Here is a 243,793-nt window from a genome sequence, read left to right as displayed (position 1 = left end):
GGTCTATAAATAAAAGTGAGCAGGGCACTTCCTGCCAGAGTGTATAAGAGGGATGCATAATCCTCCAGTTCTGTCCCTTCCACAGCCACAGTGAACCAATGACGAAGGAGCCCACAGGGACCAGACGGAGAACTACAAGGCAGTGACGCTCCGTTAATCTGGTCGCTGAGTGACTGTGGGGAGCAGGTTCCCCACCAATTTGCAGCAAGTATTGATATAAACAAGGAATCAACTTCTGCTGTTGAATTAAGCCAATGAGATGGTGGAGTTAATTTGTTACTTCAGCATAACCTAACCTATCCTAGCTATTGAAAGCCTTCTACCGGTTGTATTTCCAATGACTCAAGGATTGTCTGCATCAATGCCCCTAGTAATCCAACCTCTTTCTTCCAAGGGCTTGCTTGCTTGCTTCCAGGTGGGCCAGAGTATCATAGACATGCCGGGCTTCCTGGTACCTGGTCCTCCGGTGAGGCTATGCGTGGGTCTTACGTGTGTCCTGTCCCTTTGGAACACAGGTGGGTCCACTCGGAGTTCAAGAAGTGTCTGTTGTATATGCAGAGTTTGGGTTTTCATTGGGCTTCAGAGAATGGCAGCAGCCAGTGTCTCAGGGACCACGAAGGAGCCCACAGGGACCAGACGGAGAACTACAAGGCAGTGACGCTCCGTTAATCTGGTCGCTGAGTGACTGTGGGGAGCAGGTTCCCCACCAATTTGCAGCAAGTATTGATATAAACAAGGAATCAACTTCTGCTGTTGAATTAAGCCAATGAGTTTGATCAAATGAGTTTGATCAAATGGCAATACGAATTCCCCATTTCTGGTTTTGTCCTCTGACTTTTTGAACTGAGTCCCATTTCTGCAACAGAATTATCTTCACCTCCACTGTTACAACTCTTGCTCAAATCTCTATCTTCTCTTTTCTGGACCACTAAGAGAGCTTTCTAAATCAGCCCCTGTGTCTCCTCTTCCCTCTCCATGGTCTATTGTCCCCTCACCAGCCTGGGTGATCTTTTCATACATCTCAGTAGGTAACCTCCCAGGCTTCTCTCTCATTCCACCCACCCCAAATTATGCAGTGACTTCCTACTTCTCTTTGGATGGCATCCCAAGTCATTCACATGCTGTACATGACCCTGCCCGCCTCGCCATCACCAGTTCCTACAATACCCTGTCTCCTCCATTCTTTGTGCTCTATGACTGTTGGCCTTTGCTCACAGTAGTAACTGTGCCCACCTGAGTCCCTGGGCGCACACTGTCATCCACACTCTGAATACCCCCAGCCAGTTATATCCTACTCAGGTGTTATTCGTTCTCCAGATCTCGACAGCACATCACCCCCCAGGGAAACCTTTCAGACCACTGAAATGAGTCAGGCCCCCTGTTACACACCTTCCAAGTGCCCTTTAAAATATTCAACATATTTTGTAATAATATTCTTGGGTCTTCTTTTCTTCCACATCTGCCTTCCTGACTAGACTTACGCGTAAGGATGGGATCTGTACCCGCTTGCCCAACATGGTATCCCCAGCACCTAACACGCACGATGCTTATTAAACTCCAGCTGCCGAACAACACTGTCACTCATTAGTGTTGTTATCGTTGATCAATAAATATTCGATGACTGAATTGAATGAACAAACTACATGTGGGATTTTAAACAAGACACGTCACTGTTTCAGATCATAACTTTCTCATCATTAAAATGAGTATTTTGAATTAAATACCTTCTGCTGTCAAATCTGGGTTATAATTCTCTGATGAACGCTTTCTTATTTCAGTGTCTGCTGTTAAAGGAGAAGCCAAGAAGGAAAAGGTCATGACCTTCCTTCCTACCACAGGTAAAGGTGCAGGTGCTCCTGCCCAGCTCATTCTGTCTTGGACAAACTCTTTGGCTGCTCCCAGTCTCACTTTTTCTATCTGTAAGCAGGAGATTGCATGCTCAAGCTCTGTCATAGGAATAGTTCCTGGGAGTTGCTCTTGCACTTTTTTTTTTTTTTATGATGTTAGTCACCATACAGTACTTCATTAGTTTTTGATGTAGTGCTCCATGGTTCGCTGTTCGCTTTACGGTTCATGACACACCTGGATTCTCATGATCTTATTAAATCCGCAAAGATCATGACATTCTATGAGCCATGGAAGATTTCATAATGGGAGGCATTGTCATGTGCCGTCATCACCTTTGCAATAATTTCGTCTTTCTTTGTCTTTTCTTTTTTCTTTTTGATGGTATGAAATTGGCTATACAGCAAGACTGAATGCATTGCACCAAAAGGAACACATCCAGGGGTCTAATTGCTTTTCCTAACTTGTTAGTAAACAAGCAGGATAATGAGGGGTGGGGTTGGGGGGATTACTCTTCAGTTTTAAATATTTTTTTTTAATAGAGAGAGCACTTGAGAGAGAGCATGAGTGGTGGGGAGAGGCAAAGAGAGAGAGAGAGAGAGTCTTTAACAGGCTCCATGACCAGGGCAGAGCCCAACTTGGGGCCCAACAGGGGGCTCAATCTCATGACCCCAAGATCATAACCTGAGCTGAAATCAAGAGCCAGATGCTCAATCGCCTGAGCCATCCAGGCACCCCTCATTTTTATTTATTTTTAACTAGTATATTCATGTAGTTCAAAATGCAAAAGGTATGCCAGTGTATAAAGTTAAAATAGTCCCCAGCCAACCACTTCCCTTCCCCAGCAGACACCAGTTGTACCAATTTCTTATGTATGAGCAGCTTAATTTTAAATAAATATTTCCCCTATTTGAGTCTTCAACTTCCTCCTCTTTAAATGGGAACAATTTCCGCTCCACAGGTAATCATAAAGGATGAAAGGTAATTAAAATAGGAAGTACAAAAAAGTATGAAAAGTGGCAACACCTTCTATCTTTAAGATGCTACTACGGTGGTCTTTTCATCCAAAAAGAGAACAATAGTTTTATATTATCCGTCTGGTAATTTATTTGAAAACTGCTTCTGTGTGGCATCCCGTTCTGAAATTTTTGCTTCAGGGCTGTTCAGTTCACACTTTAAATATCATTAGCAAAACCCACCCACAGGTTTGCAATTATAAAAAGGCCTGGTGGAAATATGTTTCCCTGGTGGAGGGAGCCATGCTCAAGAACAGTTCTTGGTTAGTAAGATTGCACAGGGCCCATCAACCTGGCTTTGCAGGTGCAGGAGTCCTGCAGATCTCATAGCCTAGGACACCCCTGTAGCCTGGAGCTCCTGAGGCCCCATGACCCCGATTCCCGATCACGTGACCGCTCAGGTGGAGGGCCACTCAGAGCACCAGACGGCTGGGTGCCGCCTTTGCACCTGTTTGATCACAAACACCTGTCTCAGAGTTCCTGCTGCTGTCACGTAACCCACTCCTCCAGCAACCATGTGTCGGGAAGCAGAACCACAGACCCCACCTACCTCTGACCCCAAAGCTTCAGCGTTTAACCAGGAAGCTTGATATCCGCTGAAAGGGTAAACTGGCTTAAGCAGGCAGAGGTTAGCTGGATGGAAGTTCCCACAAGCTGCTGGAAAAGCCGGGAACACCCTAAACCTCCGTCCCCAGATGAATGGATAAAGAAAACGTGGTATGTACAGACAGTGAGATAACATTCGGCCTTAAAAAGGAAGACAATCGGGACACCTGGGTGGCTCAGGTTATGATTCCAGGGCCCTGGGATCGAGTCCCGCATCAGGCTCCTTGCTCAGCGGGGAGCCTGCTTCTCCCTCTGCCTGCTGCTCCCCCTGCCCGTTCTCTCTCTCTGACAAATAAATAAGTAAAATCTTTAAAAAGGAAAGAAAAGGAAAAGAAAGGAAGAAAGAAAGAAAGGAAGGAAGGAAGGAAGGAAGGAAGGAAGAAAGAAAGAGAAAGAAAGAAAGAAAGAAAGAAAGAAAGAAAGAAAGAAAGAAAGAAAGAAAGAAAGAAAGAAAATCTTGCCATACAGAACAGATGGATGGAGCTGGAGGACATTAAGCAAAGTGCAACAAGCCAGTCACAGAAGAATGAATAGGATACGACACCACTTCTAGGAAGTATCCAAAATGATCAAACTCTTAGAAGCAGAAAGTAGAAAGGTGATTACCAGGGACTCCAGGGAGGGAAACAGGGCCACCACCTGGATACGGGACGTATGTACATCACTTCGCTTTCTTGGGCCTCAATGTCCTCATCCTTCAAAGGGAATGCTGGACAAGGTGACTCGTAAGGATGTTATAAATTGTGCGAGGCCGTGCTTGCACGATACTATTTCATTCATGAGAACTTTTATTTCAGTGTCTGGAAACAGAGACGTTAAAAAGGAAAAAGAGGCTGCTGTCTTCGGTGTGACAGGTAACTAGGCCAGCCTTGACTCCCGACTTGCCTCTGGAACACATTTTTCAGCCTGTCTCTGCCTTGGTTTTTCCATCTGTAGAATGGGCATAGAGCACCTGCTCCCCTGGAATGGAACAGGGAACAGAATCTTGGCAACAAGAATAGCAACAAAGGCCGAATGCTCATAATGGCCCCTAGTCCAAAACAGCTGAGTTTTCAGGTCACAACTTTCCATCACCTCCGCAGGGAGGCCCTCCCCTTCCCCCAGACCAGGCCGGGCACCCTAATAGAGGAGCTCACGGCCTCCCGCCGTGCCCTGTCTGCCACTCCTCACGTGCAATTACACGTGCGTGTTTGTCCTCCCGCCCGAGGCACAGACCGTAAGCCCCACAGGGGTGGAGACGTGCCCCTTTCCCTCGACCTCTTTAGACCCAACACTCAGCATGATTGCTTGGCCTTCAGTGAGTCTTTGTTGAAGGAATAAAGAGTGAATTATGCTTTAGGCATTTCAAGATTTCCTATGATGTTTTCTTTGATAGCATGAACCCCACTGAGTGGGCAGGTGGCCCGATGTTCAGGAAAGGCCGCTGCTCTGCAGCTCTTAGGAAGAGGGTTCTGGGCTCTCTTGTTTCGGCAACTTTCTTGTCCACTCTGAGTCTTGGTTTCCTGATCCGGGAGAGGTGGGGTAGATTAGACCCCCTGCCTGGGGATCTGAACTTGCCTGTTTATTAAAATGTGGATTTTGAGGCCAAGGTCAGCCCAAGGAGACTTGAGTGTCAGGAGAGGAGCCTGCCTTTTCATAGGGCCATTGATTCTGACCTTCCCCGAGCCCAAGGCCGCTGCGTAGAGACCCCCAAGGCTTCTCCAATGACTTCAGGCTGGGGTTGCAGGCTCCCCTGTCTCCCATAAAGCCTTTTCTCTCCCCAGTGTCTGGCCTTGGAGACGAGAGGAAGGAAAAAGGGGTGGCTTTTCTCGACACCACAGGTGAGTCCCCTCCTCCCCCAGGGCTCTGCGGGTGGCCCCAGCTGCCAAGGGAGCTCCCCCACTTCCCCGGACCCCCACTCGCAGTCCCCACAGCCTGGGGCAGCACTTCCCCAGTCTTCAGATCCTATGAGCCACTCAAGTCTCTGAGCACTAAGTAAGCATTGCAAAAGACCGCTTTAGTAAAAACACGAAGAGGAGTATTTACCACTACTTCTACCTTGCCAGCTGCTGTTCCAGATGTTCAGGGAATAGCCAGGAGATGGGCAGATTTTAACCTAGCACTGTCTCTCCGCTTGACTGCCCGATATCAATGTCTGGGGGAGTGACCGATTGGTGGAACGATTTTGGTGGGGATTTCTGGGCCACATCCCAGTCCTGTTCAACCTGAATCTCTGAGGATAGAGCCCAACCATCAGAATTGCAGATTTAAAAAAAAAAAAAACCTTTCTCCCAGGGATGCCAGCACCCAGTCAGGGCATTTTCTGTTAGATATGTAGTCCTTTCCAAACGCTGAGCCGTTGAGAACTCAGGCGATTTCCTTGGGCTTCCCATTGTACCCGAGCATTTCCCACCCATCCTTACTGCCTCCAAATGCAGAGATAAATTACTCACAAAGTGTTCCTGTCCTTCCCGTGGACTTCTCTTATCTAACTTGTCATGACGTATGCCACCGGCTGTCACCTGCTGAGCGCGGACACTGCCTTTTATCTGTGAACTCCTTGTGCCCAGCTGCGCGTATGAGTTCGGTAAATGTCCAAAGAGGAGGCACGTCTGCCTGAATGTCAGAAATGGGGAACTTCCATTGCGAGAAAAGCCTGCCAGTGACATGATCTGCGAATCTATTCCAGAGCTGCCTGCAAGGTCGGTCGATCTGTCCGCCCTGAACCTGACAGAGCTGGTGAACGGAATGCTGAATAGAGCTTTAAGAGGTACCTTTTTTTTATATATATATAATTTAAATACAATGAGCCAACTTGCAGTACATCATTAATTTCAGGTGTAGTGTTCAAGAAGTTAGCAGGTGCGTATAACACCCAGTGCTCATCACATCACGTGCCCTCCTTCAGGCCCATCCCCTAGTCACCCCATCCCCCACCCCTCTCCCCTCCAGCAGCCCTCAGTTTGTAAAAGCACAATCCAGGCCCCCTCCTGCCTTGTACCCGCTTTACTTCTGCAACATGGGCAAGACAGGTCCCGTCTCTGCGCCCCAGCTTCTCCGTGTTCAGACGGAGAACGCAGTGTCCTACCTGACCCCTGATGAGGTCGAAAACATCCACGTGACGTTGGAGTCTCACCAGCATCTGAGAGCAAACTGCATTCCAGACGTGGCCTATGTGCAGGCGTTTCTGGTCACAAGTACACTGTGAGAGAATTGCCAGGGCTTAGGGACAGATCAGGAAGTAGAGTCAAGTGACACATACTTTTGCCATTTTTGGTTTGCTTTTATGTGATTTTGTGCATTATTTTCCATGTTTGGTATTTTATTGTTTATTTTTGTTTTTTTTTACTTTTATTATTTGTTCATTGTATTTTTAATTTCTAGTATCTGTTCACTAATCGATAGTATTATGATTGTCAGGAGGCATTTGTCTGACGGCTTCTTTTACCTCTGTCTCCCTGGCAGATACCAAGAAGTTCTTCTCCTTGCTAAGCATCACTTCCTACAGCTCCTTTGCCTTCCACAAGTTTTCTGTGGCCATTTACAACAGTAAGTGTGGCTGGGCTCTTCTTGGGGGCGATGATGGTGAGCGATGAGCCCACAGGGCCAGGCTCCGTATCAGGACCACCCTGTGGATCTCATCTCTTCACAGTTTCCAACCTGAAGACTGTGGACCCCGACAAGTTCCCCACCCGGTACTGCTACTGTCTGAACAACCAGACCAATGACTTATCAGGTGGGTGGAGCTACCCGCCAGGCTCGTGGCTTTCCTGATTTTGCTTGTCCCCTTCGGATATGTTTGATTCGATTTTTTCCTCCTTAGCGTGAAATAGAAAAGACGGTGGGATCTAATATGCTCAGCTATGTGCACATCCACTCTCACAGCAAGTTCTTCTCTTGGTTTTTATCCTAGAGGAATAGTTATGTCCGAACAAAGGGGCAAGAACAAAATGTTTGTGCAGCATTGTTTTTTTTTTTTAAAGATTTTATTTATTTATTTGACAGAGATAGAGACAGCCAGCGAGAGAGGGAACACAAGCAGGGGGAGTGGGAGAGGAAGAAGCAGGCTCATAGCGGAGGAGCCCAATGTGGGACTCGATCCCAGAACACTGGGATCACGCCCTGAGCCGAAGGCAGATGCTTAACCGCTGTGCCACCCAGGCGCCCCCGTGCAGCATTGTTTTAACAGAAAACTCTGAAAACAACACAAATAGGCATCATTAGGAAAATGGCTAAATAGTCTATACTTCGGTAAACAGCCGTAGGCCATGCATAAATGAATGGGTGTGGCCAGATTTGGCCCACGTCTGGAAACCTTTCCATGCCATTTTTAATTAGAAAAACAGAGTTACAAAATAAGGTGTAGACGGCACTGTCACGGGTGAAGAGATACCTATCTGGACCACGGATAGGTGTTTATCTCTGAAAGAAGATAAGGTAGCATGTTTTGCAGTGGACGAGAGTATCCCTGGATCTTTCTTTCAATGCTAGGATATTCCTGTATTACTTTTATAGTTGAAAATTAAAATTCTTTGATGTTCCTTCTATTTAGAGAATCCTGGAAAGTAAAGGTGAAAATTACTCTCTCACCACTAATCCACACATTCGGTGGTTCTTTACTGAGCACGTTCTATGAGCCAGACTCTCTTCCAGGTGTGGGGGTACCACAGTGGGCAACGTGGACATACTCACCCTGCTCTCATGGACTAGATTCTATAGGAAGGGACAGAGAGTCGAAAATACATGGTATGTTGGCTACTAACATGACCATGAGCACAGTAAAGCAGGGGAAAGGGGGAGGAGGGAGGTGGTGGGCATGACTGCTGTGTATACGGTGGTCAGGGAAGTCTTCGCTAATGAGGCAGGAAGTGGAGAGACAGCCCTGTGGTACCTGGGGACAGAGTGTTCCGGGCAAAAGCCCAGGCAGCAGGGTAAGGATGAGAGAGGCCAGCATGGCTAGAGCAGGTGAGCCAGGGCAGACGGTCATGGGAAATGAGCTCAGAGTTGTGGGGGCAAAGTAGGGAGGGTGTTGAGGATCAAGTAGAAGTTTGTAGTCCACTGCAAGGATTTTGATTTTCACTCTGAATAAGAAGGAAGCCAAGGTGATTGTCCACACAGAGGAGTGATATGATTTAACTTATATTTTAAAAGGCTCTCTTTGGCTTTTCCTTAAAAAAAAATAGATAGTAAGAGAAGTGAAGAGTGAAGATGGAAGGTCTAACCCTTGACCCAACCTTAAAAATATTTTCCAGGATATTACAAAGTCTGCAAACATTTGTAATGATGACATAACCTGTAAACATCAGCATTTTCTTAGCCATATGCTGTTGACTTTTGGATGGATTCTAGGTTTTTCTTAACATAAAAAATCCTGTATTGGACATCTTGGTGCATAAAATGTTTCCCTTTTTTAGATTACTTTCAAAGGACAGATTATTCCTTGAAGTGAAATTTCTGGAACAAATATTGTGAATATTTTAAAGAGAGTAATTAGTAATGTTTAATGAGTACTGTTTGCCAGACCCAGCAGCAAGTACCTCACAGCCATTATCTTGTTTAACTGGCCCTTCAAGTCTTATCAACCAATTATATGTGGGCGGATACATGTTGTCCATACCCACAGCTTCCTCAGCCTCTCATCAGCCCCTGCTGGGGGCCAGTTTAATGCGGGCACTGAGCCCCTGCCCTGACTCTATAAGAGATAAAAATAAAATGTAAAAAATGAAGTCACATCTGCAGGAAAAGAGTTCCTAATTTCACTCGGTGAGCCCAAGCATATTTCTGCACCTTTGAAACGATTATTTGAAAAGAATTGATCCATGGATCGTTACCGCCAATAAAATAGTGTGCTGCTCCCCAGTTAAGCCACAACAATTTTTTAATGAGGTTGACAATGGACACGTCACAAAGTGCTGGTGTCCATTCCCCTCAGATCACTGCCAAGAAAGGCAGTACGCAGGCGAACACCTTGCCATTGCGCAGGTCGTGGGGGAAGATGTGGATACTCTTCTGACCTGGATCATTTTCACTTGAATATTCTCAACTCTGACTTAAAACCCCCCCTGTGGGGTGTCTTTGCATCTTTTTAATTTTTCTAGATGAAAGTAGCTTAAATTTTCTTGATTTTAAAAAATAATGTACTATGATGTCAACACGTCATATGACGGGGACAGTGTAATCAAAAAAAAATCAGAAATACCTGAAATCCCAACATCCATAGGTCATCACATCACCCAAGGCGGTCTAAGCCACCTCTCTAATCTACCTACCTAAGCCATCTGTCAACTAGTTTTCTAACCTACCTATCTACCTTCCCACCTACCCCTTCCATCTGCCCATCTATCTACCCATCCCACTCTGTATTCTCTATATTTTTTAGAATACAAACCAGGTTAATATGACAAAAGACCCCAAAATAAGGCACCTGGCAGAGGGTAGAAGGTAAGAGCTTTCATGCGTGACCATCTGGGTAAACATAGCAGGGCTGCTCTGTGTGATGGTTTAGGGGGCCCAGGATCCTTCTAGCTTGTTGCTCTGCCTCCCATGATGCATTGCCCTTGTTCCTATAGTCCAGGATGATTTCCCACCACATCCACGTTCCAGCCACATGGAAGAGGAGAAAGGAGCTGAGGACATTCCCATTCACTATATAAACACAGTCTGGAAACCTTCCACAGGGCTTCTTCTCACACTCTATCACCCAGAATTTAGTCCTAGGGCCGCACCCACCTGCAAACAGGCTCAAAAATGTAGTTTTATGTTCAATCACCATATGCCCAACTGAAATTTCATGTTCTCTTATTAAAGGAAGGTGGGAGAATGGAGAGTGAGAGACAACCATCCTTATCTACCAAGTTGTCCATGCAGCTTTGTAATCCACCTTTAAACTAATCAGTACATCTTAAAACCATTCTAGTCCAATGAATATAAATATGTCTCATCCTTCATATGAATTCATAGTATTCGTGGAAAGAATGTACCATAATGTATTTAATTTGTCTCTTCTTGATGGAAACTTCGTTTATCCCCAGTGTTGTTATAATTATGAACAATGCTATGATGAATACCTGTATACTTGGAGTACTTGGAGTACTGGCCTATTTATGCTGTAGGATACAGTCCTTGAAATGGAATTGCTGTCTGACAGGGAAACAATTCTGTGGTGATTCAAATTGCTAAAATTTCCTCTAAGACATCTTGCATAAGTTTACACTTCTACCAATAATGTTGGAGAGCACATGTTTTTCCACAGCCTTGTCAACACAAAGTACTAAGACACATTCGTAAACCATTACCAACTGGATAGGCAAAAGGCTTTTTCCCCCTATTTTCTATGTATATATAAAGTAGTCAGAAATCACTCATCTATAGGTATTGCTAGTAAATTAGATTCAAATTTTCATCAAAACAAAGAATGTCTCTGACATAATGATAATTGGTTTTCTTCCAAGCCTCATAGAGAGATTGTAAAAGTCATTCTGAAGGGAGAGTTCACACAGTGTGTTGAGTAAAACGTTGCTTGAGTAGTAGTGGGAATATTGGGAAGAGTGGGAGATTTGGTCCAACATAGACAGTTCAAATTCAAGCTCCACCACAATCTCTGGGACCTTGGGAAATGTCCATCATCTCTCTGCAACTGGGACACAACCTGGACTCCATCTTGGTGTCCTGCCTCCAGAGCCACAGTCTTGGCTTCTGTGCAGTGTTAATAGAAGATTACAGTGTCCTGGTCTGCTCGTGAGTCTCCCTCTCTCCCACTAATCTCAGCTTCTGGTGGGCAGAGATGGTGTCTCACACAATCCTCCAATACCAGGCAGGTGTCTGGTGCCCTGTAAACACTCCATGAATGTTTACTAGAAAAATGGATTAATGAACAAAAAAAATTGAGAAGTGGGAAGAAAATAAATGGAAGAAATAATTATATACTACCCTTCCTCAGTTTCCACAATGTGACCAAGGACAGACTGGTCTAAAGAGACATAGAAAGGAGGCACCCAAGCTGGCGTCCCTTCTGCATGGCTAGGTGTCCACATCTGCATGGCTGTTCTACCACGCCTCCTCTCCTGGAGATCAACAGTGTGTCCATGCAGGTGTGATAAGATGGCACCATGGCTCTAGTTCATGTAAAGAAGTGTCCCCTTCCTGTTGGCCTCACGTGCTGCACATTCCATTGGTTATCATATGACATTTCCCTGCATTTCTGGACTCTGCATTTTCAATCCTCTGTGTTCTGTATTTTCGAGTCAGCTTGCCCCCTACCCAAGTTTATAATCCCATTGAGTAAAGAAGTGATTTTATAAAGCATGAAAGGAAATTATCTGGATGACACCAGAAGCTTCTTCCTTAATTTTTGGGGCTCCTAGAATTCATATCCCTTGTTCTGGAAGCCAAAAACTTGTTGGATCCTGGAAAACCATAAAGGAACAGAGGCAAAGGTAGCAGCTTTTTGCCTGGAAGTATGTTGGGAGCTTTCATTAGTCAATAGCACCCACCATGTCAAGCAATGGCCCTTATTCAAACCCTGCTCAGAGAGAAAGTTCGCAAAGATTTGATAGCCTGAAATAGGAAATTCTCCCAATCACCACCCATCAGCCTTCTTAACAAGGCGGACAGGAGCGGGGGTTCCTGGTTCTGTTTTGTGTAGGGTTCTAGTCTCTTTATAACTCACCACTAACGTTGACGTCACATCTTGAAAATCCAAAACTCTGTAAATTCATGTTGCCTAACTGTGAGGCTGCTTCCTGTGAGATGGACTTGGTATTCCAAAGCAATTAGAGGCGATAACAGGGGACAATAAATGAGAAAAACCATTAATCAATAATGTGGCTTTTCACAGCCATTTGCTGTTGGCACAGAGGGATTTGGAGGGAGAGGGCAATGGGAAGAGGAAGGGGATTATGATGGTGGATCCAGAAGTTTTCTCCCTGCCTGGAAATAAGACATCTTTATAACTACATATATATATATATATATATATATATATATATATATATATATATATATATATATATATATAACTATATAACTATAACTTTCCACCTCTATATGATCCTTAACATTCCTCAACACACTGAATGAAATCAAACGTGTAAAATCTACTCTGAAAAGTCCAAATACATGATACTTTTCCCCTCAAGTCTCTGGATCCGAAATTTAAACCTTCTCAATCCTTCTTGCAGATTTCACGGCCCTGCTGGTGGACATCATTGGAAATTCTACCAGCTACCTCACAGAGATTTTTAAGTCAACGTCCATCCTCTCAGGTGTGTTCATCTTGAAAATGCGGGGGAAATTGGAGATTTGGCAGATTTGCAAAATTTAATCAAAATATAATCAAAACTAGAATTTGCATCCACCATGGGTATGTAATCAAAGCTAGTGGATGCCCCCCACCCCAAGCCCTGCCCCAGGTGGGCTGCCAGGAACCTCTGTGTAAGTTTTATTTAGACAATCAGTGTGGTCCAATTTCAACCACTAGTATTTGAAGGCTCCATCCTCCAATCAGCTATTCCTGGTTAGGAGGAAGAATCCAAGGCTCAGAGTTAGGGGAATCTGGGCCGACTCAGGAAAACAGATTCTACTAGACAGCTATACTCCCATTTTAAAGAAGAGAAACTGAGATTTGTAGAGGTTGCCTATTTTGCTCAAGGTCAGCTCAGAATTTAGTATTAGGTCGATATGCAGCCCAAGCCCATGTCTGCCCTACTGTTGAGAAAGAACTGCCTCGTTTACAAGGTGGCTTCATATAACCCCCAAGCAGGTCGTGTTCCCCCAGGGACCCACTTTGCAAAGCACAGATCTAGTCAATCGCCCACACATGGCCTCATCAGAAAGGCCAGGGTGTTGCACCATGGAGCAACTACTGTGTTAGAAACAGGGAAGGGAGAAAGAGAAATAGTAGTAGGTATCACCAGGGGCTGTCCATGTATTCCCTCATTGGATCCTCACTATAACCTTTGGAGTAATTACGTATTTATCCCTATGTTACAGGTAAGGAAACCATGGCCCAGAGAGGTCAAGTAACTTGCCCAAGTTACTTGCAGAAATGGCATTCTAACCCAGGTGATCTGGCTCTGAAGTCCATGATCTTGCTCACTATGCTAATATATATATGATAACAGGACCACATTCACAGTGAGAATTATTGTTATTATGACTATTTACTGAGCTCTTCTATCTGCCAGTCACCGTGCACATTATCTCATTGGATCATCATAGCCACCCTTTGAAGGACGTGCAAGCAAATGTCCACATTGCTTTGGGCAGCATCTTTTTAAAGAAAAATTTTTTTTGAGAGAGAGAGAGCATGGTGCAAGCAGAGGGGGAGAGACTGAAGGACAGGGAGAGAGAGAATCTTAAGCAGGCTCCATGCTCAGCGCAGTGCCAGATATGGAGCTCGATCTCATGACCCTGAGATCATGATCTGAGCCAAAACCAAGAGTTGGATGCTTAACCCTGCTTTGGGCAGGGCACCCCGCTTTGGGCAGGGCACCCCGCTTTGGGCAGCGTCGTAAGGGACGAGTACATTTAGGAATTCACTCATTTTCAGACTTTTGCAGGTCTAACACGGCATCTATACCATACATGATAAAACACTTCCAGCAGCCTCCGGGGCAGCACGCCCTGATCATACGCGCTCTCATTCATTTAGCAACCCGGCCCTTTATGCTACACAAAACAGATAAAGGCTGTAATTAGCTTCCTATCTGTCAAGTCAGGTTTGCCACCAAATAAGTTTTGGTGCCAAACTCACACAAACCCTCCCATCTTTCAGTGATTTCGGGATTTGGAAATCTCTAATGAGGCACTGTGGAATTTGAATGTTCACCACTTTAAAGATGGGTAAAGTGAGTCCTAGAGATGTCAAGCAGTTCATTCATGGCCACATGGCTAGTAAACGGCAGAGCGGATGTTGTAATGCTGGCCGCTGACCCCAGGGGCTGTGCCTTCACCGTTACATTATTCAGTACCCCCCCCCAAAAAAAACCCAGAAAATCAGGGCTGCCTTAAAAGGAAGGTGTTAGCCTTATTTTCCTACAATATCTTGAGCTAGGGATTTCCGGCTTAATTTTCATTTCAGCCAAAGACCCACAGCTTCCGATCCATCGCTAAGTCTTATGTGCTGGTTTGTCTTCCAGTGAGTCAAACGAACGAATCCGACTGCACCTTCATCTGCGCGATGACAGGAAAGTCAGGTGAGCCACCAGCCATTCTCTGACAAGCTCTCTGAGCTGAGAATCAAACAGAACCCACCAGCAGCTGAGCCCAAGATTCGATCCTGTTGGTGTCGTCTTTGTAGGAAGGAATCTTTCTGACTTCTGGGACATGGCAGAGAAATCCCCTGTGATCAACTACACATTCACCAGCAGCACATCTGGTGTTCCGGGTGAGTGTAGATGCCCCCCCCCCCCCAGTCCTACTGTCGTCTCCAGACCCGGGTCCCAGCTAGCAGACTGAAGACCGAAGCTGCCCTCACGTGTTTTGTTTAGCTACACGGGGCTAAAATCAAAGGATTTCACCATTAAAGAAAATTAACCTTGGATTCTCTTACAAGAGAAGATCTGGTAACTCAACTGGAGTTGAGTGGCCCTGTCCCCATCCCTCTCATTAGGAGGGACACCTTCCTCCTCTTTTTCATAGCCCTTTCTGCTCCCTAATGCCTGGCACTTTTTTCTCATTTTAGCCACTTGGCTTTTGGAAGTAACTGAATGGTGACCCTGTTGTAGACATTGCCACCCTCTAATACCCAGCCCCTATCCCACCATCCTCTACCCCTCCGCACACACTCCTACCTATCTCCTACCTATCTTTCCCCTGGCACGAGTGGCATTTTTGGAACCACCTTTTAGCCTGCTTTCACCCCTACGCTTAACTGTCACTTTAAGCTGAGTAAAGTTTCTGGAATCTGGCTGGTCCTCCAAGATTACCTGCTGCTGCCGTGATTACCTTAGTTCCAGTCCTTGTCGTCTGCCTTTGACCTGAGATAGCCTCTGAGCTAGTCTGCCTTGACCCAGTTTCGTATTTCTTAAAAATATCCATCCATTGCCGCAAGAACCATAGTCTTAAAATACAACTGGGTTTTGTCTCCTCGCTGCAGGAGCAGAGGGTCCAAAGCCCTTAGCCTGGAGTATACATTGCCTGTCAGCATGCCCAGCCCCGTCTGCTCTCTTTTTCCTTGAATTTCCTGCTAAAATAACATTGAAACTCCTGCCTCTTCTTGCAGATGGCACTTCTCTGCACGCCCGTGCCGTTTTGCTCGGCCTGGAACGCCTTCCCTACTTTTCCATATTTCAGAGCCCCAGTTTGTCTGTCAATCACCAGCTCAGCTGCTGCCTCCTCTTTCCTAAAAATCCCCTAATCAAAATTTGTCTTCTGTTGTCTACGACTCTATAATACGACACTCGTTCATCATTTGGAGTCGGTGTTACTCCAGGTTGGAACACAGGTGACTTTCCATGCGTGTCTTCTCAATGAATGGTCCTTGAAGGCAGACACCGAAATGCCTTCAGCCCCACGATCTGCTTCCCCCTGGTGTTTGCAGGGTACCACGTCGATACGATAGTTTCTTCATCAGCGTTTCATGGGGAGAAATGAAATTTACAATAAATCTCCAATTCTGCTGCCCTGATTCGCATTTATTGAAGTTATGTGAATTTATCTTAGTTACTCTGAGGAAGGAACCTCAACTTCCATGCAACGAGGCTGCTTGATAAGGAGATGAAATGGGCATTTGGTGGGTTCCCTTCACCTACTTGATTCTGAGGACAGATCCAAAGATTGAGTCAATTTCACTTCTTTAGAGAGTCCTCCCATGACCCTCCCAGGCCAGTCTCAAGCGTCGATCCCCTTGGTGCTCCTTTATGAAGCACAGATGCTTGGGAAGAGAGACCATGTTCACAAGTGGACATATATTCACAAGGCTGATGTCCTTGGTAGCCAGTCACCTGGCTGAGTGACGGTTTAATTGGGAGACATTTAGCCCTGTGTCCAATTGACCTGGAAACAAGCACCAGGCCTCTGGTGTGTGTGGGTATTACTGATCCCAGAAGTGAAGCAGGAGAGAAGAGGTGAGGCTGCAGGACGATGACTGGTACAGGCTGTGCCGTGCACAGTGACCTGCCGAAGGGGCAAGTGGGGGCTGAAATCCACCGGTCTGCAAGCCGGCCTTAGTCAACCCAGAAGAAGGGGCCTGTGGGCTCATGGGAGCCTGTCATCTTAACATGAAGCCCCCACCACCAAAGGCTGCCCAAAGGGAGCTAGAAGCTCGAATGAACACTTGAGCCCCTTCCTCCCTATTTTCCAAGGAGCATCCAAGGAAACCGGCCAGATCTCCCTCCGAATTGAGCCTTCCTGCTACCTCATTGGGGACCTGTCTTTGAAGCAGCTTCTGTCTGGCAGCTTCTGATGTCCCCAAATTCTGCCTCTGCTCTCTGGCTGCACGCACGGGACACAGGAGCAAGCCTGTCCCCCTTCTAGGAAAAAGTGCCAGAGCCATCGAGGGGCTGAGGGCTGTGAGGTGGGCGAAGGGCTCTGACGGAATCGGGTTCTGTCAGGAAACATGTCGAATGTCTGATACTTTGCGGTCTGACAGCTTTGCATTCTGTTCACAGAGCTTCGCTGCATAGTGTTTTTGGAAATTGATATTTTCGCTTCCTTTGCCATTCCAAAAGAAACACTCCTCTTTGGTGACATATGGTATTGTTCCAAGGAAGGTTTGCATCTCTGCGTTCAGAACGTTTGCTGTCCAACAATCTTTCAGTGGCTTGACGATTTTGTGCTCAAAGTGTCAAGCATATAAAAGCTGCCATTGACCGTCTCCCCGAATGTACAGCTCCCGGGGGCACGGCCGTGACTTCAAAGCTCACACCCACGGGCCAGCAGACACAACGGAGGACAAGCCGCCTGCACGGAACCCAGAGCACCAGGGCACCTGCTCCGAGAACCTCTCCCTGGACAGAGACAACTCCTGCAGAGGGCGAGCAGGCTGTGAGCACAGACAGGCTTCCCGAGCTCCACGCCAGGGCCACGGCCACGGCCACAGCCACGCAGGGCAGCTCCTCCCCCACCCTCCCAGCCTTGGGTAAGAAGCTTTCTCGCCCTTTCCCTCCTGTCCTGTTCCTCCCTCCTGTTCCCCCTGGGCTCACATAAATAAGTAAAATCCTTCCTTTATCCCCTGTCTATCGATCGCTTGCTTCTTCAGCATCCCTGAAATAAGAGATCAACATGAGCTGGTGTGAGTTTGATACAGACAAGCAAAGGCAGCGAGCATCACTGGCATAAGGTCCTGCCAACGTTTATTTGTATGACTTTTTTATTTTGAAATAATTTAAGACTCACAAGACATGGCAAAAATAGTACAGAGAGTTCCCTGATCCCCTTCACCCAGCATCCCCCAATAAGAATGTCTTACATAAGTGAAGTGTATTGTACCATGATGTGTTTCTATTTCAGCAAAGCATTTAGCAAAGTATCTCCTGAAATGAACACTATGTGGCAGAATGAGGTCAACATCTTATGGCAGGGTTAGGCTCATTTGTAGCTGGCTGGATAATGATGCCAAGACCGTGTTAATGACTTGAAGCCAGCACGGAAAGCTGCCACACGTGGTGGGCCAGCCAGAGAGTTCCTCCTTCCCCACCATCTTCGTGGACGCCATCAGTGGTGTTATTACAGAAGATGAAAAGACATCCTCATGCTATATGGAAATAAGATACAACGGAGATAACACTCTCATTAAAAGCCAGTCCTGTCTCAATGAGTTCCGACAAGGGACCAGAGCCATAGAATTCATTCATTCATTCTCTCATCAAAACATGTATTTAATACCAGACCCCAGGCTAGCTGCTAAAAGCACAGCTCTCTCAACGTTCCCTTTCATTCCTGAGCGTGCAGACCAGGGAGGGAGACACGGACAAATGAACTGTTATGGTCTAGCCTACAAAGAGCTATTGTCCTGGAGAGCCCAGCGAGGAGGCTTCCTGGAGGAGGTGAGAACTGATGGGAGTCAGACAAACAAGAAAACAAGAATGAGGAAAAGCAATCAAGTTCACTAACCAGAAAGTCCTTAGTATGCTAGCCATTATCATGACAATTCCACATAATTAGAAAATTTCCTAGACTAATATGAAAAAAAAAAAGATGTGATTGCTAGTGGCAAGAAAAATCATAAAATACTTAGCTATAAGCCTAGCAGGGAAAGTGCTGGGTTTCATAATAGAAAAACTATAAAACCTTAGTGAGAGTAATAAAGGCATATTTAAATTATTAAAGTGATATACCACGTTTTGGATGAGAAATGTGAATATTTTAAAGATGGCAGTCATTCCCAACTTAACTTATAGATTTAAAATTTTCCAAGGAGTTAGTTTTAAAAATTTGAAAAAAAAATTATTGTCATGTCTACCATGGAAATGAACGAGAGAATCTATAGAATTGTTTAAAAGCCTAGCGTGGGAAGCTAGGTCTTTGTCACAATCCTGTGATATTGTATTATCATTATTAGTATTATGATCATCCCCATTTTAATGATAAAGCTAAAAAGAATGAAATCACTTGTCCTTAATGTTACAACATGGGGGGGGTCGCAGGAATGGTTTCCCCTCCGGTATCCTCACCTCAAACCCCATAACCTTTTCACTGGGTCGTGCAATGAGAAATGTGCTCTGAACTTTGAGAGAGCCTGCTGTTTGGATGTCCAAGGAATTTAGATTTCTTTCTTAAAATTAGTAGTTAGGAAAATAAAGTTTACTTTGGTCCATTTATTCCAGTTCAAGGTAGAGCTTAAGTCCCTGACTTCCTGTTTTATGCATGCACATAGCGTTTGCCCTTTGATAACATTTCAAAGTTTTGGTAATTTTATATCTGAATCAAAACAGTCAAGAATGTAAGTGGCCTGTTACTGTCCCATGTGCAGCTACCAGGAGGGTGGCCAAGACCCCACGGGTGACGACCAGCACTCAGGCATGGACTCCCACACTATCTATGCCCTGGGCACCTGCAGGGCCTCCCTGGGAAACACTGACCTCCACGCCGACAACTCCTACGGAGGCCGAGGCCACGAGGAGCCTGTCCGGGCCTCCTGCTAAGACAGCGGCCACACATGGCAACTCCTCCCGTGTTCGTCCAACCTCAGGTAAGAGAGGATGCTCACTCCCACCTCCCCCATTTTTAAACTAAATTTAGCACTGCCTGTCTTTAAAACATTTTCTAAATTTTTGAAATATAATGCATAAGAAAGTAATAAAACCTAAGTTAACGCCATAATTAATAATCATAAAGTGAACTCTCTCTCCCTTTTCTTTACTCCAACCCTTTGCTTCCCACCTTGAATGAATGAATGAATGAATGAAAACTCCCTCTTTGCAGGAATCTCCCACACCCTCTCTCTTTTATGTGCCCAATTTAGAAATTTCCAATTTCTTCTTTTCCCTTTCTCACTGTCCATGAAACAAGTGACCACTAGGAGCCAATACTGTTCCCTCCAGACTACCTTTTTGGCGTAGTGTTAATATGCATTAATGTTATTGCATTAATTACATATACACGATGTATATGCAATGTAATGTAGCATACTTGTTAATTACATACACAAATATAATGATACGTACATTAATGTGTAATCATGTACTATCAGGAAAGCCTGAGTTATAAAAAGCAAGAAAAAATTGTCAAATGTGATCCCAGTTCTACGTATCTATGTGTATTTACATGTGTGTAATAAACATACACAGAAAATAGAAAGTAAAACAAAGTAAGACTAAAAAGAAGTTCACAACATATTAGCTTTGACCACATCTGGGAAGTAGATATGATTTATATTTTTCTTCACCCCGCTGTCACGAATTTTCCATATTTTCTACTCATATAATCAAACAAAAAAGTTTTTTGCATTTGTTTTTAAAATCACTTCCTCTGGTACCTGCAGCCCGAGGCCCTTCTTCCAAGCTCACCACGGTGGGTAGATCATAAGACTCTTTATTACTGTGCTTAGTGTCCATTAACTTGAACTTCCTCGCTCTGGGCCATGCTCTCCTCAAGGGACTGAGTCTTTAATCTCCTCTGCCATGAAACATAGCAGGCATTCAGGAAAACGTTTGCTGAGCCACCTAAATTTCTTAAGAAATAGAGGGTATAAATGCAAAGTCTTGATTTTAGGCTCAAAATCAATTGCATCAACAGATCTGGGAATGCAATTTTGACAGCTGTGATCGGGGAAATACCTCACGTGATTGCATAGGAAAAATAAAAGCTCAACATTGGGGTTTGGCTAATAGGACCTCAGCCGCCAGCACAGCCCTGAGGCTACGCGCTCTGGTCTTTATTCCAGACATGGCAGGGTTGCAATCCTGACTCACCGATGCTGTCTGTCCTTAGGCAGTTCTCTTGACCTCTCTGAGTCCTGGTTTTTTCATCTTCAAAAATGGAGGAGGTGATACCTACTTTCAGAGTGGCTGTGAGGATTGAATCAGGTGCCTTCAGGAAGGTGTTCGGTTCAGTCCATGGCAACGCCGACTAACCCGTCCCACTGCACCCACAGCGCAGGACGGTGGCCAGCTCCCAGAGACACACTTCGCAGGGGCAGTGGCAAACAGGACACCGCCAGAGGAGAGCATGTGTGTGCTTTTGCCCTAGGTCCCTTTCCATTCTAATCATCTGTCATTCTACAGTCCTTTAGTTCAACTGTAAAAACGAACCACAGACAAATAAACTCTGCGTTTGGGTTGTGGTTAAAGCTGGTCAGTTTCTAGAACGACATAGAAACACACCCAGGTAGCAAGCAAGCATCCACTGACACCTTCTGTGTTCAGGGGGCTTAAGTCCTGTGCCCTAAGACGACTCCAAATGATCGCCCCTCTCCCCTCTAAGGAAATGGCAAGATTGCCCCACAGACGGATCCCGACCACAGTCGTCTGTACGTGTGTGATGCTGTCCAGCTCCGTTGGAACGCAGTGGTCCCCTTGGAGCAAAAGCGGGGTCTAATGTGACCCTGCCACACCCACAGCCCTAGCAGGGGAGCATAAGTAAGGAGCAGCTGCTTCCCCCTCCACCTCACCCCTCCACGTCATCCCTGATGTAGTTTTGGAATATCGGTGAGGTTCCGTGGGGTGCAGTCCGGAGCCAACGACCAAGAAGGAATTCTTGAGACGTCTTTGGTGCAAAAGGTGGTTTATGAAAGCACAGGTTCAGGACCCGTGGGCAGAAAGAGCTGCTGCACCCAGGTTATGAGGGGTGGCTGATTATATACTATGGGGTTGAGGGAAGGTAAGGGAAAAGGGAGGTTGAGAAGACTCACAGGATACCAGAGGCCTTGCCATTGTCAAGTTAAGTTTTTCCCTCTAGCAAAGCATTAACATGAAGATGGCTGGGAACTTCCTGGAGGCTGCAGATTATAAGGACATTTAATCATATCTACATTCCCTTCCGGAAGCTAGGTTATTGGTAGAAATGCTTCGTTCTTGTAAACTGCTAAGACATTTGTAAACTGAGGGAGACTCAAGTCTTGCAGGATTGTGGTCTCTATAGGTTAACTGTTTCTTTGTCCTTTAGGGCAGCTAGGAGTGCCTGAGGAATGTCACATACATCCCATGGTGGGGGGATGGGGGTCAGTTTCTGCTTTGTGTTCAGCTTGCCTTCTGTTCCCTCCTCAATCCCCGGGGGTCCAACCATCCAGCCACAGCAAACAAGCTACCGCTCACTTGTCTGGGGCTTTCTTTATGCTCTTTGCTCTGCCTGGGAGGCCCGTTCTCCTCGCTCTCCACTGTGTTTCTTGTGTCTCAGAGAAGATGTCATCTGCCCCCAGCCTCTATCTTCTGCCCACGTGCAGGCCAGCCTCACCCCTTTTCTCCCACTTCACCACACGAGTGAAAAGACCTGTCATGTCTCCCTCTCCCTCACCCCCTGTAAGGAGACTGCTGTGCACGGTTTTGCCAGGGACCAGGATCTTGACAGCAAGGATCGTGTCCTCAAGTGGTCCTTAAACCAGGACTTTAGGAACGTGATCAAAAGAATAGCCGAGACGAGCCCATGCTCTATCCTGAAGATGACAGTTTATAAGGGCGGGGATGGCATGCGTGTGTGCACGGACTCAGAGGAGGGAAAAGCAGCATTCTCTTCACCAGGGAGCAGCCATGCTCGCACCCTGCCTGCATCACGTCACGACTCGCCCCTGCACCGCATCATTTCATACCAGTATTAGCTGGTTTCCAGTAGCATCCGACTCGAGGTATCACAGCTATAGTTGGTACTTGCCCGTTTCCTCCTCCACCCTGGGCAAACCTCCACTGCGAGTTTTAACTCTTACTCAGTTCGGCATCCTCACTGCCCTGCGGGGTACCTGGCTCAATAACCATCCTTGGTTGACTAGGGCAGGACTAGTGGCATGGGGCTTCTTCTCCCCATCGGGCACCCCGAGAAAACACCCGGGCTCACCCCTCTCTCATTTCAACCCAGGAACCTCCACCCCTGGCACAAGGACCCCGAGTCCAACCAAGGCACCAGCCCCGAAATATCCACAGACAGGTAAGAAGGTTCAGCTGGGAAGAGAAACCCGATACCACAAGGCTTTGGGGTAGGGGATCCGGGTCGGGGGGGGGGGGGACAGGGGTGCCAGTAGGCTGACGAGGCTGGACATGGTACTTCATTGGTTCTAGCAGGAAAAGAGGCAGGAGAGCTGGTTTACAAGCCTGGCTACATTGTTAAGTTGCCCTGCGATTTGCATTCAGCTCTCCCTTTTTCTTGGCTACAATTCCCTGTAGATTCCAGAAATCTTTCCCCTTAAGGTGCTCTTATTCCTTAGTCCTGTGTATCACCCCAGGCCAGGTCATGCTGACTTTCCTGCCCCTTGCAGGTGACCTCCCTGCAGCAGGGCCATTTACCCTTGGAGAAGAGCCAGCCCCAGTCCTGGGACCCCGCCAAGTGTCCAGTACGTACCGGCAGCTGCCACTCTGTTGCTCTTGTTCGTTTGGAATGAGGCTGTGTTGTGCAATAAAAAGGGGTTTGTTTGATAAATTTAGATTCAAGACTGCTGGGATTAAACCCTAGCTCTACCATTTACCGGGGAGGGGGTCTCTGGCACTCGGCTTCGGGAATTCAGCTTCCTCGATTGGGAAGCGAGAATAATAACAATTATTGTGGGCACTAAAACGGTCTTTCTTCCCCCACGGCTTTGTATTGAGTAAGATAATGTGCGTGGAAGTGATTTGGAACTAAGGAGCTCCGCATAACTTAATCCAATCAACTTTTATCGAGTGGACGCCTATTGAGCGAGGCGCTGTGTGCTTTGCAGACAGAGGCTGTTCTTTTCCTGAGCCTCCTGTCAACAGAGGCAGTGGCAGGAGGAATGGAGGACTCCAAAATTCAAGCCCCATTCACTGGGCGCAGTCTACTTTTGTTGCATTTTCTTTTTTTTTTTTTAATTTGAATTTCATTTTTTTATAATAATTTTTTATTATGTTACGTTAGTCACCATACAGTATATCCTTAGTTTCTGATGTAGTGTTCCATGATTCATTATCCAGCAGGGGTAGCGGGAGAGGAAGAAGCAGGCTCCCAGAGGAGGAGCCCAATGCGGGACTCGATCCCAGAACTCTGGGATCATGCCCTGGGCCGAAGGCAGACGCTTAACAACTGAACCACCCAGGCGCCCCTGATTTTTCTACTGCATTGTATTTCTTATTTTTAAAGATTGTATTTATTTATTTGCCAGAGAAAGAGAGCATGCACGCACAGGAGCTGGGGGGGAGGGGGGAGGGGTGGAGAGTAGAGGGAGAGGGGTGGAGGAGTGGAGGAAGAAGGGCAGAGGGAGAGGGAGAAGCATGCTCCCTGGAAGCAGGGAGGCCATCTCAGGGCTGGATCCCAGGACGCAGGATCATGACCTGAGCCAAAGGCAGGCACTTAACCAACTCAGCCACCCAGGCGCCCCTACTTTTGTTGCATTTTAAAAGACACCCTGTCTTCCCCATCCCTGACACTTAATTTCTATGGAATTGTATAGGGAACCGTGTCCTGGGTTTATGGCTGGGGTTTCGAGACTCTTCGCAGAGGCTCAGTGCTTCAGTTTCTGGGGTTTGTGCTGCATTTTTTCCATTTTGGATGCCTCGCTCTTTTCCTTCCTGTTCCAGAAGACAGAAATTGATAAAAAATTGAGTCCTTCAAAGCTGGTTGGATCCTCAGACCCCTCCCACTTCTGGATGCCTTTCTATGCTCCTTTCCTGAATGTTCCTAGACTATCCAGGCATATGTCAACAGGGCATTATTAAATTCCTGGAGACTACACAGTTTCTTTTTTCATACACCGAACGTCTGCCTCAGCGCCACTCCCGACCTGCAGTGAATGGGCCTTTCAGACACAAAGCCATGATTAGACTGCCGAAAGAAATTACAGCCATTTTCTCCACCAGAGGTTCTAAAAAAACACATTGTTGGTGCAGATGGGGACAGTTGTCAAACGGAGTTTTAGAAAACACGTTGACTATATAACTATCTGTATCGATATCTACTTATATAGCTCTATCTGTCTGTCTATTATCTATCCATCTCTGTCTTCCTTTTGGTCTATCCATCCATCCATCCATCCATCCATCCATCCATCCAATAAGAAATACATAAGTGTAAAATAAAGGGGTTTTGATGACTTCCAGCAAATGATTCTTCCCATTCACAAAAAAATCATGCCACAAAGTCCTTTAAGACTGACTCATTCATCCACTCAGCAAATATTTATTGAGCTCCTCCTGTTTCCCAGGCACTGTGCTAAGCCTATTTTTACTCTTTCTTTGCAGTAATTCTGCAAGGTAGGTAATGTTATCTTCATTAAGCCATTTCACCGAGCACTACAGTTAAAAAAGTTACTGAATTTTGAGGCTACATTTGTCTAATTCCAAAGCCTGTGCTCATTCCACCTTTCCATGTTATCTCTCCCAAGATTCTCCATTTGTACAAAATAATTGCGATTTGAGGCAGAAATTTCTTAAGAGAAAAATGTGCAGTCAGAGAGGAAGAGATTAGCTCCATCTGGAGGGATCTGGAGGGATTGTTCAAGAGGTTTTCATTGATTAAGAAAGTGGCATCTGAACAGGGTTGCCTCTAAATATACATTTCAAGCAGAGGCACAGCTTATGCAAAGGCACTGAGGCAGGAAAGGATGGATGTTTCCCAGGAGCTGAGAAACTCCTTGTGGCTGGAATTCTGGAACTACAGGAAAGAGTGATGAGGAGCAAGGGAGCCTAGGCTGGCAAGGTGGGGGGAGGGGATCCCCAGGGCCATGGAAGGAGTGTGGACCTCTTCCGAGACAAGTGGGAGTGACATGGCCGTATTTGTGGTGCAGTAAACTTTCTCTGGCTGCAGAGTGGAGACCAAGGAGGGGAGGATAGGAGCAGGGATATTGGCAAGGAGACTGTTGTACTAACCACAGCCAGAGATGATGGGGGCTGGAACTAGGAGTTAGCTGTGTGAGACTTGACCCAATAGGGAGACTTGAGCGGTGTTCGGGAATCAAGAAAGGTGATGGTGGTGGAATGATCACCAGGAAGTAACCAAACATCATGCCCAAGTTGGAACAACTGAGCAACAAAGTGCCATTTCCTGAGATGGTGAAGCATGGGAGAGGCTGGGAAGGAGAGGGGTCATGGAAATCAAGCCTCAGGAATGTTAAGGAGGTTTGAGTAGTAAAGTGTGCTAGTATGAGCTCCAGACTCAGGTCTTGCCAGAGTCACTACCTGCTGTATAACTGATCAAACCACAGAATCACTCAGACCCTCAGTGTCCTCTTCTATAAAATAGATATCTACATTACATGATTTTATGAGAATTAAATGAAATCATGTATGTAAAGAACTTAGAAAAGTACCTGGTAAGTAGCAGGTGTGTAATAAATGCTAAAGTAAAAAGTCTAGCATATTTACAAAAATTAATAAATGTTCTGAAGGGTTTACTATTCTAATTGACTCAGACTAAAATTCAAAATACATTTCCTTCCTACATTTTTTTAATGAAATCTTTCTTTAACATTATGAGCTCTCTCTCCACTGTAATAAATATATAACTGATAGATGAATGGATAAAGAAGATGTTATATATGTATGTGTATATATATGTATATATATACATATATATACACACATATATATCTTCAATGAAATATTACTCAGTCATCGAAAAAAATGAAATCTTGCCATTTGCAACGACATGGATGGAGCTACAGTGTATTACGCTAAGCGAAATAAGTCAGTCCTAGAAAGGCAAATACCATATGATTTCCCTCATATGTGGAATTTAAGAAACAAAACAAACAAACAAAGGGGAAAAAAAGAGACAAAGCAAAAAGCATACTCTTAACTATAGAGAATAAGCTGCTGGTTGCCAAAGGGGAGGTGGGTAGGGGCATGGATGAAACAGGTGTTAGGGTTGAAGAGGGCACTTGTGTTGATGAGACTGTGTGATGTATGGAAATGTTGAATCACTACATCGTACACCTGAAACTAATATCACACTGTATGTTAGCTACACTGGAATTAAAATTTTAAAAAATAATATAAAATATAAAAATAAGTAAATCTAAAACTGCTAAATTATAATTTTCAAAAAGGCAAGAACATGACTCATAAAAATCTGAAATGAACACATGTCAGAGATACTATTCAACCGTTAATTAATGAATTAATTAAGATGGGCTCAATGGAGAGTTTGAGGAACAGGGATTTTCATAGTCAGTCCTAGGAATTTGGAAATGAATTTACTAACTGATATCCTCTAGCAAAAAATTCTTTTTTTTTCACTAGACAAAAACCAATTGCACCTTTATCAGACAAAATTCATTTATATATATATATATATATATATATATATATATATATATATATATCTATCTATGTATATTGCTTACAGAGTGGAATTATTTGCGTTGCTCTCAGACAAGAGTCATTTACGCTGCTATCAGTTAACCTGCTCAGGGTTGCAAACCTGCTCAGTCAATCGAAGACACACACCTGTATATAACCAGAAAATCCCCACAGTGTCTGCTAGACAATACCCAGAACTTATCTGCAGGTTTTAGATCATTTTTCTTGACAGTAACTAGTGATCCTCTGTTGGAAGATCATTGTCAACATCCTAATGGAATCTTCAAATCACTAGAAGTTGCCTTCTCTAAAAAGAAGCCTCTTTTCCTTTTTTTAAAGATGTATTCATTTATTTGAGAGAGACAGAAGGCAGGGGGAGGGGCAGAGGGAGAGACCCCAAGCAGACTCCCCACCGAGCAGGAAGAGGGGGGGCTCAATCTCAGGACCCCGCGATCATGACCTAAGATGAAATCAAGAGTCCGCCTCTTAACTGACTGAGCCACGCAGGCCCTCTGCCTCTTTTCCTTGTGTCTAGGAGTTGTTCTATCTCTTGTGTCTGTGAGCGCCCAGCATGTAGTGAACGCTCAATACATTTTGTTGAGGCGGGGAAGGGAGGGGCAAAGGGAGAGGGAGAGAGAGAAACCCAAGCGGGGTCCACACTGAGCTGAGCGGGGCTCGGTCCCAGACCCTGAGGTCATGACCCAAGTGGAAATCAAGAGTTAGACATTCAACCAATGGAGCCACCCAGGTGTCCTGTTCAATACATTGTTAATAAATCAGTAAAAATAGCTGTTACTTATTGTTTATCCCATAGCAGGAACTTTGCAGTGTGCTTTCTATACATCGTCTCCTTTAATCCTCCCAGGGATCGTGGGGCAGCACACACCCATACACTCGCACACAGTTGCACCCATGTACATAGATATGCACGCATACCCATGCAAAACGCATACATCCATGTTTATTGCTTTAGATCCTTTTTAAATATTTGCTCTCAGTGAAACCATGTCTGCTTTCCTCCGGGAACTGGACCCCACCTTTCTCCACCTGTCTCTTGGACTCTCACGGGAGCTTTCCCGGGCACCGACAAAGCCATGCTGTCTGCCTCTCAGTCTTAGAGCCGCCTGAGATCGGGGGCGAGACTCTATTCACCAAACACAGCACCCACAGAGGGAAGGTGCTTGCTGAATCCTTGCTGATATCAATGGTCTGGGACTGCATCTTCCAGGGTGTCCTCAGTGGCTCCTCGAAGAGGGGGCCATCACCGCCGCTCCCCTCACCCTGGCCATCCAGAAGCTCAACCCTTGCTTGATGGAGCTGTGCCGCTTTTTCCAGCAATGTCTCTGCATGAGCCGGAAGCGAGAGGACAGGACGGAGGCCATGAGGTAACCTGAACCAGTCGTCCCTCCCCATGGTCCATATTTTGGGGCTGCCTATGTTGTGTGGCTGCTCTGCAGGCCACAGGTGGCCGGGCACAGACAGGTGACAGGGCACAGACAGGTGACAGGGGTACCTCAAGGAATAGACTCTCCGGCGGGTCTTCTACTAGACCATCCCCTCCTTGAGAACCAGGATGGAACCTCATTCATTTCTGGGTCCCTGGAACCCAGGGCAGGGCTGAACACAGCACGTGTGGCTGAGTCAAGTGGAGGTGAGCTGAGCTGGAGTGAACTGAGCGGAGCTGAGTGCCACCTGGTGGAGTGATCACACAGGACTTCCCGTGGCCCTGGAGCCCTCTCGGCTTCCGCCTGGTGAGACTGCGAGAAGTGAATAATCAGAAGACTTGTCCTTTTAAATCCCAGCTCTTTCTAAACCCCTAGCAGTCATTTGCTGGCCAAATGAGAAGATTGTAAAATGAAATTTAGAAGGCAGACCCCACTTCATATTAGAAGTTTTAGGTGTCGATATTTTCTTGTTCTCGAGCGCAGACATCCTCCCCTTCCTTCTGGGGTTTAGTCTTGGCTGTAAACCCAGAACCAAACAAACATGGATGACCACTTCTGCTCCAGTGGTCTGGGGCCAATCTCCCAGATCTTTAATGTTCCTTTCCAAGTCTGCTCATGACCTTTCAGCTTTTCAAACCTCCATCATCCACTGGCTCTGAATCCCCAGTCCAGGTCTGAAGCCTCTCGATCCATTACATCCTGGTCTTGGATCCCTCAATCAGTGTGACTATTTCCTCCCTCCAGAGGGGGAAAGGAGCCAGGTCCGTAGACCCGAGGTGTGAGCAAGCAACGTGGAGGCATCTTCCCACCACGCAGGCTCACCCTAAAGAGGAGATAGTGGGGATCAGCCCACTATCTGACCTCCCAGCAGTTCTTCAAATCAACAACACGAGTTGAGTCCCTCCTAGTCACCTGTTATGCACTGTGCTGAGCCACAGCAACTGAGAGGTGAATCAGACAAACTCCCAGAAACGGAGGATTTCATAGTTGGGAAGAAGAAATGGTCATAAGCCCAAATTAAAATATGACATAGTAAGGGACAGAACCAAGTCATACCCAGAGGCAGGACCTATTCCTAGCAACCCCTTGAAGAAAAATCACATTTAAAAATCTGTGTTGCAAATACCGTGTGGAGGATACAATGGGGAAGGTAGAAGTTTCCAGAGAGGAGTTTTAAGTTAAAATTTAGAGAAACGAAGCATCTAGGAACCTGAGCTTATCCCTTCTTTTTCCCCTGTATTTTTCCTTAATGGTGAACTGTTCTATAATCTCATACTAACCATTGAGTACAGGCTGAGAATAACAGAGTGGGAGGCCGGCTTTACTCGGTGTGGATGTTGACTAGCACAGCCCCTGTGATAAAAAATCATGCCTGAGTGGGGAAGCTGGCCACGTAAAGAGAAATCACAAAACAGTATGACAAGCGCTGTAGCAGATCCCACCATGCACCGTGGGGCCCCAGGGCAACTGATAGGGCTTGATGGAGGAATAGAAGCATCCTGGGCAGGAAATGGGAGAGGCCACTGCAGGCAAAAGGAAGAGCAAGTGCAAACAGGAACAGCGAGAGGCAGCCTGGAATGTCCTAGGTCCACCGAGATAAGCAGTGTGGCTGCAGCAAAGGCGATCGGCCGCTGTCCCTGGCCTAGGTCCCTTGCCAGGAAAGACTTGCTCCTTCAGGCACCTGGCGAGCTCTTGCAAACAAGTTTGGACTTTTCCCCTAGAGCTCCAGCTGCTCCCAGCTGTGCATTTCCTCCTTCATTCAGAACAGATAGAACCCATTCCCCAGGGGCCTTTGATATCCTTCGGAAGTTTTCTAGGCAATGGGTTTGTGGTTGTTGGAAGGACATCTTGTCAAGCTTGCACACTTAAGGCTAATTGGGGGGGAGGAGGGGTTGGGTCACAGAACTGGGCTCTCAAAGCTCGTAGGTAGTTTAGTGTACTGTATGGGGATAGGGTGAAACCAAGCCGACCTGGGTTTAACTTTAGGCTCTGGACTTGCAAGCTCTGTATGCTAGTCACGTAACGTCTCTGAGCCTCGGTTTGTTCTTCTGCAAAATGGGTGTAGCCCTATTAGAATGGCAGTGCATTCTGGCCTGAAGCGGATTACCTGGGAAAAAAATCCAGCACTCTCTCCTGAGAGCAGTGAGTCCTCAGGCAAATCAGTTCATCTGTGTGCCCTAGTTTCCTTAACGTCCCAGTGTCTGGGAAATGGAGGGTGTTGGAGCCTGGGGACACTTTACAGCCAGCTTTACTCGAGCATGCAGTTGCTCTCCAGGGAATGCTGGAATCACAGAGTGGTGGAGATGGGAGAGAAATGGGAAGATGTTTAGCCCAACGTCCTCCTGTATCCGGCGAGGGACGGACAGGGCGTTGAATTCCCGGAGTCCCCCAGGGAGCAAGCTCTTCTTCCTAAGAAGGTGCTCTTTCACCGAAGCCCGTCGAAGCCATCCCTGCAGCCCCAGCCAAAAGCAGCATGTTATTTTGCAAGTATCTGCTGCCTCGTTAACTGTTCTTACCCCACCTCACATGAAAAACAGATCAACGCACATCATCCTTTGTGGAACACCTGTTACGAGCCTGGTCCTGTTCGGGAACTTGGCGCAGGTTAGCTCTCAACATGACATCTTCATGATAACCTGTGAGGGGAGGTTCTAGCATTGCCCTTCTGTGTGTATATGAAAAATCTAAGGCCCAGACAAGTGCGTGCTCAGGCTGAAGTCTCACATCCTAGTAAGAAGGATGCCAGGACTAAAAATACATCGTTCTCACTCAAAGTCTGTGCCTCTCCCTGCTCAGCCTCTTCCTCTGCCTCTTCTCCCACACCCTGTGAAGATGGAGAGGGGGTCCTTGCTGTGAGTAGTTGGCCGCGATGACTTTTTCAATGGCGGTTGTCTTCTGTTAGCCACAAGGGCTGATGATTGCTTTCACTCTGATTTTAATCTCCAGGTACTGTCTTGAATACTATGCCTGGTTTCTGAAGAACGCAACACACATCTGTCAGAGGGTGGAAAGGGTGCCCCACTCCCGCAGTAAGTGTACACTTGCCGTGTTGTAACTTGACAATAAGTGCCTTCTGTGAAAGGGTTCTAGAACTCCCTGATTGTCCTGCCTGCGTTGGGGGCCAGGAAGAGGAGGGGCAGCTCGTGGAGTCCTCATTAATTCTAGATAAAAAGAATGGAGGGTATTTCTGATTACGCTTCACCTAACAGTTTGATGTTTGCAATTAGGTATAGAAAAAATATAAAAATAGGGGCGCCTGGGTGGCACAGCGGTTAAGCGTCTGCCTTCGGCTCAGGGCGTGATCCCAGCATTCTGGGATCAAGCCCCACATCAGGCTCTTCCACTATGAGCCTGCTTCTTCCTCTCCCACTCCCTCTGCTTGTGTTCCCTCTCTCGCTGGCTGTCTCTATCTCTGTCGAATAAATAAATAAAATCTTTAAAAAATAAATAAATAAAAAACAAAAATAAAAATAAAAAAATACAAATAAAAAACAGCTCGAGTCGCCCGACCGAGCCCTTTTACTTTTTATATGATCTTGGGCAACTTTCTTATCCTCCCCGACTCCCATAGAAACTAAAAATACAAATGAACAAAGAAAAATCAAACAAATAGAAACACTCAAATTCCTGACCAAAATAAAATGAGTAGAAATAATCCCACAAAAAGCTTGTTCTTGTTTTGCTCTGTTTTAAGATTTTATTTTTAAGTCAGCTTTATACCCAACGTGGGGCTCAAACTCACAACCCCAAGTCACATGCTCTACTGACTGAGCCAGCCAGTCTCCCCCAAATAATCCAAGATAAAGAAGGCAGCATGAGGTGCTAGAAGTAGGGTATATGGGATCCACTTCTGGTCCTGAGGGCACCAAAGCCCCATTTACTCCAGAAAGGCCAGACGTGAACTTTGTTTTTTCTCCCACTCCTGCAGACAGAAGTGGCTGATCTGGTCTAGCTGGTCCCCGAGCGAATGGTCTGGCCATCTACCTGGACTGTCCAGTCAAAGGACTCAGACCTCCTAAAAATCATGGAGCTATATGGAACTTATATTACCTTCATTCTGCAGCACCAGACCAAGCATTTGGGGTGGAGGTGTGGGGGGCTTAGTCGTCAAAGACAGATATCCTTTTGCCTGGTATGGGCAGAGGGAGCAGGAAATCTTGCAGGCGGCTTATATTTAAATAGCTCTTCTTTTGTCCTTGGTACATTAAAATCTCCATGCAAACAACATAGGACATCGACCGAACAACATATTAATGAGGTTAGATTAGCTTTCTGCAAACTGGGGAGATCAGGTAGATGAAACTGGGTATCGGGAAACCATCCCTGGGCAATGAGTGCAGAGCTGAATGCTGTTCTGCTAACTGGGGGGGTCTTGCCCACGTCCTTCCCCCTCTCTGACATGGACTGCTGTGTCCCTGTCACTGCTCTGCCACACCCTTGCCCTCCAGAAGAGCCTGCCCCATCCCTAATGCCGCCCGATTTATGTCCCTGTAGCATTTCCTTCTTTCTCACTACCTTAAATTCCCTCTTCTTTTTTCCTTCCAGCCTTAAAACAAAAATGTCTCCAGAATATCTGCCAGTCGGTGTGAGGCCTTGAAAGAGCGATGGGACCTAACGATACATCGGACGACATCTCTTCCCCCCTGGCCCCTGGCCTAAGTGCGCTGTCTTTGCAGATTTCACCAGGCTCCGGCCGATCACCAGTTAACTGGAGGAGGTTCTTTTTGGCAGTCGCATTTCTTTCACTCCTGTGAATCTGGGAAGGTGGGCGACCAAGTGTCAGAGGCCACACAGAACTTACTCCGTGCTCAAGGAACCCCCGTGATGCTTGCAGCAAACCTGAGACTGGAGAGATGGGGTGAGGGGTGTCGCACTGGCAGGAACAAACTAAGTCCAGGCTCTGAGACTCTGTCACGATACCCAAAGTGACTTAGACTTGGGATTTTAGGAAGACAATAAAATAAATAAAGAAAAGTGAACCCATACTGTGAGAGATTCACATACGATTTCTCTGTACCATAAACTCCCACTCAGTTATGTACAACTAGTCAAACTTGATGATTATAAGATCCAGGGGTGATGAGAACCTTCCCTCGGAAGAAGCATAGAGAGTTCGTGGTTTTTTGTTGTTGATGTCTCGCCGTGATTCCTCGTCTGCGGGTCCCACTGTACTTGGGGGTCTCCAAGAGCATTCTCAGGTTCAGTGACTCGCTAAAAGGACTCATGAAACTCCAAACAGCTGTTATACTCACATTTCCTGCTTATTACAACAAAAGCCCGAAGGTTAAAGTCAGCAAGTGTAAAAGGGCCAGAGGGCAGGGCACCAGCTTCCGGCTGTCTTCTCCAGGGAAGCTGCAGGGACAGCACTGAATTCTTCCAGCAATGGCACGTGACAACACATATGGGGTATTGTCAACCAGAAAGGCTCATCCGAGCCATGGAGTCCAGAGTTTTAACTGCGGATCGGCCTGTAGGCATGAAGTGCCCGCCTAGCTGACCTCAGTTCTCAGTCTCCAGGCTCTCCAGAAGTCAAGGCAACATGGTGTGACCCAAGGCCCCCACGACAAGTCACACTGTTAGCTTTTGGCATAGCCCGAAGCCCCAGATGGACAGACACTCATGTCAGGCAGGAGATTCCAGGGGTTCAGAGGTCAGCCCCCAGGAGCTGTTCAAGGGCTAGAATTTTCTTTGGCAGATTCAGGGTTCAAACGCCCCAACCCTGCTGAGTCAACCCTTTCCTGCACACTCACAGGGGAAGGTGTCCCCTTTATCAATTCAGCTCCCTTTAAAATTTTCCAAGTCCGCAGCTGCTCCAACAGCCCTGTGAATGCCAAGTCTCCCTGCAGAGCATTCCTGAGCCGGCCTGCTCTTCCAGTGGCCCTCTGTGGACCCCCTCGCTCCTCACTGCCGTGCCTGGAGCTCCCGGTCCGCTTTCTCGCATTAGTAGGCTGCCTGGCCGTCCGTTCCCCACCTTTGTGATCTATGCCTCTCCCAAAGCGAGAACACTTGCTTTCCATTTACAGTCCAAGTCGAACCGATTTCCCCTCATTGGAAGACACTTGAGTGCCCTTGCTCTGACTCCCTGTGAAAAACGACGCTCTTGGAAAGGTAGACCTTGAACTTTGGAGAGAGAAGCAACAGGACACTTCCCTCTCTGATCGCACACGGATTAATTTTTAATCTCCAGAACACTTGAGAGACCCTCAAAATTATGCAAATGTCAAGCTCATGAATACGGGTCGTCGTGACTCTTGGAACCCGCAGAGGGCCCTCTAGTTTGCCAAGCTGAGGAGGACACAGGAAATCGGCTAGGACAAAGGGACCCATATCTGGCTAGGAATCAAGAAAACAGCACCATTCATCAGGTGTGGGTTAATCTAACTAGACCTTCTCTAATGGATAACGTTGATATTAATGAAGGATCTTTGGTAGAAAAGAATCCCAGAGATTCCCCAAACAGTAATTTATCATCAGGGAAGGTGGGACAAATGACTCGGTCCCAACACCCTGGCTATTCCCTTGTGGGGAAAGCCTTGGGGATAACGGCTGAACGTGGCTAATTTTTAAAAGGCCTTGTGTGGAGGACCTCGGAGGCCCATGCAGCGATCTGCCCTTGTAGCAAAGACAAAGGCTCAGAGGAATACACAGGACCAATTTTCTAGGGTCACACCATCTGTCACAATAGCAGCAGTGGCAGGAGGAAAACGGGACCCAAGAGCAAACTGGCCAGAGCCTGGAGTTCACGGTCTGCTGGAGGTCAAGGGGAGGTTTGACCCCTCGTAAGCTGAATAAATTGCAATTTGGGGGGTGCTTAGGGCAATGAGCACACCTCAGGGGGTGCTGCCGCACTAGAGTCCTTGGTGATGTGTGGCCATCGTAGGGTGGTTCACTGATGTGAAAAAAGATGGGACAGTTACTGCCTGCCAGCTGATGGCAGAGACTGTGCCTTTACACGTGTCATGTCACCAAACAGGATTCTCCCCAGACGCAAAGGCACAGGTGCATTTCTGTTTCACGGATGCCCAAAATACAAGCTAAACTTGCAGGAGCGAGAGAAGCGGGGAGGGGGTGGGGGCAGGGGAAAGCAGGAATTCTGGCACGGAGCCATACAGTCTGACGACCTAAGCGTTTGGAGGTGAGGGGTCTTCTGTGCCGGTGGGTGAGGACTGGGGCAGCGTAGCTCCGATCCGTGCTCACGAGACACTGAACAATAATAACTAATGATCTATGAACAAAAGCTTCAACGCACAAGGGCAACGAATTATTTGCAGAAGCCTGCTGGTGCATTCTGTAAAGGCTCGGCTCCCCCAGATTAATCGTCGATGAGCCCGTGTGCTCCCGCAGGTGGGTGGTGGGTGAAGCACGCGGAGCACTCACAGCTGGGCGAACCTGTCAGCTGGGAACGATCCCGCCACCGCGGGGACCGACGCCCACACCTCGGCACCGGCTGTCCTGACTGTCGCAAGTGTCGGATAGGCAGAGCAGCTGTGGTGGTGCAGCTGCGGGGACGAGAGGGACACAATCCCGTAAAAACACGCGTGGCACCTCATAGCGCTCAGCAGATGTTCGCTCTCCTTAAGATCTGGAAAGGAGGCCTGAAATTCTGGAGGCTCTGGGATCGCGAGCCCCACCACGCACCACACCCGCTCGCCGTGTTTGCACAGTCCCAGTGGGGTCATCCCACGAAATGCACGCGGGAGCCAAGCCTCAGCGGCGACAGGCCAGCGTCCCACTGCTAGTAAGCGGCCAGGGCTGGCACCTGATCCTCACATGCCTGACAATAAAGCCCCACCTCACCCCATCCCACAGCTGGGACAGGAAACCCCTAAAGGAAAGAGGCGTCGAATTCCCAGGCCCGAGGCCAGGAACATATAGGAGAACACCGCAGAGATCTTCTTGCTGGAGAATGAACTAGACCAGACAAAGCCAGCCCTTCTCCTTGTGGGAGAGCCCGTGTGATTTTCATCGGTCTTTCATCCCGCAAAGTTCCCCTGATGACCCTGAGACACAATCCCTGGGCCTCCAGGCCTTTGAGGTGAGGTGGGGGGCGGGAAACAGGGGAGCCATTGTTCTCTGATTAGAGCCTGGGTCTCCTCTGAGGCGCAAGATGGGCCTCTTAATATGGAGCCCCACCTGCTCCAAGTCACGGCGTTATGATGTCCTCCTCCCCTCAGAGGCCTCCCACCTGCCAACCTGCACAAAAGGCCATCCTCTCCATGCAAGGAGGGAGAGGGGATCACGTGGCTAAGGGTCGTCCCTTGGGGTATAAAGGGCTCAGCCACTATCTTGTTCAAAGCCGAGCATCGTTCATCTACCTGCTTCCAGGTGGGACCTTCACGGTAGGCACCCCCTTTCTTCTGACGGGTAGGGAGCCAAAGAGGGCAGGAGGGAGGGAAGGAGGGAGGGAGAGAGACAGGGAGGGAAGGATGGAGGGATGGAGGAAGGAAACTACGAATGGCAGAAGTGAGGGAGGGAGGGGGTGCTCTCAGGGGGTGCCTGAGAGCTGGATGTTAGCTAGTCCAGGATGGAACGAGACACCAAAGGCACTCTGCCCTTACACATATGAGGAGATGCGATGCCAGAGAGACAGCACCGGCTCATGTGCCGGGGAAAAACCCACCACATCACATCAGTGGTCCTGCAGACCTGCGTGAGCCGATGTCTCTCCCCAGGGCACCTAGTGTGAAAATACAGTAATCATCAGTTATGGGCCGGCCTTCCTGAGCGCTTAGTACACACCGGGCTCGGTGCCCCCTTTAATCCTCATGACACCGTGATGAAGAGCCACCGTCCGGGCATTTACTGCCCAGGAAAATGCGTTCCAGGCAGCTTTGGTACCTGGCTCAGGGCACTCAGTACATAAAAGGCCGAGCCCTCACCCCAGACCGGTCCGCTAGAAAGCCCTTGCTCTTAGACGCTTCCCACATTGCCTCGGACTCGCTCATCAGGAGACAGCTTGATCAGCCAGGACCCCAAATAGTGCCTGCAGACCGAGGCAAGGTGTGGGGAGTCCTCGTTTCCTCAAGGACAATCAGGTGTCACTGTCAGCCCTGGAGGCCTCCTTGGGTAAATTAGGAAGAGATGGTCCTTCCTTCAGGTGGACACAGCCCCACACCCAAGGGCATCTGGCTTGGCCAACAGACGGCTGCTGGATTTCAGCAGTGGCCCGGGGCCCTCCCAGCTGGAGACTGTAGTGTGGGTGCTCCGATTCGGGTCTCCCTTGCGGGTGCGCGGGACTGAGCCAGTGCTGCCACTTCTGGCTGGCACCTGGATCACCCTCTCTTGGCTCTCAGCTGGGGACCATCAACTGCGGCGTCATACCACATCCTGGCCCGTGGCTGGCCACTCTGAGGGGCCTCCCAAGCAAACGTTCCCGAAAATCATGAGAGCTATGCAGTGACTCATTGCTAGGCTGCTTGGTGGGGGGGTCAATGATCAGCGTGGCGGTTTCCGGTGGGTACCATATGTGGCCCAAAGACTTACATCGGTCCGGCCTGCACTGTGTCCAGGGCTGCCGTGGCCTTACTGGACCTCTCTGAGCCTCAGTTCCCCATGCGGAAGGTGAGACGTGTGCCAGCAAGGGTCCTGACGAGCCCATCTAAGGCCCATGCTTAGTGGTGCACCTAGCATAAAGAATGACGCCATAAATTCAAGGCAGTGTTTAAAGGAGTAAGGTCCTGGAGTGTGTGACTTACCTGGCTTTTAAGGTGGTAAAAATACACACTATAAAATGTACCATTTGAACTATTTTTAAGTGTGCAGTTCCGAGCGTTAAGTATATGCAAACCACCACCATCCATCTCCAGAACCTTCTCATCTTCCCACTGAAGCTCTGTCCCCATTCAACAATGACCCCCATCCTCCCCCCACTCTTGTAACCGACTTTAAAAAAAATACATCAGAGCTGAGTCACAAGTTTGTCTGTCACTTTGGCGCATTTGCCTTCTAATAAATACATGCTTGAAAATCCAAGCAACATCTTTGCCATTCCGACAAGCGTCACCCTCAGCCTGTCTTCTTGGTGCGTCAGGACAACTGGGGGACTGTCTCCCTGGTATGATTGTCGCAGGAGCAAGAGAACAGCATCTGCTGCACGAAACTGACCACCCCGTTCATTTCACCAGACACGGGCTTCCTCTCAAACGGGGAATGGGGGCCTTTATTGTAACGGCTCCCCTCTTCCCTTTGCCCATGCACCACTGTCCCGTGTTTTCTGGAGCCTTCACTGCGTGCCAGATGCAGTGGCTGTAATTACGACTATTTCTGAGCCACTTCTCTCCGTCAGGCACTGTGGTCAGTGCCCTGGGGGGAGGAGCTCATTCAGTCCTTACAACGGCCTCGGAAGCAGTGCTGTTATCATGAGCTCTGGACATTTGGGAAGTGGGACATTTGCACGGTTAATCGCCAGTCTCTAAGGCTCCATGAACTCATCTGTAAGATGAGTTTGAACAAGAAGTTTCCAGGGCCTTCTTGGAGCCCCGGTATTCTAGCATTCTCTCACGGCGTGCTGGCGACAATAGCAAACCGGACTTAGTGAGTGCCAGGAGGTGACATGGGTGCGACCCGCTGGAATGCCTTCAGCCGCTCGCCCATGGGGTTTCCAGGGCAGCCGCTCTCCATCTGGAGACGTCCCACAGCTCACCCTACATTTTCAGTCTGGTTTTGTGGCCTTGAGCAAGAGTCATTCGGATCCAAACCTCTGCAGAGCAGAGAGCCTGTCTAACCTTTAACGTTAGCCTGCTCTAGGAATTTATGTGGCTACCAGAGGGTAAAGCAGAGGATCCTGCCCATCAGATAATAGCCAGAGTACGAGAAGATGATTGAGCCGAGAGAGAATCTCCGAGAACTCATGTTCTGCTCTCTGCACTCATTCAACGAACGTTTATTTTACAGCCTCCAGAGGTCGTGCTAGGCCCTGAGGAAGGTTCACAGAGTAGTGATCCTACAACCTACAAATGTCTTCTCCTTGGGTCACCTTCCCCAATATCAATCCCTGCTCAAAAGTTAGAGCGGCCCCCCTGATGCTGGGGACAATGGCAGGGCCACCAGAACATGGGGCAGCCTTTGCCTCTGGGAGAACAAACAGCAGAAAGTGCTCCTCCCTCCAGGTTGAAGCAGCCCTGCAGAGGGCAAGCTTGGGAGTTGAGCACTCGTTGCATTTCAGCCCGTATGGGCCCCTCGGTGCACAGCTTTGCACAGTGCACAACATGTACAACCCTATGCAGCCGTGTGAGTCAACTGGGGTAGCATGACCACACTGTATTATCATTCACACTTGGTTCCAAAAACCTGCTTTACAGCAGAATACGCGCAAGTCAACCATCCATCGGACATTCTTTATGGAGTTATATTCCCAGGGAGCTCAAATTATTCTAAAATCCCTCTGGTCTTGAATGTTTTTCCTTCCCTATTAAATACATGGTTGACCTGCTTGAGTGCATTAAGTGCCTACTGAAGTTAAGTATTTGCTGAGCTGTTCAGATCGCAGGGCAGGGAGCGCTGAAAGGTGGTAGGTGCTTGGACCCTGCTCGCTTGCCCCGCCCCCCAGTCCCGGAAGCATTCTCTCTGAACGCTGGGACTGCAACCAAGTATTCAGACTGCTCTGAAGCCACAGGAACGGAAGGAAGGTGGCGCCCCTGCAGGAAAGCGTGGTTTGCTAGCAGGCAGCGCCACCGTGTGGTCGCCAAATTTATTCCTAGGTCAAGTGATGGTAGGATGGTTCCAAGTCAGACTGCTAAAGGTGTATTCGGAAGGTGGCTATAGCCCAAAGCATGGGTTTTTTTTTTTACAGTTCAATCTACAAAAGTCAGACTACAGCACTCGTTCAACTGCCTCCCTTCCCCATTAGTCTGTGAACAACTCACAGATAAGGAGTGTTTTTCCCTCACTTTGCACTCCCGGATCCTTGCAATGTGCCTGACACACAATAAAGGACCGAGGGAAAATGAATAACAAAGTGAGACCAGATCTGTGTCCTCAAGGGGCCCCTGGTTAAGTTTCCCTTTTCCAGATGGGTGGACTGAATCTCGGAGAGAGAACACGATCTCCTGACAGTCATTAGTTAGTGCTGGTGAGAGGCAAAGCTGGGACAGAAAGCCTTTCAGCCCTTCTTGTTCCCGCACTGCCCCGTGGGACACAGAGCTCCTGGTGGTTCTCATTCCCCAGATCTCTGAAAGGATCCTCATCGTATTCCGCCGACTCCTCTCCCAGAACGCTGTTCCAGCTGATGCCTCAGCCCCCATCCTCTGCCTTCCCGCTATGATCGTGCTTCTCCTTTTGAGTGTGCTGACGGCCCCGCATGGCGGTGAGTAATGGTATTTAACACCGAATTTCTGGCTTGGTCTATAATGAACATGAACACTGGGGAGGTTTGTCAAGTGTCAGCTGATTTGCTTATCACTACTTTTATCCCGTTGCCTACTGGTAATGATAAGCTACAGGTTTAGTTCAGCTGATATTTTGAGCACACTATCCAGGGCGTGAGGTGTAGGATGGGCGACAAGGTGGAGAGCCGGGGAGAGCTACAGGCAGTAAAGGCACCCCTGGGAGGCCAGTTGGCAGCCATCCCTCCCCTCTTCCCTTTGCCCATAGACTACTGCCCTGTGTTTCGCTGGTTTCCTCGGAGTGAGCGTGTCAGCCTTCTTGACATGCAGCGGCTCCCTTTCCCCTGTGTCGGTGTGTCTGGCGGAGAGGCAAACACCTGCACCCCACATTGTAGGGTCCCTGCCCAACAAAGCCTGAAGGCACCCCGAGAAAGCTCTTGGCAGCCAGGGTAGTCGTTTTGAGTGTGCATGGAGTCGTGGCTCCGAATCTGAGACTTCAGTCTCCTTCCTCTTTTCTTTCTTGTTTGCACATTGGTGCAACTCTCAAACACCCCAACTCACTTCTTTCCTTCCTCCAGCTGATATCACTCATTTATCCAAACATTTTCTCCTTCTCTGCTCCTGTTTGGGTCAACTCAGGATCAACACGCTGAGCCTCCCTCTCTACGGTTCCCTTCTAAGTACAATAGTGAGCGTGAGTCCTAGTGAATCCAATATCGTTGACAATTCATCATGACCATGAGCCGAGTTAGTGCATCTGCGAGGTTTACCTGTTCCCCAGAAGCTCGTGAGCAGAAATGACAGCACTTCACAGAAGACGCCAAGTCCTTCTTTCAGGTCCTGGTGCTCCCAAACACCATCCCAGATCTTCCCTGCAGGACAGGGGGACACCCACTTCCAGAAAGTGCTTGCTTTCTGTGGATTATCGAGGTCCTTCATGGATGATGTTTTTCATTATCAAAACCATTTTGTCATAATGTGGATTCCCAGGGAGAACGCCAATGGCGCTGGTGAGCGGTCGTTCCACCTTTATCAAGACCTCGACTGTCTCGATCAGATTCCAACTGTGGTCTTGACTTGCCTCGTTTTTGATGATAAGACTGTGAAATAGTCTACAGCTTTTCAATTTCTTTCCTATTCTTAAATGAGATCTCGGGTGCCTGCGTGACTTAGTTGGTAAAGCGTCTGCCTTCGTCTCAGGTCATGATCCTGGGGTCCGGGGATCGAGCCCTGCGTCCATCGCCCTGGTCTCAGGGAGCCTGTTTCTCCCTCTCCTCCCCACTCGTGCCCTTGCTTTCTCTCTAATAAACAAACAAACAAATAAATAAAATCTTTTTTAAAAAAGTGAGATCTCACCCACCAAAGCCCATTCTTCTAATTTTTCGAACCTACTCTCTTCTCTAACTGACCCTTTCCTTTTCCAACACAATAAATTTCCCTCTGATCAAAATTACCCCTTCAACACGCCCCAGACACCATTTACACATCTCTTTAAATGTTTTATTTCTCTATAAATTTGAGACAATGGTCTCCTGTTACTATAAACTGTCACAAGCATTTGTGTGTCTGTCCTAGGAGGTTTTACTCTTAGACACCAACAGTGAGAGTCCAAAAATTACAGCCGTGGAAAGTTTAGGTGCAAACATACGCGTGTCTATGAGGATTTAATTGTACCCTACCTGCAGCCCCAACTTTGCAGGGCTGAGTGTGTGATCCCTACAGAGATAACACTGCCCACCCAACAAATGTACCACATCTTGGTCCAGGCACTCCGGGGGGCAAGGGCTGTTTCTGAGGCCACGAGATAGCAACCAGGAAGGGGGAGAGATCAGAAGCCATGCCAGCGACGGCGGGGCATCCTTGATCACTGTTGGGTCTGAGGCACACAGGGCAAGGCCACCAGGGAGCAGTTCATCAGAAGAGTCCCTTGTACCCCAGGAAGTGGTCCACTGCGGATTACCCGCTGAGTCACTGGCTGGGAGCCAATGCAAACCCTGCCTGGGGCTTCAGAGCACCCCACTTGCAGAGCTGGAGTTCTGCCAGACACCTCGCAGCTGTGCCCCCCAGGGCTATCTGACTCAGACTTCAAGGCAAGTTTTTGGGCATGTTGACAAAGTAGGGGGTCTCTGTGCTCTACCAGGCCTCTCTCAGGGGGGAGGGGGGTTTCTTTGTCTCTGTGGCAGGAGTGGGAGCGGCCTCTCTGTTTGCTTCCTCAGCACACACCCAGGGTAGGGGCTGCCCTCCCTCCTCTCTTCACTGAGAGCTGGCTCATGGCTTCAAAGGGCAGGTGTTGGCCAGTGGGATGTTGGTCAGGTCTGTGCTGGAGAGGGAGATCCCCTCTGACCTTCCACTTACACCGCATGCTCCCTTCTGCGGAAAGGAGAGCTCTGCACGGGCCCACATCACACAGCGAAACTGGTTCTCACTCCCCATTGTTCTCTCATGTCCGTCTCCCAGAACCTCTGGGAACAGGGCCTGGCAAAGGTGGGTTTTGCGCACCCCTGCTTGAGCTTCTGGGTAGAACACTTCATACTATGAAATACCACTCATAACCACCAACAGACCTCATCTTCCCACTCTCTCGAGATGACATCTCCTAATTCCGCTTAAATGTTACAAGGCTGGGACTCTATGATTCTTGCGAGCCATCACTTGTTGGCTGATTGGCCATTTGATGGTGTAGCTCGACCCCCAGGTGCTCGTTCGGTCGTTGAGGAGCTATCTACTGAAGGTGTGCGTTAATGTGTCCGGGTGCTGACCTTCAATACATTCCTCATTTAGTGGGGGAAACGGTCACACCAACCGATCATTGCAACATGGGGTCATAAGTGCGGTGAGAGAAGGATGTCCCCGCATTACGGGAGCCAGGGAAGGTGTCCCTACCCCAGCCCACATTGGGGTTCCGGTAGGGCTTCTCGAACTTTGCATGGAATCCAAAAACATCAGTCAGTAATGCGAAAGGGAGCAGGTCCCCCAGGCTCAGGGCACAGCACAAGCCAAGCCAGGATGGCAAGAAGTAGTTTGGTGTCTGGAAAATGATAAGCATGAGGTTCAAAGAGGGAGATGGTTTGGCAGAGCTAGGCTGGGGCAGGTGGAGGGAAGCCTCAGGGGCCGGGGCAGAAGAAGATAGAGCTTCCTCCATCGGTCTCGGCTTCACTCTCGATAAAATGGCAACAGCAGAATGTGCCCCACAGTACCGGGCACAGCACTGGGTTTGAGGGGATGCCTGCAGAACCGAGCCTGGTACAGGACGAATGCTAGCTCCCTTCCCCTAGAGCAGCACTCTGGCGGAGCCAGAACTCTCCCATCCCCGCAGACCACCCCCGCAAATGCCACCCTCTGGATTTTGTGAGCCGCCAACTCAGTCCTCTGGGATCAGCAATTTCCAATCCAGGGAGCTTCTTTAGTTGCTAATGAAATGTGTGGGTGTCGACACCCTGAGAGTATGCAGTGGTGGGGGCAGGGGGCACGCATCCTTGTTAACTGAGTCCCAGTGAGCAGACCACCTCCACCTGCCAGGACGCCCAGGAGATACCAGGGAAGTAATTATCGAGGACCAGGCGGTATTTCAAGGTTGCTGCCTAAGGGGGCAGCGGATGTTCTTAGCTGTTGGCTGGTATGCTAATTAAATCGTTTCCCAGAGGCAATTACTCCAAATACGGAATGTGCTAGAGCAATTATGCGGGCTCTGTGATAGGGCTCACCTGGAGCTGAAGGCTGTCCTGGGTCTCCCCACCTTCTGAACACCTGCAGGGCACTTCCCCGCGCAGCCCATGGCTCTCGGGCTGGGAGGGAATGCGCCTCAGTGGGAACATCCCTCCGTGTTTACTAGTGAGAAATCCGGAGGACCAGAGAGGCCGCTCCTGCCCACAGGCACACAGCACATCCGGCTGGGAGGGAGGCCGGCGCTGGACCCGCCTCTTCATGTCGAAGGGCTGGGGTACGGTGCACAGGAGGGCGGCTGCCTCCCCCTCCAACCCTTCCCTGGAGGGCCGACAGCAGAGGGCCTGGGGGCTGCCCGGACCCAGGGAGAGCCCACAGTGTGTGTAGATTGGGAGGCTGCTCTCCCGCAGAGGAACACCTGCTAAAGACGTCTGTGTCCCCGAGATAAGTCCGTGGTGATGAGGAGGAAGAAGAGGAGGTGAGGTCCAGGGACTGCAAACCACTTGTCCGTGTGGAGGGGAAAGGGGGCCGTGAGGGAAGAAGTTGGTAATAATAGTCATAATAATGATGAATGGCTGGGGTAACATTGGAATGTCCGCGACACACCTGTCAGCGCTACTTAATCCACTCTTGACCTGCTTCTTTGATCCATGATGTCAGATCTTTTTTTTTTTCCATAAGATTTTATTTATTTGAGAGAGTGCATGAGAGAGAGAGAGAGAGAGAGTGCATGATGAGCAGGGGGAGGGGCGGAGGGAGAGGGAGAAGCAGACTCCCCCGGAAAGGACCTCTACAAGGGGCTTGATCCCAGGACCCCGGGATTATGACCTGAGCAGAAGGCAGATGCTTAACCCACTGAGCCACCCAGGCGCCCCCCATGATGTCAGATCTTGCAGGCTCAAGTTCATCTAATATCACACCATCGCTCCAGCCCCTCCCGATTCCCTGCAGACCCCCTGCTTCATAAGGAGCATTGGAGGCCCCTGGAGACACAGCCCCGCCTAGTGACCAAGCATGGGAAAAGGCCAAGTCGCACTGGCTCCCCCACCCCCCCACCCCCCCACCCCCCCGCCGAATATCTCAGGCAATTCAAAACTTGCATCCTCTCACCACATCTCCATCATGGATAAATGCAGGGTAGGGGGCTGCGTCTCAGCGTATGTGGACCCCTAACAGCCGTTGATCATCTTGCATGCCCATAGTGTGGGAAAGACCCGTCCCTGATGACAAGCTCCCTGGGGGCTGGGGGCCTTACCTTATTTCCACCAATCTTTCATCTCAAGGCACTCCCAACAAACATGCAATCTAAATCAGAATGGTATGTTTCGTAAGCAACAACAGCTTCAAGATGAGTCCCCAAACCTCCCTATCCTCCACCAGAAGGCTACTCTTAAGGCCAACCCATTTGAAACACTGGGGTCACCTTATTTTCATCAGAGACCCAGCACCCAGCAGGTCCTAGAAAAATATACATAGAATTGAATTTACCTGCATCGCCTGGCCTCCTGGCTGCCCCTCCTAGCAAGTGTCAGTGCTCCTGCTAACCCTTCTCTCCTCCTCGATTATAGGGGGCCACCCTCTGGACACCCCACACCTTCCGCAGGAGCTGCCTCCAGGACTCTCAAAAAATATCAGTAAGGATTCTTTGAACTCTTCTTAGGTGACTTCGGTAGAAAGTTATCTAGGATATTGGCAGGGAGAATGACCCCTTCTAAATATACCACTCACTGCTGGGGTTCTGGTAGGCAAAGTGAGTCAGATAAGGTGCAAAAGCCTCCCACCGTCTCCCCTGTGTCTGACCCATCACTGCTCTCTCCTCGGAGACGAAGTATTACAGCTTCCGTCAAAGCACGAAGGTCAGCTGAAAGGAGAACAGAGGACAGAAGTGAATGGGCTCATCGTGAAGGTTTTAGGGTCACTATTTTAGCTTCAGATTGAGCTCCGAACCTCCTAGAAGGCCAAAGAGAGAAAGACAATGTACTCCAGCGCTCTGCTTAGAAAAGAGGACCCACAATTGTTCCTTTGGCAAGGGGAAGTTTTCCTGCTGATAGATTGTCAAGATTTCTCAGCTGGGTTCCTAGCTGGGTACTGCTCAAGACCGCGATGCGTAGTGAACCAGCTGGTAACATTAGCCCCAGCTAATTGAGGCTACAAATTTCGGGTTCATTTCCCACTTCGCAGAGAGGCAAGCTGAGTCAACCAAGTTCTTTGCCCATGCGCCCATGCAAGCAAAGTGATCAGTTCCACCCAGACCCAAATGACCATCCGACCTCTCTCAAAATGCCTTAACCCCCATGGGAAGTGCAACTCCCAGGCCAAAGAGAACTTCTAATAGACGTTAGGACTCATGGGCCACACTTGGCATTTGGAAGGATCGAGGCCAGGAAGCCCTGTGTGCCATCAGGCCACGCCAGTCATTCCTTTTCAACGAGAGTAGGCCTGGGGGTGATCCACACATCTCCCTGGAGCCCCCAGTAGCAGCTCAGGTACAAGGGAATGGGGCTCACAGGACCTGCCCTGGCCTAGAAGCTTCTGTCTCTATTAGAACTAGTATCTCCAGTAACAGTTTCAGAGGTATAATTTCTGGGATGCCCAGAGAAGATATGCTTCAGTCGCAAGCGTTATCACACTGAGGGAGCCCCAGACAATGACTTCCCACCAGGCGTTTATAGTTCACCCATGGTCCCTGCCAAGTCCAGATACACCTTATCATCCGGGGTCTTTTGTACCACCGAGCAATGTTGCCTGGTAACACAGTTCCCATCTCATCTTCTCAGGTCTCCATGGTAACCCTTGTTACTAGAAAGTGAGTCCAAGGTCAAATCTATCCTAGAGAAAGAGAAAGGGTTTTGCTTACCCTTCACAGGGGTGGGGCAGGGCGAAGAGGCAGGGCAGGGGAAGGGGAGAACCCACAGCTCTCTGATTTGTTTTCTCTACCTCCCACTTAGATATCACTTCCTTCCCTGGGGTGTTTAAAAATGTGGAAAGTGTGGCCGACATTTTTGGTAAGTTAAATACCAAAGTGCTTTTATCCACCAGGTGTCAGAGCATGGGGTGAGTGTGGGAAATCTAAGCAAATTACCAGGGCCTCCGGCTCCCCTGCTCCCGCCGCCCCAGCCCGCTCTGAGCGGTGTGATCCGGGTCTGAGGAGAGTAGCGGTGTCTTTTACTGCAGGGTGAGTCACCGAGCTGCCGGGCGCCTTCACAGTCCTTATTTCTTTAGTCCTAACCACAACCTGGCGGGAAGAGAAAGGTACCCCTGTTGCACAGGGGAGGGACTGTGTGTGATGTGCCCAGGTCACAAAGGGGCAGCTCCCCTCTGCGTCCAGAGCTTAGTTCCCTCCACCAAAGTTGTTGGATTTTCTTTCCGGAACTACTAACTATACATGATAAAATATACATACATAAAGCCTAAGAATTCCAGTGAGTGTCAAGGATTCCATTTCTCAATTACGTATCTATCATGTGACCAGCGATTGCCAGGCACCAGGATGGTTCCCATCATTGCTTTCTAAAACCCAAAATAAGGCTATCACAGGATGGACATGAGCAAGGAGCGCCGAACTGCTATTGGGTGAGACCATGCTGGCCAGAGAGCGACACTGAAAATACGTAGGTGACTAAGTGTGGGTGCCCTGTAAGCTTTTGAGTGAAAATGCATATCTATATAACACACACACACACACACACACACACACACACACACACACCCCTTACAGTGGCTTTTTCCTTCAGTACAGAATTATTTCTTCATTTTTTTGATTAGGCTATGTGGAAACAAAACACAGGAAAGGAAGTTTGAATGGGGTAGGAAAAACTAGAACAGTCTGTGTGAAACTGGTCCTCGCAGATCACTCTGGACCTCCCCCAAGTTCCCCTACGTGTGACCCCGTGCGTTAGAATCCGGCCCCGTTAGTGGTTGTCTTCCGGTCAGAAAGTCCGAGAAGTGGGAGGGTGAGCATGCAGCTTAAAGTAAAACAACAACAGCAACAACAAACTGGAAATCGTTCTCTTGCCAATGGTGTTTGCAAGAGCATTCTTGTTTAGGGCGAATCCTAAATCCCCTCCCCTGAGCCCCTTTCAGCTTTGTTGCTAAGGGAGGAGGATTACATGACTGTTTGCTAGGGGGACAACCAACAGGGACCCTGGCTTCTAAACCCACCTCCCTTCAATTGTCCAGAACAGTCGTGAGTACACAGTAGGGTCTTACTAGGTTGCTGAGGTGTGGGAAGTCCGGAGGAAGTCCTTCCTCCACCCTGGTCTCCGGTCCCCACACTGCTGTGCCCTCCCCACTGCTCTCTCCCCGCAGACTGTCTGGGCTCCCGCTTCACCTGGCTGCAGGCTGTCTTCACCAACTTCCCGGCGCTGCTCCAGTTCGCAAGTGGTATGAAGTGTGTGGCAGGCCTCTGCCCCCGGGACTTCGAGGACTATGGCTGTGCCTGCAGGTTTGAGATGGAGGGGCCACCCCTGGACGAGTCTGACAGGTGAGCCCCACACGCAGGTAAGCGTCGGAGGCCAGGCTGGTACCTGGCCTTTCGGTATGTGTCTTGGTTCTCCTCATCTGCGGGGTGACGGGTTGCCTCAGCTTGAAATTGCAATGTGTTCTGTGACCTTCTCGCATCCTCGGGAGTTGTCAAGATCCTGGGTGTGTCTGATATGCAAAATTTCTGTGCAGTGTTTCTCCAAGTTTGGTCCAGCAGTATCTGAACCACCTGGATGCTTGCTAAAATGCAGATTCCAGGGACCCATCCCAGACGTACGTACTCAAACTACCTTTAGCTAGACGCTGGAAGTCTAGCCCCCCCGTGACTCTCACACATAAGAGAATTATTCTTTATTCAGACAGTCCGGGCCACCAGGGGTAAAGCAACTACGAAGGTTTCTGTTTAATTTCCCACAAACATGCTTAAATAACATTTGAACACTGTGCTTAATATAAGCAGAATACTTCGAAGAGGCAAACAGCTAGCGGGGAATACAGAGAAGGTGTGAGGTTTCCAGAAGGATGGGTGCCCTCCCTGAACACAGGGAGGGGAAATGAACACAAAATACCCACTTTTACCTGTCGTATTGGCAATAAAACTTAAAATCCGAGAAGCATCGCATGTTAGCAAGGATCTGGCAAAGAGACACTGGCAGTGGGAGGGTCAGTTTGGAAAACTGGGTAGAATCTGTGTGTTACGGCGTGTTACCTATGACCCTGTAATTCCAGCTCTCTGCTCCTTGAAGAAGGGATGGCCCCTGGGCGAGTTATGTCCTTTCTTTGTGTTCTAGTTTCTTCCTCTGTAAAACGGAGGAAGTAATAATACCTTCTTCAAAGAATTATTATTTAGGGTGAAATAACCAAGCACACAGTACTGTGACTGGGACTCTGCCTGGCTTATTGAGTTTACTTACTGGGAGTATTAGTGATTGGTAGCAATGGTAACAAGAATAGCAGGGCTACATAGTACGTAGTGGTGACAGCGGTAGTAACAGTCATAGCAGTCACAGTAGGGCTGTAGCAGTAGTAGTAGTAACAATACCAGCAGTAGCAGTTGTCATAGTAGGTATAGTAGTATTAATACCAACAGTAGTGGTAATGGTAGTAATAGCAACACCAGCAGCAGTATTAGCAACAATGGTAGCAAGATTAGTAATGACGTGGAAGTAACAGTAGCAATAGCAGCAGTAACAGCTGTCATAGTAGCTGTAGCAGTATTAATACTAATGGTAGTGGTAATGGTAGCAACAGCAGCAGCAGGGCTGGTAGCAGCAGCAGCAGTACCAGAGCTATGATAGCGATAGGAGTGGCAGTCGTAACGGTAATTGCAGCCATAGTGACAGCAGCAGCAGCCGTAGTAGGAAAGCAGGAAGTTGAGCCCGCATGTTGCTGTACTCCAGGATCCATGGCCCTACCTCGCTGGCACGATACCTGTGCCCTAGGCAGCGTCATGGAGCGCATGCTCTCATAGAGCTGGGAAGGACAGCCCATTGTCCTTTGCAATAGATAGGACAGCCCATTGTCTGCTCTGGCATTTCTCCATTAGGACCCCCTCTTTGAACGCTTTGCCCCCAAAGCACCAGGGCAACCTCCATGCTCCCCCACACCTGTGCTTCTCTGTCCTGCACCTGCCACATGAGACAGTGCCTGCACAGAGTCTGTCTCTCACTCACCCTAAAGGGCGTCTGCGCCATGTTATGTCTTTGCACCCCCAGCATGGACCACAGCATGGGGCACATAGTAGGAGCTCAGCAAATTAACTCATTGACTAGGCAGTCAACCTCCAATTGCTTTTCAAGTTAATTAGTTAATTAATTAAACAAAAAATGATATATCCCTGATCGATCAGGAATAATGGCTTTGGAATCAAGCAATGGGTCTCTCCCATTTCCACATCTCCAAGAGAGGGTGTAAGTTGCCTCTGGATCAAAAGGGCGATTTTCCATCTTTGGGACCATGAGCAAACTGCCTCCCAGAGCCAGCCCACTGACATTCAGAGAGAGAGAATGTGATCCTGAGTGCGCAGAGTGCCAGGACGGTTTCCGGGAATTTGTTTCCTTCCAGGGTCTCCTTTACCACTTCCTCTAATTATTAGAATCCTTGTCAACCTGGCAGTCAAAGAAATGAAGCAGTAATTCACACTGTCTGAGTGATGAAAGCACGGATGGCCCCAAACTGGCAGCGCGATGAGCCACACCCAAGTTTGATGATTGTGCACAGTCCAGCTGATGGGGTTGCCAATTTCCAAACACCTGGAGGACTGGCCATTTCCACCTTGAACCTGATTCAAAGAATAATTGCTATCATTTATTGAGTGCCTACCTCAGGGCAGGATCTATATAGATGTTTTCTTGAATCCCCCAAAATTCTTGGTTAGGTAGTTTGAGAAATTTAGTAACTTGCCCAACAAGGCCATCATCTGCCTGTATAATTTTTCTTCTTTACACTGGTCTCCACTGACCTCCTGTGTGCACTGCAAGAGCCCTCTGACTCCCATTTTAGTGTCAGCCTGGCTCTGTGATCGACTTTGACCTTGGCAAGTTACGGAGCCCTATGCATCTCAGTCCCCGTGGGTGGAAATGCTCATAATGATAATAGCACTGTCTGTGTAGGTAAAGTAACTCCAATAGTGTGTGTGCACCTGGGCGTGCATGTGTGTGTGCGTGAGAGCACTGTTTGAAACAGGTCCATTCAGACACAGAACAATCGTCGACTCCCCTCTCTTAACCCTCCCCCATGCTCTCACCTTGACCTCCCCTACCTGCCCCAGCTGCTGCTTCCAGCACCGCAGGTGCTACGAGGAGGCCTCTGAGATGGACTGTCTCCAAGACCCTGCCAAGCTCAGCACGGATGTCAACTGTGTCAGCAAGAGGATCACGTGTGGTGAGCATCTCCGGGTGTCCCTGGGGCTGGGCTGAGAAATGACAGCTTGGGAATCCCAGGCCTCCCAGGGCCTCCCCCATCATCACCGCGACTGAGGACATCATCACCCATACTCCGAGCCCCACGAGGGCTCGATCTGTGGCATCTGTCCTTGCAGGGAGCAGATGCACAATAAATGCTTTTTGAAATGAAAGAATAGTTGACGGGCAGGTTATTTGATTTACAGTTTTATACTGTAGCGATCCTGGGAGCTTGGGGAGACAGCCGGTTTTCTACCGATACATTGTGTGATAGATATGGGGTATATGGGAGCAGTTACTAAACAAGTGGGAACCTCTGCATGGGGAGGAGAAAATCTGCTTCAGAGATTGGTCATAAAAATTACATTAAACAATGCTTCCTGTAAAACAGTGTTACGCTTGTTAAATGAAAACAATGCTGAATATAAAACAGGTAACACAGGGACCGGCCTGTGTGAAGGAGACAGTGTTGGAAGAGAGCCAGGGACGGATGAGTTAGGTTCGCGGATGCTGCTGTTTGCAAGAATCCGACATGCGTCGATGCAAATCTCAGCTCTCCGCCTTACCCACCCTGTGATTCCAGGGATTTTATTTCGTGTCTCTGGGCAATCCTGGCGGAAGAATTAGAATAGGCAAAGGCACGGAGGGAATAGGTGCATGGCACCTTGGGGGTGCGCTTTTAGAGCTGTCCTTATGAGCACCTCTTATGGGCCATAGGCTTTATACCCAGCAGATGCGATCAACCCAACCATCTTATGAGATGGGGTCATTATTCCCAGTTTTCAGATAAGGACAGGAAAGCTCAGAGAAATTAAATAACTTGCCCAAAGTCACATAAGCTGCTAAGTGGTAGAGTCAGGATTTGAGCCCAGGTTCAACTGACCCCAAAGTCCAGGTAGCGAGGACTGACTGCAGGATGGCACATCGGGAACGAGGTGAGGAGAAGCATGGGCACGAATCACTATGCGATGAACAGGGAAAACACCATTCATTCATTCATTCATTCATTCATTCATTCAGCAGGTGCACACTGAGCACCTGCACCAAGTGCAAGACAATCGTCTAGCGATTGGGGCGATACTGACCTTCTGTAATCCCCTCCTGGTGGCCAGACACTGAAAATACCGAAGGGCTAGAGTCCGTTAGACAGTGACAAGAGCTGTGGAGGGAAACAAAGCCGGGGGAAAGGCATAAGGAGGGCTGGGCAGGGAAGCCTCCCTGAGCAGATGCCCGCGGAGCAGAGATGAGGCGTGAGGGGGAAGCAAGCCTGTGGCTGTCCGCGAGGTGGCTGCACCCCCAGGCTCAAGGTGCCCGGCATGCTTGGGACACAAGCCAGTCAGTCAGAAAGGGGGTGATGAGGGAGGAAAGAGACAAGCTCAGAGAAGAAACAGGAGCCGCAGCTTTTCTGTTGATTGGGAAGTCGTTGGAAGGTTTTGATCCCCCCCCCCCAAAGGACATGGTTTGCCCTGAGTTTTTTTTTTTTTTAAAGATTTTATTTATTTTATTTGACAGAGATAGAGACAGCCAGCAAGAGAGGGAACACAAGCAGGGGGAGTGGGAGAGGAAGAAGCAGGCTCATAGTGGAGGAGCCTGATGTGAGGTTCGATCCCGTAACGCCGGGATCACGCCCTGAGCCAAAGGCAGACGCTTAACCGCTGTGCCACCCAGGCGCCCCCTGCCCTGAGTTTTGAATGCCTTGTTCTGGCTCCTTGATGAGAGTGGACAGGGCGGCAGTGGGGGAGGCCACAGACCTAACCCAGGCAGGAGCTGATGGGGGCTCAGCCCAGGGTAGTGGCGTGGAGGTGGGGATATGTGGTCACACTCTAAATAGGTCGAAAGAAAGTAGAGCCAATAGGATGGCCTGATGGGCCGGTTGTGAGTGTGAGAAAGGGAGTGGCCACCACTCCCAGGGTGGGCCTATGCAGCTGAAGCTCACGGAGCCAAGGTGGGTAAGAGGAGGACGCCTGCAGGAGGACTGGGGCCTTGGCGGGCAGATCGAGGTTGGTCTGGGAGCCTGCATTACCTCTCGGGATTCCAAAGGAGATTTTCCTATCTGCTCTGCCCTTGCCCTGTGCAGAGTCCAGGGACGCTTGTGAGCACCTGCTGTGTACCTGCAACAAGGCTGCCATTGAATGCTTGGCTCAGTCCAGGATCAACTCTTCCCTGAACCATCTGGACGTTTCCTTCTGTCTGACTCAGCCTGCAGGTGGGAAGAACCGGGCGCCGCATCAGCGGTGGGGCTGACGATCTGGGGCAGGAGGGGCTATGGGAGCAGCTGTTGTGTATCTTCAGATGCCAGACCGGCCCCTGCGGACGCTCCCCGGAGCCGCTGCTCTAAACAGGCTTCCCAATGTTTTTCTTTGCAGAGACAACCAGCACGGAAGAGCTGACGACGCTTCTGCCCAGAGGTTAGGCCTCCTAGGGAAGCTGCTTTTACTTGGACCACGGGGGCCAGAGTGCAGAGGGAGCCAAGGCATACCACCCCTCCACAGGGCCGCTGGAGTGACCCACGGCACTAGAGCTGTCTCCGCCTTTCCCTGGCCAGGGGTCACATGTCCCCTTTCGAGACAGGGTGGGCTCATAGTATCTGTCTACTGAGATAAGCAGGTGATCATTCCTACTTAAGACATGCATCTTATGGAAAATGCGAAAGTTAAGCTTCTACCTGTCATTCCTTGTTCACCAAAGTTTGCGTGATCTCTCCGTCCCAAAGGAAAGTTCCAGGTACATGCTGGCAGAGCACCCCTCCTTCCTTCCCTGGGCTGGGGTCTCCTTCCCAGCGCTGCAGCATGTGTTAAAGGAGCTGATACCAGTGTGTCCCCGTGTGCACGTGTGCAAGGGTGTGCTGGGGCAGATATGTGCACATGTGTGAGTAGGAGTGAGTGTGCGAGTCCTACCTCTACTATCTTCGGAGTCTGGCGCTCTATTTTCTGTGCCATCTGCCTCCCTTTGGAACAGAAGTCTTCCCAAGTAGGGACGACCTATCCCACAGCCACAAACGCTCGGGGTCTGCAGGCCTTTCGTCACCACAGCCTGGGTCTGCTAGTGTCACCTCTCCGGCCAGAACCCAGCACTGTCTGGAGTCGCTCCTGAGCTGGGGCCCTGCTGGGCACCCCACGCCCCAGGAGATGTGCAGAGGCAGCGGAAGCCTAGGACAGAACCAACAGCCCTTGTCTGGCAACACCTCTCAGGGCCCCCTTCCTCCCTTGGTCCAGCAGTCCCAACCTGTCCTCTAAGACTCGTGGCACTTGGTTTAGACACTAAGTTCCACCAGTCACTGATGTGGAAGCTTTCTTTTTCAGTGGTTCCTGTGGAGCCCACAGACGCCAACGCGATGGCCCTTTCAGGAGAAGGTGAGCACGAGGGGGCTGCTGTGTAACCCAAATACTCACGTTTGGATCATACCCCCTGCCTACTGACTGGAATTAGCTCCCTTAAGATGCCCCCTGCTTGGGTTTGCATTGAAACTGCCCCCAGATCATTCCAGAGCCACTCCCAGTTCTCCTGCCCCCCAAATCTCTGCTCTCTATGCTCTGCTTTTTCCCACACCCCTATTCCCACCTCAGTAGAATTATAAGATGCAGGACAGCCACCCTCAACCATCTGAAGTTGAATTTCAGATGAACAACAAATAATTTTTTTAGTATAAGTATATCCCAGAATTCGCATGGGATATACTTATACTAAAAATTGATGGGTTGTTCATGTGAAATCTAAAATTTCACTGGGCATTCTGTATTTTTATTTGCCAAGCTTGGCAACCCTATGCCTCGGGGGGCTCGCTCCACACGACCACCTCCCCAGAAGTGTGTGTATTTCCCTCCTCTGCTGCTGCTATGAGAACAGAAGCAGAGGCTCATGGTGCAGCTCCTCCCTGGCTGTCCTCCATGTCCAAGGGCATCGCATCCCCGACAGCTCCCGGATTGGACTCCAGGTCTAGAAAAAAGAAGACATGGCACTTACTCTAGGCCAAAACTTCACCATGCGCCCTGCCCGCACAGCAACCACTCCCAGTAGGGATTGATGGCGGCTAGTGGCCATTTCCATCCTAAACTGAGGACAGATTTGTCCCCCAACACACACGCACTCACATGCATGACCTAGCAGTGCCCACAAATGTGCTCCAGAAAAGGAGGCAGTCTGAGTGCAGGCACAGACATCCGTTACGGAGGGAAAAGGTATAGGGCTCACGATTGTTCTCACCGCTGTGGAAGGAAACACTTACGTTTGGGACTCAGGCAGCTTTGGGATGGAATCCTGGCTCTCCCGTTTTTCAGCTGTAGAACTCTGGAAGCATGGTTCGACCTCTCGAAGCTTCAATTTCTTCCTTTCGGATAGCAGGGATTGGCTTTTTTTTTTTTTTTTTTTTTTCCGTAATGGGCCAGACGGTAAATATTTTGGACTTTGTGGGCCATACAGTCTCGGTCACAATGACCCAAGTCTGCCATCGTAGCGGGACAACAGCCACAGACAATCCGAAACTGGGTGGGTGCGCCTGTATTCATCTGAAGCTTCATTTACAAAAACAGCCCGAGGGCTGGGCCGTGGTTACCAAGCCCTGGGAAGGGACGCTTACCCCTGTGCCTTAGGGCAGGGCAGCAGGGGATTAAACACAACAGAGCAGAGCGTGGGAAGACTTTGTGCACCAGCATCTTCTTCAGAAGTTCTGGCGTGGCAGTAAAACACAGCAATGCACTCTCAAGTCACATGCAGGACACTGGACAACTTGCTTAAAATATGCGATCTCATTTCTTGCTCACACAACCCTGTGAAATCGTTGCCATAACCTCCACGCTGACATGGTAAATGGAGTTAGAGAACGAGATTGTCCAAGACGGGGAGCTGGGTGGCAGGGCTGGGGTTCGAGGCGCGTCTGTCTTTACTGCTAGACTGAACTGTCTCTTAAGCCGTGCTCCCTGGTGGACCAGCTCCAGCAAGAGGGGGGACCTTTCTCCCGGAGAGAGGTCTCTTCACCCAAACACGGGCCTGATGCTAAATTGACCCCTTGTCCACTGAATCGAGACCAGTGTGTCAATGTTTCTGATCAGACTGCCAGGATCCAAAGCTGTCTTATTTGCAAGGGACCCCTGCCTGGCTCACATGCTGGTCTGGGCGGACAACTGAAGTGGACTGGTCTCTTTCCACAGTGGCTACTGGGACCAACACTGGCCCCCTGACCAGTCCCTCCAAGACAAGTAAGCAGGGCGGACTCCACAAGAGCACAACACGGAATCCAGTGTAGACATGCCTTCTCAATGCACCAGTTCAGTTCTGATGACCACTCTTCGATGGGGCTCAGAAGAGATACCAGTAGACCCATTTTTTTAGATGATGGAGGACACTGAGGCTCTGGGAGGTTAAAAGTTACAGGTGGCCCAGCATGAGACCTGCTGGACGGGTCTCGAACCCGACCTTGGGCTGCAAGACTGGTTTTGTCTCTGTGATACGGTAATGACTCACGGGGAACAGCCTCGCACCTGAAAACACCTAGGCCAGAATGTCATCAAAAGAAGTGATCTAACCGTTTACTTTGCTTGGTGATAAATAACCATGGGTTCTTTACTGATAAGCATAAATCACTCATAATAACCATTTACCAATTGCTAAGAATGAAGAGATAAACAAATGGATTCTTTGGTTAACAGGCAGGGACACCAGGGAGGACCTCGGTGGGCTGGCATATTCCTAAGCCCTTCCATACATCCTCTGAGCCTTCCCCCCTGGTCCTAGGGGGCCCATGTGATGATAGAGGAGGCCCTCCAAGAGGCAGTCATTTGCCTGGGGTCGTAGGACATACGATTCCGTTAGTTCTGAACCTGTGCATTTTCCTTTGAAGAGAACCATCTGCCCGACTTAGCACCTCTGAGGTCCTGTCTCTTCGCTGGAGCACTTCTGTGTGTCCACATCTTAAGCCAACTTGTAAGCCCAGTCTCCGCATAGCCCCATTATAACCTTCATCTTTGACACGTTGAATTTAAGGCAGCTCCTTCCTTCCTCAAGCGTGTTGGAATTACCATCGGTAGCTCTCTGTGGTACAGTCAGAAGAGAAACAGCAGCCCAGCTCAGTGATTAGGACGGTCAACTTTGTTTTTTTTTTAATAATAATTTTTTTATTATGTTATGTTGGCCACCATACAGTACATCCTTAGTTTTTGATGTAATGTTCCATGATTGTTTGCCTATAACACCCAGTGCACCATGCAATACATGCCCTCCTTACTACCCATCACCAGCCTATCCCATTCCCCCACCCCCCTCCCCTCTGAAACCCTCAGTGTGTTTCCCAGAGTTCATAGTCTCTCGTGGTTCATTTCCCCTTCTGTTTACCCCCCTTCATTCTTCCCTTCCTTCTCCTACCGATCTCCCTGCTATTCTTTATGTTCCGTAAATGAGTGAAACCACATGATAATTGTCTTTCTCTGCTTTTCACTTAGCATAATCTCCTCCAGTCCCGTCCATGTTGCTGCAAATGTTGGGTGATCGTTCTGATGGCTGAGTCATATTCCATTGTATATATGGACCACATCTTCTTTATCCAGTCGCCTGTTGAAGGGCATCTCGGCTCTTTGGCCCTGGGTTTGCATTCTGCCACTTCCTAGCTCCATGACCTAGCCCAAGTGACCTGTGTTTTCCGTGTATCTTCTTCCTCATCTCTGAATGAGGGGAGCCTGGTGCTCCCTCGTGGGGTTGTTGTTAAGTTGGTACAAGCCGAACACTCAATGCCGTATCTGGCACATAGTATGTCTTCGTCCATTCCAGCTGCTACAACAAAATAGCCTGTGAACAACAAAATTTATCTCTTGTGGTTTCTAGAGGCTGGAAGTCCAAGCCCAAGACACCAGCATGGTCCCATGGGGTGAGGCTCACTTCCTGGTTCATAGACAGCCACCTTCTTGCCATGTCCCCACATGGTGGGAGGATCCAGGGAGCTCTGTGGGGGCTCTTTCATAAGGGCACGAATCCCATTCATGAAGTCTCCACCCTCATGACCCAATCAGCCCCCAAAAGCCCCAAGACTATCCCACTGGGGATTAGGTTTCAACACATGAATTTTGGGGAAACACAGACATTCAGTCTACAGCATAGGAGGAGCCTAATAATGGTTAAACAACAACGGACTCATTTTACCGAGAACCGGGCTCAGTGGTCTTTTGGGAGCCACAGAGCAAGGAACTAGAATCCACAATCCTGCTGCCTTGTTTCTCTTTGTTCAAAAATATGTGATTTAAAAAAATTTTTTTTTGGTTGGAACTCCAGAGAAGTCTGCTTTCCTAAAGTATTTCAAACATGCACCTGCTTCTAGCCGGGCAGGCTGCAGCCACCTTGGTCAGCACGTCCGTGTCTGGGGAAGGGCGGTCCTCTTGGCTTAGCAGTGGCCCTGCCTTTACCAGCTCCCCTGGGAGGTAACGAGGGACAGACCAATGTTGCCCCCTGTACCCATGGGATGTGAACCTCTCCAGGATACCAAGGTGGGACAGGCTGGGGTCAACACTCACCCTGTCTCTCTTCTTTTGTGGGCAGAAGTGGGCCAAGACCAGAAAGGCACGGAAGCTGCTAGGACCTCATCGCCCCCAGGTAAGCACACTCGCTTCTCCCGCCCGTGGTTGTCCCTATACATTTATGGGCTCAAGTGTGTTCTAAACCATGGACGACTCATTGAGACCAATTTACTTACATATCACCCCCACCCCCAACGTAGACAACTGAAGTTAAAAGGTAGATCCATTAGTAGGAAGAAATGGAAGCCTACCTGATGAAGAGACACATTTAGAAAAATACAGAAAACTGTTCTGTTTTCTATTCAAATCACCTGTACTTCCTTCTATGTTAGAAAGATAGCCACTTTTACTCTCTGAAGGTACTCCCTTCTCATGTCTCCCACCGGCCCGAGCATATCCATGAATGTAACTAAAATGACTTGGTACCACGGCTCTGCAATCTGAGCCGTATGACTTTTAATTTTTTTATAATTATATTTTTTTATTATATTATGTTAGTCACCATACAGTACATCCCCGGTTTTCGATGTAAGGCTCGATGATTCATTACTTGCGTATAACACCCAGTGCACCATGCAATACGTGCCCTCCTTACTACCCATCACCGGCCTATCCCATTCCCCCACCCCCCTCCCATGTGAAGCCCTCTTGTTTCCCAGAGTCCACAGTCTCTCATGTAATCAGAAGGGGGAATGAAGCATGTATGACTTTTAAAAATGAGATGATATGCCCCTGACATTAAATATCTTTCTATAGCATGATTTGTAGTGGCCGCTGTACCATAGTTTCTGGTGGGGAATACCGTAATGCATTTAGCCAATTATTTCTAACACTTGTTCTTATAAATAATATACACTTTATACCCATCCACTTCTGATTAATTTGTCACAGTAAATGCTAGAAGCTGACTTACTGCACAGGAGGTGTGATCACTGTACATACCCACACAATATGTGTGTAACCATATGTTGTCAAATTGCCCCAGAGAAAAATCGACAACTTACTCTCATACCCGTATCCCATGGCCGATACTGGGTACTATTATTTAAAAGCAAGCAAACAAAAACCTGTACCATTTTAATAGAAAAAAAAAAAAAAAAACCACAGTAGCTCATTTCTCTCCCTTCTCCTCTCTGACGAAAATTGGAAGGGGTGCTTTCTGTACCTGAGCCAGGCTGGCCTCTCATTCTAGGAGCTTTGGACCAGGCCTGGACAGAATTCCCATATTTTAATCAAATTTATGGTGTCAGAGCTAAGGGCATTGAGACTTGAGCCAACGGTGGCCTCAGGTGCATGGTGACCTTCTCAGCCTGGGGGTAGAAAAGCCACAGGAATTTGTTCCCCAAATGGGGTGACCATTTTGGCAGAATGATGAATGCCACACGCCCTCATCTAAGGGGATGAGGTAGGGGTCTCATGTTTGATTAGTACCAAGAACCCAGAGAGCTCTTCCTCAGAGGGTGAGGGCTTCTAGAAGGACACTCAGACTCCGCAGGGAGCATACACGGGCATCTGGGGGGCTCTCTTCGCTTGTCGAGTTTTCCGCCAGGAGAGTCTTCAGCCCCAGATCAGATGTGTCTTCACGCTCACCGAGCGATTCTAATGGCTGCTCTTGACTCTTTCCTCCTTGCTAGGCATTTAGCTAGAAGGATTTATTCAAACACCAAAACAGGTATTATTAATATAGTTTTACAAATGGGGAAATTAAGATTGAGAGAGGCTAGTGATTTGCCCGAGGTCACAAAGCTAGTGTGTGGCTGGGCTAATATGCGAACTCAGATTTCCTTGCCTCTAAAACTGGGTTCTTACCGCTCCGCTCCACTGACTGGGTGAGTTTTCTCAAAAAGAAACAGGGCTGGACATTTGTTAAAGGTGGAAAGACAGATTTCACTCAGGCTTCCGTAGCGGGGAGGAGAAGACTGCAAGGTAACTATGCTCAACTCTGGTCTGTGGGGAGGTGACTGGGCCTTTTAGAGGGAGACTAGGAAGGTGGAGTCAGGGAAGGGGGAAATTCCCAAAAGGGGGTAAGGGGCTGTTTTCTGAAAACTGAGGCAAGGCAGGTGTTGGGTCAGTGTGGGTCTCAAGCTGTAAGTTCTTTGGGCTGTCTGGAGCTTTCTTGGGCAGGAAGTCAAGCGGAAGCAGGAACCTGGGTCATCCTGGGGAAACCAGGCTGGGGTTGGTCTAAATTTCCCAGTGTGGGGGCAGGGCATTGATGAAATAGTTTGTGCCGTGAGTTTGCAGTTCTCATAGGCCAGGTTTGAGGCCTGCTTGAGAGGAGGGCCCAGAGGAGCCCGGCTAAAGCCTGGTCAAGGAAAGAGGCTGTCAGCTGCCAGCAGTCTGGAGCATGGTGGAAAGAAACCAGTTCATGGGTTTCTGTTGGTGGGATTGGAGAGGGGGTGGGCATGTTAGACTCAGAGGACTGAGGGTACAACAGGGTCATTAAAGCCCTGCTCCCACCCCCCAGGGAACGGAGCATTGAGCAAGGACACAAAAGCCCAGAAGTATGAAGCAAACCAAAATGGCAGGTTTGGAGAGAGACTGCCAGTCAGGGCATCCCCGAGATGCCCAGGCCTCACCCAGAGCTCTGGGTCTGTAGATGGTGGAGCAGAGAATACAAAGCTCCCTTTGGCTGGACCAGACTGGGGTAGAGGTGTTGCTGCCTCTGGCCAAGAGAACAGATGGGGCTGACGCAGAGCAAAGGGGGACCTGGATGGCGCCAGGGAGCCTGTGTGCGGGAGGCAGAGCCGGATCACCAGCAGCCTTACTGGCTTCAGCAAGGACCTGGCACTTAATTCAGACTATGGTGAGAAGGTCTTCCAGGGTTCTGAGGAGTTTGAGGCGGGTTGTGCTTGCCTACATTACTGAGCACTGGGAGTTGGCTTCATTTCTCCATCGTTCTTGTCTCTTCACTGTCAACACCGTGCTTGGCCTCCGCCTGGCAGGTGCCTGATAGTAAACATGACATAGGCTGGGACACTTCTGGTCGAGAGATGTCATGCAGCTGGTCTAGCACGGGCTCCTGTCTGATGTAAGGTTATCACAGAGTATTTGTTTCGGTTTGTTGTTTTTTTGTTGTTGTTGTTATATTTATGTTCCATTTATTTACTTAATATAAATGTTTTATTTACTTTTGTTTCAAATTTTTATTTAAAGTCTAGTCAGTTAGCACATATTGTAATATTGGTTTCAGGAGTAGAATTCAGTGACTTGTCACATATAACACCTAGTGCTCATCACAAGTGCCCATCCCCCATCTAGCCCATCCCCCTCCCTCCATCAACCCTCAGTTTGTTCTCTACAGTTATGAGTCTCCTATGGTTTGCTTCCCTCTCTTTTCTTTTTCTTTCTTTTCCATTCTCTTATGTTCATCTGTCTTGTTTCTTAAATTCCACATATGAGTGAAATCATATGGTATTTGTCCTTTCCGGACTGACTTATTTCGCTTAGCATAATACCCTCTAGTTCCATCTGTGTCATTGCAGATGGCAAGATTTCATTCTTTTTCATGGCTGAGTAATATTCCATTGTGTATATGCACCACATCTTCTTTATCCAGTCATCAGTCGATGGACATTTGGGCTCTTTCCATAATATTTCTATTGTTGATCATGCTTCTGTGAACATCGGGGTGCATGTGTCCCTTTGAATCTGTATTTTTGTATTTTTTGGGTAAATACCTAGTAGAGCAATTGCTGGGTCATGGGTTAGTTCAATTTTTAACGTCTTGAGGAACCTCCATGCTGTTTTCCAGAGTGGCTGTACCAGCTTGCATTCCCACAAACAGCATAAGAAGTTCCCCTTTCTCCACATCCTCTCCAACATCTGTTGTTTCCTGTGTTGTTGATCGTAGCCATTCTGACAGGTGTGCGGTGGTATCTCATTGTGGTTTTGATTTGTATTTCCATGAGTGATGTTGAGCATCTTCTCATGTGTCTGTTGGCCATCTGGACATCTTCCTTGGGAAAATGCCTATTCATGTCTTCTGCCCATTTCTCAACTGGATGATTTATTTTTTGGTTGTCGAGTTTGGTAAGTTCTTCATAGATTTTGGATACCAACCCTTTATCTGATATGTCTTTTGAGGATGCTCTCCTAATACCTTGTTCTGAAAGATCTGCATTTGGGCTTGATCGTGTGTCCATGTGCAAATCTCTCCCTGAACTCCTTGTTGAATATGAGCCATAATGTGCGTTTCCAGGATCTGCAGAGATTGTAGTCTCGACAAAAGGAGTAACCATGGTCCCCGCCGGCTTGAAGTCTTTGGGCTTAGCTGTGTCATCCATCAAAGGTGGCCTAGAGGAGACAACTGGGACAGGTGAGTGGGAGCAGGTAGAGACGTGTCTGTCCTGTCTTGGCCTTGAGATCCTCTGGATGGGTCGGTAACAAAGGCCTTCAGGCCATGGTGTCACACTGTGACCTCTTCGTGTCAGTGTGACTAGAAGGCACCACCCCTTGCCAGGTGAGCTCATGGGACACAGAGGGGACCCGACTTGCCTGTGGCTACTTGGCTGCAGAGCCAGGGAAAGGGGCCCGCTGGCCTAGGGATCCCACCCTCTTATTGCCCCCCAAGGGAAGAGCTTGGCACCTTCCACACCAGGTTGTTGGAAAGAAGGAAACACCTGGGCTCTCACTGCCTCCCCCTTCTCTCTCCTCCTCCCAGGGGCCCCACCAGAGGCCCTGCACCTGCAAGGAGCTACAGCTTTGTAGCAATGCCACCTTCCAAGGAGGAAGGCTTTGTCAGTACCAGGCCAGCCCTCCACAGCATGCACTGCAGAGCGATGGAGAAAGCTGCATTTGAGAGGGAGGCTGGGTCCCTCTCCCAGTAAGCCTGGGATCGGGGGGTCTGCACAGGGGACCGTAGCCTAGCTCAGCCAAAGCTGCAGGCAGAGGAGGAGGGGATGAGGGGGGAGAGGAGGGTGCAGGAGGGCAGAGGCAGAGACAGAAAATCAAGGGCTCTGAAGGAGCCCCGGCAGAGTGTGTTAACCTCATGGAGTCAGGATGCCAAGGAGGACAGCCAGGATGTCCCCAGGTCACTGGGTGCTGCCGGGGCCTCAGTGGGACAGGGTCACTCTACTCAGCAATGACACGTGGCCGAAGAGCACCCCCAGTCCTGACCAGCCCCCCCACCCCTCGGGGGGGTTTAAGCAGGAGTCTGGGCAGAGCCACAGAAGCCTGACGATGAAGACTTGCTCTCTGAAAGCCAACTCATGCCAGACAGGAGGCCAGACAGGGGGACTAGCCCATAGCAGTTTTCCCAGAAGAATGGCGATGCGAGGCGAGGACACAGCGTTTCCTCGGATGATCGGTATCCATCCGGATCATTGCCTCCTCGTGTGAACTCTGTCCCGACGTCCCCTGCTTTCCTGACAGCCCTGTTTCTCATCAGCCTGTGACAGGTTCACCTTCCTGCACCTGGGAAGCAGGGACGACACACAGGTGATGCCTCAGCTCGGAGAGATGCTCTTTTGTCTGACATCCCGATGCCCGGAAGAATTTGAGTCTTACGGCTGTTACTGTGGGCAAGAAGGACGAGGCGATCCGAGGGATGCCCTGGACAGGTAGGGATGGGTGAGGGTGGCAGACCACTGTGCTGACGCTGCCCCCCGCCCCCCGTTAGAGGCGATAACCCCGCTCTCCGCTGGGCACAGCTTCAGGCTTCACAGAGGGCACGGCCTCGCTCGGGGCGGCTGCTCACTGGCACGGGCAGCCGAGGCTCAGGCTTGTCCGCGGTCACTCAGTGGCAGAGGGGCAGAGCCAGACAGATTCTGACCTGTCCATATGGGGGTCCAGAGCTCCTTTAGCTCTAACTGCAAAGACCACCCAGCGGCCCACCCAGCGGCCCCAAGACAGTCCACCTGCAAAGACCCTTCAGAAGACCCCAAATCTGCCTGTTTTGCAACAATCAACATGACAACTTGCCCTGCAGCTGGCCGCATGCAATTTAGCTTCTCAATAACTTTGTTTTAGAGATTTATTCATTTATTTGAGAGAGAGGTGGGGGGCAGCGCACTGGTGGAGGGCCAGAGGGAGAAGGAGAGAGAGTCCTAAGGTGACTCCGTGCTCAGCGTGGAGCCCGACGTAGGGCTCGATCCCACAACCCTGAGGTCATGACCTGAGCCCAAACCAAGAGTCGGATGCTTAACTGACTGAGCCACCCAGGTGCCCCATCTTCTCAATAACTTTTAAGTATAACTGCTCAATTTTATAACTGCCGCTCTTAGAAAAATTTTCAGTGACCTCGTGCATTGGTGAATCCATTCCTTTATTATGTACACATTCAGCCCACCTGTCTTGAGCTTTTGCTCTGTGCCAGGCGCTGTGGTAGGCGGTGGGGACACACAAATGGTTAAACCTGAATGACGCAGACGGAGACAAACAACGGGCGCCCCAGAGGAGCCGCCTGGTACGGGAGATGGGCAATTCAACGAAAAGACCACCAACACCATAAATGTGGTCGTCAAAACAGAGGGAACAGTGGAGGAGCCAACCTAGACATGAGCTGCAGGAATATTCCAAGGGTAGAGTTGACAAGGCGTAAAGCCTGACCGCATATGGGGACTGTCACGGCCTCTGGCCAGCGGGCTCTGTGCTCAAAAGGCATAGGACCCTTGGGCTGGTGGGGTTGCTGAAGGAAAATGAACAGCTCAAGTAGATACTGGAGACAGGGAAAAGTCAAGGCCCAGGGTTATTAATACACAGGCTGCTTTGACGGCAGGCACATGGGGCATGTCACCTGCAGGTCAGATGCTGTCTGGCCGGCTGTGTCACTCCCCAGGCCACCTGCCTCCTTGGCCTTTCTCCCCTTGCCGCTCACGGCCATCCGGAACATACCATCCAAGCTCCGCAGGGCATCCAGTGGGGAGGGAGCTAGGGGCTCTGCTACACAGCCCATCTTCAAAACTTACCTCCCACGGGGTGACACTGAAGACGTGTCTGTTCTTGCAGAGTGTACACCACACTGCGGAATCATAAGCGTGTCTACATTAGGAAATTCGACAGCGTGGGCTCCACTCTCTGAGACAGAGAACCGTGTAGATATTGCTCCTGAGGCCACAGCACTCAGTGCGACAAAGCAAGGGGTAAAAGTCTAGGCAGACGTCACCGTGTCCTGTTCAACCCCATGGAAAGGCAGGGCGGTTGCTCCTGACCGCTGGCCATATTTCACAAAAACGTGAGATTTGACCAGCAGGCAATTAAGTTACCATATGGCTTCCCTGACTTCCACGGGGAAGAAATTAAAACAAAGCCATCGCCTTGACCAAGGAAGAGTTACTCAAATGGATCTCCTTTCCTGCAAGGGTGTCTTTTCAAAACCATGTATACTTTACATTCGGGGCGATCCGCGTGACTTCTAAGGGTATTTTGATCTCGGGTGATTTCTGATTCACTCGCTGACTTTAGATTTGAACTATGATCTTAGCTACCCACCACCACCCGCCCCAGGCAGGTGCACGCACCAGTGTGGCTCCACTGAGCGGGGCTGCCATTCGTAACCGACATGGACCTCCAGCCGCCGGCCGCTGTGGCGGGCACGGTGGGGGTGCTCCCCCGACTGCTGGCCACGGGGGAAGGGATACTTGGCTGAGCACAAGCTCTACTCAAAGGCAGCCGTGCTGGAGCCCTGCTGTGGCTGCGGCCTCTGACGCCACGTGAGAGCTCTTTGAGGATGGGGCGAGTGGCAGCTTCTCTGGGCTGGAGCCGTCACAAGATTCCTCTGGATGTCCATGTGGCTGGGGGACACTGGAGACCATGAGGCTTTATCAGGCCCAATTAGGGGGCGGGGGTGTCTAGACACCGATTCATTCCCATATGGTTACTGAGGCTTTGCTCCATGCAGGACGCTTTTCTTGATGCTGTTCTTTATTTATGCTCAAGATCATTGCTCTCTTTCAAGGCTGGGGTCCAAAGGGGTGCCCTATGGATGTGGGATTAACTGTTCTATTAGGTAAAAGGTTGGAGGAAGCGGGGTCACTGCTAGTCCCTATGGCATCTTTGTGTAAACTAAAAACGGCACCCCTTCCTCAAGACTATTTCCATCTGTTGGCAAATTGCTGTCATAAATATGCAAATCATTCATCTTTGCAGTCAACAAAGTGCTAATAAGAATACAAAAAAAGTTTTTTTTTTTTGTATTCTTACAGTGTGACTGACACGGTTTTAGATGTGGCATCCTTGTGCAGTGCACAACCTAAACAACCATACATGGAGACCCTATGTGTGTTCGAAAGGAGGCCTTGGCTTCTCTCACTGCTACAGGGATTATGGGAGAAGCCAGCCTTGAAGGAGTTCCTGGCACAGCTGGGTTTTCCTTGGTCTTAGGTGCTGTTTATCCCACCACTGCTGCCTGGAGCACGTGAGGCGGCTGGGCTGCCTGCTCGAGAGGCTTCCTCGCTCACCAGTGGAGTGCGTGGATGGTACGGCCAAGTGTAAGTGCTGTGGGCTATTCAGGGAGCTATGCCTTCACTCAGGTCAGCATCACGTACGGCTCAGGCCTCCTGATGCTTTCCCAAACACGTTTTCGTCTATAATGTGATTTCATACTCTTCTTAACCGTGAGGCACACTTACTACCCGATCCTGCTGAGGGCACAGAAGTTCAAGAGGCTAAGTCAGCTGCCAAAAGTCAGAGCTGGGTAGGAGTAGACCTGGAACAACAGAAACCACGCTTACGGGGTGCCTGCCATGTGCCGGCCGAAGCTCTCTAGACGGATTAACAGCGTTAACCCCCAACAATCCTGTGCGAAGCACCAGGTTCTCCCTTTACGGAGGAGGTGGCCGAGGCCAAGGTCACACCGTAGAAAGAAGCTGGTGGTGGGAGTGGGAGTGGAGCCTGGAAAACCACGTTGCCTCAGACCCAGAACCCAGTCCTCGAGCTGGGGGCTCTCGTGGCATTTTGTTCTCCTCCTGAGAAGCAGAAGCCTTTCCCGAGTGAGACCTCCCAAGGAGCCCCACGGAACGGGAGCGCTCTGGCTGAAGGCAGTGGACTTGCAGCCCCCGTCCTCCCTCTCCTGGAGCCTCTGGGGCCTGCTTTCCGCGTCCACCTTTGCAGTTTAAAGGCCCTGCTCCCTGGAGCATGTCATGAGAGCCCCATGAGGGCTTGTTCCCATCCTTGTGTTTCCTCCAGGGAGGCCCCTGTCCTTCCTCTGCCCTCCGTCAGCAGTGGCAGGGACCTCCCTGCCTCCTTGCGTGTAGGACCACGCGCACCTGTCGCGTCCCGGGAACCCCATGCTCACGTGCCACTCGCAGCTCCTGCACTCACTCACTCAGTTATCTATCCCACACACCTTTCCTGGGGACGAGGAAGGCACTGGACAGGCACGATCCCTGCCTCAAGTCCCCCGGAAGGTGCTCCCTGGAGTGCAGGGGCTCCGGGAGCCGCGGAGGGGGTCTGAGCCCACAGAGCAGGGCCCAGGGGCGGGAGAACTGAGCAGAGTCAGAAGAGAGGGTGTGGAGAGATCTTGTAAGAGGTTGTCAGGCTCCCAGTCAGCCACACTGGGTATGGATGTTCCAGGAGAAGGGGAAAGAGCAAAGTCGTGGCACTTGGGCAATTCCTGGCAGTGCAGGAACAGAAAGTGGGGGTGGGAACGGCTGCGGTGCCAGGGAAGGTGGGGAGCTAGACAGTTTGTCCCGTCGGGGCACAAGGAGCTGGGGTGGGTTTAGAACCATGAGTGACAGGGTAGGTTATTGTCATCGTTCGATGTCATTGTGCCGCGGGGTCCCACCTGCTCAGCTGAAGAAGGCTCCTTCCCTATCCCTGCAGCCTCACGGAAGCCAGGAGCACGGCACTGGGGGTCTGAACGCCTGTGGGGCTCCAGGGACCCAGGTCAGCCCTCTGTGAGCTCGGAGCAGTGTCCTGCACCAGACGCAGGGCTGGGTCATGAGAATTGAGGGCAGAGCCTGCTCCGCGCCGTCCAGACACGAGGCCCAGAATCGCTCGGGGGAGCAGGTCCCTGTGTGCGTCCACTCTGGCCCCTCCTCCTTCTGCTTCCTCGTGTTGGGGCTGGTGTGGAGGCCAGTCTAGGAAATTTAGAGGGTCTGCATGTGGAGAAAAAGTCTGGCTGATGAACACTTCATGGTAGGTTCAGATGGAAAAAAGTGAGAACAAATACATCTTTAGCTCCACTGAAAACTACAGGTGAGAATAATACTTGCAGGAGGCATATCTAAGTACCTTCAAACACATGACTTCATCTGAGTCTGATGATATCCATCCCCACCCCCACTGCATGCAACTCAAACATTCAAGAAATCGGGCAGGGTTGCCAGATCTAGCAAATAAAAATGCATTAACTTGAATTTCAGATAAACAACAAGTAACTGTGTAGTCTAAGTATGTCCCAAATGGACATCCTTATATGAACATATTTATCTGAAATTCACATTTAACCAGGCATCCTATAATTTACCCGGCAAGGTTAAAATAGACTGGATGAGAACCACTTCCATCTGACAAACGGGGAAGGTCTGGCCCAGAGAAGTAAGCTGTTTAACAGCTCTGCCCAACAAATATTTTCCAAGTGCCAACTCAGGAAATAGGGGTCAAGGATTAACACGTGGGCTCTGCCGGCAAGGTTCTCCGTCCAGCAAGAGGGAAAGGTAGACAGACACAGATTCATGCACAATGTCATTAACACGCCACCTGCTGGGATAGGAGCCATGGGTGGGATCTGATGGGAGCCCACGGGGAGAGGTTCCCTTTACCCTGGGGGCTCAGAGAAGCTTTTCTGGAGGAGGGGGCATGCCAAGGGCAGTCTGGACGAACAGGTATGAGCTCACCAGGAGGAGAAGGGAGAATATTCCCAGCAGGGAGATCACGGATGCTGGACGTCACAAGGTTATAGGATGGTGGGTGGGGGGACAGGGCTGAAGGGGCAGCCAGGCTGGTCACGTGCCATCCTACGTCACATGTCCGCTACTCTGTTCTTGCCCTCTAAGGTGTGGGGCAGAGCCTGTGTGCGAAGCTGCTTTGCGCCTGTGACCAGACGGCGGCTGAGTGCATGGCCTCTGCCTTCTTTAACCAAAGCCTCAAGTCATCGGGCACACAAGAGTGCCAGGGCCACCAGCTGTCCTGCGAGGACAGCATGCCTGGGGGGCCTGCGGCTTCCTCCCTTAGCTCCAGCTCTGAGGAGAACAGCGAGGAGGCCATGCCCCGCACAGAGGGCCCGAGGAGAACCAGAAGATTTCTGGGGAAGTCACTTGGTCCTGTGGGGACCAGGCGACAACATGGCCCCAGAGAGACCCCTGGAGAAAGCAACAAGCATCCCCCGCACTAGGTTCTTCCCATTGCTGTCCTCTCTGCGCCTCCGTCTCTGTCCTCCCCTGTGCTCAGCAGGGGCTCAAAGGCACAAGAGTGGGCGAGCCCCGTGCATTGGGATGCATGTCAGCTCGCGTGGGAATGTCTCTGTACTTCTTCAGTGCGCCCTGGGAGCGCAATAAATACTCCAGCCGGTGTTCGTTTTGGTTCTGTTTTGAAGAAATGCTGTAGATACAAGTGCGAGGGGATGTCAGACATAAGGTGACAGAGCCAGGGAGCCAAAACTTCTCTCCACTCCCTCATCACTGAAAGCTATTTTTCTTCTATTAGAATAATAAAAAAGAAGAGTATATTTAATCAATCTTATGAGCTCACCTGTGGGACACCAGTAACCCGAGGATATGTGCCAAGGACTGAAACGACAGCTCTTCTGCCCCTCAAAACACCCCAGCCATTCGAGTTATTCTGAATGGCCACGTGCCACGGCTGCCACCACCACGAAGAATTTCGGCTCACTCTTACCTTAGGTCCTCATCTTTTTTTTTTTTTTTTTTTTTTTTTTAATATGGTTTATTCCAGTGGCTAGAAGTTTTGGGGTGTAAATGCCCGTGCTGACAGAGGCAGGTTCATATCATGGTAATTGTAAAAACCTGAAATTATATCCATCCTTCCATCCAGCCACTCACTGACCCATTAGAGATGCCCCTGGGTACCAGGCAGAAGGTAGTGTGTTACCAGAATCCTCCTCCATATTCGATGGGAACACAAACTCCTTGGTTCACATCACATCCCTGGTTCTCCATCCCCGTAAGTCACGTGTCTGGTAGTAAGAAGGTGAGCGTCCCTGCCTGCTCCTCAGACACACGGGAAAACAGAGCTGCTAGGGTTCAGCGTCCCTGACCTTCTCATGGCAGGGAAATAATCCCAAGTTGGCAACAAGGTTAAGAAATTAAAGGTCACGGTGCCAAGCCCATAGCAGACATCCTTCCCCGCCCTCCAAGGGATTCGTGTGATGAGCACTCTTTTTTTTTTTTTTTAAGATTTCTCATTTATTTATTTGAGAAAGAGAGAGAGTGAGACCGAGCAGGGGGAGGGAGTGGGAGAAGCAGGCTCCCTGCGGAGCAGGGAACCCGACACGGGGCTCGATCCCAGGACCCCAGGAACATGACCTGAGCCGAAGGCAGACGCTTCCCTGGCTGAGCCACCCAGGCGCCCCGTGATGAGCACCTTTTGATGAGTCCAGCACATGGGTACCTTCGTTACCAGGTGACCTTAACTAACCGCCGAAGTTGGGGTTCGCCCAGAGGTCTCGCTGGCACGCGAGGGAAAGCGTGCGTGGAGACTGAAGAACTAGGACAGGAGAGGTAGCCAGTGACGGGGGCCTTACCAAGCCGGTCACAACGAGAACCCACTACACACCGAGAGGAGAGCGCGCGGGGGACATCAGCTTCCGTCACATCAGCCTCTACGCCCGGGGAGGGGACATGGCCTTCTGGCCTGCGGCACGCGGGAGCCAAGCCCGCTCCCTGGCGGAGGAAGCCTTCAGGCAACGAAACGCAGGTGCTGGCGGCCCAGTCAGCCAGCGGGCATCGGGTGGCAGAGGGGCACTGGCTGCGACGGAGGCATGGCTGGCCGGCTCCTTCCTTCAGCCCCAAGCTGGGTCCCAATGGTCCACTCCCACGGGCGGTCCCAGTGCCAGGCTGGCCACCTGCGTGGTGACCGGGCCTTCTCCACACCATCACCTGGGGCAGCTGACCCACTTCGCTCTGGTTCCCACCCAGAAAACCCCTTCTTAAAGTGGATTTTTCTGCTCTCTGGTGCTTTATCTCCCCTCGTCAGACCGCCCACACCCCCTTGCACTCAGCCCGCAACTCTGTAGGACTGTGAAGGGTCTGAGATCTCACCTTTCTCTCAACTTGTAAATTCGTCTGCACTTACGGATGTTGGCAGAGCACACGAGACACCCCGGGTCAGAGACCAAGGGCTTTATTGTCTACGGCAATGGCAGTAGCCAGAGTATCAGCATTTGTGCTGGTCCCTCAAGCCCCGAGGCACGGCAGAGGCTGAGGGACACCTCCACAGAAGGCGGCCTTCCCTACACAGGAGAACCGTGTTCAGGGACCCGAAATTACACACTGACTGTTAGCCCAGAACACATTTTTTTTTTCAAAGCAGGCTCCACACTGGGTGTGGAGCCCAACGCAGGGCTTGCACTCATGACCCTGAGATCAAGAGTTGGAAGGTTACCGACTGAGCCACCCAGGCCCCCGGCCGGAAACACATCATCTTTATACAGGATGATAAAGACCTTATCTTTATATAAGGTCTGCCCTTGGCTCCAAGCAGAGTCTGCTGGCCAGAAGACAGTGAGGAGATAGCCCAGAATGAAGGCTGTGGGCGCCTGCATGCTCACATGGCATGCACAGACACGGGGAGAACTGTCGGGCAACAATGGTCTCAGCTGATATTCCACTGAGAAAATGGAAGGTTTCCAATGGCAATGCCCTCCTCTTCCTGCTGCCAAAGCTACAAAGTGACCTGCAGTCTCTCTATTCCCTCTTGTTACAATGAACTAAGTGTTCCTTGTTCAGATCCAAGGTCAATCCCTCCACCCAGGCTCTGTGTATAATGCGCTACTGCCTTCTCAGTGCTTGACTCCTGTCAATATTTCCTTTTCTTTTTGAGAGAGAGAGAGAGAGTGTGCACTTGTGTCGCGGGGGTGGGGGGGTGCAGAGGGAGAGAGAGAATCTTAAGCAGGCTCCACGCCCAGTGCAGAGCCTAATGTGGGGCTTGATCTCATGACCCTGAGTCATGACCTGAGCTGCAATCAAGAGTCAGACGCTTAACTAATGGAGCCACCCAGGTGCCCCAATATTTCCTTTTTTAACCAATTTATTCCTCTTCTGCATCAATCTAACCAGCATGCAAACATGCCCTAAAATCCCCATCTTTAAAAACCCCTCGACTCATGAAGCAGCATGGGGGAAGCGTGAAATTGTCCACCTGATGCCGCCAGCTTTAGTCGGGTGCTTAAACGCCAAACTAGACGGTGCTCTGCTGGGCACTGTTTACCTGACTCGACATCATCCAACGCCTGCCTCTTACTCCACACGCTGCTGTGCCAACCAGCTGCACACGGGCTTCGACCTGCCTCATTCAGAGGTGGGATCTGACAATGTCTGCCTTCCGAACTTCTCACAGGACTTCCCTGAGAAGAAAGCATGGGGCACCCTGGGAAACCACTCAGCGCTCAAGCACACACAATCCAGAAATGGCGGCGGGGGGGGGGGGGGGTTTGCTGCCAACAGGCCACGAACCTCCTTGTGAGAACATCCAGCAGTCACCTACAGTGATGGACAATTCCTCCATAAATCCTCTTAATGAGCCTTTTCTCCTTGCATTCCACAGTTCCAGGCCCCGGCCAGGTTTGCAGGGATCGCAGCCCAGAACAATCCCCGTGTGTAAGCCTTTGCCTTAGCCCAAGTTCTCCTAAAGCAGAGCCTGCGGCTCACAGCGCAAGGAAAAGGCAAAGTTTATCGCAGGAGGAGGAGGGGGCGCTGGATGCTCTATCTGGGCTCTGCTTTTTCATTCACATGAACTTGGTGCTTGAAATCAGTACTTACCAGAACAGCTGGCAGGATCCGACCAGTTAGGGCTGGAAAGCGACGCAGCACGTGATACAGACCGTTCCCTCTACACCGCAGCTCCCCGGAGATGGATTAGCAAACCAGGGTGGCCGAGGGAACTAGAGCCGCTATTTATTTTTTCTTAGAGGCTTTGTATAAGTTACAGAACAAGGAGAGCGCGCTGAGATGCAAACATAAACACTGACGCAGAGCCGGCAACTGCGCCTCGCCAGCGCCCAGGAGGAGCTCCGCCTTCGCTGCCCCTCGTCATGACCGGCGGCTGCGGTTCTGACTCGGCCACGGCGGTGAGGGTGCATCCGCCTGGCAACCTGGTTTTTACTAAAGCTCTTCATTTTTAACTAAAGCAAAATATTAAACAAACTTAATTTAGTAAATGTAGTAGCTATTATCAATACCTACGTATCCAGAAGTAATTCGATTCGGTTTTATTGCTTACATATGAGTTGTAAAGTGAATTTTTACATTTCAAAAAAACTCAGTTACATTTATTACATATATTGGCATGACTAAGACAAACGGGTTCCCTTTTCAGATGGGAGGAAGAGACATGTTAATTGCTGGTACAGGGTGGTATTATTCTGAAAGAGAACATGTTCAGGAGCTGAATTAAGCGGTGTTTGTGTTGTGTGCGCGTCTGTATATTCAGGTAAACGCCAATGGCAAACTCCACAGAAGCAGAGTCAACACAAATATAAGAAATGTTTACGTGCTCAATATTCGGTGTCAAGGAAAAAAACGAAGCAGGTGCATACGGCAAAAAGAGAATGATTAACAGTTTATTAAGAGTTTTAAATATCTACAAAAATATAGCCATACGGGGAACTTCAATAAATCCTAAACTTTCAGTCTCCAAACTGGCTATAATACAGGACACACACCCATTACCCGGCAGGGTGTCTTGAGATCTCTTGGAAAGGGACAAACCAAAGAAAAGACCCACTTCTTCGGAATCACTATTAACAAGACCAGTTCAGTCATCTAGGATATATATAAGTCTACTGTGATTTAAAAACAACAAGAAAAAAACCCCCACAAACCCCACAGCAACAGTTTACAAACAGACTGAGAAAGGTGTGATAAACATTAATTCAAATGGTTTTCCTTTACGTGCAACACATGCATTTTTTTAAACCACAGAGACACATGAAATTTTGTAAAGTCTGTTTTCCATGAGTGCAAACGAATATAGATCTCCTTTACTTATACTATTAAATTATATATATTTTTCATACAAAAGCACACAGTGTTAATCTGTAAAATGACATCCAAGTGGATGATGATTGTTTTTGCATGTCCCCCTGCTTAGATTTTTTTAAATGCACAAAAATACACTTCTTAAAAAATACAGAAGAAAAAAAGGGAAATAAAAAACAGAAAACCTGGCCTGTTATGTGACGACACATTTTACCCAATCAAGAGGCAAAGCTACAGTGACAGCTGCAAGGCCATTCAACGCCTGCACTATTATTCTGAAAACAGTGTCCTGTTTACCTACATTTAACACACCGCCCAGGAGGGCTGGGTATCATTTTATGGGTTTAAATGACTAGGATCTTTTCAAAGATGTTTCAAGACGCTGTGCTTCAGTTTATTAAAACAATCTGGGGTCTGTTTATACTTTTGTCACTTCCTGACTTTTTTCTGTTTCTTGCCCAGGTGCCCAATAATCATAAACACAAACTTACAACCTGCCATTGTCACTGTAAGTTTTCAAACAAAAACAAAAGATAAAAACTGAATTAGTTTTTGAGCTACAATTTCTGATATGTATATTGTTCTTTGTGAAAAGAAACAATCTGAAAAGGCAATACAATTATAAAGAGGTTATTCTATCAAAATGTCCTACGAGAATTTCATAAGACTTGCAAAGAAAGTCCTTCATTTTTGCTGTGTGATGGAATTCACTAAAAAGCACACAATTTTAAGAAAACACTACAGGCCTGTGAGCACATGTGCAGAGCACACATGTAACCGTGGGAGCTTAAATCAACAGCAGCTCACACTGACGATCCTTGGCACGCGTGACTGCTAAAGCCACACGCACTCTTCAGATGTGATACAAATCGTAAACAGATGCGCACAACTTAACGGTTCAAATCTTACAAATGAAAAGTCCCTTTGGAGAATTTTCTGACCACGATGATTTTAAACAATGCACAATATAAAAATGTAAATAATGTGCTTTTGATAGAACTCAAAATGTACACACTCTTCACAGGTGAACTAGTAGCTGTTTCAAAGGTCTTTTTTTCCTACACTAAATATAGATCTGATTTAATTAATGGAGCCACAGCAAAATACTACTATAATTTCAAAGTATAGTCTGTAAACTAATACATCTTATGATGTAAAAAAATATTGCACAGTTTGGTACGCCAAGAGTAAGCTCTAAGCTTCTCTCAAGTAGAATGGTCAAACTCTCGGCAGGAAACACAGTATTACAAGAACTAGACACTTTTAAGTATGGCGATTTTAGGGTTGGTCATATTCTAGGAATATTACTCAACGGATGTCTTATTACCATAAACAAGTTGAAGAATGCCTATCACATGTTATTATAGATCACAACATCTAAAACATGGGGACAAGCCACAGAACAGTTTTGCAGCCCCAAGATTAGCAATATATTTGTATGTATTTGCTTTTGCAGATAACCAAACACAAAAGCAATTCTACTTCTAAGCAGTTGTGTAGATGTGTAAGAATACAGTAGACACTTCGTACATCTTCAACCCTCTGAGGCATATTTTTTAAAATTACACGTTTGTGAAAAGTTTAAAATACACTGTTTAACTATGGAATAATGGGAGATCAACACAGGCCCAACTTCGAAAGCCAACAGGAATTGCAAAAGAAATGATCACGGCAGAAATCCATCTTTAAAGTACTCTACATCACGGCCGGCTCCACCATTTCCAATGTGGTGTGTGCCAAGCATTTGGTTGAAGAGAAGTCTCACTGTTATTCTCAAGAATGATGTTAATACGCATTAAGCAAACCCTGAAAACTCAGTGTGGCCTTAATTTTTCGGCTTTAGGTCTTATGGTCTTCATATTTTTCGGCTTTAGGTCCATTTAGGTCTTCATGAGCCACTCAGTACACACACAGATCTGGAAACTTCATCTCATAGACTGGGACAGACTGGTACTGGGCATGCCCAGAAGTAATGGTCAGTGTTCCTGATGGACTGGGAGGAGGGCTGGAAGAGAAGAACAAGCCACGGTCAACACTGGAAGGCTGTTCCTTTCACAGAGCACTCTCCTAACTCCCTGCGAACAGCAGAGTGCTGGCTAGCTACGAGGCTATGTGGGGGGAAAGATGACCATGCTATCAAGCTGATCCTAAGTCTGAACTTAAGAACACGTGTGTGTGATTTTTCAGAACAGGATTACACTCTACCCATTCTTGCTCTGCTCCACTAGCAGAAAAGTCTTTCGTACGTTCACATACTTGTCCTTTTTGCTGACAGCAGGGCAGTCCATCACGTGGACACACTGGGACTGATCTAATCCAGTGGATAAATGCAGGTTCATTTCCATTTTCCAGTATTATAAATAATGTTCAGAGCTCTACTCTTATACACACATCATTTTATCCTGATTGTCTCTAGGTTTACAGTCGTACAAACAATTTCCTAATCAAAGCACACTCACAATTTTGACTCTGATACACACTGCCAGAATACCAGCAATTTATACTTTTAACATTGGACTATACTTGTGCTCTTGTTCTTTTTTTTTTTTAATCTTTGCCAATCTGGTAAGCAAAAGGGGATTCATTCCTATTTTTATTTTTAGTTTTTGGGTCACTACTAGTGCTACATATCACAAAGAGATCTACAAAAGATGTAGTACCCCTTGCCTATATTTGTACTCAGATGTTTTTCTCTTATCAATATGGGAAACTAATTTTTTTTTTGTATGATACTAATGCTTTTCCACAATTGTACTATTTGAGTCTCAATCCTGTCTTTTGGGTTTTGTTTTGCCAAATGTTTAAAAATCTTACCAAAAAAATCACTTATGATTTCTTGTGACTAAAACTACAGATTCATCTGCAGAGAACTGGTGTCTTTAAGATACTAACTTTCTTTTCAAAGCATGGTATGAGTTTTCATTTATGAAGTATTCCTATGCATATTTCAGAGATTTACAGTTATATAAGTCTACATAGTTCTTGGAGTTTGTTAGTGTTTTATAGTTATGAATATATGGGAATACATTTTTATTACCATTCATATAGTGATGAATTTAATTAATGTAGCACAAATATTAACTTCATATAACTATCTAACTGTAAGCTGTTCTTAAGCTATTCAGTTGTTTCTATTTTCCTGATATATTATTCTATTTCTGGCAACTAATAATTATTTTGCAATCACCATTCCTGTATTTGTAATATCCCCCCCTTTTTAACTGAGGGATAATTTTCAGAGTGAAATGCACAGATTTTAAGTATACTGTTTGACAAGAATCGATAAACATATACACCTGTGTGATCACACCCCAATAAAAATAATGTTCATCATTCAAAAAAAGTTCCTTTATGTCCCTAGTCAATTTCTCCCTATTCCCAGATCCCCACATCCGACTATGTTCTGATCTCTATTGCTGACGATTAGTGTTGCTTGTTCCTAAATCTCATACAAACGGTCTATATATACAGCCTGTAAGAGTGGTCCATACCAGCTACACTCTTTTATGTCTGGCTTCTTTTGCTCAAGATGTTTTATTTTAGCCAAAAAAGATGTATTCCTTTTTACTGAACAGTATCTCACTACAGTAAGAATATCACTATTTGTCTATAGTCTATCCACTCTCCTGTTGACGGACATTTGGTAAGCATAAAAAAGCTGCTACGACATTCATGTGCGCATCTTTCTGTGAATATAAGTTTTCATTTCCCTGGGTAAATAAATACTGAGAAATGGCATTACAGGATCAAGAGCATAGTTAAACTTTGTAAGAAACTGCTACAGTTTTACAAAGTGTACATTTTATATTCTCGTGAGCACTGTAGAGCATTCTTCTAGAACGTCCTATATACGGTTAGGCTCACCCTATGAAATTCTTTCACACATTTTGTCACTCTGTTTTTCCTTTATGAGCTGGTTCTTTTGTAGTTTCCTCTTTTCTCCTAAAACACGTGTATATTTCCCTTTAAATTCTTTAATGTACGTGTGTGTGTATTTTTAGGTCCTTGTCTACTAATTCCAATAACTGGATCATCTGTGGGGCTGCTTATTCTTATTGCATTTTCCTGCTTCTTTGCATTTATCATTTTCTTTATTGCACTAAGGTCAAAGGGAATGAAAGCACAATGGAGACTGAAGTGTAAGACTGTTCTGTTTCTGTTCTTGAGAAAACAAACCCTTTCCTCTGTCTGGTGGTTAGAGCGTAGGCAAATGAGCAAGAGGAAATACATCAAACAAGAACAAAAACCTCTGTATCATATAAGCTATTCAGAACTACTGCTTTGTAACTAGGTGACCTTGGATAAGTTACCTAACCTCTAAGTGCCTGTTTCTATACCTGCCAAGTAAAATTAATCATTATCCTTTGTAAAGGTCTGTTAAAAATATTAAATGAAATAATGTACTTAGTATAGTGCCTAGAAAAGCATCAGTGTTCAATAAATAATAACTATTAGTAGTAAGTGCTCAATAAATGTTATTCGAAGGATTTACAGTACCAATAAAAGAAAATTAGTCATAATCCTTATTCTAAATATTCAATCCACATAGCTGTGACAGTCTGATTAAGTGTAACATGGTGGGTCCTAGCAACATTCCTTTTAAGAACGGAGTTATGGATTTGAATTGTGATTTTTCCACTCAGTAGCCAGATGACCTTCAATAAGTTATTTCTCTAAAGCCTCAAGTCTTTTTACCTAGAAAGCACACACACACACACACACACAAATAGCACCTACCTACCTTTTTAGGGCTGCGGTGAGAATTAGCAAAAACAACAGAAAACATGTAGCATAAGACCCATTACAAAACAGGCCATTACTACTATAATTAACAGGCGCCAAATAAGTAAATAAATGCCCACAGTCATCAATTTTCTCTGAATCGAAGGTACATCACGTATTGCATATTATAGTCTGATTCTCTTCTGAAATTTTTTAAATGAGTAATTCTTAGCTAACTGGGGATGGCAGGCATGGTGGGGAAATGCCTAGAATAAGAGGTGTACTGATGGAAACATGCCTTGCATAGGACGGCCGAAAAAAGGCTGAACTAAGAAAGCAAGCGGACGACAGCATGTACCTGTCTCTCCTATTTATAGAATCCTATGCTTGAAGCAAAACAGACTTAGCTAGCTCACCAAGTTGAAAATACAAGAGATACCACTGATGTATAAAAAACTCCAAAAGCACAGCTTCGAACTATGGCTCCTCCACTGTGCCCCTCAGACAAAGGCCAGTGTCCACACTGAGGTCAGCAGAAGGACATGCGTAAGCGCTTTCCCCAGAGGGAACCTGCCGTTGTCGCTCCCTCTGTCTGTGGTTCCCTACTTCGGCACCAACAGACACAAGTATGTAACCACAAGACCAATTACGTTAGATGCCGTATGTTTGGGACATAAAGTTACAACAGGACTGAAATGGATATGACTGAGGAAAAGTTTAATGACTGAAGTGAGCCATCTGCTTAGGGAGAATTGGGCTTGCCCTGGAAAAAAACTGAGGTTGAACCATATGAAACAGCAGTGTTTTGCAGGTCAAAATGGTTAAATATGAGAAATTACCTGGTTAAATGTCTCATTAGAATGTGAGTCTTCCAAATTACCCAGATTTCCTTATGGGACTACATGGAAGGAAGGAACAATCTAAAAAGGAAAGCTAGGACAACTGGAAGACACGAGAAGCAATGCTATGAAGGCCTGTCCAAACAGAACGACCACCAAGACAGAGGCACCCCTGTGATCTTGTGTTTGCCCTAACTGAAAAGCACTATTATTACTTAAACACATTCCGCCAGAAATCTATATAGGGGTTTAACAATTTCTCTTTTGTTATTTTATCGCTGTTGGAGTAATAAAATCCTTACCGTATGGTGAGTTCCAATATTTGAGCAAGTCTATCATGAAGCAAATTTGCCTACAAGGAATTAAAAAATTGTTTAAGAATGGATTTTTTTTTTTTACTTCCCAAATACTTACCTATACTAATGCAAATGAAATTTAAAGGACAAAGCGTAAGGGCAACCATGAAGCTGATGGTACGGAGCGCTTTCATGTTTTGGCTCCCCCTGTCCCATCCACTGGAATTTAATGTAAAGTTTCTCTTTCATTCACTTCCTAGTCTCACTGGGAGAAACCACGAGACACATAAAACAAAATACCCACAGCGAAGTCCCTGAAGACCACTGCACAAAAGTACCACAGCAGCAACAATCCTCAACATTCAGTCTGGGAGCTGCCGTCCCCTGTGGCCTGTATTACACACACAGATCACCGAGGCCGCCCAGCCAGGCCGCCAAGGGTTTTCAGTCCCCACCTGATACATTACCTTGTGTTCTGTGGATCTGCATAAAGTGTGGAACCTACCGACTAATGACCAAAAAAATGTCCACAAAATCAAACTCTTCCCACATCCCCTTTACCAACCGTTCACTTACTTTGGATTCACATTGTGCTGCTATTTCTTCAAAAGGTGCTTTCTGGAATTTCTCTATCACAAGACGCCTCTTTTCCTTTTCCTGTTCTTCCATTCCACTGGTATCTATATAAATGTTTAGAAAGACCCATTAGAGGGATTACAGATCTTCACAGAACCTTCCCAATGACCATAAAAGCAAACAGTCTGTAAGTCAAAAATAAAGGTAATTTATAGAACTAGTTTTAAAAGGAAAAAAGCAAAAGACTGAACATCCTTGAAATGTCTATAAGACTAGACAGTAGATATGCAAAACAGTTTTTTAATCTAAGGGTTAAAGCTATCTAGTACAAGATCCTTTCTCAAAGACTACCTTTGACTCTCTTCCCAAAAAAGTAGCATGACAACTATCCTGCAAGCCAAACAACTTCAAGGCCCCACCTGAAAGATGATTCTTTTATGAACATTCATGCCCTGGTACATGAGATACTAAATTAAAAGGCTGCTGAACTTGATACTGAATGGCACAGCGGAAATACAGAGCCATTTAGAACCTACTGTTTTAGCCTTTTGCATTTATTTCCAGTTTGAAAAGACATCTTTTATCTTAAAATGATGTGTGGCCTGACCAAAGTCTGTGAGATAGTAAAATAAATAAATGCCTGTCTTGATACTACGGATATAAGTGAGTACATCTGCTTAAGAATATGGAAATAGGCCTAATTTATGGCTTATTTGTTAATGGTCTACTGCAACCCCCCAGCGATTCTTCAGGTTGTTTTGTTTGTTTGTTTGTTTGTTTTTTCCTGGTTGAGAATTTCATAGGATGAAATGCACGATGTTCAATGTTCTTTAACCCAGACTGCTTTTCAGGTAGACAAACTGTAGGTTATAATTAGCTAGTTTTAAAAAGTGGAAACAGAAATAGCAGGTAGAAAGGAAACTGGCTATTATTAAGGATTTTTTCCTTTGAAACTGTGGCACGTTAACAAAATTGAAGAATTTATACACTTCTGAATGACTAAGAGAGAATTATGATCACCTCTCTGTTGTTCACTAGACCAGGGTAAGCAGCTCAAAAGGCCAGAGGCCAGGCAGGACACATACATGTTTACATGGATCAGGTAAAAGCAGTGGGAAGTAAGGGGACGTGGGCAAGATAAGGCAGATATACCCTGATCTTATCTAAATTTCTGAAGATACTTCCAACTAAAATTTGGCCTTCAGGCAGCAAGTCTGTTTGCCATGCTTTTTGGTATCAAGAGTCCTTTACATCCTTGAAAGTTATGAGAAAACCAAATTGTTATATCCATTGATATTTTCCATATTACAATAAAAACTGAGAAACTTTAAAAACGTTGAACTCCTTTAAAAATAATTCATTTTAAAATTATGAAGCCATTATATGTTAACATAAATAACATTTGTTTAATGAAAAAATGACCATACTTTCCGAAGTGAAAAAACTCAGTGAGGAGAACAGCACTGTTTTATGTTTCTACAAATCTCTTCCATGTCTTGGCTTAAGAGAAGGCAGCTGGATTCCATCGGCAAGTGCATCCAACCCACTGCAGTACGTTATTCTGGTTGAAGTCTATAAAGAGAATCTAGCTTCCGAGAGATATGCACTGGGGGAAAGAGTATTTTAATAGCCTTTCCCAGAACCGTGGGTATTTTTTCTTGGACATTACAACACAGTCTGAAAAGTAGTAGTGTTCTTGATAGCTAGATGCAATACAAAATTTGAAATCTCACTACCTTTTTGTAACTGGTTATGGTAAAATCTATTGGTCTATTTAACACTTTGAATAATCCTTATCTACGCATGTTTGTGTAACATCATGCAATGGTCATGGGGAATACTGATCCAGTGATTTATGCAGGGCCTCTACATGTAGACACGTGTCATGACACACAATTTTTTAAATCCTATTTGGTAGTTACTACCACTGATCTCATTAGAAGCATCTAAATATTTGCGTGCTGTCAAACTCACAGTGGCAGACAAAAGTCAAAATTTTAATTTTGTTCAAAGTGCAAATTTTATCATCAGAAGCAAATACAGAAAGGATGGTTTTGTTTTTTCTCTTGAAGTCACAGCTTCATTTCATTTATTTTCCAGAAAATGCCTACCAAATACCATTTTCTGTCAGTCTTTTTTTTTCTTTCTTTTTGAAGTAAAAGTGATGGTCCTTATAAAAATCAACTAGCTCAGGGGCGCCTGGGTGGCTCAGTTAGTTAAGCGTCTGACTCTTGATTTTGGCTCAGGTCATGATCTCAGGGTCCTGGGACTGAGCCCCGTGTTGGGCTCTGTCCTCAGTGGGGAGTCTGTTTGAGATTCTGCCTCTCTCTCCCTCCCTCTGCTCCACCTCCTGACTTGTGCACACTCTCTTTCTAAAATAAATAAATCTTAAAAAAAAAAATTGACTAGTTCAGCTTGCAAATCAAGGCAATCAAAGAAGTGCTTTACGTGTACTTCCCAAAGACATGTACCCTGGGTTGAGATTTAATAAAATAATTTATATTAAGAGCATTCCTAAATAAAATCTCATTTTAAAATAACTGTGTGTGTGTGGTGCTGAGGAACTGATCGCTGCTAGACTAGCGTGATGCTGCTGCCTCCTTCATTCATGTTGACCGAGGCAGTATAAAGGCTAACAGTGTCTTTACACTCTCATGCAATGCTATGATGAAAGTACTTTTTGCTTGAAGGATCCCTTGCAAGAACCACCACAGGCTATCGAGCGGCCCACGGACACACTGAGAACCCCTGCCCTAGACCGTAAATTTGTCAACATGTCCTATCTTGTTGTTATTGTTATTTTGAAGTAGGTTCCATGCCCAACATGGGGCTGGAATTCACAACCTGAGCCTGAGTCACATGCTCTACCGACTGAGCCAGCCACATACCCCATGACATGTCCTATTAATCTTTAAATGTCTCAAAATATCTTGCATATAATGGATATTCAGAATTGCTTACTGAATTCAATTAATTTTATTTTGGTAAATTTGACATTGAGCACATAATTAAAAAATCCTCTAATGGAGTAAGCCGAAAAAGGTCAGATTTTATTTTATGCATGATGGGTGCTAGAGCATTCCACTTTCCTTGATACTAATTTTCTTATTCTAACAGCTCTGAAAAAATGAGAGCCAATTTCCACCCTTTATTGCTTTACGAGTTAGAAATGAATTGAGAACAAGGTATCATTAGCCTAGCAGTAATTTATATCAATACTTAATTGAAAGAACCATTTTAAAATTTTAAAAAAGAGGCAAATCATAAAATTTATTTCTGTAAGGGCCAAAGGAGAAAAAAGTCAGAGTACTACTTCATGCAATGTGAAAAGATTACAGTCAGTCAAATGTGGGTATGAAATCTGGCACCGCCATCTACTAGCTATGTGATCTCAGAAGAGTTTGTTAATTTCTCTGCCCCGATGTTCTAACCGATAAAACAGCAAGAGTTAACATGGTCCTCTATCATGCCTACTTGCTAACAACCTCAGCCAGCTCCTTTCTCCTAGCCCATTAGAAACACGCTTATTACAGTACTCTGTGCCTGTTAAAAGTTGCTCTATTTAATTCACTCAGAATTATTCAGAATTTTCATCCCCCCATCTCCTACAAAAGGAAATATGCTATTTCTCCTAAATTCGAGCAGCCTGCATGTTGGCCACCAAAGAAGCGTGGCATTAAAATACACTGACGTGCTTTCATAATTCTAGGAAAGTCACCAGACAGAGAAGAATTACCTATAGTAAGACAGGACAAGTATAAAAGTCTAAAAACCACAGCTGAATAAATCAATTACAGATCTACGCAGCAACGTCAAGCCGCTTCTGCTTATGCCGGCACCTCATCAAGTCCTAAGATACAGATAAGCTAGCAAATCATGAGGAGAGTTGACAAAAATCTCACCAATTGCTTTCTTCAATGCTTCAAAGGTGATTTCTTCAGTGTTACTAACCTAGAGAAAAGGGATTTGAAGTAAAATAGAGTTAAGAAAGGTCAATATAAATAACACCTTCACCTCGTTACAATCATCTAAGAACTTTCACAATTGTTTTTCTTCTTTGTGCTGGCTGGGCTTGTGACTATCCTCTGCAGCATCAAGTACTCTCCGCTTCCTCCTGGGTTGGGCCCGGGGCCTACGCAGGGGTTCCCGCCGGCTGGCAGAACCGGCAGCCTGTGCGCAGCCCAACCACCACTGAACTACAGAACTGGATGTCCAGTCGTGGGCTGGGCAGCCAGGGCCCGCTGACTGAACTAGGCTTCCCTAAGTGAACAGCGCACTGAGATAGTCAAGGCAGAGAAAATACGTAAACCCAGTTCAGCTATGTAATACATGACAACTAAGTCTTCTACACCCTCTATAATTCTGGTGCCACATACAGTTTACAAATCAAAAATAAACTGAAAACTTCCAATGGTTTAAAGGCAAGAATCAGCACTTCTTTGGGAAGTGTTCAATGAGTACAGCTAATCAACATCTTAAAATAATCATATTCTGGGTCTTCTAAGGTCAACCACCTGGACTTATTTTCCAGAAATACCCTTTAATAAGAAGCTTCCCCCCTTTCTTGCTTTGAAATATATGAAAAGCATGAAATCAATTGCTTCATGACAAAATATCAGAAATACATTTTATGGCACCAGCACATTTTCAGGGGGAATAACATACCCAGTTACTATAGTATCTCTGAATAGAAGGTAAGAAATGATACCTGAGTACTTGCCTGGGCCTCTGGTCATCCCTAATTTTAGCTCATGAGCTTCTTTTGCTAAGTCTAAGGCGGCAAGACTAACGAAAGCAAGACTTCATGCTCTGCACCTTAGCTTCTCTGTAATACAAAGGCTTTAGCTGGAAATCAAGCAGCAAGAGTTCCACTAGCTCGGTTTTTCTACTGAGGGTTCATTTTTCTAGTTGAAGTCAGATTAAACTTGGGAATCTTCAGTTGCTTTGCTCTAGATATTTGGAGCAGATATACAGGATTAGGCTGGCTCATTAGTTATTTGTACCTACCAGCAGTCTAGTACCTCAATGAAAAAAACCCACGGTCGTTTTTACAACTGGTTAGGAGTTTTAGACTTTTGAGAAACTACTACAATACAGGGAAAAGAACACAGAACTATGAGGCCAGCCTTCTCGTTACACATAACTGTTAATTATTACCTGTAGGATCCCAGGTAAGTGAAAAGTTAAAGTACTTTATTCTAAGAACTCTTCTTTTCTATCGGTTCTTGTTTTCCCTAATTCGTATGATCACGATGCAGTCACTCTGTCCCTCTCCCTTCTAGTTTTTAACCTCCTTTCTCGGACTCCCTTTCAGTCATTTCTTGGCCCTGCCCATCCTGCTCTGGAACAGATTACTGCTCTCCCACCCCCTTCCTCACCTCCTGCCTGGCTACTGGGGGTCCTCCTTACCCAAACTGTAGCCTATTAAAAGGATCTAGTCGCTGGCCTCTCTCCCGCCAGTCTCTTCTTTCCAGTTTAGCCTAGCCACGCTTCTGAGATTTCTTTCACAAAAGCATAGCCCCGATAATGACACTGCCCGAATGTGAGTGTTTCCCTACTTCATACCAAATTATGCACAAAGCCCTCAGGCAGGTGACAAAACCTTCTATAATTTGGCTTCAATCTTGTTTCCCACTTTTTCCTTTTGTGAATCCTATTTAAAAAGGAAAAAAGACCAACTGCTTTATATTAGTGTTCGATGATTCATATTTTTCATACAGTGTAGACACTGCTAAATACAAGTCACCTACTTCATTCGGTGCCCAACCAAACTACAGTCTGTTTGCTTCTCCAGAACACCAGTTGTGTGTTCTGGAGAAATGGTGCAAAGGCACCGGCCTCGAGGAGTTTCAACACTCCTACTCTTGATAACTTTGTCTTATTCATGCTCTACAGCTCTAATCTAGACTGTACAACACCCCTGAGCCCACGTAAAATCTGTTTGTCTTTTTCCAATCAGACTAGTTGTTATGTTACTTCCACTGATATCTTACTAATTTAATAACACCTAGAAGGGCAGCTCCTGACTAATATTACACTAGACTTGTTTTGTTAGCACACATGCAAGTTTCTTTACTCATATTTGGGAAAAGGCAGGAGTGTGTAAAACAACGATCTCTTATTTGTCCTGGAATAAATAACAATTATTTTTAGCCAACCAGTGACTTAATTTTGTACAAGGAAAAATTCAATATGCACTCAAAATGTAATAGGTACAGCCTCCAATCCAGTCCCCCAAATAATTGAGCATTGACTATTACCTTTTAGAAAGAAGAACTGAGTGGTGATTTCAATAGACTACAGTAACAATTTGAGTCATATGTAGGGAGAACAGAAATTTGATATGATCTCATCTAAACATTCTGACTTTAAAAAAAAATGATAAACTCTACAAGCAGATACTGGATAGATCTGAGGACTAACTGGGATTATGTATATAAAATTTCAAATAATTTTGATCGAATACAAGAGTACTGTTTTTTTAAATGGGCAATTCTCTTATTTGATTCATTGTTAGCAAATATACTTATTCATAGCTTGATATTTTGTTACACCATTAACTGATGAACACTTAACTGATGTGTATTTCTCCTCTCCATGCTATGAAATTAATTAGTTCTAGTCTAGAAGGTAATGTTATTTTGTCTTCTGGTTTTTGAACAGTCATTCCTAATATACAAAATCAGATTCCATAATGGTAAATGAGTCTGAAACGCCAATGTGCTCAAGTAACCCTTATAATAAGCTGTACTTAACTTTTCAAATGCTCGATGTGCAGCATATCTGACTGAGGACTTACAGCAAAGAGAAAACAGGGTCTCGAGCAAGTTAACAAATGTATTAATGGACTTTTAATTGCAAAATGTATGTTTAAGAATTTTCTTCCTATAGTAAGTCTTTATGTAATACAAATGTTTTCTTCAGTTCATTTTTATCAAAATAGACTGATTTCTTTGCAACAGCTGGAAGTGCACTATATATATATATTTTAAATAAAAATGGTTAACAAAAGGAGAATGGAAAACCACTCAATAAAACTTATTGCACTCTTGATAAAGTGTATAAACCAAGGCTTTAGATTAATTTTCCCCCCAAAGGTAACAGCAGCAAATTCATCATCATTAAAATACAGAGCCAGCACAATACCCTCCTGACTAGTAAAAATTTAGTATATAAATTAAAATGGCTTTCAAGAGGTGAATTTAGGGAAGATGATTTTTCTTGAGCTTTAAAGTGGCAAGAAACTACACCCACCGTTATTTCAAAATGAACACTAACTGCCTCCTAACTGCTCTTGACACTCTGCTGATAATTTCATAATGAAACTGACTGGTTCTCGTTACTGGGGAGTGGAACAGCATTAAAGATGTAAGCTAGTTGGCTGGAACTTGGCCACCACAAAGTTGTAATTCCTGCAGACTGACAGGGATTGGGGAGGCAGGGGGCTGTGACAGCATGAATTCAGACAAATTCCTTCCCCTTTTCTTAGATGGATAATCTCTTAATTATTTATACTGGGCCATGAGAAATAAGGAAAAACCTAGGAAGGCAAAAAACAGACAAACTCCAAGGAGGAGGCTCACTCAACGTCCTGGTTATTTCAGCATTTTTACTTGACTATCAAAAAATTCTCTGGTGATTTGTGCAGAGTTAAGTCCTAGACAATACTGGCTGTTTTCTTCTTCCTAAAACTCAGGATACACTTTTGTGCTCTACTGAAACAGGAGGAGTCACAGTCCTTAAAGAGGACGCAGGGCACTGATGCAGGGTAGCCTACATTAAATCTATTATAGTCACTATCAAACGATAAACAATGTTCCCTCTGGGCGAGGCTTTGAGACCTTCCACGTAGTATTTGCCTTCACATGAGACTGTACAGTTCCCTTTATTCTCATTTGTTTCATAAATCTTTAAAAATAAAACAGGATTTGGAGAGCCTCCCAATTTAATAACGGGCCTTATATAACATTTCTTACGGATAAAAAAAACTTAGTTCCGTTTCACAGTTCCTTTTATTACGCTAAATCACAATGTAAAACCTAATGACCTCATAATACATATTGTTAAAATTGTTTATCTTTACTGAGAGCTGACACGAGTTTAGTAAAATAAATAAAAAATCAGTTCAAGGCTAAATCAGATTAAAAGCATTAATAGTCTATTAATAGCATTGTTGATTGATTTGGGGGATAATTTAGAGTTGTATTTGCTCCTGTTTGAAAGTATGGAGGGGCAAAAAGCTCTTTTAAATTGATGTCTAGCTCAAGAAAGTACTCTGCCATACACTTTCAGCAACTTACCACATCATCAGAAGGAATGCTGTTGGGTAAAATATCCACCTGAATGGATACGGTGTCCACAATACTCTTTCTTCTCGAAAGTCGATCTTCATCTAAAATCAAAATGGTTTTTCCCCATTACTTGCCAGTTAGAAATGGTATGTCATTTAAAAATTTTACCTATTTCAGGGGGCGCCTGGGTGGCACAGCGGTTAAGCGTCTGCCTTCGGCTCAGGGCGTGATCCCGGCGTTATGGGATCGAGCCCCACATCAGGCTCCTCTGCTATGAGCCTCCTTCTTCCTCTCCCACTCCCCCTGCTTGTGTTCCCTCTCTCACTGGCTGTCTCTATCTCTGTCAAATAAATAAATAAAATCTTTAAAAAAAATTTTTTTTACCTATTTCAGATTTCAAAAAATCTTAGAAAATAAAGTTTGTCTTTTTTGCTCTTTCTTAATATAAAAAGCACTGTGTTCTCAGACTTTTAAATTCCATTAAGCAGATTAAAAAAATAAAACTGATGGGGGTGAACTAAGGGTAATTGTTTTATTTTCCAAAAAGGGGCATTCAGAGCAGCAATGTTACCATTACCCTAATAGCTTAACAAAAAATAAAACAAAAGTCAACACTAAAAGGAGGAATTACATAATCTAAACTGAATATATCCATTTTTCCTGGACACTCACAATATTGCCCTTACATCTCTCATCTCCCCCCGAACAGTGAAAGCTGTGCCCCCATGTCTGCAAGTGTTCACCAGGCACCACATTTGTGGACTGAAAGGATCCGCTGATTCAGTCAATAGCTCCTTCTCCACCCTTTCCAGCCATTCAACTCCACTGGCTCCTCACCTTTGGCTTAAGTCAACCACCTGTCTGGAAAAACTTGCTCTTCACTTCAATGCTCCAGCTAATCTACTTTGTCCCCACTTTGCGAACATGCCTGGGCTGAACCGACTGCTCTAATCTGTCACCACCTATTCTTCTTAACTCCTGCAGTTTTATAATTCTGCCCTCAACCGCTCTTCTCAAAAGAGCGTGTGTCTTTCCACCAAGTTCAACAGCTATTCTTAGGCCCATTTTATGCTTAACCATTTCGTGGAAATTTGAATTTTTTAATTATGATCTCTTCCCACACATTTTTTTCTACTTCGATTTTCTCCTTCAGCATTCAACAAATCTATGAAGGGATCAGACACCATGTTAGGTGTTAGGGAGAGACTGCTTGAATATAGTCCATACCAGCTTAGAGTCTAACAGATAAGACCTAAAATAAGCAGTTACACAAATACTGAAGCACAACGGAGAAGCACAGGGTGCTAGGAGAAGAACACCTAATAGTTACGGTTTGATCCAAACAAAGGTAGGCACTTTATGTATTCCGATACACAGAATTAGAGGTTTATTCAACCACAGTTGAACTGGACAAGTACATTTTCTCTTTTGAGCTGCAGTTCAATATTTCCAATCTCCTATTAGTCAATTCTATTTGACATGTTCTAAACCCAATTTTAACATCTCTAATAAACCATCTTTGTGTCACAGTGCCCTATTTATTTTCAAGAGGGCCTTCATTAAAATACTGCATCTTTTTTGCCTGAATTCTTAAGAGAGCTTCCTACCTGATCTAATTGCTCTCTCCCTTTTATATTGCTAATAGTGTTATTTCGAAAGTAACTCATTTTTAGTCTTAATTATAATTTTAAAACAAATACAGCCCACACACTGATGCAGAGCTTCCCAAGCTTTTACAGTTGGGTTTAGAACATGTCAGAGAAAAATGGAAGAGGCTGCTCACACTGTAGGTTCTGACAGCTCCAGCCCCTATGCAGCTACTAGAACGGCTAAGGAGATCAATATCCAGACACACCTGGAATGTTCCCAACAGCAGCTGGGAAGCTCGGGTCTAGAATCTATGTCTGAGAGCACAGTCACTTCATAATCTGGCAACACGTCATCTTTCTAATCCTATTTTATATATACTGAGATTTTCTTCTACGGAAAGAGTCAAGAATGAAGAACTATAAGAAGGCCAGCACAGATGAAGAAACTGGTTTTTTCTTTCTTTTTTTTTTTTTTAAAGATTTTATTTATTGGACAGAGAGAGACACACAGCGAGAGAAGCAACACAAGCAGGGGGAGTGGGAGAGGAAGAAGCAGGCTTCCCGCTGTGCAGGGAGCCCGATGCAGGGCTCGATCCCAGGACCCTGGGATCATGACCTGAGCCGAAGGCAGACGCTTAACGACTGAGCCATCCAGGCGCCCCAAGAAACTAGTTTGTTACTGACCACTCTTCTACTCCATGGTGGTAATTAATGCTGGTGATCAAATATGGTCGTTCACCCTCTTTCTAGGCAGAGAGTAGGACTGCAATTCTAGCTTCTTTGTGGTTTAGAGGGACTATGTAACTAGTTCTGGCCAATAAAGTACAAATGGTATTCCAGAGAGCAGCCGCTCCATCAGCCTGGATTCCAGGTATGGATGCTATGAAGTTATGCAAAGTTAATTAGAGCAACAAATCTTTACTGCTTTAAACCACTAAGAACCTATGATTGTTTGTTATCACAACTTAACTTAGCCAGGGTTAAAGCTTGGCACTACTAATATTTGGGACCAGATAATTCTTGTGGTGGGGGGGGGCGGTTTCTGTGTATTACAGAATGTTTAGCTTCTACCCACTAGAAGCCAGTAGGGCTATCCCACCTTCCCTTGCCCCACAGTGGCGATAACTAAAAATGTCTCCAGGATTGACAAATGTTTCCTGGCAAGGGCAAAATCACCCTCAGATGAGAATCACTGACCCAGTCCACCCTGACCAATAACAGCCCTTTCTACAATATTCCCTATATGCCACCATCATAAGTTTCTTAAAACACTAACCATATCACTCTACCAAGCCACCTACTTCTTGATGAATTAAACAGCCATTCTGGGGTTTCTGTTCAGATCTTACCAAGAGTAACTTCAACTGCTTCCTAACCTAATGTATCTAATGTTCAAGTATAGTGTGCTATTCTCCCATCTCTGAGCATGCTTTGGCCTCCTGCCTTCCATGCTTTTCTAGAAACAGAAACCCCTCTGGAAACACTTTATTACTTGCCCTCTTTTATATCCTCCCACTATATAAATTCTCATATCTTTTAAAGCCTAAATGAATATATCACTTTCTTAAAATTTTAAATATTACTCCAATTATTTCTACTTACCCCTCTTTCTTCCAGATACAAAAGCTTACTATCACTTATGACTGATCTTCCCCTATCACCCTTCCATCAATATCACCCTTCAAACATTTCCTGGGCCTTGTACTAAGACATGTAAATTAATGCCTTATCTTGGCAATCACAGCAGGAGTTCAGGGACAGACTCTCTGCTTCGCAGGGACCCTGCAGGATTCACTGAGGTTCTGCTGTCAGAAGGCTGGAGGTACGGATGCGCACATACTCAACTGTGACACATCAACACAGACTGCTCTGCTACGGTTTTCAGACGGAAAATACTTCACCTCCTGCTTGTGGCTGTGACCTAGACCTGTACTCTTTGTTTTTCCTTCATGAGCATATGTTCTGATATAAATTACCAAACAGAATGACATCAGTGGAACCGCTACAAAGTAGTACGTGGTCATCACTGCTGACTTGCTTTTACCGTCTAAGTTGGTCAACTGTCAAGGCCTCATCAGAACTCAGGAATAACAGCCTGCTTCTCACAAAAAAATCCTATAAAAGAACTTCTAGGCTAACATACAAAGGCTGATGGGTAGCATAGAAGAGTCAGCTTTAGGTTGAAGATAAAAATAAAAGGGGACGAGAGGCATGAGGGCAGGGAAGGAATCACTGGGTGGCAAAAATCAGTAAGAACATAGTCCAGAGGGAATAGGTTTAAGAAGATTAAAAATTTTTAAAGGGAAGAAAATAAAATGTAATGGGAAACTCTAATATTCTCAGAATTTCATTCTTTTGACCTATACAATCACCTGCTTACAGGTGACTGCAGAACAGCCCAGGTACAACTGTAATCAGATATCATGGACATCTACACGAAAGTAAGGTTTCTAAAACAGCTTATGAAGATAATGCCCCTCGTCCCCGTGGGCCATCTGTGTCTATTCCTGACCTGCTTTTCCAAGCCTATTGAAATGCGGCCTCACTGCAGCCTCCATGGACTGCACCGCTCTGCTGTCTAGAGAACTGCCCTGTCACCATCTCAGTGTCTGATACACACACACTCGGGGGAGACCGCTGCTTCCCGTCCTCGACATGGGCTGGGGTAACCCAGACACTGCTTGCTGTGCCCTCGCCACCTTCCTGTCCCTCCTCCTGCTCCGCTTTCTGTATCTGCTATTCACAACGGTGACCATCGTCTCTTCTTCTTGTTTCTAAGTAGAACTTGGAGTTTAGAAGCAATTCTTAGAACTATGCTCATTACAACCTCTGGACTCCCACACAAACCCATCCCTGACTCTTAGCCGCCTACAGCGCATCCTACTTGGCTGCTCACTGTCAAAGATACTCAGCAAGAGGCTGATCCCCTCAACTACACACTTTTTCCTGTTCATTTCTGTGAATAAAAACTCCATCCTTCTATCATCCAAGATTCAAAACAACGTATAGACAGTTACATCTGAAATGCGTTATCTTTTCCTTTCCTCACTTAAACCCAGTTATATCACCCAGCTCCCCCCCGCCCGCAAGGAAAAGGAATTGAAGCAGCAAATACACTCTGCTCTTACCCTCAGCAGTTAGCCATCCACCCAAGCGTCCAAGGCAGAAACCAAGACAAATCTTTGGCTTTCTCCTTGTCCCCTCATACCAACCAACTGCTTTCAATTCTTTCTTGTAGGTGTTTCTGGAATACTTCTCTGTATTCTCACGTAGTGCAGGCCATGGTCATCACTCCTAATCACTGAAGAGCATTCTAAATGGGTGCTCCATCCCCACTCTGCTGGACAACCATCAGAGTAATACTTGTACAATGTCTACCCTGTTTAAAATCACTCCTTAATTCCCCACTGCTTACAGAACAGTGCAAACTATTCAACCTGCTTTTATAATAACCTACTCCTCGGATTCAGTGTAAATACACAAACTTCATACTAATTCCTTGAAGAATGATGTTCTTGCCTACATCATTCTGTCACACACGCCGTCACGCTTCTGAAGGAAACACTTGCCTAACATCTGCTTCAGGCTCAGCCTAGGAGTTGTTCCCTTTGGAAGACACCCCTGGCCCACCAAATCTAGACCAAATCCTCTCCTAGCTGCTGCCTGAGACACCCAAACTTCTCTAGAGGATCACAGCCCTGAAGGTCTGCTGTAACTGTCCAGTTATTTGTCCTGTTCGAGACAAATTGTATAATGAATTATCCTCTTTCTTATGCATCTCGAATAAAACTGGTAAAACGCCATCAGGGGGGAACTGAGAAAACAGTCACTAAAATAATCTGTGCTTCGTGGTCCAGATGAGGAACCCAGTTGATGAAACTGTCAGTTCTGTGAAAGTAGGGACTCTGACCTGTTTTGTTCATTCTTACTTCTCTTTGCATTGAAGCTGGAACTGTAAATACTCATAAACACCTAATTATACAAGTTTACTACAGCCACTGACACCTCTGATTGATCTAGCTGAGGGGTATTACTGTACCCCCTCACGGAGGAGTATTAAGCACATGCCTAGACTTACACTATTCACTCAAGTTCTAGGTTGATTTGGGATAAAAGAAAAATGCTATAACCACCTTACACATAGGGACCACTTACTATATGTCAGTCACCAACAGTTTTTGAACTGTTGGTGGAACTTTAGGCAGACCATTCTTCTTTCTTTAGAATCAATTACCATTATATTTCAATCATGTGCCTGCCTTCTCCACCAAATTTTAATCCCTAACATCTTTCTACCTTCAGAAACCACAACAATGTTCAATACAGAGTAGGCACTCAGTCATGGTTTATGGAACACATGAAAAAAACCAATCTGGATCAGTAGGGATGACTGAACAATCTTTATGTATATGGAAAACAGTAGTGCTACCTAATCAAATCATTTAGTTTCTACCTCATTATTCTCCTTTGTAAACAAGACAATGCTACCTACTTCACCAAACCTTTAAGGATTAAATGAGAAAATGAACACAAGTGCGTCTCTCAGTGACTGGCACCGAGTTAATGCATACTAAATGACTGCTAATATTTTCAGGATGAAGGTATAGGCATGATACACAGCAAACTAAGTATGTTTTGCTTTTTCTCTTGATATATTCTTCTTAAATCCCTTATTTTTAAAAATGAGTGTCTGATGGTTACCCAGCAAAAATATTTTAATAAGCAATTGATTATACCATAAAGTTATCACTGCATCTTCAGACTCTTTCTGTATGAAGACAGGACGTACGTGCCACAGAGTGGTTCTAAACTATCAAAGTTTTTATAAATCAGAAAAACCTTATTCACACTGAGGGATTTCTATGCAGTTACATAATTAAATATATAACGAAATATTCAGAATTCTCTCAGTCAATGATAGAGAGGCAATAAGAATGAGAATATATCTATTGCGGGAGAAGAGCCAAACCACCTGTTAAAACAACGGAAAGTACCATAATTTTCATTAAAGATTGTTACTTGTTAAGAGTCCCATCTGTTAAAGGAACAGGGTAAAAGGAAACAGCAAGGGTGAAAATATACTACGGCTACTGGGAAGGTAAAGGGAAATAACCACGGAACTTATAACTACATAAAATTCACAGGCCACTGGCTCCATTTCTAAAAGGCAAATTTTATTAAGCTATTTTCCTAGAGGACAGGTGAGGGAAGGGCAGGCCAAACGGACACGTGGATTTACCTTTGTGCTTGTGCCTGGGTTTATGAGGTTTTTTGCCTGAAGGAAAGAGAGCTAAATCCAAATTATAAGAATGAAATATTTTTAAGGTCTTTTAAAAAAATTTTTTTAAATTACAAAACTGTACTACTGTTATATCCCCAAGGAATTCATGAGGTATAGAACTTTTCATAGTATAGAATGTAAAAGAAAATGCAAAAGCATTCATTGACGACTCAGAGGGTTGTGAACTAACATTAGAATAAATGTGCGTGTTTGGGATCCACATTATAAAAAAGACAGTTATTTATAAAGATTATGCTATTTGTAGTGATTAACCCAGAAAACCACCTAATTCAAACCGTTCTCATATAGAACAGAGGTGTCCCCAAAGCAAGAAGTAGTTCTTTTACCAAATTTAATACTTATACGACCATCAAATGACAATGAAGGCATAGGACAGAGAGACTCTGACATCAGCTGTTAAACACTGAATGCAAGACACTATGTAGTTCTGCCTTAAAAACAACAGAATTATTTGAGGCAATGAAAAGAATGGAAGGAAATACATGGTGCACAGAGGAAAACACATTCTTAACTTAAAGGGTCTGCAGGCCTTTTACAGAGCAGATAGCACTCTTTCCAATGAAAGCAGTTACCTGATTCATTCAGCTCAACAGTCACGAATCACTCATTAAACAATTTACATATATTTCCGTAAGTCAAAGACAAAATGGGTTAATGAGAGAAGATTTCCATGGGCTTCTCTGTTTAAAGTACTATAATATGTTAAGTATAATACTAACAATCACTTAAGGACTCCATTTGTTCATGATAAAATCATTACTAAAGGTTTTCAAAAGGAAACTTTTAAAGTGGAAGTAAAACCTTCTAAGCATTTGAAAAACTGTGATAAAATATGTATACAAACTCATTGCTAATTGGGTTAATGGAAAAATTACGGAAACGTAATCACCAGGGTTAGAGTCCAACTACCCTCCTCTTACCTGTTACTTGTGGTACATACGGTACTGACAACCTCTCAACACTGTAGCCACTTCCACCTAGTGACTCTGCAATCTTGTTCGTCAAAAAGTATAAATTTTTGTCATGCTTCTCTAAAGATTTTGGAAGCCTGTCGGGTTGATCAAAACAAAAGTCATTCAGCATTATTTAAATTACTAAGCAAAAATAAGTTAATATGCAAGCATGCTAGATCAAAGCCTAAATATAAATATAAACACAACTTAAACTGTAATTAGTGATAAAAAATCAGTGTATTTTTGGTGACCAATCTGACTATAAAAACACATGGTATGTAGTCCCATATGTTAAGCATTCTGCTGTGATTCCTTCTCCAATAACGTTCCAATGGGGAAGTCAGCCTTTAATTATTCTGTGGGTATTCACGCATTAAATGATGAAGGACTAAAGATGGACTGAATTCAGCTTTAACCTGCATGCTAATTAAAACTGAGAGAAGAAAATCAAACTGCAGCTCAGTGATTGCTAATGAAACACTTACCAGCCCATGAAGTGATAAGAAACACCTGACCAATCACATAAAGGTCCACTTTCTTCTCCAACTGTCTGATATCTTATGGTGATGCTTTCAATATCACACTGCTTTTACAGCCCCAAAGTCTGAATAAAGTATAGTTCACATATATGTTGTTTCAAGAGCAAGGGACAGTGTAGGGTGTAACACCGATTTTCCTTAATAGTCTCTGTCCCATCGTTTTGTGAATGCTGTTATATATTACTGAAATTCTTGACCAGAATACTGTATTCTCTTAAAGAAATGCTTATTTATATTTGAGAACATGCTATATTTAAGAGATATATCTCTATATTAAAAAGAGGTAAGGTAATTTTTTTTCATCAAAGGTCGACTCTGTGCATGAGTCTACACTTATAATGTACAAGAACTTTTATAGTAAGGAAGTCAGATGTATTAAATGACAGAAATACAAAATATACGAAAATATTCTAACAACACTTTACTCCTTTATAATCATCACTGACTGGTTTCTCAAGCCAGTGCCTCTTCCTTAAAATGTAAAGAATTAACATACATGCACTTATCTCTGAAAATATGCTCTGGTAGAAAATACGGGGCTTCCATAGTTCGAATTTCAATAACCTGAAAAATACCCAAAAACAAAACAAAAAAATCAAAAACCTCACTCCTCAGGACCTGGCTCTGAAAATCTGGAAAACTAAAAACACAGAAATTAAACATTTATAAAAATACCAGCACTTTATTTTGGACTTTAAGCTATGTTTAGAGCCCACATGCAGAGATCATTTTATTTTCACATTTATTATTTTAAAAATTCAGAAGGTAACAAAACCATGACAATAAAATAATGCATGCAGTACCAAAAACAATGATGTATTATATTTGATTGAACCTACTATAAAAGGATAAGAACATGTATTTTCTCGAGTGCCACTGCGTTGGAAACCCCCTGACAAAGCCCAAGGCTGTGAGCACCCTCACTCTCCCGAGCCTCCTTCTGTAGCGTGTGTGTGAGGTCTCAATGCACTTCTGAGGCCGGGCTCCTCTGTGCCACTGTGAGCAACTCCGAGGGGAACCTCTGCTTTTGAAGTATTTTATCTCTAAGGGCAGGCATCAGATAGTCAACCATTTGTCTAATGAATGAATGAGTTTTATTTCTTAGAATGCACTAAAAGCCTGCATTTTAGCATGGACTGAGAGATGCACTTCCAATATCAGAAAAATGAGGCTCTCCTTGACCAGTATCTTTAAAGAATAAAAATTACAGTGGACTTTCTCTGCCAGGTAAGTTAGAGGCTCTGAAATGCATATTAAATTATGCAAGTAGCTATTTAATGAGTTATTGCTGACAAAAGCTGAATATAATTGAATAACACAAGACAAATCTCTAACGAATGTTTTCCTCAATAATTCAACCTTGGAGACATGGCTCAAATAGACTGGTTCAAAACAATAACTAAAATAGGGGCGCCTGAGTGACTTAGTTGTTAAGAGTCTGCCTTCGGCTCAGGGCCTGATCCCAGGGTCCTGGGATCGAGCCCCACATCAGGCTCCCTGCTCTGCTGGGAACCTGCTTCTTCCTCTCCCACTCCCCCTGCTTTGTGTTCCCGCTCTCGCTGGCTATCTCTCTCTGTCAAATAAATAAATAAATAAAATCTTAAAAAAAAACCCAATAACTAAAATAGTATAAAACAGTATAACTAAAAATAATTTAGATACTGAGATTCATAATGGCTTAAAAAGAAAACAATTATGTAAGAATTCACATGACATTCTAGAAGAAAACCATGCATTCTACTTGACCACTATACAAAAAAATTCTAATAAAGCAACAGGCATCAAAGAAAATATGAACACTAGTTGTAGTTTTACTTTAGTTTCAATTAAGTCACTACTGAAAAAGTGATGCATACTTTTACAGCATAATCTTTAGAATTTGATACACAATCATCAAAATTAAAAATAATCAGAACTGGGGGAAAATCAGCCATTTTTATACAAAAATTAAGTTGAAGGACTTTTCCAAACATCTTACCTTGCTAACATGTTGACAAAATGCAGGGACAGCTATCATCTGACTTACAAAGTTGAGGTATGCCGCCACCAGTGCCATGATCCCACAGCGATGGAACATGGGCAAATTATCCTCATTGATAATTGCACTGTCCTTTAATAAAAAAACAAACATGGCTGACAGATCAACGTCTTATGCTCCATTAGTGCTTTCTCTATGATTACACAGAAAAACTGCAGGTCGTTTGTGGACTGCTGATAAAAATGTTACCTTCTAAGAAGTTGTTTTTTTAAAGAATTCTGAAAGGAGAATAAATGTCCATTTACAGGAGAGTTCAATCTCTCAAATAGCTCTTTCTTAGGAAAGTCTTTCAGGGGGCGGGGGGATAGACAAATACACACACACGTGTGTGTGTGTATACATGCACATGTACACATTTATGTCTTGCACTAAAATACCTATCTGATACATATTCCCATCACACACTGTCCTTTGCACACTCCAATGAGACAGCTACATATGTAATGACTATGCAACAACCCTTTTCCCCACTAGACAGAGTATGGGTGGAAGGGCCACACTGCCCCCTCTTCACAGTACTCCCAAGGCTCTGAGCAAATCTGGCACACAGCTAATGCTCACTCAATATTTGTTAAAAGAATGAATATGATCATAACCTGGAGTACCTTCTGTTTAAAACTAGACACCTCCCTTTTAAAATTCATGTTCTTGGATACTTGGATAAAGGCAAAACCACTTTAAAGATGGTGCCTAGTTCATAAAAAACAATGTTTTCTTCACTGAAAGATTATGAAAGCATACCTGTAAAGCAATGGCTAAACGAATGAGATCAATAACCACTTCTTCATTGGCCAATTCAATAGTTATAAGAGCAAGAGAAGTATAAAGTAGCTCATAGTTCTTCTGAACATTGTCTTCCTCTTTACAGCCCAAATATATGTGCCGATACAGTTGTTGCCCATTCTGAAAAGGGAAGTGACAGAGGAAAAAGATGATTTTGCTTAAGAGTAGTAGAGGCAGATTTCATATACATATGCATATAACCTCCTACAAAGTAGCTTTTATTACATAACATGGAAGAGAAACTTAAGCTAATAATCAGATGGTCAAATTGTATTACAACTATCAACATCAACAGATATGCTAATATACAACTACCAGCTAAGACAGAGTTGAAGCAGTAACCAGAAATAAAAATAGCAGCTAAGAAAGAGTTCCAGTGTAAACAATGAAATGCTTTTAGTGATAATTTGAAAAGACAAAAGCAAATCATAGACTGGGGAAAAGGCTGAAACAGCTGGCAGAGTTATGGGAGATGCTTCTGCAATACAGCCTTGGCAAGGATAAAAAAACAGACATCTGGCTAAGGGGAAGAGGACTCAGGCTTTCTTGCCTTTGGAGGCGATCTCCTGTGAGGTGGGTTGGGAGCTGTCCGAGGAAGAGCATCTGCAGGTTCCACTATGACACTCTGACATGGAATGAGCAAAGGCAAGCCTAAAGCCTTATACAAGGGAGAGGTTACAGAAACACTCCAGGGACTGCAAAAGGTTTTCCCCTAAACCAAACTAATCTAAATATATTAATACAGAATGGAAAAGCCTCTCCTATCTAAAGCATTCCTGGGTACAGGCCCAACTTTGCTAAGTGAGAGCTAACAGAAATAAGAGCGTGTTCCCCATTGAAAGTCTAAGTGACTTTACAAGGTAAATTATGTGGTTAATTACTATGTGGTACTTTATGTGGTTAATTACTAGCAGTAATTAACTCAAGCTGTTGCACTGGTTCTCAACACTAATTGTAAGCTACGATCATTGAGAAACTGGAATGACCACCATGCTTCTACCCTCTCCACTGCCCACCCCCAATATGATTTAGCTGGTTAGTGGTGAAACCCAAGTATTTTTGTAGCATGAAGCCCCAGGTGATTCTAATAGTAGCCGGGTTAAGACTAGGGGCCTATTCACTCATACGTGGAGGGACTTTAGCTTAACACTCTGGGCCTGTTTCTCAGCAGGTTAACCTGACTGTTCACTTTAGGGGAAAGGACTGAACAAGATGAACACAGTCTTCTGAATCCAGAGTTTGCTTCTCTCAAATTGTTCCATACCTGGGTGTGGAACAACGGTCTATGTACTGGGCCCTCTCCAACCCCTTTCTTGAATCCTATGGTTCCTAAACATCATTAACATTAAAGCTTGTACACACGGGAGTTTAGACATCAGGTTCCTTAAGTAATTCAAGTTGATTTTGTACCTACTACATACATACCCATCAGATTAGATAACATTAAAATCTAACATTATGCGCTATAATAATATGGTGTAAGTTGGTGTGATGATTTCACAAAGTGGTTTGGAATTGTCTAATAAATCTGAAGAACCCATTACTTGGCAATGTCTCTCCTACAGTCCTTAAAGAAATGGGAGTTACATGCAGTACACCACATGTACAAGAACGTTCACAGCAACCCTGTCTGCAACAACCCCAAACCAGAAACAATTCAAATGTCCCCAGCAGGAGAACAGATAGCTTGTGGTATATTCCTGTTACACAATACTACGCAGCTACACATACGAATGAATTCTACCAAAATAGAGCTAAATGAAAGAAAACATAAAGGAACATGTAACATAGGGTTCCGTTCACACAAATATAAAAACTGACAAAACTACACTGTATTGTTCAAGAATCGAAAGATGTACATTTAGGTGGCAAACTGTAAAGAAAATGAAGGAGCCCGTTTTCATAAAAGCACAGGGATTGCTATCTGCTGTGGACGACATGGAGCCATGGACAGGCCGGGCATGTGGGGGGCCTACATTGTTGCTCACTTCAGAGTAATAATGCCCATGCATTTTGTATTTCGTAATAATTGGTACTTTTTTTGCTAAGTGATACCCTGAATTGCTGAAGCCATTAACAAGAGCTCTTTCATCTGGTGATATTTTGTCAGGATTCTAGCTTTAGGAGAGGAGCCCTGCCAGGTGAGCCACGAGATACTGAGTGGCGGTGGCTTTTCCTTGTACCTGCAAGGACAGCTTCATTAGGAAGGAGGAGGTGAAGCAGCACCTCCCAGGGTAACCTGTGCGGGCTTCCTGCCCCAGGACAGGTTTTCAAACACAGACCTGATGTTTAAGACATCCCTAAAACATTCGGATGGAGCAGTTTTGGGATGGGTAGTAATATCCAAAGGGCAGGCCATCATCCCCTGGCTACAGAACCTCAACTTTTTTTCCTTTAGGTCTTTGTCGAAATTTCCACAAGGTGCCAGTTAAAGTTGCCAAAGGAAACCAAACAGCGTTTTGACTGAGAGGATAAATTGGAAGGTAAATGAAAAAAGGGTGTCCAGTTGTAAAAATAAAATTTGATTTAAAAAAAAAAAGTGAACAGATTGCACCAAAAGAAAAATACACTAAAAAGAAGTTTATACTAACGGTAACAAATGCTTAGCCAGTTATTTTAAATTATAAAATCGAAGGATAAGCAATTCAGAGAACAACTTTAAAAAATTCAAAATTGGACATGGAATAATAGTCCAATCTTTTGGTTCAACTGGACCCTTTGAAAATTAGTTGGCTAGCAAAATTAATGGGAAAAAGGATTATTTCTACCACTGTCATACCAGATAAAATAAAATGAATCCAGTCCCCAAATTCAGGATTGCTTAATGTCATTATATAAAGTCAAAGCTTAAAAGCTAGTTATCAGTGAGTTTTCAAAATTCATTCTATTAATCATGATTAAAAGTTCTTCAGTTATGAGAAACAACTTCTTTCATTAACTGGATAATATAAGGAAATACTGAAAAAAGTAAAAGTTGAAAAGAGCTAATGCCTTTGTCCTATTAACCACTTTTTTTCATACACAACAGAGCCAAACTTAAAGAATTATTTTATTCACGTTAATTTAGTAACTGTTATTTTATAAATCATTTTTCAAATGAAGATTTTAAACTGTGGGGACATTAACTTGAAACACAGCAATCAAAAGTAACAGAGACAGCAAAATAAAAGATGGTGACAGGGACAAAGCATGGATGGTCTAGTGATGAGCCACAGAAGAACACGGATTATAGATATCTGCAACTGTCTTCCTATGGGGCTCTCTGTCTGTTGTTCCCTGCACCTCTAAAGACCAAGGCTCACTTATCCAGCAAGACTGAGATTATCTTGAGGCCACTTGGTATGTGTGTCGTGGATACTGCTGTATCTCTCAATGTTGAGCTCAGAATCTGACAAATACTAAGTGCTCAAGCTTTGGATGAAGAATACACAGAAAGATTATTCAATATGCTAAATAACTTTAGGAGTCACAATTTTCTAAATTCAGCCATTTGCCAACAGACATACAAAATTCAACCAATCATAATGAACATCTGGTTACATATTACATTTAAGGGCAGAGATCCTGCCTACCTCATCTTTATATCCCAAATAATGCACAGAACAATGAATACCAAATACACAGCAAAAACATAAAACACTCATTATATTTATTTATTCAATAGTGATAAGTATTTTCAAAAACTTGAAGCCACTAAAAGTGGAATTAGTGTGTGTGCCTGGGGTGGAGAGGAGTGCAGGACAGAAATTACAGGGAGACGTTTTACTCAAAGGAGAATTTAGAACTACTGCAGCATCCACCAAAGCTTAAACACAGGCTGGAAGAGACACCATCAAGAATGTTGCGGTAATGTGGGAAGGCTAAAGATGGCTGTTTGAGATTTCCAACTCTACAGAATTCAATGGCTTCCTTTTAAAGTCATAGATCAATATAAAACTACCTAACAATTCAAACAGCTATAACTTACATCATGCATTATTTTTAAGAAAATAATCTTACCTTTTTCATGAAACTTGTATCTTGTCTACAAATTTTTTCTCTTTTTATCTTTAGGTCAGCTACATCTGGTATTATTCTAGAGACAACATGTAATTTTTAATGAATAGCACATTGAGTTATAATATCATGTCTTCTAAGGCAAATCACAGTTAGGAGTTTGAACTATTTAACACATTTCAATGAGCATTTGAAATAAGCCTATATGTAATGATACTACTGAATTACCAAGCTCAATTAAGGGGAACTCTTACATTCATCTTGACTCCTTTCATTCCTAAGTTTAAAGCAAAACCAAAATAAAATTCATGTAACTAGTAAATACTAGTAGATGAGATCTCTGAAAGTACATTAAATGACCTTCGAACACTTGCTATCTTAAAATATAGTAAATTGTCTAGTACCAATTAAATAAAACTTTGAATTAAAACTTAAAAATCTTAGATTAAAAAAATCACAATACTTGAATACATTAATGTGAGAATTTAAAAACATTATCACTAAGCCTATTTCAAAATGGCTCATACCTGATCCCTCGGAGTTTTGCCCTATTGTCATGGCGATCCATGAGATTATGCATTACTTCCAAGACTAACTGTCTCAGTTCATAGTCTTCCATGAGGGATGGTGATAACAAAGGATCCAGAAAAGATCCAGGCAATGCAGTAACAATTGTCTTTGCTTTGTATCCAGAGGTTACCTGGTTATAGGGAGGAAAAACAAAGAAACAAAAAACCTTTGTCATGAGTCCTTCTTTGGTAAAATTCTCAAACTGTTTTATAAAAACCATAAATTTAGGGAAACAGCAAGTATGAAGGTAAGCCTGAATGAAAAACAAAAAGGAAATTTATAAGCTAATGAGGATTTTGGGGCACCTGGGTGACGCAGTCAGTTAAGTGTCCGACTCTTGGTTTCCGCTCAGGGTGTGATCTCAGGGTCATGAGATCGAGCCCCACGTCAAGCTTGTGTTCACTGTGTAATCTGCTTAAAATTCTCCCTCCCTGTCCTTTTCCTTCTGCCCCTCCCCACCATGCTCTCCCTCTAAAATAAATAAATAAATAAATCCTAAAAAAAAAAAAAGTAATCAGGATTTTAATGAATTTGCAAAAACATCATAATAAAGAGAGTAAAATTAATAAAAGCACATATTTACTATGTGCCAGGCACAAGTCTCAGTACTGTATGAATATTAACTTCCTCTTCACCACATCCCTATGAGGCAGTCATCAGTGTATATCCCCATTTTGTAACAGAAAAGAGGCTCAGAGAGGTCAAGAATCTGTGGAATAGGTAGTAAGTACAAGGTTATTAGGTAGCAAATAGTACAGTACAGGTAAGACCTGAAAAATTTAAATTTAAATTGTCAAATTATTCTTTTGAAGTAAGCAGTTTAGGGTAACAGGAATATATTTTTATTTTGTAAAGCTGTACTTTATTCATTACTTGATTTGACATTTCTGAATGTATCTCTGTCTTCTAAATTTAAAGCTTTTCAAGAGCATATGCTTAAATGCTACTAAGCATTTTAACCATCCCACATAGACATTCATTCAGGTGACTCTGGTACAATTAGGATTAGAGACAAGATGATTTACTCGGGGTATTTGTTTCATTAAAAGGCTTAGAAACAGAAGAAGTTTCAGGTGGGGAGTCTCTGTAGTCAGGATTACAAGCGAATATGGGTATTTATATTTGGGCACTTATTATAGGAAGGCGGTGATTTTATAAGCAAGAAAGGAAACTGGTTAGGACAATTGCTACCCGCCTAGAAGAGTTAAAAATATATCCAAGTTTCACACCACATACAAAAATAAACTTCAAATATCTAGCTATGGAAAGCCGAATTTTAAAAATTTCTGTAAAAAAATTTAGATAAAATGTGCTTATAAGAGTAGGCAAAAGTTCTTAAACAAGATACAAATAAAAAATCATAAAATACATATGAAAGGTTTGATAAATCTGGCCATATTAGATTTAAAACTTCTGTATAGCAAATACCATAACCAGAATTAAAAATGAAACACAAAAGATATTTCTGTACTAAACCCTAGGTATGAAATATTTATTTAAAAAAGAAAAAAACGGGGCACCTAAGTGGCTCAGTTGGCTAAGCATCTGCCTTTAGCTCAGGTCTCAGGATCCTGGGATTGGGCCCCGCATTGGGCTCCCACTCAGCAGGGAGCCTGCTTCTCCCTCTGCCCTCCATCCACCCCCTACCCGTACTCTGCTCGCTCTCTCTCATGCTCTCTCCCTCTCTCAAATAAATAGAATTTTTTTTTTCCAATGGATCATGTACAATAAAGATTTCCTAAAACAAATTTTAAAGATCTTTAAAGGCTGTGGAAGGACACACATTCCAAATAATCAGCTCCTACTTTGTTCCTGGCGTTATACTAGATATAGTTAAATCAAAGATGAAAATAATTACTATAAAATAACCAGAGGACTTCACATTTTAGGTATGCTTTTCCTTTTTATCTATTTATAGCTGAATTATTTTTCCAAACGAGAAGTCCTTATTTGGTCAGTGTATGAAGGAAACAGCATGATTTGTACAAAGAACATGGTTTCACATCCAACTTCTAGTCTTCAGCTTATTGACCTTGGTGAACCTCTTCCACTCCTCCCACTCCAAGTCTCCTGAGCCCGGGCATCTTCGTGTAGAAAACACAATACTTTCTATCCTCTGTATATTTCATCATTATGAAGATCAAATAAGATGACGGAAGTGAGGAATAAACAGTAAAAGAATAAAATAAAATATTTAAGTACATAAACCATAAAAAAACCTAATCATAAATAGTATCTTACAATATAAGAAAAAATGGATAACATGAAGCTATTCTTTCAACCTCTTCAGTAATGTAAGTGCATTCTTCACTTATCTTAAATGCCTTACCATAAGTAAAGATCTCAGCAACATTATCTGAATCCGCCTGGTTCCCAAATCCCTAAGACATACAAAATACTGGTATTATCTTATTAATAGTAATTGACATTGACATTATTTCATTTGCTTATATTATTACTTGATTTTAAAACTCTATTCATTTTGATTTAAATAGACTATTTATTAGCTAAAGTTATGACTCACTTTATACTTGTCAGTTTCATATGAATTAAAGAGTTATATGTAAGAAACAAACAAAAATTTAAAAAATTAAAAAGCTATTGGCTCTCAATGAAAACAGACCTACAAATGTAATGATGTGAGAATTCAATAATTCAATCATATGAACACACAGTGAAAAACAACCCCAATTTAAAGACACTGTAAGAATATATTTACCATAAATAAAATTGACAAATACAGTTACCTATTTAACATTTATCAATAAGCAGATACGAACGGACAATTAAAAGAAAAGCTAACAAATGGAAAATGGTTATTTAATTGGTGGTCAAAGAAATATAAATCAAATAAGACTATCATTTCTTTATGAAATTAAAAACACAAAAAAAATTTCCTAACTAAAGCTTTATTTAGCATGTTGTAAAATCAAATCAAACTATAAAATGAGGGAGCCAAAACATATGATCTTTAAAATCACTTTCAGTTCTAGAATTCTAGGAATAAGTCAACATTCTGGCAAAGCTTTACCCTACATTATGTATGTATATAGACAATGTCCAGGCCAAATAAACCTTCAACCTAGTCAATGTAAGACATAGAAAATTTGAGAATTTACAATATACTGAAAACTGATCCTAAAATCAGGCAATGTTGATAAAATTGCTTAGCAATGTAGTGCCAGAAAAACAATGATTTCCACAGGATTTTTATTACTAATGATTAAAAAAAAACATATTATGGGGCGCCTGGGTGGCACAGTGGTTAAAGCGTCTGCCTTCGGCTCAGGGCGTGATCCCAGCGTTATGGGATCGAGCCCCACATCAGGCTCCTCCGCTATGAGCCTGCTTCTTCCTCTCCCACTCCCCCTGCTTGTGTTCCCTCTCTCGCTGACTGTCTCTATCTCTGCTGAATAAATAAATAAAATCTTTAAAAAAAAAATAAAAATAAAAAAAAATAAAAATAAAAAAAACATATTATAACATTAAATTAAATTTAACCCAAGATTAATTTAAAATTTATACTTTGAGAACACAGGAAAACTACAGATGCATACCCTAGTTGACTGATATCCAAAGTATGGGTGGATGTTCCAAAAACGGGTACTTTCCCCATAATGAACATCATGATTTCTGACCTCTGATAATCTGGTAGGTTACTTCCAAAAAATCCTATGAAAATATTAAGATAAAGTTAAGATAAATTTTACAAATGGAAAGTTATTTTTCCATAATACTCAATCATAATATATTTTTAACCAAAGCTTTCAATATGTGGTAAAATGATGTCTTTAAATTATATATGTAACTCTGAAGTCCTCTTCTATCCTCCCTTCTTGCCGCTTACTGTGCTGGCCGCCCTCCCCTGTGCCCCTCGGAGCCATGCCTCACGGAATTGAAGAAATCAAGGACTTCCTGCTCACAGCCAGGCAAAAGGATGCCATACCCAGCAAGATCAAAAAAAGGAAGGATAACGTGTAGTTTCAAGTTCAATGTAGCGGATACCTTTATACCTCAGTCATCACAGACAAAGAGAAACTAAAGCAGTCCCTGCCCCCAGGTTTGGCAGTGAAGGAGCTGAAATGAACCTGGCACACTGATTTGAATTGTATTAAAATTTTAAAAGTTCAAAAAACAAAACTCTAAAGATATTCTAATTTCTTCTGTTCGAAATCCTTTACTCATGTAAAAGATGTACATAACAGACTAATCCTTAGATAAAATAATAAATGTCTAAAAATCTTTTGCATATGGTTTATAATGGCAAACCATCATCAATTTGAGCTGGACTTTTAGAAAAAGGGAAAAAAAAACCCCTCTGGCTGTATTTCTGATGAAACTCTTATTCACATATTGTGAGCCTAAATTCTTGTTCTGGTAAGGAAGTCAGTAATTAGGTCACATTTTGGTGAAGAGAGAGGTCAATAATCAGGTCACTACTTTGGCTTCAATTGCTGAAATACTATAGAATGTCATTATAATGAACCAGGTTTACAGTCTAACTCAGTGGGTTAACTGAATATATATTATTCAACTAATGCAAAAAACCCCACAAAACCTTATTTACTTGTCATTTTTCTCATGTACTCTTACATCTCATGGATATTTTAAATTTATCTGCTGTAGCCTTTGATGGGTTTACTTCCTAGTCTAGAAGACTTAAAACATTTAATTATCACTTACTCAAACTTAAAACTTTGTTGTTTCTTTGAAAGATCAGAACAGGTATTGAATCATGCTGGTTTTGTTCATTTCTCAAAATGCAGTATAATCATTACAAAAACCTTCTCATTTTTAATATTTAAGAATAAATTAGTTTTTCAATTTAACTCTTAAACTTCTATGATTGGAATTAATCTATGCAAACTCAAATTGTTCTATTTATCATCTGATTGGATCTGGGGATAAAAGTCATTTCCCATTATCACACACTTCAGCAATCAAACAAAAATCTCATGAGGTTAACATTACACAATCCAAGTAAAGTATACTATTCTAACTAACACTTCAGAAGCACTATCTACGGGGTTAAGAAACTATTTTGTATTCGGATCCTCAAAATAACCATGAGTCTCGGTACCATTTCTTATTAACGTCAGCTGCCTCTTGCGGAAATGTGGATTAGAGAGGTTAATAGCGCAAACCAAAAAACTACACAGCTAACAGGTCTGAGGTGAGGGCCATTCATTGCCAAAGCTTATGTTATTATTACCCTCTCCTCCCTCCTTGTAAGGTACTTTCAACTTTGCAAGAACCCAATTAGACATGTTGCTAATCACCATGCAAAACTAGACACTGATTTTCTGTTCCAAGCAAGCCAGTCATTACCATGAGGGCATAAGTTTCTAACATAATCAACTGGGAGGAGAGTCCTGAAAGGAATTAATTTTCTATACCCACTGTTTGTACTTGAACTGCTGAGCGGAAGTACTGAGGAGCCCCCCTCATGCTTGACTGGAAAGAACGAAAGAACACTTCAGGGAGCTAGATTCTGGACTACCGTAAAAAACGAATTTGGCCAACAACCTTGTATTGTCAAGTGCCAAAGGCACAGCAGCCCTGCTTCCTAGTCCAATAGTAATATCCACATGACCTAGTAACTACCAGAGTACTGAGAATTTCTAAAAGAAAATACTGAGGGAATCAGAAGTGTAATTAAATAAAAATCTTACTCACTGCGCCACACTGCATTTCTTTTCTCTCATGTTTTAATTTTCACATGTTATTTTGAATGTGTATGTCAGAGAAATATTGCTTGAGTCTATTATATCTATATTTTATAATAAAATACTGGAAAAAATAAATATTCTGGAAAGAGTAACACTGAATTAATTAGAAGTCACAAAAGCAATCCAAATTAATTCTGTGAAAGCAAGAATAGCTGATATCTTACCTTAAAATATCACAGAAAATCCATAAATAATCCAAGTAAATTTAAGAGTCCTCATAAAAGTTGGGTTTACCATACACGGATCTAATTGTTTTAAGGAATATCTATCTAAAATGTCTCTGCTATAGAGGTTCCATGGTAATATTGGACTTCATTTTGTTGTGTCTTTTCACTCACTCCAAAAACTTAAGCACCTACTATGTGTTACTGTACTAAATAAGACGCACCTGGGGCTTTGCCCTCAGGAGGATTATTTCTGTGCGTGTAAGACTGTAGCGAGCTGAAACAGCGGTATGGCACCAAGGAGACCAACCGTACGTGTCCACAAGGGGAGAGCCATACGCATCACAAAATCCTAGTATGGGGCCTGCTGAGTATACACATTCAATATGTTAAGTGTGGAATGCTGATGCATCATGCACAGATGTACACCCATAAAACTTCAGAAAGAAGATACAAAAGAGAAACTTTGTATGACATATTCCAAAGGACTAACTATTATAAATAAGTAGCCTACACATAGGAAAATTACCCAGATAAAAGACATAAACTGGGTTCCAAAAAAAATTTATGTATGACTCTATTTTTAGCAGAAACTATTAGCAACCACTAGAAATTAGGTACTAAGACCCAGGGATACAACTCAATTTTGAAATTACTGTAGCAATCATGCAGTTACATTAAAACATGATCTGGATATTCTAAAGATATCAGGAGGGGAAGGTTAAAGTAGAATAGGAGTTTGTTTAATTTGTATTTAATTTGTATCTTACTTTATTTAATACAGTCAGATCACTTTATTTCCCCCCAAAAATTCTCATGGCTTTTTTTTTTTTAAAGGAAGTTATCATTTTATTGAACTTTTACCATGTTTTTAAGGAAAAAAACATGAAATTAAAGCCCAAGGTAGTGGCCCCCACAACTTGGTTTCTAATACCATTCCCCAGTAAAAGAAACCACAGCACTTTGAGAAATGACGGATTCCATGGCTGGGACAGGAAATATAAAATGAGCCTGAAAAGGCTTAAACCAGTAAGGCTGTGATCAAAAGAAATGGGGGGATGTTACAAAGACATGGAAGATGGGAGTTCCCACTGGCCAAATCTGGGATGATTTCAGCACCAAAATGTAATAATAAATACAGAATGAATTATGAAACATGAAAATATAAATCCAAAAGCTCATACCAATAATAAAGATATAAATACCTGCATTCCTACATACATACATAGGGAAGAAAAAGGGACTCCTGCTCACCGCAGAACACAGAGTGCCACCTGACAGCTGTGGAGGGAGTGCCGAGTTCGAAAACCATCCATTTGCAACATTATGGTAAAGACAGGTTCAGGTGAGAATTATGAATGGTTACTAAATTCAGGGGGAGATTTGGGTGAAGAGCAGAATATCCACATGGTCTAAAAGCATATCCTCAGAGACTGCTTACTGTTTGCAAGGATAAAAACTGAAACCGTACAACAGAGAAACAGAACACTTTGAGTGATCAAAACTCACATCACCAATGAGAAGCAAAAGTACACTGCATCCCTCTCTGTAGGCAATACTCCGAGCGGAACCTTATCACTTACGTAGTATCCAGCCAGGAATGAGCAACCAGACAAACCCAAATGAGAACATTTCTTTTTTTAAAAGGGGGTGGTATGCTCTTAAAAACTCCCATATCAAAACTGAAATGTTCCAGACTAAAGGAACGAAAGAAATATTACAACTAAATGCAATTTATGATCCTAGACTGAATCCTGGATGTAAGGAAAAACATGGTCTAAAGGACATTAGGTCAAATGACAAAACTGAAACGTGGAAGTCTGTTTAACGTATATGCCACTGTTAAATTCACTGATGTTGACAACTGCATTCTGGTTATGTAAGAATCTTATTCTTTGGAAATATTCTCTGTGGTAAAAGAGCATGATGCATATGCACTTAATCTCTAGTGGTTTGGGAAAAAATGAGGATATATGTACGTACCTACCTCTCTCTACACGTATATATTTATATATGCACATATATGTACACATACACATACATATATGCACACATGGAGAAATGGAGAGGAGGAGGGAGAGGAAGAGACAACATAAATGATAAAATAAATGGCATAAAATATTAATAGATGAATGTGGGTGAAGGGTATAGTGTTCTTTGCCCTATTCTTATGTTTGCTTCAGAATATCAAGTTTTTTAAAAGACTAAGCAATCATTCGCCTTTGACTAATGTAAGAGACAAATAACTTTCAGCAAGAGCTTTTTTAATCACTGTTTTACGTAATAGTTTGGAAAAGGGAACTATACTCACCTATTGTTTGGATGATAGCATTCTGCACAATCTTCTCATCATTGTCTTTGGAACTTGAGTTTAAGTTAGCACTGCCTACAGATCCCCCCTGTAAATCATTTGCTTCAAATTCAACACTGAGACGCAGATGCTTCAGGAGGGTGTTAAAGACTTCCAGCACTGTGGGTCCTGTAAACAAACACTAATGGGAGCTTTTCCAGTATTATATACTCAAAACCAATTCTCACATTTCTCAGAGATTTTTGGATATTTCCAAAATAATAAAAAAGTAAATGAGAAATACCTAAATAAAAAGTCTCCTAGTTGTTCCAGCATTTACTGGGCATCTCTGAGCAACTGACCATTTGAACCTCTGTACAAACCACACAAAATGCGTATATGCATATAAAAAAATCACGAAAACTTTCCATCTATATAATCTTGTCTACTCAAAATAATGTGTATTAGGACAATATTTAACTTGATTGTTGGGTCAGAACCCACAGAATTAGGATACCATAGCTCACTGTAGTGTTGGAAATTTATTTTGCATCTTATGAAGATGAAGAAGGGATAATGTGCCTCCGTTATAAGAAAGAAACTAGCCGATTTATCAGATTCGGGTAAATGAGATTTGCTCTCTGCTTTTAGTTCTAGAAATACTCTGCACATGTTTGTCACTGAATCTATCTATCTATCTATCTATCTATTTATCTATCTATCTATCTATCTATCTATCACACTATAGTTTAATCAGTGTTTTTTATTTCTGCCTCCAACTCTTAACTGCAATCTTCAGCGACAGGCAGCCATGATCAAAAACTTCTTCAAATGTATGGAGCTTAGTACATAGTATCTCATACATAACAGACATTAGTGTGACAATTCAATGTAGTGTCTGTTCTGTTCAATATTTCAAATTAAGTAACTTTTTAGTTAAACAACTGCTTCCATTTCTTTGAGATAAATTACAAGTAATAAAAAGTCCATATCCAAAATGCCCACTCCTATTTGACACTCAATGAGCACTAGCGTATTTCAGTAGCTAATGTATTTCCACTTTGATTTTGAAGAAACCATAACCAGATACTTCTCCTAAATTTAGTAATTCTATCATGGCCTCTTCCATTCTTCTAATGACATGCAGGTGAAAAATTGACCTCTGATCTGTCCCTTCTCTTTGTTAGCCCTACAGTCAGTTATCCAACCCTGTTTACATTCCCACTCCTGTGCTGCCATTCAAGGTCAAGTGCTTTCCCTTGTGCCTACATGGCAACCACCTGTTATTTCTAAAGTATCTTACATTTTGCAGCCACATGAATTACTTATCCTACAGCACATCTTTGACAAAGAGTACATTAAATCTCTAAAGAGTATCAATCAACTGTAGAATTACATCCATGATTTGGCTGCAACTTGAAAGCAATTTCTCTGACTTCTACTTAATATTTTGCTCTTACCAAACCATTTTCCATCCCTAGTTTTATAAGAAATGTGAGCAAACCTGCCCTGAATTACAGCATTAGATAAAGTCGTCTCACTTCAAGTAAACCATAAGTTTCTTTTATCTATATTCTCCCAAATGTCTAGCACATAATTGGTATTCAAAAATCTTTTTCATATATTTTTAAAATTTAAATTCAATTAATTAACATATAACGTATTATTAGTTTCAGAGGTAGAGTTCAGTGATTCATCAGTTGTATATAACACCCACTGTTCATTACATCACGTGCCCTCCTTCATGCCCATCACTCAGTGACCCCATTCCCCCCACTCCCTGCCCCTCCAGCAACCTTCGGTTTATTTCTTATGATTGAGAGTCTCTTATGGTTTGCTTCCCTCTCAGATTTCAAAGTCTTGTTTTATTTTTCCCTCCCTTCCCCTATGCTCCTGTTTTGTTTCTTAAATTCCACAAGCGAAATCATATAATAGTCTTTTTCTGATTGAGAAATACTCTCTAGTTCATTCACGTCCTTACAAATGGCAAGATTTCATTTTCTGATGGCTGAGTAATATTCCATTGTATATATACATACCACCTCTTCTATATCCATTCATCTGTCGATGGACATCTGGGCTCTTTCCATAGTTTGGCTATTGTGGACACTGTGCTATAAACATTGGGGAGCAGGTGCCCCTTCAGATCACTACATTTGAGTCTTTGGGGTATATACCTAGTAGTACAATTATTGGGTCATAGGGTAGTTATATTTTTAACTTTTTGAGGAACCTCCATACTGTTTTCCAGAATGGCTGTACCAGCTTGCATTCCCACCAGCAGTGTAAGAGGATTCCCCTTTCTCTACATCCTTGCCAACATTCTCGTTGTTTCCTGAGTTGTTAATTTTAGCCATTCTGACTGGCTAGAGGTGGTATCTCATTGTGGTTTTAATCTGAATTTCCCTGATTCCAAGTGATATTGAGCATTATTTCATGTGTCTGTTGGCCATTTGTATGTATGTCTTCTTTGGAGAAATGGCTGTTCATGTCTTCTGCCCATTTCTTGACTAGATCTTTTGTTCCTTGGGTGCTGAGTTTGGTTAAGTTCTTTATAGATTCTGGATAATAGGCCTTGATCTGGTAAGACTTTTGCTAATATCTTCTACCATTCTGAGGTTTTCTTTAGGGTTGTTGACCATTTCCTTTGCTGTGCAAAAGCTTTTTATCTTGATGGAGTCCCCACGGTTCATTTTTGCCTTTGTTTCCCTTGCCTTTGGAGATGTATCTAGCAAGAAGTTGCTGCAGCTGAGGTCCGAGAGGTTGCTGCCTGTGGTTCTCCTCTAGGATTTTGATGGATTCCTGTCTCACATTTAGGTCTTTCTCCATTTTGAGTCTATTTTTGTGTATGGTCCAGTTTCATTCTTCTACATGTGGCGTCCAATTCTCCCAACACCATTTGTTAAAGAGACCATCTTTTTTCCACTGGATATTTTTTCCTGCTTTATCGAAGATTAGCTGACCACAAAGGTGAGGGTCCATTTCTGAGTTCTCTATTTGGTTCCATTGATCTATGTGTCTGTTTCCATGACAGTACCATACTGTCTTGATGATTACAGCTTTGTCACGGAGCTTGAAGTCTGGCATTGTGATGCTACCAGCTCTGGTTTTCTTTTTCAACATTCCTCTGGCTATTTGGAGTCTTTCCTGGTTCCATAAAAATTTTAGGATTACTTGTTCCACCTATGTGAAAAAAGTCAATGATATTTTGATAGGGATTGCACTGAATGTATAGATTCCTCTAGGAAGCATAGACATTTTAACAATATTTGTTCTTCCAATCCATGAGCATGGAACGTTTTTCCATTTGTGTCTTCCTCAATTTCTTTCATGAGTGTTCTATAGTTTTCTGAGTATAGATCCTTTGCCTGTTTGCTTACGTTTAATCCTAGGTTATCTTATGGTTTTTGGTGCAATTATAAATGGGATTGATTCCTTAATTTCTCTTTCTTCTGTCTCATTGTTAGTGTATAGAAATGCAACAGATTTCTGTGCATTGATGTTATATCCTGTCACTTCGCTACATTCCTGTACGAGTTCTAGCAATTTTCAGGTGGAGTCTTTTCGGTTTTCTGAGTCTCGTGTCATCTGCGAAGAATGAGTTTGACTTCTTTGCTGACTTAAATACCTTTTCTTTTTGTTGTCTGATTGCTGAAGCTAGGACTTCTAGTACTATGCTGAACAACAGCGGTGAGAGTGGACATCCCTGTCATGTTCCTGATCATGGGGGAAAAGCTCCCAGTTTTTCCCTGTTGAGAATGTTATTTGCATGGGCTTTTCATGTACAGTTTTTATGATATTGAGATATGTCCTACCATCCCTCTGTGGAGAGTTTTAATCAGGAAATGATGCTGTACTTTGTCAAATGCTTTTTCTATATCTACTGAGAGTATCATATGGTTCTGGTCCTTCCCTTTATTAATGTGATGTATCACATTGATTGATTTGTGGATGCTGAACCACCCTTGCAGCCCAGGAATAAATCCCACTTGGTCATGGTGAATAATCCTTTTTGTGTACTGCTGGATCCTATCGGCTAGTATCTTGCTGAGAATTTTGGCATCCATGTTCATCAGGCATATTGGTTTGTAATTCTTTTTGGTGGGGTCTTTGTCTGGTTTTGGGATCAAGGTAATGCTAGCCTCATAGAAAGAATTTGGAAGTTTCCCTTCCATTTCTATTTTTTGAAACAGCTTCAGAATATAGTTATTAATTCTTCTTTGAATGTTTGGTAGAATTCCCTGGGAAGCCATCCGGCCCTAGACTCTTGTTGGGAGAATTTTGATTACTGCTTCTATCCTTGTCAGTTATGGGTCTGTTTAAATCTTCTATTTCTTCCTGTTTCAGTTTTGGTAGTTTATACATTTCTAGGAAAGCACCCATTTCTTCCAGATTGCCTAATTTGTTGGCATATAGGTGGCTCATAATACGTTCTTATAATTGTTTGTATTTCTTCGGTGTTGGTTGTGATCTCTACTTTTTCATTCATAATTTTATTTATTTGGGGCCTTTCTAAACTTTTCTTTTTGATAAGTCTGGCTAGGGGTTTATTGATCTTATTAAGTCTTTCAAAGAACCAGCTCCTAGTTTCATTGATCTGTTCTACTGTTCTTTTGGTTTCTATTTCTTTGATTTCTGCTCTAATCTTTATTATTTCTCTTCTCCTGTTGGGTTTAAGCTTTATTTGCTGTTCTTTCTCCAGCTCCTTTAGGTTTAAGGTTAGGTTGTGTATTTGAGACCTTTCTTGTTTCTTGAGAAAGGCTTGTATTGCTATACACTTCCCTCTTATGACTGCCTTTGCTGCATCCCAAAGGTTTTGAACAGTTGTGCTTTCATTTACATTTAAAATCCTTAATTTTTAAAATTCTTCTTTAATTTCCTGGTTGACCCATTCACTCCTTAGTAGGATGCTTTTTAACCTTCAAGCATTTGAGTTCCTTCCAAATTTCCTCTTGTGATTGGGTTCAAGCTTCAAAGCACTATGGTCCGAAAATATACAGGGAATGACCCCAATGTTTTGGTACTGTTTGAGACCTGATTTGTGACTCAGCATGTGATCTCGTTGGAGAATGTTCTATGTGCACTGGAGAAGAATGTATATTCTGTTGTTTTAGGATGGAATGCTCTGAATGTATCTGTGAAGTCCATCTGGTCCAGTGTGTCATTCAAAGCCCTTGTTTCCTTGTTGATCTTGTGCTTAATGACTGTCCACTGAAGTAAGTGGGGTGTTAAAGTCCCCTACTATTACTGTATTATTATTGATGTGTTTCTTTAATTTTGTAATTAATTGGTTTATATAATTGGCTGCTCCCATGTTAGGGGCATAAATACTTACAACTGTTAGATCTTCTTGCTGGATAGGCCCTTTAATTATGATATAGTATGCTTCCTCATCTCTTATTAGTCTTTGGTTTAAAATCTAATTTGTCTGGGGGCGCCTGGGTAGCACAGTCGTTAAAGCGTCTGCCTTCGGCTCAGGGCGTGATCCCGGTATTCCGGGATCGAGTCCCACATCGGGCTCCTCCGCTGGGAGCCTGCTTCTTCCTCTCTCACTCGCCTGCTGTGTTCCCTCTCTCGCTGGCTGTCTGTCACATAAATAAATAAAATCTTTAAAAAAAAAAATCTAATTTGTCTGATATAAGGATTGCTATCCCAGCTTTCTTTTGACGTCCATTAGCATGATAAGTGGTTTTCCACCCCTTCACTTTCAGTCTGGAGGTGTCTTTGGGTCTAAAATGAGTCTCTTGTAGACAGCATATGGATGGGTCTTCTTTCTTTATCCAATCTGATACCCTGTGTCTTTTGATTGGGGCATTTAGCCCATTTATATTCAGAGTAACTACGGAAAGCTATGAATTTAGTGCCATTGTATTACCTGTAAAATCACTATTTCTGTATATTGTCTCTGTTCCTTTCTGGTCTATGTTACATTTGGGCTCTCTCTTCACTTAAAGGATCCCTTTAGTATTTCTTGCAGGTCTGGTTTAGTGATCACAAAAATTATTTGTTTCTGTTTGTTCTGGAACCTCCTTATCTCCCCTTCTACTCTGAATGACAACCTTGTGGGATAGAGTATTCTTGGCTGAGTATTTTTCTCATTTAACACCCTGAATGTATCTTGCCAGACCTTTCTGGCCTGTCAGGTCTCTATGGATAGGTTTGCTGCCAGCCTTATGTTTCCACCCTTGTAGGTTGAGGACCTCTTGTCCTGAACTGCTTTCAGGATTTTCTCTTTGTCTCTGAAATTTGCAAGCTTCACTATTATATGTCCAGGTGTTGACCTATTTTTGATTTTGAGGGGGGTGCTCTGTGACTCCTGGACTTGAATGCCTGTTTCCTTCCCCAGATTAGGGAATTTCTCAGCTATAACTTGCTCTAATATATCTCCTTCCCCCCTTTTCTCTCTTTCCCCTTCTTCTGGGTTCCCAATTATTCTAACACTGTTTCATTTTATGGTACCACTTATCTCTCAAATTCTCCCCTAGTGATCCAGTAGTTGTTTATCTCTTTTTCTCAGCTTCTTTATTCTCCATCATTTTGTCTTCTATATCACTAATTCTCCATTCTGCCTTATTTATCCTCTAGCAGTTAGAGTGTCCATTTTTTATTGCATCTCATTAATAGCCTTTTGATTTCAGCTTGTTTAGATTTTAGTTCATTTCTCCAGGAAAGGATTCTCCTATGTCTTCTATACTTTTTCCAAGCCCAGACAGTATCTTTACAATCGTTATTCTTAACTCTAGTTCCAATATCTTACTTATATCCATAATGTTTAGGTCCCTGGCAGTCAGTACTGCTTCTTGTTCTCTTTTTTGCGGTGAGTTCTTCTGTCCTGTCATTCTTGCAAAAAGTAGTCACTTTTCTATTTGTAGAGTTGCAGCAATTCTTTTTTTTTTTTTTTTAAAGATTTATTTATTTCTTTATTTGACAGAGAGAGAGACAGCCAGTGAGAGAGGGAACACAAGCAGGGGGAGTAGGAGAAGAAGAAGCAGGCTCCTAGTGGAGGAGCCTGATGTGGGGCTCGATCCCGAAACTCCAGGATCATGCCCTGAGCTGAAGGCAGACGCTTAACAACTGCGCTACCCAGGCGCCCCAGCAATTCTTTTTCTTAGATCTCTGGTTGAGTTTGCAGGTGTTCAGAATGATTTGATAGCTATCTAGCTGAATTCCAGGGATCAGACGAAACTAGGGTCCCCTACTCCTCTGCCATCTTCCTCCTCCATCCAAAAATCTTCATTAGAAAAAAGGAGGAAGGGGAATTCTGATATAGTGGAAAATGCTTAAGTGTATACTAATGAAGCCTGAGAAATTCCAAGAGAAACTGTAGCACATTTAAAAACATTAAAGTATTTTTAAAGAATTTTCCATACACTGCTGTATCTACTGAGAAAAATTCTAGAACAGATTAATGCATTAATTTTTTTGAGTTTTGTTTTGTTTTTTGCTTACACTCACCTATGGAACCTTTAGCAGCAATGGCAACAGCCTCCAACAGAACCTGGATGATACCTGCTCGAACCCGTGGAGAATCTTTTTTACGAGCATCAAGGTGTCCAAGGATTTCCTGAATTACATGGTGAGAATACTGAGCCTAAAAGAAGCAAAACAGTACACAAAGATGTACGAACAGTTGTATGCATATGGGCTGGATTCTTAAGAATGGAAAACCATGTGTCACTTAAACATCCAACTATAGGAGACTGATACTCCTGTTACAGAACAATATGTAGCCCTTAAAAACCATGCTTTTAAAGACTAAATAGGGATACTTGAAAATATTTATAATATCCTGGGATGAAAAAAGCAAGTTGCAAAAACTATGATTAATAAAATTTAATCTGTTTTTTAAAACAATATATAGGACTAGAATTATATACACCTAAATATTGACAGTGGCCAGGATTCATGAGAAGTTTTTATTCCCTTCACACTTCTCTATAATTTCAAAGAACATTTATATATTCTTATAATTTGATAACAGGACAAATGTTCAAAAATAAACAGATTATGATATTTACAGCACTCATGGATGAAAAGTGCACAGAGTGATAGGAACAAAACTGCAATGATGTTAATTATACTTTATACAGAGTTTCTGACACAGGTACGCTAAGCTATCACGTACCTATGGTAAAACTCACCCTCACACTGAATTTTAAAGCAATAGTAATGGATGTGTAGCTTTAAGAAGCAACATAATAGAGTGGTTAAATACATCTGTAAGCCCTGGAGTCAGATTTGCCCAAATTCAAATTCGGGCTCCATCATTTAATAGCTTAACAGTGCACAGCTTAAGAGAGGACTACTTAACCTTTCTGTACCTCAGTTTTCCTCATCTACAATATTTAGAAAATATAAACAGTTATTTTGTAGGATTGTTATGGCACTTGAATGAGTTCGTCTGTGTGAAGAACCTAAACTTGTGTCTAGCACAGGAAATGTGCTCAATCTAGCCATTATTACTCACTCTTTAATTGGTGACTCCTGGGATAATATATTACTACAGAATTGAACATAACAAAAATGACAACAAAAAACATTTGATTCGGAAGCAGATGCCAGGCACTGTTCTACGCTCTGTATATGTATTATCACATTTTATCCACACCAACAGTTCCAGGAAGTAGCCTAACTCAATCACACTGTGAGCTTCGCAGTGCAAATGAGGCAGGTTTTTAAAGAACTTGCCCAAAGTCACGCACAGACTCTAAGGGAGGACCTAGCTGTGAATCCTAGCCCAACCTCAGAGCACAGCTCTTAAATACAACACCTTATTACACTCAACAAATCATTTTAGCGCAAAAGATAAGCTTTAAATATTTTCTCTTTACCACAAATGCCCTTATTATATTTGAAACTATCTGAAACTATGTCTATGTAATCCCTTAGTGATATAAATACTGGTCAGGCTAGCTAATGTTTTGCGGAGAGAGGAAAATATGTTACTTTGGAATAAGTCCCATAAACAATTTTATGGTAAACAGCAATTAAAACAAATTTATCAGAAGTTTTACTTGTATCAGGATAGTCTTATTAAACAGAAATTCCCATTCTACTGGGTACTACCATTTAACTTCTGATCAATGGACTTCATAAAACATATGAAATGCTGTGGACCAGCAGATTCTTCATATTTAATCAAGTATTTATTGATTCCTTAAGTTTCTTTGACTTTATTTACTTTATTAACTTACTTTGTGCAAAAAACAATTTCATTTAGTACCAAAATCTGAATGAGGAAGGCAAATGAAGAAATACAAGGCTACAAAAGACCAGAACAGCCTTAATTATGCCCACAGACTGCCAGATCAACTTCTTACCTACTTAATTAAAATTAAATGAAAAGATCTTAAAAGTTCTCCTAAGAAGGAAAAAAAAAACCTGTAACTATGTGAGGCGATGGATCTTGAGTAAAGTACTACAGAAATCATTTTACAATATATCCAATCGTTACATCGTACACCTTAAACCTACATAGTGTCATATGTCAATTACAACTCAATAAAAGTAGAAAAATAATTTTTTTATATAATCCTACCACATCCAAACCGGCTTTATAATTACTACTACTTACTGAAAACCCACATTATGGTACGCTAACTTTAACTTACTGGTTTATTTCCCCCAAAACTTGTGGAACAGAATGGACAGAATTTGAATCCTGACTTCACTTTCTACCTTTTTGCCCTTCAGTGAGGTACCTGACCCCCCCGAAAGATCAGTTTTCTGATCTGCAAAAGAAGAATAACAATATCTACTCTATAAAATGAGGAGAATTAAAAGCAAGCAAGCAAATAGATTATGTGCACAGTACATAGTACGGCTGGCACTTGAAAAGCTGGTAGTCCTATTTTAAAATATAAATGAACCATTCAATGCACGCATTAAAGTTTTGTTTTCAGAAATGAGAAAACCAGAACTCAGAGGGACTGAATAATTTTTCCAAGTTCACACAACCAGTAAACAGCACATCTAGGATGTGAATCTAGTATGACCTATGTAAAAGCCATGTTGCTTTCTTACTCTACCTTATCTCCTTTGAATTAACGATGACTTTTTGGGGAATAAAAGAATGTAGACTGTGTAAAAAAAAAAAAAAAAAAAAAGACAGACTTAAAAATCCCACTTGAATTAAGAGCTACCTGGGTCTGTTCAGGTTCCGAGGAGAACCAAGGTGCAGGAGATAAGACTGTCTCATCACAAGGTTTTATGATAGGCTAGGGGAGTCAATGCATGTATGATTACATAATAAAAACTCAGTAAATGCTAGTTATTATCAGCTATATTCTGATTTCAATTCCAATACCAGTTCATCAGTGAAATTTAAATACACAATAAAAATATTCAAATAAATGAACAATAAGCAGCAGCATCATGAAATCTTTTACTTCTTTTTATTAACTATCTTTTCATCTTGGCAAATAAGAAAATAAGTGGTAAATAAAAATGAGACAAAAAACAAAATTAAGAACATGTTGTGTATCTTCAGTGCTCTATATCTCTGATGACATGTTTATCAATACAGAACCAAAATTACTTATATAAATAGGATAAATACTTAACCAATCCTTACCTGAATGGAATACATTATAATTTTAAAGCAGTGAACTGCAAATTCATTGGGATCCCATAGTTTGTGATGGTCTAAATGCCTGTAATTAACAAAAAAATTACTTTAAGAATTCCTTTTTTTATTCCACTTTCTTCCTTTAGAACCCTTAACAATATGTAAAATTGTATCCTAGAATGTAGCACAGAGAAACAAAGGAATGAACAATGTGTAGACAGCTTAAGAGCCACGAAGTAAAAAGGGAGAAGACCTAAAACACCTTTAGCCAGGATTTCAGAAGAACAAAGATCGAATGTGACTGACTGGAGGAGCCAATGACTGAAGATTTTTCTAGTTCAAAACAACCAACCCAAGACCAAAACCCTAATCCTCAGGTTTAGGAATCCCATCAAGATAAAGAGAAGGTTAACAGGAGTCCGAGAGGAACAAGAGCTCACCTCTAAAGGAAACAGAACTAGATTCACAGGTAAGTCACCAAGAGCAACACCAGAAGACAGAAAAGAACAGAGTTAACACCCTCAGAGTACTGATCTATTAATTCAGTTTAGTATTATGTACCAAGCAAAACTTTCAACGTGGATAAAATAAAGACATGCGATAAAGCAATTTCTGGAGCACTTCAGAAAGAAGGGGAAAAAAAATGATTCCAGAATAAAGAACAGAAAGGCAAAAAGGAAAGCTGAGTAACAGAATTGAATAATGTAAGAGTTAAAATACATACAAACACTGACTGAATAACATAATAATACCTAATTTGTGAAACTGAAAAACATACTAGCTGAAAGTAGACATTAAGACAAAAGAATTTAACCTTGTATTCCTAAAGAAGAAAAAGAAAATATTAAACTTTACACCAAAAAAATGTTAAACTTTAAATTTTACATAAAAATGAATGTTACATTTCCTGAGAACCACTCAAAGCAGAAAAATTATGCAAAAAAAAGCTTGTGATTTTAAAAACTGACAGCAAACCAGAAAAGAGAATTTTCTTAAATCAAGTTTTCTATTTAAAAAATAAACCTCATGGGGCGCCTGGGTGGCACAGCGGTTAAGCGTCTGCCTTCGGCTCAGGGCGTGATCCCGGCATTATGGGATCGAGCCCCACATCAGGCTCCTCTGCTATGAGCCTGCTTCTTCCTCTCCCACTCCCCCTGCTTGTGTTCCCTCTCTCGCTGGCTGTCTCTATCTCTGTCGAATAAATAAAATCTTAAAAAAAAAAAAAATAAATAAATAAAATAAACCTCAGCAAACATCATGCTCAGTGGTAAAATGGTATGGGAATCTTGAAAATTGGGGTCAAACCCCTGCACTTGAATGCCACTTAGTAACTGTCACTTCGGACAAATGATTTCACCTCCTGAATTTCAGTGTTCCTATCTATAAACTGGGGATAATGACACATTCCTTACAGGGCTACTGGAATGATTAAACAAGAACTCATGTGAAAACACCTAGCACAGTATATGGCACAGAACAGGTAATGAATGTCAGTATTTGTGGCCCTTTTCTAGATAATACGAATCATTTAAAATTATCATTTAAAACCAATGACTTAGCTCTGACAGAATTAATTTAAATTGTTTTGGTATAATAATTTCATCTTCTCACATTTATTCTGTCCTTATTTTAGTTTAGCTTTCAGGAAAGAATTGGTAAATTTGGTTGAAAAATTCTTTTGGTTATAGCCTTTCAAGCCAGTCTACATCCTGCCAGGTGTTTATATGTATTTAAATTTGTAACCAAATGCACAGTGTTGCTTTAGGCTGTCTAGGACAAGAAGTAACACATCACTGCTGCCACTGGGGGGGAGAAAGCAAAGCAATGTTATAGGTCCAGTGTACTGTTACCTTTGTAAGAAGAGCTCCAACCCAGTAGCATGAGTAGCAGTCAGACTGCAATGGAACCAGGCAACAGCTAGATATTATTTTTTCTAGATTTAGTAGTAAGGGGAAAGGGAGAGGAAAAGAATTTCCAAATATAGGACCACTGATTCTCAAATCATGTCTCTCAGACGACATGCATCAAAATCACCTTGGGATTTGGTTAAAAACAACAACAAGCAGATTTCAGGGCTCTCTACTGTGCCCCAGTTCAAGAACCATGGGGCCAAAGATCTTACACATCCCGAGATTTGTAAGTACCATTAACTTCTGAAAACCACTACCCTGGACTTATATATACAATTCGCTACTCCTACTATCTTTGCAAAACAGGTGGGGAGTTTCACTTTGAGAGGTCACTGATGCACAACAAGGAAGAAAAAGCAGAGCTACAAACTCAACTGGGTGAGATCTCTGAAAGTAGAAAAAAAATTAATCACTTCTAAAACAAGAACTGGCACAACACACATTCAGTTCGAACAAAAATTATTCTAATTCTATGGTATGGATGCTAGTGGGAGAACTATAAGCACAGTCAGACTAACGGGTCCGATGAAGTATAAAATCTTCACCCCTTAAGCATCCGCCTTCAGTTCAGGTCATGATCCCAGGGTCCTGGGATCAAGTCCCACATTGGGCTCCTTGCTCAGCAGAAAGCCTGCTTCTCCCTCTGCCTGCCACTCCCCCTGCTTATGCTCTCTCTCTCTCTCTGACAAATAAATAAAATCTTAAAAAAATTTTTTCACGTTGCTATTCCTTTCAATAGAAAAACAATTTCACTCAGACTTTGAGAAAAAAGAAAATGCCTTATTTTTATATATGTAAAAATCATGGAGACACTACATAATGACATGCAAAATTTTCAATAATTTATAAAATAAGACATGTGATTTCAAAGAAACTTCCAGTTTCTTACTTTAAGCTACTTCTAGACAACCAAAGGTCAAACATTCCAGTTCTCTGGTGACTCTGCTGGAAAATTTTAAGAAACATGATGAGCTTTTATCTTTTATCACAGCTGTTGACATTCTACATCCAAATGTCTAATTTTGTCTCCAACTGTCAAATTTCAATTTCAACAGGATTTTATAAATGTTGACGAATAAATTAGGTATAAAACTTTTCTTATGAAATCTTTACAGGTCCAGAATCAATCAGCGCAAAGAACTTCAAAGTTTAGAGCTATGGGCCATAGCCTTTCATTTGTAAAACAGGAGTGACAATACCTTCCCCCTACAGGTAACTGTACTGTGCAGATTAAATGAGATAAAGCTAGCAAAATCACCAAGCACAGTGTCTGACCATGTACAAAGTCAACTTTAATCTCAATCTTTATCTCTGTTTCCCTGCTACACTAGCACCCCAAATTTTTGCCCAAGTATTCAATGAACACTGATATTATGTCTGCTCTAAAAAGTGAGACTTAATTTTCTAGGTTTAAGACATTCAAAAAGGAATTGTGATAATTGAGTTAACATACCTTACTAAGCTACATCTGTATGGTACTTTAATCCTAATCTATTAAATTTCTCAAAAATTAAAATCTTGAGCTGAACATATTATGGTTAAAAAAATCAGAACCATAATTTGTAAAACATGAAACAGGCGATCCTAATCCTAATAATCTAAAAAGAAATACCTTCAACTATTTAAGAGTTAAAAATCTCTGCATATAAAAATTGCTATAGGGGCACCTGGCTGGCATGGTCGGTTAAGCATCCAACTCTTGATCTCAACTCAGGTCTTAACCTCAGGGTTGTGAGTTCAGGCCTCACGTAGGCTCCATACCCAGCATGGAGGAAAAAAAAAAAGAGAGGGAAGAAAAGAAAGTAGAAAGAAAAGGCAAAACTATTTTACATAGGAAATATATTATTAATATCATATTTGCCTTCATGCTAGTAATTTTTTCTTTCAGTGCTAAATTAACTTTTTATGGTATATAAAATAGTAGGCAGTAAGAATAGTATTTTCAGTGACATATTCAGTAATTTTTTAAGGTAAAAGTAAAAATGAAAACACTGTAGCATACTTTGCAAAATGAGTACCTCACTGAAGTCTTTCGGTGGTTAAGAAGGATTCATCTCCTAACAAAAGCATTTTATTTCTGGTTAATGAATGACTACAAAAAGTAGCTCTTAAGTAGGAAAAATTGCCCTGGAAATTACTTGCTTTAGTTCGACACTAACGTAGGTTTTTTATTTCAATCATTATTTGATCTAGTAAAGAAAATAAATGATTTAATAGAAATTCTGAGTATCACAATTTTAATAAACAGGGAATACAACAGGATATATTTTTCAGTATTTAAGAATAGCACATAAAGGAATAGTAATGTTTTTCCTAAAAAAAAAAAAAAAAAAAAAAGAACAACGAAAACCGCAGGTTTAAACTAAAGCAAAACTTCCTAAAATAAGTTGTTCAGCACTAAAAGAAGCTGTAAAATTCCCTGATCTTAAAATGTACCACTATTCTACAAAGTTCAAAATCCACTCTGCTGAAGAGGCAGAAAACTGAACTTTATTTACCTCCTCAAGCATGGTACCGATTACTTCTGGTTCCTGCACCTTCTTGTCAAGAATTTTATCATAGTAACCTCCTAACATAGTGGTCCTGGCTCAATCCCATCCTCAGAGCTCATCTGATTAACTTTCTGGCAAAGGGCAGTTCTGACAATTTCACACCTTTGAGATAAGATCACCAATTCCTTACAGACATAAATATAAAACTGGAAGATCTCTATGGTGTGGCTTGAACTACCTTTCTCTTATCTTACACCAACGCTTTAACTCTTGACACTCCAGCCAACGGTGTCAACTAATCTCTGCTTCTCAAAGTCCACACTTCTCTGCCTCTGCTCATGCACCTCAACCAGTTAAAATCTACTTACCCACTAAGTATCAAAAAAGATCACCCCAATATCCCAAATTTGACTTGAATGCTTTGTTCTGAACTGCTATAGAACTCTTGGCCTTTTTTCATAACCTATATACTGTATTATAATTATCATGAATGTCAATTATCCATCGAAAGTTTGACAAGGACTAGGAGAGTTTTATTCATATATATATTCTCCAAAATACCTGGTATCATACTTAGAGAGGGCATTTAATATTTAATTAGCTCACTAAATGGCTAACATATAACTAAATATTTAATTAACAACTTAATTAACTAACACATGATCAAGATTTAAGTCCATTAAGTTCTACACAGTAAAAAACATAGTCCACTTCAGGCTACCCAACTCAAGTAGAGTTAATTTAGTAGCTTCTTTCTTTTAGGATCGCTCTCTAGATTTTTAAGGCCTTACAGATTACCTCCCAGTTAATCAGAGTATTAAGATAAAAACTGGAATTCTGAGATATTAAATCAATAGGTTTGGACACTGAACAATAAATCTGCCTTTAGTTATATGTGACATAATTTTATTTCCTTACTAGCATTTCTGTAAGCCCACAGAGTCATTAAACAGATTTCTTTTTTTTTTTTTTTTGCCGGGGGGGGACGTGGGGGGAAATCACGGATCCCTTTGTAAACCTAATGATTCTCTGATTTTTAATATAATTTTGTGGCTTATAGACTCTTATTAACTAAAGCTCAACTTTGAACCCAAATGTTGCCTTAAATAAAGAATTCTGGGATGTTAGACTACTTTATATGTGCTATAAAGACATTATTACAGTAGCGAAGGGAAAAGGATGAGCAAATGATTAACAAAAACTAGCAAAAAGGGCCAGAAATTACACAGAATATTATACAGTAGATCTATTACCTGATAATCGATTGAGTTAGAACACAAAAGTTTGACAACAAGGCTTAAGAGATAATATCTCCGTGGAGAAACTCAAAGTTCACAAACGTATTTGCCCTGGGAGGAGACCAGATGTACCAACGAGACAGTCAATACCCCTGCTCTGACCAGTCACAGATGTAAGGTGGGATTCAGACAAGTGAACACGCACCGAGGCAGTCCGGCCACAGGAGAGAGCAAGCCAAGAAACAGAAGCCAGGGACTAGGAGGAAATGACCACAGAACTTACTAAAATGAGATATATCACACTCAGACACTGTTTAGTATTTTGCTGTGCATAAGCATTTCAAAGTCTGGGAGGAGAAATTCGCGGTACATGATGGGTATCAAGCACATGACTGTACTTCATTTTTCAGGGGAAAGAGCTGGTGCAGTGGCTGAACAGTGCTCAAACACAGGATGTCAGACTCACTCCTATACTCTTCCCACAGTGCTACACTTTCCACTAATAACACACTCATGCCAGCAAAAAGCGTCCTCTGTAAGTAAATGAACACAGAATCAATACAGCACAGTCACAAATAACCAGGAAAATACCAACTCCTTACGCAAAAACTGGTCTAACAGCATTATTCATGTTCCCAAAAGTCGCTCGACCCAGCAGTTCTCTGAAGCAGTTCTCGGCCAGCACAGCGGGATTCTCTTCTTTGTCGGAGGCAGAAGGGGAAGGAGGAGGACCTGCGCGACTGGGAGCAAAAAGGGAAATGAAGAAAGCCACACACAAGAACTCCAACACCAGTTCTAACAGCTAACAGAACAGACGTGACTCCACAGAAATGTTAAAATGTTTTCCTTTACTCCCAAAATATCTAAGAATAAGAAACGAATAGAGTTTAACCTTTCGTTTAAAAAACTGAATAGCAATTATTATCATTATTATTTTGGTTAGTTCTAACCGCCTAAGAAAAAGCATCCTGGATCTCTAAAGAATAACAGATGTTTAGCTGTAATTTGTTTCTCACACTTGCAACTTTTAGTATTAATTCAAACAGCAATTTGGATGCTCAGTAACAAGCAGCAAGAGTAAATTTATTCTCAAAGAAATAAAACCTTAAATGTATGAGTAAGGATCCGCTGTCTACTAAGCCTAAAGATGAATAATTTTTTCAGAAAGGGCACATATTTAAACTCACTCAAGTTTATGAGACCACCATTTATACAATACTAAGGATAAAACTTGCTTAAGCTGGCAAGCAAGCACACGTACACATATACAAAAATAACACACCCTCAACCCTAGTATCTTTATTCCCTACCTGTCAACCTCTTCTGTCTTTTGCATGTTGAACAACAGGGACGGAACAATTTTATCCATATGCTGGGGTTCCCAAATGGTAGCCCGAAGTTCATCATTAACTGTTTTGCGAACCACTCCTTGAATACCCCTGATTCCAGCAATTCGGATTCTATAAAAAAGAAAAAACGGAGTCATGAAAAAGGTTACTTAATCAAGTCTGCCTGTTTAGCTAAGAGAATGGATGCCAAGTAAATATTGTTATCTCAAGTCAAGAAAATGAAAATAACACAACAACAAGTCTATGAAATTAAAATCTCAAAAATCTAAGATAGAGGTATGGCAGTTCCAAAAGAGATTTACTTTATGTTTTTGGGTTTTCTTTAGTTTTTTAATGTAATCGCTACCCCCCCAGAATGCAGGGCTCAACCTCACGACCCCAAGATCAAGAGTCACACGCTCCACCGACTGAGCCAGCCAGGTGCCCCAAGACTTACTCTGGATACCATCTTCCTAAAATCAGCATTTAAAGTTTAAAGAGACTGTAAAGTATAATAATATCAAGTCTATGTATTATTTTTCAATAAAAAAGAATTTAATCAAAAGCATTAGGTTTTCCTAACGGGATGATAATTCAAACTAATATGAACTAGATTCTCTCCATTTCTTGCCTAGAAGTCTCAGAAGCTGAGTGAAAACAGGATTTCACTCTTCTTGAACAGCCCTCAGTGCTTCCTCAGACTTTTTCGCTGTTTCTCCACAAGGGGCTCTCACTTCCCACAGTCCACATAGATGGAAGACTAAACTGGTTCCCATGAAGGTACTGTGACAAATGAGAACTATCAAAATGGGAGTACAGATAACCTCAGCCATTTTTAAACATACACACCCATGTATACTAACATATGTATACACCAGGTATATGCGTGACTGAAAACCTATCCACGTGGGGAGAGAACCTCTCTTGCCCTATTGTCCCATCACAACCCACAACTTCCTCAAGCTCTTCGCTCTTCCTCACTCTTCTCAAAAAAAAAAAAAAAAAAAAAGGCTATAGGTTCAAGAATGAGAAGAAAAATGACTAGAAAATAGCACATAAAAGCCGGGGAGGAAGAATCTCACAAGCAGAGCTAAACTGGTCACCCATTTGCCCCCAAAAAACTTCTTTCTGGCCCAATTTGATTGTTATTTACTTCCTTTTTTGCTACTACCGGAAATATTCACCAACAGAGGTTTATTTAGCTTACCCCGCACAGTCCTCTGAAAGTTACAAGTGTTGAAGAATGAAAGATACGGGGAAGGGGATGACTGTGCTTTACAAACCCATGAGGACATAACACAGGCGTTCAGGAATGGCAGACGGAGAAAAGGATAACAGGATACTGAACAGATAAAGTGAACAGGAAACATAAAGACAGATTTTGCCTATTTCACAGCTGTGTATACATGTCGCTTTCTAAAACGAAGTCTTAAGAGACTCTTGTACAGCTACCACGAGTGGGCAAGACTAACACTACTATCATGGTGTCTGCTTTGTATGCCTGCTGTCACTCCTTGGGTGGTAAGAGGACCAAGCACAAGGTGGCACAGAGCACATGAACGAGATGCCACAAGGAGGGGGGCTGATGCCTCATGACACAGCAGCCTAGATGGAGGGCAGCAGACAGAGAAGCCCTTGTTCAAAAGAGGGGGAACTATCTTACAGCTACTACAGATAAACAGCGGGCATCCAATTCAGATCTAGATCTGGCCTAATATATTCTAGCCATTACCTTAAAGGAATTTTAGTTTCTTCATCAGTAAAATAGAACTTGTCTTGCCTAAAGCATAGGAATGTTGTACGGATCTAAATGAGTTAATGAGCTAATTCATGCACAGTGTTTAGCCAATAAGATGTTAAATAAATTGGCACACAATTATTAAGTGTTAGCTGCTCCTGCTATTGTTAATCATTATGATGATGATGATGATTGCTATCATAACTGAAGGTTGCTCCGGAAATTAGAGCTTAAGATTATGATGTATGACTTTACAGGTGGGAACCATTACTGCAGGGCAAATATGTTAAGAAAATCTTAAGTTTTTAGCCCCATTTCCTAGCCCCCTGAATTCTATTTGATATAGTTTTGCTAAAGATAAAGGAAATAAGTAACTAAGTTAGAATCTAAAAAGGAGTATTAATATGCCTGAAAAACCAAAAGGACTTTTACTAAAAACAAAGCAGGAAAAAGAAAAAAAAAAAAATCAAACCCCGTATCTTAAAAGCATTTTAGCTTACTCACTGGTTTCGCGGTGATTCAAACAAAAAGTCATTTTGGAATTTCAAATATACAATTCTGAAAGACCCAGAATTAGGAAAAAGTACCATAAGGCTTTCATTTGTATTTAGAAAATTTCAAGTTTCTTTTTATGAATATTAGTGAAAAATGTTAGATGAAAATATGTTCAGAAGACAAGCTCTTTCACACTAGGGGGCAGTACATACCTAAAATAAGACACCTTATAGTAATAAATTTTGAACTTTTTTTTTTAAGGTTTTTTATTTATTTGAGAAGGAGGGGGAGGAGAGAGAGACTGCCCAAGCAGACTCCCCACTGAGCATAGAGCCCAATGCAGGGCTCAATCCCAGGACCCTGAGATGATGACCTGAGCCAAAATCCAGAGTTGGCCACTTAGCCGCCTGAGCCACCCAGGCGCCCCTAAATTTTGAGCTTCTTAATGTATCCTTTCCTGAATACTATGTAAATCACAAACACTTCTCTCCTACACTGGTTTATATGTGAAACTCACTTCAACCAAAATTTGAGAAATGTCTGTGTATAGCTTACTAATCCCTATAATACTAAACAAAAGAAATACTACATTCTGCGTATTTACCGTATTTTAAAGGAAAACAAAATTGTCAAAATCTTAAAAAAAAAAAAACAAAACTATCCCTTTCTTTAGGAATTCTTTATACCTTTTTGCCCCATTAATAAGTTAAGGTCAGCTGCGAGAACAGGGACAATTTTTTTTTTTTTAAAGATTCACTTGAAATAGAGAGAGCACACACGACTGCATGCATGCACACGTGCAAGCCGGAAAAAGGGTGGAGGGAAAGGGAGAACCTCAAGCAGACTCCACGCCGAGTGCAGAGCCCTATGGAGCCGATCCCAGGACCCTGAGATCCCAACCCGAGCCAAAATCAAGAGTCGGACACTCAACCAAGGGAGCCACCCGGGCACCCCAGAAGAGGGACAAATTTTATAAAACATTTTTTAAATGTCCTTTAGGAAGGGAAAAAAAGATTTTAATGGTGACTGGAAAAAAGAGGAAATTAGCAAGACAGTTATAGTTACCTGTACCTTTCTAAGGCTCTATACTCATAATAAAGGAAACAGCATAACTCTAAACAGCCAATACTACACTGAGGAAAAATTATACCTATGGCGTGTCAGACAGTGTGTTTGTATCTGAAAACAACTAGTAAATCACTTCGCAGCTTTCTTTCACCATGTTAAAATAACTTTTTACATTTGTTTTGCTTTGTATTAAACCAACACTGTAGCGTGTACACTAAAAGCTAGTTCTATTTCTGCACATTCCCTTATTTTAAAAGAAAACTAAAAATTACAAACATGCTAAATCTTGACTTTAAAAGGCCTCCAATAACTCTGAATTCAGGTTAGTTTCTTTCTTTTTAGGTGTAGTATCATAAAGCTCAGACTACTTTTTATTTACCAGATTCATTTTGATTTCAATTCTTTTTTTTATAATAATTTTTTATTATGTTATGTTAGTCATCATACAGTATATCCTTAGTTTTTGATGTAGTGTTCCATGACTCATTATTTGCATATAACACCCAGTGCACCATGTAATATGTGTGCCCTCCTTAATACCCATCACCGGCCTATTCAATTCTTAACTTTAAAGCTTCTCATTTCCACATAAATATCAACCTACAGACTGTGTTTGCAGATTGAGTATTTGATTCCAGATTACTAGGGAGTATCCAGAAGAAATGTTTAAAAACACCCAAATCAGTTATGATAAACTCAGACTGACAATGATTCAGTAATACTCTTTCATTCATTCAATTTATGTATATATTCATTTAAAAAGTACTTACTGAGAGCCTATTATATGCTCAGCACTATTCAAAGTACTAGTGATACACCAGTCCTCAAAACAAGGACTTTGTCCTCCTGGAGTTCATATTCCACAGAGGAACAAGAAACAGAGATGAGAAGAAGATAAAAGAGTAACTGGGGATGGGATGGGAGGCTGGTATTTAATAAATAAAAGGTGACCAGTGGAGGACTCCCCTGAGAAGGTGACACGGGAGCAGAAAGCTGAACAAAGTGAGGCAAACAGCCCTGTGTGTATCTAGAGAATCATTCTAGGCAGAGACCACTTAGTCCACAGGCCTTGAGAAACTGTGCCTGGTGTGCTCAGAACTGCAAAGAGACCATGTGGCCGGATAGAGCAAAAGGAACAAGAAATGAGAGGCCAACAGAATCTGACACGGGGGCAGGGGGAGCAGAAAGGGGAATTCCAGGTTACAATAAAGACCAGAATTTTAGTCTATACGTTGAGAAACCAGTCTCAGTTTGGCTATTTCAGCCAGCCCTTCTAACAGCAATAGAAAGCCATATTTCAGGAAAAAGTGTGTATTTTCCCATTTCCTTTGGTAATCATTATGTAACATACCATATTATGTATTATGGTAATCAAAACACGGAACTCATCAATAAACCACTCTATGACTGCAAATCAGAGTAGGGGAGCCTGAGTGACTCACTCGGTTAAGCATCTGACTTTTTTTTTTTAATATTTTATTTATTTATTTAACAAAGAGAGAGACAGCCAGCAAGAGAGGGAACACAGGCAGGGGGAGTGGGAGAGGAAGAAGCAGGCTCCCAGCAGAGGAGTCTGATGTGGGGCTCGATCCCAGGACTCTAGGATCACGCCCTGAGCCGAAGGCAGAAGCTTAACAACTGAGCCACCCAGGCGCCCCTAAGCATCCGACTCTTGATCTCAGCACAGGTCTTGATCTCAGGGTCGTGAGTTCAAGCCCCAAGTTGGGCTCCATGCCGGACATGGTGCCTACTTACCACATCATAGAGTAAAATAATACATACTCTGTTCGTATTTCTGGATCACTATGACAGGAATGACACATGGCACTGAAGCGAGATACAAAAAAGTCATAACGTCTGTGATAGGATGGTGTGTCTTCTTCAATATTTGCAAATTTGACAAACTAAAAAAAAAAAACCAATATAAACATGTTATCGCCTTTTGGAAAGTATAGAACACATTTACTTTCATCCATTATTTGTTACATTAACAACAATTTTCCAAATAAGCAGCAAATGAAACCTATAAAATATAATCAATGCTACATACATACAAAAGGAATTTTTTAATTGAACTTGAGAAAATCAAGAATATACTATTATAAATATTAACTTGAACACTTTTATCCAGGTTCTTTTGAGTGAGTGAGCCCACTCTCTAGAAGGAAAGATCTTACTCTAAAGCTCTTCTCCATTTCCTAGACACTGACTGTGCTTCACTGATAACCTTAGGCCCAAACCTGCAGAAAATTTTATTCCTTAATCACAGACAGCAAATCTTCTGCGACAGCTATGACTTAACACACAAATGAGTAATATGTGACATGGAAAGGAGACATAAACTGAAGGAAATATACACCCAAAAGAGAAGAAAAATACTGAGATGGTAAAATGTATTCTACCTCCTTTCTAGATACACAAAAGAAATATCTATGCATTTGGGAAGTTCTAAATACCCCGCCTGTGTCACAGACCTGGCCCTAAGGCTCCTTATTATGTATTTTCTTCTCTCATTAGCTTTCCATTCACTCAGTGATGTGTTACTTCTGTACAGCCTAAAGCAGCATACTGTTACTTTACATGCAAATTTAAATATATATAAACCCCTACCAGGATACAGACTGGTGGCCTGAAAGGCTATAACCAAAAGAATTATTCAACCAAATTTACCAATATGTTCCTGAAAACTAAACTGAAATAAGGATAAAATAAATGTGAGAAAATGAAATTATGATACCAAAACAATTTAAATTAATTCCACCAGAGCTAAGTCCTCAGTTCTAAATGACAATTTTATATGATTCATATTATCTAGAAAAGGGCCATGAATACTACACCTGGTTGAGATTAAACTGACATTCATTACCTATTGTGTGCCATACACTGTGCTACGTGTTTCCACATGATTTAATCATTCCAATGGCCCTGGAAGAATGTATCATTATCCCCAGTTTACAGATAGGAACCCTGAAATTCAAGAGGTGAAATCATTTGTCCCAAGTGACAGTTAATAAGTGGTGGAACTGGCATTAGAGTGCAGGGATTTGACTCCAATTGTCACAATTCCCATACTACACACTGACCATGTGAAGTTTCAGAAAATATTAAACCAAGAATCTCTATTTTTCATAAAAATAAGCCTTAACTGACTGAGCCACCCAGGTGCCCTGTCAAAAACATTATAATGACGTACTACACGTTGGCTAACTGAACATAAAACAAAAACAAAAACAATGTGAAAAGTAAAACAGCCCAGGTAACAGTATATCTTTTGAAAGCATCAGTTTGTGAAAAAACAAACAACAATATTAAGACAGAGATATTGTACAATCATGAAGAACTGAATCTTCCAGAATCCCAGAGAGAAAATTAAAACTCACATTCCACTGCAAAAAATAAATAAGTAAATAAAGCTTAACTTGTATCAGGAAATGCTCAAAAATGTAAATGGAAAAAAAAACACACAAAAGTCTACCTATAATATGTTCCCCACTTTCCAATATATATTAAAAAAAGAAAAAGATTAAAAGATTACTTCTGGATATTGGAATTACAGATGTCTTGTTTACTCTTCCATGTTTTCTTGATTTTCAAATGCATATTACTTTGAAATAAATTAGAAATTTTTTAAATGACCATTAAAATATTAAATGTTCTGGAAAATTTTTAGAAGGAGAAACTTTATTCTCTTTTCACTTATTAAAAGTCACAAGTAAGAACACAGACCAAGTGATCATCTACAGAAGGAGCTCCTATTGTCTCTGAGTATGAAGAACTTACTTTATGGCCAACAGATTTTCCCATGCTCCTTAGGATTGGTTAGTATCATAAATTTCACAAGAAGCAACAGAAAAAGCTAGAAACAGTGTTCTTTCTTTTAAGATTTTATTTTTAAATAATATCTATACCCCAAGTGGGGCTCAAACGCACAACCTCAAGTAGTTGCACACTTTGCTGACTCAACGAGCCAGGCACCCCTAGAGACGGTGCTCTAATCACCCACATCTGCGCTGTTTGTCCACATGCTCTGACTGGAGCATTTGTTTGTAGCAGGTAAAAACATTCTCAGAAGAGATCAAGTCTAGAGACGCTAATTAACCTGAAAGTTAGAGAACAGATTTACTCACAGAATTTGTTCCAAGAACTTGAAGCTTTGGTTCCCCTGATTCTAGCAGCTTTGCTACCATATGAAGAAAGCTTTCTACAAACGGCTTGATGCTTTGAGAATGGCAAGCCATAAGAAGTTGGTCCAACGCCTCCATAGCAATTAAAACATACCTAAGTGTAAGAGAAAAATAACGTCAAAGCATTTCTAGCTTTCTAAATTCTCTTAGGTGCATCTTCATTGGAATAATTAAATGTAAATGCACAGAACAGAGAAAGGCAAATTTAGTAGTTCCTAAGTGAAATCTTACTTCTCACAAACACTAATGATCTTAGATCATATAATAACCCTCATACTGAAGTATACACAAAAAGTGTACTGTACTACACCCCATTGTCTCCTCCCTTCCAAACTCTTCCAAGGCTTAACATTAGCTTTGTGTATATTTTTCTTTGGAAACATGGACATTTTCTATTTTCCAGACTTCTAGCCATCTACCTTTGTATCTGACCCAAAAGAGTTACTACAAGCAATGTGGCTGAAGTTTCCAATATAATCTATTTGTATTTGTAAATACTGAGTGTAAAAAACATCACCAGCAACAACAGACTATCATAAGGAAACATCTCATAAATTTAACCTTACAATTCATTAGATTTTAAAGCTTACACTAAAAATTAAAATTGACTTTAGATTACTTTATATAACTGTTAAGACTTGCTAAAATGTTCTAAGACGTAACAATAAGGAAGCAGAGAAAACCAGTATGACTTGAAGAATGGAGTACTCTAAGAAACGAAGATCATAAAATGAATATGGAAAAGTACTTATAATCCAAACTATCCAAGTTACTACCGTTCAAGCATAAAGAATGGAGTAAGACTGCAGATCTTTATTTACAGGTAGGTAGACAGCTAGCGCAGTTCCAAATCAGCATGCTTACGTTCTCTGGACCTTAATATCTACGCCTAATGTTCTCTTTTACTCTTCTACGGATAGGTAAATACACTAAGGGAGTCAATTTCTACTATTTCCGTTAAAGAAATATTAAAATACCAAAAATTAACAGATGCTTAAGCCAAAGGCAACTCTGTTAACTCACATGTGTCTATTCTTAAAACATGACCATCAGAAAAGTAATAAAAGCTGCAAACATCTATACGGTATACACATTTCCTTGTAAAACAGTATTAGGTTTTATCCTCCACACATCATCTTTGCATGACTCGATGACAAAACAATGTACAGAATGATTTAGCTTAGGGAGAATTTTCAGAGATACAGTATTAGCAGCAATTAGTTTCCTTACCCGGAACGATGTCTGACAACATCTCTGCTCAACCTTTCTGCTAAGTAAGAACCAATTCGATCCAGTTTCTCTGGAGCAGATACTGCATAAAACGTCAATTTCTCCATGTCTGCTTTAACAAGGCCATCCTAAAAATAAGAAGAACAGCAAGATAAATAGGCTATCTATATTTTCATAGTTATTTTTTATTTCTAAGCGTTGTTTGCTTCACATGTCCCCTTTTGGGATTCGTGATTAATCCATTATTTACGCTGAACTTTCTGGCTATAACCTCCTTACTGTAAATATGCACCATTCTGGCTACAGAATTTTCAGAAAGCTAAAGAAATGCCCCCAGTTAGGCAGAATATTTAAATATACCTTCACAAGCAATGAATTATTCTAACACCTTCCAAAATAAACAGCTCAACTAACTGCAATATGTAGGGAATGGGATGTTAATTTAGTGAAAAGGTTTCAAACAAATTTATTTCAATTTTAACATTTCACAATATGTTGTTAAGCCTATTTTACTCCTTTACATATACAACAGTGAACATGTTAAAATGATTCAAAAGTTGCTGATATCATCATAAAGCCTTCTTTTAATTAATAAATGAGAAGATATTCAGAACTGCATGAATCGCTTACCAATGTATGAAAACAACAAGAGGCCCCCAGTGTGGGATCGGCAAACTTTCATTTGTCTCTGCCCTCTAAAAGGTGACTGGCCACAGGTCTGATGGTACTCCCCACCCTCAGGCAACAAATCAATTATCAGCCTAAACGTTATGGTCATACATAGTCCAAGTAACTAAATGCTGTTGGGATTGTTAGAGGAGGTGGGAAGGGAGACAGAAAAATTATGTTAAATGGTGAATCTACAACTAAAAATTTAGAAATCTGCATTTTCAACTGGCTCCTCCAAATTCTCTGGCTACTTTGCCAATGCTCCATCGCCAACCCCTATTATTTTTACCTACTTGGTTTTCCTCAAACTTGCTACCTTGCCACCTCTCTTCCCGTTCTGACATCAGATGAGTTCTTCTCCTCCTCCTCAGAGAAGGTGGAAGTCATCAGATTAGAATTTACTGGCGAAAACACCCCTGCTTTCTCAGTGCCCTCTACAACAGTGGTTTTCAACCAGGGTGACTTCATTCCCCCAGGGTAATGTCTGGAGACATTTAGGATTGTCACTGCTGGGAGGTGGGTGGACTGGCACCTGCAGCAGAAGCCTGGGATGCTAATAAACATCCCACAATGCACAGGATAACCCAAAAGCAAAGAATTAACTGGATCAACAGAACCTGAATGAAGAAACCCTGCCCCATGGAAAGTGAAAGTGCCTTCTTTTTGGAGGACTCGTCTTGGAGAAATCAGTTTGCCTATGTTCTTGCTGTCTGCTTCACATAGCCCAGGATCTGGCTCCATCAAGTTAGGATGGCCTCTCTCTTTCCTGGTTCTTTAACCTCTCCCTCTTGGTTCCTCCACCTCATTACTTAAATATGACTGTCTTGCATCCATTTTTTTTTTTTATCCCTTAATAATTTTATTGAGGAATAATTTACACACAATAAACTATACCTAAGTATGTCATTTGAACTATGACAGTTGTGTATCTGTGAAACCACCACTAAAAAACAAGATACAAACATTTCTATCATCTGCAAAAGATTCCTTATGTCCTCTGCAATCCATCTCTTCCTCCAGGCAATCACGGCTCTGCTTTCAGCATTATCAAAAGCAGCACGCATCAAGGGAATCATATAGTCTGTGCATGACTCCTCTCACTCAACTCACCTCTGCCTGGGGATGCTTCTCTAGCTCACCTGGGTAACTCCTACTCAACCTACAGGTCTCAGTGGCCTCCAAAAAGCCTTCAATGCACCCTTCCCAACATCCCTTCAAAGCTTGGGTAAGAGGCTCCTCCTATATGCTCCTCTAGCTCACTGTACTTATCTCTATTACATTTTATCATACTGTTTTTCGCTCCCTAAGCAAATACTCATCAAGTGCTAACTATGTGCCAGGCACTGTCATAGACACTAGGGAAGAAAGGGTGAGCAAAGAATTATATTAACTCATTTAATCCTCACGAGAACCTTATGAAATATGCACTATTTATAATTTCCATTTCATGATGAGAAACTGAGGTACCTGTCCAAGATCACAAGGCTAGTAATTATTAAGACATGGTTTGGTCCCCCTCCCTAGATCACTCTTTGAAGGCAGGGACTATAACATACAGACCTCTGTACTCTGGGCAGTACGCCTGATCTATTTTTGATACATGATTTTTTATTAGCTTGTTTTTTTGTGGTTTTTTTTTTTTTTAAGATTTTATTTATTTGTCAGAGAGAGAGAGATCGAGAGAAAGCACAAGCAGGGGGAGCGGCAGGCAGAGGGAGAAGCAGGCTCCCTGCTGAGCGAGGAGCCTGATGCGGACTCATCCCAGGACTCTGGGAACACGACCTGAGCCAAAGGTAGACGCTTAACCGACTGAGCAACCCAGGGATCCTACTGTTGGTCAATAAATTAAACATAACAAATAAGGTCAAATGGGTTATGATTGCCACATGTATGCAAGGTTTATGTAAATTTTTTTAAATCTTGTTTTACAGATCTCCATTTGAACAAATCTTATCTAAATACTTGGCAATCAATCAACCAATACCTGGCAAAAATAAAGATTCTTTCTATAACCATTCTCTCTACCTGTCATTACTAATCTAATCTACCTGTCATCACTCCCATGGTCACAACTGTTCAAAACTCCCTCACTGCCTAGGAGTTAAAGTAGATAAAGGAGAAACTTTGTCTGTCATTCACATTCCTCCATAATCTGGCCTCCACCTTATCTTCAGTAACCATATGCCCCAGACTCCTCAGGGCAATGATGTGAATATTCAGTCTATTAAATGACATGACTGGAATTTCGAATCAGAAATCATGGTCAACATGATTACCACTCATTACCCTCTCCAATGAGGCTATATAAACCTTCATTTGAAGGTTCTTAATCTCAAATGTACCTCTTGCTTTCTCTTGCACCCCTCTGCCTTTTCTCTAGAGGCCCCTCACTTGCAATAAAGAGACTAATCTTACTTTTCCAGATGGCACACATCCTTCAAAGCTCAGCAAATCTCATTTCCTCCGAAAATGCTTCCTAGAGATTGCCAACCTACAGCAAAAACTCTCTGCTTTAAAGGTAAAAACTTTACCACCTGTTTTACTTAAAATTTTGCTTATGTATTAGGATTTAATATTTAGTATGCTGTTGCTTTATGTCAGTCAATGGATGGAAAGCTACTAAAGGCAGGTACCATATCTTCAGGCTTAATCTGCCACAAATTATCCAGGTACCTGGCAGCCAATAGTATGTAACAGATTAACCTCTTCTAAATGGCTGAATGTTTAAATCAAATTTGACTAAAAATGAGATATTTCATATGTCATGAAATATATAAATGTTAAGATAACCAAAAGGTTTCCATAACTGGCTATATTTTATTTTTTTGGTAAACATTTTTTTTTAATTTTTAAGTAATCTCTATACCCAACATGGGACTCAAACCTATAACCCTGAGATCAAAAGTTGTATGCTCTATGGACTGAGCCAGTCAGGTGTCCTGGCTACATTTTAAAATAAAGCAATTAAACCCATCTAACATTTTTTTGTTCATATCCATTTAACACTAGACTAAAGGAGTCTTGGAAAACTTAGGACAGTGTCAAACAGAATCATTCAAATCCAGTTGCTTTGAAAACAGTAATCTTCCATAATAAAGTAAAGGTTATAAAAAATTCACAAGCATTTAAGTAAAAAGAGAACAAACTGCCTGGAATATTATTCCTTTACTTCTCAATCCTCTTCTGAAAACTGTGTGGCCAAACTATTTACTCTTCAGATCTTGGCTTAGATTTCATTTCCTTAAGGCCTCTGTTCTCCAGGCCCACACGAGGCATCCTTCCGACCTGCTCCAGAGCGCCCTGCACTTCATCCCTCCGTCCCAGCATTCTCTCACACAATACTGTAATCGCCAATTTCCTTGTCTGTGAGCTCAGCGAGAGCAGAAAACCATGTCTGTGCTCACAGTTGTATTCTTAGCATTTCACACAAATAATCTGGCCCTAGCTCATAAATTTCTGAAAAGTATTACTTAAATATAGGAACTATCTAGACAAGAGAATACCATCTGTCCATCACCCCAGATGTATGGTTAATCTATGAAAAGGTTCTGAAAATTAGACGAGCAAGCATGGGTCATTTAAAAGTAAAAAAATAAAAGATAAGTATAAAAATACTAGTGTACACGATGAGATTTAGGGGTAAAAGTAGAGAAATGAAATTAGGGAAACCTTGGGGAGGTCAGCAGGGGAAGGATGGGTCAGCAAAGAGAAGGGTCAGTAGATGTAGATCAAATTACTTTGGGGTCTTCAGGGAATATGTTGTCCACCAGGCGTTTGTAGCGAGGACGCAGAGCAGAACAGCAGCAACACACTCCTGTCCAAAGAAGAACAAAATCACAAAGTACGAAGATTATTCATACTGCAAAACACCTAGAAATTCAGGTTTCTGGATATTAATGAGTTATCGAAAATAAAAAGAAAAACTGCAAACTGGCGCTAATAGAAAACAGAAATGCAAATTCCATTACTGACTGAGAAATGAAAAAACATCCTCTCCCCTCCCCAGAGACACCAGGTCAAAGTGAATATATTAGTGAATCATTCCAAAGTTCCAAATCAAATTGTTTAGGGGCATGTGTGTGTGTGTGTACGTGTGCACACACACATACACACATTCACACACACACAAAACCTACCAAATTCACCCTATAAAGCAAATATATTATCTGTACCCCCTTTACTTCCTTTCTAATCTTGTCTCCTATCACCTTCTGCATCCCCCAGCCCCACCCTCCCATTGCCTGGCCCAATCCACTCACAGCACCAGGCACAATGGTCTTGAAGGACAGTCTGCTCTTCCGTGGCTGGTACAATTCTACATAACATATCATATGAGGAACGACACTAGAGGAGGAAACAACCTCAAAGGAAAGTCCAGGAATTTCAAAAATGCACAAAGGTGCTCTATATAGTTTTAGTTGTTGGTATCTTGGAACGAGCAAGGGATTGGGATCCAGAATATCTGGGTTCATTCCAATTCTTTCCCTTAAGTGACTACATGGCCTTGGGTAAAGCATATCAGCTATCTGGGAAGAACCATGTAAGTGAGAATGATGAGTTTTCTTGTCCCGCAAACTAATAACAGGAATGCTGGTCTGGAGCCACTATAAAATTATCCCCATGATTTATGAAACTGGAATTATGTGTGTGTCTGTGTAAGTGTGCATTTGTATGTATTTAGAAACCAAAATATGGTATGAAAGACTGCTTGAGCTAGAAACTAAAAGAACTCAGATCTAAGCAGACTTCTACTACTATCTCACAGAGTAAGATTATGCAAGAGACAACTTCACCAGATCTCACTTTGCTCATGAAGTACGCATCATTTATGCATGCAGTCATATACCAAATGTCAACTGAGTGCCCGGCACTGGCCAAAACAAGGAAGACTGAGTCCAGATTTGCACTGGAGCAGAGTCGATAAAGTGATAAAAACAAGAGAGACTTAAGAATTGTACAGCATCTTCAGTGATCACAGAGCACTGTGCATATCTAAGAACATTCCTAGAAAACTAGTGAATTATTATTACCATTACTTTACAGGAGTGGGAAGTGCAGAACTGACCAAGTAACTTACTCAACCGCAATGGCTGGGTGAGAATCCAGTGTCTAATTCTGTAACCCCAAGCTCTTCCCACGGCACCACACATACTAGTGGTCAAATCAGTCAACACCCAAGTATTTCATTTGTACCTATTATGTGCCTACAACCATACTAGATGCCACAGATACAAGAAAGTGTAAGAGACAAGATCCCTGCCCTTGAGTTTATAAACTCATAAAAAAGATAGTGAATTAATTTCAGCACTATATACTTGGCACTAAGTGCTGATAATATAAAATGCTATCTATTGTTCAGGATGTTTTCTACTTTAACAGAAGAAAAAAAACTCCAAAGAGTTCATTGGGAAATTTTTCAAATTAATGAACACCAAAACACCTGAACTCTTTTTAGAATCCAAAAGCAAACACTGGTCCTATTATCAGAGGAAAAGAAGAGGGGAGGAGAGGGAGGAAAAAGCCAAGTAGCAAAAGTCATATGTCTCTGTCTACTACAACCAATATAAAAATACTTCAGATAAATATTAATACACTGAAATAAATTAAAATCAAATATGTATTGAGTGGTTATAATGCAGAGTACCAAGCTAGGTAATGCAATGATGAAAAAAGCTTGCAACCCAATAAGATTAAAAATACTCTGCTAATACTAATGCAAGGCCAAATATAGTACACTCAAATTGCTATCACAGCAAAGAGACCAGCAAGGGACAGAAAAACAAGTCTCACTGCTTCAAGTTCCTGATCAAAATGGTAAACTACGTTATTTTCAATAAGAAAAGATTCTTAATAGCTGTTAGGTTTCACTTACATTGACACTTTCAGATATCATACATTGCTTTTAGTTTAAAGAGGTTTTAGAAAAGATGTCAACTTGGAATACACACCAGATCCAGCTCCTACTTTCAGAAAGCTTAGGTCTACTGAGAGAAACAGGAGTAAAAATGAAAATGCCAAACAGTCAGTATGGGGTTAAAGGGCAGGTCTTTGGAGTAGGGCAGGCCAGGGGTGACCCCAGGGTCTCTTCCTGTCCAATGGGTAGGCAGGTTACTTTATCTTACTACACCTATGTTTCCTCATCAGTTAAATGGTATAATAATGCCTTCTTTGTACATACTGGGAAAATTAAAAATGAAATGGGTATAACATATAGCAAGCATTCAATGAAATGGTAGCTATAGTAATGCAATGAGAGAAGTACTACAAGTGGTAAGCAGAAGGTTCTTGAGGGCCCTAGGGATAATCTTCCTGACAGTATGAAAACCTTGCTGCAAAGAAATCATCTAAAAAAAATCACACCTGAAACTAACATAACATTGTATGTCAACTATACTTGAATAAAAAAAAAAATCTCAACAAATTCTGTATGTGGTTCACGGTAAGTTTTCAGAAACAGATCAGTACCAGTTTGGAGGAGGGGGGCAGTGAAATGTCATTTTCTGAGCATGATGTGTGCAGCATTATACTAAGTATTTTCCGACATTCCTCACTCCTACACCAACTCTCTGAAGCGGTTACCATCATCTCCCTCTGATAAATGGGCAACAGGCTCAGGGAGGCCATCTGTCCAAGAGCACCCAGCTGGTAAGGAGCATAGCAGAGTCCAGCCCAGAGCGGATGACTTCAAAGGGTAATTGCCCTTTTACATGCAAGTACTAGACAATTTCTAAACTAAACATTTTAGTTCTCCACAAACCATGACCCATGATCATGACTGCAGGAGTGAGTCTGACCCACAGACCAGGAATACACTACCATACAGGGAAGTAAATGATCAAAGTGAGTTTCTCCAGAAAACCCAAAATGAAACAGAAACACCTTCCTGACTACTTATTCTGAATGAAAGGCTACCAACTAGAGAGAAGATACATGAAACCAGAATTAAATTTTTTTAATTTACTGAGATTTCATATTGATGATAAGGTTAAAATGACTGTGGCATCAGTAATCACGAAAGAAACACTATTAACTACTTTCCAGAAGAGAACACTGTACTTGTAAACCTCACAAGAACAAGTAAAATGAAATCATTGGACCTACTCAGCCAGAGAAATGGGGTTGACTCCCTTGTCGAAGGCAGTTCATAGGGCTTGTCAAGTTCAGCTGCAGGCACTTGAATGTAGTCTTTCATGTTGTAAGAGACTATTGTCTAGTTGATCTTCCTGCTTCTAGATCCTTTTCCTACTGCTCAGGAAGTGCCTAGTTCACTTCACTTGTAATTAATTAGCAGAGGGTACTAACGGACTGTAACTTATCTAACTGGTTGCTGACATCAAGTGTAAAGCTATCAAGAACCTGATAATATCCATATCAAATTCTGCTGCCAAGACCAAAGAGCTTAAACAAGATACTACAAAAGTGCATGTTGCTAGTTTAATAAAAGCAGATTTTCAGTTTAATAAGATGGGAAAATAAAGCTACTTACACCTTTTTTCCTGAGAGCATTCCTTCAATTCCTCCTCATCCTTGTTTCTAAATCCCTTCCTACAAACTCATCTGAGCCCCAGACCACCCTATTTTTGATCCTTTCCCAACTTTCTCCTTCCAAAGGACTAAGCATATCACAGAATGCCTCAAGCAACTGGCAAGTCTGAGCAATCGATAGGAATTCTTCCATTACATTTAATTCTAGTACGTAAGGAGAAGGAAGTCCACTGTTCTTCCGGAATGGGTAGAATTCAGAACTTTGCTTGTGATATGCCAGTACTAACAGCAAATCTCAAGTGGGGTAACTCTAGAAAAATGGAACACGGGCACAGCTGGCAACAGAAAAATTGACCCCAAAAAAGTACCAAGCTACATATTATAGTAGTGTACAGGAAGGCTCATGGAGCACTCTGATTAATGGGCTTTCTGAGTACTACCTCCCTCCCTACCTCTCAGAGTTAGGGGTACTAAATCATATATATATGTATATATGTAGTGTCTACAATGTAGAAGTCATGTAGCATATTTTTTTAAAGCAAATTTCGCATATTCTTAAATTAACCATTTCTTCTTTAAAGACACCCCAAGACAATTTCTTCTCCTTAGCTCCCCTACCATCATTCTCATGGGGATTCACCAATGTCTCCTGGTCCTCATCTCAGGCAGGAATGAGCTGTACTAACCTGTGGCAACCTCCGTCTTCTTTGATGGTGAGGTGTTAAATTTAATTTCCAACCCATCCTGGCCCACAGAGGCATTCATAGAAGGACCTGAGTAGCTGCACAGGAAACCTCACAGCTGAACCAAAAGTAGGATGAATCAGGCACGTGAGTGCACAAAGGTGCTGGGAGAATTCTGCTCAATGGGCCAGTATTCTAAGTGGTTGGCCCACCAGTGTGCACTTCTAGTTTGTGATGACATTTGCTTTCCTACACAGCTCTGCGAGTGTGGGGGGTTTGGATAATTAATAAAGATTCCTTTTAAAATAAGCTACTTATATTTTCAATAAACTATATAATCTAATGATAAGTTAAACTTAACTGGAAATATTAAAGTCTCCATAATTAAACTATTAATGTCTCTATGATTAAACACCAACATAGCACTGGGTACTTGGGATAAAACTATCTTCTAAAACAAAAATAAGGTACTACTAACACTGTCACTGGAGTTGAAGAATGCTTAGATCCTATTATGGGAACCAGCTGTATGACTTTAAATTAGGTTTATTTTATGATCTGTAGAAGCAGAATATAGTGGTATCTGTATCTTCTACACAGCAATTATATTATCTCAATTAATTCTTACAAGTAATATATTGGGAATTCACTGGGATATTTAGGGCTTATTAAATTTCATACTTTTAAATGGGAATGGCTAAGATTATAGGATTTTGGTTCTTTATGCCTTCAATGTATATTTCTACAACTGTAACAATTTATTATACTTATTTATATACATGTCTTCCTTTACCACTAGGATAGGAGTCCCTCCAACATAAAGTCCATATATCTTATTTGTTGTTGTGCGTGTCTGGCATATGGCAGACATTTATTAAACTGTTTCTTCATTAAATGAATGAAGACCCAAAGTTTACTGAGAGATTAAACAAATTTAATATCTGCTCTGATATGTGCTATAAGAATAAAAATATTCATCAAGAAAGTACACTGTCCACCACAAAACACTAAATCCAAGAATAACAGGAACTCTCTGACAAAGAGATGACAACGTTGACTGAATCACTTTAAACAACTCATATTTTATTTTTAGGCCTAATGGAGGCCATCCATAATCAAGGTGAAAAGGGACAGACTGTTTTTCTATTAGAAGATTTTAAAACATTCATCACTTCAACAACTGTAGTTCTACGGTATCCTGAATCCTGGAAGAATGAGCATCACATATATTTTCTCCAAGGTTAAAATTAAAAGTCAAGTTACTTATTCAGTTAGTGTTAAAACAATACAATTAAAAGGGTTCAGTAATATTACAGTCCCACTCATACATATCCCTCCCAAGTACCAAAAGCTTAATGTAGAAACATGCATATACACATACACATATATGTATATTCTACATATAAGTCTATAATAGAGAGGTTACTCCTGCACTTCAACATATATACAGCCACCGTGGGAAGAACTACAGGGGATTAAAAAGGTAACTGTCTACTTAAAAAGACAAAGGTTTAAAAATTGATTTTGAAATAAGATTTGGACAACATCTAAGGACAAGGGATATCCAGTGTATAAGGGTCACCCATACAAGTTCAAAAGGGAAGAGAAAGCACTTCTAGCTCAAGTGAAGAAAGGTTTTACGAAGGACACAGGATTTGAGCTGAGAGCTCCCATGAAGAACGAATACACTGAACTGTAAGGATAAACTGGGGACAGGAAGGACAATTAGTCAGATGGAACAGTGCAAACATCACTGTGGAGGATGACACGTGGAAAAACCAAAATGCATTTTCTAATGGCCCACAGCTTAAAAAGGAAGGAACGTGGGAGGTGGCACAAAGGAAGCATCAAAAGGGTTTGGTGACTAATTAGATATGGGGTCAAAGAAACGGGAACAAAATAGTCTTATCTTCAGGAAAGTGTTCCTTTTAAGAGGATTTTAATCCATTAGAGGAATATTTTATTACACGACTCTTTCCACTTGTAATTCTACACCTTCTCTCCTTTCGTTCTCAATTTCACTACTTGTTCTTTATTCCCAGGCACGTAAACTTTATGGAAAAAGAGGACAACAAAGGCAATAAATAGAACTAAAGCTCCAATTCTATTTTTAAAAAAGATGCTCTTTCCATTACAATGCAATATTTGGCTGTACAACAGCAATACGCAGACAAATCTCTGATACACTTTCAAAATTACACAGAAATACATACTGTCTGCAGGAAAAAAAAGCTTTTTTCTGAGTCAACAAGTGATTGGTCTATACTCCACATCTGTTTACCCCCACTATCACAATTTTTAAAGAAAAAATAAGTATAAGACATTCTCCTAGTCAATTTATAGATTTATACTTAGATTTAACTTTACAGTATACTATCATACTTCACTGAAAAAATTAAATATTCCTCAGCAGAGTTTCCCAAAACAGAAACAATAAAAAACAGAATAATCCTGGCTTTTAGAAAATATAATCCTGCAAGGTTCCATTTGGAAACCTTCTGGAATCATCATACAGAACTAAATTACCACAAATACTAAAATCAGAAAATACAATTCTCTATTCATTTCCTCTGACATTGGCCTAAACAACAAATAAGAAAGGATCAAATGGATGACAGAAACCAGAGCTGCGACCAGGTAAGAAAAGTACTCATACCTGTCTCTACCACGGTCAGGACGTAACATGTGGTTCATCCCCACTTCTAAGACCGTATGAATCCCTGGACCCTGCATGCCACAGGCCTTCCTCAAACGTGCTCAGGTGGCAATCCTGGAAAGGGAGTACAGCACTCCTGTGTCCCAATTTCCAGAGGTAAGTAATTAGATGAGGCAAATTGAAAACTGAAATGGTATGGGATTCCCTTATTTAATATATAAAACACTGACTAAATGTCTTCTATGATAATGTCAGTAGTACTGTTAAGAACTATAAAAAGAGGGGCACCTGCATGGCTCAGAGGGTTAAGTGTCCAACTCTTGATCTCAGCTCAGGTATCGACGATCTCCTAGTCGTGAGTTCAAGCCCTATGTCGGGGCTCCATGCTGGGCATAGAGACTATTTTTTAAAAAATTATAAAAAGAATCACGTTTTCTGCATGTATAATGTTTTAAAGAGAACAGAAAGTATGTGAGCAACAACCTTCCTCATCCAAACCATGGTACTATTATACAGATATTTACTTTGCACAATTAGCAGGTTTCAGGGGAGGGGAGAATTATAGAGTGGTTGAAGATATATTTAAAAATCACGATTAAGAGGGAGAAAAATAGGGGCGCCTGGGTGGCACAGCGGTTAAGCGTCTGCCTTCGGCTCAGGGCGTGATCCCAGCATTATGGGATCGAGCCCCACATCAGGCTCCTCTGCTATGAGCCTGCTTCTTCCTCTCCCACTCCCCCTGCTTGTGTTCCCTCTCGCTGGCTGTCTCTATCTCTGTCAAATAAATAAATAAAATCTTTAAAAAAAAAAAAAAGAGGGAGAAAAATAGAGAAAGGGCAAAAGGTAAATCAGACTACACAGAATTTATAATGGAACTGATAAACTAAAACACTAAGCACTGATGTGTTTTAAGAGTCTTACTTAAACCGCAGGCTAACAAAGACCCTAGCAGCAGCAACAACAAAACCCTAATCTTAAAAGGAGACCGAATGCACAACTGGGGGAATATGTGGCCAAGTCTTATGGGTTCTGACAGTTTTCATCTCTGGAGTATATTTCAACAAATCGATTGCTGGAGCTCTCCTACGAAAAAAAAAATCTTATTTTCCACTTCTCAGAGCAAATCTTGGTAAATATACAACAAAGATAGCCGGGAAGTACAGAAGCATCTTACTGTAAGGGTAAAAAGTATTCTTCAAAGTAAACAGAAACGGAGATCTATGTGTATCTAAAGGACTAATGGCAAGTTCCTTTAATTTGAAAGATGACAAAAGAAACTGCACTTACAACTTTCCTTTAGTTAGAATTTCTTGTAAAGAACCTTAGCATGAATGAGGATTCACGAACGCCATGGAATATTGGTTTTTATGCCTTTTTGAAAACTGCTTTTGTTCCATTAATGCCTATACATAAGCAAATGGCCCAGGAATTCTCAAATTTTTTGGAAACAGCCAAAACCTTCCATAGTTCAACAATAAGATTAAAACAAATTAAAAATTCCACATAAAAACACAAAAATTCTCATTAAAAATAAAGATGCTACTAGTGTTTTCTGTAAGAGGATGCCGGAACGTGGGGGTTAGAAATCAAAATACAGAAAGAGGCATGACTTTAACACCACGAAGATAAGACTGCAGAGGCACTGAAGGACCTCTACGGAGAAGTGAAGGCAAGAACTCAATTCGCAAATCAGTGATTCAGATGCTTCTAAGGTCCTGGTTGCTCAGTACTTGAGTATCTTTAGATTGACTGAAGATGCTATTAATAATTATGCGGGACCAGTGGTAAAGGTCTTGGCCGTCCCAGGCAACCCAGGACCTGTGGTTTTCCTACTTACTCTCTTAGAGTGAGTACTGGGACATGTCTAAGGGCACCAACAAAATAGTCAGATTTTCTATTATAGCTACCAAATGAGGAAAAGCAGCAACAATCTGGTCAAGGAGGATAAAGAGAAAGGTAAAAGAAAAAAAAAGAAAAAGACTAGTAAAAAAATAATAGAGTAAAAAAAAAATGAGTGTATCTAGCTTTAATTTTTCTTGTATATGATAATAACGACTTTAATATATCAATTATTAGTTGCAATAATTTTTTATAGAGCTCATTAACTGATAAATACCCTGGACATTTATAATTAAATGTTTTACAAGATGCCTACTACAGTCAACGTACTAAGCTAGGCATTATTGAGACGTGTTAATTCACAAAATTAGCTGCTAACATCAAGACTTACAAATAAATGCAAGATTATAAGGAATCAAAGTTACCGAAAACAAGGATTCTTTCACTAAAAATGACAGACAGACACAAACAAAATCATAATAATAGCAAGTGATTGAATTCACCCTCAGTCTCTGGGTAGAATTATATATACCCAATTAGGCTGATTTTTCCACCAAACTCTTAACACTATCACGCCAGAAAACAATTACCACCATCCTCAATTTCCCTAACGAAGTCACTACTCACAAGTCTTCTACTGTGTCAATGTGTTTATTCTCTTCATGAGGTTACCTCATAAGAAATCCTATGTAAACAATGCTTCTATAGTACAATTAATGCTTTTCTTAGGGTGCTTTATAAGCCATCTGAAGAACAGTCTCCTGGAGTATTTTTTTTTTTAATTGAATACTCTGGCCCCACCCAGGACCTTCTGAGTCAATCTCTAGAGATGGATACCAGAAATTCTATTTCTAAAAATCACCCTGGTTTCCTACTATGACCCTCATGCACACCCAAATTTGAGAACCACTGCTCTAGGGAACCACTCCCCTTGTATAATGATTTAAAGAAGCACGTGACCTTTTCTTACTGTGTACTTGGGACACTGTCCTTATCTAAGTTATGCAACGGACAAACGTTGTAATACAGGCTATACCTTAAGATCATCTAGTACATGACAATAAATCAATCACATAAAGCGCTAAATACAATGACAGAAATGACAAATGCGAGGGCATTTGGAAACCATTTCACAGAAGATGCTGCTGACATGATAAAGACCTAGCGCAGCCAACACCACGCCGGTGTCTGCGGCTGAGATCTCCAGAACTTCCTCATTACTCTGAAAGGCTGCCACCACAGCTCCCTGCGGACTAGATTTTCTAAGTAACTCATATAAATGCTACAAATAAATCAGGGTGACATACTAAATGGCCTTTAAGATCCTTAGTATTGCAAGCAAAGGAAAACAAACGATCATGATCAGGCTTTGCAAATTTTTTGTAAAACTAACAAGACCTTTGAAATGTTCCCATAAAAGACTGCTCTGGTATGCTTCTCTGTATTTCATGCCACTGTGTCCTTCAAATTATCATAGTCCTCAGAATTATTTTACATGAAACAGGTAGAGAAAAAGCCATAGTTTGTAAAAATGATTCTATTCTCCTGTCCCCACCTTTTCTAGAGAAGACTTCTGTTATAAGAAAGAATGACTTTTTACTGGTAGTGAGTCCAGATGAAGGAACTGAGCATGGCCTAAATAAAACATACGACCCCAATCTCTATCCTTTGCATTTCCTTACACAATGCCCAGAACACAGTGAGTGCTCAGTATTTGTTGAATGAACGAACAAATGAACTCTTAATGGTTTCTTTATCAGATCTGCCTTCCGCAAGTCACTCTTTCTGCTTTTATAAGTATATTTGGGTCAGAAGCTGCTCTCTACGTGGCCACAGTGGGGTTACCAAGAAGTTAGGAGTCAGGATGTCCTCCTTGAAGAAGGCTGGGTAAGTATGTCTGCTCTGCCAACCTGGGATGTCCCTTAGACACACTGTTGAAAAGTCTAGATTTGGAGGACAAGAAACCCTTGACACTGGCATTAGACTGATTTTTATATTTCTCTCAGTTGGTTCCAAATGCAGAAGGAGACAAGGGTGTATTATAACCTTCTTAAATAAATCAACAAACACCTATGCCTCAGAAAAAGATCTGATTTGGAAAAACTCATATACCTAATCATATTTATTCTTTTAGCAAGCTTTTAATAATTTGCCTGCCATGCCCTAGGCTAAATGCAGAGCATACAAATCCAGGCCGCAGTCTCTGGCCTTCAGCAGCTCATGATATGGTGGTGGAAGAGAAGTCTGGGTGGTAACAGCTATGGCGCACCAGGATGCTCTGGGAGAACAGCAGCACAACACCTAACCTTCCTGCAAGAAGTGCTGACTAAGTCTTGAAGAAAAACTAGGAAGTAGGCCAAGAGAAGAGGATTATCATTCCAGGTGGAAGAAGCCACATATGTTAAAAGTTTTGAGGTTGCAACAAGAGTGTGGTTTTAATTTGCAAACCTGCATAAAGTTCTGCAACCTCAGAGAAGGCTAGACAAACCTGCAGGAAGTAGACCTGGAAACCAACTGAATGTAGATGATGAAGAGGGAAGAGTCAAAATAACAAGGAGATGGGACAGTTTGGAGAAATGGTTGGATGGTGCTGTCACTGACCAACAAGGAACAGAGGAAGATACATTTGGGGTGGGAGGAGGGTATCAAAAAGGAGAGAAAGAATTCTATTTTGCAAATGTTCAATGAGGTAACTACATGAAAGTAGGAGATCCCATAGTAGGCAAGTGATTTAGACCAGAAATATAAATTTAAGAACCAAAAACATAGGCGATAGCAAAGCAGCTAGCTGGGAATCACCAAAGACAAATGGGAAGGAGTTAGGGGGCACCCTGGGGAAAGTAAACATATAAGGGATGACCAGCAGAGGAGGAAGTGGAAGAGAAGACAACTACAGAAACAGGAAGAAAACTATAAAAGAATAGTGTCAGAGGGGCGCCTAGGTAGCTCAGTGGTTAAAGCATCCAACTCTCGATTTCAGCTCAAGGTCATGATCTCAGGGTCCTGAGATCAAGTCCCACGCTCAGCAGGGAGTATGCTTGAGATTCTCTCTCCCTCTCCTTCTGCCCCACCCCCTGTGTACACAAGGCTGTCTTTCTAAATAAATAAATAAATAAATAAATCTTAAAAAAAAAAAGAACAGTGTTAGAAAAACAAAGGAGTTTTCCACATCTTGTACCTTCTACAAAAGTACCAATTACTTACAAATAAGGACTTCAAACAATACTCAAAAAAATGGAAATTAAGATCATTTTTAAAAACAAAAAAATCTCAGATTTCACGGTAATGTGAATTAAAATTTCACGATGGATTAAACATTTTGACCAAAAATAAATCACAGCAGTGGCAGTTTCAGAATATACAGACTGAAAATCACTGTTCAAGAGACTCTATAATTGATGTGGGGGGGGGAGAGACTGAGCACATACTTTATGATTATGGTTCTTATTAAAAATGTCAGATAATAGAAAAGATTAGTAATAAAGATCTAGTAATATTTCACTACTGTTTAAATCAGTTTTTAGTAAGATACAAATCTTTTACCTAAAATATAGAACTAGATTATGTTCTATAATTTTGAGTAAATAATAAAGGATAAAATAGTTGACTAGAATGAGATAATCACAAAACAAGAGTTCTACTAAAACAAAGATCAGAAAAAGAAAATTTTACATCTGTGGAATACCTACCCTTCATTTGGCACTTGAGTGTTGAATGTATAACTAAAGCAGAGATTTCTTCTAATAAGATCAAGAATTGGTCACTAGTCTTATTCTAATAAGAGATAACAGTTTAACAAAAGCTCCACATTTGGGGAGTTTTTCCAAGACAGACATTCAAAGAACATTTTAACTATCTCATGGACTAGTCAACCAACCAAATTAGGCTTATAATGTGCCTTCTACATGGAAGGTGCCAGAAATGCAAGAGGTATATATTCAGGAAGTTCTCAATCTGGAAAGATAAAATTCAAAAATTCTAGTTGTCACACTGTATTTTTCATCATGAAAGATAATTTTAAGATTGGGGTTACAGAACTACTGTCAGTTATGTTGGGGAAGTTACGATGAACAGGAAGTTCTAAAAGGCTGGAAGTTGACAAGGTTCTCACAGCTCTGCAATCTCACATCCATGTCTGTTCTATCACTTGGTTTCATGTGTCACAGTAGTTTGAGTTTCCTAAGAAGGGGGCCTATATCTACCTAACAGAGCTCCTTTTTCCCTTTTATTGAAATAATGAACAAATGAAAATTCAATTTCCAATAAGTAGAGATCAAAAAGCACAAATCAATAAACACCAACCACTAACAAAATTATAAATTAAAGATTTGTGAGGTTTTTTTTAAGATTTTCTATTTTTAAGTAATCTCTACACCCAACATGGGGCTTGAACTCACAATCCCAAGATCAAGAGTCACACACTCTACTGACCGAGCCAGCCAGGCACCCTAATCTGTGAGTTCTTAATACACCTATATTGGCTCCTAAGACTGTCTTGCATTTTATTTTATACGAGTATATGCAGGACCACCTATAACCAAGTAATGTCATATTTATTTTGGTGACCATGTTTACTTCTGTGTCTAAAGCCACAGTGGCACCAAGTAATCTTCTAAAGTAAGAATATTAAACTTTTCATAGAGTATTTTTCAACCTAGGATGTAAGAACATTGTCAGGGTCAGAAATTTTGAGTTGGGGAAACATCAACCTAGAAAGATTTCTAATCATTGCCACAAACCTCTGAATTTAGCTCATTTAACAATTCTATAGGTTAGATATAGAAAAGGCAATGTTCTGCATATCACATCTTCAAAAGCGTAAGTAAACTAACACATATGAAGAAGAGGGCAGGATTCTCTCTCGCTGTTCCTTTCCCCAGCCAACCTACTCACCCCCTGCGTCAGCCTGGCATTATTCATCAAGGAAGTTGCTGATGACCACCTGATGCTGGGCACAGTCCACTCTTCTCTGCCACAACCACCACCACTATGTGTTTAAGGGACCTATTGATCCATTTTTCTTAGGGGTCTATAAACTCCTCAAGGACAGGGCTGTGGTTGACTCATTTCTGAAAGACTCAGGGCAATTTTGAAAGGGTAAGGATTCAGAAATGTCTAGAATGCAAGCCTACAGTGATATACATTTTTCCTTTCTGTGAAAGCAAAACGAAATCTTGGAAATTTGTGGAGTCCTCTTTGATATATGAGAATCAAGACAATCTTTCTTTAGATTAAATTAGTGGTAGTCAAAATACTACAACAGAGGGGCACCTGGGGTGCTCAGGGGGTAATCCCAGGGTCCTGGGATCGAGCCCTGCATCGGGATCCCTGCTCTGCTGGGAGCCTGCTTCTTCCTCTCCCACTCCCCCTGCTTGTGTTTCCTCTCTCACTGGCTGTCTCTCTCTCTGTGAAATAAATAAATAAAATCATAAAAACAAAATACTACAACAGAAAAAGAGCATTTGACCCCCACTTAAAATACATAAAAATTTAAAGTGGTTATCACACAAACTTGTAGTTGTGTTTCTTGAGCTGTACAGAAAGTAAATTTTGGCAGCAGGCAGGTATATAGCTTCAATAGAATTTTTAGTATTTGGCACCATGTGTATGCCATGATATTTCATTTTCCAGTACTGTGTCACAATAAAGCTTTAAGGCTTTGATTTCATGATCATACAAAAAAAAATAAGGTACTAACACATTTTTTCTCTCTTAAATTTCATCATTGTTGAAATGTGCTACCATAACATTAAAAAAAGCAATATCATAGTCTGTTGATCTTAACTATAAGTAGTATATATCTACAAATAAGTTAAACTTGAAATTACAGAAGAGACAAACTGGCCTTTTAAAATCAACATAATACATTCTGAAACTCTGTGACTAATACACTGCAATCTGAGATCAATAAATTAAGCCTCTGAAACAGCCATCAGAATATTTGAACTAATGCTCCATTTTGCCTTTCATGATTTTTAAAGCATGCATAATTTTTAAGCCATGATGTATATCAACATTATGCTGGTATGTTCACTGTATACATTACTGTTCTCTGTTCTGTGCCTTATTAGCAGAATCTGGAGAAAGAGAGAGGATCTGGAGATTTTGTTTATTTTAAAGTTCCTTCAGCCAAAGGGGCGCCTGGCTGGCTCAGTTGGTGCAGCATGTGACTCTTGATCTCAAGGTTTTCAGCTCAAGCCCCACACTGGGGGCAGAGATTACATTAAAAAAAAAAAAAATCTTTAAAAAAATTATATATAAAGTTCCTTCTGCCACAGAAAACAAATCATTTATTCTTTAGAACTTTTCCATTCAGATTTTTGTAAAAGAATATTTGTATCCTTTTTATGTTCTTGTGTTTTCTATTTAATGAACTTTGAAATCTAGTCAAAATTTCTTCATAATCATTTCTATGTAATCCTCTGCATGTTCTTCATTACATTTTAGTGGTCAGAAATGGGGTACAATGCATTAACTGTCTGCAAGAGCTAAGGAGGTATTTTACTGTTAACTGAAGAGTGTTTTGCCCTACTTCATGGATTCTACAAAAATGAACTGCTGTGGGTCTAACTGTAGATGGACTGTGGTATGGTATATTTGAAAGCTGCTAAATGTAATTCATAACAGTTAACAAAAACCTTCCTTCCTTTAGTTAAAAAAATGCTTAGCACAGAATGTCACACAGGAAATGTTAAATATCAGGTACTACTCAAATATTGAAAGGACACCATATAAAAAACGATGGCATCATGGGATGACCACAAAGAACAGAACTTATGATAGAAGTAGGCAAAAGTATTGATAATTCCCTGAGAGCTTCCCACAGGATCAGCTACCAGTTGCTGTTAAGACTCAAACTAGAGATAAAACTAAGTAACTTAAGATTTCTTCACTCAAAATGCACATGACATTCTGTCTTAAATGCAAACATTAATGAATACCAATTATTTGAAAAGTACTATAAAAGGTAATGCAGAAGTACAAGAAAAGACCAATATTTGCAGTGGAAAATATTACTTAACAAGGACTCGTATGTTTGAAAGGGTAGAAGAAAGACCCACATGGACACAGTATTAATAAAATGAAAGAGAAGTGAGAAATTAAATTCCAACAAGAAAAGTCTAAGATTGATTCTTAGAGGATGAGAACAGTGAGCTCAGCCAAGCATGAATGCAAAGTAAATAGACGATTCCTTAGAGATCAGAAGGAAACATTTTTGTGAGCTGAAATGATCAGGAAAGTTTCTCATTGCAAAAGAGCTGATCTATGAGCCAGCCTTTCAACAACAGGAAGAAAATGAACAGAGGTTAACAGGGAATTCCAGAAAGGCTGGGGAAAACAAAAGCTATCTTGGAGTAGCAAAATGACTAATGCAGCTGATTCAGCTGTGGGGCCTAGGAGAAAAAACCCACCAGAATGATAACTAGCAGGAGCTGTACGAATGCACATATTAATATACGGAGTTCTCTCGCCTCAAAATTTTAGAAGATCTTGGACACACGGATGAGAAGTTTCACTTCGTACACAATATGAACAACCCAAAATGTATGAGCAGGGAAATGGCATTATGAAACTATGTAATTATGAGTTTAGTCTGTTGACTGTGTCAAAGGATTAAAAAAAATCACTTGGTGAAAAACTTTAAGATAGCCACAGTCACAGCTATGAGGGAAAATGCAAAATCAAGGACAAAGTAGGGAGATCTTTCTATTAAAATCTGGTTTAATACAACGGTACCTAAAAAAGCATTTAATGTACTAAACACAGCACAAAGAGTAAAGTTTAAAAAATATAATCAGATTTTCAGATTTATATTAAAATAACTTTAGTTTCTTTTTTTTAATTTTTATTTTTTTATATTAGTCACCATACAGTACATCCCCAGTTGTTGATGCAATGTTCCATATTTCATTATTTGCATATAACACCCAGTGCACCATGCAATATGTGCCCTCCTTAATACCCACCCCCTCCCCTCTGAAGCCATCAGTTCGTTTCCCAGAGTCCACAGTCTCTCATGGTTCACTCCCCCTTCTGTATACCCCCCCTACATTCTTCCCTTCCTTCTCCTACCGATCTTCCTATTTCTTGTGTTCTTTTCTTTTTTTTTTTTTTTTAAAGATTTTATTTATTTGACAGAAAGAGACACAGCGAGAGAGGGAACACAAGCAAGGGGAGTGGGAGAGGGAGAAGCAGGCTTCCCGCTGAGCAGGGAGCCCGATGCAGGGCTTGATCCCAGGACCCTAGCTAGGATCATGACCTGAGCCAAAGGCAGATGCTTAATGACTGAGCCACCCAGGCGCCCCTAGTTTCTTAATTAGATGTAAATTAGTATCATTTCTGAGTATATAAAATTATTGACGGCAGGATCTAGAAATGATTCTTATGGTATAAAAAGCTGATTATCAAAAAAAAATTTAAAAGCTAATATCATAGTTTGGTAATAAATAACCCCTACACTGGTCCTTAGTTTTCATGAGAAACAATCTACTAAACATTCTTTCCATGGCCTGTTTTTATGGTATATGAATAAGCAACTCTTAGCAGGATACACCAATGATAGTAAAGCAAGTCAACAGGGACTTAGAACAAAAGCTAAATGTCAAAAATGTTCACACTGCTTCAGGCTTCAGATTTTTAATTACTCAAAGAAAGAACAAACCTATTAAATCTACCAATGACAATTTCAAAGTCTATCTCATTCTCCTATGCTTGCTACCATTCCCACTTCCTTGTAAGTCTAAGGACACTGATTTTTTTTTTAAAGATTTTATTAATTTATTTGAGAGAGAGCAAGCACAAACACGTGTGAGCAGGGGTGGGGGGCAGAGGGACAGGGAGAGAGAACATCCCAAGCAGACTCTGTGCAGGGCTCCATTTCTTTTCTTTCTTTCTTTTTTTTTTTTTTTTTTAAGATTTTATTTATTTATTTGACAGAGAGAGAGAGAGAGACAGCAAGAGGGAACACAGGCAGGGGGAGTGGGAGAGGAAGAAGCAAGCTCCCAGGGGAGGAGCCTGATGTGGGGCTCGATCCCAGAACGCAGGGATCATGCCCTGAGCCGAAGGCAGATGCTCAACAACTGAGCCACCCAGGAGCCCCAGGGCTCCATATCTGACCCTGAAATCATGACCAGAACAGAAATCAAGAATTAGACACCCAACTGACTGAGCCACCCAGGCACCCCAAAGGACACTGATTTCTAAGGAAAGCTGAAGATACACTGGTTTGTAGGACATGGTTCTTTCCACACTGTACACTGGCAAAGGTTAGTTAACCTTAGCTAGCTGATATAGGCTGCCATTTTTTCCTCATTTTCATTCTTTAATACTTACTTTCTAAATTAACTTGCCATGCAGGTAACAAAAAAGTTCACTGAAATTTTTGGTTCAAACCTAGACTCAAAAAACAGCCTTTATTCCTCATCAGAAGTTGTCTGACTGTGGCATTTCCAGTTTGTGAAAGTGAAAAAAAAAAAAATCTGACATTTTCCATATGCCTTTAAAAAGGCTGTGAAATTTATAAGGCAAAATGAACACAGAAAGAATATGAGTATGAAATATTTCATTATATGTCAGAAATATACTGCGAATATAATGGGAAAGATGATTAATGTATCCACAATTAGACAATTTATAAGATAGTTCAGTCAGAACATACCTACAAAAACCAAAATCACTTATTTCATAAAATATACATGATTTAATAGCCTATTTCAGCTATATATACACATACTTATTTAAAGATTTAAAAAGTGGGACACTGGGGTGGCTCAGTCAGTTAATGGTCTGTTCTGCTCAGGTCATGATCCCCAGATCAGCGGGGAGCCTGCTTTTCCCTCTGCCTGCCACTCTCCCTGCTTGTGCTTCCCCCCCCCCCGACAAATAAATAAATAAAATCTTTAAAAATAAGTTAAGATTTAAGAAGTGGAGTCAGTTGTACTTTGCCAAAATAGGGATCTCTCCATTTATTTATGCTTCATTGCTAGGCTGGTCTTAGAGGTAAACCTGGACACAGTTTCCACCTTTTCAGCCTCACTTCCCAAATAAATCACCTCTTTCACAATAAAAACTGTCAATACTCACAGCTCTCAAATCAAGTCCCAAACTCTTTCCTTCTCATGCATTTGTTCATGCCATTCTATCCATATAGAATAGCCTACCTTAAAAAAAAAAAAAGTGGTATCGATAATATGCATTCAATAGTGAAGTAATAGGCATTCCAATTACAAAAGATTACTGGAAGTGAAATCCCCTACAGGTTTTAAACTAGTAGGTTCAACCATTTCAAACATAACTCATCAGAGTTGATAAAGAAAGCATGAGACAAAAGGAACTTTAAAAAGAATTTGCAACAAACTGTTAAAACAGAAAGTCAAAAATGAAGGCTAACTCTGCCTAGAAAAGAAAGGCAAGAGCTTAACAAGCAGGACAGTGGGAGAGTTCGGAGTTGTCAGGCTCCAGTACATTAACCTGTGGTAACAAAAGTGTCCGTTTCCTGGTCAGGAATACTTGAGGATTAAAGAGAGACATGAAAAGTAAAGCTAACTTTTTAAAGCAATGAACAAATACTGTGGGATGCACTGTGTTGCCCAAAAAGATATGCTGAAGTCCTAACCTGAGTACCTACAAATGTGACCTTGTTTGGAAACAGTTTTTGCACAAAGTCATACTGGATAAGGGTAGGCCCTTCATCAATAACTGGTATCCTTATGAAAGAGAGACAGATGGAGACACACAGGGAAGGCCAGGAGAAGACAGGAAGAGATGAGTGATGCTGCCACAAGCTAAGAAACTCAGGACTGCCAGCAATCACTAGAGCTAGACCAGGAAAGAAGGACTCTTCAGAGCCTCAAGGGGAGCAGGGCCCTGCCCACACCTTGATTTCAAAATTTGTAACTTCCAGCACTGTGGGAATACTCTGCTGTCCTAAACCACCCAGTTTGTGCTACCTTGTTACAGCAGCCTTGGGAAAGGAATACAAGTAAAATTTCGTACAGCGTAGACCAGTGAGTTCTATAGTAACCAGATGTGTACCATTCCTTTCAAATCAATTCAAATGCCAAAATGACTTGAAGTCAGCCTCCAGAGAATGTAATTCATTCCTTGATATTCTAGTCATTCAGATTCAAACATTCTTTCCCCATCCCAAAAGCATACAAAATGATGGAGATATGGAAAGAAAGAATTTTTACTCAATTCTACCAATTTTCTTCAGGGGCTAGGTATACTTAAGTTTAGGTAAATGAATATTTGGTCTTGGTAAAAGAAAAAGCAACCAAGCCATCAGTTTACATCAAGGTTTAATAGACAAGCATTGTTTTTAAAATGGAAACATTTTAACTAAAAAACTTTCACTTTCATGTCTTAAACACATCTATCAAGAGGTTCAACATAACTCCCCCTAAATTTCTATGTTCAATCCCAGCACCTCAGAATGTGACTTTATTTAGACACCGGGTCTTGCAGAGGTAATTAAATCAGGATCAAGTCATCAGAGTGGGCCCTAATCCCGTATGGCTGGTACCTTGCAAAAGAGGTGAAATTGAGACAGACACGCACACAGGGAGAACTCCATGTGAACATGAAGGTGACCATCTACAAGCCAGGGAGAGAGGCCTGGAACACACCCTTCCCTCACAGCCCTCAGAAAGACCTGGCCAACACCTTGATTTCAGACTTCTGATCTCCAGATCTGTAAGCCAATAAATTTGTTGTTTAGGCCACTCAGCTTGTGCTTTGTTACAGCAGCCCTAGGCAAATTAACACAACGTCAAATATTAAATGCACGTTCCATAAGACACAAATTCTGGTTTCATGGATATAGTGCAAGATACAGTAGAAAACCATAAGACCTAACCAAATGGCTAATTTACCCCAGGAATTCCCTGCTCTTATTCCTTATCAGTCAGTCTGGTTCTTTCAGAATGCTTTCAACAAATATGTGAGTACTATACTCCAGTTTTATCTTCCTTTATGCTCACCATCTTATGATGAATCAACGTTTACAGGTCACACACAGGGAATCAGAAAGGTAAGTGTCCAAGGTCACACAACTAGAAATGCTGGATCCAGTTAGGAGCCTGTGCTCGTTAACAGTTTATGCACTGCACTATCTTCCTGAGATGGCTTAAAAACAAAATAAACAAACGAATCTGAACTGTTCTGTTTATGGAGACTAAAGCAACATAGTCAAAATATTACGCGGTTGCCAAAAGACTATAGTCCTGTTACCATGGTACAAAAATCAAGTCAGATAGCAGAGAATGGAGAAGTGACGCCCAGTGTGAGAATGTGTCATATTACAAAACATCCCATTTCTAGAAATTATCTTCTTTTCCTACTTATAAGTTACTCTGAGCTCTAAAATACCCCTAAGAATACAAGAATGTGTATGAAAAAGTGAGCTGCTTTTGTTAGGCTCTTCGAGTGCCTCCCCAAAAAGTTACTGCAAATCATCAGCATACCATACTACAAGCAAGAGCTGCATGGAACCCTAGACCATTGGGAAAAGGGGGCGAGAATGCCAAGAGTTCACAAACTCACAGCTAAATGACAACTGCTGCCTAGGATTCCTCAAAGCTCTCCTACTCACTGTGCACTGTGAGTTTCTGCTTGTAACAACACAGCACTCTAGCACAAGTGACCCAAAACCAATAAGGAGACTAACGGAAGCAATTCTATGTAACCTTTCACCAAATTCTAGCAGCAAACCCATACTCTAAGCAATTTCTGGTTTTGAAGCTACAGCCCACTATTCCTTTGTAACATGGGAATCCTCTGCTTTATCATAGTTTGAGCAGGCAGAGAAAAAAGTCCAGTGAATTCTCCCCTCCACTAATATGACTGTATTGTGATTACGGTAATCTGATACTGGATGATCTTAAACTTTAAGTTTAAAAATCCACAGATAAAAATTTCTTCTTCACAATGAGATTAAAAAGAACTGGAATTTCAGATCTTTAATTTTAGCCAAGTCTCCTAATATTTATCGAAATGTTGAGTCTTACTGAACCAAATCTGGAAGGGAAAAAAAGTGGGGCATCTGGAAATTCATATTTATAAGTACTGCTCAGGTAATTGTTCAGGTTTTTGTTTTATGTAAAAATCAAGTCTTTCTCCACATTTAAAACAGGTAAACTTTCTGGGATGCAAACTATATCTCAATAAAGGTGTTTTTAAAAATCAATTCTTTCCTTCTTTATACCTATTGTTATCTTAATGTGTATCTGTAATACTAAGGTCATGGTTTAAAACCCTACTGCTACCCTACTGTACACAGTGAAAAGCCAGATAAGGAAAAAGATAGGGATGAGGGTTCCTCAAGTTTTTTAGCTAAGCTCTTTTTCAAAAAGCACCGACAAATACCATTTCTACTTAAACAAACTAAGGCACTATAGTCTAGAAAAATATACCCTTAAATCAAAAGAGAGTAATTTGTCACTCATATGAGCAAAAGAATGAACCACAGGCAATGACTGAAATGTTTCTCAGTTAATTAGGTTGATATGAGTTATTTTTAATTAAATATCTTCTGATTATTTCACAAGTAGGATATGAGTTATATCAAGCAAAATTCAAAACAGCTTTAAAATTCCCCAAATACTTAGATTTTAACAAATGCGTATTTCCTCATTAGTCATAGAATAACAAAGTGTTAGATCTGTTGGGAATGTTTGTAACTTCCAAAATTATTTTTAGAACAAATACATTTAATATAACAACAGCGCTGAGTCTTCTTATAAATTTCACAACACCCACAGTGTCTATGCCATATGTTGAAAATTTTCATTTGAATTGAGATGATTAAATTTTCTGATTAAACAGTAAAGGAAAAGACAGGTAACACTGTAATTATGTACCTAAATGGAATGAATATTTTAAGTTATTTTTTATCCCAAGTTTAAAGATAGCAAAATAATAGGGTTTGCTGATAAGCCTTGCTAAGTACAAAGTTGAATAAAAAAATATTAAGCTACTAATTTAAACCTTCAAGGTTCAGTGTTTGATACAGTCTCCCCAAACTTCTAACTAAAGCACAGAGACTCTAATCATTTTGTATTCACGACATATACAAGATTTTGGTAACACTAAATCAAAAGCCTAAGACTTCTTTTACTTTATTTTTTTAAAGATTTTATTTATTTATTTATTTGAGAAGGGGAGGGGCAGCAGGAAAGGGAGAGAGAGAAAAATCACGAGCAGACTCCCTGCTGCGCATGGAGTCCAGTGCTGGGCTTGATCTCAGGGTCCTGAGATCATGACCTACACCAAAATCAAGTCAGATGCTTAACTGATTGAGCCACCCAGGTGTCCCTTTTTTAATTTATTACACACATACATTATGGTCATTATGGTTACACACTGATTCTTAGGTTAATCAAAACTCTAACCTTGTCTAATATTTTTTTAATGAATCATAAGCTAAAATCTGATGCTGTAAGATTTCAATGTATTACTAAATTTTCCTCAAGTTCAAAGATAAGACATTATTACTAATGCATGGAAGGAAAAACCCAGCAACTTCCTGTATTGTTACACACAAAGAACCTGTAAATCTGTATAGATTTGTACTATTCATTTTATTACTGCAACTACTGAAACTTATTTACTCTTGAGAATTCAAAAGACTCGGTGGAAAATTATCTTTTATGGAAATACTCAAATTGTTTAACAAGGTTGAAATACAATTTTAGGTTAAAAAAATTAACACTGGTGGAATCAACTGCTGCCCAAACAAAAGCTCAGCAGCCAAACCACACTTAAACTCACCCCTTCCTAATGTCCTCAGAATCACTGGACACAGAGCTTTTAAAATTGTTCAGCCCTTACGCACCTCTACATTTATTGCAGTATTATTTACAACAGCCAAATTATGGAAGCAGCCCAAGTGTCCACTGACAGATGAATAAAGAAGATGGGATATATACACACATAAACACACACACATATACAATAGAATATTATTCAGCCATTAAAAAGAATGAAATCTTGCCATTTGCAACAACATGGATGGATCTGGAGGGCATTATGTACGATAAGTGAAATAAGTCAGAGAAAGACAAATACCATATGATTTCACTCATGTGGAATTTAAGAAACAAAACAAAGGAGCAAAGGGAGAAAAAAAGAGACACAAACCAAGAAACAGACTCTTAACCAAAGAGAACAGATGGGGTTACTAGAGGTGGTGGACACGGGGATGGCTTAAATAGGTGATGGGGTTTAAGGGGTGCACTTGCCTTGATGAGCACTGGGTGATGTACTGATTTGCTGAGTCACTGTACTGTACACCTGAAACTAATATAACACTGTATGTTAACTATGCCGGAATTAAACATTTTTTAAATTGTTCAGCCCTTAACTAGCATGTTGCTGTACCCTATCAGGGCCGGCAACAAAAAGAGCAGCAATATTTCTGTGCTGCTGAAAAAGAGAACAGAGGCTGCTTACTGAGTTACACTGAGTAAATACACGGGAAAGAATGGACAGAGAGGGAAAAAAAAAGGGGAGGATTAGCTGTGTAAGGGGAGAAAATCGGGCCGAGCGCTCAAAAGAGCTAACAGAGGCGCTCATGTGACAGCTCAAGTGCCTGATGCCTCTCACTTCTGTGAGATAAAGCAGTTCATCAGCAAGTTCTATCTGCCGCCAGCAAATCATTCAATTCTTTCACAAATACACATAATAATGAAACTCCACAAAACACAGCAAGATAAGTTAATAGTTCAGTTCTACATGAAATATTTTAGATCACATATGTGGAGCTGCCTTAATTTCTATTTGCAAACTGCACAAGTATGCATGTCTACCCAGGAGTTATAGAACAGCATACATCCTCTTAACTAAATATAGTACGACAATCTCTTCCCCCAGCTAAAAAGCAGTACGAGACAGTTCAGGACATAAGTACAGGACAGTACATACCATGGTTAAGACATACAACCATCTTTAGATACCTAAGCTTTAAAGTAAGATTTTTTTCTAACACTTCATAAATTATTGTCATAGCATCAGATCAAACAATGAGAGACTGTCTAGCTTTGTTCTTTCTCTTCTTGCTATACTGGAATGTTTCAAATGCTACTATAAACAAATGGACTGCCATGTGAGTCTTACACAGTTCTTGTCACGCATTTATCATGGTGGTATTTGTTTTAGTAATGCCCCACCTGCTCCCTCTTTGGTTCCTCTGCCTATTTGATCCTTAAAAGGACATGTTCCTCAAGGATCTGCCCTCAGCCTCTTTTGTCTTTACAGCCTATCCTTTAGTAACTTTGCCCAGTGTCAATTCCTACAAATGCACTCTGAATGTCCTTTCAGGTATCACACACCACATCCTAAAATGGACTCACATTCCATCTTAATTTCCCCAATTGCTCTTCCTCCAGAAAGTCCCAAGAGCAATTTGCCCAAACAACCAAGCCTGAACCTTCAGAATGAATCCCAACTCCTCCTTCTCCCTCCATGTCTCAACCAATTAATTCTGTCAACTGTACTTCCCCAGCAGTATACAGACTGGTCCACTGCAATCTACCCCACCGCCATCACCCAAGTCCAAAGCCCATCACTCAGACTACTGTACTTAAATACCTCTACCTGTTCTCCTTCCAACCTCACTGATGTTTCCATAGCAACCAGTGTTTCTCTTTTAGTAATCTGAGTCATTCTACAAATATACAAGGAATTTGTACCATAGGCCAAGCACTGTATCAAAAACTACAAATGGTGGCAAAGGAAACAAGGATAGGTGTTTATAAAGCTCCCTGTCTGGTCAGTGTAATTATGTGCTCTTGACTTGTCTTCTCCACCAGACTAATAAGCTTCAAGAGAGAGGGCATGACATCCACAATAATGTTCATCCTGTCCAGCATGAGGATACTGCTGCGTCCCCAGTGTCTATAAAAACTGACACATAGTAGGGATTGAATGTGTTAAGACAAAATTACCAAACACACACACACACACACACACACACACACACACAGCCTTAAAGACTTCACTTTCCCCAGTACCAATAACTTACTTCAACTGGCTGCTGGTTATTTCCACCTCTTTGACTTATCCCAAACACTTTCCTCAAATCCATGCTTCTCCTATGACTCCCCAGGCTTCTGATGCCATCTTCCACTCAAAATTACCCTGCGGTCTCTCCCCTAAACTCCACAACACCATTTCCTTCTTTGTGTTACAGCCATCTACACAAGGTTCTATAGACTTCTTAACGCCACAGACTGCTTTATTCATCTCTATATTCCCCACCGAGCAGTGCACATGTAGACACTAAAATAACTTGCTGAATATTGAATCCCCAAGAAAAATCCAAACGGAACACCAGAAAAGCTGAGAAGTGACTCCAAGAGCACAATGACAGCGCATATGACTGCAAGGACTACAAGGAGAGATTAGACAACCCCATTCCTGAACATCATCAGAGCAGAACAGGTGAGACACCAGCAGTTCAAATGGCTTTGGTTTTTGCCTCTAGGTTCCTAAGCTTTTTTTTTTTTTTTTTTTTTTTAAGATTTTATTTATTTATTTGACAGAGAGAGAGACAGCCAGTGAGAGAGGGAACACAAGCAGGGGGAGTGGGAGAGGAAGAAGCAGGCTCCCACAGGAGCAGGGAGCCCGATGCGGGGCTCGATTCCAGAACTGCGGGATCACACCCTGAGCTGAAGGCAGATGCTTAACGACTGAGCCACCCAGGCACCCCTAGGTTCCTAAGCTTTTGATTCTAAAAGACTTTATGTTTTTGTCAGAGGGCATATTCTACTGTGTGAGACAATACATTTCAAATTTTTTAAAAGCAGCCAACATTATTTCCCTACTGAAATCAAATGCAGAATCCCACAATAAAAAGAGCCACTCCAGCTGAAGCCGGATCAGGTAGAGAAGCCCACCGCTCACAGAACAGTCCGTATTGTACGTCCACAGAAGACACTTCGGAAATTTTAGCTCTAAAGGTAGCTCAAGCTTCCCCTGTGCCACCCGCCAATGTGGATCAAGAACAACATGGAATTCTCAGAAACTAACAAAGAGAATCCTGTGCCAGGGAACGGAGCTTTTGTAAAGGAAGTATAAACAGACTGACCTGGAACAGGCGTCCATCACTCTCTTCCTGCACGCGAACTGCTACACTTCATGAACCTGGTGCAGTAAGACAAGCCTGGGACAGCTTTCCAAAGGTGCTCTCATCCTTAGAAGACCAAGCAAAGAACCAGGATGAAACTGAGAGCAAAGGTACCAAGGAGTACACAAATCCCTTAAGTCTGTTTCTACTTGGGGCTGCAAAGCAAAGAAGAAACTGGTCTGCTGAAGTCCACACAGTAGAGCCCAGCTAAGAGAACAGGAGAAACGCAGAGGACTTAGGCCCCAAATCCCTGCTACTGTGCATCCCCTGCAGTGCTCTTCTCTCTGCAGAAGCCCTCCTGGAACCATATTTATAGCACATGGTAATAATCTAAGAGGCAACTATCTTGTCCTTACAACATGCTGATGTTCACAAACTATTTCTACCTCTAAAGCACAATTAACATAAATTCTACTGCATCTAAGTATCCCTGAGTTTCCACTTAATACAACAAACACTTAGTAAAAATACTTGTAACTAAGTTCAAAAATCCATTTAAGTCATATGTCATAAGTGAGCCACTCATTTCAATTTCTAGGCCAATCCTTCAGCCTGACACAGTACCTTCTGCAAAGTTTATGAAGCTCCAGGAATTGACAATGGCAAATTTGACCTTATATTTCATTTTCTCTGCCCAGCAGGAGAGAGATCCATTTAAAGTTTAAGTGCAACCACAGCACAGAGAACTTTGTAGCAAAGTGCCAAGACAGCTGTTCAAAAAGCCAATTAAATACCAGGGGTGTGAAGAACACTTAGCATTACCCAGAAAACTACCGCAGCAGGAATATCATGGAGTTCAGGTACTGAAAAGAAAAAGGTACAGCTGAATAACCTACCAAGAATAAAAAACAAAATAAATAAATAAAAAGCATTCAGACAGCCAAGCCTTCTTGAAGACTGTATAGCAAAAGATTTAATGCCTAATTTTAGAATAGAGCAAACTTTTAATTCAGAAGTGCAATGAAAAAAACCTGAGTGATTCCTCCTGAATAAAAATAGAATCATGCTATCTCATAATACCTGAAGCTAAAGAGCAGTAAATATATATGCAAAAGGAAGAAAATGACAGCCTCCATGCAAAGAGGAAAATTTATAGTAGCTCCTGTTTGCTTTAGAGCATATGCGAGAGCACAGTCATCTCAAGAACTGAATGAACTTGACAAATACAAGTGATGAGACAATTTTGACAGGTTTGACATATTAATCATAGGAAGAACCTCCAACATTCATACTTGCCTAGAATTGTGTTCATTCTACAACACACAACTGTTCCACACACACACAAAAATAATAAAACACCCGCAAACTCCCAATAAACGGAACCCACACATAATGATTCATCTCAACCTTTCAGGTTTTCATGATTGAAACCATCACTTAATAAATCAGATTATTTCTTCCTCCTTTCAGAATAAAATACCAATGTTAAAAAAAATAGCTCCATTATTTTACTTCCTATTCAAAAGCAACATTATTCACCAACCACTGCTCAAAGTAACTCACAGAATTTTACATCACCTAGCATATAATAGCAACAGTGATCACACAACAAAGGCAATGGTTTCCTAAATACAGTCAATACTATTTGATCAAATAATCAAAATTCTTTTCTGTGGGCTAAAGGAAAAGCCAGCTCAGGGCAATACTTTATTGTTTCATTTCAGTTTTTTTTTTTAATTTTTTAAAAAAATTCTGTTAAAGCTGTAAAAAACCTGAAGCACCTTTTTTCTGATTGTAGAATATATGCTAACTATAGAAAATCTGAAAAACAAAAATAAAATAAAAATCATTCATGACCTCTGAGATCATGACCCATGAGGAGGGCAGACGCCTAACCAACTGAGCCACCCAGGTGCCCCTAAACTTCTGCCTTTAGTACCATGCCTCACCACCTTTACCTGTTGTTATTATTAAAAAGTCTTTGGTAATCTGACAATCCAAAAATGATTTCAGCTTTTAATTAGCATTTCCTTATTAATGAAATTTAGTCATTTCCCCCCAAATCTTTATCAACTGTTTGTACCTAGACTTTTATAAGCATAGGTGTATGTTTTAACCACACAGGATTGGCGTTTTGTTTCTGGTTTGTGTAAATACTACAAATATTGATTTTTAAAAAATATTTGGTATTAACTTTACATTCTTTAAATCTTTAACCACAGATTTTTGTAACACTTCTATCCCACAGACTTCTAACCCCTATGAAGGCAGTATGAAGATATGTAGTTGCGAACACCCATCCAGTATTCTAGTAGCACACCATTACCCAGCTGAATGGCGTACTTAACCCACTCAGTTTAACCTTTTTCTTAATGATTGCATTAAATGTTCTTTATAGCTATAAAATTCGAGTCAATTTCATTTTTCCTTTTCTTACGTTCCCTCTCTGGTGATCTACAATTCCTAAATTAACTCTCTTCATATACACTGAATTTAGAAAAGTCTTACTAAATATTCATCTACATTATAATTAAAAGGTTTCATTAGGCTAGCAGAGAGGTAAGAAAACATAATAAAAAATAATAAAAATGTAATGTAAAAGATTAGGGGGAAATAATGTAGAAGAAAAAAGTATGCAGAATGGGGCACCTGGGTGGCTCAGTCGGTTAAGCATCCAACTCTTGATTCCAGCTCAGGTCATGATCTCAGGGTCCTGGAACTGAGCCCTGCGTGGGGCTCCCCACTCCGCAGGCAGTCTACTTGTCTCCCTCTCTCTCTGCCCCTCCCTCTGCTCACGCTCACCCTCTCTTAAATAAATAAATCTTTTTTTAAAAAAGTACTTAGAATATATATAAACATATACAAATGTAACATATATACAAGTATAGAAAATACATATAAAATATACAAACATTTTTTAAATTTAAAAACAAAAATTAGAACTAGACAGAAACTCTTCTGAATCTTTAAAAAATAAATGATATTTTTGGCAAATAATGATATTCTTCTACAACCTGAATTACAAAGCTTTTGGCCAAAGAATGGTCACTCTAGCTGATTCCATTCTTCCAGGGGATACATCTCGGTATGCTTTTGAATCTCTTGAAACTATATGCAAAACTTTGTGTTAAAATCTGCATTTTCTGGGGAAGAATAATCATGGTGTTCATCAGATTCTCAACAGGGTTCATTTTGCAAAAATACTTAAGAATCCCTAACCTAGACAAACAGCTCATCTTAGCTACCGGTCTGCCCTTTCCTCCTTCAAGTGGTGGGGGCCACAGTGGGATTTTCTGTGCCCTCCTCTCCATTTCTGAAAATGTCAGGGACCAGTTTCCTTCAATGTTATCAATAAAAACCTTTCTATTATCACTATAGGATAAAGAGGTACTCATTTCCTACACAGGGAGGGGCACCTCCAAAGGCGTTTAAAGTGGAATATGTAACAGAACCGGTTGTTCATACAGAAAGACTGTATGATTCAGAAATACAATAAAAATACCTATGTTAGCAGCTTTTACTGTTCGTGGGTCCTGTCTCGGTGCTTTAATTAAACCACCTTTTCGCACCAAAAAAATAAAATAAAAATACCTGCGTAGTGATTTCTTCTTTAATAAAAATTGGAATCATGTTATCTAATGATACCTAAAGGAAGGCAGCAGCAGACAAATATGCAAAGGGAGAGCATGATAGAGTACATGAAACCAGATTTGTCCTCTGAGATCCATCCCATTCCTACAGAAATCCCATTAACAACTGGGTCATTCCATACCACAGCAGAGCTATGTGATGGGTAAAATGTAGCTTTCCCCTAAGAACTAGGACCTTCATTTTTGACTCAGGAAAAAAAAAGGGGGGGGGCCTCTGCCCCCCAAAACAAAGGACTTTTTTTTTTCTTTTAGAGGGCTCTCTGGGCTGAGGAGGGGACAGAGAGGCAACACTGAAAACAACTACCTAGACAGCCAGCGAAGGATGGCCGAAGTTGTTTTTGTTTCAAGCTGTTCACTCCAAATCACCCTCAATGGCAGGTGAGTTCCCCAGAACGCTGGGCTTACTCCCCCACCTACCTCTTTATCCCAGTAGTACAGCTTTGCGACGCGCTTGGAATTGTGGAAATCCTGAGATAGAAAAGCGAGGTATGGACAAAGGGGAAGCTGCCCAGGCTCCCTGAAGGAGTGTGACAGGGTCAACCCCAATTCAGGGTCAGGAAAGACCCTGCCCTGACCCAACAGGTCACTGCTGACTCTTGATCAGCCCTGCATCCTTCTTTGGGCCTTCAGGTTGAGAAAGCAATCTCTGGGGAGCAGGCTGCAGGGACCCCAGATGGGAAAGCAGGCCACCTGGCGGCAGGCACAGCCTGATCTACAACATTTCTATCTTTAAACCAGTGGTTCTCAACCCAGGGACAATTATGACCCCCAGGGGGCATTTGGCAATGTCTGGAGAGTTTTGACAGTTAAGACTTTGCGGAACAGGGGAATTTACTATGAGCCTCTAGTGGGTAAAAGCCAGAGTTTCTGCTAACCATATCACAAAGCACACAACAGCCCTGTACCTCCCAAACAAAAAATTATCCAATCCAAGACATCAATAGAGCAAAGTTTGAGAAAACCTGATTAAGACTATGATTTGCAAGCTTCCATTGTATTCCTGACTCAGGCCTCACAAATGTTATAGGCAGGCTTGCTAAGAACCTAATAATAAATTATAGAACTCTTATTAACAGTGTTTTAATGGAAAAAAGTTTATTTCAGGTGTTGATATCTAAAGAATAACTTCTGTGACTTCAGTCAGGAGTCAATCATTCATTTATTCAACATTTACCAAGCACCTATTATGTAATTAAGCACAGCGCTAAGCAAAAGTAATGGTGTTAAAAGAAACTGATGGTATCTGGTAGATTCAATCCTGCCTGGCTCAGAGCAGTGTAGTACAAAAAAGAACTGGGACTCTGAAGTCAGACGCATCTAGTTCTGATCCCAATCCTACCATTTACTGTCATTAGGCAAGTTACTTAACTTCTTGAACTTTAATCTCTCTATTTCTATTTCTATGTCAAATAGGGACTCCCACAAAGGAAAACATAATAAGATAATTCATGTAAAGCACAAAGTATCCTGCCTGGCACACAACAGTATTCAATCATTAATTCTCTATTACTAATAGCAAGTTTTCAGTTTTCATAACGTGATCAGTACGCTGGAAATGGCTAGTATGCCTATAAAAAGGACAGTCACTGTTACTGTGATTGTGACAGCCTGAACACAATTATAGTCACATTCACTGCATGGCATATAAATCCTTCAAATTCTGGCTCCTATCTCCTCCAGCCTTATCTCCCACATCATCTCTAATGTCATGTGTCCCATGAGTGGGAACAGACTGAAAGATGAGATCTGGTAGTAAACCAGTGTCAAGCCAAAGGTCACTGTAAGAAAATTCTTTAGCTGTAACTCTGGCAGTACACATAGGTACTGGGTGGAAGGGCGAGGAGGGGCACAGAGAACAAATGAACACAAAAGGATCCCAAGCCAGGAATAGGTCATTTGCTTGTAATGCATTTCTAAATGGAAACACTTCAACCAGCATCCACCTTTTACTTTACAATTCATCAGTATTCTGTACCTCTTTCATAAGAATGGGCTGAAAAATAAATCAACTATAATCAGCCCCATCAGTGGGAAAAAACAAACTTGGAATGACCACATTGCCATAGCCTAACAAATCTGACCAGGTATCAATGCCAACATCTAAGTGAGAAAAGAAAGCCTTAACCACAAATTACTGAAAGTAGTTATTTACAACAATGGTTAAGAGTTTCAGTTCCTCTTAGCCATACACAATACCTTTACGTAGATCAAAAAAGAGCACATTTTACTGGACCTATTTTTAGGCAAACTGTCAGCTATGGAATCCCTTTCACATAAGTAGTTTACTAAAAAGGAAGTCTGTGCCTATACAACCAAATATCTACTGAGCACGTCAGTGAAATCCTCAGCCTTTTTTTCCCAGAGTCCTGTGACAAGACAGAAGCAAAGGCAAAAACGTTAAATTTTCTTGTAAGTTCACATGTCTGACTTAAGATTTGGCTAAGCTTACTTTTGTCTTCATGTCACCTCAGAGAAAAAAGTGGGGGAAGAGGGTAAACTATGATCAACTTAGTGCTGGAAAACCAAAAATAAACCTCATCTATGCTCCTTGTGGTTAAGGAGTATAGGGAGGAGATCAGAATTCAAGTCCTGGTTCTATCCTGTGTGTGACCCTAGCCAAGTTACTGAAACTTACAGAGTCTCAGTCTCCTGATATGAAAAAGGAAAGAAAATCATTGGATTAAGAAGCTTTAACATTTCTTCCACTCAAATTCTTATTCAGGGTTTGAAAATCTTTAACATCAAAATGTTTCTTAATGGTCCTTTGAAACTACAGGAAGAAATAAAGGCCTTTAGAGAAATGATGTATCAAATTATAGGTTTATAGGTTTGAAAAGATCATTTAGTGAAACACTCTTAAAATCTGTGCTTAGTGATTATTGCAAACTACTGGCTGAATATAGTGACATAACCACAGAACTGCTCCTCTGTCGCAGTGGCTTCCAGTCAGGCGTCCTTCCAGGTAGTTGCTTTCTGAAAAAGAGTTTATGGCTCTTCAAAATAATTCCAATGAAGCTACCATTCATGACATAATGCAACTGCTTAGCCTACAGGGGTATATCACGCTCCATCAGATTCTGCTTATTAACACCTTTCAATGACTGAGAGTATCGTTATTCCAAATAAGCAACAAAACCGCAATAGAATAATTCTAGACCTGGAGCAAGGGTCACTTTCAGAATTATAGGCTCTGAGAGACCCTAGTGATCACCTCCAACAGAAAAGCATTACATTTATTCACTGAAGCCTTAAGGATTAACTGGCTGGGCTTACAAATGAGCCTCTGAACTCATTTGACATTTAAAAAAAAAAAAAGTTTATTTGGAGAGATTTCTTCCTAAAAACATCCCCAAAGAGGAAAAAGAAATTCCTAAAGAAAATAATAATTTTGCTGTCTCTGCTTATGTTGAAATTTATTCTACATGCAGAGTTTCTGAGAAGTACTACTGTCCGCTGAACTACCGCAGCAATCACAGCAATTTTTGGTGGTTCTGGCCATAAAAGGAGACAAAAGGCAACATGAACACCACTTCACAGGGGTACTACCAGCTGGTACCACACTTTCATGCAATCACAGAAACTGTACCATAATAAATATTAACAACAGTCATGATAGATAATTCAAACATTTCACTTGCCTTCCAACCAGGTCATAAAATCTGCATTCTTAATTATGCAAATACAGTATGGTTCATTTTGCATTGTAAATCATGTATTCTAAAAGAAACAAGTTTCCTAAATCCACTCCATGAAGCTAATCTTAGAACTAAGAATCTGTTTAATTTCATAACATACTTATCTTGCCACTTTACCAAAAAATTCCATTTGAAGTCTTTTTTTTTTTTTTTAAAGATTTTATTTATTTATTCGACAGAGATAGAGACAGCCAGCGAGAGAGGGAACACAAGCAGGGGGAGTGGGAGAGGAAGAAGCAGGCTCACAGCAGAAGAGCCTGATGTGGGACTCGATCCGAGATCGCCGGGATCACACCCTGAGCCGAAGGCAGACGCCCAACCGCTGTGCCACCCAGGCGCCCCTCCATTTGAAGTCTTAACTTGCAAGAACTGGTGTTTATTCCCTCCTTTTCCTTTCTCAGACTGTAAGACTAGCACAATGCTAATCTCAAATATTCCTGAATGACATGAATTCAGAAATAGTAATTATAATTCTGATGATATTCCTCTAGCCTAGAGGCATACAATGAAAATATAAACTGCTGGCATAGTAAATGAATACAAAATTCAAGACCATGAGTTAAGGACACACATCACTGTGTTCAGAAAACAAAATCCACCTTACACATGTAGAAGCAGTTAAAAGTAATCTTTTCATCAAGATCGTTCACAGCATTACATAAACCTTTTTAATACCCAGAAATAATTCCTCTTTACCCACCCGTAGACAAAACATGCATTTGAAGCTGACCTGGAAATTCAGTGTCCCGTATGTCTACCAAAATAAGGACAGTGAAGAGTTACGAATTCAAAGAAATGTGAGCTAATTGGGAGCGTATTTACAAGTGTTTACAGATTTTACAATAGGGAACACTTACTCAAAAGAGCCCTAACTGAAAACAATCTCTAATCAATCATCCTGTTTCCTCCTGCCCAAGATTAGGGAGTCTCCTTAGTTTGCACAGATAACAGATATCTATGGGCCACTGGGTTTAAAGTCACATTGCAATTCTCTGGGTCGTTCTGAAATGTGTCGTTAGTTAATACTGTCCTGCCCAGTTTGTCCAAGTGTCCCCAACATTCAGTGTTTTTCAAACTTTAGAGTCCCTCAATAACACTAATGCCACTTACTATACACGCAGATTCCAGGGCCCAAGCTGCAGAGTCTTACACAGTGTGCGGAGGGAGGAACCCTAAACAGCATTTTTAACCAGCAGCCAGGTGAATCTGAAGCAGGTGCTCCAACAGCCACGCTTTGGGGCACATACGCCTAACAAGTTCCCGAAAGAGCACCTACTTCAGCCACCCCGGCGCGTTACGGACAGGGAGAAAGTCAAGGCTGCGGGAACTTCGAGCGCCTCGAGGAGGGACTCTAGGCCAGGCCCAGATCCCCGAGAACCGTGCGTCCCACCAGGCCATGCCTGGTTCCTGAGGAAGTGAGTAGGTGACGCGACCGCAGTTATTTTCAGCATTTCCACAAAGTTCCCCCTGGCTCTGTAGAGGGCTGGGGAAAGAGCTTGGACTTTGTGAAGTCCCACAGGTCTAGGCTGCTCCAGCTCAGCCACTTACTAGCCTAGCGTCCTTAACGCTCGGGCCTCAGTTTCCCCGTCTGTGCAACGGGCTCACGCCACCCCGCGGATGGCTAAGCCGAAACGAAAGTAACTCGGCGGGTCGAGGGCACTTCCTGGCTCTCCCCCGCCTGAGCCGGCTTCCCCGCCGCCGCAGCGGGCCACCCCGGAGTGCGCGCCGAGCTGGCCGCCGCCTCCCAACGTCCCCCGCCCGGCCCGACCCTCGGCCGGACACTCACGGGTAGGCATGGTGACCCCGAGCCGCGCTCGCCGCCAGACGGAGGCTCAGCGGGGCCGCGCAGGGCGCGCCGACCGCACCATGGCGAGCTGGCGCCGGGCCGCGGAGACCCGGACCAGGCGAAAGGCGAAAGGCCGAGGGAGCGGACGCAGACCCCGCGGCTCACGCAACGAAGCCAGCGACAGCAGCCACCGCCGGCCCAGCTGCGCGCTGGACGCCGCGTTGGGCGTCCACACGCCCTGACGTCAGCACGTTGCCGGCGCCCCAGCCCCGCCCCGGCCCTGCGGCCGAGCTCCGCCCAGAAGCGCTCGGGCGCGGGCGGGGACTAGGGGAGAGCCGTCTGTCGCCTAGAATAACTTGGGGCTCCACATTGCCGTCGCACCCTGGTGATTTAGGTCATATTCATTTCCACGAATCCTTACTCGCGGTGCATTAGCGCTTACACTTGCACCGCTTTATGAAGCTTGTGAGGGTATGCATGATTGCTTTGAGTGCTTGGAATACCCGTGGGCTTTTTTTGTATAAGCTGTTGAACTTGCCGTGCGTTCTACTTCTCTGAAAGCATGGTTGGAGACGCCCTGAGGTCATTCGGGGTGATGGCAGAGCGTTTTCTGAGAGGACAGAAAAGGTAATTTCGTCTTGCTCCACTGGTGACTTTCAGGGACATTTTACGCCGCAGGAGTTACTTTCCGGAGAGGGCGGTTCTATCCACTTGGCTGAGCCACTTTTCCTGACTCAGTGTCCTCAATAATCGTTGTATCTAATAATCACCAAACTGAGCGGACACTTGGAGCCTAGAGCGCTCAGCAGAGCACACACACTCTGCTAGGCCCCGTGGGCTGTGGACGGCATGTATGGAGAAGTAGAAGGAAGCCGCAGAGGTCTAACACTGTGTTTCTCAGGGTTCCGGATCTTTAGGAGCCTGATTCACTTGGCACCTGTCGAAAAGCAGGTAGGTCCTGAGCTAAACCCACTGAATCACACGTGGGGTTGATTCAAATAAATACTTAAATTCGAGAAACTTTGTCCTAGAGAGCAGGGCCAGCATTCTGGTTAAGAAATGATAGGCGTGGTACTGAAAGGCCAAGAGAAAGAAGATGAAGATAAGAGCCAGGAAGGGCTTGGGGGAAGTGAGTCTAGAGGTGGACTTGGAGAAAAATAGAATTTGAATTAGCAAAGACCTGGGGAGCCCTTTAAGAGGCTGGGGGAGGGTGGAGGGCAAGGAAGAGGGAGTCACAGAAGCTGGTGAGAGGAGAGGGTGTGCAGTGGCTGTATACCAGACCCTCTCTTGCTAAGGGTGAAAGCCAAGCTACCAAGTACTTGGCCAACACTTACTTATCCTTCAATGCACTTCTGCATATTTTTATCATCTATAACATCTTTTCTTCTCCCAGTTTTTGCCCTGAGACGTTTTACAGTATAACTTGCTTTTGCTATAGCACGTTTCCCATTGAATCTTAATCAGACTGTCATAAGTGCTTATATTCCACCACTGGACTATGCACTTCTCAGAAAATGGCAAATACCATAGTCCACATTTATGTATCCCTTTCCGGCACACAGTAGGGGGGTAGAGCATTTTCACTTAATAACTATTTAACAAAGTACTTATTTATTCATTGAATATGGAAAAAAACCAGGTAAAATAGAACTAGTTAATGAACAACCTTGCAAACTTGGAATTTGTCCTTCGAGAAACCATTCTAGGTTCTCTATGAGGACAGTGGCATTAAATAATCAGAAGCAGGGTTCTGCAGAGTGGACAGAATGGCACAGAAAACATGACAGGGAGTCCTTAGGACCGACACTGAAGGGAGTGTTAGGTGCCTGGTCTTAGTGGTGGCTATGGACAAGGAATGAGCTGAATCTTACTGCAGCTGAAGAATCCCTGGGATTTGTTGGCTGCTGGCTTGGGAGCAAAAGAGAGGCATCTGTTAGTTATGTAACTCCAAGGCTGGAAGAAGGAAACGAATGATACTGGGAGAGCAGTAGACAAGTTGGGAGGGAATGCTGTTTTAGGGAAGGGGTGTGAAGAGAGGATGTGCGTTTCTCTTTGACACATTAAGCTTGAGGCGACATCTGAGGGAGACATCCGAGTGAATAGTTCTGAAGGCAGGTGGGCATACCAGGCTGAAGGCAGATGGAGGGATCTCGAGGTTGGAGATTTGGGAAGCTTTGGCCCACAGACAGAAGCTAAAGCCAGGAGTCAGAGAAAGCCTGCTGAGGGAGGGTGTGGAGCCAAAGAGACAGAGATAGAGGAGATCCAAAGGGCACAGTGCCCCGTAAGCTGAAAGAGGATATGATTCCAAAGGACAGACATCTCTGCTTACATTACTCAAAAAAAAGATGCAAATCCCCAAGGCCCTGAGATAGTCTGGCCCATAATGAGTTTGGTTCTTTTTTTTTTTTTTAAATCCCCTTGGTTTTTGGTTTGTGTTATTGCCAGAAATTAAATCAGCAGCCAAAGATTCTGAGGAAGGACAGCTGAAAGTCAGGAATAATAACTTCATAATTGTAGGATCACACACAAATACCTAACTGTTTCCCTGCTTTACACATGAGATCTTGGTAACACAGCTACCATACAGACCCCCTTGCCCTATCAAATCCTCTGGATCACCTTCTGCCTGTGCACCTCCTTCCCCTTTTCTCCGAGAGGACTTAATCTGCCACCACCTTCTTAAGACTTGATCTAGGACTGGTAGCCTCTCCTGGACCACTTCCTCTGTCTCGCAAACACCCTTCCAAACTCTCTGCCAGTTCTCCCGTTTTGAAGCCCCATTTGGGCTGTAGGAAATGGGCTTTATCCATCTGTCAGTCCCCACACTGCCCAGTACTTGTACTTGCACACCCTGTCTTGCTGACCCAGAGATGAGCCAGTCCCTCTTCCAGACAGAATGCCTGCCTGATACTATCAATTAAAATGATATTAGAAAGATCATCATTGCCTCCTATTGGAACATTAGCTTTTGGTCAAATTGCCCAAAAGAGCTGCTTCCAGTTGAGTCCGCTATTTGTTCCAATTTCTCTATCAGGCATGGACACAACTCACTTTTAATTAGCACACGTGTTAGTGTTCCAAGGTAATTGCCAGCACATTGACAGTTTATAGGAATTAATTGCAAGGATGTTTATTTCTCCCAAAAGTTTACTCCCAAAAGATCATCATGATGCAATTTGATGCTCTCATTGCTTAGTTTTCCTTCTTGTTCAGTATTTGTATCAACGATGTGCCCTTTTTGTGTTATTTCATTCCATTTTATTTCTGCCGTTGCTTAAGAATGACTTAGGGATTTCCGGTTCTCACGAGGCGTAAAAAAGCACAGACATTGGATTCAGCAAACCTGAGCTGGAATCCTGCCTTCCCCCTTACCTGACCTTTTGACAGTCCATGACCTCTCTGGGCTTTTCTTTTCCTCAAATTCAAAATCAAGAGACATTCCCTTGGGTTGTGATGTTCTACAAATCTCCTCAAGGCAGTCGTTCTCAAACATGAATGAACTTTGAACTCATCTGGGGAGTTTTAAAGAATATCCATCCCCAGATTCTTTTTTTTTTTTTTAAGATTTTATTCATTTATTTGACAGAGAGATAGAGACAGCCAGCGAGAGAGGGAACACAAGCAGGGGAAGTGGGAGAGGAAGAAGCAGGCTTCTAGCAGAGGAGCCTGATGTGGGGCTCGATCCCGTAACGCCAGGATCACGCCCTGAGCCGAAGGCAGATGCTTAACCGCTGTGCCACCCAGGTGCCCCTCCATCCCCAGATTCTAGTCCCAAGATTCTGATGTAGTTGGTTTACAGCACGACCTGGGCCAGGACCCAGCTTAAAACCTCCCCAGGTAGTTTGTGGGCAGTCAAGTTGAACTCCATTGCCTTAGGAAAGAATTAAGCAAGATGAGGCTCTAATTCAGAGTCACATACCTCATTGAGCCATTTCTGCTGCCAGGCAAGCTCATGCATTTTGAGTTCACTGCCCTCTGAATTCTAGAATAATTTTCTCACTCATGTGCTAGCCAGACTATTTGCAAACACACATGAGAACAAATGAAGAGGATAAACCTCTGATCCAGAAGATCATTACCAACCCTTGCTGGGCCAGCAGGAACACAGTGCAAGGCACAACTTCCTGATCATTCTGTGAGCCAAATATCATAGTCCTCTGTGCTTTGTAAAAACAGCTGCAAATGGATAGGGAGCAAAATCCTGAGATAATTAGGAGCTCTTGATTAAATCAGCCAAAACAGCTGGAAACCTTTCCTTAGAAACACTATCATTTTAAACAATTAGAGGAAAGCATTATCTCTTATTGTTACTTACTAAAATGCTAGCTAGCTTTAGCATTTAACGCAGAATGTAGTGGAGCTGCTAAAAGGAGAGGAAAAATAATACTCTTTTAAATATAGCGGCATTCTCGGTGGTGAGTCCTTTATAAGACTTTTATGACAACCGGAATCAAATCTTATTTATTGCTGTATCTCCTATATATGGAACATATTAGATACTTAGTAAATATTTGAGGGAGAAGACAGGGAGGGAATGGAGAGATAAACATAAAGGACATAGACACAAGAAGCAAACAGGTAAATCAAAGAATGGAAGAGGCTTTTTATGGTAGATTGGAAATAATAGCCTCAATTTCTTCGCCCGGCTATATCCACACTCTTGAAGTTGACCCCTCCCAAAAGAAGTACACTTTCTCCACTTCAGAATCTGGGCTGGCCATACAACTTTGGCCAATAAGACAATGGCAAACATTGTGCAAGCAGAGACTTAGAAAATGTGAAGACTGGGCTCCCTTTTGGAGGAAAGGCCCCAATCATCCCAACCCTTCCAAATGAGACCACCATAAATTAGGCAGAACCAAGTGATCCACCAGTTCAGCAAAGATCCAAGAGTGAGTCTAGCCGAGACCAATAGAAGACCACCCCACTGGGACCAGGCCCAATTGTCAACCCACAGGAACATGGGCTAAATCTTTATTTTAAGCCACTTATTTTAAGTGTAGGGGTGGCTAGTTAGGCATTCCATAATCACGATTACTAGTTACCCCTGCAACTGTAGCTAGCTAATCCCTATTGTATAAAAATCATTATGGGGGGGGGGGGTGCCTGGGTGGCTCACTTGGTTAAACATCCAACTCTTGATTTTGGCTCAGGTCATGATCCCAGGGTCATGGGATCGAGTCCTGCCTGGGCTCTGTGCTCAGTGGAGAGTCTGTTTGAGATTCTCTTTCTCCCTCTGCTCCCAACCCCACCCTGCTGTGCTCTCTCCCCCCCCTCTCTCAAATAAATAAATCTTTAAAAAAAATCATTATAGGAGGTATAATTTATCAAGATCTTAATTTGTGCCAAGTAGCATGCTAAGTACCTTACGTGCCTTTTCTGACATTATCCTCACAAAAACTGAGTAGATGAATAGCCCCATCTTTTTACCATGAGGAGCTTAGATTAAAGTCAGGCTAAGTGGCCCTGGAATTGGAATGCAGGTTTGTCGGCCCCCACACCCAAACTCCCAACTATAGAGTACAGAGAGTCAACTAACGACCAAATCAGGGGGCTGGACAGGAGACGGTACATTTAGATTAAGTGGGGCTGGCAACAGTTGTCTCTTTTCCAGTTTGCCTTTCAGAAAGAATTGTAAAACCCTTCAGAAGAGGAATTACGTTTTCCAACCATTTCAAAGACTCATAAGAAAGTCAATAGGGTTTTGTGGGGTTTTTTTAAAGATTTTATTTATTTGAGAGAGAGCGTGCATGAGAGAGCAGCAGAGCTGCAGTGGGAGAGGGAGAAGCAGAGGGAGAGGGAGAGCTGGAGCCCAGGACCCCGGGATCATGACCTGAACCAAAGGCAGAGGCTTAACAGGCTGAGCCACCCAGGCGCCCCAAAAGTCAATAGGTTTTCTATCATTTCTCCTTTTATAGGCTGGAAACTGACTTGCAATTATAACCAGGTGCAAGAGTGCATGAACACGTGGCTCCAGGGGTCCTGAACAGACCAGTTCCAGCCACTAACAACATCCAAAGGCAGAGAGACAGCGGTGATACAACAAGAGAGGGATTTCTTTCAGTGAGGCCAACACCAGGAAGACAGTGGACTAACATCTCAAAGACTGTCTCCAAAGTGCCGGAAATACTTTCAGGTTTATAGAAGGAAAATGTGGGACAAAGGTCTGTGGGTCCCAGCAGGTGGGCAGTGGAGGTCACGTTGATCATTGTCTAGGGGTCACAGGGAGTCTTGCTGGATCAGGGAAGTCCTTTCTGTTTGAGGGGGTAGTTTCTGTTCCCATCACAAGATGCTTTGTCCCCGGTGTCTTTTGCCTGAGTTAAGAGATAAGCCAGACAGAATAAGAAAGGTTGAGGTCAAAATGGAGGTAGGAGAAGTCCTCTTTCACAAATACCGTATAGTTTTCAGATTTCCTCTTGTTTGAGAAGATGGAAATAAATGGTGACAGTTGAATAGTGTTTTCAAATAAGTGAAACTAAGCTTTAAAATATGGCATAAAATGGGACCTGCAATGCTTGTGAGAAATCTTTGTGCATAAATTGTGTCATCCCAGACTTTTAGGTAGCTACTGAGAGTGAGAAAGGCAGAGACATCTGCCTATGAAATTTGTCTCAAATAAGGTAACAGAGTTGCAGTGAGATAATATCACCGCTGATTGAGCTTACCTTGAATCTTGAATGGGGCGAGGGGTAGTTAGTCATAAAGCCAGAATTTTGTGCCTTTGAAGCAGAAACCCAGTTGCAGCCAAACCCTGTTTATATCCAATGAAATGAGGGAGGGGAGTGGCAGACCTGCTTGGAAATAATGGAAAGGAAGGAGGGAAGGAAGGAAGGAAGGAAGGAAGGAAGGAAGGAAGGAAGGAAGGAAGGAAAGAAGGAAGGAAAGTAAACATCTCACAAGCAGGTGGCTAAAAGCAGTTGTGTAACACCGGAATGTTGTGTAACACTTTATAGGAGAATAAAGGGGCTATATTTTGGTTAACACTTTGAGTGGTCTGTAGGTCCTGGATTTTCAACTACAGTATGTATTTATTTTACAAGAGCAACAATTAGGGGCGCCTGGATGGCTCAGTTGGTTGAGCGTCTGACTCTTGACCTCAGCTCAGGTCTCGATCTTGGGATTGTAAGTTTGAGCCCCACGCTGGGCATGGAACGTAGTTAAAAAAAAATACATAAGTAAATAAGTAAAATAAATAAAAGAGCAAGAATTAGGCCTAACCCAGCATTTTTGGTACTACTTTCGGGGGGAGGGGACATGGGAAATTTCCTCACATCAACAAGCAATTCTCTGGATACCAACTGGGTTTCCTACAATTCAGCTCAATTCCGACACTACCTGGAGATAGTGACAGTTTCCGTGGGTTAAGAGCTCAGTCCTACCAGGCTGCTCCCCAGAGCGCACCGTCCCCGGCTACAGACGCCAGTCACCAGTGGCAAGCCTAGGCTATTACCTGTGCTTCTGCCTGACACAGGAAAATTTAAGAGACTCCATGAAATACTGCTTTTTCTGCTCCTTTTCCTGCTTCTGTTCTTGCTAGGACCCGCACCTCTGCCTTATACATGCATTACAGAGCAGATAATGTCCTCCTTGTCAAGGTCAAGGACTTAATGACGTCTTTGGAGTCTTCCAGCACAACGGATAACATCTAAGGAGTGACTGGGTGGGGTCCTCATGAACTTTCCAACACCACTGCCTCATGGAGACCCCTGGCTCCTGGGCACAAGTGACTTACGGAGAACACCTAAGCACTGGTCTCGTTCTTGGATGTGTGAGATGACACGTGCACCAGACCACAAGCAAAGAGGAGACTCTACTCCTTTCCCTCCTGAGTCTCCCAGATGCTCTATCTACATTCTATGCCTTCAAAAAACTCTGCTCTCAATTCTTCTCAGCTCACATTTGATTTCTATCTTGTGCAAAGCCAAGGACCCTCTTGGCTGGTCCTGCGGGGTCCCTTCTGGGTCCTGCGCCTTGGCCTGCCTGCATCATGACCCCTTCTTGGCAACTCAATTCAGATGCCAGTTCCAGGTCCACATTATTCCCTGTACTTCTGACCAACTGGCTATAAATCAGAAGTTCCCATGATCCCCTCCTTTGGCTTAATTTGCTAGAGTGGCTCACAGAACTCAGAGAAACATTTTATTGACAGCTCACTGGTTTACTATAAAAGAATATAACTCAGGAATGGCCAGTTGGAAGAAATGCATAAGGAAAAGTGTGGAGAAAGGGCTCAGAGCTGCCCTCTCTAGGCACACCACTTCCCCCAAATCTCCCCGTGTTCGCCAACCCAGAAGATCCCCAATCCCTGCCCTTTTGGGTTTCTATGGAAGCTTTGTTACACAAGTATGGTTGATTAACTCATTGGCCACCTGTCATTGAGCTTAACTCCAGCCTCTCTGCCCTCCCTGGAGGAGGGGGGGGGGTACTGAAAGTTTCAACCCTCTAATCACATGGTTGGTTCTCTTGGCAACCAGCCCCCACCCTTAGGTTATTTGGGGCTTTCCAAAAGTCACCTTATTGACATAATAAAATACATATTTATCTCATTCATCACAGGAAACTCCAAAGATTTTAGGAGCTGTGAGCCAGGGACCATAGACAACCACCAAATAGAATATACTAGTCATCTGAATGACCAAATACATATATTTTTTATAAATCAAAGTATCACACCAGAGAAATAAATTCCCTATATTTTTGGCTAATGCCAAAAACTCAAATTACCATGCTATATCCGAAACATGCACTAAGTTAATACAGAAGTGCTGGGAGCATCGGAGAGAGCAAATACATCCTACTGTGGAGGTATCTAATGCGAGATTGAGAAATGCTCAGGGCTCAAAGAGTCAAGCTAAGAAATTAGAGCACCAGATTTGCTCAATTCTAAGATTTATGTTTTTTGCTTTTGAATGTTTCTGGAATAAGGATCCACCTGATGTTTGATGTCAGCTGTGATTGGCCAGCCTTGGAAGGAGAGGTATAAGTTTCTGCCTTAACCAAGTAGATCCTAGACAATTGTTTTGGCATTAACTGCATTAATAGGACTGCACACGGTTGAATTTTAATGTGAATTTGTATTCCTAGCTGTTGCTTAATGAGCTCAAAAGGACTAGACTAGAATATAGCATTAAAACAAAAGCTATTATGTGTGCAGATAATAAAACTAAAAACAGTAGAAATGGCCCATCTCCTCAAGTAGATCATACATCTATTTAGAATATGGATAATAACAGCAATGAGAATTTTCAAAGTTAGAAGAATTAGTGTGATGAAATCATGCAACAAGCTATCATTCATCATCCAGAGTTCCATTTGTAAATGTTTCCAACTGGTTCTGAGACAAACTGTTTTACTTTCAGCAAGAGGAAATTCAACTAAGCAAAAAAATATATAACACACATGCACACACGATGCTATTGATGAAGGATCACTGAGCTCAGTTGTCAAGAAAAATTCTTGAGGGGTGTCTGGGTGGCACAGCGGTTAGCGTCTGCCTTCAGCTCAGGGCGTGATCCCGGCGTTATGGGATCGAGCCCCACATCAGGCTCCTCCGCTATGAGCCTGCTTCTTCCTCTCCCACTCCCCCTGCATGTGTTCCCTCTCTCGCTGGCTGTCTCTCTGTCGAATAAATAAATAAAATCTTTAAAAAAAAAAAAAGAAAAAAGAAAAATTCTTGAGACCTTTTATCGTGCAAAAAAGTTTTTTTTTATTACAGCTTGAGGACAGGACCCATGGACAGAAATGATTGCACTGGGACTGTGAGGAGTGACTGATTGTACAGGGTTTTTTATCTTACGAAGGGGAAGATTAGGTTAGGTCTCCGGAAAATTGATTATGTAGGTTCCTGGCGGTCTGGCTGTTATCAAGATTGTGTTTTTCTTGTAAATCATTAAGACAGTGCCAAACCGATAGAGTTTCGTGTCCTCCATGACTGTGATCTTTATCAGTTGACCATTTGTTTTTTCCTTCCTTTGTTCCTTGGCAGTCATGAGTGCCTGAGAAATATCACACATATCCCACTCCCACCTTGGGGAGGGATATGTGGAGTGTCAGTTTGCCTTTTGCCCTCAGCTTGCCTTTTGTTGTCTCATCACTATGAACGTAATCAGATAGTAAATATAGCTAAAACTCTTGCATACATTGATTAGCCTCAAAACACTACTATCGAAAGCGAAAGTTGCAATAGAGGCCAAGATCAAGTTCAGGAAAATCAGCATGTCTTCATGATTATCCACATAGCTGTTGAGAGACAAATGTGATTCAAAAGAACTTTTGGGTGCTGAATGTGAAAGCTTAAAGTCAAACTTAGATTGTGAAATTAATGGGAAAGTACACTATAATTATATGGATAAATATATGCTCTATTGGTTGATTTTTAAAATAAAGTACCTTCATTGAGTTTCTTGTTTCTCCCCAAAACACTATGATTAAGTCAATCACTTATCTTGCAATTGATGACATTTTACAATTGAAGAAATGCAATACATGAAATTATATATATAAGGTATATTAAAGACAAAAGTTTTATTGGGCTGGGGCACCTGGCTGGCTCAATATGTAGAGCATGTGACTCTTGATCGTGGGGTCACCAGTTCAAGCCCCATATTGGGCGCAGAGCCTACTTAAAAAAAAAAAAGTTTTATTGGGCCAAATATAGGAAAAGCAAAAAAACAAATTTATCTATCACCTAATTGATGGAATTGTGGATCTTAGAACTACTGCTCAATTAAATACCTGCTCAATACAAGACAATTTGTTGGATTAAAAAAACCTGTATCTACAACTAAGCATATCTGATTTGGAAGTATCAGAAAGCATTTTAATCTAGTTTAAACACACACAAAGAAGGAATTTATTATGAGACTATAAGGGCAGGATGCAGCAAGCTCAAAATGACTTGCAATTAAAAGGAAAGTCAACAGGATCATGGAAAGTAATGTGTCTTCCTCGTGGCTCTCTCTTGCCCATCCCTCCGCAGACCGATTATTTTGCTATGCAGTTCACACAACCACAGATGGTCATTCCATAACTCTTGAATTTTATTAGTTTCTGTACTCAAAAATACCAGCAACTCATGTTGAAATCTTCTCTGTTCATTCTAGTTCCAAATTCCCAGGACAATATGATTGGTGCAGGTTGGAGTGGGGGATACTTCTCGTTTCAATCAACTGTAGCCGTTACACAAATGGTACATCAGTGTACATGTTTGCTATGGTAATGCTGCACAACACACCACCCCAATCTCAGAGGCGTAACACAACAGCCATGCATAGTTCTCATGAGTTTTTGGGTCAACTGGATGGGTCTACTGATCTGGGTCAAGCTTGACTGGATTTGGCTAGATGGATCTATGCGTATGTGGTCAGCTGGTGGGTTACCAGCAAACGGGGTGGTTTAGGATGCCCTCGTCTGAGACAGTTTGGATCTGATCTACCCAGTCTCTCATCCTCCAAAGAGGCTAGCTTAGGCTGATTCACATGACAGTGACAGAGTTCGGAGAGAGAAAGTGCTAAGGTGCAAACACTTTCTCAAGCCTTGGCATGAGTCCAGTTTACTACCACCCAATTGGCCAAAACAAGTCATGTGACAGAGCCCAGTTTTAGAGTGACACAAGCTACAATGTTACAGGGAAAGGTGGTGGATACAGGGAAGCCATTAATTGGGACTCTCAATGTAATTAATTTACCACAGATGGACAGTACATACCTCACTGCTGAGGACCACACCCGTGGGTAAAAGGCACAGCTAAGATGATGATTGTGAGTTAGGCCACTAATTCTCAACACAGTCTCATAGTCTTCCTATGAGATAGGAAACCGAGGCATGGAGGTGTCAGGGCCAGGATTCTACACCATTAACTTAAAGAGAATTTTAGCCAGTGTAGGAAATGATCGGCAATGGTACATAGAAAGAGGGGAATCAAAGAGGCATGTTTGGTAGATTCATATAAAATGGTCTTAGGGAAAGAGGACCCAGACTCAAAGATTCAAATACTCTTTGTGTACCCTTTTGCAAAGTTGGGGCATTGTGTCCACCTATCTATTCCCTCCCTTCCCCCAACCATTAGGGACTTTTTCCAAATAAGTCACTACTCTGTTCAGCAATTGAAGCACATACCTAATTCTCTTGGCCCCAGTCCTGAGGTTCACTGAGCATTCTTGGTTTGGTTTCTCATCTATATGTGCTACAAGAAAGAATGCACTGATAAGGCCAGTGCAAACTCCTGGCCTTCCTGACAGTTGTTTTTCCTACCACGTGGACATTTGATTTATATACTTCAATCACTCATGATTGTAGTTAGGGTGAGTAAATAGGCCAGGGAACACCAAGTCATGCCACATCACTGCTTTATTTTTGGATAAATTAGAAACTGGTATTACATGATCTCATCCCCCTGGCCACCACTAACTGAACAAGACTTGAACTTATTCATTGTTGCATGCATTCATTCATTTAAAAAAATGTATTCAGTACTTACTATATGCCAAGCCTCCAATAAGTGCTGGGATAGACACAACCAACCATCACTAATTCATGGTGATTACAGGGTAGTAGGGTAGACAGTAAATAAGTACATGAGCAAATATCTAATTATGAATTGTGTGAACTGCTGTAAAGCAAATATTGTCCTGTGATAAAAAGAAATAGGAGTAAGGAAAAGGAGGTCTGCGTATCAGATGGAGGAGCTGGAGAAGACCTCTCCATTGGCTTACCAAAGTCCAGGAAGTGGGTGGGTGTGGTTCATTGCAGGTGCAGGCTATAAAAGGAGGCATTCTTCATAGAGGACTTGACAACAATAACAACAACAACAAAATTAAAAGTCTGTTTGCTAAAAAAAAAAAACAACAAACAAAAAAAACTTGATCAGTCAACTTCCAACTCTTGATTTTGGCTTGGGTCATGATTTTAGGGTCATGAGATCCAGACCCTCATTAGGCTCCGCACTGGGTGGAGCCTGCTTAAGAGTCTCTCCCTCCCTCTCCCTCTGTCCCTCCCCCAACTTGAGTTCATGCAAGTGAGCTCTCTCTCTCTCTCTCTCTCAGACAAAGTGTGTTTGCTTTTATTATGATCATGTACCGGCTATTATAAACAATGTCAGTAATGAAATACTCTCTGAAAAAGTTTTTTGTTGATTCTAATCAATTTCTATGGTTACTGGGAGTTCTAATAATTTATATGCAACCTGTGACTACTGTGAGTTCTAATAATTTATATGTAATTAGCACATTTTTATTGCTTATCCTTTAATAAGCATAATATTCGATATAGAATACTTTTAAGAACTACCAGTTATAGAAATGGACCTCCATACATATGGACACAGTTATACACATTCATTCTGAGGGTGGGTTCAGAGTGATTCTGAATTACGTGAGCTAGCTTCTGGTTCAATTACCACCCCCAAATCCTGTGGTAAAACATACCTCCGTAATCAAATACTGAAATTGAATTGAATGATAGCACCATGATGGTGAAAACTAAGAAATCGTACTTGAGGGATTTCAATTCTAAATGACATCTTGGAGTTTTTATTTGTGTTTAAATTTTAAAACAGTGAATTGTGAGCTCTGCTACATAATAGTGTTTGGAAGTGCACATTTCAGTTGGTACGTGAACTATTTTAGTGATTTTGAATGATATTTTTAAAGATCCTTTTTATATTATTTGCTTTATTTTTCCAAAATATTTTATTTACTTTTTTTTCAAGATTTATTAATTTCTTATTGGAGAGAGAGAGAGAACATGCATGCATGGGGGGGGAAGGACAGAGGGAGAGAGAGCATCTCAAGCAGACTCCCCGATGAGCACAGAGCCTGATGACACAGGGCTCGATCTCACGACCCTGAGATCAATACCTGAGCCGAAACCAGGAGTCAGACGCTTAACCAACTGAGCCACTCAGGCATCCCTAACGATTTTATTTTTTAAATAATCTCTATACCCAACATGGGGCTCAAACTCACAACCCCAAGATCAAGAGTTGTACACGCTACCGACTGAGCCAGCCAGGTGTCCCTTAAATTAAAAGTTAAAAAAAATCAGTCAAAATTTTATTTTATTTCATTGATTATTAGATTATTAGTAAAAGTATTTTTGTTATATAGATAAAGATTGTTTAAAAATGATCAGCTCCAGGGGGACACGCTGGAGCCACTGGGTTTCTCTGAAGTGATCATCTCTCCAAGAGGAAGGTAAAGTTCAGGAGGACAAAGGTGGGGGCTTCCAGGTCTGGCTTCCCTAACCATGTGAAGTTTTCCACTCCAACTGTCAACCTCAAAAATTTGGGGTTTGCTTTTTTAAGGAAGATGGTGATCTCTATTTCACAGAAGTCTCTAATGAGGAAAGGAATACGTCCTTGCGTTTGGTGATCAATGATCACTATTAAGGGTGGAGAGAGCATTTTTACCTGAGCAGTTTAGAAAGTGAAGAAAATACAAAGTGGAGAAGCAAGAAGTCTACAGGAATAGGCATTTAACAACAAAATGAGGAGGAATCTACTCTCCCCAAGATGGGATTATCTGGCCCCAAACCCTAGTGATTCATGAAACATGGCAAATGAAATTCTCCATTTTGCTATTAAGCTTAGTTTCAATCTAATCGTCCAAAACCACAGTGAAGTTTGTACACTTTCAAACGGTACCAGAAAAGACAGGCTTGGTGGGATGCAGAAGGAACAGAAGGGGCCGTGCAATGACTCAGGTGAACAAACACAGCATGAAGAATGAGCTGTGGAGGAAAAGGAGAGAGAAAAATGTCCTTGATTTTGTTAATATGGTTGTTCATTCACCATGGAGGTAAAGTAATACAATTTTATGTAACTAAACAGGTGCCCGAGTTTACACATTTAATAAGTCTGTTTTAAGATTGCCTAATTTAATCGCAAACCTTTTCAGAAGAGTTTCCCCCATAGTTATTTCTTCTAATAGTCAATAAAATTCTTCCTCGCATAATCTGACCTACTTTACTTGCTTTATAATTGTGCTAACAATAAAATAAAGCACGCTTTCCCCGGTCGTATTAAGACATATGATGTTAATAACTTTAGTATAATCTCACATAAACCAACTACAATTTCCAAATGCTGTTATAATGAGGCAGAGTGGTAGAAAATAGTTTTTGATCACAGGAACCAAAAAATCTTTGCAGGTTCCAAAGATTCCAGCTGGAGAATAAAATACAATCTGTCTAATGGAAAAGATGTGTTTTTAAAAGACATGCATGCCAATTATAGAGAATCTGGAAAACGCAGAAAAATATAAAGAAGAAAATGCCAGTGATGTCTAACTTACCTCCCTCTTACTCAGAAATAACATTTGCTTCAGTATCAGGAGAAAGTCGTGCCGTGGACTTCAAGAGACTCTAAATGTGCAGAAGACAACAGAACATCAAATGTGTTTTCATTATTGTTTGATTGATTTCTCCCTCTCTCAACCGTGAGCTCCATGCCGGCAGTAATATACCTGCATTCACTGTTGTGAGCACGCTGGGCAAAGATCAGCACTAATATACAGTTGCGGAGTGAACAAAAGTCTGTTTCCTTAACCATGAAGCATTTCGGTTCTCATGACCTCTGTGCTTTATATCCTCCAGGTGTGATGTCTCGTTTCCTGCAGAATTCTCATCTGACATTATGTCAAGACCCTTGATCATTCTGGTCATCTTCTCCTTCCTTTGTTTTCTTTTCCTTGTCTTCTGTTGCTTTTCCTCCTCCTCTTGCTCCTCTAGCTTTCCTTTCTTCTCTTCTCACTGCTCTACATCTTGCAATATCTCTCTGAGAGCATCGTGTCCCCAACAGAAGGCATTGCTCCAAGTACTGCCCTGGATGTGACAATAATCAAAGGTAAGCCTGATGGATTTACTACCTTGCAAGGAGCCAGACACAATACTCAGGGTGTTGCTTACGTTCTTATCATTTTTAGGCTTCCCTGCAGCCCTGGGAGGTGCATACTAACATTTCATCTTTTGGGAGATGATGCTGCTGAGACGGCGGATGTGTGCTCCGGAACTCACTCTTTCATCAGACTTTTCCAAAGTGCTTAAGAACCTTTTTTATTTTTTTGTCTTTACGTGGTTATCCCAGGCTGTATGGAGAACAGAGGCAAATGAGAGATTTCAGCACATCTGATAGGAGGTGTTCGCCTGCAACAGACTTTGTGGTATGACTGTCACTCATTACGTCTTTCCACCATCCTTTCTCTGGAAATGGATGTTCTGCTGAATCCTGCCAGAAGGCTTTTAAAAATGAGGGGAGGCAGGCGCCTGGGGGGCTCAGTTGGTTAAGCGTCTGCCTTAGGCTCAGGTCATGATCCCAGGGTCCTGGGATGGAGCCCTGCTCTCTGCTCAGTGGGGAGTCTGCTTCTTCCTCTACCCCTTCCCCCTGCTCGTGATCTTTCTCTCTCTCTCTCTCTCAAATAAATTAAATAAATAAATAAATAAATAAATAAATAAATAAATAAAATCTTTACAAAACATGGATGGGGGAAAGAATGGAAAATTAATGGCTGTGAACCCCTGCTTTCAGAGTCTCTGTGTTGAAGACTAATCATTAAGAAGGTCCAGATCAACTAAGGAAACCAGCTCCAAGTTTCCGAAATTCAATTTAAATCGCAACTAAAAGGCATTTACCAATCCTGGAAAAAGCAGAAAGACAGTGTCTGGATTGCTTTTACTGTGAAAGCTGCAGGTCAGTAATAGGTCAGAGGCGTGGGGAAGTCAAGGCGGGAGAGACAGCTTGCACCTGCAGAAACAGAACCCAAAGGCGGTTACGCATCCAGGCTGGTGCTCCACAGAAATGGAACAATGGGTCCCTGCAGATAGCATTCTTCGCGCCTAACCATTTGGTTTTAATCTTGACAATGTTCTGTGAAAGAGGTCCCTGTGGTCAACAAATACAGAGCTTTCAATTATACCATTGAAATGGGAAAAAAGTAGGCACAGAACCCAACATGGCATCCCCCGAACTGAACACTGGAATGAAATGCCCAGTGAACCACGGTCAAAGCTTAGAAATGATTTGGAACAAATGAAAAAGTCCTGGTACTGCCCTCATATAATTTCGTGTGTATTGGCTTTAAACTGCAGGGAAATTATCTGTGGAGTGTGTAAACAGAAGAAAATGATTTTAGAAGCAGTTAGACAAAAATATTCAATTCATTTTGACTGGGATGTATTGCCTCCGGTTTGTTGTTTTTACTTTATTTAAACCCCCATCTGTCTAAAAAGTGATTTAAGCAGGAACGTGCATGCCTCGCCCCTCGTGCGAAAAGTAACACCAGGTTCGGGAGGGGATTTCAGAGACGGAACGGGCCCCAATCTCCCAAGACGCTCACCACATGGAAGAAGAGGTTCTATGTCTCAGGTCTCAGCTTACAAGAACAAGAGACATTTGTTTTGGTTGTATCTTGTTGTAGAGAACCTTCTCTCAACACTTAGTGGCTTAAAACAATAATTCATTATTACTGCTCATGGTTCTGCGATAACTGGCTCAGCTGGGGGCCTGGCCTGGTCCCTCACGGGATCATATTCTGATATTGGCCGGGGCTGTGTTCACCTGAGGGGTTTCTGGGCTGGACATGGAGGATGGCTCCTTCCCATGGCTGGCAGCTGGCACTGCTGTCATCTGGGACCTCAGCTGGGCTGACGACCAGAGTGCCTACTCGTGTGAAACACAATTAAAAACAAAATCTTCTATCCCAGAAACCCTCTCCACAGGGTAGTAGAGTAAGAAAACAGTTTTATTGTTGAATCCACACTAAACCGGAATGTGGTCTCATCCGAGGCACTCTGCGGAGAGATGGCAAAGAGAAGTCTCATTAATATGGCCGAGCAGACAGAACCTGTGGAGTATCCGTTCTCAAGGTGAAGAGCAGCTAGTCCTCAGGTCAGAGGACTCGATGGCGCTACTTGTCACATACATTTCATCCTAACTTTACGTGGTAACTGGGTGCACGTCTGTGATGGCTAATTGATTTCGTCCAGAGGAGTAATGAACTTCTGATATCTCTATGACGGGAGATTATCTTGCAACTTGGAGAAAGGTACCCACTCAAGTTAGGTTCCTACCCTCTAAAAGAAACAGAGACAGAGAGAAGGAAGGGGGGGGGGGAGGGAGGGAGCACGGATGGGGATAGAGGCAGGGGAGACGCTGTCTCACTTGCTGTTCACATTTCAAAGAAATGGCTCCCAGGTCCTTGAGAACATCTGTCCTGGGTCATAAAGCTGACTAAAGACCTATCTAGTTTTCAAAGGAGTTTATATACACTTCAAAGAGAGGAGCACGTACTTATAATTACATGTTTTCTAAAGTAAATTCTCCAAGATTGAGAAGGGTAGAGGCCTTCTTTACTTTCAGCCAGGAGAATCTGGCCGCCTCTTTTCCATTTGATTCGTTCTGACGCCACACAGCCACTCCACATGGCTTAAACTTCTTACAGTGTGACAGCCAGTTTCCAAACCTGGCTTCCCCAAGAGCCAGCAATCCTAGGGCACGGGCAGAAGCTGCGAGGATTCTAGTGACTTACCCTTAGAAGTCACGGAGTATCGCTCAGTCACATTTTGTGGGGAGGGAGGCACAGGGCTAGCCCTTCCTTCAAGGGAAGGACAACACCAGGAGGTGAGGCTCACGTCTGGAAAAATCAATACCATGTGCTGGTAGCCTCCTTCCATTGCTCACTTTTGAATAGACCTCTTGTCCTGGTGCACCTGGTCGGTGGAGCTTAGGTCCCATGGCTGAGTCTTGCTGGAAAGGAGGCTATGGCAATGGGATAATGCCTTCTTTCTTGGGCTGATGGAGCTCATAAGGTGTTACCCCATGTGGGATTACCCAAATCCGATTGCTGGAAGTCTGTGACTTCTATCTTCCTCTGCCTCTACATCCACTCTCATGATCGAGTTGCAACGATTTTATGGAAAATAGCCATCTTTCTCATGCCAGTTGCAAAAGTTGTTGTGCACACATGGATGAAACGTGCCTCCTGAGTAGGATGGTAGAAATGGATATTTAAAAATCTGCTACTTTATTCTGTTGTTTTAAAAACGAATAGTAGAACGGTTTCTTGCCATCTGGTGGGTTCATCCTGTTTACTGAACTTGAGACAACTTTTCTTTGCCTCAGTATCCCCACTGGTTTAAAACAGGGTGTGGACTACATGGCCTCTGAGATTCTGCCCCACCGTATCACTGAACAACTTTTTTTTTTTTTTGAAGAGAAGATGGGGGAAAAAACAGGAAATCTGTGTCTGAGTCCTTATAGATTAGACAATCACGAGCTCTCAAATGCAGAGATTTGGTGTATTAGTCAAGCACTAATCCCCTTTTCACAGAGACTGGAACTGGATGCACTTCCAGCCCTGCCAGCTGAGGCCATGCCTTTTTTGTGTGCCTTGCAGTAAATCGGTATTGTCAGAATTTCTGATTATCATAACTTCCCAAAATAGAAGCTCATTATTCTCTTCCCATTCCAGGCTCACCAAAATTGTGTCTGATTAAAACTTTATAGGCAATAAAGAGAGCCTTGAGCAATTTTTATCTCCCCCTGCCATTTACTCTGTTTTTCTTCTTAAAAATTTTTGTACGCATCAGAGCTGTTTTTTTTTTCTGTATACCATACAGCTTGCATAGGTTATGAGAGATGGTTGGATTATTAAAAAGATGTTGAAAACCCTTTATTGCCCTCGTGTGCTGTAGGAAGTTAAACAACACAATGTCTTATAATGATTCTCTGAGAGCTGTTGAACTCCACGGAAGCATCTTTGTAGAGGAACAAAAGCCTACGGGCATCTTTGTCATCAATATGTCCTCACCTTCATGTGAACGAGAAGAAAGAATAAAGCCACAATAATGAGAGTACAGCCTCACAGCAGTTTTATTCTGAGTGGTATCTCAAAGGATCCTCTGGAAGATCTCTCTCCAAACCATGTACAAAGATATTTTTGGACTGTCTATATATTCGTAATCTTGCTACAATGTTATTGCACCATGAACAACAACAATGAAATCTTACCATGTTTTAACCATGGAAATCTCCAAGAACTTAGTAAAAGAATAAAGAGCATTTGCTGAGGTCGTTGAGTTTCAGGAATACTTTAAAAATACTTTCTTCTGTTCTCTAGAGGGAGACTTGGTGGTGGGTGATGGGAAATTTGGGGTCCAGGAGTGAGTGGTCAAGAAAGAATTTTTGAGATGTCTTTGGTGCAAAAAGTGGTTTTATTAAAGTGTGGGGACAGGACCCTTGGGCAGAAAGAGCTGCATTGGGGTTGTGAGGGGTGACTGATTATATACTTTCAAGTTGGGGGGGGGGTTAGGGATAGTGTAAGTCTCTAAGGAATTTGGAAGCAAGGTTTCCAGGATCTTGAGGGACAGCTGTTGTTAGGATAAGGTCATTTACTACTGTCTAGTAAAACCTTAGTCATGAGACCCTTCAGATGTGCAGCAGTTGGCCATATGTTTGGAGGATGATTGCTAACATATTTCTTGGGGGCGGAGGGTAAAGATAAAGGAAGTCTCCAAAGGGATTTTTAGTATGTTAAAGTAGACTTACAGGATCCTGGGGGTCAGGCTAATGTCAAGCTACGGTTGCCTTTTCCCTCTAACAAAGTATTCACATTGAGGCAGTTGGGCTCCCGGAGGAAGGTCACTCTGCCTGTCTCAAGGACTTGTCAATGGGCTATAAGTTATAAGGAAGTTGAATTTTTTCCTAATTTCTTTTGCCTTTGTTCTCCATGTCAGTGAGGATGAAACTGCGGGAAAGAGGAGTCCACATCACCCAGAAGCAGTGTCAGTTGCTTAGAGTAAAAGTTGGGAGTGTAATATATTCCCAGCAGTCAAGTAATTTTCCAGAAAAGCATATGTTCAGGGTTTTAATAGAAGTCCAGGAACCTAGTAATTTTTTTAAGAAGCATATTAGCTGGGCCTCACAGGTGGTTTCCTCTGGTTCAGGCTGGTCAGATCGTTTCAGAAAAGTATATTCTCCTTTTGCGTTTCTCTTTGGACAAACATTTATTGAACACCAATTATGTTCCAGATACTGTTCTAGGTACTAGAGGGAAAGGAGTAAAAAACAAACAAACAAAAAACCTCAAAATGATGTGCTCTCTGTGCTCAGGGAGCTCATAGTCTAGTTGGTGAGAAAGATAATGAATAATTAAGCATTTAATAAATAAGACAATTTCAGATATTGATGAGTGCTGTAGAAGAAGGAGAAGGAGGAGGAGAAGAAAAGGAAAGGGAAGAAAAGAAAAGAAAAGAAAAGAGAAAAGAAAAGAAAAAAAAAGAAAGAAAAGGAGAACCTCCCTAACATCGTAACATTGAATCTTTATTTGTAAAAAAAAGATTTTACTATCTACTTAAGTAAGTAATAGATGAAAAGAGCCTGAGTGTAGCAAAAGAATAATGCCCCCCCACTTGGTAATAATAATATTACCTCAGCACGAGATGGAAGCAAAGGATGGACAAAGATATCCAATTTGTGCAATCCAGTTTTGTGCAAATAGCTATAATTTATCAAGATTCTGCTACAAAGGCATAAAAAAAAAAAGCACCAGAAATGGTTATTGACCCAACCCCAGCACATTCTTCACTTGTGAGGGGATACTGGGTATACTAGCCAGCCCCTTGACCATAGGCCTAAGAAATACAACGCTACTCTGGTCTGTCCCCACCTGCATACATATGGGGATCATTTATTACACATTTGCTCCTAAGCACCGGGCACTAGGCACTTAATGTGCACTTTTTCAGTTAATCCTTACAAGAACCCCCTGGGGTAGGGAACAGACACCTCCTTTTACAATTGAGGACCTTGAAGCCCAGAGGGCCGACAAATTGCTTCGCATATGGATAATAAGTGACAACTGTGGGACCAGCACTCAGGTAGGTCTAACTCCAAAGCCAAGTGCTGTATACAGGCTGAGGGCATGGCATGGCGAAAAACATCGAGAGCGGGAATCTCAGGACGCTGGCAAGGTGAATTAGTGGTCTACCAACGAAGTAAGTCTTTAGTCTATTATCTTACTTATTTTGGTTTCCATGGTTACCCACCAATGGGTCTAGCAGCATTTTAAAAGGTGCAATAGTTGGGGCACCTGGGTGGCTCAGGTGGTTAAGCGAATGACTCTTGATTTCAGCTCAGGACATGATCTCAGTGTCGTGAGAATGAGCCCCGTGCTGGGCTCTGTTCTGGCCTCTGTGCTGGCCTCTGTGCTGGCCTCTGTGCTGGGCTCTGTGTTCTCTCTCCCTCTGCCCCTCCCCCTCCCTCATCTGCTTGCATGTGCATCCTCCTCTCTCTCAACATAAAATAAACAAACAAACAAACAAATAAATAAAAGGTGCAATATGCACTAGAATGATCTGAATCCCTCCAGCCTTTTTAGAGGTACGGTAGTAGTAAGGTAGCTATAGTGACAAAAGATTGGCTTTGAGGTCTAGTAATCGTGGGTTCATAACCTGATTTTATTGCTTGTTTGCCAAATGACATTTTCACACCTAAGGTTTAGTTTGGTCCCCTGTAAAATGGGGTACTGATTGTCTGCCTCCCAGAGTGTTTGTGAAGATTAATAACACTGTCTCTGAATCATCAAGCACGTTCCTTCATTTCCCCTGTATTTATCTAGAGCCTAGTGTGTACCAGGCATTATTCAAAGGGCTGGGGCTACAGCATGGGAAACACAGCTCTATCCTTGGGATCCGATGTCTTGGGACAAGACATAATAAACCAATGAATTAAATGTTTAGCAAGTTACATGGTGGGAAGAGCCATGGAGGGAAAGCAGGAAAGGGATATGGGGCCCTGGGTTGAGGGGTGGTTTCAGTGTTAACTTGTGGGATGAAGGAAAGCCTTATTGAGAAGAGGGCACTTAAGCAAAGACCTGAAGGTGTGAGGGTGAGAACCAAGTGAATATTGAAGAGAAAGAGTTTCCGGTTTGAGGAAATATCAGTGGAACATTCTCAAGGCAGGAGCGTCCTCGTATGTTCTAGAGTGGCGGGGAGGTGGGTAAGGCTGGAGCACCGATGAGGTGCAGGAGGAGATGAGGTCAGAGGAGGGCTGAGGGGAAAAGGAAAATTAGCCATAACTGTTTGTTAAGAAATAACTGCTGTTAAACTTCATGCACATTCTTCCAGAATTTTAGGCATGTGTACATGTGGGAATGCATACACATACAGATATTTTTCTCTAACGTAATAAGGTTCTTTTCATACTTTTAAAAACCTCACGCATTATGAACAGCTTTCTAAGACAATAGAATACTTATATATCAGAATATCCATAAACAGAGTTGTGAGCCAATAGTAGTCACATGTTTAAGTTATTTGCTTACTAATTACCAAATTGCTTTTCAGAAAGCTTATAGTAATTTATCCTTGCATCAACTGTGTACCACAAGCCAGTTTCCCTACATCTTCACCAACACTGCATTATCTTTTATTTTGCTGGTTTATTGACGAAAAATATTTTATTATGGTCCTGATTTGCACTTAGGGATTGAGAGGATTAACACTGATTTTTTTCCCCTGCACTTACACTTCCCATGCATAACCTGTGCGGATCCTTTACTCGGGATCTCTTTTGAAGAGTTTGTTTTATCTGTTTGTAAAACACTCCATTTCTTAAATACATGATATTTCTAGTATGTTTGAGCCCAAATGAGCATTTGTCTGACACCTGGAGAAAGAGGTAGAATCTGTTTCTGGATAAGATAAAACCCATGGTAGGACACAGACTGGCTGATGCTATGCTGATATGTGGCATAAGACAGTGTGAGCTCAGCAGCCACGGAGCTGGTTTCCGAATGGCACATATCCGGGGGCCATTCTGTGTGAAATTCCACTGTTTTCTTCACAGCACTTCGTTGGATCCGGAGTGTCTCTGATCTATTCTGCCTGTGCCCCACTGAAGACAGATCACCTCGAGCAAAGTGAAGAACTAGTTCAATAACTCAATGGGAACTTCTCATCCTATTCTCATGTTTTACTGATCTACAAGGACAGAAAAATTTGGTTGTGTAATTTTGCTATTAACAGAGATAAGTCATCTGAGCTGTTTTCAAAGACTGCTGTTCCAGTGGCCTCATTCCTATACTATCATCTAAATGCAATTGCCGGGCAGGGGATTTAAATTGGGGAGAACAAAACAGTTTTTATAGGGCTTTTCAACTACTACAAGGTGTCCAGCAGCCAGGGCACAATTTTGCTCTTCCGATCAATCTTGAGAGTCTCCAGCAGGTGTCTCTTGTGCTCTGACAAATGCAATCATCTCAAAGATCCCATGGTGTCAGCCATCTTTCTTTTGCTCTGGGCTTTGGACAACGTCCTCATCTGAGGCTCTCAGTTTAACCCCTGAGCCTTTACGAATAATGGGATCCACTGTGAAACATTTAAAGTGAACCACTCATTGGGCTGGGATGAAGTCACACTTTTGTGTTATAGCCATCAGCTCCTAGGGGTCATGCAGTTGGGTTGGGATGATTGGATTTAGGCAATAAAAAGATTGGCTTGGAGAAAAGTGTGGATGCTGGGAAACATGTGAGGTTGTTAATTTGGTTTATCTTGGATGTGAGGAAAAAGAAGAGAGACAAGTCCCAGAAAAAAATGAAAGTAAAAGAAAACAGTACCAAAAAAGCAAACCGAGCAGAAAAACAAACAAAAAGCTCCTCTCCAAACCCCGATATGTCTATGATTGCATTTATATAAAATTATATTGATGTACACATACGTGCATTTAAAAATTAGGAAACAAGTATAGATGGATTGGTCTCAGCTGATTTTTAGCAATACCCATGCTTTTTGTGACAAAAGCAGGCTGCAGAATAATGAGTATAGGATGAATCCTGATGAAAACAAAGGCAGAATGCGTGATTATTTGTAGATACATTGTAGGTCTAGATGAAAGCAAGCGGAAAGCTGTGGAAAGATACAAATGTGTATTAGTCTGCTACTATTGCTGTAACAAAGTGCCATATATTAAATGGCTTAAACAACAGAAATTCATTTTCTCACAATTCTGGAAGCTAGAAGTCCAGACCAAGTGTTTGCAGGATTGGTTTCTTCTGAGGCCACTTTCTTTGCCTTGCAGATGGTTGTCTTCTCCCTATATTTTCACATGGTTTGTCCTAATCTCCTTTTCTCATAAAGATACCAAACTCATTGGTTTAGGACCCTTCCATGACCTCATTTTAACTTAACTACTTAATAACATTTTTAAATGTTTTATATATATATATATATATATATATATATATATGTTATATGTGCTATATATGTTATATGTGTTAATATATGTTATAGATAACATAACAAAATAACGATTACTTAATTAACTTAATAACATTTTTACTTCATTTATTTATTTGAGAAAGAAAAAGGGGAGGGAGGGAAGAGGGAGAGAGAGAATCTCAAGCAGACTCTAGGTTGAGTGTGTAGCCCGATGCAGGGTTTCATCTCACGTCCCTGAGATCATGACCTGAGCTGAAATCAAGAATTGGATTCTTGGGGCGCCTGGGTGGCACAGCGGTTAAGCGTCTGCCTTCGGCTCAGGGCGTGATCCCAGCGTTCTGGGATCGAGCCCCACATCAGGCTCCTCCACTATGAGCCTGCTTCTTCCTCTCCCACTCCCCCTGCTTGTGTTCCCTCTCTTGCTGGCTGTCTCTATCTCTGTCAAATAAATAAATAAAATCTTAAAAAAAAAAAAAAAAGAATTGGATTCTTAACTGACTGAGCCACCAGGCACCCCTTGACTCAATTACCTTTTAAAAGATCCTATCTCCAAATATAGTGACACTCTGAGATGCTGGGGATTAGCATTTCAACATAGAATTTTGGGGAGACACAATTCAACCCACAGCAGCATCCATCTGTTAATATTGGATATTTCAGAGGATGGGACGGGAAGGAAAATAGAAGAAGCTGATTAGCTCTGTCTTACATATCTTCTTACTATTTCTCATGTTTCTGCAAGCATGTATTCCTTTTCTAGTTTGGTAGGTAGAAAACTGGTTTAATCCATAAAAGGAGTTTATTGGCTTGTAAGACAGAAAAGGTCAGAATTTGTGCTTCAGACAGTCTGAGCCAGGGGTTTATGATATCATCAGGGCAAGTCTCTGAACTCTGCTATTTTCTATATGTTACTTTGTCCTCCACATGTCACCTTGTATTGTTCATTCTTTAGCTTATGGAAGCAAGAGTTTTGGAACTTACAGCTTCAACCTGGATATCCACAGGAAGAGAGGTTACCTTCCCATGGAAAAGAGATACTTCTTGTCCAGAAACCTCAACAAATATTTCTTCCTGCCTTACCAGTTTGAACTGAGCCACATATTCTGCTGAAAGCCAGTGTTGGTGGCCAAGGGGTCATAGGCCGATTGCTTATGTCTATTGAGGTACGGCCCCTAGAGCTGTCCAAACAGGGTTGCTGAAACAGGAGGGAGGGGAGTTCTCCAGTGCAAAATCTGTGTTCTTTCAGCAGGTGTGGGAGGTGGATGCTGGGGAAGCAACCCACCAAAGCCTTCTACAACCCACGAGGCCCTCCAAGGTGGTCCCTAAAGTCTTTGAGGTCCAGCAACACTTTCACACAGGTTCCATATGCTTCTCACCTCTCAGTGCATTCATTTCATAGTTAACAAAAATCTCCCATTAGGATGGCCGTTCTTTGCAGGGCATGGGTTTCCACAGCACCTGGAACAGTGATTGGCATTTTAAAGGTCCTTGCAGACTAGATGAATATGCAGTTACTGAGTGTGAGCTATCTGTCCTCTAGCCTATTCTAAACACTGAGGATCCAGTGATAAAAACCTTATGTCCCTGTTTTCCTGGAATTTACATTCCAGTGGAGGGTCCACAAATAAATCTATTATCAGACTAGCCATATGTGCTATGAAGACAAGTAAAGTATGGGTTGGAATAGACTGAGATGGGGAGACGGAAGAGTGCCATTTTATTTTATTTACCAGTTTTATGTTCGTTTTATTTATAATTGCCAAATAAAAACTATATATAGTTAGGTCAGACAATACAATGTTTTGATATACATATACCTTGATTATCACAATCAAGCTAATTAACATATCCATCAGCTCACATAGTTAGCTTTTTTTATGGTGAGAACACTTGAGATCTATTCTAGAAGATTGCTATTTTATTATTCGTTTTGTTTTATTTAAATTCAAGTTAGTTAACATATAATGTATTACTAATTTCAGGGGTAGAATTTGGTGATTCATCAGTTGCATATAACACCCAGTGCTCATTCCATCAAGTGCCCTCCTTCATGCCCATCACCCAGTTACCCCATCCCCCCCCCTTCTAGAAGATTGCTATTTTGGGCAAGGTGGTCAGAGAAGACCTCTGTGATACAGAGACATTTGACCAGAAACCTAACTGGAGCAAGGGAGCAAGGCTTCAGGATATTTAGAGGAAAAGTTGTTTCAGATAGAGCAACTTCAAAGACTATTCTCTAATGTATCTCATTGTAGGACTTTTTAGTTTGCACACGTAACAAAAATTAACTGAAATTATTTTAGCAACAAAAGAAGAATTTCTCATAAAGTTGCAGACAGAGGTGTTTCCTGGGACCCAATGGCAGGGATGTGGCAGAGTCAGGAGCAGATGAACTAGGAGCTAGAAAAGTAATTAGGACCCAGGCAGAGCTTTTTCTCCATGTACCCTCTACTCCACTAATGAATTAATTAGCTAACTAGTTAGTTACAATCTCTTTCCCATGTTCTCACAAGAGTTGAAGGTGGTGTTAGGGTAAAAGCCAGATAGTATACAATCGAAATAAGGAAAGTCTATAGTCTGTCAGATGGTGATAAGTTCCATGAACGATAAAGCAGGGCACAGGGAGTAGGGGATATTAGAGAGTGTTTTATTTTTCATTGGGGGAATCAAGAGACGTCTCACTAAAAAGTTGGTATTTGAGAAGATCTTCAAGGAGGTGAATGAGTGAGTTACATGGATCTCTGGAGGAAGAGATTCCAGGCCAAGAGAAGAGCAAATGCAAAGGCCCCGAGGTAGCATTTAGAGCAAAGCAAGCAGGCCAGGGCGGAGGAGCAGAGTGAAAATGGAGAAGGGGAGATAGCAGGAGATTAGAGCAGAGATGTAATGGTGATTCTGGGGGGAGGTCATGCGGGTTTTTAAAATTCTTTTAGGTACTTTGGCTTCTACTTTGAGGTCTGAAGCTATGACACAGTTAAGGGGAGAGAATCTGGTTAAAGTCAGGACGAAATTACCTGCCTTGGTCAAGAGGCCAAGGGGGCAAGGGCAGAGGCAGGCACACCTGTTAGGAGGCTCTTACAATAACCCAGGAGATAACTAGAATTTCAATAAAAATTTGGAAGAAAAAAAGTAACCCAGGAGAGAGACAACAGTAGCAGAGAGGTGCTGACATGTGATGGAAACTTTTTATTTTTCATTTTTATTTTTTTTTTAATTTCTCTTCTGTTTTACCTACACAGCAAATCATGGCTTCTCCACCTAACTCCCCAGTCGGAGACCTTGAAGTCTCAGTTCTAACTTCCCAGCTCAGGCTAGTCCCCTCAGCGCTGGCTGGAGCATTGAGGGAGGGGGGGTAGAGTACAAGCTGTACAACTGCCCCCCCAATCAGTGAATTAGGGCAGCTCCTGAATGACCCTTGGTTAGGTTGACACCCCTAAATCTATCTATTAATCCCCACAAACTGAACACTTCTTCCCTTCCCTTTTTTTGTCTTTACTCATCTAGCTTTTTAAGATCTCTACTCAGGGACTCCCCGACCTTATTCTCAGACTCAGAGATCTGTCTTCTTCAGGCTCCCTTCCCATAAGCTTTATAATTTGATCACATAATCACTGTATATTTTAATCGTCTGTTTTGAAGTTGGCTTTGTGAAGGCAAAATTTGTATCCCCTTCAGCTCTGCGGTCTGATCAGAACCCTAACAATTCGAGGCACGCCTTATTGCTGGGCTCGATTGTTTTCATATTGAGTTAAAATCAACTTCGATATATTCACAAATTTATTTCTTTGCTCTGATGTCTCTTCCTGCCCAACTAACTAGAGATAAAAATGCCTTTTAGATTGAATGTGTCACTTTCACTTCTTTTGGCATATTCTAATGACCGGTACGGTGCTGATTTCGATTTCTCTCGGTTGTGAAAGAGCATCAGTTTTGTTCTGGAAAAGAGCTCCTAGGTAGGAAAGCTCCTTTATGGAACGATAGGTGGCGCTGTAAGCAAGACAGAGACGTGCAGGACCGGTTTCCTGCTCTTAAAGCTGTGTGTAGGGAAAGAACAGAACCATTTTCACAACAGATACCTATTTCTTCTTGCCTGAAGTGTTCCTGTGATTGTTGATTAGGACGTGGAAGAATCTGCAATTTCCAGTGTTAGAGCTGAGAAATATTTAAATATGTGATGCCCACCAGCCAGGAAAGCACAGGTGCTATTGAGAAGTATCTTTGGAAGAGAATCAGCCTGATCTTACGCCGTAACAATGCCTTCTGAATCCAGGAAAGGCAGAAAAACAGCAGATCGCCTTCAGAAAGTGCAAAAATAGCCTTTCTTGCTGCTGCGATAAATACCTCCCTGACCTGCAGTTTTCAGCCACAGCCTGTGAACACCTTCAGGGACGCAGGCTCAGATTGGAGACTCCAGTCCCAAACTATGGCTCTGCAGAGAAGGGTGACTGGCAACAGAAAGCTTGCTATCCCCACCTGGGAGTAACCTGCCTGTTCTTCGGTGGGAGGTCTGGGTGATCTGCCTGTGACAGCTGTCACGCCTGACATTTTGCAATAAGTCATTTATCTGGTTGACCGGAGGGGTACATGCATCGATCGATCAGTCCTCAGAGCTCCAAGTACATCCGTCTTGAGTTACTTCCTCAATTAAGGGGGATAAGGGTTCTTCAGCCAAGAAAAATGAAACTCTTACGTCTTTGAGAGCTAGCTCAAAAGTCATTTTTCCAATGAAACCTTCACTAAAGTCTCCTCCATAATAGGAATTCACATTTAGTGAATATCTGTAGGTGTTAGGCGTCGTGTCAGGTTCTTTCAAATACATTATTTAATCCTTGCAATGTGGTGTGGTCATTATCACCATCTTCATTTTCACAGGGGAAGCTGAGGCTCGAGAGATTGAAGGTAACTCGTCTTAGGACCCACATCGAAGGAATGGGAGAGCTGGTTGCCCGGCCCCTTCTTCTAGAATACATGTCAAGTTAATTGCTCCCTTCTCTGGTCCCACAGACCTTGATGTGTACTCTTATCGTGAGTTTGTTTTGTTTTGTTTTGTTTTTTGTTTTTTTTTGCATTGCTGTCCCTTGTGCCCCCTATGCCTTAGCACAAGGGGGAGTAGATCACTACATTCTCTCCCTTTAACCTTGCCCGATTGAATGACAGCCCTCTGCAAAATTAGAAGCCTCTGAAATCTCCTTTCTGTGTCGACTGCCTCTCCTTACAGTCTCTGCAGGGCTGTATCTTGACCCATAATGGGAACTCTCAACACCCTCTTACCCTCTTTTTCTTTTCCAATCCATCCTTGTTCTCTCAAGGCATAAAATGAATGACTGCACCATTTATACTTGGCAATGAATCAACTGTTTATACTTCAGCCTAAAATATGCTTTAGCTTGAAGAGATTCTCAAATTCTTTCAGTCATGAAATATGTTAAGAGCTGGACAGGTGCAAGCGACAGAGCACTGGGGGGCACTGTTCCTCTTCACCCGGGATATTGGTGACAGTGGATCCCTCCACTTCCATGCTGTGCTGAGTCCTAAGACCTGCCTCTGGCATCCTGCATAGTTTGTTCTCGAAGTAAGTAAATGCTAACATTTCTGCGGGGCCACAGGAAAGTCACTGATGCAGAAACATCCCCTCCTGTGCCCTTGCTGTAATGAATGACCCTATGGCCTTCCCATCCTTCGCATGGGGATCTAATGTCCATGGGGCTTTCTGTTTCCCTCAGCTTGTGCCTTCTCGCTCTAAAAAACCCTACCACTTCAGGGGCTCCTGGGTGGCTCAGTCAGTTAAGCCTCTGACTCTTGATTTCAGCTCAGGTCATGATCTCGGGGTTGTGAGATCGAACCTCACGTGGAGTCCTGCGTCAAGCTCCAGGCTCAGCGGGGAGTCTGCTTGAGATTTTTCTCTCTCCCTCTCTCTGTGCTCCTCCCCCTACTCTCACTCTCTCTCATGCATGCACTCTCTTCCTCTCAAATAAATGAAACAAATTTTTAAAAAGCTATCACTTTCATGCAGGTAATTTTCTGATTTCAAGAAGGTTGAAGCTGCATTTACTGCTTTGTCTCCGTATTGCCTTCTCTATTTTCCTTTCTTCCTGTGAATTTTCTTCCTTTTGTCAGAAGGGCCTTCTAATGCTGCCTGGTGCTTTTCTAGCTTTCTCCTTGGCCCCCATTAGCTCTCTTCTCAGTCAGTCTTTAAATTCTGTTCTCCTCCACAGCGCATTCTTGGACCTCCGTGATCATTCGTGATAGGGACACAGAAGGTATAGAAGGAAGCTAGAGGAGTGTCAGATGCTGTCAGAGGAACGGTGAGTCTCCACAGTGATGATGGTGTTAGCGCTGGGCATGGAGCTATGAGTAGAGTTCGTTCTTCTGGAATATTTTTTCCTTTTAAAATGCTGCTGTGCCCTTTTCACAGATGAGAATACTAAGGCCCACAGAGGTTCAAGTTCTGACTTTAGACCATGAAGATAGGAAGTAGCAGAACTTCTACTGATTATGACTTAAGTGGGTTCTTCCATCATCCATCCATCCACCCACCCATCATTTATCCTTGGAAGATTTAAGTCCTACTGAAGATTGTATAATTAATAAGTAGCAACACTTCTACTATTATAAGTTTAGTGAGTTGTTTCCACCATTCAGTCATCCATCCATCATTCATTCATTCATTCATTCATTCATTCATTCAATATTTGTTGAGAACCTATTATGTGTTGCATACGATGCACTGGATATGTAACAGCGAGCAAAACACTAAGTCCTAGGGGGCTTGGCATTTGGTGACAGGAGGGGAGGAAGCAGACAGTAAACAGCAACAATCAATACATGGTATGTCAGGAACGATAACGTCACACTCTAACGTGTGTGTGTATACGTGCTTGTGCGTGTCTGTGCTCCTTGCGTGTGTGTGTCTTCTGGGCAGGTGTCAAGGAGGTTAGGCTAGAAAGGACAAACACGTGCCCCAACAATTGTAATATCAACCTTTTTCCTGTCACCATGACTCATTTCGAGGAACTGCTTTGCGGGCTCTTTGCTGCCCCTCCCCTCCTGAGGATTTCGGTGCTGAAGCTGTGGAGGCCTCCATCGCTGTACGCTGGAAGGAAGGGGTGGGAGAGAGGGGTTGGCCAGCGAGCCCTGCAGGAGGCAGGAAATTGCTCACCATAAATTGCTCTTAGAGAAGAACCAGGGAAGCACTTATTAGGAACAATCTCCCTGACGTGGGTTTGCTTTCATCTTTCCCCTGCTTTTACTTCAGAATAAAGCAGAAACAAAGTCTGAGATGAAGTTTCAGTCAGTGGGTTAACACGAAGAGTTCAGTGAGCCTGGCCTAGAACATTCCTTCATAGATGACGACGTTACGGAGTGAAGGAGTGGGGCACAAGGCATTGCTGGCAGAGGACACAAGTATGTGGGGGGAAGTCGGTGCGGGTAGAAGGAGAAAGGCAACAGGCATCCAAGTGGTACGAGAGAAAACTGGTCATGTTGGGGCCATGAAATTGGGCAGGCCTTGGTGGCGTTCTAAGGCCATGAGGCATCACCGGTTGTTTGGAAATTGGGTGGTGACCTGCTCTCTAGATGGGTCATCAGATCCAGAGAGCTGGCTTCAAAGCTACTCATTTGACTGCTTCTGCTCTTTTGCGCTCAGGATTACATGTAGGGACAAAGGAGAGAGAAGAGTGGGGGAAGGAACCCCCAATTTCCAGTGAGAGACATAAGGTCGCCTGGTAGACACAGTGGGTTACTGGGGTGATCTCTGACACCCCACACTTGGATCCTAGTTGACAACTAACATAGAATCAGCACAAATGTTCAAAACCTCGACTTTCCTCCTGGGACACAGGCTGTGGTCACCTGCCGTCAGTGGCCTCAAGCCCCTACCTCACCATCTGTGGGCTAGTCTCTGCTTTCCTCACCTTTTCTGCTAGCTTCTAGACCTGTACTGTGTCTGGTCATGGCTGCCCCTGAGGTTTTGCTCCTGGCAGACTCTTGTCTCTAAATTAGTTTCACCTTCTGGGGTGGTTCTTTACTCCCCACCCTTGCTGATTCTTCTCCACAAACACGTGTCCCAGTCACACTGGTCAGGTGTGTGACTCTGGAGGATGGGGGCTGTCCCAGTTACTACTGCCATATAACGAACCACTTGGAACTTAATGATATGAGACAGCAATAATTTTATTATGCTCATTAAAAAAAAATCAAGAATGCAGACAGTGCACTGTGGAGAGGGCTTCTCTGTTCTCCGATATGTAAGGCCTCAACCGGGGGGTGACTCTTTCAACAGAGTGGGGCGAGGAGGCCTTGAATCATCTGTGTGTGAGTCAAAGGCTGTGCCCAGCTGGGACTGTCCCCTGGGGCACTTACCTATAGCCTCTCCATGGGGCTAGAGCTTCTCACCCAAGGTGGCTGGATTCTAGGAGGGAGTGTCTCCAGAGCAAGCATCTGAGGGAACCGGTCAGAAAGTGCACAGTCTTGTGTGATCCAGCCCCAGAGGTCCTGTGGCCTCACTGATGCCAAGCCCTGCTGGGCAGAGCACCCACAAGCCTGCACTTTCAAGGACAGGGAACACAGGCCCCTACCTCTCAATGGGAGAAGTGGCAACGAACTCATGGCCATTTTTTTTAACCACCCAAGAACACTATGGTGCAGTAATGCAATGCCCCCTTGTTCTTAAAAGTCTTTTGGCTTCTGTACTCCCAGGCATTTCTCCCTGGACACTTTTCTCCACAGGCTCCTTCCCGCCTCGTTGCTATTCCCATTACTCACAAATTTCTATTTATTTTTATTCACGCATCTGTGAGTGCATTCTTGCATTCAACAAATGTTGACTGAATACCTAATATGTGCCAGACTCAGTTTTAAATGCTTAGCATACATCAGTGAACACAAGCTACTACCGCTCTTTTTCTTTGAGGGCTTACATTCCAGGGTGAGGGAAACAAAATAAATTATAAACATAATAAGTAAATTGTACAGGATGTTAAGTGGTAGTGCTACAGAGAAAAGAAAGTGCAGAGCGTGGTGAGGGATTAGGGAATTTGAGAGGGGTGAGTGCCATCTTGGATAGGTGGTCATGGTGGGCCTCACAAAGAAGATGGCATTGGAGGAGAGACATGTGGGGGTAAGGGAGTGAGCCATGGGCTTATCTGGGGAGAAATAATCCAGAGAGAGGGAACAGCTAGTACAGAGGTCCTCAGGTGGGAGTTGGTCTGGAATATCTAAAGAAGAGAAGATGCTGTGGTGGCTGGAATAGAGTAAGCAAACAATTTCAAAGGAGTGACAGAGGCCCAGATCATGGAGGGTCTTGCAGAAGGCTATAGTAAGAAATTCCTAGGAATTCTAACAGTGAGACCCATAGGAGGATTTTGAGCAGGGTAGAGATTTAGTCTGACTTAATGTTGGAAAAGTATCCTTCTGCGTTCTGGGTTGAGAATTGACCATAGGGAAACAAATGTAACAAACGGATGATGAGTTAGGAGACTCTTACAGCCACCCAGGTGTGAGGAGATGGTGGTGCAGACCAGGATGGTTGTGGTGGAGTGGTGAGAAGTGATCTGATACTGGATATAGTTTGAAAGGAGAGCCAGTAGAATTTCCCGGCAATGCCTATCATGTGAGAGCAGAAGAAAGGAATCATGGGGGGAACTTCAATGTGTTTGGTCTGAGAAACTAGAGTGATGGGGTTGCCATTGATTGAATTAAAGAAGGCTATGTATGGAAGCAAGTTTTTTGGGGGGGATGGGATAGGGAAGATTAGGAATTGAGTTTTAGACCTTGTTGGGTTGAGAAGTCTTTTATACAAATCAGTGGAGAGGTGAAGTCGGATATACAAGTCTAGTGTTCAGAAGACGGGCTTGGGCTCGAAAATATGAACTTGTGAGCTGTTGGTGTATAGTTGGCATTTAAAGCCACAGGACAAGATGGGGATCAGGTGGGAGTGAGTGTAGACAGAGGAGAGGAGGAGACCAAGGTCTCAGCAAAAGGACACTCAGGAATAAGAGATAGGAAACAATGAGCAAAGAAGACTGAGAAGAAATGATCACCACACGAGACAGAAACACAAGAGGGTGTGGCATTCTAAAAGCCAAATGAAGAAGGAGGTATCAAAGTCAAGCAGGAAGAGGTAACCAACCACGTCAACGGATGCTGATGGGTCCGGTAAAAAGACTAAGAACTGACCAGTGAATTAGCAATGGGAGTATCTTTGTGCAGCTGTGGAAAGAACATTTTTGATGGGGTGGGGGGAGGAGTTGAAATCTTGCCTGGAATGGATTGAAGGAGAGAAAATGGAGGCACCAAATATAATGACCATTTAAAAAAAGATTTGCTATAAAAGAAAGCAAGGGCTTTGAGCACTTGAGAAGAGAGAAGTTTGATTAAATAAAGATGGGAGAGACGTTGTCAGGTGTGTCTGCTGATGGCAGTGGTCTAGGTTGGAGGGAGAACTGGTGGGAGAGAGAAGTAGGGCAATGCTGTAGGGCAGGTAAGAGGGATGAGCTCTAGAGCAGAAGAGGAAGAGTCTGCCTTAGAAAGGATCCCGAGAAGTCCATCCATGTCACCCACTAGAGGGAGATGCAGATGGGTGTGAGGGTGTGGGGATTCTCATCTGATTACTTCCATTTACTCAACACAGAAAGCAAGCTTAGCCATCGGAAATGAACTTAGGAGAGGCGATGACAAAGATTTGCTGAGAGAGGAGTTTCACTATAGTGCTCTAGGAGTGCAGAGGAGTGAAGTATAAGATAATTGCTGAGCCACATGAAGGGCCCTCTCGAGTTCCTGGTCATAGATTTAAATTGACATGAGTCACCAGGGTTGGGTGTTTTCTTCCAGGCATGGCCAGCTGCAGGAGGGCAAGTTTGAGTGGGTGAGGGGTTGATTTTAACCAGGTTGTGGTTTTTCTAGTGAGGAAGGTGAAGTGAGGGAGTATCAAGGGAAGGGAGGGGAGCACAGGTCTAGGCTAACCGACTGTAGAGTTGAAGCTGGTTAGAAGGGCAGAATGGTAAGGGCTGAAAGTCAATGGGAGGGTCAGGGGAGTGGACACTGTGGAGTGGGGGCAGGGGGATTAAACCAGTGAGTGGAAGTTAGCAGGTGTTGGTTAGAGGGTGGGAGGCAAGAAATAACCAGAGTTGCCATGATGGCCGATGATGAGGTTGAGGATAAGCTCCCCAGACCGAGTGATGGAGTCGGGATGGGATCATTGGAGGAGAGAATTTCAAGGAACTGAGAAGCCAGTATGTTGGGAGGCTCATCTAGATACCCCCCTGGAAGTGCCAAGGGTTGAGTTCTCTTGTCCTGTAGCCACATCGCTCAGCACCATTCAGCTCCCAACAAATGTTCTAGACATAATCTTCTTATCTATTTGCCTTCTTATCTAGGTATGTGAAACTGTTCACGGGGTTGAAAGGACTGCGTGGTGGTTGGTTTTACCAGTGCCTGCCTTTTCCAGCTCTGCTCACGTGTGATCACTGAGGTTCTCCAGCACGGGGTCCCACTCTGCTTTTTGCAGCCGATTCCTCACTACCTCTCCTCTCTGGGTTCCAACCAGTAGCAAAGAGATGAGAAGCCAAACAATGATCTCACCATTAGCCTTAATCATACAGGACAAAGAACTCCCTAGCCAAGGATTAGAGATTGTGACTTTGTGTGCCAATTCAACTGGGCCCGTAAGGGTCCACATAGTTGGTTAAACACTATTCTGGGTTGTATTTGAGGGTATTTCTAGATGAGAATAACGTTTAAATCTGTGGACTGAGTAAACCAAGAGCCAGAATGGAACAAAAAGGGAAAAAAGCAGAAAGAATTCTTTCTGCCTGACTGTCTTTGAGCTGAGAAATTGTTTTTTTCTTGCTTTTGGTTTTGGGCTCAGATTGGAACTCGCACCATTGGCTTTCCTGGTCCTCATGCCTTCAGACTCAGGCTGACACTGTACAATGGTAATCCTGCATTTCCACTTGCTGACTGCAGAACACGGGGCTTCTCAGTCTCTGTAATCGTGTGAATCAATTCCTTCAAATAAATCTCCTTCTCTGTCCCCCACTTCCTTCCAGATCTAAATGTAAGGACCTGCCTCTGCATTGTGTTTGTACTCTTACCCATCCAGCTGTATGGAAAATTGTTAATTTTGTCTCACAACCCACTTTCAGCAGAACAGACAACAAAGAAGGTGAAAGAAAAAGTTAGAATATAGGTAGCTCTGGTCTAAAACGTATCACTCTGACCTCACAGTCTCCTGTAGGTAAAAGGAGAGAGAGATTGACCACGTTGGATGTATTCTCTCCAACACTTCTGGAGCTGGCGTAGAAGTGAAAGTCTCCTTGTCAGCCTATGGGCCTAAGTAGGAAAGTAGGCTGAGAAGTAGTCAATGTCTTCCTGTCTAAGGATGGAGGACATTGACTACCTCCCTCTCTATGTTCACACGGGGTATGGATTGGTTTTGATGCCCGACCTGGTGACTATCCCATCTACCACGCATGCTCACTGTGTTATTACAGCATTCCTTTCCCCAACCAACCACGAACACGTTTCTATCCCAGAGCTCTGACTCCCTCTGGTAGAGACTCACAGTCCAAGGGGACAAGGCTGTCATGGACAAATGCACACAGGACAGTGGGGAGCACCCCACTCTGCTGGCACAGGGCCAAACGACAGAACAGCTGCAACATTTTACTATTTCAATGATGATTACACGCATGTCATCTCACTTGATCCCTATGCCAACACTGTACGCAAATGATGTGTATTATCCTCTTTGTAAAGATTCATGAGTATAATTATCAAAAGGTAGAAGAAGGAAGGCAGGAAAGGAAAGAAGGTTGGCATCCAAAATTCCTACACGAAATTCTCTCTGGAAGGCGAGTTTTAATACCGTCCCCAAGGCAGCATTATAAATGTATTTCTTGAGATAGAATGCCTCTCCACAAACTATTCCATTGCTTTATATTTCGTATAATATCTAATGCTTAGAAGAAGATGTTTTGTGGTGTTTTATGGGTATTAAAGAAAAGCTATTTTCACAAAATATAGTGAGTCAGTGAAATGGTAAACATAAAAAATGTGGAATTAGCTCAAATGTCTGTGAAGCTTTGCAAGAATCTGAAGTAATGAACTAAAATGACCTTCTTAGTTTCCTGCCATTTCCCCCAAGATGCTAAAGTTCTCGATCTATGTGTAAATGTTACATGGGCTCTGTCATTAGGTAGGTATTTGATCCTGGATGATGAAAAGGTACATTTTTCTCCTCAGTTTAATTTGATTCTATTGCGACCATGGCCAATGAGGAACAGCCCTTGGAGACGGGTGTTGCCAAGTGTCCTTATGGATATGACATCTTGTTATATGGAAAATAGTTGCCAACAGTCTTAAAAGTACAGACTCAGAAAGGAAAATATTAAAGGAACATATCTCTCAGGCTACAGTATTGGTTAGTAAAACTCACGAACTCTTTGAACTTAGAAAGTTTCATATTCCATTCTCTACTTTCCTTGTAAGGAAGACCTCTTTCAAATGCTGAGCTCACAAACACTAAATATCCTGGCACAGAAGTATAAAAGTTTGTCATCTGCCATTCTCTATGCCTAGGATGGTGTGTCCATCCTGCCTTTAGCACATGCAAGTGGCCTAGAGTTCACTACAAAGACATAAGGGGATAATAACTCCACGTTTTCCCTTTGCTTCCTGGCGTCAGTGATCAATTTCACAGTGGTCCACCCTGATTCTCTCTTCTTCCTTAATGCGTTTGAAACGATGCTATGTGTTTAGCCTGAACAGTTTCATTTTTTTTTCTCGGGCACACAGGAAGACCATATTTCCAAGTTTCCCTTGCAATTAAACTGAGATTACGTAACTGAGTTCTGTGCGTCAGAATGTATGCGGAAGGGATGTACGCCATGCCTAGCTATATACCCACCCTCTCCTATGTTCTCTTTCTCTTTTGTGGAAATTCTAAAGACCAGTTGTTGGAGATGGTGATGCCACAAGATGAATGAAGCCTGCATACCTAAATGACTGTGTGGAACCATATTGGACAACAAGGTGAGCAAATAAAATTAATCATTGTGTTAATCCACTGACTTGTTTTTTGTTGCAGTGTTGAGTCAATCCTAATACATTGCCACCCCTCTTGTTTGTATTGTACTATGGATTTGGACTAACAAATTAGTCATCTGTCTGAGTGATAGCCTTCCAATTTTAAACATGTGCAAACTTTGACCAAACATGACAACTATTCGAGTCACCTGGGTCAAAGATGGGAGATTGACATGTCACCTCACCAAGAGAGTACCAGCCTCTGAACTCCCTTTCTTGGCGATATTCTGAGGCACAGGTGCTCAACCATTGAAGACCTTCAGAAATGTAAATAGAAAGCCTTGAAGGGTGGGTCACCAATGACAGAAGAATCTACAGCAGAAATTGTCTTCGCGGGGCGCCTGGGTGGCACAGCGGTTAAGCATCTGCCTTCGGCTCAGGGCGTGATCCTGGCGTTATGGGATCGAACCCCACTTCAGGCTCCTCCGCTATGAGCCTGCTTCTTCCTCTCCCACTCCCCCTGCTTGTGTTCCCTCTCTCGCTGGCTGTCTCTATCTCTGTCGAATAAATAAATAAAAATCTTAAAAAAAAAAATTGTCTTCGCTAAATGCTTAGTGTTCCCTTGTTAGGAGTATGCTGCTAATTGAAAGAATGCCTCTTCTTTTATCTAAGTGACGGGTGGTTAGGATTGTTACATTTTCTTTTGGCAAACCCCATAGAGAAGATGCAAATCCTCATCATTTGGAGCCGGGGGTTGCACTAAATATAAAGATATGGTCACAAGTCCTAGCAGCCACAAATAGATACAACCTCCTACCACTCCCCTCCCCTATCCCTTCACCTGTGAGTCAGTACTACCCAACTACTTGGAGTTTCCGCAAGAACCCCGTAGGCTGCATGCCTCAGCATCTTGGTTCACGACGTTCTTCCCACCGTCAGGAGTTTCCATCCTGATTCAGGTGGTGCCCTATTTGTCCTTCAGCACTTAAATTGGGCATTATCCCCTTCGAGAGCCTTTTTTGACCCCCAAGCTGACAAAAGCTCTTCCCCTTTGAACTCTGTACTTAACCACTTTCATAAAAACTATCAGTCTGCATGATGACTCTTGTCTTCTAGTAAGCTAGAAGACCCTGGAGAACAGGGCTCCTGTTCTATGTATCGCTGCATTCTTACGGCTAGCAAATGCCTGGCACACTGACAGTGCTGTCAGTTCTTACTGAATCTAATTGAGCTGACCAGGTCACAGAAGTCCCAGAAACAGAACAATTTTAAACATTATCTAGAATCTATGGACAAGGAAGCCTACAGCATGGGAGAATAGCAAGACGTAACATAGAGCCGCTAGTTCTCTTTTACGTAAAGAGAGCCTCCTCTTGCTCCCAGACTGTAGTCACCCGTGATGCAGATATAGCTGGGCATGTCTAGAGCTCCCTTGAATGGGCCCATGAGCGTTCTGTTGTCACTATGGACTAGGAGTCTCTTGGGTGAGACATCATTCGAGCAAAGGCGGAGTTTGGACGAAGGATTTTTATCTGGAATACAATGGTTTATACAGGAGTGCAAGGTCCTTCTGAATAGCGCCCATGCCTACCACTCAGGTTGTTTATGACCTAACTACCGCGCTCTTGCTTGATCCTAGGAAGAGGGGACTCGGAATAAAACTTGAAAGCAAAGCACCATAAGATTCAGGGTCCGTAAGGCAGTGCTGCTTGTGGCTGCCGTGGCAGAGAGTTGTACCAGGATTGGGAATGTTCCCATCTTGAGTGACGCCCAAGTACAGCACAGACCCAGCCACGCGGGAGCTAGCCAAACAAGCTTTTATCTCAAATGGAGGAGTGGTAGCCAATGTCATTCCTTAGTGGCTACTAAGAGAACCACAGAGGACGTAAGGCAGCTTCATGATGGTTCCACGGCCATCAACACCTGGACATCAGAGCAGAGGAGCAAGACAGGAAGAACATGGTGGATCCACATGGCAGGCCAGATTTGTTTGCAAACATCTGAGACATCCCCAGTGACCCCCAGCAATCTGGTGTGGGGAGCAATTTGAATCAGATGGAGTCTTATAATTTGGGAGACAGTAATATTCTATTTTATTAGTGTTAGGACAATCATGTTTGTTTGTTTGTTTGTTTTAAGATTTATTTATTTATTTGGTGGGGGAGCAGAGGGGAGAATCCTCAAGCAGACTCCCCACCAATTACAGAGCCCTCAGGGGGCTGGATCCCATGACTCATGAGATCATGACCAAAGCTGAAAACAAGAGTCAGACGCTCAACCGATAGGGCCACCTAGACACCCCAGGACAATTGTGTTTTTAACCACAGTGCTGGTATGGCTTAGGGAAATCAAGGTTACATTTTAAGCAAGTGGGATGCATTTTAATCAGCAAAGTTGCATTAACCCAAGGTCCAGTTGGGACATTACAACCACTAGCAATGATTGTAAATGATTCATGAAGATTTGGGGAGGTGGGCAAAGTGAGTGAAAGAGGCAATTTAAAGTCCATTTCCCTGAAAGGAGAGAAAAGACAGTGTGGGGTGATACGGATCCATCAACATGTCATGCCATGAAACAAACAAACAAACCGAATATGTCACCAGAAATCAATTCCTAAGCTGCCATGGGAGCACGGGGTTTGGGGTGAAAAACAGCAGAGCTTTGCAAGAATCGATATATCAAACTAGTCTGTTTTCTTTCTGTGACAGAATGATAGAAAAATTGAAACAGAGTATATTTTGACTTTGCTAAGGCTTTTGATTTCTCTTGATGAGAATGTCTCTTCAATAAGGAGGATAATTCAACAAACATTTTTGGAATGCTTAATGCATATGCAAGTAACACGTATACTGTGATAATCAGCCTTTATCTGTGAGACACAGAAGCTCTTGTAGGGGCAGAAAGACATGGGTAGGTAGTTAAAAATCAGGGTTCACTGGCTTTAATCTAATTACGTGTAAAGTACTATGGTAGCACAAATCTAGAGTCCCTAGACCTTTCTGAGGTGGTCTAGGAAACCTCTTTTACTAAGGAAAAGCTTGAGTAATAGTTAGGAATTTGAACAGAAAGCAAGGGAAAAGGACTTCAGAGCGTACTCACATGAACATGCAAGAGCTGCCAAAACTCCCAGCAGAACGGTGCCGTTCTCCTCCAGGTCCTCATACTTTGGTCTTTGCAACTAGAGTAATGGCCACAGTTTCCAGTCCAAGAAAATAAGGTGGGGATGCTCAGTGAACGACAAGACAAAGGAACCACCCTCCCGCGAAGTATCGCCCTAGACATCTTTGATCATTTGATCTCCACTGTAATCTTACAAGTGCACGTAAACAATCAGTCAGCTTTGCAGACGGTAGCTGCCAATGCAAGTCCTTCTCAGCAGTCTAACTGATGACCTCTTCCTTCCCTGCTAGCAAAAAAAGAATGTGATGCCACACGTTTCACCTGATCAAGGAATCACTGGCCAGGGGTCACTTTGTGTGATGGCCATCCAAATCTGCAGAAAGGACATAGATGTCATTTGGGTGGAAATGTTGGTGTCAGGGGACATAAATGCATATATCACCCTGCCATCGGAGCCCTGGCCTCTGCATTTCCTTCCATTCTGCGTCTTGGGGAAAGAGATGGCAGACCTGTTGAGTCCTGTATTGTAACAGATGGAACTGGGTCACTTGGGCAAGACCCCAGCAATCCATGACAAGTGGGGACATCTCTTTGCTGTGTGTTTAATAATAAAAAATTATTATTTTTTATTAAAGTGGGGCACCTGGGTGGCTCATCAGTTAAGCGTCTGACTCTTGATTTCGGCTCAGGTCATAATCTCAGGGTTGTGAGATGGAACCTGGCATTGGGCTCTAAGCTGGGCATAGAGCCTGCTTAAGATTCTCTCTCTTCCTTTCCCTCTGTCCCTCACCCCCTGCTTTCTGTCTCTCTTTCCCCCTCTCTCTCTCTCTCAAAAAAAAAAGTATATATACATAGATAGATAGATAGATAGATAGATAGATAGATAGATATAATTCCTTTAGCTTAAGTGATTTAAGTGGTTAGGGTTCTTTTGTTTCTTGAGTTATTCATAGAAGGAAAAGTAAATCCACATAGTTTGGAAGGAAGTAAATGGGTTAAAACTGACATTTGGACCTAATTCTTCAGCAGGCATATCCTGGATGAATTTAATCGTATTCTAAGGGGTCAGGAAATGCAAGGTGACTGAAGGCTCTTCAGTGAATTGGCCGCGAATGCAATCAGATCGCCTCTGCTGGTCCCCCGGAACCCTTGCGCGCGGCTGGATGCGGCATATGGGAGAGATCGCAGACACGAGGTGAGAAAAGTAGGGAGGGGCTGGATGATGGAGGTCTCATGTATACCGTTCTGGGTCTCTGCAAGCTCCTCGCCTTTATGAAATCCTATTAGTACTGTGTTCCGTTTTTTTTTTTTTTTTGACGCCTTTGTGCACTCGCTACTCTATTTACTCATTTCTTAAACCTTTTTTGTTGATACAAAACATGCATACAGAAAAGTGCAAACTTTGACACATTTTTATCAGTTGAGTAGAGCCCGTGTAAACAGCACCAAGATGAAGAAACAGAACCTGAAAAGCACCCCAAAACTCCCTGGAGCCCCTTTCGTTATGACTCCTCAGAAAGGGCAAGCACAATCCTGGCTTCTAATACCGTCGATGAGTATTATCTTTATGTAAATGGAATTGTACAGCGTGTGCTCTTTTGTGTCTGTTTCGATCGTTCCACATGATGTCTGTGAGACTCATCCATGTCGTTACATGTAATTACAGTTCACTTTTCTCCCTGCTGCACAATATTTCATCATAGAAACAAGGCAGGCTCTCCACTCAACTCTGGATGGGCATTCGATTCATGTTGAGCCTTTGGCCATCATGAACAATGCTGCCAGAGTGTATTCCCCACCCCCCCGCCCCGGGTATATGTAGGCCTTTCTGCAGCATATATGCCTAGAAATGGAATTGCTAGATTTCTGGTGACCTGTATGTTCAATGTCAATGGATACCGCTAAACTATTTTCCGAAATGGGCACGCAGATTATAGCCTGAAGAGCAGATTATGAGAACCATTCATTCTTTAGTTCATTTGTCACACCGTTATGCAAGTCTACGCTGTACATGATATTGACCTGGGTGCTGAGGGGCAGGAGAAAAGGAAAATGAGGTGCCTGTCCTCAAGGAGCTTAAAATTTAGTCAGAGACCCAGACATCCAAGCAGTTAATAACCAGGTCAGGTGGAGGGAAGTAACTGCTTTAAAGGAAGTCAGCAACACGGAGGGGAGGGGCCTCTCAGAGAAGATGAAGACTGTAGATAACATTCATTGAGGGCTTGGCTGTTGACTTAGCACTTCGTGTATGTGGTATTTTGTTTACTACGTACAGCTCAATACAGACATGATTCTTGTCAAATGAAGAAACAGATTCAGAGAGGTCAAATGGTTTCTCACGGCTGGGCTGGTGGGTGGTGGAGTCTGTGTTCTCTACAAGGTCCTATGAAGGCAGCGCTTGTACTCTTGCTGTATGCATACTCTGTTGTTTCCAGAACACATCTTCAGGGGCCCCTGGCTGGCTCAGTTGGTAGAGCATGGGACTCTTGATCTTGGGGTCATGAGTTCAAGCCCCACGTTGGGCATCAAGCCTACTTAAAATAGAAGGCACCTTCTGAGAATAATCTGGAACATAAGGCAGGCATGTCATGAGGTGGAAGATTGAATCATAAAAGATCGAATCATAAAAGCTGGCTTTCATGCGCTAGGTTTGAGATCTCTTAGCTCTCTAAGAGATGTTTTCTTATTCATAAGAAAAGGACAACAGTGATGACTACTTCACAGAATAGTTGTGAAAAGTAAATGAGTTAATACTTGGTAAAGGATGTGGTCCATTGATTGGTAATAGGAATTTCCAACAAACGGCGTTTCAACCTAAATTTGTTGAACCTGACCAAAGAGAGATTCTTCCCGATTAATATCGAACTGGGTGTGAAATAAATGCTCGGTGGTTATTAACTCAGTGACTCACTGACTGGCTGTACTGTCAAGGGAGAGAGAATTTTTTTTCTTTTCTTTTCTGGAGGCTTATGGAAAAGAACAGACAAGGATTTTTCTGGTTTACTGTTTGAGTTGGAAGATGACAAAATGATCTCTTGTGTCCCTTCTCCAGCCCCCAGACTTGATGATTCAGAACCATTTCAGGGAAATATGATTCCATTTTAGCCGATTTCTTTAATTAGTGATTCTGCAAACCTTCTGTGTTCCTCCCCCCTCCCTCCCATTACAGTTCTATACTGGGGATCTTCAGATTTCATAGTTCTTTCAGAAACTTTATTGATTTTTTTAATTGAATCTTTACAGAATTTTTTGGTTCACACACATAAAAACGAGCAGTGAAGTGCAATCTGTCTTCTGTTTTTAATCTTTACCAAGCATTGGAAAGGAAGGAAAAAATATTTTATGAAAGTAATAAGCTTTCCTGGGGCTTTTGCTAAGGGATTTATTTTTCTATTGTTCTGGAGAAAAAGCACATTCCTCCTAATATAACTGTCCATTTGACTGCTCGTTGCAGAGCCAGATCTGTGGACCTTTATTGTACCTCCTCTAAGAACTTTCGAAACACTGACATTATATTAATCTCTGCGTCTCCCGCCTGATAAGGATCCCTGATGCCCGGGCACAGAGGGAGCAGACATTTTCCTCTGCCCTGTTTCCAGACTTCATGCCGATGGAAACCACAATTTGGTGCTTTGAATCAGTGGACCGTTCAGGGGCCAAGGGACAGGGGCTCTGTGCTGAATCCCAGATGCCACATTCAGAGGCAAGAAACACACTTGTGTTTGAAACACGCATCAGGATTTTGTCGCAAGGGGCAGCCAAAGTCTGCTTATCCCACTCAGGTGCAAGATTTTACCATCCAACCTGTTTTCTGCCACATCTGGAGTCTCGCCCTATATTTGTTTCCTGGGGATGCCAAGACGAGTACCACAGACTAGGTGGCTTAAAACAACCAAAATGTATTTCGTCGTGGTTGGGGAGACCAGAAGTCCAAGGTGTCAGCAGGCTACCCTCCCTCCAAAGGGCCTGGGGAAGAACCCCTCCTTACTGCTTCTGGCTCTTTGGTGGCTCCAGGTGCTGCTTGGTTTTTGAAAACAGCTCTCATCTCTGCTTCTGTCTTCACAAGGCCTTGTCCTCTTCTCTGTGTTTCCTCTTCTGTCTCTTGTAAGGACTCTTGTTATTGGATTTAGGGCCTGCATAATCCGGGATGATCTCATCTTGAGATCCTTAACTTAATGACATCTGCAAAGACCCTTTTTCCCCCCAAAATGTCACATTCATAGATGCTGGTCATGGATGTATCTTTTGGGGGGCCATCATTCAACTCATTGCATGCTTTTAGATAAGAAAAAAGGTAAATATGGTAAGGTCCAGATTGTGTACTGTCTCCACGGAAATGGGTTCAGAATTGCGTACTGGCCAGGGAAGAACCTCTGATTCTGCTCATGCCTCCCATGTATTATGTAGTGCACTAGGCACTGTTTTCAATATTTTCCCAAGTACATTGTTTACCAAAGGGTGACACCTGTGATGGGAGGACAGATGATTTTAAGCTGTAGATAGCCAAATTTTGTTGTTAGTTTCATAATTGCATACTAACGTTCTCTTGAGGATTGTGATATAAAGTTTCCTTTTAAAATGATACCATTTAGCTAAAAATCACAGGTTGAGCTATAGAAAACTCAAAAGAAAATATTAGAAAAAAAACACAAAATAGGGAAAACTCATGAGGTGGTACCTGAATGACCAAAGTTTGACAAACACCGAATTATCTCATTCACCTTAATCTTCAGTAGTTTCTTTTGAAAAGTTTTTAAAATTTAAATAAGTCATCACTACACCCCACAGCAGGCTCGAACTCATGATCCTGAAATTAAGAGTCACACATTCTTCTGACTGAGCCAGCCAGGTGCCCCCAATCTTTGTTAGTTTTATTTTAAAAGTGAATGATATCAATACTATTATGTTCCTTATATGAATAAATGGAGGACATAAACTTAGGTGGATGAAACCCTGTTTTCATTCTGGTCATTAAATGACAGTAAAAAAAGATCTCACCCACAAAGGGCCAGGAGAACGTCAACAGAGATGACATAAGGATGCCAACAAAAATTCAGAAGATGTTTATTTATTTACTTATTTTTAAAGATTTTATTTATTTATTTGTCAGAGAGAGAGAGAGAGAGAACACAAGCAGGGGGAGCGGCAGGCAGAGGGAGAAGCAGGGTCCCCGCTGAGCAAAGAACCTGACACAGGACTCAATCCCACAACCCCGGGATCATGACCTGAGGCAAAGGCAGACGCTTAATCGACTGAGCCACCCAGCCATCCCTCTTTCTTTCTTTCTTTCTTTCTTTCTTTCTTTCTTTCTTTCTTTCTTTCTTTCTTTCTTTCTTCTTTCTTTCCTTCTTTCTTCTATCTTTCTTTCCTTCTTTCTTTTTTGTTTTATAGAATTATTTGGATGGTTACTTTTCCCCCCTTTCCGGCAAAAGATGGTCAGCCATAAACTCTGGAGATATTTAACCAGAAGGATTTCACTCTGGAATACCAGGCCTGCTGAATTCGGGGATGCTGATCTGAGACGAGGGAAATTACATGAAAGTTTTCATCCGAAACAGTGAGACCTCAATCCATCCCCCACTTAGCTGTGAGAATGCTGACAGCCAGGCTTGTTTCTCTTAGGCAGGAGATTGGGGAATTTATCTCTGGGAAAACTGTGTTTCTGTCACCATAACCTGGAGACAGTGACAGTTGAGGATTCCAGATGAAAAACCCAGGCTTTGCTCCATCACGCTGTGGAAAGCCACCACCCAGCAGGCTCTGCCCAGTTACCTTTAGTGCCTCGTTCTTCCTGTGAATGAATAGCCAAGGATCACCAGGTTTGGAGAAAAGCTCAGACTGAAGGATATGTAAGCAGAAAAGTGAAAATTGGAGGAAACAGTCAATTCAGGGAGCAGAGGAAATTTAAAGGAAGCAAAAGTTATACATAATATTCTCAGAGAAATGGTACATCAACACAGTCATGAAATAAGAACAGCGTGCTTTGAAAACAAACAAAAATGAGAAGTTACGTATTGCACGGAACACTGGGTGTTATACACAAACAATGAATCATGGAACATTGCATCAAACACTAAGGATGTACTGTATGGTGACTAACATAACATAATAAAAAATTATTTAAAAAAAGAAGTTACCCTAGAAGTTAAAATTGGAAATCTGAAGCAAAATCTCCAAGAATAAGATTGCAAAATAAATTTGGGGTGCCTGGTGGCCCAGTTGGTTAAGCGTCTGCCTGCGGCTCAGTTCATGATCCTGGGACCCTGTGATCAAGACCTGCATCAGGTTCCTTGCTTGGCGGGGAGACTGCTCCTCCCTCTCCCTCTGCCTGCTGCTTCCCCTGCTCGTGCTCTCTCTCTCTTTCTCTCTCTGTCAAACAAATAAATACAATCTTTTCAAAAAAAGGATTGCAAAATAAGGTTAAAGGAATTTTCCAGAGACTAGAGTAAAGAGAAAATGAGAGGAAATTAGGAAAGATAAGAAAATAAGTGCATTTAGACCAGCAAGTCCCAAATATGAATGACAAAAAGTTTACAATAGGACATGAGAGAAATCGAGATGAGGAATTTACCCAAGAAAAGTTTAATAAGATTCCCAGAGAGGATGAGTAAACATTCTCAGATTGAAAGGGATCTGGATTAATAAAAGAAACTGAAAGCTTCTCATAATTATATAGAAAGCAAATAGACAAAAGCCCCCAAAACAGTTTGCATAAAGAGAGAGTGCGAATCAGAAGGGTGTCAGAGTTTTCAACCTCAGAACATATAGTGCGTAGCTAATTGAATAATGTATTTTTTTCTTATTTTCACCATACAATGTGATCACAATACCATTGACTAAACTCCCTATGCTGTAATATTTTCAGAAGTTCTAGGGGTGCCTTGGTGGCTTAGTTGGTTAAGCATCCCACTCTTGATTTTGGCTCAGGTCATGATCTCAGAGTTATGGGATTGAGCCCTGCATCGGGCTCCATGCTCAGCAGGGAGACTGCTTGAGATTCTCTCTCTCTCCCTCTCCCCCTTCACCCCCACTTTCTCTCTCTAAAATAAGTAAATCTTCTTTTTTTTTTAAGTTCTAAGAAAGAACCATTTTCTGTTGAGTTTTTTTGTTTTTTGTTTTTTTACCCAACAGTACCACCAATTAGGAAGAATAGAAACAAGACATTTTTGGACATTCAGGTCTGAAAAAATTGTCTTGTAGGCCTCTTTCTCAGGATACAATTTGAGGATGTGCTTCTCCCAAACGAGGGTGTCACCCAAGCTTTACAAAGACGCAGTTGAACAAAGAGGGTTCGATGATGAACAGAAGCAAAAGAATCTCCAGGGTGATGATGAGGGCCTGCCCCAGGGTGAGAGCTCAGCAACAGGCCTGGAAAAGGATTTCTCTAGGTTGGCCCAGGGAGAAGAGAGGGCTTTCACAGAGATCACACCAACGGGAAAAAGCTTCTAGATCAGCCTGGTGTGTTGGACCCACTGAAAGATGAATATACTTTTGTCAATATTTATACCTGATTAATTAGACCTTAGTACACAAAACCAAGCCTATAAAAAATAAGGAAAAAGCAGTCAAACAACGATGAAAACGTAACTGTACAGTATATAGTTAAATGCATACATATGTACTGACTGAGCCAGCCAGGTGCCTCATTATTCATAATTGTATTATGATATCAACAGAGTGCTAGTTTAACCAAAAGTAGAGACATGGATGGTACAGAGGGAGGGAGTGTCTCTGTATTTGGGGGTGGCAGGAGTGTGGGGCAGGCAAGCAGAGACTGGCCATATGGGAGGAGGGAAATTGTCATCTTCCTTAATAGGAAGTCAGTAGATCATGTGTCAAACAGGAGCCATTAAGAAATTTCAGGGGCACCTGACTGTCTCAGTCGGTGGAGCATGTGACCCCTAATCTCAGGGTTGTGGGTTTGAACCCCACATGGGGTGTGGCAATTCTTTAAAAATAAAATATTTAAAAAATTTTTTTAAAAAAAGAAGAACTTTCAAGGTGGCCTGTCCTTTCGAAATAGAGAAGTAAATGCCCAGAAAGTTGAAAGTAGTTTCCTTCAGGAGTGGGATTAGGGATAGAGCCGCTGGACAGTTGCTAGCGGTGCGAAACCATCAGCCTTTTTACGCTCATGCATTATGTGGATTCAAACCAAGTAAATAAATAAATTAAAAATGGGAAGTAGAGAGACTGAGTGTTGAAAGGGTCACAGGTAGTAAACAGCAGGACAAGATCTGGAGTGGGGTACCGTGGACTTCAAAAACCCGAATTAGGGGCGCCTGGGTGGCTCAGTTGGTTAAGCATTGGACTTTTGATTTCAGCTCAGGTCATGATCTCAGGATTGTGAGACTGAGCTCTGTGTTGGGCTCCACACTGGGAGTGGAGACTGCTTGGGAGTCTCTTTCTCCCTCTCCCTCTGCCCCTCTACCCTCTCTGTGTGCATGCACGCTTTCTCTCTCTCCAATAAAAAGCAAAAAAACAAAAAAACCCCACAAACCCCCAAACTATTAAGCTCTGCATCGACCCCTTCATTCCCTTCTCTCCTCTCTCCACTCTCCTTTGACTCCTTCCCCACATTCTATCACTCATTCACTCTTCCCATTCTTCCCCAGGCCCCCTCCTTCTTCTCTTTTCCTACTTCTCTTCCACCTCTCCTGTATTCTCGTCTCAAGGGCCCCTGAGCTCCTGACCTTTTGCAAGGCTGTCCACGTGTGCTGCTGGATGGGTCTGATGACCTCTCCAGCCATTGCAGGGTCTCTGTGGGTCCCGGCCGCCCTCGCCCAGCACCCAGCACAGCCCGTGCTTGTACACTTTCAAAACACGGTGATTTTTCTTCTTAAATTTAGGGTTGGCATTTCTTGCCTGTGAAATCTGAACTCTGCAGGGCATTATTTTTAGATGTTTCATTTTAGGAGAAGCCAAAAGCCCTGCTCCTTTTGGTCGGATTTCATGAATCCCCAGGAGTATCCAGACAAAAAGCACTGAAAGATAATTCCACTGTTGAGTGATTTAATAGTTTCTTGGCTCGGCAGGTACATTACTTTGGTAAATTAGAAGGAAAAACTCCTTTTTTTTCCCTGATAACAAAAGTAATAATTCTTTCTTGTAAGAAAAATAGGAAATACAAAAGAGCACAAGGAAGAAAATGAAAACATATGTAATATCACCTTCTGGCGATAACCAGACTTAACTCATTGGTGTCTATCCTTCTAGTCTTTTTATGCATATGTGCACATGTATTACTCTTTAACAAAATTGAAGACATACTGTATGTATTATTTTACAACACTTTTGTATTAATATTTTATAAACTTTTTCTCTAATATAACTTTTTTTTTTTTTTTTAAGTAGGCTCCTTGCCCGGCGTGGAGCCCAATGCAGGGCTTGAACTCATGACCCTGAGATCAAGACCTGAGCTGAGATCAAGAGTCAGACACTCAACCAACTGAGCCACTCAGGTGCCAAATCTAATATAAGTTTTAATTCCTACCTAAGATTTAGTTAGGTACATGCATATTCTGCAACTTGCATTAATTCCATACATTTTTGAAATGGCTCGAAGACATTATTTTTGAAGAGTGGTCAACATTAATAGCACTCTAAAAAATATGTTGTACTTCCTCCCAATAACCATGTGGCAGAGATGACACTTATGAATTCAGCAAATCCTGCTTCTTAGTCTTCCCTTCTAGGCCTATGGAAAACTATATCTCCCAGTTCCCCTTGAGGTTAGGTTAGCTCATGGAACCGGTTCTGGCCAGGAGTGTGAGTGGAAGTGAAGTGTGTTACTTTTTGCACGGTGCAGGAAAAACACCTTTGACATTTTCCAATCTTTCATGGAGGCCTTGACTTGGGATGGCGAGGTCACAACATGAAACATCCTTGTTCACTGGGTCACAGTGTGGAACACAGCTGCCCTGGAGAGCTACCCGGCTTCCGACCTATGGATAACTCTGGATGAGTGAGAAATTAATAGGGGTTAACACCTGAGATTTTGGATTGTATGTTTCTCAGCATAGAGCTGGTCTATCCTGACTGACATGGACCATACTTAGAAGTGATCTAAAATGATCTAAAACACTTCTGGTGTGGCTGGGTGACAGAGTTGGGTAAGTGTGTGGCTCTTGGTTTCAGATCAGGTTGTGATCTTGGGGTCGTGGGATAGAGTCCTGTGTCAGGTTCCACACTCAGCGTGGAGTTGGTTTAAGATTCTTGCTTCCTTACCCCCTACCCCTCCTCCCCAAATAAATAAAGAAATCTTTAAAGCATTCCTTCTCCTATACTCTCCAGATACAGTGATTTACTCGTTAGCATTCCGCATTTATTGATGGAGGATCTTATGTGCAAACAGAGTGTCAGCCCCTAAAAGGACATGAAATAGTGAGAGACATAATCCTGGCCCCCAAAGCAGCATGAGGATGGCATAGATTATAAAAGTTAAAACAATGGAAATGCTTCTGTAGAGATTCCACAATTTCTTACAGCATCATAGCAAATAGGATAACTTTGGGGAAGGATCCTGAGAACTTTAAGCATTGACTAGGAGATGTATACACAGTGGGGGAAGATCTTTCCAGGGAAAGGGGACAGCACGTGCAAGTCACAGAGATACAAGTGACATGGCGTGGCATATTTGGAAACCCAACCTGTCCATCAGCAGGGAAGGGAGGACAAGCAAACCATGTTATTTCTGATAATTGGAAGCTCACTGCTTTTCAAGATTAACCGTATCAGTATGAAATGGGTCTGATCAGTGGAAAATCTTTTTTAGGTGAAACAAAAATATTTCATCTCCTAATTTTTTCATGACTTAGCCTTAATTTTCTTCTCTGGAGATGTTGAGATGAAAACGAAACTCTTTTTTATGTGATAGTTCTTCAAATATTTATGATGCTTTTTATGTCCCCCTGAATCCTGTGTTGTTTTCTTTTCTTTTTCAGGCATTAGTTCCAATCTTTTAAAGGTGGTGTGTAAAGTCCTGCATGAAACCTGGCATATGGTAGTTACTCAGTGTATGCTGGATGAATGAATGCACAGGTCAATTCGGAAGTAGTCTGCAGCAATTTCTGCTCAGTAAAAAATTACGAAGGACAATAATGTAGTACACCTAGTCGTTAGCACATATTGAACACTTAGATTTTTATTTTTAAAGATTTTATTTATTTATTCGACAGAGATAGAGACAGCCAGCGAGAGAGGGAACACAAGCAGGGGGAGTGGGAGAGGAAGAAGCAGGCTCCTAGCGGAAGAGCCTGATGTGGGGCTCGATCCCATCACGCTGGGATCACGCCCTGAGCCGAAGGCAGACGCTTAACCGCTGTGCCACCCAGGCGCCCCAAACACTTAGATTTTTGCTAGGCGATTTACCACTTTCTCTACATGCATAGCAGCCCCTAATCTTCACAACAGCACTGCGATGCGGATACTAATAGTATTGCCATCTGAGAGAGGACGAGGAGACTTGGACAGATGCAATACCTTGCTGGGTCACAAAGCTCATAAATGGTAAGTTGGGATTCGAACTCATGCCTATGGCACTTCAGAACCTGTCCTTGACTGTTTTCAAGGGGTCCTATGATCTCATCGGACTCTCCTGCCCATGATCTTGTGGGCCTTTCACCTCATTCATTTTTCTAAATAAATACATTTTAAAAATTTTCATTCCAGGGGCGCCTGGGTGGCACAGTGGTTAAGCGTCTGCCTTCGGCTCAGGGCGTGATCCCGGCGTTCTGGGATCGAGCCCCACATCAGGCTCCTCCGCTATGAGCCTGCTTCTTCCTCTCCCACTCCCCTTGCTTGTGTTCCCTCTCTCGCTGGCTGTCTCTCTGTCGAATAAATAAATAAAATCTTAAAAAAAAAAAATTTCATTCCAGTGTCGTGATCATACTGCATTTCACCTCATTTTACACTTGCATGGCATGAGAGTCTGGGAAGCAGAAATGCAAGGTCACACAGCTTGCCTAGTTTCGAGCTAGGGTTTGTTGAACTTCAAAACCCATGACTGCTTGATCCTTTCATGCTGTTTCGTGGAGAGAATGATTTAGGTCAAGACTTCCTCAGGATTCTTCTGAAGAGACACAACCCCAACTTCTTTTCCCTTTTATTATTTCACTCAGATCAACGTCCAGTGAACAAATTAAAGAGCCAGGAGTGCAGCTGCTTAACGTCATGCTAAAAGGTTCACAAATATTTGTAGTGAAATTTGGACTGTGAATCCCCTTTTCCTACTGTCCTTGGATTTGCTCACTTCTGCACGGCCCCGGTCAGGTTGGGGCAGGGTCTTCTTTGATGCTGCATGAGACGCGGTGACAGCAGAAGTCACCCCTTATTCACAGTAGGAGACTTGAGGTCTAATCCCTGAATGGTGATCACCTGGCCTTGTCATCTTGAGAAAGTCACATGTCTCTTTGGGCTTTCGTTTTCTTATCTGTAAGGGGAGCAAACTAATGAAGAAGTAACAATGTTCATTTATAGTCTTCCCAGCCTCCGATTCCCTGTCTCAGACTATGAGATGCTCTCTCCCCTCTTGGTATGGCGAGGACACCTTCACAGGAGAGATTTATTTCCAGCTTTTAAGGGACAAAGGAGGTCAGAGTGCCCTTCTTCTGTTTGCTGTTTCTTAAGTAAGTAACTTTAATTCAAAATAATTTATATGCCAAGGTGCTTCCTTTTTTCCTTCTGTAGTGAGAAATTAAATAGTGGGACTATATAATTGTAGTTACCAGCTATTACCTGTTTTACTAATTTATTTTTTTAAAGATTTTATTTATTTATTTGAGAGAGAGTGACAGAGATAGCAACAGAGATAGGGAGAGAGAGCACAAGCAGGGAGGAGAGGGAGAAGCAGACTCCCTGCTGAGTGGGGAGCCTGACACAGGCTCGATCCCAGGACCCCAGGATCATGACCTGAGCGGAAGGCAGACGCTTAACCCACTGAACCAGTGAGGCGCCCCTATTACCTGTTTTATAGGTAACATGCATTCTGCCGAGCTCTTTATATGTAGTCTTCATGGTAACCCGATAGAATGACTATTATTACTAACTCCACTTAATTAATTAGTTAATTATTTTTAAAAATATTATTAATTTATTAGAGAGAGAGGGCACGAGCACGGGAGGGGCAGAGGGAGAAGGACAGAGAGAGAATCCTTCAGCAGACTCCCTGCTGAGTGTAGAGCCTGACACAGGATTGGATCTCACGACCCTGAGATCATGTCCTGGGCCGAAACCAAGAGCCCAAAGTTCAACCAACTGAGCCACCCAGGTGCCCCTACTAATTCCATTGCAGAGATGGAGAACCCGAGGATGAGAGGAGTGAAATATTATTCGCCCAAAGCCATGTAGACCGTCATCAGGTAAGATTCAAGGGTGTCAGCCGTGGCGCCAGTGCAGGTGGCAGGACAGCTGTGGGGCTTCGGGTTTGGAGCACTGAAGTCTGAGTCTGGCCTCCTCAGACTGGTCCAGGCAGCTCCTCAAGCCTCGGCCCCTCCCCCAAAACACAGGGACAGTGAAAGAGCCTGCTTCACAGTTATTTTTCCAACTGAAAGGAAAACAAATACGTGCATTATTCTTAACTACAGGACTTAGCTCAGGTTAAGCAGTCGAAAGCACTAATTGCTATACTTAGATTTCAGAGCAGTGCTCGAGGAGTTACTAACTTCTCTTTTGGTCCCTGATGATAAATGTTTTTCATGACATGAAAAACGGAGGTCTGAAAAATAACCTTACATCAACTTTCAAGGATTTATGGTAATGGAGAGACTAGGCCACCCCCAAACAGTCCGCCTCGGCATGTTGATTATTTTGAATTAAAGTTACTTAAGGAACAGCAAACACAAGAAGGGCACTCTGACCTCCTCTGTCCCTTAAAAGCTGGAAATAAATCTCTCCTGTGAAGGTGTCCTCGCCATACCAAGAGGGGAAGAGCATCTCATAGTCTGAGACAGGGAATCGGAGGCTGGGAAGACTGTATAAATGAACATTGTTACTTTTTCATTAACATGCTACCGCAAGCCCAAACCCCTCTGTTTTGTCAAATCTTCACAAATAATTGTTTCTTTCTCTAAAAGGCATAACAGCAGTCTGTTTTGGTCCCTTCTTTGACTCTCTTGTTTCCAGGAGCTCCCGTGTGCACAAAATTGAATTTGTGTTCCCTCCTGTTAATCTGTCTTACGTCAATTTAACTATTAGGCCAGTCGAAGAACCTGGAAGGGCAAAAGGGAAGAGTTTTCCTCCCTTACAGTGGATTCCAGTACATCCGCAGGCATCCGAGGGTTAATAAATCCAAGGTTAGTATTTCCTGCGAAGACAGACTCTCCCAGATGGGAGATTTTTAAAATGGATGTTTCTCTAAATGTTTCTTTCTTCCTTGAAGGCAATGGCTTAAAACAAAAACACAAACACAAAACAGAAAGCAAAAATCTCCTGTAGTCACTGCCTCTTCTATCAACCGACAACACTCATTTCATCCCCTGGGGGCCTGAAGTCTCCTTTGCCGCCTGGAGCTCAGCGAAATTCCCCAGGTGTTGAGTGCTCACCGGTTCAGCTGCCGTTCCTGGATTTTCTGCCTCAGCTCCTCCAGCATACTTATCTGCACATATTATTCTGACCGGTAAAAATGCATACACCCCGTCAGCGTGGAGGAGGCAGGCTGCCTGTGCTGCTGGGCTTTGCGGCGCACATTTTTCCCTGTTTGTGGAAAAACGGCGAGCGATGTGAAATTTTTGGTTACCCTGTAACCCTACTCTTTGGGGGGTGGAATGGGGAGGAGACAAGAGGATGAGAAGGAAACCCCTACCATTAGGGCCCCAAGGACAGAGGCGGGACAAAGCAGAGCTCGGGAGGTAATGGTTGAATGAATGAATTGAGTGCGTTAGGCACAAGAGACTTCCCTCAATTATTCTTGCACTACCATTTATCCGTCGAGTATCAGTTGGGATAGATTTTTTAAAAGATTTATCTATTTATTTTAGAGAGAAACGGGGCGGGGGGGGGAAGTGGTGGGGTAGAAGAAGAGAGAGAATTTCAAGCAGACTCCCCGCTGAGTGTGGAGCCCGATGTGGGGCTCGATCTCACGACCCTGGGATCATGACCCAAGCCGAAACCAAGAGTTGGACCCCCAACCTACTGAGCCACCCAGGGGTCCCTCAGTTGAGACACTGTGTGTCCTTACTGTGCTATGCACTGGAGGTTTAACTTTGAACAATACATACGGGGTCACAGCCGGCATTTAATCTAGTGTAGGTATCAATGAAATGTTATGGCATCAGTAGACCCAGTATTAGGGAGAAGCAAAATATCATCATGATGGTGACTGTTTTTTTTTTTTTTTTTTAAAGATTTTATTTATTTATTCAACAGAGATAGAGACAGCCAGCGAGAGAGGAAACACAAGCAGGGGGAGCGGGAGAGGAAGAAGCAGGCTCATGGCGGAAGAGCCTGACATGGGGCTCGATCCGACAACGCCGGGATCACGCCCTGAGCCGAAGGCAGACGCTTAACCGCTGTGCCACCCAGGCGCCCCAATGGTGACTGTTTTTATCCATCAACTCATTCATTTATTTATCCCTTCAAACATTGACAAGCTGTTCAGCAGCATCCCTGGTCTCTACTCACTGATTCCAGAAGCAGCCCTGGTTGTGATAACCGAAAATATCTCCAGGTGAGAGACCAATAACCCTTGGGAGGCAAAATTGCCTCCAGGTAAGGGCCACTACTCTCATGAACAAGGCATTGCCTCTGACATCACTATCAAGTGAAAATAACTGATAATATTAGTAACCACACCAATAATGGCAATGTATGAAACACCTCCTTCCTGTCCGGTTTTGTGCCAGGCACATTATCTTCTTTAATACTGACAACAACCCTCTGATATAAGTAAATATTTATTTAAGGATTTGTAAAGATTTATAATGAACATCCCGAGTCTGGGGACCCAGAGGGAGTCCCACAGGACCAACCAACGGGGTCGTTGGCTTCACGAAGGATGGAAGTCGAATGTGAGCCAGCAGGAGGTGAAAGCACAATTTAGGGAAGATATAGAGCGAGCAGATACAGATGGACCATCTGGGAGACTTGGAAAGGAACAGAGCATGAATTTAGTCTTTGTTCTGGGTCTGGGGTTTTTATCGAGATCGATGGTCTGGTGTGCGTGTCCTCTCAGCCATCCAGAAACCAGTTAGAACAAAGACGAGGGCCCAGGTGTTTTCCCCTGGAGCCAGGGTGTCTAGGTGTTGAGATGAGCAGCTCTGGTGTCTGGAATACGTGCATGAGGGCTTTGGCAGGTCCTCACCTGGTCCTTCCTTAGATGTCATCTGCTCTAGAGAAATCACTAACTCCCTGTCCCTTACAAGGAGGACCTACGCTATTTGCTTTACAAGAGGTGCTGGTCCGAGTCAGAATAGAAGCAGGAAAAGAAACTAAGGAGAAAAACAGCTTTTTCTCTCCTGAGGTCCCTTCTGTTTCCCTGTCTCAACTCTATTCACAGTTATTTCTGGATGAAGGAATTACGAACTTCTAAAAGCAAGAATCAATGTTTAAAATGAGAGGAATTATGGCACTTACGTTCTTACGGATGGTAGAGGCTAAAATTGGAAAGATTGCATTTTCAAAGAAGTGTTAGATTATTTGATTGAGTAGAAATGTTAAAGCAAGCAATTCTCGCAGGAGATCATACAGGCAGCTAAACGCTTCCTTCTTTTGTGCTTTTGCTTTATATCGGCTAAACTCTCCATCTGACTCTTTGTGTCTTTCTTTTTAATTTTGGGGGAAGCCTACATGTTAATGTTTTGTTTATATTTGAATCGAGCAAACCCTTACATTCATCCTTCCTATCACTAATAAAATGAGTATAACAGGAGGTTTTCTGGGGTTCAGAACAATAATTAATCATTGAGTTTCAGAGTAGAAAGTCAGCTTAGTTGTATAAAATCCAAACATCCAGTTTATTGGTGAAGAATCGAAAGTAGGAGGAGCTCAATTGCTCCAGGTCAGGAGTCTCCAAACTACAGCCTGTGAGGCAAATTTGGCTAGTACTTGTTCCTGTAAATATATTTTCACTGGGTCACAACCACGCTCATTTGTCTTTATGCATTCTCTACAGCTGCTTTCAAGCTACAGCAACAGAATTCATCAGCTGTGGCAGAGACTCTGTCTCCCAAAGCCTAAGATATTTACTGTCTGGTCCTTTATGGGAAATATTTGTAGGGGTGCCTGGGTGGCTCACTTGGTTAAGTGTCTGACTCTTGATTCATGATCTCAGGGTTGTGAGACTGAGCCCCTTGTCGGGCTCTACACTGGGCATGGAGTCTGCTTAGGATTCTTTCTCTGCCCCTCCCCTTGTCTTCCCCTCTCTCAAAAAAATATGTATTTATTAACCCCTACTACCACAAACTAGAACTGGAAGAGACTCAAGAGACTCGAAGCTAATGCATTTCTCAATGGGCAACAATGTGGAGGAGTGGAAAATCCTTGGGCTCTAGAATCCGGACAGGCTTGGAACCCTGTCTCTGTCCTTCACACACTGTGTGACCTTGAACATGTACCTCGATCCCTTCGACTCTTGTTTTTCAATTGAGTAAAATTGGGATGAATACGTTCTGCTATTTTCTTATGTGATGTATGAATGTCTGATGAAGTCTCTGGCACATACTCAGACGATATTAAAATACGGTGCCCCTGGGGGTGCCTGGCTGGCTCAGTAGAACACGCAACTCTTGATCTCGGGGTCATGAGTTTGAGCCCCACGTTGGGTGTAGAGATGACTTAAAAATAAAATCTTAAAAAAAAGATAGTGCCCTTTCCACTTAACAATGGTGACTTTAACTCATTTATTCAATAAACATTTATTAAAAACCAGGTACCTTGGTAGGCTTGCCCTTTGAACTCAGTCAATTCCAGCCAAGCAGAGAGAACAGAGGGGAGAGGCACCTGACCCAGACTTTGCTCAAGCATGGCTTCCTGAAGAAGAGGATGTTTCATCCGGGACCTTAAAGAAAGGTAGGGGTTAGTACCTAAGAAAGGTAGGGGTTAGTACCTAAGATTAGGTAGGGGTTAGGTCCTAAGATCAGCTAGACATGGCACACTTCAAGTGCTAAAAAAAAAAAAAAAAAGTACAGTACAGTTTGAGTGGGAATTCAGCCTTGGGAGGAAGAGGGGGGAGTTGTGGCTGGAAAAGTGAACAAGATCCAGATCCTGAAGAGCGAAGGTAACAGATGCTGTTACTGCCTCCCCACCAGCCATGGCCCTTTCTCTACTGACAGAATCATGATTTTTTAGGAGCAGCAACCCCCCCACCCCGCTGCCCCCTGCGTGAGAGAACGCAACAGTTACCTGCAGACGGTGGTCCAAGGTGAGCTCCTGCCTGGGGTCCGGCCAGGGAGATGTAAACAGAAGAATGTTGAGGTCTTTCAGAAAAGTTTTCCAACTCCAGACTATTGAAGAAAGTCTCCCCTTCCTCTCTTCCTTTTCTGCTTTAGATGCACGTCGAGTGGGATTATGACGCCCAGGGCCTCTATAGCACTTCCGACCTTGACAATAAAAGTCAACAGGCTCAGAACAGAGGAAAGACGTGCTCGTATGACGATTCAGAGATGCTTTGTTGGCCCAGTGTTGGTATTTGGGCCAGTCCCGGGTCTGCATGCTTCCTGTACAGAAAGCAGGACGAAGTCACAGCAGCCTGGGTGCCCAGCACCCCCCCCCCCCTGCAAACAACTGAACTCCAAATGGATTAGACGACCCTTTGTGACAAGTAGTTAGCCTTTGGTGGAGGCCTCCATTTCCTCATCTGCAAAATGGAGGTGATGTTAGAACAGCATAAAGGGTCGTTGTGAGGACAGGATAGCATATAGACAGCGAGAACGGGTACGGTGCATAGTACATAGTTAGTGGCTACTCTTGTTGTTGTTGTATCGGGTACGGTACATAGTACATAGTAGGTGGCTACTCTTATTGTTGCTGTATCATTTCTGTAAACTTGTTTCATGAATGACTTTGACATTCTTAAAGATTACCTCACGCTGGCATGAATCAGGAGTTTTCACGGACATTACATTAGGGGATTGAATGAGTTAGTCTCCAAAGCCGAGCTCCCCGCCTCCAACCTCCCCATCCACTCACAAACCATGTGTTGTGATCCACTAGCATCTTGAGAAAGTAATTCATTGGGAGGTGAAAAAGCATAGGATAGGTTAAAATAGCCAATATTAGAATGCATCATATGTAAGGATAGACATTTTTTTTTTTAAGATTTTATTTATTCGTTTGACAGAGAGAGAGAGAGACACGCAGGGGGAGTGGCAGGCAGAGGGAGAAGCAGGCTCCCCAATGAGCAGGAAGCCCGATGTGGGGCTCGATCCCAGGACCCTGGGATCATGCCCTGAGCCAAAGGCAGAGGCCTAACCAACTGAGCCACCCAGACGCCCCAGGATAGAAATTTTTTTGTAGAAGTTTTATTTGTTATATTTATTTGTATATGCGTATATTGAGTTGCGATTGTAAAATGCATTTCCGATTGTGGACCGCATTAAAAAACTTAAAAAAAGGACTGTTCTAGAGTGCCCTACAGCGCCAGAGTCCGTGGTTGTTCTCAGATGCTGTGGCTCCTGCCAGCACTGTGCCTTCGTGTTACACAACACTGTTCCCCTGCTGACTCACGGTCAGGAAACAGTTCCCTGTTCACACTGAGGTGTCTCTCCATCACTGCTCATTCTTTTCTCCATCAGTTCTGCTTTGTCTCAAACAGGTGCTAAGGAAGATGGACACCTTCTGTAGAAGGAACTCGTTGCCCACCAAACTGAAACGGACGCTGAATTGGTGTCTTAAGAGGTCCCAAGTGGGCTCTTCAGTCCGGTCCTTCGGAATCGTAGCCAAGAAGGCAATCAGGCCGTGTCCTAGGAGCAGCTGTGCAGGTTTCGCAGTTGTAGGATGGATTTCTCCACAGTTTCAATTCCCTCTTCTAATTGTAGTCTCTGGTGTTGCCATCATGGGCTGAGGATTTGGGGAGCAGATTTTTACCAGGAAAAATATCAGACAACTTTGATTTAACCTTTTTTCCCCCCTGGACACTTAAGAAAAAAAAAAAGGGAACATATGTTCAATGCATCTATATGAATATATAGATACAGGTACACACACAGTCCCTGTTCTATTTCTGGCACTGCCATTGCCAGCAATAGATGATTGCCTGAGCTCTATAATTGGCACAGTCCAGGGGCAGACAGGATTAGCATCAGAGGTTTCAGGGTGCCTGCTCTGTTCACTGCTTGTGTGACCTTCGGCACGTCACTGACTTATT

At 42.8% G+C, this 243,793-nt stretch overlaps 3 protein-coding genes, 1 long non-coding RNA gene and 1 pseudogene across 8 annotated transcripts; 4 read left to right on the top strand and 1 right to left on the bottom strand.

Annotated features, from left to right (window-relative positions):
- The first annotated feature begins 436 nt into the window (after positions 1 to 436).
- HHLA1 (HHLA1 neighbor of OC90) lies at positions 437 to 33,422 on the top strand. Its single transcript, XM_057307947.1, has 16 exons — positions 437 to 515; positions 1,779 to 1,838; positions 5,231 to 5,287; positions 6,136 to 6,216; positions 6,912 to 6,995; positions 7,099 to 7,182; positions 12,626 to 12,709; positions 14,585 to 14,641; positions 14,746 to 14,838; positions 17,278 to 17,526; positions 19,360 to 19,578; positions 22,896 to 22,964; positions 23,293 to 23,367; positions 28,512 to 28,668; positions 31,675 to 31,757; positions 33,274 to 33,422. The coding sequence occupies exons 1-16, from the start codon at positions 437 to 439 to the stop codon at positions 33,315 to 33,317; spliced, it is 1,575 nt and encodes a 524-aa protein (XP_057163930.1). The 3' UTR covers positions 33,318 to 33,422.
- Positions 33,423 to 36,050: 2,628 nt separating this feature from the next.
- On the top strand, positions 36,051 to 70,870 carry OC90 (otoconin 90). The gene is made up of 16 exons (XM_057307804.1): positions 36,051 to 36,448; positions 37,804 to 37,954; positions 38,206 to 38,289; positions 40,894 to 41,032; positions 46,283 to 46,348; positions 47,663 to 47,719; positions 49,023 to 49,197; positions 51,967 to 52,079; positions 54,177 to 54,305; positions 54,466 to 54,507; positions 55,402 to 55,452; positions 59,621 to 59,674; positions 63,797 to 63,913; positions 64,985 to 65,156; positions 67,918 to 68,024; positions 70,533 to 70,870. The coding sequence occupies exons 1-16, from the start codon at positions 36,051 to 36,053 to the stop codon at positions 70,868 to 70,870; spliced, it is 2,193 nt and encodes a 730-aa protein (XP_057163787.1).
- Positions 70,871 to 75,258: 4,388 nt separating this feature from the next.
- EFR3A (EFR3 homolog A) lies at positions 75,259 to 181,395 on the bottom strand. 4 transcript variants are annotated; one of them, XM_057308165.1, is made up of 24 exons: positions 181,147 to 181,364; positions 172,037 to 172,141; positions 144,958 to 145,102; positions 140,620 to 140,747; positions 139,333 to 139,483; positions 136,988 to 137,109; positions 131,887 to 132,036; positions 131,179 to 131,316; positions 124,943 to 125,021; positions 121,825 to 121,960; positions 114,391 to 114,558; positions 109,744 to 109,858; positions 108,516 to 108,567; positions 106,144 to 106,316; positions 105,620 to 105,695; positions 101,579 to 101,740; positions 100,778 to 100,909; positions 99,296 to 99,363; positions 98,228 to 98,355; positions 90,426 to 90,517; positions 86,028 to 86,076; positions 82,126 to 82,229; positions 81,556 to 81,605; positions 75,259 to 77,697 (listed from the first exon to the last, which is right to left on the bottom strand). In XM_057308165.1, the coding sequence occupies exons 4-24, from the start codon at positions 140,724 to 140,726 to the stop codon at positions 77,592 to 77,594; spliced, it is 2,358 nt and encodes a 785-aa protein (XP_057164148.1). In that variant the 5' UTR covers positions 140,727 to 140,747; positions 144,958 to 145,102; positions 172,037 to 172,141; positions 181,147 to 181,364; the 3' UTR covers positions 75,259 to 77,591. The 4 variants fall into 4 exon arrangements, with proteins under 4 accessions (XP_057164148.1, XP_057164147.1, XP_026351180.1 ...); XM_057308164.1 differs by having other exon boundaries at positions 145,026 to 145,102; XM_026495395.4 differs by lacking the exon at positions 172,037 to 172,141 and having other exon boundaries at positions 145,026 to 145,102; positions 181,147 to 181,395.
- Positions 110,069 to 110,272, top strand: LOC113252713 (60S ribosomal protein L38-like; annotated as a pseudogene).
- Positions 181,396 to 181,479: 84 nt separating the features above from the next.
- On the top strand, positions 181,480 to 202,402 carry LOC113252714 (uncharacterized). 2 transcript variants are annotated; one of them, XR_008957905.1, is made up of 4 exons: positions 181,480 to 182,097; positions 196,738 to 196,987; positions 197,067 to 197,303; positions 197,669 to 202,402. It is a non-coding gene; the product is annotated as an uncharacterized LOC113252714 (long non-coding RNA). The 2 variants fall into 2 exon arrangements; XR_007188094.2 differs by having other exon boundaries at positions 197,067 to 202,402.
- The last annotated feature ends 41,391 nt before the right edge of the window (positions 202,403 to 243,793 follow it).

The sequence above is a fragment of the Ursus arctos genome, unplaced genomic scaffold (assembly GCF_023065955.2).
Source record: "Ursus arctos isolate Adak ecotype North America unplaced genomic scaffold, UrsArc2.0 scaffold_6, whole genome shotgun sequence".
Taxonomy (NCBI): Eukaryota; Metazoa; Chordata; class Mammalia; order Carnivora; family Ursidae; genus Ursus; species Ursus arctos.
This window is presented reverse-complemented; position numbering and strand designations above follow the sequence as displayed.

What these genes read in the sequence shown, in the direction of transcription:
- HHLA1 (XM_057307947.1), top strand. Translation starts at nt 437, where the DNA reads ATGCCGGGCTTCCTGGTACCTGGTCCTCCGGTGAGGCTATGCGTGGGT. An exon ending in CCTGTCCCTTTGGAACACAG is followed by an intron (nt 516 to 1,778) that starts GTGGGTCCACTC and finishes TTCTTATTTCAG; the next exon opens with TGTCTGCTGTTAAAGGAGAA. An exon ending in CCGTGTTCGTCCAACCTCAG is followed by an intron (nt 19,579 to 22,895) that starts GTAAGAGAGGAT and finishes ATTTCAACCCAG; the next exon opens with GAACCTCCACCCCTGGCACA.
- OC90 (XM_057307804.1), top strand. Translation starts at nt 36,051, where the DNA reads ATGAGCCCGTGTGCTCCCGCAGGTGGGTGGTGGGTGAAGCACGCGGAG. An exon ending in CCAAGCCTCAGCGGCGACAG is followed by an intron (nt 36,449 to 37,803) that starts GCCAGCGTCCCA and finishes TGGGTAAATTAG; the next exon opens with GAAGAGATGGTCCTTCCTTC. An exon ending in CCCCTGGACGAGTCTGACAG is followed by an intron (nt 49,198 to 51,966) that starts GTGAGCCCCACA and finishes TACCTGCCCCAG; the next exon opens with CTGCTGCTTCCAGCACCGCA.
- EFR3A (XM_026495395.4), bottom strand. An exon ending in AAGTTCTTGGAACAAATTCT is followed by an intron (nt 137,110 to 139,332) that starts GTGAGTAAATCT and finishes TTTTTTTTTTAG; the next exon opens with TTTGTCAAATTTGCAAATAT. An exon ending in GTATGTACCACAAGTAACAG is followed by an intron (nt 90,518 to 98,227) that starts GTAAGAGGAGGG and finishes TTTTGATTTTAG; the next exon opens with ATGAAGATCGACTTTCGAGA.